The following is a 277,173-nucleotide window of genomic DNA, read 5'->3' on the forward strand; positions in this document are numbered from 1 at the left end:
TTCGTTCGTTCGTTTTATTTTAATGTTCATGCTCAATTTCATTGTCTCTTCTCATCCTCCGTTTTGTATGGTTTTCTCTCTGTTTGGTTCGTGTGAACACGCCCTTCGTAGTTTGTCGCATAACTTCGTCTGCGTCGTCGTTGTTGTTCATCTAGAGGCAATTCAACTTCAGTTGTACGTTAGATCTCGTAGTCTACACATCGTCAAAATATCTCGCTCTGACTCTTGCTCATTGAAATATCGTTCGAAACTCAAATGCAAAGTGTAAATGCACCAAAATATCGAATATCGCGCTTTTAAATGAATGTGTAACATTTGACCAAAAATACGTGGATTTATATTTTCTCTTCTAAATATCAACGGTGCAAAACAGCGGAAAAATTTATTTGTGATTTGTGGAAGAAAAAAAAAGAACAGCAGCGACGACGACTTCGATTGAAAGTAAATAAAGAGAAAAAAAAATGCTGCAAACAATGCCAACCAATGTGCCAAAAATGAGCTCAAATTTCAGCATAGAATTGTTGCTGAAGAGCGATTCCGAAAAAGACGTGAAAAGTGTAACAAAACCATTATCGCCAACATCGATTGAATTACCAACAATGAAAACAACGCCAACAACAATCATTTCAGAGGATTATAGCCGAGAAGATAGCCCTGTAAACCATATTGATAGCAGTGATATACCCGTTCGTTTTATAAATTGTGCGCCACAACATAGGCTATCCAATCATGGTTTGCAGCATCCATATCAACAGCAACAACAACAACAACAGTTGCCATTTTCACCGCCCGATAATTTATTATCGTTAAACGCAATGCAACAACATCAACAAATTCTCAACACTCAATTACAAATGGCAGCTGCTCTAAATTATCAATATAACGCATCAATTCAGCCGCAAGCGATGAACTTTTCGCAAATTTTAGGCAATAATTTCCACCGTACATCGTATCATATGCAAAGATTTCCATATGGATATGGCAGTGGTAAGCATTTTTCATATTCCTCTCATTCGCGTTTGTGGCGAGTAAAAGAGAAAAAAAAATAAATTAAAATAAACGAAAATAATATACTTTCCAAGTGAGCTGAATGTGAGAAACACCAAACAATTTATTGCTTGGTTTGACGGTTGCATTTGATGATTATCTGACCAGGCTAAAATTGTGCTGTCATTTTGTGGTGTTAATTGCTGAACAAGCCTAACTTACTCACTCGCTCGACATGTGCTACAATCATGAACTATACCGATTCACCGTAATATTTGACTTAATAATTGAAATTATGTTCGTTTCTCAGGTGATTTCTTATTACATCCTTACCGAAAACCAAAACGAATTCGCACAGCGTTCGCACCACTACAGTTACTCGAATTAGAGAATGCATTCGAAGGCAATCAATATGTTGTAGGATCAGAACGAAAGGCATTGGCCAAAACCCTAAATCTCACAGAAACTCAGGTAAAGAGAATAAAAAAAACAAGCATACACAAAACGATCGCTCTCTCTATATCATTATAACGTATACACAATTAACAAGAAAAATAAGAAATAAATCTGGCACATGTTAACCAAAATATTTATGGTTGAATGTTGATTTGTCGAAATTTCTTGTTAAAAACGTATAACCGCTGAAGAAGAAGAAGAAGAAGAGAAAGACGATAACGAAGAAAAAAATCAATGCTAGAATCTCATTTATATTTTGAATACATATGTTGAGAAGTCTGTTGTTGGTTCTTTTTTTGTATTCTTACCGATAAAAAAAAACGTATCCCTTATTTTGTGTGTTTTTTTTTTTGTTTTGCTCGCGCAGGTCAAAGTATGGTTCCAAAATCGACGAACAAAGCATAAAAGAATGCAACAAGAAGGCAACAATAGCACGGGCAGTAAAAATTTAAACCGCAGCCTAAGTGATGAAGACGACAGCAGTCATTGTATGGATGATGAAGAAATTAATGTGGACGATTCTCAATTCAACTGATCTGATTTACCTGCCAATTTAATTTAAGCCAAACTAATTTATATACAAACAAAACAAAAACCTATATTGAATAATGATAATGAAAGAGAAGAAAATAAGACTGTATGTACCATGAATATTCTGTGGCAAATTACGATGCATTCTATGTATATATTTTTTATCGTATAAGTTTTCGATGTGTAATGCGGGTAATTTCTGTATATTTATTTTGAATAATTAAAGAAAAATATATAATGATATCTATTAGAGAACTATTTACTGAACATCTACACGTGGTTTTTCTTTTTTTTTCAACTCATAGCTCAAGTGTATTTGTGTTTTTTCGAATTATTGCAGGGGAACACATTTGCGTGCAGTTTTTTTTAACTCTTCTACCATTCTTCGCATTGAATTATAATAATAACATTTTCGCGGTATTTAAATTGCAATATTGTGTGCATGAGTGTGTGTTCATCCTGGTTTTAGTTGAGGAAACTGGATTTCGTTGATTTGCCTGTCTATCTGAATCAGATACACATACTAGATTTGACAGAGAGAAAAAGAGTCAATCATTATTATTCTCATCGTATTATGTGTTGGCTGCCATGATTAACTGAATGGGCTTGATTGTTGATGGAACTTAACGATAGCAATAAAAAAGGATGGGCTTTTCGATAATTATTATTTTGAATGGATTTAAATTCGTGGTACGAAGTGTAACCTTTCTTAAAAATCAATAATACAGAGAAGAGGAATGCAAGTCTCATATAGATAGAGATCGTATGAATGGAACAATTTAGATAAATTATTGATTTAACAATGGTTCATGTCCTTTTTGCTTCCTGTTCCTCCCCAAAAAAAGAAGATGTGTGTCTTTTTCTGGAAATGAAAATATGATGTAATATTTCAAAATTCTCCTTAACGTACCAAATGGGTCTCAAACGAATAACATATCACATTCACAAAATGGAAAATGTGACATGAAAAAAGACATTAAGCAAAACTACTCATTGTTCGTGCGGGGGACATAGTATATATGCTTGTGCGTGCTTAAACACGTACCTTTTTTACAACTATATCCATGCATATCATGCGTATTATATTGATTAAAGTGTGTTTGTATATACGCGCGATGTCTCAAAAATTTGTTTTAATTTCTTATAATTCATTCAAAAAATAAAATTTAACAAGAAACCACAATTCAGCGAATAAGGAGAAGAAGAAGAAAAAAGAGGCAAAGCATCAATTAAATTACAACAATAACAACAACAAGACCAGTAAAGAATGGAAAAGAATGCAAGTATAAATTTTCACCTCACGTAATTGTCATTTATTAATTCTTCTGCTTATTTTTATTGCGGTATAAAAGAAAGAGAGAGAGAGCTCGATAAAAATGACAGAGTTTCCAGTTAGTTTTGCTAGCAAGTTGATGGCAATTGAAATTGGTATGGTTGATTCAGAAAAAGAAGAACGGGCGTTTTTAGATGCGTATAGAAATGTTCGTTTCTTGGAAATAATAATATGGAAGCACTTTATCAATGAATAACAAAAAGGAAGGCACGTGTTTGGTTTTAATGTGTCGTCGTCTATATATACATAATGTACCTATGCTTTTTTTTGTCCTTCCTCCAAAAAAAATATTTCTTTCTCGCGCATTCTGTCAATGAATAGAAACAAATTTTGTTTTAAACAATAAACTTTTTCTTTCAATAGAATTGTTTTATATTTAAATTGGCCACACTCTTGGCTACTGATAATTGATCTCGTGAGTCTTTCATTCCAACCATAATAAACTGCAACACATTAAATCCATCGATAGATATCATACAATTTTTTTTTTTAAATAGCCTTGTTTCTTATGAAAAGAGTGGAGATAACTTCAAAAAAGGAATCATCAACGGCTGTGTGTGTGTGTGAGAGAGATAGAGAGATAGAAATAAAAAAGCACTTTTATTACGAAATTTCGCTGCAGTATCACTCGCATTTAAGTTGTAATAATTTATGACATAAAAAAACACATACAAAATGAAAATTATGAGGGATCCGAAATGAAAAATAAGACAAGCAAACGATGAATTAAAATACGTACAGAAGAAAAGAGAAGAGAGAGAGAGATGAAAGAAATAAAAAAACAAACATACTTTTTGACAGTGGTCTCATTTTTAGACTTGTCCATTACATTAAATAGCTCTCGAAATGTTTTATAGTTTGCGGTCAACAAAAACACCTTTTATTGTGCAAAAGATTCTGCGCTCACGATAAACACGCGGACATGACAATCTTATTCGCTTTTATAACTGAAAATGGTAGTTCTATAAAAGCTAAAGCAGGAGGATAGAAAGAATGATGATGATCATCATCCAGATCGTCACACCATCAAAAGAAAGCCGAAATGATATTTATGCAGACTTGTAATATTCTTTGGATTTCTTCTGCTGCTGCTCTCTGTCACTCTCTCTTGCTTGCTCAAATCAACATCATATGGAAACGCATCGACCAATGAACCAACCGAAAAAAAACGGCCATACAAACAGTAAAAAGCCGTTTCGTGTGGACTATTAAAGTAAAAGAAGAGCACATAAAAAGAATTTTGAACAAACAGCGTCTGTGTTATACACATCAAAATATCAGTGAATCTGGTGTTGATCAATTCTTTTTATGATTTGCGACATTTTTCAAACCGCCGTTCGTGAATAAACCAGATTAAGAGACAGCGACATGAACAGTGCCTGAACGAAAATTGACAGAAAAACGGTACGAATAAAAAAAAAACGACAAACGAAAAGTTGAACAAAATATAACAATAAAAATAACAACTATAACATCGAATGAAAAAGAATTGAATCAACAACAAATGAATGCCACGAACAAACGAACGATAGAGAGTTTAAAAAAAAAAACGTATCACCGCGAGTCACCACCATTCAAAAATGTTGTTTCCGAGAATTGGGCATTGAAAAAATAGTTCGAAAAACCATCAAATATCCCAACACATATATGAGCGCGATCGAACACTTTTTTATCCATCTGATTTTGTATATTATTCGATACTTATAATTTATCATCAATACATCGTGCTATTAAATCAATACATTTCACTTTGTGTGTTTAAGCACACAGCAAGTTTTTTTTCCTCTCTCTCTCTCTCTCTCTCTCTCTCTCTCTCTCTCTTTTGTGCGCGCACGTTTACCTCATTCGATTAGATGGTATTAAAGATGCAGTTTTTGTATTCGCGAAGCGCAGTGTCTGTGTTTCGAAAAATTTATAACTTCATCGCTTTATCGTTAACATTTGGCTGTTAGACAATGTTCAAACGAACAATAATCACGCGTGCATTCGTTTCGGGGGGCTCCAGTTGAAAACGTTTATTAAATGTGTTGCATGTTCACACATACACACTTGCCTTCGATGAATTGTTATATTAGTGTTATTATTGGATAATTTTGTGAAGATTTGAAATCGTCGTGAAATGATGTGTATTTCATATTCTCCGTAAAAAAAAGAGAATTTCTTCTTCTTTCCTTGTATCGATAAGCATCTGGTTATATCTATTTATAACTATAGTTTTTATTAAACGCGCACACATTATGCATATCTAATGCATGCATCTAAAATACGGTGTCATTTCCATTTAATAAATCTAGATATAAGACCTTGAATACACTCTCGGACGAAGAATACTTAATTGTGTGTTTAATGAATATTAATTAAAGGCTCACACTGCGACAAAACGCGACAGTCACAAACACAAACTGACCAATGGCGTATATTCTGTTGAAATTCAAATAGAAAACATTTAACCCTCACGAGGGCTTTATGCTTCGTAGAATTGTATCTCCATTTCATTTTATTTAATTTTCATTTGTGACCAAAGCTAGAACACTTTTCCAATTTGTTTATGTGTACAAAAATCAAATGTGCCAACTTTAAAACGTTGCCATATCGCATTTATAAACGGTATTAAATGGGATTCATTAAATCAACGACAATGGAAAATAAACATTTGTGCATAGTGCCAACGTGTCGTGTGCGCTGCATGTGAAAGATTTTGTTTGGAGTTCACTTTTTGTTTTTGATAAAGTTATGGAGAATTAATTGGAAGTGGTTTTGTTGTCCGCTTGTCGGCAACAACGGCGTCGCAATGACTCCAATAACCATTGCCCATTGCGTTTCGGCAGATGGTCGATCACGGTACGTAGCATATATTGGCAAGGTTAGAGCAATTGGCTGTCGACATCGAATTTACGTTTTGGTAATATGGAATTTTGTATTTTGGTTGTATGCTCTTGATTCACCGAATGTGAGAAATCCTGTAACGCATTTCGTGTGTTGCGTGCAATGTAAGTGCTTGAATATCGTTTCATATACACCATTGGCGTTTTTGTGTGTGTATTTGCGCGCTTTCGTTCAATCTCTTTGAGTATGTTGTCTGGATGAAATTGCAGCTTTAATCGTTTGACTCAATAATATGAATTGTGTGGTATATATAATGTTACGATGGTTGCCCCTGCTGAGTATAACACTTTAAAATGAAGTGTTTTATTTATTAAGGAATAATGTAATGGACAACAACAAGGAAGGAACTGAGAACAGTGCAACAGAACAACACCAACTTCAAAAAAAAAAAATCTAACAAACATATCATTTGCTTTCTTGCAGTTCGTATTATATGCTGAACATGATTGAATGCCGTTGGAAAACGGTTAACACGATCATGGATGTATGTGTGTGTGTATATATGCCTGAATGGAAAGTGTTCGCGCGAATGAAACAAGGAAGCGTGAAATAAAATTAAATGGGGAAAAAAGCATTGGCAAACAATTGCAATAAAGGATATAAATTAGAAAAATAATTAGATTGATTCCATAGGGTAAAAAGACGATGAAAATTATGAGAACTGTGATGTGCTTCTGGTTTCCTCGAAATCTGATATTTATTTGGAAGGTGGGCCAGGCGCAAGAAGATATAGAAAAATTGCAAAATATGTCATATATATATGTGTGTGTGTGTGTGTGCAGTATTGCGCATTTGCATTTTATGCGCAAAAAAAGACATCGTCACCGCATATTTGTCGGTACAAAACACTTTCACCGCGATAAATTAATAAACAAAGCAAAATTGAGATGATTCAAGCGAGAGAGAGAGAGAGACCGAGATTGTGTGTGTATAAGCACAAAACAGGGCCACTGATCTCTGTTCGAGCACGAGTGTGGTATGTGTCTGTGCTCTCAGATGAAGCGTTTGTCATGTCACCTTTGCTTTGATGGAAAGGATTACGCTTAATTTAATTTGATGTATTGCTTCAGATTTGCCGACGATAAACGAACCTGTAATACCATATTTTAACCAATTAACGAGCGGCTAAGGCGACTTTATCGAGCTCTCTTTCTCTCGTCTCTGATTTTTTGTTTGATATCTCTTGTCATACACCCTAATTCTGCAGAAGAATTGCATTCTCTTGCGTTTCATTTTCTATCTCGTTCTCTCACTCCTTTACACATTGTTATATCTTAAATCGTGTTAAATTTGATATTGTTTAACAGCAATAAAAGAGATGCTTGATGATTGATGAATCACACATGAAGTGGAATACGCTTTGCTTGTTTCGCAATATATTTTGCTTGTGCGATCTTGTGTCCGCACTTCTTCTCATTTATCGGCGAAATTCTCGTTCTCTCTCCCTCCCTCTCTCTCTCTCTCTATCTATCTCTGTATATATGTATTTGTAGTTGCTTTGTATATGTGTGCCAATAAAACTTTATATGCAACGCATAAAAAGACTGTTGCTCTATCTAAATATCAAATGATACGAGAACCGATTTCACTTTATTTTGTGCCATGTTATTCCATGTGTAAAATGAGATGTTATCCCGTGATCCTTTAAACATGAACAGGCTCGCGCACACAAATTGAACCGAAAAAGAGCAAATCTCTGAGTAAGTAATAGAAAATTCTTAAAGTGTTTCTCTCGTCTCGTGATTAATAATTTCGTTTATGCTCAATGATCGGTCATTCATTCGCGTATTCGCCTTATAGATATTCCGACTGCAGATGGAAGCCAGTTAACGATAAAATACATACACACATGCATGCACATTATAATATACAGTGATACGGTATTTACATACGTGCAAAATCGTTTATATTATTAGTCATAAATCAATTACTTAACGAAGTAAGAAAAACAAAGTAAACGTAATTTTCCAAATAAATTTGCTCGTTCACAAAACGGACGAAAATGAAATCAGAGGAAGAACAACAACAACAAAAATATGATGATGAAATAAAAGAATAAGGTATTTACATACACACAAGATGGGCTCGCTCACACAGTTGGTGTCAAGCAGCGAGATATTCCATTCAATTTTCCTTCTCGTTTATCTCGCTTTCCGTTTTTCATTCAATATTCGTCAAAGTTTGAATATCGACTGCATGCTTGTTTGCCTCTGCCAACCACCATCTACATCAATCCATACACGTATTCCATTTTACCTTCGTCTTTTAACAATTTTTTTTTTCCAATGAAAATAAATAAATAAATACTTTTCACATATTGTGGTGTAGAAAGAATTGAAAAGGATTATCGATAGTAATTAAAATTCCAATACACTGTGGACCATTCGATATGCACCATAAATAGCAAATTTGCCAATACAGATGTGTTCAACATCCTTTTATTGTGTGTATACATTTTGTGGTAAATGTTACTGTGTACTTTTTCATTGGATTTTTCAGAGTTTTTCTTTCTTTTTAACATTAACAACACATCTCTTCAACTATCTCTCTTTATCTCTCTTTTTGTATTAACTAAATAATCTCGGTTTCAAAAGCCAAACGAGCAATGTGTAATTGTGAATCGGTTGGAATTGGTATGGCTGTGATTGTGCGTTTTGTTTCAATGCGGTGTGTGTGTGTGTATTTTTTTAATTCTTTGCACAGTGATTCCTAACCCTTTTCTTTTCTTCTTCCACCTAGTGTGCCAACATTGTAAATGCATTAACACACAAAAAGTCGAAAAGGTAAATATTCACATGAATGCGAGCAATTTTTTAAATAGCATTACACGCAAGTCAAACAAACATGCATTGTACTGCTTAATAACCAATGGTTATCCCTATTTTTCGGAATTCACCGTAAAGAAAATGAAGCTCAGTCAGTATGTTTCATCGTATTGTACATTTCTGTATGACTATGTGATGTGTCGTACGCCACCATCATCTTTCATCTTTTCTCTTTTTTAGTACATTTTTTTCGTGCAGTAAGGTACATCACTGAACGTACTGCGCTCGTTGCACTGAGACACATCCAACCACATAATCAACAATGATCGATAAATATGCTCAACAATATGAACACACTATAACTCGTTAATGTCGACGATATCATTATAATTATTATCACTTGGAGCGTCTTGATTGAGGTAATCAATCTGTGGATAATATTTTCGATGCGACTCAAAATATTTCCAAAGCATCTTCAATAGCATTTCATTTGCGGTTGTAGGAATCCATTTCGAAACACTTGCCCATAATACCGACATGATTTATATTAAGTACTCATATATATTTTCTTATTTACATTTACATCTCGATTTATACTATATGTATGACCATTTCGTAGTCATGATCTCATCGTGATTTGACTAGCTCGTATTCTATTTAATCGGTTGATTTATTAATCCGATCTATGTCTTAAATACGTGCCTAAATTACTTTGCATTTTGATTTGATTGAACAAAATGATTTACATAATCGCGCTAATCGACGCTTCAATTTTAACTTTACCACTGTGCTCTTTAAACGATTTGTTACTCGAGAAATGAAATGCTCAAAGTCAATCACCCATTGCTTCTTCGGTCATCAAATCGTGATGACATCTCATTTGGATAACCATTGCAAGTTCACAGATGGAAATTCATTTTACTTCGAAATTGAAATGTCTTAATATTTGCAAATCTCTGTAAATCAAGTCAATTCAGTTGAATTGATGCGGTGACTGGGTTACACCGATTAAATTTGATTGAAATAATGTTTGTATCTTTTAAAGAAGCCACATAATGTGCGTTGATTTAAATAAAAAACAACAACCGCCATTCTTGTTTCACCTTCGGAAAAATCGGCATGTGTTTGTGTCATTTGCCAAACCCCCTTATTTAGCGGTGAATAGAGGAAGCTATCGACTCAAAATGAGTATGATTGCCTATCACACTCAAACGGATTCGATTGGCACAGCAATGGCAGCATTGCTCTTGAAAATAATTGACTAGGGAATCAATTGTTCCCAGTTGAGCGATTTTCGGAAATTCAATTCGGTTTATGTACAATTTTATTATATAATTTTATTTTATCGATTTGATAGTATCGCTTTTTCACATAAACGTTCCACCACAAAGTGCAAAAATATAACACGGTTATAACATTCTTTTATAACATGCAAATAATATGGTTCGCAATTTTGGCGAATGTGTGAATCTTTTCATGTAATTGAAGGTCTTCCGAAAGTTGTCAAATACCAATAAAATTTTACTTATTCAATCGTTTACAATTACTTATTTTGGATCGAAATGGAATGAAATGGAAATATGATACACAAAAATAAAATCGAAACGACTATTTTGTGGCGATAATAATAATACCAATACTTTGCGCAAGTATAGACCAAAATCCTTTTTCTATCCGACTTTCATCCAAACAGCGATAAATTCACACCGATATTTCGTCCGTATGAAATCAATGTAGTTTACATGATCGTTAAAAATAACCCATTGAACCAGAAAATCCATTTCAAATCTTACTGTATTTTTAAAGGGATGCCATTCTCCAATTTAATAAGAAATTGGATCGGACGTCAGACATAATAACATTTCTATACATTATCACAAATGGAGATAAAATCAATGTTTCTTTACTATTTTGATAAACATTTTAATATAGATAATATTTGAAATCTTATTGATAAGCTTTAATTAAGTATTCGTCCTAAAATGCTTTTGAACACGATTCATAACAAGGATTTTTGTTTGTTTCAAGTTGATCAAACAATAAAACATTATTCATATGCATTTGCATGGCGCTGAACAATTTTGTATTTTATAAAGATATCAAAAACAATTTCCAATGGATAAAGTATTTTTATGTCTACATTAGAAAAAGTTATTTAAGTGATGATTTTGAAACTTTGTGGCGCAATATTTTTCATTTCAACAAGTTTCAATATATATGTCAGAACATTTTCCTTTTTTTCGATTTTTTCACACTGAGCGTCTGCATCAGTGTTTCATATATCGCTATCAGTATCCGTAAGATAACTGAGAGGGATATATTCAGCCAGATATGACACTGTCTAAATTAGACATTTGAGATGGTAAGCGTGTCTAATGCAATTTTGACACTCATATCTGGCTGAATATATCCCTCTCAGTTATCTTACGGATACTGATAGCGATTTATGAAACTCTGGTCTGCATCTATATAATATATATTTGAATTTTTGTAGTGAAAATCCATAAAAATTTCAAATTATTGGGCATCGACAAAAGAAATCATAGAGATCAATAAAGTTGAACAAGCCCAGTTTGATTCATTTTGCCATCTGTTTTTGTTAAGAGTACCGATTGTGTGTATCCTTTTCATTCAATTGATCATATCTACTCTTTTATTTTCAATTCGTACGAAACCACGAAAACAATGAACAAGCTCGCGCTCATTATATTCTTTTTTTTCCCTAAATGTGTACAGTTTATAAATTTCTTTTTTGTTCGTTCTCTACTGAGCATTTAATTTCTTTTACTACTTTTTTTTTCTATTTCAAAATAAAAATACACCGATTTACTACACATTTTGTGGTTGCTTCAAAGTTGACCGCTATTAAAATCTACCCATGTACAACAGACATTTGAAAGAAGTACAAAAAAAAAACATAATAATTTCCTGATCATTTCATAATATCATAAAGACATCATCACAATTCATATTTTCGGTACGTTATTGTAGTTCATATTCCTACTGTTGCTCTACCTATCTGGAGAACGAGAGATGAATGTCGGGTTTGTGGTTTTGTACAAAGAACTGGTATAGGTCTTAAAACGCTTAAATAAAAATAAAACTGAGAGAAAAAAAATATGGAAATAATGGGAAATGATGTATCAACGCACGTGCTAAGTGTATTCATTTTGAAATTTTGTTTCATTTAATTTTCTGTTTATTTCACTGTCTTGCGTTCTGTGTCGGTATTTAATTGCTTTTTGCAAGTGTGTACTCAAATTGACAATGTGAGTCAGTCTTGTGCGCGCAGCCGCGCACACACTTATTCAATAGATTTCTGATAAATGCATGAATTTTCGTGATGCCGTTTTGTTTTTGTTTTATTTTATTCATTCATTTAATGTGCTTGTTTTGAGTTGCGCGATTTTTCATCCAATTTTCGGTTGAAATTTAACCGCATTTAGTATTGTACTTATTTTTTTTCTTCGTATATATGGTTATCGATGGTTGTCGATCGATCTTCATACAAAAATACAATAGTCGCTTTCTTTTTTTTGTCTTCGTTTTTAACATTGATATTGATAAGTATCATCTTGATGATGTAATTACTTTGTTTATTTCTTGCGTTATGTGGGTTATTATATTAAGCTCCGATTTGATTATTATTAATTGGATCAACAACATTTTCTTCTTCTTCTTCTTCATTCAGTCATGGAATTCCAGATAATTCAGACTTTATATTTATTTCATTTCATTTTTCATCATACGTTGCATGAGCATAGAATGAATCTAACTAGATTATCAAATGGAATCATTTTTTGTTGCTGTTGTTGTTCTTATTAAGTTGAAGATATATCACGGTTTTACCATCTCTGGTCATGTATGTCTCTCTTTCTTTCTTTTCCTCTCTCCTTCTTTATCCATACGAAATGATGTGTGCGGTTCTTTTGATTATTGTGTGGTTATGAATTTGATATGCCAATTACAATGTTGATCAATGAACTGAACGGTAAAACACTTCATTGTTTTTTATTTCTTTCTTTTCAATTCTGACCTATTATAAGTCATAAGTTTTTGTCAAATGGATTTCCTGAGAAGAGGGATTGAGAGTGAGAAAAAGCGTATAGAAAATCAGTGTCTCAGTTGCAGGTATCAGGTTAATGAGTTAAGCACAGATTTGTTTAAATAAATAGGCTCAAAAAATCGCTGAAATCGATACCATTGCCAAAAAGCACACACACATACACACAATGTCTTGTATGTACAAAAAACACCAGTAATCCGTTGCTACTGATACAAACCCAAGGATAACAGCAGAAAAGGGGAAAAAGCCAGCGGTCCATTTATACATATATATTTCTTGAAGCTTTACCAAAAGGCAATCGCCGGATTATTTGCTTCACTACCTAGACCGTATTTTGCAGTGTTAATTTCATAATCTTGTATTCACAAAATAATCTTATATGTGAACTCTTGAATTTTGTTATTTTTTCTTGGTTTGCTCCTGTCTTTCGTTTTTTTTTTTTCTGGAAGAGTCATTGCTTATGAAAAGTTTATTTTTTTCGAAAAAATGCATACGTTGTCTTAACAGGTAACAGTAACTGATACCTCTCATGTCTCTTGCATTCAATCATTTGTTTATACGATCAGAATTTCTAGAAAATCTTATTGAAAAAAGGCAGAAGAGCATTGTACAAAGAAAAAACTTAAAGAAGACGAAACATGGAAAAGGTAGAAATATGCGAAAAAATACAGCGACACAAAAGATCACAATTATTCGAATATTGTCAATCGTTTGCCAATTATTTACTTAGTCAAAAGGGACGAAATATACAATTAAACGGTAAGAATGATGGGATAAAATACCAATTTTCGTTAAAAATGTCACTTAAGATGGTTAACATAACTATTTCGTTCGAGCTCGTTAGCAAGCAAAGAATATCTGTGCAATTCCACTTTTACTTATTCGTTTTTTACTCTACCTTATTGAATTGAGGCGATCGATTTCAGAGAGCGATAACAATATGCATTTAGTTTTTGTTGTTTGTTTATTTAAAATTATTCTTGATAATTCAATTTAAGGCATGCAAAAATAAACCCTTTCTTCCACAAATGGCATTTTCGAGGTATTATTATTGCTGAGCCCATAAAAAAATATGTTTATTAAAAAAAATAGTGAAATTTATTTAAAAAAAAAGGTGAAGAAGTCGAATCCAATAAAATAATTTCATTTGAGAGTAAGAATATGGATTAAAATTGTTGCACCTTTCTGACAACTGTTATGAGTTGCACATCTGAAATAATATAAAAAATTGCTTTTGTATTCAAATTTAAAAAAAAAAATGTAGTTTTTCACTTGAGCGAGAAAAACAATGGGTACAAAAATAGGTTGACGCTTCAGTGTTGATATTTAAGGTTGTTATTGTTGTTGTTGTCGGGATTCCACATGTACAATCTCGCCAGCAGGCTATTGATATTGAATTGGCAATTAAAAACCCATTAGATTCACTCATGAATTGCATAATTATGATTAAATTTAACGATAAAAACCGCCGATGGAATACATCATACCGGAGATAAATGTCTAATGGATAAACATAACGAACCTCTTCGCATTTTGTATGTATGTGTGTGTGTATTTTGTTGGGATTGGCGTCATCAGAGTGCGCGAAACCTCTAATTATGTTTTTTTTTTAGTCTTCGATTTATCTATTGTTGGTGTGATGAAAAGTAGAGAACGGCTTTTTAATGGTGCAGATACACATTTGACTGACCACCATATTCTTCGTCTTTTTCTTCCTTTTCTTGTTGCGCTCCAACAACCACGAAAATACTAGAAACCGAAAATAGAAAACACGCTTAAAAAGCGTTAATTTATTAACGAACGATTACAATCGGACAAAAACGGTTTGTTTGTGGAAAATAAAATTATTATACTTCGGTATACACACACACACAACCGAATCCCCTCTCACCAATATGGCTTTATTCACAAGCTAATAATTTTCAGTTGTTGATGTTGAGTTTTTTTTTATAAATAGAATGGAATAGATCACATCTCGTTTCATAGAATTGTGTGTGGAGAAGACAAACCGCTTTAGTAGAATGTGAAAAATGGACTGTGTCGAATAGATCGGTAAACATAATTCACCTATGTGTTAATGATATGCTCCAATTTTCTCTCTCTTCTCTTTTGCTCTCTCTCTCTCTGTGCCTGCTCCGCAACGCTTTAAAAGCAAACCGTTTGATTTTTCAACACAGATCATATATAGCTATCAAAATTCATTATCCCTATTTATTGTTGATAGATTGCCCTGCTTTATTTACCGCATATTCTATATTTTCATGACCATTTCAAGCAAACTCTATATTCTCAATACACACACTTGGATCATGTGGAAAATATTAAAAAAATGGAATGCCAACACATAGACACGAAGGAAAATGTGTATATCAATCAAAATGAAATGAGTCCTGTATTCTGACATCAACAATTAAAAATACGTTTGCCGCAGACAATGTTTGTGATATTCGTTTTGTTGAGAAATTTCCTTTGAACGAGCATCGTATAAATGTTAATAATTGCATGACAGGCACTTTTGTGCATTCAAATTACTTATTTATTTTCTCAAAATAGCAACTGTTTCTTGCATGTATGCCAGATTGCATTCGTTACCCACTTATTAAAAGGTAATTAATTATTTCTAAATGAATATATCGTTATATATAACATTATAATGACATAGTTGTTCGGTTTGTCCTTCACGATTAGTTAATCACATGGACTTACACAATATGGTGTGTACGCTCTGTCCAAATCAGCAAGGACAATAAACTTTCACTCTCTTATCCGCTTAGATATGGTTATCTAAATTACACGATTAATTTCAGCAATTTACTGTAATTCTGAATTCTTCGAGTTTTTTCCTTTTTCTTTTTCAATGGAAAGAGTGTGAATTCAAACCATAAGCTAAATTCTCTCATTCCACTTAATTTTTTATCGACACCATCGACGAATCTGTACATATTTTGCGCTCACATTTTCCACTAATATGCAGCCAAAAATGAATTATATAACATGCTAACATCAATCGTTGTGCCCATATATTGGAAATGTATCTTTGTGTATGTATGCAATAAACAAAAAGATAAAACGCCTCACCGAGGACGTGTTGAGAGAATTCTTTTTATTTGCTTGATGGCTTTGTTGTACAAATGATTGGTGTGCGTTAAGCACATCTTGGAAGTAATCGTTGAAAATGAATAACTGATATTAATGAAAGCATCTACTACACACACGGAGAGATAAGGAGCGAAAAAAACAACGAAATTGAACGAGCGAACGAAATAAGGAGGATGAACAAAATCGAAATACAACGCAGAAAGAACAACAGAAAAAAAAAATGTAAGCGAATAAAACATAAATGAGCGAATCGTTTTGACCACATAAACAAAAGCGGGTGAAAAAAATGCAACGCATGTGAGAATACAAAATTCTGGAGCACTTCTGCATATTCGCTTCACCTTAAATTCATTCTTTCTCATTTCTTTCGGTCTTTCTCTATCTATCTCGTGCATATTCGTGCTTTTAGTCATTGAGTAGCTCGGTTAACATTGTTATATATTTAATAACTTTTTTGCCGATTTCCCTTGTTCTTCTCTCTCTCTCTGTGTTTTCCTTTTTGTCTGTTTTTGCATTTTGCTCCTTTATATTTTAATGATCTTTCATTAAGGTTCAATAAATTAGGCATATAATAAATTCGCAGCATATAATTTAGGTGCCAGGATTCCGAATAAATTATGATTTATACGTGTTAAGATTCACGTTGAAACATAAAACAGAGACAGAGAGTTTTTCAAGAGAACGAATACATTTTTCATGTGGCTGATGATGGCGAATAAAGAAATATCATGCACGCTAAAGCAGCCAGCAAATTCATTTGATGCATTTGGCCCTTTACATATTTACAGTCCATATGTATAGTAATTTTCAAATTTGTTCGCCCTTTTTGTTGTTTTGTTGTTTCGCAAACATTTTTTGAAAAATTAAAATTGTTAAAGAAACGCTATTATGCGACGCAACATTTTTACCAAAAATTCTATACTACGTGCACACGAAATATATGATAAATTTTATTTATAAGGAAAACAAAAAAAAAAAGAATGAAAAGAGGATGAATAAGTGAGAGGCATTGTTTGCCTTTGAGCCTGATCTGATTTCAAGTGGAAAAACAAGCAATTTTTCCTAATATCACAATGATGTGTTCCTTAAACAAACCGCGAATATTCAATGCACATTAAGTCAACATATGAATAATTTGTAATAAATGTGCTGATAATTGATTGGCAAGCTCGTATAGTGGCGCCTATGGCATCAATTCCCATATAGTTTGACCACAAATTTACAAAAAGTCCTTCTATGAAAGATCAATTTAAATTCCACCGTGTTTTCTTTTTGAATTGTAAAAATGAAAACCATTTTTGGCAAAACGAACGTGAATTCCTTTAGTTTTTTTTTTCATTTCAGCATATAAGATTCAATTATTGCATCAACCGAGAGGTATTTATTTAGTCGAATGTTATGCTTTATTCACCGAGTTTGTATCATTTACGCGTTATTTAAATATATGGTTTGCGTGTGTAAAACTTCAATCAAGCTGCCTCGATTGTTGTTTTATGGCGAATCGCTTAAAGTGGAACGCATGGTCTCTAAAAGGCTTGGGTTCGATTCAACTCTCTCTCTCTCTCTCTCTCGAATTTGAATGCTTAACTAGGAAACTTTTAGATAATGACTTTTTAATTTGCTTAAATCATATTTGATAATATTTGGATATTAAAAAATTTATCTGCAGGTTGTTTGAATCGTGGTTTTCATACATATATGTATATATATTTTCTCTCTTTAATTTTATGTGTGTTCTTGCTTTGGGTTCTCTCTTTCCACATCTAATTTGGTCATTATTTAAGAGGGACGCAACCGTATAATTTTCAAATTTCAAACGCATTATAGCGAAAGGAAGGAGATCCACTTCATAAAAGCACTTTAGTCAATACCATTTTCGTAATTTGATTTGTTGAATACTTCCAGTTTAACACACACACACTCATATATTTGTACATATAAAATCGCTGTTATCAGTCTGAAGTTTGTAAATTAAAGGTTTGATTCCCGTCTGCTTGAATGAGTGTTTTTTTTCGTGTTATTTTCGTTCTGTTAAAGTAAAAATGTGTATGTATATTTTGTGAGAGAAGGCGTATGGAATCCAAACTTACTCGGCATATAAAATAATTGCATCGTCTCAAACGAGGATCAACTTAAAGCGAAATTAAATAAAAGAAACGAAACAACACGAAGAATAACAACGAAACAACAACAAAAATATTGGTAAAATTCTTAATGTAAATTCAAAGTGCACATCTTTCTTTCCAATGAATTACTCAGTCATTAAATCAGCTAAAAAAATGATGATCACACATCCACATAACGAACTAAAAGCGGACAATTGTAATTGTTGCACTCAACTTTGAATAATAACAACAACAAAAATGATAATTGGTCGAATGGAATTAAGTCCCCACTTTATTTTAAATTGAAAACCAAATAATGACATGGTAGTTCAATCAATTGTTGTTCATAATGATGCCATCCATGATCGAAAATCGCATTGCTAATTCACATCATGTGTGCAGAGAGCAGCAAGCATATCACGTGTTTGATTGAATATGCTATTATGTGCTTTGCATTATTGGCCAATGGAAAATAAACCATAATGTTGATGATAAGGCAAACATATAGAAAAACAATTCGAGATCATTAGCCATAGCTAATTATACAATTATCTTATAAAGAAATAATCTTCTTTGGTTTATTCATATTTATTCATTTAATAGCCATCGTCAAATAATGTTGTTCGTGGCGTTGGTTTTGCATTCGATTTTGATTTATCACTGAGCGGGATACGATTAGCGCAGGGAAAATTTTCAAAACATAGAGGTGTAAGCGAAGATGAAAGAATGAAAAGAAATTAAATATAATTAAACATGTGTATGTATATCATTTGGGGTTTTGATGCGTGGTTGTTGTGTGCCATTCTGTTCATTCTTCGTCGTCGTCGTTGTAGCTGTAGCTGTTGTTATATATATTTTTTTTTTACTTCATTCACTGAGCCACTTTTTAGCGTTTAATCGCCTATTTACAACAAGCTCTTAAATAGTAATTTAATGAGTGGAACTCACGCAACAGATTGAACAGGTCGGATAATAATGCCTTTTGGTATGTATTTTGTATAATGTAGCTCTCTTTTTATCCCTCAATCTCTCGCTTTTGCTCTCTCTTTCAGTGTGGTTCACTTTAATGTGTTCAATGTCAATGTCTACATCATATACCGTGTACAGTAAAGAGTACCACGAACGTATGCGCTGACCGTTCGTCGTCGTAAAAATCTACATACGTTGAATTTCTGCAAAAAAGGGACAAACTACGATGTATAGTGTCTGTGTGTGTGTGTGTTGTGGTCGTGTGTTGAGCTTGTTTTTTTCACTTTCTTTTCTTATTCCTTGTTTATCGTCCATTAAACAAATATATATGTTTAAGTGTATGAATGACGAATCATTGTGTATAATCGTTTAAAATGGCCAATTCATTTGGAAATCATTATTAAATTACTTACGTTAGCAATGTGTATGCTGAACTGCCACCACAGAAAATCAGCTTTTCATATCCTCGGCTAAATATAATTAAGTATGTATTGAAAGGCTATCATTTCACCAAATGTGACTGATGTATCCGTGTCAAACTGTATTTTCCGCATTACATTTAAATGTTTAAATAAAATGACATTCTCCCTCTCTTTTTTTCCATTTATACACAGCAACAAATTCATTCATTGAAAATGTGCAAATCAAAATAAAGACATCATACAATTTTCTTGGTAGCAATCATAAATATACATATCAATAATTTATATAATACGTGAGTAGTAAGTAATACGTCTAAACAGGTGAGTAGTAAATTTAACATTTTTTCGGTGGATTTTTGCAAAATAATTTTAAATTCAAATAGTTTTCGTCAAGCAACGTAATATAGTTGGGAATAAACCAAAAAAACGATTGGGATTTTATCAAATTATTTAAAACACATACATGGAATATTGATTTGATGAAGAAGGTTGGAATCTCACTGACTGTGAAAGTGGAGAATTTGGTATGGGTCGGTCCGATGTAACAAACCCTTGACAGTGATGATAATAATATAAAAAAAAATTGTGTTAAGTTAAGAGTCTTAACTGAAGACAGCTATGACAATTTACCATTAACCTCACGCACAATATTCCTAGCAAATTTATGTTAAATAAGAGCAATAAACCTTAGACAACATTTTTAATGTATTTTCCGTTTCTCATTAAACCGTAAATAAATACACATTTTTTTTCTACATTATTTAAATACATTGGCAACGAAATGAAGATGTTATTCAATTACACATACTAATTAAAAACGCATTTATTTTAAACAATTCATTCATTTCAATAATTTACTAGAGAAGCAGGTGGTGTGATGTCGCTATGGCGCCGGAAAATTCAACAAGAGTACTGAAATGCTTGAGACCCGGTAGTCAAGTAAAAATGTTCGTTCATGTCGTTAAACGATGATCGTTTTAATAAACGCGTGACTTTCATTCAAAAACACGAAAACAATTTAATTAGAAGAAGTTCAAAAAGAGGATAAGTAGTCCTTTTAAAAATGACACAAATTAATTGGATCGAAAGCACAAAAAACAAAAACAGTTGAAGAAATGGCAAATAGAGCTGTAAACAAATCATCAACATGAAATTAATGCCTCGAGAGTTCATCGTGATTTTAGAAAATTTGACATGCATTGCAATGTGCTGGAAATTCCACGATTTGAAAATAGCGATAATTCTTGGGCAACACTTTTACATATTATAAACCAGTCAATTATCGCATTATTAGCCACCACACATTTCGTGATATCCAGAAATAGATCTATAGACAAACGTCGAGGTCTTCGACTAAATCATCGTTTCATACTCACTTCTTTCTTTGTCCGTCTGTTCGTCCGTGTTCTTGATATTTTGTTACATTACACTGATTGGAAATCGTTCATGCCTTGTTATTAGCTCGAAGCTTCGATTACATATTGCATAGTTCAAATGGTCCATCAATTTGTTTTGAATATACATGTACAACGAAAAAAAAAACCATCGAAGTTAGGCATTTACTGATATAATGAAACCGGTTAGCTTAAACGATTTACATTTGATAGATACGTGAATATAACTGACTTACTGCAAACTTCATTAAAATCGTTAATACTTTGCACAATCTTACATCTCACTCGTATTCGTCAATGTTCACACTGTGTGTTGTGCGGTTTTGATGTGGTTTTTTGGCTTTTCTTATCATACATATTCGCATTGGAAATTTCATTAATTTTTGTGCGTATAACATGAAATACGGTTGTTGGTTATTTCAAAACGTCAACTGTAAATGATAATAATTAAATTGGTGATTTTGAGCGCAGACATTTACGAAAAAAGAGGTGTTCAAATTTTCTTTTCCAAAACAAAACTGAAACAATCAAAAAACGATCAAAGATAAATAATTCGGAAAAAAAAGTTTGCTGAAAAAAAAAAATCAAAAAAAAAAGCATTATTTACACATGAACACAAGCACACCCATTTGACCGAAGCGTGCACAGAAATTCAGGACAAAGCGAAAATGGAAGCAAACTGATCGAGAAATGTTCGGGTAAAATTTGGAGCAGTAAAAAGAAAAATGAACGCCATTTCGACGATGTCCGCACATTTTTAATCATCAAATTCAACACTGATAAGCATGTTGAGAGAGTAAAACGAAAACGAAATTCGTTTTAAAAAAATACCACAACAAGACACAATAATAACATTGTTCACTTATGCATTCAATGTGTGTGTGTGTGTGTGCCATGTGTAACCAAAACAAAAGCCATAGCATGTATATGCGTGCAAAAATGACAATGGGGGGATATTTCACATTTTTTAAGCACTACTTGGAAATGATTTAATATGCAATCAACATGAAAATAAATTGAAGATTTGGTGCGATAAGACGTGCGTTTCTTTGGCTTTTAAAAATTATTTAAATTGCTGCATATGTTATTTTCTTGGCGTTCGTTTGCTCGTACTAATACCCACATACATGTGTACAATCTTAGCCCCGACTCAAGTTCAGCTCTCCTCCAGTTTTGACACACCGAAGTTTTACATGTTCGATGCATCAGGTTTAACACACCGTAAATATAAGGCTGTATAAGTATTGAGATTCATTTGTGAATGTATCATTTAATGTTTGATTCGGTCGGTAAGTGTATGTGTTGTTTTTCATTATTCGCTCCCATAACATTTAACATAACATGAACGGCTCGCATATCCGCACACATGAGCTTAATGACGTTTTAATAACAACTAATTACTTAGCGTTCAGCAAATAAATAATATAGAAAAGCATCGAGCGAAAAAAAAAAAGAAACGAAACGAGAGAAGAAAAAAAATATATGATAAATTAAGCTTCAGACGGATCAAAACAAGTGATTTGGTTGTCAGTGAGCGCGCAGTCAAGCAATGTTGGCAGTTATACCCTGCAGAAATAATTTGATAGTTTCTTCCATACCATGTATACATATGATCATACAATATCGAAATGCTCTTTTTATTCACATATTTTTGATTGAAAATAACAACAACAACATCAAAACAGAAAGCACGCTTAATCGCTGTGAAACTTTGTTACAGTGACACTAAATTAGAGTACAATTTTTTTTTTTCAACATTTGAATTGATCTCAACAAGTCCCTGAAAAAAATAATATATATATGTGTCCGTAAGAATAAATATGGCATTACAAAAACGGAATCTGAAGAACGTTACATAATTTTTTTTTGTATGGAGTTGTACTTTGTAAAAAAAATATTATGTAACGTTCTTCAGATTCCGTTTTTGTATTGCCACTTTTATTCCCATGGACACATATGCATGGATGGTTTATTGACCGATCGTGATGCGTATAAAATAATAGCAAAGTTGTTGAATGCTGCCATGACATCGGCTCTAAATGAATGCTGCAGCACTTAATAATTCTTAAATTGTTTAAATCCCATTAAATGAGATAAAGGTTTAATCTAATTAAATACCACATTTTTGTTCTTTTCCAGTTTGATATCAATCGCTGGTTTGAGCTTTTTCAGTACTTAAATAGCCACCAATATGAGGGGGAAAAACAATCAAAAACAATAAAAAACGACAACAACAAAGCAAAAGAACAACATGGTAGCGCTGAACCAAAAAATAATATATATAAGAAACAACAGCAGCAAATCGATCCAGAGAGAGAGAGCGAGGGAGACGTACAAAGAGAGAAAGAACCATTGATCCGAAACAAGAGTTGCCAGTGTTTATTCACAGGCAATAAACAATTAAGTAAATTATACTACATCGTTAATACGATACATAATATGAACGAAAAACTCAACGAGCGTAAAAACCTAAAGCCAGAATATGCTCTTCTCTTGTGTAATTTTGTTGCTATCATTAAGATGTGATAATTTTATGTGCTTTATATGCTGTTTTGTTTTGAAAAGAGAGAAAAAAACTGCACACACACACGGCAACGAAGTCGACGACGATGAGGGAAAAAAGTGTATCCAGTCATCATTTTGGCTGGGTAATTTGGGATGCAATCGTGTAACAAACTGCTTATTTCAATATACAGGAATATTAAGTTCACACACATATAGAGAAGAATAGGCCGCGCACGGCACATCATCGTATCGCTGCATAAATACGGACACGTCGGTTGCGCTTTCTCGTAAATGTCAGACAGATGAACGGGGATCAACTACTATATCAACGGCAAAAATACACACGGACGAAAAAGAGTTGTCTATAGCTGAGAAAGAGTCTCTCTTCATCTGCATTTCTGCATACACAACATTGTATCGATGCCTCATTGCTGATGACTCAAATATGAATTGATGGATTCGGTGCAAACAGTAATACAAAAATTGCTCTGCGCGAACGAAGCGATATCGAACAAGAGCGAAAAAAAGCTACATGCACCGAAAGAGTACACACAACAACGGCACTCAGTTATACCACGAAAAAAAAAAATGCTGCTGCAATTTTCATGTGCTTTTTTTGCACACACAACTCTTTTTTTTCATATATTTGTAATGTTCATTTGGCCATTCATTATGTATAATTGCATGGTGACTCACGATGTGCATGCAATTTACATTAATTTAGTCGGTATCGTGCATTTATTTCGCCATGATATGTTCGCCAAACCACGCGGTGTGCGGAATTTATCGGTGCGCCCAACGAAAACTCTGTGGCCAACACACAACTACATTTTATGCCTATATGCCAAAGTAATACACATTTTGATTTAGTTACATTGAAATTGAGCAATAAAATTGCTTCGGTATCAAAACTATATAAATATAAAGTTTGTGACTGTTTTTACACATTTATTTAAAACAACTTAAGAAGAAGTAAGCAATACAAAAAAAAACGTGTTAATTGTAGTTTTCAGTAAGTTGAAATATTTTTCATAATGATTGAGAATGGGCCTCTACCGGTCTCACAATATAAAAGTCGCTGTGCAACAACTGTGATGTGACTAAGTGAAAAGTTGAATTAAATAACCGATTTGTATAATTATCAAAATTGATTGCCCTCTTTGAACGGCATACATGTTATTTATGATATTTTTCATGCAAGTTTACATTACGATATTGAAATTGCACGGTCCGACTTGACTTGCATAACTGATTGAATTCCAAATTGAATTGAGAATATAGTTAAAAGTGTGAAATGTGTTGAAACGAAACATCAAACATATACACAAAAAAAAAATTGGCAAATCTTGTTAGTATAGTTGAAACCAATAACGGTAATTCACGTACCATAAAGAATGCGATATTATCTTGCAAAATAACCGAATTTCGACAGCTGATGTGATCAAATTTTCGGATGCTTCTCATCCGTACTGGTCGATCGTGTTCATCATCTTCTTCATCTTCATCTTCTTCTTCTTTTCATTTTCCATATTATTAGTTTATTCTTTTCATCATTAAATAATTTGTGTGTTCGAACGATGAAGCGAATAATATTTTCAACAAAAATAAAACAATGCAGGCGCCGCGTGCACTTTCAATACAGTAACGATGTCAGAGAGCGAGAGAAAGAGAGTCATGCATACATAAGGCGGTGCTTCTTAAAATCGTTTACGCTTAACAATATACACAATATTGAGAATGTACAAATTAGCACGGAAAGAGAAAAAAATTTCGATCCCACATTCAAGTATGAATGCATAACAAAGAGAGAGAGAGAGATATAGAGAGAGAGAGGAAAGAAAGAAAGACATTAATGAAGCAGTGTATTGCTGTATAATCCGGCACGTTTATGAGCCCAATCAATTACGTTCAGTGAGAAGAGCGAAAAAAGCAACGCAAAAATATTAAAGAGAGAAAGAATGAGAGAATAACGCTTTAAACTAAACATATCGCCTCTCTCGTTCAATCGTCGCTACGATCATCGAACCACCACAAATACACTATTTTGTTATAAATGTATTTCTGGATAAAACATATGGCATGCGTTCGCACCATGGAGAAGAAGCACTTTAACGCGGATTTGTTTTTGTTGTATTTATTTCATTCCATACAGTTGCTCTGCAGCAACTAAGAGAAGCTCTCATGAAATATCGAATATGAAACATGTATGTGTGTACACACTGAACACGTGATTCGTTCGCCGGGAACGTGTTTGCAGCAAACGTTGACGCTAACAAACATTGTTTGTTTGCAACATTGTTGAATGTTCACGCCTCCTCGTTCAATTTTTTCCGTGCCACATTTCGATTGTTTGCACACACAATTCCGTAGTCCGTGTAATTTGCCGAATTGAATGCGATTTAATAAACGTTTTGATGACAAATTTGCTCCGAATTTCTTTTTTTTTTGCTCATTTCTTCAGTTTTACCATTGAAAAAGTAGTGTATATATGGGTGGGATTACCGATAGAATGTATGTAATACATTGTGAGTGTCTTTCTCTCTACGTTTCATATTCGACACACCATCGAATTTTCGCTGCTCTTTCAGTTAAAAATATTCCAATTCAATTTCTCTCGTTTTGATTTGCATCCAATGCAACATTTTATGTGGCCTTTTTGCAATTGATTTATACGCGAATGTGTTTATTTTCATACTTTGCATAGCTACTGAAAACATCAAAATATGCACACACAGAGAATGAAGAATATTATATTTAACTGATATTCAATGTGCGGCCAACACACAAATTGTCCGCTCGATTCGCGTCGAATGAAATGACCAACATTTGAATATATATATATATATATATATATGAACGTGAATCTTTGCCTCTTTTGATAGGTGCCATGATATCTGGTCTTGTTTGCACTGTATGAAAGTGCTCACGAAAGAGAGCCAAAAAAAGGAAAAGGGATCGAGAGAGTTTGGATTGTCGAACATATGTACTCGATTCTCAGAATGTTCGACGCCACTAATTCGATATACCATTGTGTGCGCTTTACCCGATGCCTGTGTTTCATTCTTCTTCTGTATTCATTCACTCGTTTTATTTTTTCTGAAATAATGCCGATCGAAATCATTTCAATGGATTGAATTCATTATCCGTCTGGCATATTAAAAATTTCAACCAATGAGCTCATTTAATTTTTTTGTTTGTTTTTTTTTTTTTTTTAAGAAACAAAACACCCAAATTAATTTGCTCATTTGTAATTATAGCAAGCTAATTTTCATTTTATAGCATCCAAAAAAAGAAATGATACAAAAAAAAAGTATATGTAAGAGCGCACGATCCATTTAGTTCCATTTTGGGCACATTTAATGAACGAATACATTTCAGAATGGTTTATTTTTATTCTCATTGAATAAAATTAAGATACGAGGAAATGGGCGCTCTGTTTTTCAAGAGCTTTACACTAAAAACGCCTTGAAATGCGGAAAAAATGACAACATTTGTAACGCTCATTATTTCAATTGTGTAGAACAAAACGAATAAACATTCAATTTATTCGTAACCGTATTTAAAAAAAAACGCACACACAGAAATGGCATATTCTTGGCGGGAAAAATTGTTAATTACGAGTTAAATAGAGGATTTGAGGCTAAAATTAATGTTATTGAATGCATTCGTTTTTGCTGTGGAGCATTTTCGGCTTTGTTTGCGGTGACGATGACGAGAACAGTTGCGTATTTTTCGTTGGTTTGTTTCATTTGTGTTGTGCTACAAAATTATGGATATGCATTGTTTGTACAATTGACTCCCTGCCAGTGCTAATGGAATAAAATTGACATAGATGCTTTTCGAACGATAAAAACTAAGTAAAATAAATGGTATTAAACGTTCGATATCAGCAGGGAATGGTTGCGCGGCATGTTGAAAAAACGGGCAAATAAATCCAATTGAGATATATGAAGAAAATACACTCATTATTCAAGGGAAATCGTAAAGTGTTTTAATATGTAAATATGGTTGGCGAATGAAAATGCGCACCGCGCACGCACGTTCATTGCGTCAATATACACTTTAACTGTGGTCTGGTCTCTTTAAAGTGGGACCAATGTATTAGACAATTTAATTCTTAATCCGAAAATTTATTACCTGACCGACTGAAATAATTTAATGAAAAATTATTGCTAGTTTTCACCATTGGAGTTCCCTGTTCACAGCTCATCATCTCCCATTTCATGTGAATTTCTATAAATTTTTTGTTAATTATTTTGACTCATCATCGAACAATGACCAGAGAGAGAAAGAGAGAGGGAGAGAGCGAAATGGTTTCAAATCACCCAAAATGTTCTTTCATAAACAAACAAATACATCGAATCGATTTCTGTTTTAAATGAATTGATTCTGGTCATGATTGTATTCATGTTCATATGAACAAATTTACTATAATAAGTTCGAGATCCATTGTCCTACATTACCGCACAATAAATGATTCAACGGTCCGTTTATAATTGATCTGCTATTATAATTCAACTTCTGCACGCCCAAATTCATAACGTTTAATTTGTTTAAGATTATACGATAATTTGAGCATTTCCGTTGAAACAACACCACATTAAATACATAACTTAGAAAAACAACATGAAATTAGTTGTGAACAAGATATCGAGAGAAAACAATGAGCAACCAAATTAATTATTTCGTCACTGTTAAATCACAGCACAATCAGGACGGATTATTTCTTGATTAGATGAATATAATCCAAATATGAAGAAATACAGTAGAATGAAAGAAGAAAGACATTCACAAATACATACAATATGTGTTTAAAAATACATGATGTGCCCGAGGCGCCACATTGTAGTTTCAGATTCAACAATCAAATGTGGAATAAACGATTTGGCTCATATATTCTAGTCTTCAACATAAATGGAGATTTTGTTTGAAGTACATTGGTTAACGCCTAACACTTTATTCACTCGCAGGCAGTGAAAACGAGATAACCAATTGCGAAGAAAAAGAATAGTACCATTATTCTTGTTAACAATTAAATTACGATTTGATTATTTGATTGAGCTTGATGAGAACGTTTCATCTACGATAATATTTACTAATTACGGCGGTTGGCCTAACTTTTTTAAGAGCAACAGAATATAAAACAAAACTGTTGATTAAACGAGTAATCTTGAGCCGCTCAAATCGTTGAAAAACCTTAATTTAGATTTATATCTACACACACTGTATCCAGACGATTGGTTTCTTAATATATGAAAGATATTATCATTGCTGGTAACTTCAAGCGAATAGAATCTGTTTGTGTGTATGTGTGAATGAGCAATAATAAGCTTGAATCGGACACAATGGACAAATCAAAATTGTACTATTCATACTTTTATTTAATGTAATCAATCGCGATATTTAAAGACAACGCCAAGTTATAGATCACTGAAAAAGTATAAACTTTTGTATTTCAAATGCGATACAACTGCCACGCAAATGGCGCCATCTAACAGTTCAATCGAAAAGTAAGTATACAAAAGCTGTGATATAGTTTAAGTACTAACTTGTACAAGAATAAAATTGTTGTTAGTTTTTTCGACACGATTTGAATTTTTTTATTGAGTTTCTTATACAAACTCAAAGCAAGTAGTGCTCATGAGATTATCAATTATTATCATTTTCATTCCATTTTCAGGGAAAAAAAATATTTAAATACAATTGGTGTATCGATATGTAAAGCATTACTTCTTGATCTACAAATAAGTGGAATTTAAAAATATTTCTCACCTCCAGAAACTGAGCTATTTGAAATCGTACTTTGAACCCGATCAATCTCGAATTTTACCTGAACATTCATGTTGTTCCAAAATTTTATCCAAAATACACAGAAAATGGCTAAGAAAATCCCAAACTAATATCTTAGCCCAATGTTATAACTGGTTTCCAATCATAAAAATCAGCTTGATAGCGATAAAATGAAATTTTTTGTCAAAAGTATCATTTTCGCCGAAAATACAATGAAAATGGCAAAGACTTCCAACTTCAGGCACTTCAAAGTCCAACAAATGTCATCTTGATATCGAACAATTCATTTCGAGAATATTCGTTATTCATTTTTTATTTAGTCTTCTGCGACTGTATAATAATAGTTTCACATTTTGTATTGAATTTTTTGAAATGTCAAATTTCTTCCTTCTTTTTTATTGCTACAGAGAAACACTGCATGTAATGGTTAATTTTATTTACTGCTTTTAGGATATTTTCTTTACAAACTATTGGCTCGTTACAATTGATTTTGCTTCGTCACTATAAATAATCATGTGGAAAACCAAAAAAAAAAATCACATACAATCTTGTACGATTAATCTGAATTTTTTACGATAAAGTATACAATTTTGTGTCAAATAAAGCATAACAATAAAGTAAAAGTAAGCTTTATTCAAATAGTTACTGATATTTTCTACAACATCAGTGCTATTGACTACCATTTCAATTTACACCCATTGGAAGTGGTTTTGTCGAGTAAATGGAGCTCAATTTTATTTTTGCCTTTCTGGATAAATTTTATAAAGCGTATCACAGAAACTTGCATCCAGAGCAATTATTTACAGGTTGTCCTTCTGTTATTGTGATGCTTGGCTGATTAACATCCTCTTCTGCAATTAAATTTGCTTGCCTTTGCTATACGAAAAAAATGAATAACTGGCATATTATCAACTTGAATGGAAAATATCGTATTTACTTTGATCACTCACCATCAATTCGGTTGCTAATAAATAGAATATGTCTTTGATATTTGTATTTTCTTTTGCGGATGTTTCCATAACAAATGATATTTCGGGTATATACTGACATAAAGCCTGAGCTTCGCTTAATTCAACCTGAAATCATTAAAAAAACATTGAATGAACATAATTAAATAGAGTTAAACAAATGTTTGTGTTTGATAAAACGGTGCAATTACTTCTCTCTCATCCTCCAAATCACATTTATTGCCAATTAAAATTAGAATAACATCAGAGGTAGTGTATCGGCGAACCTCTTCAATCCATCGTTGTATACTCAAAAATGTTGATCGTTTTGTAATATCGTATACTACAAAAAAACAACAAATTGGCAAACACGTATTATCAATGCGAATCATTTATATACTTGAAAATCATTATAGCTCTTCATTTTACCTATGATAACTCCATTGGCAGAACGATAATATGATTGAGTTATCGTCCGAAAACGTTCCTGTCGTATAAAGTAAAAAGAAAATACGTCATTCTAGAGCACTTTTAAATCTTTCATTAATGGAAAAATTTAATCACGTATTTTTTGGATAGAAAAAACAACATAGCAAAACTTATCTGCAGTATCCCAAAGGGTTATCTATAAATAATTGAAGAAAAAAAAATGCCGTTCAAATGGAAATTTATTTGTCGAATTACAGAAAAAAAACAATGAAAATTGATTTGGGCGGGAGATTGACTTACTTTAATTTTTTTGCCATCAATGTTGACCGTCTTCATAGAAAAATCAACGCCAATTGTATTCCCATGTCGTTCTTCATATTGGCCCGTTTTGAAACGTTGTACAACACATGTTTTTCCAGTACCACAGTCTCCGATCAATACAATTTTAAATAAATAATCAAATGTTTCGTCATACGTTGTCGAAAGCAGCGAATTCGGGCTACGAGATGTCATGATTACTTTTGCTTTGATTCCGCGTTTGAAAATTTCGTGCTTTTAACTCTTAACAAATTACTTACTAAATGAAATCTTTTCAAAAATTATCATATAGAAAATTGCTTATCGAATTTAAAAAAATACACATAAAGAAAACCAATCGACAATTTCGAACATAAATAATGATGTTTTGTTTGTTATTGAAAATATACCCAAGCAAATGAATGATTATTATTGTTTTTCATATTCATTTTTGACAGTTCTCAAGCATAGTGGGTTTTATCTGAGTCATGTCGTACGTCTATGAATTTGACAATGTCAATTTACTTCATTTGGTTCATTATATAACCTAACATTTCTTTATTGCGACTGTCGACGGTATTTAAGAACTTCAATTATTATTTATAATGCAAAGAAAGAAAAAATGTCGTATTTTAAATGAACATAACTCAAAAATACACGAATTTATTTGTAAATCAACATAGTAAGCATATTTCGCATTAATTTCTATGCACATAATATAAACGGGACTTAATCGAATAAGTATCCTTCGTGGAGAAACAGTTTGTGGTGTGTCGGCGAGATAAATACATGCATACATAAGAAAATTGTTTGTGATCGCATACTCACACAATGATATCAATAACATATGTATATGGGTTTCTTGTTGGTATACGTACAAATTCAATGAGAAAAAATGAGCAGTGTAGAGTTGTGCGATTGCCGCTTCTATGACGATACACACCATCAGACTTCTTATTCTATCTTTTTGCTTAAGTCTCTGTTTTTTTTTTTTCAGTGTGTTTTATAATACATGTAATTTTGCTTGGTGTGCATGCATTGACAGGAATGGTCGCAAAGAAGCTTGGCTTGCTTCTATTTTTCTAATAAATATTTTTGTTTGTATAAAAACAAAAGACGAACGAAAAAAGGAAAGCATTCAACGTCATTTGCATTTTATAAAAATAAAATTACATTTTTATTTGCACATGGTAAATGGTTGTCATCGATTTCTTTTATTGCAAATTATTTTCGGGGAGTGAGAGAGTGTGGAGGAAAGAGAAAAAGAGATAGAGAGAGAGCGGAAAATAGAGTAAGCCACATTATCGTTTATCGTCATTTTTATTATTATTTTCGAGAAAAAAAAATTATTCAATTTTTGGTTCTTATATTGCGATTGAAATTTTTATTTGGCGTTTGCAGAAATGGATAGAAAAGTGTACATTGCGACAGAGACATTTTTTTTTATTTTAAAATTTCGTGTTATGCTTATTAATACTTGATGATTGTTGTTGTCTTTTCAATTTAGATAACTTGAATCATTTTTGTTTTTGCTACAAAATGAAAATATGAAACGATATATAATTAATAACAATACAAATACAATATATAACTGATTATAAGTGAAATGGTGTACAAAATATATTTTAAAAAAAATTGCGCTACTAAATAAGCTGAAAAGGCAAATTGCTGAATTGACAAAAGAAAAAAAGAATTAATTTCCGAAATAAAGTTAACAAAAAAACAATGTGTGAAAAAAAATGATTTTTTTGGAATCGAATAGTTTTACATTTTTCTCGATGAGCGAATTTTAAATAAATTCGATTTATCGCATAAAGAATCTATTTTCTCAGTATATATGTGTGTATATGGAATTGAATTTGTGGAAATAAATGCTGCCTGAATCCATTTTAATTTACGATAATTTATAATTTAAACAGATTGCCAACGACAAAATGTGATGTAATTGTGTTGATTTATTGAATATATTCCTTTTTTTTCGTGTATTCTTATTGCTCACATTTTACCGTATACCGGCTCTCAGTGTCTCTCTCTCTTTCTTTCTCTCTTTTCTTCTTTGTTGCTGAGCTATGAATTTCAAACAAATAAGAAAAAAATAGTTTTGCATACATTGAATATATATCTGCCATTTTTAAACAAATCATTCATCGAATTTACTTTTTATTTATTTATTTTTTTTTTTGTGCTGGCTACACTAATTTCCTCTATGCCATAATATTCTTCTATGCTTATGATTAGATTTGATTTAAATTGTTTTCATGTGTGTAGTTGTTCATCTGCGACAAGTTTGCGAATATATTTTGGATGTATTTTCGGCCATTAGTTTTGGTTGCGTTTAAGAGCAAACATAATTTCATTTCTGTCGTAACATTATTTCACTGTGATTTATAATTCTTCATATAACTAAATAAAAAAATGACATTATGATAGAAGAAAAGTTATTTATTAATGACAAATCATGATGAAAAATTTCTTTGTATATTTGCAGGTGTTTATTAAATCTTCTTTGTTTTTTCCTTTGGTAAAATAAAAAAAAACAGGCCGTGAATAGAGAGAATTGAAATAGAGAGAGAGAAAGTGTTGAATTTCAATGGATCTGAATTCAATGGAGAGTGAGGAAAATTCGGTGGACCACGTTGATGATGGAAATTTATTAGAACCATTGAGTGAAGTGTCATTTTCGGAACGTGAAAAATCATTTTCAACAACAGTTACAACTGCAAAAGTAAACGCGCCAAAATCTACAAGCATCACCACTAATACAACTACAAATACCAGCAGCACCAGCACTGCTAAAGATTCAGAAATTTCATTGCCCGACGCTCGCGCAAGAGTATTGCATTTACAGCGTGTGCAACGAGGTTGCGGCAGCAGCGGTAGCGAAACAACAAAAAGTTCAAGCGGTACAAAGAAGCGAAACAGCAAAAGCCATTCGCACGATAAAGATAGCAACGAGAAAGAAGAAGAAACAGTTAGTTTGTCACTTGATTCACTAATTCGACGTGGCGTCATGAACGACATAAAAAAGGCAGCAAATTTCAAAAGCAATTTTAAATTTGGTAAGCCGGATGCCTCCTATTGGAATTCCTTTTATAAATTTCTTATATATTATCCAATATTTTTCTAAAAAAAATTTCTTCTTCAAAACTTCGATATAAATGCACTTTTTTTTGGGTCAATTTAGGTAAGCCGGATGACGATATTTCATTGCGTGTAAATCCTTCAGCTAATTTATTTTATGAACACTCAAATGAAGCGTATTCAGATTCGGAATCAGACACATACGAATCGAGCGGTGAACGAGATGGCAGCGATGAGCCCAAATTTGGTGTAACAAGTAACGGTAATATTACGAATGGCAATGGAATGGACAATGACGAACATGCGGCAATTGTGAAACGAAAACGCGGCCGACCACCACTAACCGAAGAAGAAAAATCGGAACGTGCCGCCCAAAAGGAAGCATTACGTCTACAAAATCGCTCGATGCAATCACAGGTTGATGATTTTTCAATGGCAATGGGACACAGTATTTTCCATGCTAGTTCGCCGAAAAAACGAGGACGACCGCCCAAAAATCGGTATGTAACATTTCTTAATTCAACGACACAAAGTGAACAAGATTCGCACAATGAATCAACATCCCAACTGGATGAAAGTGCAAATACATCGGAATTTCAGCCAATAAAGAAAAAACGTGGCCGAAAACCAAAAAGCTATTATTTGGAATTGGCCGCACGAGCAAATGAATCGGGTGCAAGCGTTGATGGCGGTCAAAATGGTACCGATGTCAGTAACATAAGTAACGAACCATCACCCGCACCAACATCGGCCCCAAATGTTCCGATCGAATGGAAGAAACGTGGACGCAAGCCCAAATTTATGGAAACCTATTTTGTTAAATTGGAGCAACAACAGCAACAGCAACAACAACAACAAGAAGAAGAACAAGATGATGAACAACAACAACAACAACAACAACAGCAACAACAAGAAGATCAACAGAGCCCAAGCGTTTCGAATCAAATTGTTAAAAAGAAACGTGGACGTAAACCGAAAAGTTACTATCTGCAACAAATGATGGAACAAGCCAATGAATCGGCACCAGCCATTTTGCAAAACACAAGTTATGAAGACGAAGGTTTGCAAGCGGCCAAACAAACACAGCCAATGTCTGCGAATACATCAATGGATTTCAGCATTTATGCAAATAAACGAGGCAGAAAACCAAAAGCATATTATGAGCATTTAGCATCTCTTAAACAAGATCCGGACACAAATAGTTCGATTGTATCGCAAGTTGAAAGCATTGGAAATGCTCCGGACACTAGTATTTTATCAAATGAACCACCAGCCAAAAAGAAGCGCGGCCGAAAGCCAAAGAGTTACTACTGGGATTTACAATTACAGCAAGCGGCAGAAAACCAAAGCACATCTATGTCACAATCGAATATAACCGGTGATAGTGTGCCCAGTCCGAATCGATTGAGCACTGAGTATGACAGACAAGCTGAATCTTCTGCCACACAAAGTCTCTTGCCAACAAAACCATTACCAAAGTCAGCAATTCGAACATACATTCATCGACCGTACGTACGACGAATTATCCCACAGCAGAAGATTTTCCGACGACCGGTAAGAATACAAATTACAGAATAAATAGTCAATAATTTTCATAAAGTGTGAGTTTTCGTTTTTTCAATATTCATTTTTTTACATTTGATTTATTAAGGGCCACGATATACCACTTGTTGGATTACCGTTCAAAAAGAAGAGAGGTCGAAAACCGAAAAACTACCAACCACATCTCGATGAACAATTGGTTGAATCAAATCAAAGTGGTAAGATAATTTAGAAAATAAAGAAGCGTTTTCATGCATAAATATGTAAATTAAAAAAAAAAATGGTTTCAGGACTTATGGATACGTCTGAAAGAAAACAGCAGCCGCAAAATTTACAGGCATTGCAAGAACGAAATCGTGTATTACTCGATTTATATGAGAAGCGTGGCGACGAAATCCGGACTTACAAGCAACGCATCGCAAATTTGATAAATGATAAAGTTGAACAAAGCGTTGACATTAATTCATTGTCATGGACGAATATGGAATTATGTAAAGCGTTTAGCTTGCAACGATTAAACATTCCGTTATTTAATTATTTACGAGATAAATTTTCAATTCCGATGCCAAGCACCGATGACGTTCGCAAGTTTGTAAATAACATTCAATTGGTACGTGGTATCCAGAGTACAATGTTACAAATACTTGATTGTGATGGTCAAATTCATGAAGATCATGAAAAATTGACCATACTTCAAATCAGTTACATTAAAACAGCCGAAATATATGAATATGATGAGCAAAAAGATCTCATTTTGGGTCCACACAAATATATGACATTGATTATTGCGCGTGGATTGTACAAAGACTGGGCACAAGTTGTGTATTTCAATTTCGATACACGTGTTACAAAACAACAACTGAATGGTGTGATTGAGGCATTGCACAAAATTGACTTTCCCGTCATTGCACTATCAAGCAATTTTGAAGAAGAAAAATCAGATATTTTCGCCGATTTATCAATAAATTACGGCAAAGGAGTCTTTCCACATCCCATTACACAAGAGAAAATTCATTGTTTCTATTATTTGGATGATATGCTACAAGCGACAAATGCACACTTCTTCGGTGGCCACTTAACTATCGATGACAACCAACAAACCAAGCAGCCGATCAATAAACAAGTAATGCCCATTTTTATTTCATTTTTATTTTGTTTATTTACATTTTTAGAATTGCTTTCATAAATAATAATGACTAAATGAATATGTGTTTTTAATGTAATTACAGGCTGTAATGCAAGCCATCCACAAAAATTACCGTCGCATTCCAATTCCGCGTGAATTGCTTGCATGGACCGATAATGATATTAATAACGTCGACGCAATTCATACATTTTTTTCACAATTTACAATCAATTTGATGCGAATTAGTTTGCCAATTGATGATCGATCTACAAAGAATGTCACCGAATTTATTAGCATCATGAAATCATATTCGGAACTAATGAACCGACCGCAATGTATTGATTCTGATGTGGATACAGTTAATTTTGATAGATATATGGATTTTCAAAATAAGCGACTCGACAAAATTCATGCTCGTCTGTTCAAATTGGACTATGCGAATACGACCGAAGGTACACGAAAGAAATTCCGTGAAGCAATGATGATGTCAATTGTATCGTTGAAAATGTTACGCAAATCGGTGATGTCAAAGTATAAGAATTCAACATTCTCAACGGAAGCGATCACAAATGAAATAACACGGACCAAATTAAATGACCTGATCAATAAGTACAGTTTCAAGCGTGTTATGCCACCAACACAACTATTTCGTATTATTAAGGATATTTTCTTGGGCGAAAATTGTTCCGTTAAAATTGAATCGAATGTTACATTCTTTTTCAATGGTGCTGTCACCGCTGCTGAAGTGAATGGCCGCAATGAAACATTCTATGTTGCCGCATTAATCCATTGGATATGCGAAACATATGCAAAAAAATATCCAGACTCAATGGATATAAAAGATCTGAAGCGTAAATTGAAGAAGGTCGAAGAAACATTTTGTACCGTACAGAATCCAAATTTTCGCGTATGCGAAAATGTTGTGAATAAAATAACAAAAGATTTAATCGAAACGAATGCATTCGATCCATCATTGAACGAATTTATTCGTTTGTATATTATTCAACGTCATTTACTTCGTATAAAATATTTCAATGAAAATCACATAAACCGCGTTGCAATGTCCGTTCAGATGACCATTAACCTCGAAGAATAATAACTATATACGCATAAATAAACACCCACACACACACACACACACATACACACAACTCTACAAAAACAAAACCATACAACGGTCACTTGAAAAAGAGAAAAAATAACGTCTTTTTCTTATGAAACAAAATACACAAATCAAAACGATCATTTTTTTTAAAATGCATAAAAATAACTCATTTTTCACAATGTTTTTTTTTTCTTTCAATTTGCATTGATTTTTTTTAAATCAACTTTCATCCCACATCGGACAATTAATAACACAACATACAAATATAAAGAGAATAAAGAAAATAAGAGCAGTAATTAACGTAATTTTTGAATTTGATTCAGTTTTTATAAGCCATTTAATTAGTGTTTACAGTACAACACTTTTTCTTTGTGTCCAAAAAAATGGAATTCATTCATTTTTTTATTTTTTTGGAATAAGGGAAAAAGGAAATGATTTTATGTAAAGTAGCAAATAACAACAATTTATAGTAAATTAATAATAATATAAAATATTTGTTTAAAGGAACCAATAAAAATAACAACAAGAACAAAACAATCATGTGATTTGTACATTGGAATCAATTGTGTTTTCTTTTCAAAAAATTCCATTTTAGCATCAATAATTAAACGGACGGAACATTTTTGCAGTTATTTGATGTATTTTATGATGCCAATCCTTTTACAATAATAACGGGATACATGACCGGTGCTATACTGTATGCAGTTTATATATGCACTATGCATTAATGCTGTCGGTTGCGTTGTATTTCATTTGGCGTTAAAATTCACCACTTACACCACACATACACGTTTGACACAATGACATTTAATAATTGACGTGTATGATATTGAAACAGTTTTTTTTGTTTGCATTTTGTTTATAAGATAGTTAGAAAGCATTTCTATTTATTATTAAAAGATTTTCGAACGTATTTATAAAATAACATTTAGACAACACAAATGGCTACTAAATTAGAAATAAATATTCGCACATTGATTGTTCAATGTGAGGATTTAGTGAAAGATGATACAAATAATTGGCTACTTAAGAAATATATTAAATCATTGGACACTATGATTAAGGAGTTAGAGGATGGTGAAGAGTAAGTGTAGTTATTTTCCATTGTAATGATCGTTTATTCAATAAAAAAAAAACATTTGTGTTTAGAAAGCCGAAAGCATCAACTATTGATGAATACAAAACAAGATGCCGAACGTTGAAAGAGCAAACAAACTATGTTGAACCACCAAAATTGAGTGACCAATTCAAATTAAAATCGACAGAGTCTGGTAATCATATTGTCAGAGAAATGAATCAAATACATGATGCGAAGTATGCAAAATCATTACGTCGTGATTTATTGGGGGTGAGTGGAACGGATCCAAATAATACGGTGCGACAACGTGTGAAAAGCAGTACAACGGGAAGCGGAGACGATATGAATGAATCGATAAAACATCATACGAATATGCAAGAGAAAATTGCCGAAGATATGCTTGCATTGACCAGAAATCTAAGGGAACAAACCGAAATTGCAAATCGAATCATTCGAAAGGACACTGATGTATGTCACTTAATTCGATTCGAAACCATTTGAATTTTTAATACAATTTTTTTTCTTTCGCTCAATTGAATTCAATTTTATACGCAGATTGTCAGCAAATCGAGCAATTTATCGGATATGAATTATTCTGCGTTGAATAAAGAAACGACCATACTTAAAGAACATTCAGCAAGAGCGTGCAAATGGTGGATGTGGATTATGCTCGGAGTAGTAATGATTACATTCATCTGTAAGTGTACTGTTCTCATAAAATGAAGCAGTCTTCTGAATTACTTTCATTCTTATGACACGTTTCTTTTTATCATTGCAGCTATGGTTTTGTTTATGAAAATTATGAAGAAACCAAAATCGTAATTTCGATTTGGATCGTTTTATGCCTCTTGATGAGTCTATGGAATCACAATTGAATACGAAAATCGATTGTACATTACCTTGAATTGCAAATGTTCCTGGTTTTTTGTTGTTTTTAATTTATAAATAAACTCACCAAGAAAAAATCATACGCCTTAATCTCAGTGGTTTGTTTTTAATTGATGCATTTTTGGTTTATGTGTGACCTCACATTTGTCGATCTGAAATTTAAAAGTGCTACAAAGAAAGTCGAGTAGTTTGTATTTTAATTTGCCATTGAACTTGTGGTTTTTTATTTGAGTTGTTAAGCTACAATGCTTAAATTACAATTAACATCAATGATCCAATTCCAAAAATATGTGATAATTTGTGATTTATTTGTTGTTACTGCTGTTGATTTGGTTTTGTTTTTCATATTTTGAAATGGGAATATGTTTGATAGACAATTTTCTTTTAGTTTTTATTTATTTCTCTTATTCTTTATTGAATTTTGAATTTCAATGAAGGTTTAATGGAAAAAAAAATAATTAGGTTTTATGAACGAAGTATTTTGTTTGTTTCGTCCGTGGTTTTGTACAACCAATTTAATGTTTTATATTTATTTCACTTGTTCTGAATGCGCACAAAATTGATCTTAGACTACGTTGAATAGCAAGAGATGATGATGAGCTACAATATTACACATTATATATTACTTTTTCAAGTTCATTTTTTTTCCTTAATTGTTTGTTTATTTATTTTTTACTACCAATACTTTTTTTTCACGTTAAGTTAATTTTGTTTCGAAATTGTCAGTTTCGTAAATCGTACGACTTTTTGGTTGTGGTGGGGAAAATAGTTTGAATCACTAAAAATCATAGTGAAGGGAATCACAATGGAAATGAAAGAAAAAACGAAAAACAAATGGAGCACTTTAAATCTTACTGACATTCCTGAAAATGCAAAACTTAGAACAATACTCTGCGTTCCAGCGATCAATTTCGTATTGTGAGCGTATTCAAAGTAAGTAAAAATAAATGAAATGACGGAAAATATGATCAGTTGATGTATCGAATACCAGTTCAATTTCAATTGATCTTTTTTTACATGCATGTTTTTTTAAAACTTTCTTCCATCGTTTGTATGTGTGTATGTGTATGTTTTTAAAATTTCTTCAAGCATTTTATAAATAAGTTCGTGTTTTGTTTTCCTCACATTTGCGAGTTTGTTGTATTTGTTTTTAATCAATTTTTTGTTTGTTTAGTAGAAGAGCTACATATGTACAATTGTACATAAGACCCATTCATGAGCTGGCCACATTCATACCGGCATTTTAAATGAGAATTCATTACCATTTTTTTATTTTCAAATTGTTTGTAATACCTTCTTTCAAAAAAAAAAATCCTAGCAAACGAAAATTCACGTGAAAATTGAAGGAGAAACTAAATCATCGAGCCATTAATAATAAATACACAAGAAATTAAGAATTATACGATAAAGATCACCCGAAATTTGTTATTCACTTTGTAAAAGTAACGATTAAATGTGATTTTTCTTCTTCTTCTTTTTTTATCTTTCGCGACAAGAGTACATTTTTGAGAGAACACAGTTCAGTTTTTCTTTTCTCGTTTTGTTTTTTTTCGCTTAGGTACGTACGGTTTGCTTTTAAAAAATAAATTCTAGACAATCATTTCATTTTTGGCGCGGACCATAAACAATTTTACGGCTTGATTGTGCCAAAAGAGCACCGTTCTCTGCACATATCTCTGCTGATAAATGTTTGGTATTTTTCAATTAAACATTCCAAAAATTAAAATCAATCGATGGAGAGGAAAATCTTTTAAAAAAATTGTCGATATCGTTGCTTTCAATGTTGAATCGAACTTCTGATATCTCTTTCTCTCCATCGAGTGGCAATTAACTCAAGGTGTACTTAGATGGAATTTACGTTTTGTATTCAGTGCCAAAAGATATTTATTTCTTCTTCTTCTTCTTCTTTTTATTGATGTTCGGTGTGGATGTCTGAGTGTTATAATATTTTTTATGCTTAAATCGTTTGTTTCGTTTTGGCTGCTTTTTTTGTTAATAATTCGACTATTTTGACACTTGAACTGCAATTCCACTACTACTATTTCCGCGTTAATATACATTTAAAAAAAAAATCCGGAATTTCCACTGAATTGTGATTTGAAATTTATATCGTTACTTGGATTCACTATCTCAAAGTTGATTTACTCTTTTAATTAACTTAAACAACTAAATTTGTTTTAAATAACACCTATTCGCATAACATTCTTTTAAAAAGTTTTATCTCTCTCTCTTTCTCTCTTTTTCTCATTATTTTTTTCAATTTCTCGGTATTTATTTTCTTCATGTTTGTCATCATTGTCAGTAGTTTAATTATAATTATAGATTAATAGATAAATTACGGAAAAAAATATATGAGACAAAAAAAAAAAGATTCAAAATTTCTATATTCTAAAAAGGTCGGTAAAATTAAATGTACGCGCGACGAACCGAAGGATTTTGGGGACGAATCCTGTATTTTGATAAATTTACGATATATATTAACTTTTGTTACAATTCAGATTTTTATTTTATTTTATACAATTGGTTTGAAAAACGCGACGCGAAAATATACCGACGATCACCCGAATGTTTCCCCTTACGATTAATATTATAAATTATGTTATATGCATTTTTTGTTGATTCATCTTTATCTCCACGTGTTCTTCTTGCATTTTTGTCTGTTTGTTTAAATTAAACATTTAGATATTTGTTTACAAAGCACTTTGTTTCGATCACCGGAAGAAAGCTAAATAAACGACGCGATCTATATTTGTGTATTTTGTTTAATTATTTTCACTCAGTTTTAGTTTTTATGTTAGATTTTTAATTCATTTATTTTAACGGCACGGATGGAAACGCGGTAACTGGCTATCTTGCATTTATTTATTTCTCTTTTAATTTTTATACATTTTAATTTTTAATTGGATTTTATATTAAATGTTTTTTCTTTTTAAATTAAATTAAATTTAAAACGCAAAAAACGCGGTAAAAACGAAACATATTCCGATTTTGGAGCATTTGATATTTAAATTGTATTCATCATACCGTTTAAGATTAAGAACATCGAAATTAACAATTCTATAAAAAAAATTCTCTGTTTTGTGTATGTGTTTTTTTGTTTGTTTCTTCTCTTTTTACAGTTTTTAAGTTTAGAATAAGCATTTCATTTAATAAATAACTATCTAACATTACAAGTATAGAATCTGTTTGCCCCAAAATATGTTGCTGAACTACATTGTTTTATTTTCTTTCTATTTTTTATATTCTGTATGCATTTTATCAAAATGTGGAAATTGTATTCGATTTTAATTTAAATAATTCGTTGAAGTGGATCCCCAATCGAATGGAGATTTTTAGGGTGAAAATTGAATAAAATTTCAATATTTTGATATTTCATACAATTTATGCTTTTGTTCTCTTCAATTTGTATTTCTTTATTTTGCTTTTTAATTCAGTCTTTCTTGTAACTTCAGTTACAAACTCTACCCATGCAGTGTGTAAACTTTTCATTTTGTGTATCTGAATTGTGACTTAAGCTCTTTATAACTTTATAATTGTTTTTTTTCCTCTCTCTTTCGATATTTTGTCCTTTTTGTATTTTTTGGGGCAATACATGGCACATGTTCATTTTGCTTACACCGTTTGTTTAAAAAGTTTTTTATCCGAGCTTAAAAACAAGTATAAAAAACTAAACTGAGATTTATACACAAAAATATACATATAGACTCAGCCATTTTTTGTCACTTTTTTTTAAATGGGTTTGCGTATGTATTGTATGTGAGATATATTTAATACATATATAAAACGAAAACGGTTGACCAATACAAAATTAGATGCTTTAAATAAAAAATGCTCAAAATCGGTGAGTGTTGAAACAAGATATAATATTTTTGTTCAACGAAACACGAAAATGTTTCGGATTTTCTTGTATTTTAATGCGAGGTGACGCGAATACCGAACCCGAAGTAAAATGTAACGTGAAGTAAATTATTTGTTTTCACTTCTTTTTTTTTATTTTTAAAACGCGTTTTCAGTTTATATGAAATTTATTTATTTTAATTTTTTTGTTTATTTTTTATACGTTTCACGTGTTTTAATTTATTTACAAATTTGTATTTATTTTTATACCGACTCATTTTATTCAATAGAATGAAGTTTAGAGAATAATAGAATTTTATTTTTCGTGTGTGTGTATGTGTGTTTTGATGGAATCTCTAATTTGTGTAGTGTTGTGTGTACATGATTGTGTCTGGATTTTGGTGTGTTGTATTAATAATCGTTTTTCATTGTTACTTTTTTTTATCACATAATCATCGAATAATCATAATCATTTGTCGTATGTGCTTAGGTTAAATAAGGTGCGCTAACTATGTGTGTTCTCCCCTAAGTCGATAAAGGTTTTGTTGTATATTTTTTTTTGTGTTGTGAACATTGTTTTTCTCTTTTAATTAATGATTTAAAAAAAAAAACCAACAACAAAATATTTGTTTGTTAATTATTAGAAAATTCTTTTTACAGTAAATTGGATGGTATTTATGTTGTTCTTTTTTTATTATTCTTTAAATTTGTGTTTGTTCTATTTACGAAAAAATAGTACGGAAAATGTGTCAGAATTATTATGTGTGTGTTTATTTTGTTCATTTTGGTCATCTGATGCAGTTTGCTTAATTGATGCTATCCGTGAATCTTTCTTATCTAAAAATGTAATTTTTTTTATACACAGAAACCTGTTGATATTGAATTAGTTGCAATTCTCGTTAACGATAAGTCTTTTCTCTTCAATTCCACAAAGAAAAATAAATGATTGAATTAAAGCTACAGAACATTGAATAGATAAGCTAATCATTTTATTGGCAACAATGGACAGAAACTGTGGACAGAGTATATGGAAAGTAAGAAAATGTTGGATTTTTTTTTTTACAAAAATAAGTAAATTGAAAAAGCAAAATATAGTTTTGGCAACGTACTATGAATAATAATGAAAAAAAAAACGATAGCATTAGAAGATGAGCCTTTTTGATATAAATGAAGTGAAGAAAACAAGAACTTCTTCTAGTTACTGCTCCAACAATTAACAATAAAATGTATTTTTGCTCATAAAATTACGTTCATCTATTCTGCATTAATAATATTTGTTTGAGATTGTGTCAAAAATAAATGATTCATCTGTTCCACTTTTAGTTTATGTTCACTTTGCATTTAAAAAAAAAGATCACCATTTCTCGGTTGTTAATAATAATAATTGTTTTGTGTTTCATTTATGTTGTTTTTTTAAATACACGACACATTTTACTATACAAATCGACACTTAGCACATGCAACACCAGTCTGTACAAGGATGTATTCAAACTAAACTCTACAGAGATGCGTCATTTTTTTCAGTTTCATTTTAAAATTTCAATCAGACCATTTCACATTCATTCAATGATACAATTTTCAAATTAAGTTTGCTTGGTAATAATGTTTGATAGCATATCCAATGAAAACGACAAGTATCTATTGAGCCAATTAGTGTTTTCAAATGAAATGAAACAAATGGCTTAAGCCAACGCACATCGATGAATATTTATAAAAGCAATGGACGAATTGAGTAGACAATTCGCACGGAAAACAATATGTTTCTTTATTTTACTTGAATGATTTTGGATGAGCTATAAGAGATAATCGATACCGAAATCGAGTCTATGGATTAGTATTGGGAACGTGTTACTTTGAAAATGGATGCTTTATGACATGCAACTAATGGTTTGTTTAGTACATTCTTTCTCTATTTCTTTATCGAAACTACTGATATAATTGACAATTCAATTAAATACGTGGAACTCATGTATACCACGCAGTATATCGTGAAATAAAATTAATTTTTTTCTTACTTTGCGCAGAAATCGAAATTTTTATCCATATACAATACCATATATAACTGGTGGGTCACATTCTACACATTCTGATTTTTTAAATACCAATCAAATCTTCAGTCTGCGCAGTATTTTATTTCACTTTAATTTCGCACATTTTTAAACAAAATAAAAATATTTCGAAAATCCCAACAAAAGAATGTCGATAAATTGTGAAAATTCTTTTTAAAATATCTCCCTGTTTGTCACGTAATACGTGTCTGTGTTTTTAATTTCACTCTCTCATATGCAGTCAGAGAGAATGAAAAGTTTGTCATAAAATGGTTAAGGACACCACTATTTTCGACTACATTGTGAGGGGGATACTGTCTAAAATTACACGTTACTTTTCAAAGTCTGAGATTTATCCTCCAATCGGCTCCAAATCTATTCACTTTGATTAATTTAATCGTAATAAATTTCGTCTTATATTTTTGTCCAAATAATCTTTTCATTGTTTTAATTGGTTTTTAAACTGTTGAATTTTGTGAATTTTTTTTTTATTTCTTTTTTATTAAACATATATGTTTCCTCTTTTCTTTTTCCTTTTTTTTTTAAAAAAAATAATATGTATATTTTTGAATTTGTCATTTTAACAATGAAATCAAAGGTAGTTAGTATTTTTAAAATTAAAACTGACAATTTACTCAGCGGACACTTCAAAGCATCACGCTATTTCATAAAATAAAAAAAAGAACAGTTCGAATTATTTTCTGATTTTTTGGTAAGCGTTTTGGAAGTGAAAAAGGAGGCGGATAAAACACTTTTATTTGACTCGTTCAACACATAATTCTGAAAGGTTAATTGAGATTTTTTTTAACGAAATTTTATGGAATTTTTTTAGTGAGATTTGGGGCCTAATTTCTTTGTTTCACACGTTTGAGTACGTATGTTTACATTTTGTGATTCTAGTTTTTTTTTTTTTGTTTAAATTTATTATATAAACTATATATTTATCATTCGTACCAATTTCAATTCTTAAAATGTCACTCTTTCACTCTATGTTTATATCGTTCCTTGTTTTCACTCAAAATCATTTCACTTTTTCTCATTTATGTATTTTGCATACTTCGTGAATTTCAATTTGTTGTTTTTATATTTGATTAAAAATGGATTTGATGAAAATTTTTTTTGTTATGTGGAAAGAGACACATATTTACGCTCGTGTAGACTTGTAGGCCTACTGTATCTCGTCTCTTTCTCTCTCTCGTTGTCGGGATGATGATTTTAGCTCTGTCTCTGGCTTCCTCTGTCTTGTTTAGCTTAAATATCGTACATGTTAACCATACGTTCTGATAGATTTGGCGGGAATTGATCGACGAAGCGCCGCCAATTTTCATCGCCTACTTGTGTTTTGAAACCGTGCAGAATTTTTTGGATCATTGCATGCAGATCACTTGGCGGATTCACCCATGATGCAATTGCGTCACAGAAGAAGATGAAATCGGGAACAACACCAACTGGATTTACTGTAATCATATTACACATGCCTCGAAATGCTGAATCCTTTTCGTCATTGTCACGTATATGACGCAGCGATGTGCACCTATCATTCGTTTCAATTCGAAAGAGAGAGAGAGAGAGAAAACAATAAAACAAAACGCCATTAAATCAATTATGACTAGAAATACACGCAATGAAAACTGTAAGGGGAAAATTCATTTTTGACTATAAAAAAATCACTGAGGTTTTCTTTACGATGTTAGAATAAATAACACCAAAAAAATTCATCCCAAAAAAATGACGTACAGCAATATTGAAATTTTAAAATAAATCGGCAAAGAAATTGTATGTCAGAAAAAAAATGAAATAAATGACCTTTCCCAAAGGAGAAAGCAGTGATTTTTTTTTTTCATTTTAAATGCATTCAACTAAAAATGTAATTTTGTACACTTGATTATTTAGACTTTCATATCCAATATTTTGGATACGGCAATTGACCCATAAACAACGTTCAAACTTTGTACTCAAATATGTGCATTTACAACGAAAAATGCAAATAAAAATGTTCGTTGTTGGTACACTAAATTCAACCAATTTGCACCAGATATTGTACTGAGATATCTCTTTTTTTAACCAGCTAATTGGCTCATCTGTTATTTTTATTAAAATGATTCAAAAGAAATGCTTCTAATCGCCTCCAAACTCATTTCTTTTGCTCTCATACAACTCATAAAGAAATAGCTGAACGCAGTCCGATGAGATAATTCAACTGGATGTAAATGTCGCAGAACAATATCTGTCATATAATAGAATAACGTGTAACCAAATAAAACCATTTTTATACAATGGATACATTTTCAGTTGAAATTTCGTTCAACTGAACTCATTAATATTTAATTAAAATGTTCAATCGTAAATTTAATAAAACTAAATGGTCCTATCTTTCAATCAACCATAGGCCATCGTAATTCGTTTTATTTTTATGAGGTAAAGAGAATAATGATAATCAAAAATTTAAGTGTAATTATAATAATAGAAAAAAAATTGTTACACACCACTGTCGTACGAAATCTTGTAAGTAAGGAGCCACTTCAACAGGACACACATAACCTAGACGACCGATTGTTATAGCTAAAAAAATAAAAAATAAAATAAATAAACAAACAAAATAAACAAAAGAAAGTGGAAAAAAAGAAGTCGAAAAAATAATTAAAAGTGGATATTGTTTAGAGCAGAACAAAACAGAGCCATAGAATCCAAATTCATAAGCGTGACGCATGTAGAAATAAAATACAACGAAAACAGAACCAAATGAGAAATGGTTAATATAAAAAACAAATTAGAATGAATTATTAATCAATTAATAATATAAACAATTTCAATTTTTCTATATGATAAATATTAAACTAAGGGGTCTTCGGGAATTAAGGATTTTGTGGACAGTTAAGACAACAACAAGCATTGAATTTGTGCACCACGCAACCAATTACGAATGATTTATTCATTAGACACTGTGTCAAAATGTTGCCCGGTCAAAATTTGACATATTAAGAAACATGAAACGACTATAGAGTGTACAGCAAAAATAATACCACAATGGGTTAGAATATGCAAATGTAATGTAAGCTAATTTATTGGTTGTTTTGAGTAAATTTTTGAATATTTTGTAACCAATTTCATTTGATAAGAAATTTAGCCAATGTCACGGAAATCATTTTAAAGAAAAAGTTCGTTTGTCAGACCGAAAAATTTTCGTACACTTTTTATATGAATTTAATGAAACGGGGCAGATAAAAAATGTTTGGCATTTTTGGAAAGCGAGTTGAATTTGTGTGCTCCATTGCATTCAGAAAATAAAATGTGTCGATATAAATATTAATTGACTTATGCAAAAAATTGTGTTTTAATTGAGTTCACACATCTTGCGGAAACTGGAGCAGTTTATATTTTAATATGGGAAAAGCTTTGTGATATGGATTACACTGTAGTTCGGTCATGTATATTAATAACTTATGAGCTGCAATCCATAACAGAGTTTGTGAAGAAAAATAAACTTTGAAAAGTTCTCTCTAAATTCTGGAAAGAGAATTAATTATTTTGAACTATTGAGGAGTGCGTTGTGTTTTAAATTCTGAACTTGCTAATGAAAAATCACCCATTTCAATCATATCTTCTTCAGCGTGAGTGTTTGAAAAGTCGCGATTTGGTTATTTATTGTGTGAGAACAGAAATCGAATGAATGAAACAATGTTGAAAAAATAACCAAATGCAATTGAAAAAGAAAATAATATACAGAGACCCAAACAAATGTAAGAGTATTTTAAAGAATCTTACCGGTATTTTCTAGTAATGTCTTTGTTGTATTCGGTCGATTGATTATAACAATTAGCTCTCTTAGCACAAGTGGGATGTACGGTCTTGTTCCTTCACCTGTGATCAAATGAACAACAAAAAAAATGTTAAATATTTGTTGATATATATTGAATGACAGCAAATTTTACCTAATTTCATAGCTATTTCTCCGATGGCCCATGTTGCATTATTGCACACAGATATGAATTCTGGATTTAGATTTTGGCCTAAAATCGGAAAGAAATCCTGCATGTATGGCATAACATGTTGAAAGCATGCCTTTGTTAAGTCTCCCAGCAATGCAAACGATGACTGACGCACCTGTCAATTACACATAAATTTTATTTCAAGAATTTAAGAAGAAAACTATTTTAATTGGCCTACCTCTGGCATACAGTCTTTCATACACTGATAGAGTAATTGCATAATGTTACTATTGATAACAAGCGATTCGATGTGAACGTCTAAGCCTTCAGCTAAACCCGATAGAAGATCAAGCGCAACAATCATTCGTTCTTTGTCGGGTTGTTCATATTGTCCTGGATTCGGACTGTTGGCTAGCTCTTGTTGGTTTATCGTTTGTTGAATGAGTGATATGCAACGTCGATAAACTGGCTCACAGTATGGTAAAAATCCCGATTGTAATGCCGTTGCTATGCTTGACAAACATTCCAACAATGGAAATAGATCTTTGTCATCGTCTTGTAGTAGATTCCATTTTTCAATAAGCGGTGGCATTAAAATGTTTATATATTCGGGCTTATTCAAATGATGGCCCACAGAATCAGCCAGCGTTCCAACGGCATCGTACAGAATCAATAGATTTTTGTGCTGATATTTTGAAAATGCAAATACCAATGTCTTGAGTATGTAACCTAAATAAGGAACAAGTTCTGTGCATGCTTCTTCTTCTAATGTTGCAAATGCTGAACATGCCGCTTCCTGTACTCGTTTATTTGCGTCTAGAATGCGTTTTAGCAACTCTTCCATTAGCGGTTTCAAGTACTGTTCGTGCGGTTGTGTGACCACCCAATGAGCGTATCTCGATAAAGTCCAACATGTTATTGATCTGACTAGAGCTTTTTTATCCGACAAACATTGAATCAAATATGGTATGAGTTCGGGTAAATGTGGAATCATTCCAGACATACAGCCTTCGGCAATGGCTCCCAATGCTAATATGCCACTCTCCTTAATTTCCCATGTCGGATGGAATAGTGTGTCTTTCAGGATGGGCAAAACAATTGGCAAACATTCTTCTCGAAATACATTGGCCAGTACATCCAATGCTGCCGCACTACATTTACGCAAATTCCATTCGGACAATGAATTATCATCATCTAGGCCATCATCATCATCATCGCTGTCGTCATCATGGTCTTGTCCATCGATCTCTTGTTTCACGGTATGTGTACGAGACTTATGGAATCTTGGCTTTATGTCTTCCTCTCGATCTGGTATCATTGCATCGTCCTCAACATCACCCTAATTAATACACACAGAAACACAATTTCTGCATGATAAACAAGCAAAAGCAAAACATTTTAATTGTGTTAATAATTACCTTTAGAAGAATGATGTCGATTTCTGAGTATCGCATTCCGTTCACTAAAATTGGTGCCAATTTGGCCAAATGTGGTGCCAAGACTTCTTTGCAAATTGTTTGATCAGCTAATGTTAACCAGAATTCGGAAGCTTCTAAAGCTACGCTCTCATCTTGATCTTGTGTTCTTAACAGCATATACTATGGATTTATTATAAACGAATTTTAAATTAGAAATGTATGCATAAAATACATCGCATAATAATTACCTCAATAATTTGATTCATTATTGGCAACAGACAGTCCATTCTAACTTCTAGCAACATCACAAATCCACGGCACACATTCTTTCGTACTTCATGATCTTCATCGGTTGACAATTGGAACAGATTCTCAATGAATGTGTCTATATGCATCATTAGAACGGCCGTGCGATTTATGATGAACTGATTTATGCAGGCGATAGCATGTGAACGAATTTTCGGGCTGGAGTGTTTGAAAAATTGCAGGAATTTCGGTATCATGATGTTCAATGGTCTATTTAGTGCTTCACTATCCAATGCTTCAGTGGAGTCTTCACAAATCTTTTGCAGTGCACCAAATGCACCTTCGCACACATTATAGTCTTGTGAATCGAGCATTTCACACAATGATGGCAATAGTTGTGGCCAACTGTTAAGAGTACCTTTGCTGGCAATTGTTGTTATCAAAATACCAACAGTTGCACGTATCAATGGTGATGGATCGCCAACAGCCATTAAACATTCTTGTTTTATATACTCAACAATCTCCGGTTGCAATGTGCTACCATGCAATCGAATATTATTTTTTAGAATTAAACCACTGAGCGATCTTGTGGGTTCATCTTCTGTCTTTAATCGAACCAGCACATAAATGAGATAGTTGTTAAAATCTGGATATCGATTTAGTTCCTCCAATTTCTAAAAGAATTGCATCGACGAAAAAACACACAAAATTAAAATAAAACACCAACAACAAAAACAACAACAACAACAACCATATATTAGGAATAACACATTTCTTGCTTAATCGATAAAACGACACCAACTATCAATAGTCGACCAAACAAATTCACTCAAAATGTCAATTAGCCGATTGATTTATGTCATCAAATTTTTTTATTTACACGCTTTCAATTTTTATGTATTTTCATAAAATGTTGTGAATAACTTACCATTTGAACAGCTCGTTGCGTTGCTGTGTCTGGCGATTGCGATTCCTTCAATATTGTTATAATCTGTTGCAAACCTTCTGCTTGCGGTTCCCACGTCATTTTGCTGTGTATGTGTTTTTTTTTATTTTCCTCTATGAATTTGTTTTGTGCGAAAATTGAAATTCAATTCAAATGGTTTTAGGTTTTGTTTAAACTATTTTATGTTTTGTTTTGTATGAATTTTTGTTTGAAATAGTGCTTTGACAAAGATTAATTTGATTGAAAGCAGCTTTAGTGGCGACCATACGAGAAAAAAGGAAAATGACTGACAATGCCAATGTTTTTTTTCGCACTCTCACCTCACGACGGTCAACTAGTATGAAATAAGGGTTTCGTGCTTGTATTTGATAGTGGCCTTGTATTGGTGTGCGCCTTTGATATACAGCATAAACTAACAACGGGCAACACTAAATCAACCGATATAGACACTGCGAGACGAACAAAAAAAAATAATACTCGCAAATGCGAGGAAAACTCCATGCACACATTTTCACCACTGTCAAATTCAAAGATTTGTGCATGACTATGAAATTTGTTTCAATAGAAATAATACGAACCTGAATACTTTCTCTATTTTTTCGCTTTTTATTTATAGCTATTTTTTAAGCCGACCGAAAATGGGAAATTTTTGAATCGGCCAATTACATATGTCAATGTTTAAACAGACAAAAAAAAATAACTAAATTTATTATGAAAAGCTGATTTGTTGGTGTCGATGCGGCGTTTTCGTAGATGTTTCGTAATTTCACACGACTCATAAATTATTTCGTTTTTAAATTTTGTGGACCGATTCTTTTAACTGTCAACCGGTAATTGTTCACTCTTCTTTACTATTATGACTTTTTCTTAAATCTGCAGAAAAATAATAAAATAAAATTCACGTTTTTTATAACAAACAAACGCGACTAGCCAAATCTATGTTCAATGTAATGTACGTTGAAGTAAAGTGTGTTGCGTTCACATTGTTTTGGACTCTATATCTATCAGTTTGTGATTTTTTTTTTTGCATGAATCACGTTGTTGGGATCACAACTCCATGTTCACCAAATGAATGTATGTGTCAATAATTCACCACGCTATCGTTTGCACAATACTCTAGCGTTTGTTAGTACTTGACGTGCGAATTGGGAGTGTATGGGTGTTGTAGTCTCACAAAACATGCATACAAGTGTATACATCGCCTGCCATCTTTAAACACCGTTGCTTTACGTTGACGGAATTGAATAGTTACTTGTTTATATGCCAGAATGTTGGACTTTCATATTTCCAAAATTGTCTTTTTTTCATCATTTACTGCTTTTAATTTCTATTTTTCATACAAACATTTTTTTTATTGTAATTGGTTGAACTGACAAACATTTTCAAAACCATTAATATAACAATAGAATATGCCATGGTTCTCATTGGAAGGAATAGTAAAAAAAATCTAATTCACAAACAGTTAATGACATTGAAATTTATAGTTTCCCTACGGTTTCAGTTCGGAAAAACGAATTTTCAAGAGAGTTCAGGGTTCTAGAAAAAAGACACTCACCGATTCTACATACCGAACCATATTGTTTGGTTTATTTACAGAACAAATAAAGTGTATGTCTAATAAGTAATTATTCATTTATTTTATAAACATTGTAGACTAATGCAAAAGCAATCTTTAAAAAAAAAATCAACAAATGTGACAAATGCAAGCGATGTTCGCTTCATTCCTTTGATGCTTTATTCATGCGAAATGTGATGCAATGCATATCCAAAAATGAAATCAAATCTCTATTATCAAATGTCATCTCAATGGTTTTGAAGAATTTTTTCAGATCAATCAAATTGATGGGCTTGTACAATAAAACCGTGGTGCGTAATTCCGAATTTGCTTGCATCAAATTATGCCATGCTATGTGAAGAGGTACCAAACACCATGGTTTCTGCGAATGATATAAAAAATCAGTCATTTTTATTCTTATCATAATAATAGAACCACAAAAATCAATTTACCTTGGCTCTTAACGTCGATGGTAAAAATATACGATTTTCTTCATATTTCTTAAACTTTTCATCGACTAAATTATGTGCGGCAAATCCATGATTGTAGTTAATTTTTGGTCCATTGTCATCATCTTTATCGTTTGGCATATCTTTGGTTTCTTTACCACCTGTTTTTGAGGGCTGAGTTTCAATTTCTGTGTCACATTCTATGATCGGATGCGTTCGATTGTAAATATATTCCAAACAAATGATCGCTTGTCGTCGACGCAATGATGGTTTCAGTCCAAACTTTCTCAATTCGGTCTCGAGCATTGTTGTATCCATTACTTCGTAGTTTGGTTTCGGTGAAATAGAACCAACTCGAATAAAATACTCATCATTTAATAGATCCATTCGTGACTCTTCTTGAGAAGGTGGTAATGTGTCCGGTGTTTTACACCTTTTGATTGGCATTAAGTTTATCCGATTCGTGGTTGAAGTTGAAGGCATTGTATTTTCATAGCATGAAGCAAACATCATTTCCGAATTCACTTTCTTAAGTGATTTTGCACCAATTGATTTTTGTTTTGCTGCAGCCGACATTGGCGAACTGCTATGTTCAAATGTCTTTTCAAAAATATTGCACACACTTTGATTCATTAGTTTTTCGTCCGATTCAAAGTTTGTGTTTACATCGATAAGATTGAAATCAATTGGACTCGGTATGTTGTAATTGTAATCATCGTTATCAGCATTGAGATCATCATCATCCATTACATGCACAACACCACCTTTATTCATGGAATAATTGATTTCGTCATCGGATAATGCAATTGATTCTTGTGATTGCACATGAATTTGACTTAAACATTCGGCCGGAACATTTCCAGTGAATCCATTTAACACGTCTCGATCACAAAATTCCAAACGCTCTGTAAACGACAATTTCTTTGTAATGCTGCCATTTTCATTTGATTTGATTGATGTACTTGGCCGTTCTTCATCAATTTCAATCGGTTTTATGAAGTCTTCATTATCGTATTCATAGTTACATATATCGTAATTGAATTCAAACACTGACGCATTTTCAGGATCTAAACCATAAATTATCAACTTTTATATTTATCGCAAATTGTGATTTACTGGTTCGTAAAAAAAATTACCATTTATGGGCGACGGAATGGATTCTTTCATCATATTTTCAGAGTCCGAATCGAGCAGTTCAATGGTTTCGACATTGTCATTATTCAAAGTATCTTCTGAATCAATGACCTGTGATGAACTTTGCGTAGTTTTTATGGATTCTGAAACTGTTTTTGTAATTGAAATGTAAAAAAATGAGACATTTGTACTTAAACAATACCTGATTGAATGATAAATAAAAAAAAACAACCTTGTTGATTTGAGTTACATTCACTAGAACTTATCAAAACTACATCAGACAAGGCATCTTCTTCTTCCTCTTTATCTTCATTTCTAATTATGTCTGATGTGATTTGATCATTTGTCATCTTTTCATCTAAAATGAAACGTCAACAACTAATTTTCAATGAAATCGCATTAAATCCGATTAAAAAATTGTGCTAAAAGTGTCTTACGGATTTCTGCAGTCATTTCAACATCGTCATCGTCATCAAATAAATCAGGTGAAGGTGCTCTGATTGCATGCGTTGTTTCCAACGTAACAACAGTTGGTTGAAAAATATCCGAAAAATTCTGACTCAATCTTAACTTTGAATTAATTGCATCGACTTTCAACTGAATATCGTTTGATTCCATCATAATTGTTGCATCTGCATCGTCATCTGAGCTTAAAACATCATTTTGATTTTGCTCTTGCCACTGTTCATCGTTTTTCGATGCTTCGAATTGCTTTTGAATTTGTCGTTGTTCACATTCATGTATATCTTCAATATCCATTGGTGCACTTGAATATTCTTTCTCTGCATCAAAATATTCTGTCACATCATCTGGCTGATTGTCAAGAATATTACCGTTTTCTATGGTTTCAGGTTGTGAATGCATCACAGGTTCGTCAGTCTTATCTTTATCATTTGCATATTCAATACAATCATAAATTGAATCTCTTCCTGGTATTTTCGACCAATCTCGCAATAGTGCACCCGCTTGTAATTCAGATCGTTCCACTAAATTGTTTGTATAATATGAAAGAATATTATTTTTTGAATGTATATCACAACTACTAATTTCAAATAGGATCCTTTCTTGCATGCAAATTCGTTGCAAACGATTACTGTAAATTTCATATGCTTGTCCATTACTCGCCGACTGTGATAAATTTGATAGATGTGAGTGAACTTTTATATTATCCACCAGAAATTCATCGACCTTTTGTCTTTGTTTCATTTTCTGTACATCATCTATGCGTTTTGTCAATTGTGTACACCTCGAATTCCATTTGAATCGTGCATTTTTCTTTTTTGGCATATTGAAAAATTCAACGATGTCCTCATTGTTCGCCAGGGCATTTTTCGGTTTAAATTCAAACGCTTCAAAGTCAATGGATTTTTTCGCAATTGGGTCAGTTGCAGCATGTGATTCGGCTTTTGATAATGCCAATGCCAATTCTAATTGAGCATCTTCTGGCAAATGACTGTAATCAGTGTCAGTGTCGTCTCGTTTGTTTAATGCTTTTCGGATATCGGGCTGTTTACGACGCGCTCGTGATTGTTTTGTTGTTTTCGATGTTACCGGTGGTTTGGATGCTTTTTTAGCCACTTTAGTTGGTATCTCAAAGTCGGCCATGCTATCGTTGTGCTCGTTTGAAAAGAATGATTTGATTGTTGATTTTGAATCATTGGACATTGTTCGATGTATACTTTTTGCTTTTGTTTTATCACTCGAATGTTTTGTGGTTGTAATTTCTGAACTTCCATTGATTCCGTTTCTTTCGATTGGTACTGATTCACGTTTATCACAGATATTTTCGGCACTTTGTAATGATGTATCTTTTTGACATTGTGCAGATGCAACAGATTCGGTTTTGACAATTTCATCGCTTGTTTGATTTGATTGTGAGAAAAACCGTGATATTTGTGAATTTGGTAATTGTGAATTGGTTCTGAAAAAAAACACACATAAATAGAGAAAATAATAATAACATTTATAGGGGAAAATAAACAATAGCTTGTTTATTTGTTTCACAAAAAGCAACGAGAGTTTCCACTATGAAAATATCGCATCAAATGCACATTTTATTATTTATAACTACAAATTGATTTTAACAATCGTCTTCTACGGTAGACTTCTTCTTAATTTAAATAAGAATTTTAAATTTAAATTACCGAAGTACACCGGCATTTCGAGTTTGAGTGAGACACAATCGGGAAAATTTTAATCGATTTGGTTTTTTCTGGTCGTCTTTTTTGTCCATCTTTTGTTGGCACAAACACGTTTGAAGGATGTGCTTGTGCAAAATGATAACAATTTAACTACGATGGATTTATAATTCAGTTTCGTATTTTTGTTTATGCCGCAAAATCTGTCGAATTTCACTTGCCGATTTTTGTCCAATCAGCTTATTTCCCAATATGAAATTGGTCTCTTCACGTTCGCGATTTTCTCTTTCTTGTTCTTCTTTGGGAAATAATTTCGCATTAAGTCGATTGGCACTTGGAAGTTTGCTGAAAAAAAAAGAACCAAAGACATGTTGAAATGTTTATTTCAGTTAAATTGATTTGATTCACAGTCGACGAATAAATTTAAATACGATACTCACTAAAAGAAATATCCAATACCGCAGCAAACTGTAAGTGTTGCTAAGCTGTATAGATTGATGACTCTAAGAGCTGGTGTTCCTTTCAAGCGTCGTGGTTTTCGATTGCTGACATCAATTCCACCAGCCATAGCCTTTGTCGTTGGCGAATCACCTTCAATATCGCAACAAGATATAAATTTAGGTTTCGATCCGAATTCTGACCACCAATTTATTTCGAAACAATGCAGACAGAGTTTTGGACAAAGGTTATGTTTTTAAATGGCGATGCTAATGTCAGTTTGAAATGTCAGAATTTAAACTCAACATAATTCGTTGAATGTATTTAAATTAGAGGGCAATAACATACGTTAAATGCATTTCATCATTTTTGCTTTGCAAATTAAATATTAGATTTTGTTTGCATAAAAATAGACATTTAAATATTAATCCAAAATATTCATAAACGAAAAGTATTGACTAAAGATGAAGTGATAATAGTGAATGGTTTGAACAATTTAAAAAAATTAAGTAACTCGTCAATGTCATCAAAGTTACACAACCGTGTATAAAGATTAAATTAATGCATTGTGCAAAGGAGAGCGTGGTGAGTTATTGATACCTTCAGTTGGTGAAAAATGACATTTTTACAATTTCAACCTCATTTATATTGTTTGCAGTGATCATGATCAGTCGAAATTCTTAATCATCTTCTTTCTCTTTGAGTGCCGTTGATTCAAACTCTTCAGCTTTTAAAAAGATGTGATTTTTGATAGTTAATCGAGCTTTTTTCAGCTAAAAAAGATTAAATAAACATTGCTTTCATTAGTCTCATTTGTTGTATTTTTAAAGATTGTTTTTCCATTAGTCTACAATGTATAAAAAGATACTTAAACATATTTTATTTTGATACAATTGATAAAAAATAGGTTTTATATTTGATTTAAATGCAGATTGTCTTTTTTTTTTGAACAACGGAATCACTGGTTGATGTATGACAAGCTCACCCGAATAATAAATAATAGAGCTTTGTATTTAAATTAAATGCTATCGAAAGAATTTCATTTGTTGTTGCATGCACTTATTGCTAACGGGCGTACATAATGGCACATGTGAGCTATTGTGAGCCATCAAATATTTGACTACAATTTCCATTTGATTCAATCGATTTCGAACTATTTCGGGTATTGAATAGTCATCGTTTGAAGCATTATAATGGCACGTACTGCCATTCATTTGGGTAAATGTTATACCACCGCCTTGTTCTGGTGTGTGCAACGCCAATCGGCTGCCATCTTGATAGAGCACTTCAACTACACCTTCTGGTGATTGTGATGCAATTCCAATGCCAGGAACAATCACTTTCTTCTCCGTTGGCGTTGAATGAAAAATTGGTGATGATTTCATTTGAGATGTCTTCGTTGATGTGACACTATTGAGCGACATTAACGAAGACGCCTGAAATTGCAAATAATTTTTCAATAATTTTTTATTTTCAGATTCAATTCAATGAAGTTTCACAAATTTACACTTACACTTGCCAGCCGTGGCGTTAGTAAATTATTACTATTACATCTTGAAACACCTAGTACAGGAGCAGTGGCTGGTCGTCGACCGACAATTATTGGAAAGCATTCACCTTCCACATTAATACTGTTCAAAATTCGTTCAAGAGTTTTACAATGCTCAAAACATTGTTGATAATGTAACCAAAGTGCTCGTATCGTATCATTTTCATTATTCGATGCCAATACATTTCCATCATTATCGAAAATGTTGACATTATTCTCTGACGTTCGAACAATCTTTTCACCATCGTAAAATGATAGTTCAAAATTCTCCAAATTTTCCATGAGATCGCATTTGCCTTTCGATGAGTAATAGGTAATTTTCGGCGTTTTTGCACGGACTAACTGTATGAATCGCGATGCATACACATATTTCTTTTGATGCTTGGACGGTAGGTTTTCGTAGCTATAGATTGAATCAGCACCGGATTCCGGTAAATCAGGCGGAGAATCTTGTATTTTCAAACCACTGAAAATAAAAATTGCGATGAAGTTGACATTAGACAAATGGAAAATGTTAAAAAAAAACAAATGTTAGAAATGATACTTACCGTCCAGCGTCTGGTTGATAAACAACAATGCGTAGCCCATCTTTTGATATGCGGCAAACGTCTACCACACGTTCTTCATTATATTTCTCTTTGTATTTGATTAATTCAACAACCACCTCACCCAATGATGAAATGCTCAAAATGGCCGTTTTTGTTTTAAATCTTGTTGGTAACAGACGTTCCGAATTCAGTGGTGGTACGCTCAATTTTTGACTGGATTTTACTTTTGTCGGGTGTTGTTTGGAGAGCATCGGTTCGAAATTTAGATTGTGTGTTTGATGCGGTGCGACCAAATTTTGTTGCATGCCATAGAATCGATTTTCCTGCAATGGCATCGGTGTATGATTCGCAAGAATATCGCTTGGTGTATGCAAATTTCCAAAATTCGGTTTTGATGAATACGCTCCGCAGCTACCTCCAATTCCTGCTGAACCAAATAATTGCTTATCCTCCTGTGGTTGCATCAATCCCAGATTTCCGATTCGATCGACGAGCTCATTAGATTGCGATTGATGTGATGGCTGATGTACAAAATCATTGTACTGTGAATCATAACGATTGTACAACGATGATGCACTATGTCCAACTCTTATGTTATCAAATACATTGGTCGCTTTAACTGGCATCTTTGTCTGACTAAAGTTATGTTCATCTGAACGCAGTCTCATGTCCATTTTTCCCGTAAGATTTTGTGCTGATGTCATACCACTAGACATCGTAAGCAGGCCACTGTCAACCGATCCAACTGTATTTGAATAGGTTGGATGCGATGCGGCCAAATGCTTCAACATGAATGGATGGGTAAGCACATCTTCAATGTGAATTCTTTCGTTTGGATTTTTTCGTAGTAAACGATTAAGCAAATCTTTTGCTTCGATCGATAGTGAATTTGGTACAACAAAATCGGCCATTACAACTCTGGTTAAAGTTGATTTAACGCCATCTGTATCGAATGGTGGTTTGCCTACCAACAATGTATACATCATACATCCCAATCCCCATACATCGACTGGTAGTCCATGTGTTGCACGCGATGCCACTTCAGGTGATATGTAATTTGGTGTTCCACACAATGTTGTATGTTTTTCATCGGGCCGTGATAGTTGTGTGGCCAAACCAAAATCGGCGATTTTCACTTTGAGATCATTCGTCAACAATAGATTCGATAGAGACATGTCACGATGAAGGATATTATTTACTTTCAAATAAAGTAGGCCATTTACAACTTGCATCAAAATGTTTGCCGTTTCAGTTTCGGTCAGTACCTTTGAATTGATTTAAAATTAAAATAAAACAATTATTGTTATAAATGTGGGCGTAAACAAACTTACTCGTTGACTCTCTTTTAAATATCGATGTAGTTCTCCATTTTGTGCCAACTCCAATACCAAATACACATAGTTTGCATCCTCAAAAAATGTATACAACTCCAATATTGATGGATGTTTGAGCTTTGAATGAATGGCAACTTCTTGTTTCACTCTACCCACCATACCTGAATTTTGCATGATTTTCTTGTCGATCTATGAAAAAATAAATGTTTTTTTTTTATAAATAATGATCACTTGTTTATTTATGGTTAATTCTTAACGATCAACTAACCATTTTCAATGCCACTTCAAAACCTGATTTTAAGCATTTTGCCCGATAAACACAGGCAAAACCACCTTTCCCCAGCAAATCGAGAATCTCATAATCCTGAACCATTTTTTATTTTTGAAACAAAAAATAATTAAAAAGAAAAAAAAATACACCATGAAAATGAATTTCACACATGAATAAACACTTCATTTCACTTCCAGTTACCTCGATTTTCTCTGCAATTGTCAAACTAATTTGAGACATGTTTGGTTCTACTTTGTTGCTATTTATCTTTCGTTAATTTATCGATCGTCGAAAAGAATTTTTAAGTAATTTACTCATTTTCCCATAAATATTTTTGTTCAGTTCACGATAATTTTATTTGAGTATGTTTAAAATTTAATTTTGTTCGCACAGAGTTTGACATGTAAACAATTTTGGTCGAAAAAAAAATAGTAATAACAACACGAAATAATGTATATTTTTTGACATTCGCCTTTGAAAGATTCTCTCACTCAAAAACTTGATGACGCCACAAAAGAAAAACAAGACAAGACATTTACGTTACCGGTTTTGAAAATGAGAACATTCAACACACAAACACATAAAAATGCCAATGCGTTAGTGGTTCAACTAAAGTTGCAAGCGCACACAAACACGAATGCGATGTGTATACTTCATAAATGTGATGCATACATGCACACATAAAAATGTCATACGATGCGTTTTGGACAAAATAACGACGGTTGTGAGTGTGATTTGTTATTGTATGTATCATACATTCCTCAACGTTTCGTTTCTACTTGATTCGTTCGTTGCGTGTAGAGTAAAGAGTACGCGTGGATCGTTAACGAAGAAGAAGAAGGAGAAAAAAAGAGAGATTCGTTTATATAGAAAGAACGTACCGTACGACCTACGACATACAACTATTAGTGAATGAACGGTCGCATGGTAATTGACAACTTGCCGCATTCGAACAAAAATATAACATAGAATGCTGTTGAAGTAACCTCACGGCATTTAGAAAAGTTAAGATTGAAAATAAAAGTAGAAAAGAAGTGGCCTTTATAATCAAATTTTTGAATACGACAATTATTGCGTTAATTCGATAATAAATATGCCATAGAAATGAAGAGTTAGTCGACAAAAAGGTGTGAAATTTTATCTGACCAAAACGATTCTAACCGTAAATATTTGTTCACATTTATTTTTTATATCTGTTATCTCTCTGTTTACCTATATTACCGTCATTCGATTGTTCCGTGTTGCCGTCGTGTTCTATACACTCTCTTTTTTTTGGTTCGTGTGACAGTGATCTTATTGTTCTAAATTTTCGCATAAATTGTCACTATATGCAAATCAAAAATTTCAATTAAATCTGTGAAAAATCGTTTACAATAATAAATAGCGGTACACACATAGAGAGAAAAACAAAACAACTTTTCAAATTAATCGTTTTCTTTTTTTTTAATTTGTTATTGACCGCAATACACCACATGAGTGTGTATGAAATATATCGTACGATGGTTTCATATGCGTACTAAATTGCCAATCTTAAATGTTCTTATCTCTAATTGCAGTTCGATTTTATTTAAGAGAACGGTCATTGCCATTTTACGATTACTGTTTTTGTGAATCATATTTCACAAAACACATAGACAAAAAAGTATATATAATATATGCGGACCAATAAAAAAAACAAGCCGAAACAACAATTTAATGGCAAGAGAATGGCAAATAAATAAAAAAAAAACTGCGTATTGAGTGTAAATGAACCAAAAGATTTTTGTGTGGTCAGTTTTGTTTGCAAAAAAGATTAGTACGTGTTATGAAAGAGAACAATGGCATATAGTTGCGTTTTCTTTTCTTTTTTTTCTTTTTGTTGTTTTCTCTCATAATATTTCTTAGTAATTTTCGTGTAGCGTACTGTATAATTGACTGTTTGTTGAAATAGTGCGATTCATTGTTTTTAATTTTAATTTGCATGTCAATGAGATTGTTTCGGTGCACGAATATACGATATGTTGATATTTCTTATCACTTCGCTGTATTGTTTCATTAATTGTTGCTTGATCGAGTGCGTTATTTTGTTGATATTTTAGTGTAAAAAAACACTTCGCGGTTATGGTATTGAATTTAGCAGTGATGTTCGCCACGCATATAATCGCGTCATGATTAATGAACATTGAATTGAAGATAGACAGACCCCATGTGTGCATGACACAACAAATAACAATAATATATAAAAATAAAAATGCTAAACAGTGACCCGATGATACTCCAATTTGAAATGTCCTTCATTACTTCCGTATTTATTCGCTCATGATCAATAGGTACATTGTATCTCGTTTCACTTCAATGCACTCTCTCTTTCGCAGTAGCTAATCGTCTCATACTACCTCTTCCTATTTCGGTGATTACGATATATTATCGCATATTTTATTTTATTTTTTCTCTCTCTCTGCACGTTGGAATCCAATTTGATAGTGTTTATCAAATGTGTTGAAAGTTCGCGCGAACCTGTTTTCGCCTTTCGATTGCGCCTTTTTTATGTAATGGGGCCTGCAATGCGCTATTATTCAATTCCAAATCATTTTCGTTTCGTGACGGTTGAGAAATCTTAAGTTGTGGAGTTGGATTTCATGCAACTATATATTTTTTTTTGTACAGTAAAAAATGTGAAAAGCATTCAAACAGAGCTAGCTCACTTAAGATCGTTTGCGCCAATCACCATATAATTTTCTCTATGTGATTCAACGCGTATCGCTTACCAGTCGCGCGTACTGCCTATATAGAAAAGTATCGTTTTTTTTTTTTGATACGATTATAACATATTCGAGTGCTTGAAAACAGAGAGGAACAAAACCTGCTTCTAAATTGGTGGTGAAACCAGCGAAACGAAACTTCTTTCGATACATGTGTGTTAATGATAATAGTTTTTGGTTGAATGAAAATTATTTTTTTTTTCGTTTAACTTTTTTACTAAATGACAATTTTTTTCCATAAACTCTGGTTTCAGGTTGTGCTAGTCAGAATTAAGTCGTCGGTATAAGCAGCGTGTTGTGGCGTGTTTATTTCAATTTTTTTTTTGTTTCCAACAATTTGTTGATTTGTTTGTTGTTTTTACTTTAAATGTTGTTGTTTTTTTGTTATGGATCTATAAGTTAAAAGTCCAAAATGAGCGAAAAAAGTCATAAGCAGTATATAGCGTCATTGGATATTGGTACAACAAGTATTAGATGTTTTATTTACGATATCAACGTGCATATTATTGGAAGAGCATGTGCAAATGTAATTGAATTTTTGTTTTTCAAGATTATATCGAGGAAATTGGAACTTTTTCGAAATAAATAATTGATAATTATTTCAGATTGAACTATTGTATCCACAACCTGGTTATGTTGAAATTAATCCGGACGATTTGTGGCAATCGATTTTGAAAACAATTCAAAATGCAATCAACGATGCCAAATTGAGTGCAAGCGACATATCATGTCTCGGAATATCCACACAACGAAGCACATTCATTACATGGGATCGTACAACAGGCGAAACATTCCACAATTTTATTACGTGGAAAGATTTGCGAGCCGATTCAATGGTTCGAAAATGGAATGACAGTGTAACGCTTAAGGTAATGCATCACATTGATTTATTTGATTATTCTGATTTCCAACGATCTCTTTGAATCAATCGATTCACAATTTTTTTTGCTTTATTTATATGGTTAGCTAATGCATGGTGTATCACATTGCCTTTATATGTTTACAAGGAACAAACGCTTTTTAGCGGGAAGCGTATTAAAACTTATGAATGCTCAGGTAATTTTCGCAAAGAGAAAATATTCAACGAAAAATTAAATAAATACATCATTTTTAATAGACCACACTACGTTTGTCGTGGATGATTCAGAACAATAAAAAACTACAAACGGCTATTGAACAGAAAAATGCATTATTCGGTACGCTTGACTCATGGTTACTGTATCGTTTACGACAAGGCACCGATCTAGATTATAAACCAGAACATATCAGTGATGTGACGAGTTGCTCAGCCACCGGATTCTATGATCCATTTACATTACAATGGGCGAAATGGGCATTAAATTTATTTTCGATTAAGGTAAGATTAAGCGATTAAATTTACATTTTTGTTGGCGGAAATAATATGTCGTGTAATTGTATTTTAATTGTATTTATTTTTGCTGTCAATTTTCTACAGGCAAATATGCTGCCAACTGTTGTAGATAATTCGTATAATTTCGGTCATATACACAAAAGTTTATTTGGACACGATATTCCAATCGGTTCATCGGTAAGTGTTAGTTTAATTTTTATTATGGTAATGACTATTAGTGATGACGACGCAAATTCAAATGAAAAATGTATTTACATATTAATGTGTGATTATAGCTTGGCGATCAATCAGCTTCGATGTGGGGATCATGTTGTTTCAATACGGGCGATATAAAAATAACATTAGGCACTGGTTCATTCTTGAACCTTAACACTGGATCACAATGTCCGGCCTCTATTTACGGCTTATATCCATTGGTTGCATGGCGATACAATGACAAACAAAGTAATAACAATGAGTTGATCTATTGCATGGAAGGTGCTGCGAATGACACCGGCTCAATCATACAATGGGCCATGAATTTTGGCTTATTCGAAGATCCATCAAAATCAGCCGAAATTGCGAATTCCGTTGACGACACAGAAGATGTTTATTTTGTACCTGCATTTAGTGGCTTGGGCGTATGTTATTTACATGTTTAGCTTATCTTAAATCTGTTGCGCATTTTGTTGCCATAATTTTGTTTACGATAAATTATTATAATAACTATATAGACATAATTTACATAGAAATCAATTGCATATGCCCAACAGATGTTGAAGATGTTCGTTAATTACTCAGAGCGTTTTTGTTTCAAATTTCATCGTTAAACTTAGCTTATTTAAATGTTTTTTTAAATTGATAGGCTCCAATAAATGATCATCAGGCGGCTTCTGGTTTAATTGGGATTCGGCCGTCAACAAAAAATGCACATATAGTCCGTGCTATCCTCGAAAGTATTGCGTTTCGTTTGAATCAACTGTACGCATGCACCATTACAGAGACGAATTTCAAGTTTTCTGTTATTCGGTAAGCATCACTAAATTGTGCCTTTATTTGTTTACCAGCAAATGTTCGTTTTTAAATGAATGCTTTTTATTTATTTTTTTCGTTTTGGTCTTTAGTGTTGATGGTGGTGTCTCTAAAAATGATTTCATTTGTCAATTGCTAGCCGATTTGACCAAATTGAAAGTTGAGCGCGCATATGATTCCGAATTAAGTGCATTGGGTGCTGGTTTTCTGGCTGGTCTTCGGGTGGGCATTTGGAAAACGCGAGATGAGCTCGTTAAACTGCGTAAAATTGAACGTGTATTCGTGCCGAATGAAAGTCTACACGATCGAATTATGATTAAAATGAAAAATTGGGAAAGGGCTGTGAATCGGTTCAAGGGATGGTATCAACAATAGCAATATTAAATTAAATTAGATCATAAAATCAATTCATACACGAAATATCAATAAACAAAGTATTTTTGTACATGAAACATCCACGAATTGAAATGCATTTGTTTTTATTTTACTTGACTGCCGTTCAAACTCATTCTAGATATGATTCCTTTAAATTTTTAGCTGCAAAAAAAATGAAAATTGAATAAAAGGAAAACACGGTTGGTTTGATGTTGCAAAAATGTTTTTATTTGCAATTAATCTAAATAATTGTCAATACATTGATTGGTTTGTTGCTCAGTTGTTGAATATTATGCACAACTTGATTTCATTGACACTCTTCAAATGATTATTGTTGTTGTTGTTTTTGATATCGGCCCTCATTCAGATTAATTCAAATTGACGATTTTTACGCATTTCAGGAGAATACATTTAGTCCAACTAAATAAATTAGAAAAATAAACATAATATTAGTTAATTCGTTCAATGAAAATTCCATATTATTACGTGTAATTTCAAAATATGTAAATGTGCAATGTGACACATACAACATGCATATAACTTACCTTCTTGAAACCAATATCATTGGCGTATTCTCTGAAGCATTGACGGCAGATGTTCAATGCATATTTACGGATCAAACCGTGTCTGTTGGAGCAGGCGCGGCTAAAAATTGAACAAGAAAATATCACAATTAGTCAAAAGTTAATGAACTTTAATTAATTTTTTTTATAACCATAGAGTATAGCTTTAGTAAATATGGCGAACTGAATTTGTGTGGTTATGAACACGTGTTTGCTAAACTTTTCGATAGATTAAATCACCGAAAAATCTCATTAAATATACACATTTTCTTTGGATTTTTTCACAAAATATTTTGATAAATAATTTTGAGTTGAATTTCTTACCAGCATCGTGAGCCTTGGCCGTATTTACGTGGATGAGAGTACCAAACGTTAGCGAAACCCATGTTGCTTGTATTCACTTGGAGCACAAAAAGAAAGAGGCCGAAAAAATATTTCTATGACATTCGCTACCGTATCGTGTGAGCACATAACATGATTGCCACCATCAGAACAACGAAACATATGCGACTGTGGCGCTCAAAACTGTAAAAAATCGATAAAACAGTTTCGCTTGAATATCAACACCATTAACGCATTAAAAATTGAATCTTTTAATTCAACGAAAAGAAAATTTGAATTTCCGAATTTTTTTTAATTGAAATTCATTTCACTGGGTTTTTTTTATAAATTTTGGACAAATCATCACTCTTTTATTTTATTGATTCGTTTCCAATGGCATCTAGTTTTTTGCAGTTTCGTTAAAAAATCTGTAAATTGTCGTCATCTGTCAAATGTCGGTGTTCATGTGCTCGATGTTCGTATTTTTGTATTTATAAGTTGGTCACATTGTTGCTGCGACAGAACCTACATGAAGTTACATGCTGATACGTTCTTTTTCTCATCACCATCAAACCACATAGAAACGTCCGGTCTTTTCTCTTTTGAATATGGTGAGTGATGTATCGATACTCTGTTATAAATAATTTTTCATTTTTAATCATCCAATTTGGTGAATGATTTTTTTCAAATTTTATTGCACAATTGTGTTAATCAATGTTTAAATATGTTCTAAAAAGTGTTATTTTTTATTTTAGGGTATTGACATTTGTCATAAATACGACCGTAAGGTCCGTCGTACGGAACCAAAAAGTCAAGATGTTTACTTGCGTCTTCTTGTTAAGGTAAAAATTAATTAATTAACCGTGTGATACAAATATTCGCGTAATTGATCATTGGAATTGTTTATATGATCTTGGTTTGGGGCTTTTCATATTCAATTGGCTGAACATAATTTGAAAAAAAAATTGCAAACATTGTGTTGTTCGCCTACACTGACTTAACGAATTGCTTCGGGTACAAGTTGATATACAACGTGATAAAAAAATGTTGTTATAATGTTTGGTTATGTTTCAAAACGCATGATTTAAATTTTACATAAAAAAATCTCAGCAAGTGATTGATAAAACTAAAGTGTACAATTTTTAATGTGCAAACTTGACTTACTCTCACATTTACTTGGAAAAAAACTCGTGGAATTTCACACAAAATACACAAGATCAATAAGCCCTCTGGTAGTTGTGCAAAAGCATCTCAAATGTCAAACAACAACAATGACAATGTGACAAAGTGTGCTTCAAATATGAAACAAAGGCAAATTCAGTGTACGAAGAATAAAAACCACATGTGAACAAGACCATATAAGCAAATCATTTTTTTTTTAAACAATTGAAGTGTGTGTGTTTATACGTGTTTAACTAATGATTGATTTTATTTTCTCTTTTTTTTTGTCTTATAGTTGTACCGTTTCTTGTACAGACGTACATACAAGAAGTTCAACAAAATCATCTTGAAACGCTTGTTTATGAGCCGCATCAACCAACCACCGATGTCACTTCAAAAGATCGTTCGCTTCTTGAAAGCCAGTGGCAAACAAGAGAAGATCGTTGTCGTTGTTGGCACAGTCACAGATGATGTTCGTCTTTTGAACGTACCAAAAGTGAAATTGTGCGCTCTTCGTGTTACCGATGGAGCACGCGGCCGTATCTTGAATGCTGGCGGTGAGGTCATTACTTTCGATCAATTGGCTGTCCGTTCACCAACCGGCAAAGGTACATTGTTGCTTCAAGGAAAACGTACTGCTCGCGTTGCTAACAAGCATTTCGGTAAGGCTCCTGGTGTTCCACACTCACACACCAGACCATATGTTCGATCGAAGGGACGCAAATTCGAACGTGCTCGTGGTCGCAGACGTAGCTGCGGTTACAAAAAATAAACGGATTTCAACGACTGCTTCAATCAAAAACATGACGGTGTATAAGCGAAGAAATCCAACAATCCTATGCGTTATTATATGTAATGTCTATCAAAGTACAATAAAAAGCAAGGAACCCGAATAATACAAAAAAATCAATTTACAACAAAGTTTTAACTTTTATTTTATTTTCCCGATTAAATGTTTCCCTTTTCCACAGCCAAAAAGCCAATCTCTTCATCGTAGCACCTGATTAGAATGTTTCCAATTACCGATGAATTCACTAAGTCATTTTTCCACGTTGTCAAAAAGTTTAAATTTATCTCATATTTGGCATGTTGAGACTAAAAATGCTCAATCATTAAAGCATACTGAGAAACCTTCTCTTCAGATAGTAATGTATTTTTATTGAAGAAGTTTTTCCTGCCATTGAATAAATGCCAATTGGGTTCTACAAAAATAAAACACAATCTCTTTAAAAAGACAAACTTTATTTGATACAAATATTATTATTTCGTCTTTCTACTGGGTCATTAGTGAATTACTCCAATAACTGATTAAAGCTAGATCATGTGGCTGAACGCCCAACACTTTCTTTACTTTGATCAGATCTTGATTCGATGAGATCGTCTGTAAACATGCCACCTTACTGCAAATGAACAAAACACAATTTTATTGAAAACCACGTTTAATTTTATATGTTCCAACTTGTGCTTACTTTTTCCATTCTTCAACCAAAACACGCAACTGTTTCATTAAAACCACATCGGGTAGTAATTTTTCGTCGATCGATTTCAGTAATTTCGTCAAAAGATCAGGATCTAAAATAAGAAAAACTCCATATCATTTTTGTATATTTAAAATTTCGAATGTAAATGCGATCCTACATTTATTGGGCAATGTTCCATGCCATTTGATATGAACTTCGTCCGAATCTTCTGTAAAGTCAATTCGAAATATTTTTTCCGATGGTTGTGGCACAGCTACATGAGGTAAAACGGATAAAATTCGACATTTATTTGGCGGTAAATATTGTGGTGACTCCATGCAAATAAGATGATGCATTGTTTCCGGCAATAATTTTGCGAAGCATTTTAAACAGTCATTGGTTATTGACGGTGTCCCTCTTAAGATGATCTTGAACAAATTAATAAAATTGTATTTATTTGTTCGATATTAAAAATGATAGCAAATTAGTATACCTGTATACCGACAAGAACACAATAACAAGCAGCCGAAAAATGTTCGCCCAAAATGATTTGATACCTTCTGATAATATCGAAATGTTCATTGTCATTGTCCATAAATAATTTTCTCGTTTGATTTGAATCCTTGTTTTTCAATTGAATTACAGAGAATGGATCAAGTGTATTGATTGTCGTCTCAAACGGTGGTAGTCCAATGTTTATGTTTTCCGTGAGACAACGTGCGCCCATCCAAAGAATCCAAGCGAAATGTGAATGAATGTATGCGAATATATTTGTTTCGCCCGTCAATTCAACGAGCGATCTTGGTGGTTGTGTACTTGCATATCCTGAATTTAATCGATGCGCTCTTTCCGAATATTTTGCCTCGTCGGCCGAATGAATTTTTAATGAATAACTTTGCAATTCGGTCGATATTTTTTCCAAATGATCCGCTAAAAATGGTTGCACATTTAGCAGATACATTTTATCTTTCATTAGAACGATGATTGAAAATAGACGATAGAATCCACGTGCCTGTGAATCGTGTATTTGAAATGTATAGCTAAGTACATGGCCACGGGATGCATCACCGAAAAATACCAAACTTCCATCCTTAGTATTGCTAACCTACAGTTCATGGTATACATTCATAAATTCAGTTAAAATTCATTAAAAAAAAAAAAACAACATCATCTGTACCTCACAACTCAAACTGCGAACGGCTGCCTGTTTTACCAATGGCAGAATGTCGTTAATGACGGTTGTTTGAGTGCTTAAAAAATTTGCATTACTCTCCGAATCTTGGCTGAGTAGTCCAACTGTTTTACCGATTGAATTACATCCGGGACAATTGTTTTCATTATCGTTGCTATTGTTTTCAAGCTCATCGATTTTTGTGTCACGTAATGTGTGTGTACACAAAATTGGGCATGGACCATGCGCTTCGCAGAAATGACATAATGCAATTATTGCGTTCATGTATGCTTTCACTCAAACACATGCACGCACACAAAATCACATTAAAATCGACGTTTCGTGTTTTTGGAGGGAAGGAAAAATGCACTGAACACGAATAAAATGTAAATTTCTTTTTCCAACAAACCTTTATAGAATTAATTGTAACTTTTGAAACTTTTGATTTCAACTAGTACCAAAATAGTATTCTATCAATCTGTATAAATGTCAACTGTCAATGTCAAAAACTGTACTGTTCAAAATGTGCGAGATTGTTTATTTATTCTTTGACAAGCTATTTATTTCATTTTATCATAAATTAACAATTTGAATCGAAATTTGAAGAGGAACAAATAAAAATAGAATAATAATTTGAACAAGCGTATAAACTTGAAAATTTGTTAAGAAACAACCAGACAGCAAGAGAACAACAACACTAGACGACTTACAATATAACAATTCTTGTCGTTCTGTTGCTTTTTGTACTTTTACAAAGTCTTCGTTCTCTTTCACTCTTAAAGACGAATTGGCAACATGTCAATACATTTTCTGGAAACGACATCATTATTCAGGTGCTGGTTTTAGGTTAGCAAGCACATATTCCGGCTGAAATTCAAAAAAAAACATTCATTAAATAAATACAAAGAAAGTAAAAACATTGCATTTTTTGTTTGCCAATTTATATTTCATCTTACCGAACAATACCACATATCGATTGGCTTAAAAACGATGCGTTGGATAAACCCCATTTTCGAAGCTGGTGCGATTGCATGCAAATGCAAATGATCAATACTGGTGAATGGTGGCCAATGAAAACCATACGAAACATCATCAAGATTTACATTTTTTGTGTTCAAAAAATTTCGAAGTTCGTTTTTCATCTCAATAACTAAAATATCAACAAAAATTAATTCAACATAACTCGAATTCAAATCCAAATAGTCGCTATTACCAAAATAACTCACTTAAATCTTTGTCGTTAAGAGTGCACGAGCGAACATTTTTCATGTGTTTTTTGGGAACGGCCAAATAATGGAAATCCGATGCTGGTCGAATATCTTTAAAAATGACAATATTGTCATTTTCATATTCGATGAGGGTTGTATCGCTTTTGCCAGCAGCGATATGACAAAAAATGCAAGACATTTTAAAAAATCATCTATTTTTAATTTAGGCACTTGAAATCGAAACAAAATAGAGAGAATTCTCTACTTATGCGGCTGAATGTGTAGTTATTTACATTATTTTATTCAACATCGATCTTGACACTGAAATACCAGAAATTCATGAGCCCTTCACATGCGATTGGATTTGTGTACGGGAATGTGGATGTGATACGAGTTGTTGATTGTATGTGTGCGTTTGTGTTTCTATTTGTGTGCAATGTTTATTCAATTGACATAAGATTATCAATTGTATATGTCCCTATCGAAAACACATACACACACATACACAATTGCACACGTCAATTTTGCAGCGGTGTGTAGTTGTCATTAGCTGTTGATAATGCTATTTCATGTCAATTGCAATATTAAAAAAAAAAAAAAATAAAGAAAAAGTGGGCTGTTTCCGTACTTTGTAAAATGTGTAATAAATAGTTGTAACGTGCAATGTCTTTCGATAAAATTACCAAATTTATTTTGAAATTTATTTAAATCTATAGAAATACGGTATCAATGTAAAAAAAAAATCAATGAAATCACCGTGTTATCCTAGTTAAAACTGTCGATAGAAAACGATTTTGATTCGACATCTTCGAAATTTTCATCATTTAGAATTTGTGTATCATTTGATAACATAAGGATAGCAATATCAAAATGAATTCATTAAAAGCACCATCACTGCAATCGCTCTTAGATTCAGATCGTGGCTCAAATGATAGTCTTTTGGCTGAATCGCTGCAATTAGATCTTGATGAGGTAACATAAATTATTCTCGGTTTTTTTTTTATAGTTTACATATTGTTCAATTGCATGAATAATGAATTTTCTTTTTCTACATTTTCATCCAGCTGGATGATGCTGAATACTCCATTCCTCATGTCGATATGATGCCATCATTGGAAAGTATTCTAAGTGAATTGGACACCGATTCCGATATAGTGTCCGATGTAAGTGTTCGAATTACACCGACTCCCTCAATAGATGATCGACCCAAAACTGGAACCATGCTCAGGCATGTTCTGCTGCAAGGAGTCACATCGCAAATAACATCTGCTTCGGTATGTCGCACGAATAATGGATAATTATAAGAAACGTATTAATAATCATCGAACATTTTAGGAACGAATTAATTCAGGATTGGCAACATCCGTAGCTGTATCAGATATGATTGCGGTTGGCACATCACATGGTCACATTATGGCATTTGATATATTACAAGCGTTAAGATGGTGCTGTCAAGAATATTTACAACAAGGTGCTGTCACAAGTCTTGCATTTAATGATGAAAGTACTCGTTTATTGGCTGGATTTGCCAGAGGATATATTGTAATGATTGATACATCAACGGGTGATTCGTTGCGAGTTCTTTCCGATGCCATAACACCAAATAGTGGTGTTCTCAATTTAAAATGGACCGGAAAACCAACATTGGCTTTGTGCTCAGATACTGGCGGCTCTGTGTGGTCACTGAGTTTCACGCGACGACTTGGCAAACGCGGCTGTGATTCAAAGTGTTTATTTAGCGGTGCAAGAGGAGAAGTTAGTAAAAAAAACAATAAATTAATCACAAGAATGAAATGATAAAAAATAATTCATACATTTATTATTATATGATAGGTTTGTTCAATTGAACCGTTAATTATCGACGAAGAGGATCATCCATTGAAATCATATTGTATTGTTGCATTGGCAACTCTGTCCAAATTTTTTGTAGTCATGATTCGGCCAAGATTAAAAGTTATAAAATTTCATCCATTACAAGGGCCACCGGACAGTCTACCACTCATATCATGGCAAATGGTTCTAATTCAATCAGCTGATTCGACACGTGTCATTGATCCAGTGTTGGCTGCGGCTCGTGGCACAAATGTGTATTTCCATCAGGTATGATCTATTCCGAACATTTCGACATCCAATTTGATAAAATTGAAGACTTTTTTTTTTAGATTTGCATTCAATCGGGCAAAATATCATTGTTATTTTTGCGTCACATAAGCCTGAGCTATAGTTTATTGGCTGTGCATTGGATGGGGCCGAAAACAATAGCAACAGTTGATCGAAATGAGATGCTGCATTTAACTGATGTAAGAACAACAAAAGAATCCGAGTGTATTGATATTGCAAATGCCGGTCTTGTCTATGGTTCGGCACATTTTAAAGGTTTTGCAACTGGTGGAAATGTATCGCCAGCATTTGCATTGGCTGGAACGTATGCATGCTATAATTCGATCATATCAAAAGGTTCACAATTGTATATATTGGGCGCAAGAAGTTTGCAATCAATAAATGTACGTTCGTGGAGTGATCGAATAACACATTTGGCACAAAATCAACGATGGTGCGAAGCATGTTCACTGGCAATTGAAGGCTATCGAAGTGCTGGTGATCGTTCACGACGAAAACAAATGGCCAAAGATCGTGTTATCCAACTGGTTGAAGAATATTTGACGGCAAGTGCAAGATGTCCAGAACTGTGCCTTAATTCAATTATGGCCTGTTTGATCGAAATTCAAGAGTACGATATGCTGTGGCAAGAGCTATGGGAACGGCTAAACACCAAAGACACATACATTATATTGTTGAGCGAACAAATTGAAAATGGTAATATATCGTATATATCGCCAATTGTTGCGCAATGCCTATGCGATTATTGGCTTAAGCAATCGCCATCGAAATTGGAAGAGATTGTATTAAAATTGGATTGGCAATGTTTGGATTTGCATCAAGTATTATCGGCGGCAAAACGGGAAAAACTCTATCGGGCACAAATGCATTTAAATACAGTTGCATTGGGCGATTATTGTCTATCACTCACCGAACTCATTCCGCAAATTGTTAATGAAAAAGATCACAATTTGGGCAATTATTTGCTAGTGTATATATCAAGTTGTTTATCAGGACGTGGCTATCCATCGGGCTATATAAATCCGGATATTATTCAAAATGTCAAGCATGAAGTGTTACGTTGTTTAACATCAATACATTCAGTACATGCCGTTGAATCAGAGTTATCCTATCCATATTTACGTGCTTTGCTCACATTTGATGCGCAAGAAACGTTGAATGTAATCTCGTTAGCATTTCAGGAGAAAGAATTTAGCGGTGAACTGGGCCAATCGCATCGTCAACGAATTGTCAATATTCTTCTGGATATCATGAAACCGGAATACTTTCAATGGACCGAAATTGGATGTTTACTAAATTTTGTGGCACATGAAATAGCGACAAATAATTTACCAGACGATTCAATGTTATTGCAAAAAGTGTTGGCCTATGTAAAAATGGAAACAATTGAAAATGAAAGCGGACGACAACATTCGGATCGTGAACAAGCATGGCTTGCATTGCTCGAAGCTGATCGCATCAATACACTAAGTTTGACTGAACATTTAGCTATTGCTCGTCAATCGAAATGCTATCGGGTGGTCGAACATTTATTAGAGAAACAAAAGTCATTCGATCAAATTTTGGATTGTTATTTACTGGATATACATCGATACAATGAAATTTGGACATATTTACAACTGAATGCAAATCGACCCGAACGAAAAATCTTCCAACAATGCTACGACCATTTTGATAAATTGCTTGAAATAAATTGTGAGAAAATTACGCAATTTATGATCGAATTCTTTCCACGAAATGTATCCCAACTGATACGATTGCTTGAAAAGGATGAACGGCATTTATTTGCATTTATTTCGATATTGCTGAAGCACGGTATCGCCATTAGTTCGCATGATTGTGAAATGTATTTAGATTTGTTGTGTCGCTACGACGATGCAACCAATGTCGATGGCTTCTTGCGCACAAATGAAAATTATCGCCTTGAAGCGGCCATCGAAATCCTTAAAAAATACAATCTAAACGATTGTCTTATCTACTTGTATGAGCGTCAAGGTGATATCGATGCTGCGTTCAATTTATCATTGAAATTATTACAAATAACGCCCGAAGGCATGGCCGAAAATCGTGCATTAGAATTGTGCGCACTTTGTTCACGTTCATTAGATGTATTATCGAATGGCGATCGCGAAAAGCTCTGGTTCACCTTGATCAAAACAGTTTTATCGCGAAATGATTTAAATTCGATAACGAAAAGTGTTTTACATGCGGCCAGCGGTCATGTTGATCTAACCAATTTAGTGCAATTAGTATTGAGTTCGAGCAGTGAAACCGGCAATTTGGGCGATATCAAACATTTACTGGTCGGAATGTTGGCCAATTCAAAATATGAAATACTCTTACAACAAACAACTGCCCGAATTCTAGGTCATGATTTACATCGAATGCTTGCAAAAGAAAAACAAATCGCAATGCGTGGCCTATCAATTAAATCGATTAAATGTATTTTATGCCGTTCAAAGCTTTATAATCAACAGGAATCGTTAATTTTTGGCATTTGTGGCCATGCAGCACATCACACTTGTGTACAAGATATGTACACCGATCCAGAAAAAAAACTCCATTGTCCGCGTTGCGATAATGAAATCAATGAAATGAAACCAGTTGAATTGGCCAAGCCAAATGATTGCTTTTATGAAAATAATGCCAATGATAGTTGTAGTCTCACTTTACAATTAGAAGCTCCGCCACGTTCAATCGGCTGATTTCTATATGAACATTTTCTTTGAAAACTGATTATAACATTGTCAATGTCACTTTTTGTTAGCAAAATAAAAATGAATTTAATTTAAAAGAAAATGAAAGAAAAGAAAAAACAAATCGTACTCTTATGTATTTTAATAGAAATTTCCTCTTCTTAACAATAATAGGTCAGTCTTTTAGTTTATTTATTCTTGTCTTAATCATCGTCTAGAAAAAAATCAACATCTTCATCTATCACAGCTGTTTTGTCTGCATTTGGATTCTTTAAATGCATCTGCCTACTGCGACACAATTCCTTATAGTTTAATACAAGCTCATTGCAACGCGGTGCCGCTGGTATATATGTATTTATATGTACCTAAATAGAAACAAAAAAAAAAACAAAACATAAAATATATTTTAACCGAACAAGGTGAAAACTATGTAATAAAACATACATCCAAAATGTCTGTATCGTTTTCCATTTGTACCATTCCGGCTAAAAATTGCATTGCCAGTGTGAATTGATTGGTTTTCAGCTTATATTTCATTTCGCCGATAGTGTCTTTGAACCTATTTTTAAAAGAAATGAAGAACATTGTTCACTTCAATATTCATTCAAAGTCAATTTGCACACAGAACCCGGAAATCTTTACAATGCAAAGAAGAAACCTACCAAGTTCCATAATTCCCCAACAGTGTTTCATTGTATCGCGTTATTTGTCTGCCAATCAAAAATAGCACGTAAAAACCATTTTCGTCTTCTTCGTCAACTGAGCTACGGAATGTGTCTTTTAAGAATGCTAAAATCGATTAAAAATGAAACAATAAAATTTGAAAATTGTCTAAATAGATAGAGGAACATCAATTCAAAATAACACAAACTTTTGGTCATTTTCTTGAAATCATTGAGCTCTTGTGATTTAAACTCATTCAGTTGTCCCGTATCAATCACCATTCGTAGCAATAGCAAAACGGTTTTCCAATTTTGTTGTTGCCAATCATTGCATTTCGACAGAATTGTTTCAAGAGTTAATCGTTTTATTTTAAAGTCATTACCAACAATTGAACTTAAAAATGACTTGAATACACTATGTTTATCGGTGATTTCCTGGTTCCAATTTGATTGAGCACTAATCGCAGCATCGGCCGTATCGTTTGGTCCTTCTTCTAGCAATAATTTTAGATGCATCAATCGAACATCTTCAAAACATTCATCTGAAATAATGTAAACGTCAAATTAAACTGACTCCCTCATATTGGTGTCGGATAAAATCAAACCTTGTATGTATTCGTCAACTTCTTCCAAATAATTATGAACCAAAATGTTTGGATTTTGAATGGCATCGTTGCAAAGTCGTTTGAAACCTTCATTCAATAAATCGCATATTGTTAGGCCAATTGGATCGGTACTGTTGGCATTTTTCAATACATCAGCCAAAAGCATATGTTCTGTTTCCAATAGATCGTTGAAAATAAGTTGAGCATCACATTGATTTTGATTATATTTGTTTACAATCAAATCCGACATGCTCAAAATATTCGTTTTTTGTAAATATTTCATTACTTTTGGGCTGCCAATATTCCAACCAAAATCAATAATTGCTTTTGCTAAGGCTTGCTGCGCACATATTGCGGATGAGAAAAAAAAATAATGGATTGAAAAAATAAATAAATTAAATAATTATTTAAATATTGAGAGAAATCTACCTTTTCATTGGATGGTAATGATAATAACAAACGATAATGCCGCTGATCTAACATTTCGTGTGCGTCACCGATTTGTTGAACAATATCTTTGATAAAACTTTCCAAACACGATGGCATACTAAAACCATCGACCACTTAAATTTTCAATAAATTCAATTAAATGTTCACAACCAAAATAAAGCGCAAACGGAAGAAACCAATTGTATTTCATTCTCGTTCGTTCAATGGCAATGTCGTTTACAACGAAACAATCGGCAGAAGTGGCAGCAACAACAACAACAACAAATTTCCAAGACGATGAAAACAATTAAATGTCAACATGATTTTGACACAACGGCAACAATATTTTTTTGACAGTTGAAATGATATCAGTACGTACAGATGGTGAAACTTGAAAATGATAGTATTCTTGTGATATTTTATCGATTTTATTATGATTTCTCTTTTATTGTTTTAGTTCAAAAATAGTCATTAAAGACGGTTTCTTATTGTTAACATTTTGTTTTTATTGTTTTTGTTTATATCAATGTAACCAATTTGCCATTTAGTTTAATATTTTCCATCGAATTCATCGTTTTCTTTGATCAATTTATTTCGGTTTGAAAAGAGAATTGTGATTACATGTTTTTTTTTATTCATTGTTGTTGTTATTTTTGTACGTGGTGATATTGTTTTCGCTTAAAATAAACAAGGTACGTTGTCAAAAATAAATATTGAGTGCATAAAAAATTTCGATTTTTTTTTTCAAAAGAAAAGAAGCAAATTCAGAAAGTGTCTGAAAATCCAATATGAATAGTGATTTCTGTGTTGACATTTAACGTTTTAAATTGTTATTGCAACAACGAAAGGTATTCGCGCGATGGTTTTTCCGCAATTTTCACCTGACCATTCGAACTTTTTACCGGACTGCATTATTGAATTAATCGTAATTGGGTCATGAAAATAGAATAGAAATGAAAATTTATTCCGTACAATCGGTTTTGATTCATTTAACAAACGAAAAAAAAACACAATTCGGGGGAACTTTTTTTGTGTGTCCATAATAAAAGTTGTAAACAGACACGCATACACAGGCACACAACTTGTATGTCTATATATAGCATCGTTATAGATGTGATGAACAGCGTTATCATTGATAATAATTATGCGGAAGAGGCGAAAAACAAATGTCTACAGTAAAGTCTAATATTTTACATAATGTGTGCAAATGATGACACAAGATAGAAGAAAAAAAAACCACACAAACAATAACATCAAAACCATCTCCGTAATAAAAAGAAAACAAGTACAAGTGTTGCACATAAGGTGTGTGCAATCAATACAAACATTTTTAAAATGAAAACAATAACAAAATTGTGTTGTTTTGCATTTGAAATGGATTTTTTATTGCCATGAAATGAAAACAAACAAAAAGAATAAATTATTGGCGCTTGCGTTTAATGCGTTAAATTTCAATGTAATTGCGTGAAAAAAAAATTTTCTCAATATTTTATGTCAGATCAACGATCAAATTGCGTCAATTCAATATCTAAGTGTATCGGTAGTGCAAGCGTGCTCTTTAACTTTTATGCTTCGAACGTATTTATTTAGTTGTTGTTTTTTTTTAATTGCGTCGAACACAAAGCATAAGCTTTTGATGTAGCTGTCAACCTTGCACCATTTACATCGAAGCGATGCCTAAATTTATACATACATATGTATATCTCTCACTCTTGGCGTGTTCGTTATGCTCCGTTTTGTCTCTCTGTATGTTTTCTTTTAAAATTCACCTTGCTCTTGTCTCCGGCCGTTTAATACATATTTATTTAGACATTTCTCACCTGTATATTTTTCACAACGATTTTGCCGTTTCGGGTGAATATTTTTGTTGTTTGCGCCGCGTGTGCGTTTTCTTTCTCTTTCGCTCACTTGTACAAATAAGTGTGTGCCCCTCACAAGATCAATGAGAATTATTATTGAGCAAAATTCAACATGCTGAAATTATATCAAAACAAAACAAAAAAAAAATTAAATTCGCACTGCAAAAATGGCTAACATACAGTATGTTTCATTATAGAGAGAGGTTGATTTAACTACCACAAATTTCAAATATCCTAAAAATGTTTTTGGTGTTGCCATATGAGACTCTAAGCTACTACGCCAATTAACAATGACAGCTCTCAAATCAGTACAGTGTTTGTTGTGCAACGAAAACATTATTTCCGAACATTTTCATTCACGGTTTGAAGCCGTTTTTCTGCATTTGCATCCAAAAGGACAAAGAATGTCGATCACATCGACTGCTAAATACATTAAAAAGTCAAAAGGGTTCGTAATAAAGTGAATCCAGCAGTATAAGCATGAAAAAAAAGTGAACGACCAGCCCAATCTGAAGCCAAACTGAGCCTCCTCGCAACAGGAAGATAAACGGAGAGTCAAGTTGTTCGATAAAAATTTAGGTATGTTGTTGAGCCAAGGTGTTGAACGGCTACGCCGTCTTAAAATAGAGGTCTCGCGCTCTACTATCAGGAGAAGATTAGATGTTGCCGGTGTTCGTTATCGCAGTAAATTGAAGAAACCGCCTTTGACAGAAAACCAGAAGAAAAAGGCACTGACGGGGCAAAGCAAAATTCAACAAGAGATTGGAGCGAAGTTATATACACTGACGAGTCATTCTTTTGGCTGGTGAATAGCACTACCCATGCCTAGTCTAGAGCCCAAAAGAGAATGGTCGTTCGCACGGTAAAGTATCCGAAAAAGGTGCATGCTTATGGTTGCTTTTGTGAAGCTGGTTTTGGAAAGTTGACCATATTCACGGGGATTCCAAGCGCCGTGAGGATGAACCAACATTATTCATCGACACAGTTACCCATCGCTAAGAAGTTCTATGGCAACCACAATTCGAATTGGCTTCTATTAGAAGACAACGATCCAAAACACAAAAGTCGTCTATGCAATGCTTGGAAAGAGGAAAATGACATTAAACAAATGGACTGGCCGCCACAGTCACCCGATTGCAATCCGAACGAAAATTGTTGGGCTATTATTAAGGCATGTCTTCGTGGTAAAACATACCGCAATTTGAAGCAGCTCAGTTCATTCATTCAGCGCCAGTGGAAAGGTTTTCAAAGCGAATATGCTGAAAATTTGAGCAAAAGTATGCCGAATAGATGTGCCTGTGTGATCGAGAAGGCAGGAGAATGGATTAAATATTAATTTGTGGCGCCGTAGCTTAGATACTAAATAGAATGTATATAAAATAATTTTGTAAAACTCTTGAGTTTTATTATAAAAAATCAACCTCTCTCTATAATGAAACATACTGTAGAAACAACATTTATAATAATTATATTGAGCACGGTTGCGGCTCAAAACAAAAGAAAAATCAACATATTCTTGTGTATCAAGAGGGCGCGATTTGGTTTCGTTCAACTTAATAATTGCTCTCTACATTGAATTTTTCTCGCGTCAGCATGCTGTTGTTTTACTTGACAAACATAGAAGTTTTTTAAAATAAATTTATACTAGTCTCTCGCCTCTATCTCGTCTTTCCTTATAAGTCAACTCCATTGTTTCGTGCATTTTTTTGCGAACATGGTCTTGTTCTAGCAATGTGTGATTTTTTTTATTAATGTTAACTTCTTTTCTATTTGGTCGCTTTATTAAAAAAAAAAAACATGCAACACTACTACAGTACAAAACCTTAGGAAGAGAAGAAGAAAAATAAATTAGCAAATAATCGCTGTCAATGATTAACACTCGCTATATGGGATAAAATAGTCAGAATTTTTGTATGAGAAAAATAAATTATGGATAATGAAATTGACGGAGCTGATGAATGTCAACCGACAACATCAAATACAAACGGTTTGTGTCTCCTGTATTTATTTTCGTTGTTGCTCCATATGTGTGTGTGTGTATTTCGATGTAAGCAATCTAGCATTCTATGTACTCCTATCGAACAAATCATTATACGATATAGGCCAATTATGCGCATCTGGTTTTCATAATTATATCACCGTATTTTTTTTCGCATTTATCTGCAATAAAAATCAACATTGCACACACGCACACGTATCTAAGCTCGCTCAGACACAATGACACTCTTGTTGTAGTCCACTCTCTCTTTCTCTTTAACCCTCTATGTACCCATCTCAGTCATATAAATATATATATTATTGCAATTGATTGAAAACCGTTTTTGTTTGTTTCGTGTTCTCAATTTTAATTTCGTATTGCGTTTATCGCCAGACAATATATTTGGATTTTATCATCTGGATAACGTTAAGCGATGATATGGAGTGAAAATAATAGAAGTGATTGTTGTATTGTATAGGTATAAAAATACTATCATAACTATAGCAATCACTTCTATTGTTTTCATTTCGTATCATCAATTAACGTTATCCAGATGAGCCGAAATATCCAGATGACAAAATCCAAATATATTGTCTGTTTATCGCTTGTTTGTTATTTTGATTGGATATTTTTCAATCTGGTTTGCAATTTCAATGTTTTTATTTTTATTCGCTTCATATGTTTCTCTCGAATTATTTATAAATGCCAAATAATTGTATTAAATGAGAATTTGTTCCGTTATTGATTTTTGTTTCAAGAGGATTTTGAATTTGTTTTCAATCATTATTATTTGTGAGATTTTTCCATGTTTGCAATTTAATTTAACTCACATGACTATTCTATATAGATATTCCATTTGTAGTAAATAGATAAAACAGTACACGCATCATGCACACTCTGATCGATATTGCACCTGGGTAGAGAATTTATTTTCGATCAGTGACCACGAGAATAAATAAGCATCACTTCATGTAATTTGATGTTGGTGACTCAGTAACACGTTCAAAGCAGCGTAACACGTTCAAAAAGAAAGCGTTCAAATCATTTCAATCATTTGCTATCGAACTGGTCACTGAAGTAGATCTTATTTGTGCAGTCAATCGTTTTATCTATCCCAAGCACATAAATTTCAAGCGCACATACCCATCATAATAAAATCATTCATTTTTATTTATCTCAAACGTGCAACAGATAATATTTCGTGCAATTTTTTATCGTAGATATAAATGTAGATGAGTTTTATTCGTGACATTTATTCAAATGTTTAGTTGATTTAATTTAAATTTTTTTTCTCTCTCATTTTTTCCTCATAAATTTTTGTTTTTAGTTCGAATCAAAGTGAGCTCATTGGTGACATGGGTGAGAACAAAGAGTCCGGCAGTTGTTCAAAAATGGGTAGATTCTGATACAATCGAAACTATATGCGATAGCCTTCAATATAAAACTATCACGGTGGATGATAAATTGGTGGAAAATTGTGATGAGAAAATTAGATGTGCAAGCACAACTGAATCGAATGTTGTTGAAATAGCTGAACAAACTACTGAATTAAGTGAACAATACGAAAGCAATCCAACAAAATTAAACAGTGTTACAACGTACAGTGAATTTGGTAAATACGAAACTTTGGATAAATCCCAACCCCATCATCAATCAGAATTGATTGAACATACTGTCGATAGTGCAAACAGCGATCGTCGATTTTGGCAAAAAGCGCCAGCTATTTTAACTGCATTACGAATACGATCTGTTGGCGATTCAAATCGATGTACAGAAACCGATCTCAATGTATCGCCTCAATTACCTCAAAGCGATGAACCAGATGAAAGCTCAGCATCAAATATTCAACCAATATTAAATAAAACCAAACTAAATGAGTTTTATTATAAATTAAGCATCAATAAAAAACGTTATAATTTTATTAAGGATCGAAAAATGGAAGCCAAAAAAATATTGAACAATGCAAAGAGTCGATTTCTGGCTGCAACAAATTGGGATGAAACTAAGCTGAATAATGACAGTGATAATGTGGCTGTTAGTGATGATCATGGTGATGATAATTTAATTGAAACAGGAGTAATTGCAATTGCAACAGAGACGACGACGATGACGACGACAATGACGACAGCTACAACAACTGCAACAATCGCTAGTGAATCAGAAGCAAACGCTACAATTGTATGTGATACAATCGATATGGATTTATCGACGGATGAATGTTTACGGCTATCACAAAGTAATGACATGCTATCAGTCGACGACGAAGATGGTTTTAATATATCGATGCCAAGCATCAACGATGGTCACATCGCCCATTTGAATGTTAGTCGTAAAATAGCAATGGCCGATATTGGACGCAGCACAAGTGATAATCCAAGATTACGAAATAAATTTTATTTGGCTGATATTGGTCGAAGTTTTAGCGAACATCAAGATGATGAAGCAATTTTTATTGGTGAACGAAATATTAGCGCGCCCAGCTCAAGCATTGCAATACAAAATAATAATCGATCAAATGGAAATTTTTTTGAACGGCGAGCGTATTCGGTGAGTCCAACACAAAGAGGCCTAAAACGTGGCATGTTGTCACGTGATCATTCGTTGTCAGATAGTCCACGGCATCGAAATCAATTATCTAAAGGCAGTTCATTTCAATCCGATTCAAGCCATTGTTCAAGCGTTGAAAGTCTTTTGGACGCAAGAAAACCCGATTCAGAAGCCATTCTTAGGCAACTGGGCTTCGGCCCAGCACATCAGGAAGATTTATTATCACGAATACCCAAAAGGTAAATGATTGAACACATTTTATCGACACTGTTTTCTCAACATTTTTTTTTTCTTTTTGGCCACAGATTTTTGAAGCCATCACAAGTTCGTGGCATCGACACAGAAGCATTTATGAGACAACAGCAAATTGCCAACAATTTGCATGAGCAAAGCATTCTTGGCTATCGTGGTTTAACAGGTAAAAAAAGTGAATACATATAATTTGACAGTTTCAATTGCCAAAAATCTCCAATCAGATGAGTTCCTAATGATCATCACCTTTTTTCTCATTATTTATTTCTCTTTGGCAACGGTATCTCACATTCAGACGATAGGATGCAAATTCTGCAAAGATTTCAACCACATTGTCACTTTACTAGTTTTGAAGAGGTGGTCCTTTTAAAATCTAATCGATTTTGCACTTGTTTGTTGTCGTCTTGTCTTAGATAATTGTCTATAAATTTGCATAGCATTTCTTTTCTTTTGATTTCTTTATATTAATCAATTGTTTTTATGCATGAACATTTGTTCGAGGAAGGTGAGCATGAGTTCTTCGCGTTTATGTTTATATTGAATTATGCATGCAAAATATATATTACATCAGTGTGATGTTCAAGTTAGACTCTTTCGTTTATAACAGTCACTTTTGGATTTATAAGCTTCAGCAGCGATTCCATCTTTTATTCAATTTTTATCATTTTAAATCAGACATCCAGATGTATATTGCCGTCCAGATATTTCAGCTCATCTGGATGCATCTGAGTGACGCTAAGAATGGAGTGAAAACAATAGAAGTGATGGGAGTGTTTTTCTACCTATAACTATCACTTCTATTGTTGTCTTACCATTTCAGAGCCTGACCTCAGCCAGATGTGCTGAGATATCTGGTTGACAATATCCAAATATATTGTCTGTTTTAAATTTAAATTATAACCTCTAGTTTTGTAATGCCGATTTTTTTTTATGTTTAACGTTTTTTCGTTAAAAATAGTATCTTTTTTATTTGCCATTTTTAATTTTGCTGATTTTTCGGTGTGTAAATCTTTTAATTTGTTTAAAATTTAATTCAAATATTTTCTAACAAATTTCTATTATTAAAAAAAAAAACAAATAGGAAATCCACACGTTCTCCCAAGTGTAATTGTGGCGAAGATCATGGAACGTTTTCAATTGAGCGATGAAAAAAATTGTAAGCTATATGATGTGTTCAACGATAGACCAATGTCAGCACCACCAACACCAATGTCAGGACCAACCGATCTAGCCGATATCAGGCACCCAGAGCCATAAAACAATCAACAAACCTATTTAGCAATTTATATATAAATGTATTTATACCATTGTAGTTTCAAGTAGTACAGAACGATTTCACACACCTTTAATATTACCGGACTTTGTGTACCGTATAATGGGCAAAAATGAATCAATACCCACAATTAAATACTGACCAGATATAAGACAACAACAAATTTATGTATACGTAGAATTTTTCACATCATTCCAGTATATACACTCTTTGCAGGGCAAATTTGAACTCATTTTATATTTAATTTGCACCATAAAATAAGTACGTACAAAAATTAAAAGGGTGATCGAAATGCATTTGAAATGGTGTAGTTAAGAAAACGTTCTGTATCACATTCAATACACCTGATTCCAGCACTTGTCTAAATTCATGGGATTGAAAAATAGTACATTTGGACTATTGGTTAATACCATCAATTTATATTGAGCTAACTCGTAATTCAGGCACCAGTTTGTCAAGCAGCATTTATACATGCCAAATCGGTTCGATAGCACGTAGTCGGTTGCACCAACATAACATACAATCAATCAATCATATACGATATATTCACATTCTCAGTCGAAAACAAAATGATTGAAGAAATCGGCACAAATTATGAGTATTTGATTTTTTATTTCCGATCTGTAAAAACTATCACTACTATTTCAATTCTTATGATATGTAAATGAAAAAAAGTCTCTTTTTACCATCTCCAATGAATGCCTTATTATTTTTCAATTTCTCAAAACGGTGATCAATATCTGAAATTCCTGCCTATTTTTTAAAAAGAAATTTATTTCCAATTATTTTATTTGTGTGCAAATTTTAATGAATTTTGGTTTAAAAAAATTGTTAATGAAAAAAAGTTCAAAACCAATACAAAAGGTGAGGGCGAAACAAACAATATTGTATTTCCTGTTCATCCTTATTGAATTGCTTATAGAGTGATTATTTAAGTAGCAAAATGATTGTAATAATATTATAGAAATTATTTTTCAAGTAGATGAAGTTTAGAAATAATGAACAAAGATTAAAAGAAAAGTTATAACACAAGAAAAACCAATGACTTTCTATTCCATTTTTTTTTTAGTTTTGCTCTAGCTAGACCTAGGTTTTCCCGCGGCCAAACTGTACCTTTAATTTGAAAATATTGGATCTGCAATGTGATTCATCCATAATTTGAGTTTTCAAAGTGAAAATGTATAAAAATGTCAAATTGTGGCATTTGCAATAAAATACCAAAGGAAAACCAAATTGGACAAGTCTATATGTCACACAGACAAACTCTCAAATATTGGTGTAATGATCTAGGGGGTAGACACCAATTCAAAATGAAAAATCTATGTTAAAATACTCAATTGTATAATTTCATTGATTCCAACGATTCCATTAGAATTATAATAAAAAACACAAAACTCACAAATCCGAAGAATCCGAAGAATCTCATGAATCATAGGGACTTTGACAAAGTCACTTTGTCAATAATATAAAATGTGTTGATTGTTGAGTTAAATTTTATTCCATCCCAAGTCAGTATAATACTCTTTTCGAAGAGTGTACACGCTCTTCTCACACTCTTCGTATAGTTTTATTCGACTCCCTTCTCACACTCTTCTCACACTTTTGCATAAAACACGTATATTGTTTTTAACTGAGCTTCAATTTTTTTCTCTAAAAAATTTTCTTTTTTTTCTTTATAATAAATTTTTCCACTGATGGATAATTTTTGATTTTGTTAATTTTTGATATTTTGAAAAAAATGAATTAGCTGTTGCAACAGCAATTGTCGTTCTGTTGTATTTTGACACAGCTGACGAATGCTATAAACGTTCAAATATCAAAATACAAAAATTACTTCCACTGGAATGCAGTGACAGCAGTTCTCACTCAATATACGTGTTTTATGCAAAAGTGTGAGAAGAGTGTGAGAAGAATGTGAGAAGGGAGTCGAATAAAACTATACGAAGAGTGTGAGAAGAGCGTGTACACTCTTCGAAAAGAGTATTATACTGACTTGGGATTGTTAAAAGTCGGTAAAAATGAAATCATTGCATAAACAAAAATAATTGAATTTTATTTCAATTTATGTTTGCTAGCATATTTATTTTCTATAAAATCAACATACGTTTGTACGTCAAAAGAAAAAAACACAAAAATGTGAATATTTAATGAATCTGTGGATCTTTACGAGTCTGTGAATCTGTGCAAATCATTGGAATTATAGCAATTTAAATCAAAAATTGAATCGAATGTGAATCTTTGTAAAATTTTGTAATCATACTAATCGTACAAATCCGACACAAAAGGTGAATGGATTCACGGGTGTCTCCCCCCTAGGTAATGATTGGTAACCAATGACTTGATGTCTAGGGGACGGACACCATTATAAATTATTAGGAAAAATATTAGCAAAAAATAGTACGCTAACTAGTAATGCTTAAATATCAAACTGATCAAAATACTGGATCTCGAGCCAAAAATCCTCCTTTGCTTCTTCCTTTTTCTATATTGAACTAGTTTTCCATCAAAAAACTTTTTTTTTGTTACGTTAAGTGAAAAATAGTATTTTTAGTAAAAATTAATGTGTATCAAACTGAATTTTAAAATAAATTGTTTGCAATGGATTAGAACGCATTTGTAAGGCAAACAAATTGCAGTGACCTGGTTATACAAGATTCATTCAAAAATACAAATGAAATGCATAGAATAAAACTAGGAACACGACTTGAGTTTTTATTTTAGAGTAAAATATATTTGCATGAAATGGCATGGAAATTCACTCCAAAATGTAAAATGATAAAAATAATTCAATGCAAACAGAATCGAACAGTAAATATCCATGAAATTGATGAAAACAACACCGACAGCTGTTACTTTGTTGGTCCATTGATTAAACGTGTTTCTGACGCTGAGACAAATTCTCATTTCAGAATCAAGCAAATGAATCACAGCTCCGATTCAAAACATGGTAAATGCATTCTTCAATCTTTTCGAACATATTTGTATTCCCAAATAATATACAACCACTTTAATTGATTTACATTAAAAAAAAAAATCAGTTTTGAAGAACGCCAGGATAACTAATCAGATATCACAATATCAGATTGCAACAGATTGAAAGTCACCCAAGTGGGAATGTTTGAAAAAAACCATTAGTATGAATCATTCTCTTTTTTTATTTCCGATCCTAGTCGATCCGGTGCGACAGTGTACAGTTGATCATGTAAATACGTACTTTAGTCATTTTCTGCAAATGAATACACCGATATTTACCAAATACAGTGATACTATGTTATAACAATAAGTTGATTCAATCAACTACCGATAAAATAATCTTCTATATATACCAACAAATGGGTGACTTTTGTTTACTTTTCTGTTCTGATTTATCACCATGAACTATAAGAACATAATAATAGCATTAATTCACATTTATTTTTGGGTATATCAGCAATTGAAAATGACATTTTAATCGAAAATTTCCGATCATGATGAGTTTCATATTTATTAAATTTTATAGATAATTTCGGAATGAAGTTTAAACATTTGTTTGCATCGTTATCACTGTTGACAGTGTAAACAAACATGCTTAGTCATATCATAGTTGATATAATTTTGTTTGTCGCCAGATAAGACAAGAAACTCAATTATCAGCAAGAAAAAATGAAGAAATCAACATGAGTTGTAATAAATGTAAACAATGAGAGAATGGTTTATCGGTTTGAGGTATTTTTGTTTCAATTGCTGATAAACCGAAAAATATGGAGTGGTGCTATAGCACGATCCATATATATGAACCGCCAAGAATATTCGTCAAAATAAAACTGCAATGTACCGTACCATTGCCCATACATTTTTTATATGAACATGTTGCTCTCTTACTTTAACAAATTTCCTAAGCTCACGAATATACTAACCGATTCATATAAATATTTCTGAAATCAAATCCATCAATAATACTTTATATGTTTCATTTATTGTAAGTTTGTTAAAGATTCAACATATATTTTATAAACAACACTTTTTCCTACACAAAATGCCTTACCGAGAGCAAGTAGCCATTATTTTCTTTTGAAATGCGTTTCAATTTGTCCAAATAGAATGTCACATATGAAGCAAAAGTCCACGAAATCTTCAAATTATGAAAAATAAATCTCAAAGAGGAACAAAATTGGACAAGCCCAGACATTATATTGAGATATTTTCAGCCAGATGAATCAGCTCAAATGGAGTGAAAACAACCATCAAGTTTAATTATAACTATCACTTCAACAGACGATATCTGGCTGATTTGAGTCATCTGGCTGAAAATATCTTAGAATATTGTCTGGAGAACCTAATATTTTCATATTATCGCTGGCTGAATTTCGAATTAGAAAATGTGTATCTTTGTCACTTCAATTTTGAAGTATTAATATTGATTGTGAAGATATTAATGATAGATTTAATATCTTGTTTATGATTTTTGTAAACATTCTGACTCGATAATTCTAATAACAATTGATGTGTATTGTGTAAAATATTTTTAAACTTTTATTCTCAAAAACACATACAATGTTTGTTTAACAGTTTCCATTTTGGTTTTACAGTTAAGAATGTGATTATGAAAGTGAGAGAAATAAATGTTTTTAACATTCGGTTTCTGGTCGTTTGGCGATCCAAGCCTTGATTGATTCGATGGCGGTAACATTGTCGACGACTTTTTTCAGGTTTGGACGGTCGGTGGTTAAATCAAAACCAATCATAAAATTCAAGTAATCCAACAGTCCAACGAAGTAAAGATCGGCCCAAGTCAACTGGATTAAAATTTGGAATTTATTAGAATCTTTTCAAGAGAAAAAAAAATCGGAAATTCAAAATGAAATATACCTTGCCGAGAGCCAAGTAACCATTGTTTTCTTTGGCAATGCTTTCCAATTTTTCCAAGTAGAATGGTAGAGTTTCGCTCTTAAGAACTTCGAATTTCTTTGCTTTGACAGCTTCATCTGGTTCATATTGAGCAATAGAAATTTCTACAAAGTATGGAAAGTATTCGTAAATATAAGTTAAATACGTTTGAATCATTCATGATAAAATACTAACTCTGTCGTAAATCGTTGACTGTATCGACAGCAACATCGATGAGAAGACTTTCCCAATCGTTTGCACCTGATAATCCGACCTTCTTTGCAATATAACGAGCGATTGAAACACTTTGGTGGACACGTATACCATCAACATCTAATACGGGAGCTTGACCCATTGGCATCGCTTAAAATGAAAACATATTAAATTTTTTATTGCTCTCAATATTGAAAAAAAAAGTTGTTAAATTACTTGGCTTGATGGCTGGCCATTCTTCGCGCTGGAAACGGACGTCTTCGTAATCAATACCACCATAGGCGAATAGAACGCGGATTGGCTCAGCCAAAGCCTTGACATTGAAGTAGGTCAATTTGTATGTTGGATTTGCGGATGGTTGTGACATTTTCACGATTCACTGAAAGAAACAATTTATTAATCAATCAAAACGGACTTGTGATACTGAAAGATCAACTCCTACTGTTGTTCGCATTTTAAAAAACACATACATAAAGAATCATATTTATTTCAACGCCATTTGTATTCGTTAACAATGTTCTACACAAACAAAAGAAACGTTTTTTCGTCATCGAAAATTGGTTTAACTGATTTTTATCGCTTACTGTACAGTGTACACACCTATAAATTTCAACAATACAAAGCACAATTTCAATTGAATTGTACGTTTGTGTATGATTGCTGACTGAGTTAGAATGCCTTGATTAAGATTAAAAATCACAATTGCTTTTTTTGTGCCAGTGCGGTAAAAACATCATACACAAAATGATTTTTAAAAAAAGTTGCCATATCATCGTATTTGTGTGGTGATCAAACTTCCGAACTATGGTATTCACACAGATATTCTATCTGTGATTTTATTCTGTGTTTGCAAATTTCGAATTATGAAAAATAGGGAACATAATGTTCAGAATAGTTCATCTGACAAAATGAATAAATTGTGCCATTTTGTGACGACAAAAAGAGGATGAATAATTGTTATAAACTCACCCAATTTGAACAGTACGAGTAGAAAATAAATGCGACTTCTTTGGAAAGACTCACAGAACTTAATGACGACCGAAATATCATTTACTGGTTTTTATATATTAATGTAGCTGCGTCAAATGGTGTTGTGAGTGTAGCGGTGAAGTTAACCGGCAAACAACTAACACACACTTGTCAATGTACAATTGTACAAATGTATTGGTTACTAAATAAGCATTCTTTTGCTTCGATTATTAACGTGTTTGTGAACATACACTGACAATGATAAATAATATAGAGAATTTTTTTGAAATCAATTGAACGCTAATTATGTGCTGCTTTTAGCAGAAACAAAATTTTTGTTTGGCGTCCTAACAAAATTATTCAACAACAAATCAATTTAAAAATTTCATGAATGTTCAAAGAAATCGAACAATAACACAAGTGACCAAAAGTCATATCGTCCGGCGAACGAATATAGTTTATTAACCATTCAAGTGTCACAGTACACGTATTATTAATTACAATTCAATAGAAAATCAATCATTAAAATGATTCTAGTCAACACGAAGCATGCATATTTATGAATCTCAATCGTCAGCAACGAAATCATTTAATTAATAATTATGCCATCAAAGATCGTATATCCATCAAATATGCATTTATCCTACTTATTTATATTTTTAGCTAGCTGAATCAGCTCAGGAAGCTAATTTCAAGCGCTGAAATGGAGTTAAAACAATAAAAGTGATGTTATGGTTATAAAAGCATTTACGTAGCTACAATCACAATCACTATCTTTATCACTATCACTTCTATTGTTTTCATTCCATTTTGACTGACGTTAGCTCACTGAGCTGATTCGGCTGGCTGAAAATATCCCAGTATAGCGTCTGGTAGTCATAGAACAATCTAATAATTTTTCTTATTTATGTTTTGTTTTTATTTTTAACAAACTATTTAGTTAGCATGAAATGTACAGCTATTGTATTCTTTTGTATTTTTCAGTGTATACTATTTTTATAGATTTTACATTTTAATGATAGTAGAATACGTTACACATATAATAATAATGGATAATGGCTGAATGAAAACATACTCTTGTATTCAAAAGATTTGACGTTTATTGTTTTCTCATATATCTTAAAAAAAAGTTTTTGGCAAATGTTTTGGACAGGAAAATCAAACATGCGTAATTGGATTATTGGATTTGAACATGGAGTGTACTGATACATAATAATTATTTCGAAAATAAATTAATTTTAAATTCAAACGTTTACGTAAACAAATCATATGCCAGCCAATTTTTAATCACATATTATTAAATCTATATACCACCGAGAATTTTGTGCGAAATTTTCATAGTTGATCAATTGGGACTGTAATCAATGATATTTTCCGAAAAATGATTCGCGTTGTTTTTAAGAAATTTACCGAAATTAGTTTCCAAGTTCCACATATCACTTGGAAGAAAAATGGAAAAAAATTTACACTGTAGAAGAAATTTGTTAATTTTAAAGACTTTTGCGTGATGAACAGGGAGTTGCCGTCGAGTGTGAACGAGAAACAACAAGCTATACTGATCAGAACACCCAAGCAAAATGTGTAAAACTAGACCATCAAGTACCCGTGGTTGAATGATACGTTACTTGAACACTTGCCATTCAAGAATCCAGACTCAGCCAAACTGGGACTGACTCCTTTCCATTTATTATTTATATATCTTTAGTTATGATCGAACATCGGCAAATAATTTTACCTTACTGGATGCAATAGACCGTAGATATGATTTCACTCAGTCAGAAGTGTTTCGGAAATTAGTGGCGCCTGGTATTATGACGAACTATTCACTCACCGTCTGAATTCTATCAATTAATTTGCAATCAAGGTGTTACTGTACTCAATTAAACGCCGGCTCTTTTAAAAATAGATTTTATTTTTGCTAATTTTTTGTTTGGTTTATTTTATTATAATTATGTAGAAAAGCAGTGCACAATTTAAGGGCACTTGCTGAACATATTTGAATTAATTGACAGAATGACAATGAAACAGTTTTATGACTTTTTATAAGAGATTTTCATTTCGAATTCATTGAAAACGCTGATTGACAAAATCATAATGAGTAGAAAAATCAAATTAATGAAAATGTTTGATGTCGTTGTGTTTGAAAGAATTTTCTATATGATTTCAGTTCAGTTATTTTTTTTTTATAGTTTTTTTTTTTTTGTGGATTTTAAAAATATTTCACAATCTTTTTGCACATAAATTGTAACTTACGATAAAGAAAGTAATTTTTATCGTGTTATTTCCGGTCAATATAATAAATAAATATGAAAATAACATACAACGAATGTGGTGCTTGCGTTTGATAAATTCTTCAAAAAAACTAACTTGAACATTTCTGAATGTGAATCAAGAAAAAAAACACCTTTTGAAAGAAATTTACGGTTTCGTTGCTATTTCAATTATATATATATATCTAAATACTACGAACGAAAATAAGAAAAAATGGTTTCCGATCTTCGCAAAATAATTCAAAAATAAGTTCTGAAATGCAAGAGATGCTCTCGTTTTATTTTTATTTTGTTAACTCTAAAAAATTATGTCAAAAAAAATCTTGGTAAAGTAAGTAAACATATGGACGGGAACGAAAGTCTAAACACTAAACATACTTAAAAATTAATAAAAAAAATTCATTTTCTGATCAAAAAGATTCATTTTTGTTTTGACGGTGTGAATGCACATTTCAACATGGCTTGTGAATGTGTAACACACATTTCTCTTCTTATGATCTTAGATTCTGTTATTATTTTTTCTTTTTTTTTTTAAATAAAACAAATGTTACTATCGATATTCAACGGTGAAAGAGATTCGATTTGTACTGACTTTATACAAAATGTTGTGGTAATTAAAAGTTCACTAGATGCTTGTGTTGCTATGTTTTTTTCATACGAAAAGTCCCGCTTGTCAAAATATTATTAGCCTTTGAGTTTTGACAAAAAACACTTTTAAATTTTTACTCGAATATGGAATCAGATCTATATTTTACTTCTTTCTTATCTTTTTTTTTTTTGGTTCAATGCACTGGAGACTTTCTGTTTCTTTCTCTAACTCTCTTTTTCTATTTCTCTTTCTCTATCTCTGTCTCGATACCATCTCTATTTTGAATTGGAAAACGATTAAAATATGGTGCCTATTCGTAATGCTTTGAGCAGATTTAAATGAACCATTCTTTTCGCTTGGTTACTTGATGCCCCGTCGCTGAATTAATAACCGCCTCATCTGGATCATCACAAATATCAGCACCCTTGTCTTCTTGCGTTAGATATTCTCCTTTGTGTTGGTTCAAATAGCGACCAATTAAAACGGCCATCACAACTAACAACAAGAACAATAGCGCCAAAATGACTGAAAACACAGGAAAAATTATGCGGTTTTATAAAAGTTCATATAAAAAATGGATATTCCAATTTACCTCCTAAAACGACTGAATCGACGCGACTGTATGCCTTTCGCAATTTATCTTCATCGACCAGCGGTGGTGGCCGAGTTTCTAATTCAATGGGTGGATGTGTCACCGGTTCTACGCCGCAGAAATCTTCGGTTAATGTAGCTAAAAAGTATCGAAATGACAATAAAGTTGGTGTAAGAAAAATTTGAAAAAAAAAGAAAGAAAATAATTTAATTCCGAAGTGAACACTTACATCCGATCGATTTAACATTTTTCGGTCCATTTTCTTGGAAAAGTAATTTCAGTGGATAAATGTCGTCAAATTCAACCCTAGACACGCATCCAATGAAACCATCATTCATCGATTCATTTTTACCGATATACATGTACTGTATATTATTAAATTGTGCATCGGCTGATTCTTTTATGTCAAAGTGATACTCTTTAGGCTGATAATTATCGACCTATTTAAACAATAAATTTTATGATGAAACAAACGAATTTAAATTGATTGAAATAATAAATAACGCACCGTCAAAACAACCGTTGAACCCGAATTCTTTCTTGAAAATCGAACATCATGATATTGTCCTAAGCCAAAATGCTTATTTGGATAGATCAATTCTTGTCGTTCAAATCCAAAATCGAATACAACACGTAAGTGACCCGAATTCGAAATCATAATTGTTAGATATTCGCCCGAAATGTTTGATGAAAATCCAAGTAAGAAACCATGAGGATTGGTTGTAGTGAAACCAACGCGAATATTTTCAGCAATGGTTGAACGCCAACTGCCCAAAAAGTCATACTTAACGGAGGAGCTTGATCTCAAATTAACACCAATTTCTACAGAGAATGATTTTTTTATGATGTTCAATTATCGGAAAAACAAAATGAATGAAAAAAATAATACAGTTGATTTGAAATTACTAACCATCAGCACAAATTGGTCCTTTGAATGCACTCCAACGGCAATCACAAGTATAACCATCATAACGTTCGAAGCATGTGCCATTGTTTAGACATGGACTTGAATCGCAACGTCCAACACAATCGGTTGATACACCGTACAAACCACGTCTTGCATATGATTTTAAATCGATAAGTTGACCGTTAAGTAGCAATGCACGCATGCAACCAGTGAATCCATCGCGATAATCAATTGTTGCACCAATAACCATTTCCGATGTCAAGTGTAAAGCACGAACTGGACCTGGAGGTTCACGAACTTCAGCTTTCAACGATCCATCAACAACGAGTCGTGCCTCTTTTCTGTAATATCAAATATTATAATTTGCGTACGATCATACGTAACAATTATGATTATGATTAAATACCTATTGCGTTCAACACTAACGGAATGCCATTGATTGTCATTTAAGTGATAACTTGTTTCAACATTAACACCGAGTGGTCCACTTCCAGCTTGATATTGGAATTGTATCTTTTTACCGCCAATAATGCTTAATTTAATGTAATCAGTTGGTCCCTAGAGATTGAACATAATAAATTATGAATACATCCCGATACGTTATTTTGAATAAATCACTTAGACGAAGTGGGTAAATCGTTAGCTACCTTTGCATGGAATAAGACTGCATTTTCAATGGTTGTTTTAAATTCAAAGTAAACATCGCCCGAATGGCCCATATCAAATGATGGCAAGTTGATGGTTGCATCGGTAACACGGAATGTAACAACGTTATTGAAGAGATCATCACCTTCGCACATCAACGGACCCAATGTATATCTTCCTTGTTTTTCATCCAACGGTGTTCCTGTATCACCAAAACGAACTGCTTTCACCGGTAAATGTTCCTTTTCGCGAATTTCACCGCTATCTTCTTGCCAATCTGAAAGTGAAAAAAAAAAAACGAATGCTATTTTAATCGATATTCCAGTTAAGAAAAACCATGCCACATACCAAGTTCATTGGCATCACAATTGCACCATTTCGTTGGATCAATGCAGCTGCCCTGAATACCGCATTCACATTTACGTGAGCCCGGCAAGCCGCCAGCCCAATAATCCATACGACGATTATGTCTTGAGATCCACCAAGAATACGGATGAAATGTTTGTTCGTCCGATGGTGAGTTAAATAGTCGTGATGATTTACATTGATATGATAAACGTTGCCAGCAATTTGTTGAACGATTCAACAGTGCTTCAATCTGTGGTAAGCTTGCTTCGTAAATGATATTTTGTTCAAATGAGCCCGGCTCTTGGAAACCATCAACAGACGTTGTATGTTCTTTGCTGTGACTAAGTACGGTAACAACACGACCATCTGCATAAAATTCACAAGTTACAGGGAATGGATCAAGTGGCCCGCTTCCATCGACATCGATATGAACCGTTGCTCTTTGTTGAACCGATTGCACATTTTTGTATGCCTGACACGATAATGGATTCAATGCCGTATGACACACAGCGCCCGCATATCCTGTATTGCTACAGTCACAGAAGAATTCTCGTGAATTTTGACGACAAATACCAGAGTGTTGACATGGATTCGGATTACATCTATCGATCATGTGACATGCATCAAAAACAATTTCACCCTTACAACAATATTCTTCTTCTTTCCAATCTGATGGCAATTTGTAATTTCCATCAACCGTAATTGTACGCATGCATCCAACAAAACCATCTTTTCCTTTCATATCGCCACCAATGAAATATACGCCACCGGTTGTCATGTCTAATAAACGAGTTGTGGGCATTGGACGTTGATCGATATCGAGCACAAGACTATTTTTTGAAATAGTCAACACCAACGAATGCCATCGACCATCGTTGAATTGCTCATCATAATTGTCCAATATGGTTTTTTGTCCATCGCCCGTTTTAATATCAACTTTTACTTTGCCAAATTCAAGATAAACTTTTACATAGCCACGCGATGTAAACTCATGGTAGACCATTAAACCACGATCCTCATATGTTCGGAAGTAAAATGAAACGTTCAATTGTTTCATACCTTCGTAGCCTTTCATTCGGGCAAATGATGAACGTGTCAAGAATGTGACCGGTGTTATTGGTGGATCGGGGCAACTGTAGAATGCATTCACTTTTTCATATCGTAATGATTCGCCAATTTCATATGCATATTTCATTTCACGAATGAAATTGCTTGAATTCAAGTAGAGATTTTCAACACAACCCGTATAATTTTGTTGTACAACCATACCTTCCTGTATATTGGGCACACCGCCGAGATAAATCTGAAAATAAGTTTTCCAAAATTGGTTGATATTATTTTATTGTTATCCATGTGTAATATATTCTATGCATACTTACAGCTCTATTTAAATTCAATCGATTAAATTCGCCTTTGATGCGTCCGTGTACGATGACACGATCCACTGAGAAGATGATGTCGCGTTGATATCGTGAAACTACAACATCATGCCAAACATTATCGTCAAGTAAACTTCCCACCGATAGTGTTGTCATCAAGCCAGAGCCCAAGTCAATGTTCAATATCATTCGATTGTCTTTGAGCTGAAGAGCAATGTAGTCGCCTTGTGTACCGCGAGAATATAGAACAATACCATTTGCATAGGCAGTCTTGAAACGGAAACGAATCGATTCATAAAGTGAAGCGATTGGGTCACGTAGTAAATCTAATCGGGCCAAACTTGAACCGTTGAAATTTAATACATCGGAAACTAAATGAAAAATAAAAATCGAGAAATTAAAGTGGTAATGGAAAGTTGCAGTGATTGACTATGATACTATAACGACACGTAACTTATACGTGTACTTAGTATTACTTACCATATTCACAACCATACAGTTCGGCTCTTAGTGAAATACGATCTCTCCAACGTGTTGGGTTAATGCGGACCCATTGTGCGATTATCGGCACCTCAAACACATTGTATTTTATCGAATCGGCTCCCACATTTCCCTTGAACATCTGCGAAAATTTACAAATCGCTTTAGTTTACACATTGTTCGATGTTTAAAATAATATGCACATGATAGATTGTATAAATAAGCTAACAAACCACTTGTATTTTTTTTTTCTCAACCCGCTACGATATGAATGCTACATGTTAAGTGTTAAAATAGGCTTATGGTAGGGTATAAATTACGTATCCCATATGGAAATAAAATGACTGACTAATTTCAGATCTAATCGGTTGACTTTTTTCTGTTAAAAAAACCTGGTAATCGACTTAAATTAACAAGTAATTAATGCATTTCTGCTTAATTGAATGTGATTGCTTCTCATTTAATTTCGAGTAGTCATTCAATCAGCCAGTCAGTTTTATTTTCATAATGGAATGAATTAAGTAGGTGTTCAAGCAAAAAGAAGGAAAGCGACAAAAAAAGAGATTAAATTAAAGAAAGCACAAAACTTCGAACAAACTTGCGTATATTTGAAACACTCATTTCGCTAAAAACATGTTGATTTTTATTTACTTTGTTCAGTAAGTGCACAACATAGATTCACATATCAGCAACAGCAACAACAAAAACGAAATTAGGAAAGTGGAATTTGATGAATTTGTTACCTGAACCTCACCACCAGGGCTAACATATGATCGCCATAATTCTCCGTCGTCCGAATACTGTATGACAAATTCGGTGACATATTCTTGTGTATGCTTATGACCAAGTGTTGCGATTTTATTAATAATTTTAACTGCGCCCAAATCAAATGTTAAAAAATGGTAATAAGTGTTTTCGACTGGTGTCCATGATGAGGGCGCTATTTGTTTTTTTTTTTTTCATTATTATTCAGTGTTTAATTTCGGTATTGCAATATCCAGCATTTTGATTTATTTTTGTTTGTATAATTTGCAGTGAGTGTGTATATGTAAAAATTAGTTAGTTTTTTTTTGCGAATGTGCAATAAAGATGTGAGCATTCGTGTTGTGTTGCATCATTTCCAAATTGATGGTTCAATTAGATTTTGAATGAATTATGAAAAAAATCCATATTGAATTTGAAGGAGACAAATAAACGGAAGCAATACGCAGCATTGAGTGCATTATGAATAAATAAGAAGAAGAAAGACAAAAACGAATTGGGTTAGTTTCGAAATTATTAATTTTCCACTATAATTATATAATTGATTATTATTATTATTAGAGACCAAAATTTCTTAATCCAAAAAAATGCAGTAAAATAGAAACCCTACGAAAAACAAATATCCCATAAAAATTTCAAGTTTTTCCATTTTTAGAACCCCACTTAAACATAAAGACAGTTAGTATAAAATTATTCGTGTTAGTCGTATGAATAATAGAATACGCTTTTGTCATTTCCCATCGGTAAAGAAGCATTATTAGTACAATAAAAATATGATGTCAAAAATGTCAGCATTTCAACCAGAAATAATCGAATTTGTCGGTTCGAATGTTGCAGTTAGTTGCAATGGTAAAACAATGGTTGCATAAATTATTTTCATTTTGGCCACATCCTTCGATTATTGATATATTAGCTTGTTATAGTGTGATTGAGCATTTGTTTGCAATGAAATGAAATGCGAAATGTAAATAAAACCAATTAAAAAAAACCAAGCATCGGCCCATATCCCATTCAATGTTCGTTATCAGTATTTCGTTTCTTCTGCGATTTGAAGATTGGTTTACCTTAATGTTGCCGCCGGGCTCCTTAAAATCGGCATAATCAAGTCCATTATAACCATAGCTTATGGTGAATTCAGTTACATATTCGACACTATGTGGTCGACCTTGTATCGCAATCGCCGTTATATTTCGAACAGCGCCCAAATCAATTATCAACTTTTGTTCAAAATCTGAATTTTGTGCGGTCCACGATGTTCCAGCTTTAAAATTAATTAAAATTCATTTTTTTAATACAATTTGCATGTGATTTTTTATGTATGTTTTACACACATTTATCGTCGGTATTCAATGATATAGTCCAAACTTATGTGTTTGTATAATTTTTGTAAGATGAAGAATGCTAACATTTTTCATTTTTAAAATACTTTAATAATCCCTACCTACAAAAAAAAAATCATTCACAAAAAAACTGCCTATATAAATCCAAATCTTTTCGGTTATACATAACGTTTTATCAATTCAAATAAGAAAATAACAACAACAACTATTCCAACGACGACATTTATTTTTTTCAACATTGGCAACACGACCATTGACATGAACGCATTGTCAAATGTTTGACGTTTCGATTTCATTGTTATTACCAAGCAAAAATGTGATGTTTCGAAGAAAGTGATATTTGCATTGAAATCAGTTTATCTTGAAGATAAAAAGAGAGATTACTCTCTGTTAAATACTCAGTCAATTGGATAACCTTCAATTCAAATCAACAAAATAAAAACAAGAATATCGAAGGGAATTCATCGGATTATTCGCCTAAATAAAAAAAAAGTGCATTTAATAGGGGAGATTTCACGATGTCAATAAAGAACGGTAATGTTCGATGGGCATTTGATCTACGATCGTGGCGATGTACATTGCCTGATTTGGAATTAGCTACGTCATGTGTTCAGCCGGAAGAAAGGGAGCGATTATCAAAATTCCATTTTATCGATGACTTTAAAGCATCAATCATCGGTCGTTTATTAATGAGGCAATTTATTAAATCCTGTTTACCTGAATTGGATTACAATGAAATTCGTTTTGAACGTGACGAACGTGGCAAACCATTCTTCGTTCCAGCCACCGACATCCGAGATAAAATTGATTTTAACATGGATTTTAATGTGTCGCATCATGAACGTTATGCAGTATTAGCCGGATGGTTTGGAAAAAATTCAAAAGAACACAATGGCCGGCAACAACATGTTGGAGTTGATGTTATGAAATTAGAATATACTGGCGGTGGTAAGGCGTTACATGAATTCTTTCGCCTAATGGATCGAACATTTACGTCCAACGAATGGAAATTTATAAAATCACGTAATGGTGATCAAAATCAAACGGCAGCATTTATGCGACATTGGTCTTTGAAAGAGAGTTATGTGAAAAACATTGGCGTCGGCATTACGATCGATTTGCAAAGTATCGATTTCCAACTGAGCACCGACAACTTGTTCACGAATAAAATTGTTCGGGACACTGTTGTTAAAGTTGGCGGTAAACCATTGAACAATTGGCTATTTGAGGAATCGTTGCTTGACAACGAACACTGTGTTGGCGTTGCTGTAAAAAATCCATCGCCCGAATATTTGGAATTGTCAGAAAATGAACTTATTTTTGAAGTGATTGATTTTGAACGGCTTATGCACGACGCCAAACCATTATTAAACATTGATCCGATGTATTGTCAAATGGTACTGAATAAGAAGTTAAAGAAAACGGTATGACATTATTCATAGCAGCATACATTCGAATGGGATAATTATGTTAAACTTTATTTTTTGACGAATTTTTTTTCTAGTTATATGGAATATTATAATGTTTTGCTAAGGAAATTTGTTATGAGAAAATAAAACTTAGGTATTTTGTTGAATCCAACTCTTTCAATTTGTTGTTAATCAAATATTATAATATCAATGGTATGATTGTTTTCATTTTTTGTCACAAACGATTTATCTGGCTTATAAAATGTCCTCATTTCATCCGTTACGAAAAAAAAAGAAATCGTGCCTGGCAACGCTTGTCGCCGAAAAGTAAAACTAAATAACAATGAAATAGGTTACCAAAGTGTTTCGCAATTTATACCGATCGAAAGGGGTGAATATAAAATAACAATAAATTACCAAAACGAAATGAACCAGAAACAAAAAACAATAACCTACACGTCGATCGAGAAGTACTTTCATTGTTTTGTCGTTGTTGATTTTATACCAATGTAGTTACTTTTTTCAGAAACCTTGTTTCACGATGTTTGTCGGCTCTTCAGATATTATTTTCATTTCGATTTATAAAACATACAAATGGTTGTCTGCAATTTCTAATTCGGGTGGTTTTTTTTTGCTGTGCACTTCCATTGAAATGGGTGAGGCACAAGTCATTTTCATTTTTGAATTATATTTGGGGAGAAGAATCGAAAATTCGCAACTGTGCTGTGGTAATGTAACAACGAAATGCATTTGGTGTATAGCCTGGTGAAAATCAACCGACATACATTTGAAATGAATGCGAGAGCGAGAGACGAAGGATGAGATCATCCCCTCACTCAACTCTAATTGTAATATCGTTCACCCTTCGTGCATTCATCATTCGATGGTGCAACAAGAAAAATGAACGGAGCACGGAAAAATAAGGCAAACGCAATTTTTTTTTTTGTTATTTGATCGATAGAAGCACTCCCATGTCGCAAAACAACACACCAAAAAGTACCAAAGTATTTATGTTTTATTTATATTTGTGTCGATTCTTCGGTGTATCAATTGTTCGTATTTGGATGAACATTGAATTGAAAAGGAAGCCAGAGCAGACACATTGCAATCGTTCAGTTTTTATTGTCTCTCTATCTCTCTGTGAGTGTGTGTGTGCGCACGTCTAGCACCGAAATCATGACATAAGATCAAACAATATAATTGACACATATAAAATTGTAATAAAAAACATTTATCGCATGTAGTTGTGCAGTAAATGCCATTTTGATGTTGATTGCCATCAGATCAGAATATAAATTGCACCGTTGTATTCATTTTGCATTCATTGCACGTATTAAATCATTAAAGTCGTGTTCACCCCCGAAAAGCAACAACAACAAAAAATAATACCCATGGTGAAACAAAAATCAATTCCACCCAGAGTCGGAGCGGTCGCAAGACTTTAATATATCGCGGGCCAGAAGAAATGTTCTAAATTAATTATGCGCACCAAACAACATCAAAATAGTCGTAACCATTAATATTTCCTGCATATGTTTTCCTTGGAAACCATCATTTAATCCATAAATTTGGTTAAAATGTTCATTTGGACAGTTGCCATACAACCGATAAAAATAGTAAATGCACAACGTAAACTGTGCACCACGCACAACTCGCGCACTCATTCCACTCTCACTAATAATATAATTCACGGTTCGCACCGCTTAAATTAAAGGAAAATGTTTTTTTTGGGGCCGCCATCGAATTGAATTCTATGAAAAACTGTGTTTGGGTAAGATCCCACGCACACTTGCTATGCTTCATTTACAAACTAGAAGATGAAGAGATGAAAAAAAAAAACACACGCACAATGTGTTTAAACAGGCGTGCAAAAAGTAAATGTTTGACACGAACAAGATGTAAATTTATTGGCGCTTTGAGATGAATGTTTGACGAAATATTTGTGTGATATTTTGAAAGCAACACCAAGATAGATTCACTCGAAATAGAGACAAATTCCGATTTGAATTCACCCAGTTCTTTATTTTTTGTTTACGTTTTTGTAACGTGCTGTTGTTTTTGTTTTTTGTTTTTTCATCAAATGATTGATGTGCATGAATGGATAAGAATGATCCTTTGTGAAATTGTTTGTCTTTCCATTGAAAATGTGGGTTCGATGCAAGTGTGTTTATGCTGTTTTTAAAATATCGCCTTTTTGAAATAATATTGGCAGATGTATTCTGTTCATTTTCCCATTGAATAGATCTATTGCCTTTTCGCCGCATCGTCAACAATTAAAAGAGATGAACAATAAAGATCGGAATCAAATTACAAAAATGAAAATGCTCTTAGCATCCAATTTCCAACTGGATTAATTCTTAACTGCTTTCCCAAAGTACATTTCATGTTCTACTCGTTTGACTACTCTTTTTTTTTTGTTCATACTATGGAGCAATAAAACAGTACGTGTTTGTGCAAACAAGAACGGACTTTCTTTTGGCCATTTCAACAGATTTGAAACAACTCAATAACCTAATGAAATAGACTACAGTCCCGATTCTCAAAACTCATAAATCAATTTTGCCTGCCAGCGAATCCGTACAATAGAGCGATGACTACAAGGGGCACTCACTCTCGTTCTCTCGTTTCGACCGAAAAGAAAAGAGACGTGAATGTTTCGTTGCAATTAACATGTAATATCATGTTGTTGTATCCTCATAAATATTCGACTTAGTCAACAACAAGGAGGTCCCGTCTGATTTGATTTTCTTGGCTCTTTCGTTGCACTCATTTCATTATTAATATTCCTTCTTACCATTCAAGCGTGCATTCTGTGGACCTCTCTCCCTCAGTGATGATGTCGCGGTTATGGCTGCCTGATCTAATAGCGGTATATTGCATTCATACTGTGGATAATATGCATTTTCATAGTAGTTATCTGTACAATATAAAAAAAATGAACGGAAAAACACATTAGAGAAGATGAAATTTAAACCTACAAAGAACATGGATCTTTATTTAACAACAACAGCAACAGACACACATAGAAAAAAAAAACACTCTATAGCTATTAAATCCGTGTGAATTGCTCGACACTTTTAGCGGGATTCCAGGTGTGAATGACAGACAAAAATATCAACCATATGTGCACCAGAATAAGTGAACGATCAATTTTTTAAGCGGATTATCGATGCAAATAGAATATTTATTGGATTGGAAAAAAATATGAATGAATAAAAAAAAACAACTACAAATATTCTACACCGAAATACAATTTACACGTATGGGTTTTATGTCATAGATCTTTTGCTCGCTCATTCAATTTACAGTTGGAATTAAATTCATTGTGCGGTCACTCGTCGACTTAAAGACGAAGAAAAAAAAATCGAAATCACGGTAAATGTTTAACAATTGAAGCCCTAATAAATTTCCCTTTATTTGTTGATTTTTGTCATGAAAAAGGTGACAAAAATTGAAGCCCATGATCAATCAATGACATAATACATTCATATTTGTTTCGGATTTCACCCAAGAAAAAAATATGAACTAGACTTATGTTCGATATGAATGCATTTTGTTCGTGGTGCTTCACCCTTGAATTGGAAATATAATTTCGACAACATTGCCTTGTTAGTGCACACACACACATACACACATTTTTGGGCGTTGAAGAATAAATAGTTCTTTTCTAATTGCATTTAAATAAGAATGGTCATGCATTTATTTACAATAATAAATGAAAAATTTTAGAATTTTCTCGTGTTATTCGATTTGATTGAAATGAGTAATCGTCGAAAGCAACAAAATACCATTACTTTGTATTTGGATGCGAGATATTACTCACTTGATCCGTCAAAATAACATAAGAAAGAAACACACGGTGAGCACACCTCAATGCGATGCGAATGAGCGAGCTAGCGAAATGAAAACGATCGTAGACACATTTGTATGGTATAGTAGCGTGAAACGCAAACCATTCAACAATCTTTGATAAGCACACGCCCAGTTTTCTTGTAAAATGTACACAATTTTTATACAATATTTATTAATTAATGCACTTAATTCATGTACCAAATGATTGAATTAAGCACAAATGTGATTGTGAACCACACGATTTATTTGTCAAATAACATTTTCACAAGCAATTTTCATACGATTTTCCGACAACAATCAACTGTACCTGCTTTCGTTGTTATTATACACAACAAATAAAATACAAATATTTTGAATATATTTGTATCCATTTTTATTCTGTAAATTAGTCACTAGTTCACCATCAATAATTTATTTCGTCAATTTTGTCGGTCACTTGATATCAAACATGAATGGAAAATAATAAAATTGGAAAAACGCAAAAATCAAACACGTCGATGACTGGGAAAAGTGTTCGATGGAAAAAACAACAACTATGGAACTTGTTACTGTATGTATACTCTCAGTTCAGTGTGCAAACAGCAACTATTTAACGCCGTCGCGACGTTTTGACTGAACTGGCATTTACGACAATGATTCAATGAAAGGTGAACACAATTAGACAAAATATCGCACCGAAAACAACGATTGCCAACTGACTAAAACCAAATAAAAACACATATACAAGCTTAGACACGACAACACTCACTCAAACACACGTACACCCATGATTTTGATAGACTGTCAATATTGTTTACCAACTCAAGCGCATTACTTTATGAATGAGAGTGTGCAAAGTACTTTCTTATATGAATTCGTATTTAAAATTCTTAAAAGACGGTTAAATTGTATTGGATCGATTTGTGACGACTTATTATTTATCAAAAGCAAATTATTTCCAAACAATGTCAAAAATTGTCGACATTTTTTTTTCATTATAAAAATTGTTTAGAAAAAAAAAGAAGAGTTGCGAAAGTGGATTCGGCAATTAGCTCTTGTTAATTTAGTTGATTTTCATTCAAGCTTCCATTTCGCACTTGTGGTAAAAATTCTAGTCTAGAAGCTCTGAATGTGACTGAGTTTTTAAAAACTATTTTGTATAAGAGTTTATCGCCGAACATGGTCACTGTTTAATCAAGAAGTAGTGCTGTCCACGAACACCGACGAAAGGACCATTCAAGCAAAGGTTTTTTTTATTTACACTATCTTCGTTTGTTTAATTCATTTAATTAAAAATCAAATGTTTGAGTCGTTCATTGTTCATACGTATCGAAGTTCTCGAAGTTATGCTTACTGACAGACAATGTATCTACAGTTGAGGATCAAGCACAGAGTTTTTTTTACTATTATATGTCTTTTTGGTGTATTTTCTACTGTTTTGAAAACGATGTTTCCAATTGCATTGTTCAATCGAAAAACTGCATCGCTGCAGAGACAATGAAAGAAATGTTAATAAATGAGAATGTTCGACGTACGCGTACATATCAATCAAAATTTAGAATTTGATTTAAATTATTTTCTCAACGAGAAATCTCTTTGTCAAATAATATGAACTTAATGTCTATTGAATATACGAGTTCGGTTTACCAGATGTAAATGAAGATTAACTCATTTGATGTTTAAATGTTGGCAGCACTTATGCTCGTTTACTTTATTTTTGCGGTTGACATAAAATCAAAACAACGCTTGATTTATTGCAAAGAGATGAATTAAATAATCGTTCGAATTAATCACACAATTATTGATATCATTTCAACATCAATCATTTTTCGAATATCATCAATCAAATAAACATCGCTATGACTCATACGCTAGTGCCGTCATTGTTATTAAGTTAGAACGCACACACATACATTCAAATGACTAATGAAGTTGGTGTGAGAAGTGCGTTTACACTGTATGAGTGTGGAATGCAATGGGCTTTTGTATTGTAACGAGTGAAGTGAAACATGCGAAACGTCATCAGAAGCACTTTATATACACAATTCCATTGCAAAGTGCGCACACGCATACATTGTTAATTCATGATTATTGTATGCGCTATGCTGAGCACGGTCGATATGTGTGTCGCATGCGAGCGATAGAGCAAGAGGCCGAATAAACAATCATAACAATAAGCATATATATATACAGCTATAAGCCCTTTTTTCACAAGTGTTACGTTTTTGCCGTACCATCGATGGTTTGTAGCTGAGGACGCTTCATTGCAATATTTACTTCCAACTTTGCTTTTGTATCGTGTTGTTCGGTCGTCAACGTTCTTGTTGTGTGAAATCTACATCTTCATTATATTTTTCATTGTGGTCCCCATCGTTTGTCGTTCGTTTCAAAACATAAAATATCTGTATATTTATATATATATATATGTGAAAAAATAATATACATGGTTCATTTTGTTTGGCGTATTTTGTGAGTGTAGCTCTCATCGCGAACGCGAATTCAAAAATCAAAGTGTTTACCTGTACAACATTGTTGATTTTTTATTTTGGCAACCTGTGGTGGTTTCGATACGCATTTTATCAGATATTGATAAAGAAAAATTTGTCAATCGCAGAAAAAAAAATCAAGCGATCAAAACACAACAAACTAATTAAATGAAAAGCTCGTCATTTGGATGAACAAAGTTAAAATCCAAAAAAAAAAATCAATTCGCGACTTTTCCCATTTTTAATCATCGTGCAATATTTCGGTAATTTACTGTGACTCAGCAAGAGATTATTATTGTACTAAGTTTACATATTTATCAGCGCGACAGAGAAAGAGCAGTGAGTGAAACTAAATATTTAAAAAGGACAGTAAAAGTAAATTTTTTTTCCTCGGCCAATAATCGAAATTTTCCTGCACTCGGTCATGGTCGAAGATAAAAATATTATTGATAAATTGTGCATTGATAAAGTGACCAAAGAACCAACAAAATCAAATAGCTCCGGCATTGTATCGAATTGCGATAATGTACGTAAACTTCAGCATTTGATCGTCGTTGGGAATAGTAACAGCAACAACAGCAATAGCAACAGTATCAAGGAACATCGACCATTTCAGTTCGGTGTACGTGACGGTGAAAAGAAAACACAAGAAGTTACCGTTATCGGTGCAGATCACAATAGTCTAAACGCAAATTCTACCATTGATTCACGGGCTTGCTACAAACCTGAGAAAAAGGTAATTAAAAAAAAAAATAAACTAAGCTAAAAACAAAAAAATGAAGAAGTTGTAGACGGAGCAGTAGAAAAAAACAATTACACAAATTTATCTATTAATATTTTGAATGTAACTTAACAAAACGGAGGAAATAAGTAGTATAGGAGCCACAGCATGAGCTATTAGAGTTGTAGCAACAATGAAACGACACAATGAATATTGTCGGCACAGCGGCGCAATAGCAACGGTGGCGGCAGTGTCGGTGGTAGCACGGCTTACATTAAAATGAAAGAAGCAACAACATCAAAAAAAAATAATCATACGCATATATAGACAAAAATTAATTACAAACAGCAGTTAAATTCAATAAACTCAACAATGTTGCATGAAAAATCATATGCAATTGCCATTTTGAGTGTTTTTTTTTCGTGTCTCTTGTTTCTCGCATCAAGAGCGAAATATAGATGAACAGAGATAGAGAAAGAAGAACACGGACGCAAAATGCTTCGAAAATGATAATATTATTCATGAACAAGCGTTTGATTTCTCTAGCTCAATGCATGTTGCCCAGTTAGCTTTTCGTCTGTGCAAAAAAAGAAGAAGAAATGCACGCCGTGCACTTCAACACATAACAGAGAGGAAAAAACGCCAAACAAATGAAAAAAGAACATATCAGGCTGGTAGAAACACCACACGTAATAGATATTATGTACATTAGAGTCTCTGAATGAAAGAAAAGAGAGCAAAAAATTGAATACACTTTTTTCTACAAAAAAAAAAAAATATATATCAATATTATACTTGTGGTGTGCGCTGCTTGTTGCTTTCCCTATGCTCATCCATTCCATGTGCTGTTTACAAACTGTACACATCGACTATTTCATTTCGATTCAATTTCTTTTTTGCATTTCGTTTGCTCATATTCATAATCATTTTTTTTTGTAAATATACACATTGCATTTTGTGTTGTGCTTTATTTTGGCACACACTTCTTTTATCGTTCGGACGTGGTTCTTTTTTTGTTTTGCTGCATATTCCTTTGCGTTTATTTGTTAATCGAACATTTTTCATGCTCTGTTATCATTGTGCCCAGCTCGTGGTGGTCGCTGTTACTGTTATTGTTGTTGCTGCTGTTATTGTTGTTACTGTTTCTAATGGCGTGTGCCAGTAATGTAGCGAACTATTTTGCATATTACGATACCGTCCGTATCATTTGACAGTGTTTAGTCATAATTTTTCTTGAAACATTTTTTTTTTTTTATAATTATTATTTGAACTTATTTTATTCCTGTGATTTTCCGCTTACGACTCTCTTATATAAATACACAAATCAAAAACCAATCGAAAAACGATTGCAGTGTTTGTCTTGAGGCTTACGTAATAGAAAGGTCAACGAATGCCATCATAAAAATATCGATTTTTTTTCTATTCTATTTCTCCTCCAATCTAGTATAGCTTGAAAAGGGATGTGTGTATACATGTATTTATAATATTACACATACAAAAATATCGAATAATCGTGGCATATTCACGATACAAAAAATACAGAATATAATCGCTTGTCGCGTGTAATATGACGACGGTGATTACATGCATTTCTCATATTTTGTGGATTGGGTGGAAATGTGTTTGCAATTGCCAGCAATGCAAATTATATGTAATTATACACACACTCTCTCCGGTTTTCGTCATGTGTCTCTCTCTTTTTGGCGTACATTTACAATTTTATCAATCGAAAGAGGATCTTTTTTTTTTCTGTGACAAAAATATATCTCTATCGAACGTCACCAATTTGTCATTATTTCACTCCCTGTCTCTCTCTTTCTCTCTGTGTCCCTGCATCCATGTGTGGTGGAACTTTATTCCATTTAGATGTTTTTATCGTATTTCGAGTCATTTATGCGGCACTAAAATGACTCATACATTAATTATTTTGTATGCCATGTATTTTATGGCAAAAAAAAGCGTACACATATACACAGATAGAGAGAGAAAGATTAGAAATGTTACAATTTAAATTCAAAACACAAGAAAAACGTATGTGAATTAAATGTGTCAATAAACAATGAAGAAAGAAGTGAATATTGAATGCAAACATTCGACGTTCCATGCAACATGCTTTACGGCTTGCTGCATTTATTCTCATCACTAAATCTCTCTCGCAATCACTCCAACATACACACACACACACTCCGATGATAAATGATTCCATGCGTTTGCATTACATTTTTTACTGTATTTTCATCAAGAACTGCTTGCAATTGCCTATGAGAGAATTTCATGCCGAATCGGTATGCATGCTATATATGTCTCTGTGCTGCGAATCGGTGCAAATCAAAACCTCTTAAATTCGATGTGATAAAAATACAACATTGACTAAATTTGTGACTTTTAAGAGTGAGAGCTTTGTATCAATTACCAAATGCAATCTAAATTTGGCAACCTTGTATTCAAATAATTTGGAATCTTTAATGAACATATTTTCTTTTATCGAATCGATTTTATTGATTTTGTCTTTGTTTTGTATTTGCACATTAAGAAATACGCGCAATTTTTAAAATGATCGGCCGATTGGAATCTCATATCATTTCGATGTGATCAATAATCATCAACCTGGTGGTAAATAAAAACTTGAATTTGAAAAAAAATGCTGAAAAATCTATTCATAGCTATTGTATTGTGGTAGTTGATCGACAAAACAGCGGAAAGTTTTACCGTTTTTTTTAACATAAAACAAACGGTTTCGATACATATGCATAATATATAAGACGATTTGCCGTCATTTTTTTTTCTTTCGATGAAAAAAAGAATATGTAGGAAACAATAAAAAAAATAGATAGTCAACCACATCAATGATCAATGTAACTTGATGATACAACACCATCCGATTCGCTTCCAATACAGAAGAGGAAAAAAAAGGAAAAGTGTAAGTTTTACCGCAAAACTTTTATTGGATGATCTTCTTTCTTTTATCAATAACAACAATAAGAGAAGAAAAGCGATTGCTTTCATTCTTCTTTTGATCGCACATTCTCCAAATTATTGCATGAAAAGAGAGATTTGTATCATTGACTACTCACATTGAATGATATAATTCCGTGTATTTGAATGCAAAACTTAATGATCAAAGTTGAATGAGTATTTTTACCCATTGATTTCTAATAGTTCATCGATGATTTAGAGTGATAGAAAAGTACAAGAAAAAAGTTTTCAGTTTTTTTTTTCAGTGACAAAATCATGCCAAAAAATGATTGTGCTATAGGCCTCAAATGACACCTGTTTGAATCAAAGGCACAATTTTCATGATGATTATCATTTCTATTGCGTCGATTCGCATACAAAACCATTTTTTTTATTCGAAATGTTTTATTTGCCGTTACTTCGTATGTGTGTGTGTATGGTTTTGCACCGTGAATAAAGATAAAGCGGTTTAAATTAGCAATTAAATTAAAACGAGTTGCTATACACTTTTCGAATTTTTATCTGAACTTAAGGTACAGAGTCGATGAAAGAAGGACAGTTGATTGACCTGACCAAATCATTCGGTGTCGATGGATCTCTCTTTCTCTCAGACCAAATATGAGTTTTCTTTGCGCATGAATTATTTTGGTTGTTTATTTTCGTATGTTACGCTGTGATGTGAACTCAATATATCACATTGACTATATGGTATAAAGTGAATAAAAAAATGTATATTTGAGGTAAAAAAGTCAAACAGAATTCGAGTCGCGGATTGGTTAAGTTTTGACGAATCACTCGAATTAAACCATGCATTTAAATTCGCAACGCGTTTAAAAATCATTATGGTGTAAATAGTTGAAATTTTTCCATCATGACTTTTTTTGGATCAAATCACATTATCAACGAATCAGAAAAATATATACGCAGACAAAATTGGTTTTTTTTTTCGTTCAGTCGTACCTCACAAACAGTTCATGCCAATGAGAGTAAAATAATAATGAAAAAAAAAACATCGCGACTATAAAACACACGTCGTGAAAACTAGCAGATGATTATAATTTATGTGAATCAGCCATAAATTTTGTCTGATGGATTTTATATTTGAGAAATGACGGCTTTTTTTGGCACCCAACCGACAATTTGCAGCGCAAATTAAATACGAATACCTAAATTTGGTATTAAAAAAACGCATGTTTTTTTTTCTCGCTCTTGGATGGAAGTTCATTAAAAGACCATGAAATACTGTAGATAAATGGCAATCGACCTGCAATGGCATGTTGTCATTTTATATACATGTATCAAATATTTGCCAAACGATCAAACGAGAATTGATGGTTCACAAATGATCTTATTAACAAGAACCAATTATTTTGTTTTCGACTATTTGTGTGGAATACCATCATCAACACACACACACACTTGCTTAATTCACTGAGCCATTTGATTTGATATGAATGTTAATTTTATTTGTATAGTTTTTTGTTCCGAGTTTATTTCATTCATATTATTTTAGGTTTGGTTTAGCTTTCATCGCAGTTTTTCGTCAAAACTACTTCGATGCCATATTATTGCTGAAATTCTAAAGCACGAATGCCGAATACAAATGACCGTATAAAGTTTTGAATAGTGAACAAAAAAAAAGAAGTACGATTGTTCGGGGTTAAATCGGTTTTTGGTCATTTTCGTTGATTGATAGGCAAAGCACATAATCTCATCAGAGATTCGAAAAGAAAACAAATGCCCGTTGGTCAGTCAATCTCATCAAATATGTACACAAATAACTTGCTCCACATTTCAAATCCAGTTGAAACCATCAACATTTTTTTGAATTGTCACGTTTTCGAAAACTTTGCGTTTTTTTTTCGGTAACCATTTATCTATAACGTTTGCCGAATTTTTAAAACATTGAATTTCATTCCATTGGCATGACTAAACAAAAGAATATTTCATTTTAACGTCACATTTCAAGATAGAAACGACATGAATTTTTATCTCAAATACTTATTTTGTATTGAAACATGTGTAACAATAATGCCATCACATATTATTGAAAAATAAAAGGAACGATTGCAACAAAATATCTACCACAAATTGTAATCACACACATCACAAAAGAAGTATTCTATGTTGAAAAATGCAAGAGAGATTAAAAAATAGAGAGAATAAAAATGATATTTCTCAAAGTGATTAATGCAAGATAACGTGGGTTCAGGGTATACATCATCTCAAGCTTGCATAAACAAATAAGTCACATAAGTCACTTAAAGCCAAACACATTACCAGAAGGAAGTCAGACAATATTTTTAATTGACGAAAAACATACATTGTCCGAAATAAAATGAACATCTAAATATCAAGTCAAATAAAACAGTGAAACACATACAAATGTTAGTCATCGTACATATACATCTGACTAGCTCAACCATTACGATCGCATGGTGTTTGCAGAACCTCTTGAATTATAAGAAGAAGATGAAAAAAACTTAGCATAGAGAATTTAAAAATGGTTCTTTCGTTCGAGTCCAATAAGCGTGAATGACTCTTTGTTTTTATTGCTACATCTAGCACCATGGTGTTTTTGTAACGAATTTGCCGTTGGTGTCTGTAAATTGTACAATAAAATGTAAAATATAAAAATGCAATTGAACGAATTGCCATAACGAACATCTAGGTGAAAATCTTCAATCGAAATGAGCAGAATAGACAAATTTTTATGGGAAATCCAATGTGATTTGCTTATAGAATCCGCATACAATAAACAATTTTTGCATGGATAATTTGTCTCAACATTATCTCTTTCGTTGGCTCTTGTTGCCTTATTACAAGCAGCTGTTGTTATTCTATTATTCAAGCTTAAATTAATAAAATGAAATGTACAAAGTATGCCGTCGCATATGTAATTTAAAAGTAGTCATAACTTATTGAATCATTATGACGATTTTTAAATCGGTTGACAACGATTTTAATTGGAATTATGTCACCACAATGTGCCACACTGCCGCACCAAAACATTAGACAATTACAATTTGCTATTGTGTGCGCTAGTTTTTGTCCAAGCCGAGGTCCAAATGTTTCTTTATTATTATCATTTCATATTCATTATTTCGATACCGCGTGGTGGCGTTAAAACGTCTATGCACAACATTGTTATTGTTGTTGTAATTGTTTCAAGTCGACATTCTTTTTTTTTCCTTTCCTTTCCTACAATCGCATACATATGCACACATTTAGTGTTCGATGACACAGTTCAAACTGAATTGAAAGAGAAATGTGCAATTGGCGGTAATAAATTAAATTACATGTGCAATAGAGATGTACCGTAATCCATCCGTTGAAAATTACATGAGAATTTTCGGAGCGTTCGTTTGCTGCAGAACGAATAATAAAAGCGGTAGTGCACCACGAATCAGCAAAGAAGAAGAAAAAAAGAAGGAAAAACCACAAATTTTTTTAAAAAAGATCCTCAAAATGAAAGCGAAAAAAAGGCAATTAACACTCATGCAAACTTTGAAAATTTAGCTAGAATTACAACGCATCACGTCTAACAAAGGCGATGACGAATAATCAGCGAACATTTCCAAAGATAACAACAACACCAATGCAGAAAATAACAAGAAAAAAATGTATCGTTACCAAAGAAAACATATGCTGATGAGAGATGATACCAAAAAAAAACGAACGTCTGCGAACTATTGCTCATATAATATGCGATGGTTTCGTCTGTAAAAATAGATTTCATTATATTGTCGTAATACGGCGAATGAAATTGAAATAAAAAAAAAAATAATGAGAAGAACATCAAATCCAAAACAAATAAAACACTGTGATTCCGTGTGAGCGAAAACAACTATCGGGTGCATGGCAATGGTGCACGACGCTTCATGTGTGAGCGTCAAACAACATGCAACATCCTTGAATAAAGAGTCGCTGAATTGCCAATCGAATTCTCACAACACACGCTTGAAGTAATTAAAATAAAAATGAAATAACAAAAAAACAACAACTGTCTATGTATAGTATTACATATAATGCGATGTTTATAATCTTTCATGAAGTGGTAATACCGATCAAATCAAACGCATCACCGAAGCGATGATTGCATTTTGGTTTGAGGTTTAGTACAAACGATTATAAATAAAATGAAATGCATTTGATGGGCCATTTTAATGCCATCGACAATGCGATGTGTGATTTAAATTAGCACACAAAGTATCAATTAAAGTTGGTCACGTCCAAATCATAAATCTTTTCTTCGTTAATAAAGTAATCGATATATTTAGCCGGTCGTGCAATTTATTTACAATTTCGAATGAGGAAAATAACAAAAAACACGATTCAAATGATTAAGTAAAACGTAATTTATGAATTGATTGCCATAAAAAGTACTCGATTAGATATGTTTATTTATGGAATTTCAGTCATTCATTGGCCATACTTCTTATCGATACACAGTGTGCTGGTAATCGCCGATTGGTGTGGTGTGGCATGTGTGTGTATGTGTGTGATTGTTTGAACTTGGATATTAAATCAGTAATCAAATGCACAGTATGATAGACACAGGGAGAGATTCAACGGTCAATTCATTGTATAAAGTGTGTTAATATCATATCACGCACACTTGGACAAAATACAACAAGGTGATGATCAAAGCTACCACATCCGAATTGATTGTACGGGTACGCACAGCATGCATTAGTCATTAATTGATTGTAATGACAGTCTAATTGAATACGATTAGTAGTGTCACCGATTCACTCCGATCCATACATTTACGATTTAGATTAGATGCGTGAAGTGTTAGTTAGATCGGTGAATGCTCGCGCATTTACATCGGAATGTTTCATACAGGAATTTTATTTGATTTTATTCAATATATTTCTGTGTATAATAATTTGTTTTTCAACGCGTTGCACAGACACACTTGCATACACATAAGAATGAATTGCAGTGTTAAAGTCGTTAATTTCAGCACAAAGCACATTTATTTGCAATGTTTGTAGATCTTTTATTTCTCGGCCTCAGTATCATGTTTGTTTATTTATTTTTTGTGATCGAGCGCTCACACTCTGTCTTCTTATTCAAACCACCGTTTTAAGAAGCTCAATTAGTTGTCGATCGAGCATCGGCGACGCTATTGCTGCTGCCTACAGATTGATACAGCATGTATATCGTACAGCATATGTGCAAAACAGTTTAACACAATGTTCAGTATTCGCATTAAGAGAGATTAGAAGCAAAACAAGTAATGCTCAACTTGATTTGGTACATTTTTTTCTTTTCTCTATCTGCCTCTTTCCCCCTCTCTCGATGTCACTTTTCCCAACATTATTTCACTATATGATCACAGGTAACATTAATAAGAAATTGGGATAATTGCTGTACAAGAGCAACTTTCATTGCCAAGCAAAATGAATGACAAACGGAGAAAGAGAAAAATGAGTTAAATGAATAAACATTTGCGCATGGTGTGTGTATGTGTGTACGACAACGATAACATACAAAAAAAGGAACAAGATGTCATAGGCAGACTAACTTGTTTTGGTCTTGATTTTGTATTGGCTTTCAGAAAACGGTTGGAAATCAAGACGATCGGCGATCCGATTACCATTCGAACTGCATGTCAATATACACCATTGGCTCATAGAGAGATAAAACCAAATGCTAATATTTTTCACACTTAAGAAACCGCACTATAACCGAATTGACTCAAAAAAATAGGAAAAATAAATAACAAAACGGTTATGAAAAAGAAGACGACCGGAACGGCACACGTGGATCAAGCAACGGTGAAAATAATTGTATATAAATATAGTTTTTATTACATATCAAGATAATCAACTTGATTCGACTTGATTGTACAGTTGGTTTTTTCGGGGGGATATATCTTTTTCTCTTTCTCTCTCCTTCTCTCTCTGTGTGTCCCACTCCCTCTCTGTCTGTTTGTCTCGACATGACCGAATGCTAAGTGCTACGCAAAATTGGGCCCATATTTGGTACACATTCGAGACATTTGCGCTCAAAAGGTAGTTGGACTATGTCTTGTTATCAATCGCCCTATCACGCGCAGATAAGTGGGTGCGTGAGTAATGGCTTATTTATACAATTTAATTTTACCGATTGTTTATTTTGTATTTATTTTATTTTTATGTGTCGGCTAAGCGTACGCCTCGAATGCACCCAAATATACCGCTTAAAATAAGAACAACAACCACTGCACTGTGTTCCACTTAGAATTTAATTTCTTCCGTTTCGTATCTGTTAACTTTACTATCAGCCTATTTTTTTTGTGTTATTTATTTTTTTCATAATTTTCCTTCATTTTTATTGTTTTTTATTTGTCTCTTTTTTTCTCTTCTTGCATTTTGACTTAGAATATCGTAGCAGTTTTATAGCTTGGCTTTCGTTGAACTGTCAAAATTGAGCGTTTAATTGATTTGATGAACAAAATACAAATAAAAGCGAAACGAATACGGGCCACCAAGGATTTCTTAGCACACAAACACAGTAGAGAAAACGTACATAAACACAAAAAAATAACGAACATTTAATGACGAACACGAAAAAAATAAATTTATAGAATCTAATAAAATATTTTATTCACTTGGCCAAATTCAGTAAAAAAAAAAACTTTTCATACTATTCTTTTCCCCCTTTCGGAAATAAAAATCCAATTCATTGACAATTACGAAAACAATCAATAAACAAATAAACGAAAAATAAAATACAAATCTAGCAAATCGACGAATTGTACAGTATTTTAAGCAAAGACACAACAATGACGAACTCACAGGTAATGCTCATAAATTTTCTTTTATTTTAATCCAATTTTTTTTCATTGTTTGTTAATTTATTTTCATTCTTTATAATATTTGCGTTTGCGTTTGATTGTTTGTTCCAAGAAGCATTTGTTTTTTTTTTTTAATTTTCAAATACTTATGCATACGAATTTCCGATGGAATAAATCTCGAAAAGCAAATTGCTCCCAGTTAAATTGTTGTGTGGTTTTTTTTTGCTTTCTAAATATTTATCACTCGTTTCCATTGAACTCTTTACCTTGTTTACAGCTATGGTTTCGTGGAGTGCGCGCTTCAAAATTTCGACATGTATACGGAGCACCATCGCGAAAGGAAAATAGCTATACGGACATTAGGTATGTAATTTATTTTTAAATACAATCAATTTGCGTCAGCCAATTTTCAATGATTCACATACATTCTGTTCATCAATCAACGGATGCATAGTGTCGTTCGGAGCGGAAACGATGGCAATTTGTGCGCAGTGAACCCGTTGTTTTTGGCAATTGTGGTTGACTATGCCTTCGTCGTCATTCCCATCTCACAAACTGGCCGAATCGATTTTCAGTGCAATAAAGTTATTGGACATTCGGGACAAATTTTAGACTTAAAATGGAGCCCATTCAACGATTGCATCATTGCATCGGCTTCAGATGACTGTTCGGTAAGTCATGATAGTAATTTTTTTGTGCATTTTTATTTTTGGATAAAATGCCGTATACAAAATGTGAATGTCTTTCAATTTTTTTTTTTCACATTTTTACTAGATTAAAATCTGGCGCATTCCCGAAGAAGGTTTAACATCAAATCTTGACACGTATGAATCGGAACTCTTGGGTCACAGACGAAAAGTTTTACACATTGAATGGCATCCAACAGCAAACAATGTTATTTTCAGTGCCGGTTTCGATCACACCGTGAGTAGCACTTTTGCTTTTGAAAAAGAAATACAATACAAACCATTTGGAAATGGTGTCGGTATGAGTAATGTATAATTTGCTATTATTAAAGGTGCTCGTCTGGGATATTTCAACTCAAGAAATCATGCAAACGATTACGTGTCACGTCGATATGATCTACTCATTGGCTGTCAACCGTGATGGTTCTTATATTGCAACCACATCCAAAGACAAGAAATTACGTGTAATTGAACCACGAATGGCAATCGTTATTTCGGTATGTTTATTGTTCTTGTAAAATCTCCAAGCTATGAAAGTGACTCTTCAATCATTTTCATTTTTTTTTTTTGTATACAGGAAGGAGTCTGTCACATGGGCACAAAGTGTTCAAAAGTGGCATTTTTGGACAATGGCAAAGTAATGACAACCGGATTTTCACGACACTCCGATCGACAATATTCGATTTGGGATCAACACGATCTTAAAAATCCCCTGCACCAAGAAGTTATGGACAGCTCCAGCGGTGTAGTGACTCCATATTATGACTATGATACAAGAATGGTATTTTGAAACTTTATTAACCAAAGTTTTATTTATGGAATCTGTTTTTTTTTTAATGAAATCAACGTCCATTTTGTAGCTCTATTTAGCCGGCAAGGGAGATGGAAGTATTCGTTACTATGAAATAGTTGATGAAGCCCCCTACATTCACTATTTGAATCAATTTTTATCGGGTCATCCGCAGGTACGTGTGAAACCGCATTTTTGTGTCGGTTTTTGAAATGTGATCGCTTTGAATATTTTACGATGGATTTTTGATTACAGAAAGCGCTTGGTTTTATGCCAAAACGTGGTTTAAACACACAAATCTGTGAAATATTTCGATTTTATAAGCTTCATGCAGCTGGTAGCATATGTGAACCGATCGCTATGATTGTACCACGACGATCGACAATGTTTCAAAGTAAGTGAATTTTATCGAATTGGAAAAGTACTTTTAAAAATTAATCGATTTTTTGTTTATTGAAATTAGATGATTTGTATCCGGATACAGCGGCCAATGTGCCAGCAATATCAGCTAAAGAATGGTTCAAGGGACGAAATGTGCAACCAATTATGATGTCAATGGTAAATAAACTGCCAAAAAATGCCAACGATATTACAAATGCGAAAAATAAACAGAACGAACAGCAACATCAAAATCAACATCACCAGCAACAGCAACAGCAACAGCATCACCATCAACAACAGCAACAGCAACAGCAGAAACACCAGCAACACACGAACGAACAACCGACTTCAATTGAACGCAAATACGAAAAAATGGTCGACTCAAATTATAATCTTAATATCAAAAGCAATATGAACGGGTTAAATAAGCACAAAGACAACGATAACAAATTAAACAGTTGTGATAATAATAATACGAGAAAATTCGCTTTTTTGGCACAACAAACAATACCAGACTATCGCTCTCAACAGGTAAACAAGCACATTGATTGTATAAATGCGATTTAATTTCTAATTCATATTTTGATCTTATCTGACAGTTGATTGAGAAAAGTCAAAAGACATCATCAAATCAAAGTACGAAATTTCATCAGCTACAGGCTATATTTGGGCATCAAGGTGCAACAATCAAAGATATAGCCAATATACAAAACAGCTTGATGACCACACCAAAGAATGGAACGCCTAATGGTTCGCTTGAGAATTTAAATTTCTCTGAAAATGAGGTAAATGCATGGAAAACACTTTTTAAAAAATAGATGACACATTTAACGATTTTATTGTTTTCAGCTACGAAAAGCATACAATCGCCAAATTGAAGAGATAAAAAATTTGAAAAATCAACTAACCAATTCGGAGAAACGACGCGAAGAGCTAGAGATTGAAGTGAAACGCTTGCAATTGTTAGCAAGTTAAATAATTCTTTCAAATAACCGGAAGAAGAAGAGTGAAGAAATTTATGAATGTGCATGTGCAATGTGCATCCAGTTTTAATCGAATTATATTTTCAACTATTTCCACTGTGTATTTCAATTGTATTTTATGGTTTAAGTTAATTTATCGAGATTTTTTTTTTTGTTTGTAGTCAGTTTGTTTCCACGAACAACATAAATGACAACAGTAGACATGTATAACATGTGTATAAGCTTAAAAATGTCTATAATGGAGCTGCAAATTTATATAAACTTAATACAATACCAATTCGATAAAGAGTGAAAGTATAATATAAAAGATTACATTGATATGATAATGGGCTTTTATAGAGGTGTTTTTAGGCAATAAGTGGTGTATTTATGAATTTTTGCTACTAAGATCAATCACAATTATTCGTGAATGTGTTTGGCGTCATATTTTTTTTTTTAGATAAATTGCACGATACTTCGTACAAAAACCTAACATTTTTAATTTTTTATACAAGAAAGAAGACAATGCATTGGCTTAAGACATTTTGCTCATATTGGTTCTAACAAATTAAATTAAATAAGAAAAAGGCGAAAAAAAACAACAACAAAATTTTATAATAATAAAAAAGTGCTTTTTTATGACATTGTTTACATAATGACTCAATGTAAAGTAATCGATGAATGTGCATGAGTTTTTTTTTTAAATTCAGACATAGATACAAATAATTGTGTTTGTTTACTAGAGTAAATATGTAAAACAGCATTTTGCAATAATTTTCATATGACATAAAATGATTGTGATATTTTCCACACATTTCTTTTATTTGTTTCTTTACTGTAATTTTAAATGTGCTGTAATTTTGATAAAATTGTTTCAATGTTCACATCTTCATCGTATAAATCACGAGCTGATGAGTTTCCTTTTAAATTTAATCGTTTTAAATATTTATTTTCATCAAAACTTGAACGATTCGTTATTGTCATCTGTGGTGGAGACATCAATTTATTCGAATATTTATGAAGAGACGTAAATCAAATAAGAATTAAATAAATGTATGCATGTAAAATCATTATTTTTGCTAATTCAAGAATTTATTATTATTAGCGTCAATGCAAATCTTAGAAACAAATTTTTAGTAGTGAATTTTTTCTTTTGATGTCATGCCCTAAATAAACTTTCAATCAAAATCTGTTTGCATTTAAAAATCAAAAATTTAAATCAAATATTTTTGAAGATTTTCAATTAGATCGTGGCGAAAATATTTAACTCTAATTTTTTTAATTCAGCTTCAAGTATTGAATAAAATTTGTATCGAACATGCAACCATTTGCTTCAGCCAAAAAAACAGGGTAGTGTTTTATTTACTTTCAGTGGATTTTCCAGACTTTATTTGTATTGATGCCATCACAAGACTGATTGAAATCTTTGATTTCGAGCAGTAATCAATGGCGTACACAAAACAGAAACGATTGGTTATATTGTGTGCGTTTTTTTTTGCAGTTCCTAATTTTTAATAAACAAATGATGAATACACAAATGATGAATACACTTACTACTATTGCTCATGTCGATTTGATTTCGAACTAACAAAAAAACACTCAAAATTATTTGTTCGCCTCTTTTGCGTATACAACTAGGTGACGATGTTGAGTTTTTATTTTCCAGATCATATAATTCACTAAACTTTGAATTCACCTGTATAAAATTATGCATAAATACATTCTGATTGCTATTCATTTCGGAGGTGGTCCACATGCTCACAGATGGAAAGACTCGCACTAACGAGTTCTCAATAATATCTCCGTACCAATTAATGATCACGTTGCAAAAAAAAAAGTCTGTTGAGTATGGATTTGACACTCTTTTTTTGAAAATAGCTATATATCTTTAAAAAAATAGCGAATCGGTCTAGATTTAAAAAAACTGCTGGTGTTCTGTTTACTATAAATATTTTAAACTTATGACTTAGAAATAGTTTGGTAAAAGTTATTATTGTATTATTATAATGAATGTATATGAAATACTGTTTCTAAGAATCCATTCTACGAATTTGTTTCTTCGAGTAAATTTTTCGATGCATTGGCCCACTGCCAGATTCGGGAAATATTTGATCCATATAACATTCACGGTAAACATATACGGAGCGATCAACTCTTTCGACGGTTTGAATTTCAACATTCGTAAAAATCGCACGTAAAAAACTTATGTCAAGGAAGTATTCAAATAAAAAACTATAATTACAAATGATCGTCAAATGTTCCATATTTGGAAAGATAACATCGAAAGAAAAACATGGTCTTATCAAATTAAAGGTATTTGTTTCATAAAAATCAAGCCATACTGATTGCACTTTTGGAAATGTATTTTTGAATTCAAATTGTTTAATCAACAAATTACACGTGATTGAATCGAATTGAATTTTCACCAAGGAATCAGTGCAATATTTGGCAAGGTAGCTTATTAAATGTTTACGTAAACTCCGACTGAGAATTCGGTTTGTTTCAAACTTCACTCCAGAAATAAAGTGACCAAAGCATCTCAGAAGCTGCAGACTTTTTTTTATTTTTTCCTGTAACTCAGTAGGTGTCTCAATATAACATATGTCCTCATCAAAAAGCGTCATTAAATGATTTCCATAAACATTCCGAAAACTTATTTCGGTGGCCACTTTCAAGTATTTATTTGAATGCGCAACGTTCAACATTTCTTTGAGAGATAAATAGTTGAAAATTTTTGCTAAACAATCATGACTAAGATCGGTTATTTGTTTCGATGACTTTTCGAGTTGATTTCGGCTTTTATTTTTATGCATCCCTTGCAGAGACCTACTTCGGTTACGCTTGTAGCTCCCATGTTTTATCTTCTTTGGCCTTATACCTAGAGTGAATCACATAGAAAAGAATGGAAAACATTCAATAAGGAATGGATCAAGAATTGTAGAGTTATAGAATAGCAATTTTTATACTTTCAAAGTTTTCCGTTGTTTTGTAAATATTAATAATCAAAGTAACAAGTCTGCACCAAATTTCAAGCGCTTTTTTAATCATTGATGTAATTACATCCATTGTTTAAATGCACAGTTGGACTGGTTCACTTTTATGCATAATTCTATGTTCAACTGGTCGAAATTAGCTTCTTGACACTTATGTCGAATTGTAATATATTTTAAAATAAATTTTGTAATATTTGAAACCGAATGAAAAAAATTGATTTAAAAAAAATGTACCAAAAATTTGTGGCGCAAAAAGACCGATATGAACTTCAAATTCAAATGACGTCTTAATAGATGAAATACTTCAATGTACTTAGTGTTTCTTTTAAATTTCGACGGTTTGAATGCCTTTGATTCAAACTTACAAATAGTGTGATTTCATTTTATATGTTGAAATATTATAATGAAAAATAGTGAAAATATGACAAAAAAGTCGTGTCGAATTTTTTTTATTTTAAACTTTTGGAGAAAAAGTATTCTTCTTATTTAAACGGAAAAACAATAAATTGCTTGGTATCCACATAATATTCCATCAGAAGCAAAATAATTACATTCGGAATTGAATTAGTCATTTAATCTATTTCATTTTTCACTTTAATTGAAGTCAAGAAAATAGTCTTAAATAGAATAAATTCATTTATTTTTCAGTTTAAACCGAATTGAAAATTGATTTGACAATTTTTGAAACACACGGTATTAGTGTTTCTTTTTAAATGTCAATTGCGTTGAATAACGCAACGTTTGAAAAAGTGTTAAATCTGTTGGGCACCGTATTCGTTTGACAGTACATAGCACCATAGCGACATTCATAGGTTCACAAACAATACAAACGCGATACTAATTTCACATGTAAGCAAATAACAAGTTATTTGCATATGTATGCGTGTACAATTGTTCATAACTCATGCGATCATATTAGTTGAAAAAAGAAAGAAAAACAATGGCATTTTTATGACCGCAGTCCAAATTGACAAATAGATTTATTCGGTTACTGTGCATTGAGTGCGAAAAACTACACGAAAACGAGACAAGAAGAAACGAAAAAAAAGAAGTTTTTATCAAGATGAGCGTTGCAACAAATGAAGAAATCGACAATTTGGTCAATCGTCCTGAAGTTTTATTAATTGATGTACGTGATCCACCTGAAATCAAAAGCACAGGATCTCTACCAACAGCAATTAATATCCCATGTAAGAATAAAAACAAAACCAACGAAATAAATGTTGTATGTGTGCGTCAGGTTGTAAACGACGCCATTTCTATTCAAATTGTGTTTTTGTGCATGTCTGTGACATAAATCATTTGAATTTAGCATTCAATTGGCTTTATATTTGTGTAAATAATTTCATTGTATCTTTATTTTGTTTTTCTTTTGTTCATTTATCGGTTCACAGTGGGCACGTTGGAAGAATCGTTGAAACTTCCGGACGATGAATTCAAGGAGCGTTTTGGTCGCGATAAACCGGGCAACGACACCGAAGTAATATTCTCATGTCGTCTTGGCGGACGAGCGGCAAAAGCAGCTGAAGTGGCAAAAACGCTTGGACTCGAAAATAGTCGCGTTTATCAAGGCTCTTGGGCCGCATGGGCTGAATTTAAAAATCTCAGTTAAAAGCAATGCCAATTTTTTTTTTTTGGGAAAAACAACAACTCTTTTCTATTTAAAAAAAAAAATGGTTGCATTTATTGATTGTCACTTACTTTCTATACAATGTAAATGATTTTTAAAAAAATGGTGTGATTCTTAAACATTTTATTTTTTAAAATACACGAATCATCCAAAAAAAATATTATTTGTAAATGATTGTAATAAAAACTTTTCAAAAGTGGTAAATATTGACTTTTAAAATAGAAAAAAATCTCTATCACTACTTTTCATCAATCTATTTTTTTATGGACTCTTTACACAAACATGCAAATGGACGGCATTTCAGCAGCTTAATCTTAGGATTAAATATAATTTTCTTAACATTGAGAGACTCTTTGTTGGACGGTTTCACACTAATAGTTTAATCATAGTGAAGATAATTGTCAGGAAGCCACCGAATACCATTCGATTCAACGTAATTTGATTTGAATGATTGCATCCATCTGTGTCACAAGTGAAAATGCACGAACGATATTCCATTCGATCACCTTTGTTCTCCACGTAGTTGCAGTAATTTCCTAAATCCTTTGATGAACAAAAACGTTTTGCACCAATACCACCTTGGACGTACACATGCAGGCAACAAAAAAAAACAACAACAATTCAATTAGATATTTGCAACATTCCAAATTGTACAAGCAAAAACAATAATCAAATACTCAACAGATTAGTTCATTAATTAGTACATAAAATAAATAAATGTGCAATCAAAATTTCACAATACGTATATAATTATCTATAGATAATTTAACAAATACTCTATACAATCTTCAAATGAAATAATCAATAGAAATGAAGACTGATAACTCAACATTCGATAATTCAACTGAAAAACAAAAACTGTCACATCTGAGCTCGAGCCAACTGGCCACTTATTCAACTAACAGTTGCTCGAGCCAAGATCTAAAAACAGTGATAACGTCAATAATAAAAGCGAAATCCGATGAAAACTGAAGCATTTACAAAGAAATTGTAATCAGAAAGAAACGAAAACAAAAAAAAAAAGATTATAAGAAGCGGAAACTGAAATGCGTGTCAACACAACCATCCAAGAAAAATGTGGTTAACCATTGAGTGCAGTTGATTTGACGCAAAATTTTGCATCAATCACATGTGAACAGTCTTCTGGTTGTAATGGTGAATCTGGTTGAGCGATCATTATATCGGCACAGTTTATCGTATCAGCCGATGAACATTGATAGCATTTTATCGAACTGGCTACAGAAATTGAAAGATAGCATTTTATTTAATGTTAGTACAATTAGTGGTTAATGTTTATCTTAAATTTAGTTAGTCAATGATTGATGATATATGTTTATACAGTTAAATAATAATAATTAAAAACCAGTTAGATAATTTCTTGTTAATAATTCTTCACAGTTGTTTCACCCATCACAATGGAAAAAAAGAGCCACCGATCACGACAGTTATTACGTTCAGATTGACAGAAGGATGATAAAGTAATGAGTGTATGTTTGCAACCTAATCCACTAAGATGAATACGATTCCAATATTATTCCCAGTGATCTGTCGCTTGGTGCGATCATAATTTACCTTCAAAACGGCCGATATGTTTTATACAATATTTGGCACCATACACATTTGAACAATCTTGCGGTACGATATCGGGCGTATCGTAGCGTTCAAACCATTCACCACACTGGAACGGTGACGACGAATCGGTGGCATTACAAACATAACAACTGATCGAAGTGGCTGGTTTTTTTTTTCGTTATTCGATCATCATTCGGAACACATAAAACAGCACACAAACACAAAAATATAAAATAAAATGTAAACAAAAAAAAAGAATTAAATATGGCATTCGATGCGGTCACAGTAGCTACACTCCAATAGCACATTGTTATGGTTTATCATTTGCTGAAATAAATTTATTAAATGTTCGAAAATCGAATGCAGTTGAAAAAAAACCTACCAATTTTGATAAAACTGCAGAATAAAACAGCACTAATTATTGTATAGTTCCTCATTTTTGACGCGTTTATTTTGAAGAATTAAAGCTTTTTTGAATGGGCGTGTTAGCCTTGTCACACAATAAGAATGGCTTTTTTTCGAAACACAAATTTTCTAGGAATATTGAGCTTCAAATACAATTGCTTAGAAATATTTTACACTTAAAAACATTACCGTTGATTTTGAACGTTTTTTTTTGCTTTGCAATTATTGAAAATTAAACAAAAATATATTAAATTGATCAGTGATATAAATGTTTGACAAGAAAGTCACGAAACTCTTTCAAATAGTATATGGCTAGTATGTAGTGGCTACTCATTAAACACAGGTGCGGTATTGTTATGATTCAACGATCTCATTGGAATATGTATGTGTGTATACTATGCGTCGCACACATAACCAAAATGTCATGGAAACCAACACATATATGCATGCATACGCATACATGAGACACGTTTTATATATACAGCTTGCTTTGTCAATTTCATTTAATTATCAAATGACTCAAAGATTCGTTAATATTATTATTTTTTTGATGATTTGTAATCGTATTGATGAAAAATACTGTTTTTATGATACGATTATTTATTCCGTAATTTTGTATTGAAATGAATGTATTGGAGACGCATTTTTCGTACGGAATGAGAAATATTGTCAAATTTTCGATGTTGATGGTTACAATTACGCATTTGAGATATGCATTCATTGTTCAATATAAATCATGAAGAATATTTGAAGAAAATTCTTCAAAAATTCAAATTCATCAGCGCAATAATTCATATTTTGAAATAGAATCCAACGTGAAGTTGTCAATGGACCAAGGCGTTGTATCAATGTTATTGTTTTGAGCGTTATTTTGACAGTTGATTTAAACAAAATCCAATTGTTAAATCAAAATACACTCGTAGAATATTATAAATAAAAATGTTTGACGGCTATGTGTTTGTTGATGAAATTCCAAATAAATTCGATGTAAGATACATTCGAATTTAAGAAAAAAAATTTAATAAAAAAAAAAAAATCAATTTTGATGGTAATTTTGTGATTTGTAGGAACCGGCTGTGTATATTTTCACTCGTCCATTTAATTTATCAACTGTAAAACGGCGAAGCTCACTCAGCCTATATACAACCGCTCTAATAAAATCGGTTATGATTTGTGATGCCGATGTAAGCATTTCATTTCTATTATTCAAATTCACTAAAAATACACACAAACTTTCACAATGTTTTAGGTGCGAGAAAGTTTCGAAATAATAAGCGATTGTGGCCTATCATACGGTATAGAACTGCCAAATAAAGAGATTGTCACCGTTAAAGCCTTTTCATACGGAAGCCATACACTCAATGTTATCATCCTCTTCGAATGTAATGCACACTTTGACACACTTTAAAAATTTGATTGACATTTTTCTTTTTTCGTTCGATTCAGATTTTGATCGGTATACACTGTACGCTGGAAGATATATTGGTAATAATAAAATTCTTGAGCATGTATATTTGCGTAAGTTAATGGCCAAAAAAAAGATTGACGATCTTTATATTGATGTGACTTCGGCCAACATAACTGAGTTCCAGTTTTGTAGGAAGGCTTGTGACGAAATTCAATCATTAATCAGGTAGTTAATCACCATTAAATTTTAATTTTTTTGAATGAGCATTGAATTTGATTCTTTTTTTAAGATCAAAAAATGATCATAAATTCCATATGATAATAGATGACTTCGGCTATGAAGATTTAATATTTTTACTGGCAAAAAAGGGAATTAAAATTTATCCAGACACAAAACGCGTCGAAATATTCAATCGACAACAGATCTCAAATGTATTTTGTATGGACTTTCAACAAGCAGAAGTGTATCTGGTGGACCAACTACCGGACAATGTTCAAAAGTATAGAAATATTACAAGAAAATTTCAACGATTTAAATCATTTTCATAATGAATTTTTCAATTCCAGACACTATGACGAAACGAATATCACTTGGATAAAAATGACAACCGATCCAAAAGCTTATTCATGTAGTGGTCTTGAAATTATTCGGTTTTCAATTCATCCAACGATGCAAGACATTCTAAATATTGTTAACTTAGCGGCACCATTAAAAATTTACACAATTGGCAAAGCAGGTTCTCTACCATTCACCTTGGAACACCTATGCCGCTTTGACGATAGTGGAGACAAAGAAAATCAAAGCCATTTGTTTTTACAAACCATGCCATGAACATGTACTTTACTCGTACAGAGAATTTCATTCCGAACTTTTGGTTCAGATTCCAAAAATGAAATTATATTGTTTTCGGTTCGGTATGTCATACAGACAATTCTCACAACTACATTTCCACTTTTAGCTGTTGAGTTTTCCTCTTCTTTCTTTGTTTCACTTTCAAATTTTGCAGTGAACAAGGGTTGGCGTTTAGTAGCGAAAAAAAAATTTCCTTTTTAAATATTTATAGTGAATTTTCGATCTCAATGGAATTTTTTTACAAAATCGATAGTCTTTGCTAATGAAATGTTCTTTTCAAAAAAAAAAATAATTTCAACATTGTAATTATATGTTCTATTGCAAAGAAATGAAAAACCAATCAACAAAACGGTAGATTTTGTTTTCCTTTTTTTAATTATATATTCCGGCCAAGGAGCTCTGCTGTACGTGTTAAGAAGTATCATGTCGTAACAATTGTGTCCGTAAGAATTATTTTACATAGTACAACTCCATACAAAAAAAAATTATGTAACGTTCTTCAGATTCCGTTTTTGTATTGTCATATTTATTCTTACGGACACAATTGAAGAATGAAAAAAATGATCAATTGCGGTTTTATCGACAACAATTTTTTTTTTGTTTATTTGATTGTTTAAAGAAAACACAAAGGACAAAACTTAAATGCTCCTGAACCATATTTGTGGTTTTGTAAAAAAAAACCACGTGAAAACTGGGATCATGAATTAAATATCGAAAATTGTAAATAAAAGGAATTGATTCAGTGATAGATGAAACACAGTTTGCTTTTGACAAGCATATTATATTAACATAAAGCGTCCATCATACTTCAAAATGGAAAATAGAAAATTGATTGTATTGAAAAACTTTAGAATTTTGATGAGAGTGTTGAAATTGAGTAAAGAGAGTTTTTTGAGATTTGGCAATCGAATACCAAATTGGCTGTTTTATTTCTTATTTCTGCTTCCATTGAATTTGATAATAGTTCTATCATTTTGGTTTTGTGTTGATAATAAGTTTAATTTGATTGTGATTATTTGGGCTATGAATTTGATCGCAGCATGTGGTCAATTTGAGTTGATTTTCATTTGTTTCGTGATGATGAAAACTACAGTTGTTGAATTAATGGAAACACTTCAAAAAATTGTTGCTCAAAGTATGTTCAACTATTAATTTGATGGAGATAAATTGGTAAAGAAATGTTTTGATTTTTTTTAGGATGTGAATTATCCAGGGAAGCATTTGAAATTTACGCAAAAAACGAAGCAAAAAATAGCCGTTTTAATAAATTTTATTTTAAAATGAGCATAATCATTTTAATATCGGCATTTGCTCCTCATGGTTTGGCTTTTGTGTGCTATCTTATTTTTGACTTTCCAGGACCCGAATATCGACGATCACCGTTTACTTTGAAGTTAGTTATCCCAATATATGAGACCTTATGTCATTCTATGGATTCATTTCAAATGTTAAATAACTAAATTTCCAATTTGTAGATCATTTTTCGATGACAATGACGTGCTAGAGTTCACGTTTTCATTAATTTATCAATCGTTGGCTGTAGTTGGTAAAATGTATCTTAAACGCAATAAAAATATAAAATAATCCGTTTTTGTTGCACATTAGCTTACTTGACCATATGTGGAATGTATTCATCCTGTTTCATTGGGATTTGTACTTATTTAGAAGCTCTATTGGCCGATTATAATGGAATAACTTTAAAACTTGACGAAGAAATTAACATCAATGAACAACAAAGAAATAATTTTATTTCAACGAAAAGACAGCTTGATGTTCTTATTCAATTGCATTGCAGAATTCTATCGTAATATTCGTACATTTACATCATCGAAATTAATATTTATACATTAAAAATTTTTTACAGCATAATGAAATTGACAAAAAATTTACTATCCGGTCCGCAATTTTTTCAATTTTTAATTTTTGTGCTAATTACGGTGCTGGCACTTCGTTCACTCGAAGAAAGTTTACAAAATTTAAATTTTGAATCGGTGGTTTGCATCGACTGTGTTGCCGTACAAATCATTCTTATTTATGCATTATGCCATTTTGGAACAAATCTAACCATTAATGTCGGTGAAATGCCGAATATTATTTATAAAACTCGATGGTATCGCCTCAATATTCTTCAACAGAAGATGATCAAGTTAATCATCAAACAGGGACAAGTTCCATTCTCTTTAAATGGATTTAATTTTTTTCAATGTTCTTTAGAGACCTTTGCTACGGTAAATGACGCATTTTTTTATCGTGGCTCTTTAATTCTTTTATTATTTATTTCTTTTTTTGTGTAATTTTAGCTAATGCAATCATCCGTTTCCTATTATATCATGCTTCGTCAACTCAGTGAGCAAAATTTAATCAAATGCAATTAATGAATTCCAGAGCATATACTAAGCATAGATATATATCCTGGATATTTTGTCAGTATCCGATATTCATTGGAGCCAGACTTTGAAATAGAGTAAAAACAATAGAAGTTATTGTTATAGGATTATAGTTATGTAAATGGTTTAATACTTACTTAGACCTATAACAATCGCTTCTATTGTTTTCACTCCATTATAATGTCTGGCTGCGATAAATATCGGATACTCACAAAATATCCCGGATATATATCTATGCTCAGTATATGCTCTGATGAATTCAGAAAATTGATTCTAATTTAATAATGCATTCCATTTTTTCGGATGTGTTACCATCAATTATTTGCAAAATAACAATTTTAATTGGAAATTATACATATGGTATTCGTGGCACCGAGTTTTATTGGAAAATTAATGTAAAATTTCCAATTCAATGTTGCGACCTTTCGTGTACTTCCTGTTATTCAGAGAAGCATTTTAAAAAGTTTGTATTAATCGAGTAGATGGTTATACATTTTTTTAACGATCGAAAATTTATATAGATAAAATTACTTGATTGTATTAGTGAGTTGAATCGTTTTTTTTTTTTTCAAAAAAAATATAAATAAAAGCTTTTTATTGTGAGAAAGTGAGTATGAGTGGCTTTCAAGGTTTCCCAAAAATTTTGCGAAAATGATAACAAAATCTGGAATTGCCAAAACCCAATTGTAATTTTCCAAAATTTAAAATTTACTTCACTTCGGACGCGATTTAAAAAAGAAGAAGAAATAAGTAGATTAAGTAGTAGAATATGTGTGATTTACTCGGATGCACTGATGTGGCATCACCTTTTTTTTATCAAAATGGCATTCAGATTAAAAGAAGTTGAGACTAAATTAAGCCAAAAATAAATTCTACCGAACTATAAAGAAGAGCATTTGCTGAAAAGACTTTCAGTCGCAAATTGGTCGTAATTGTAACAACATGGTTTTGAACTGAAAAAAGACAACAACAAAACACCAAAGTCTCGAAAACTCATGCAATTCACGCTTGAGACAACAAACACACACAAACACTGAATCAAAAAGTTTTGCCCGGAGTTCAATTCTGAGCGCGTTTCCTTATTCAACGGATAAATAACAATTCATGTGCATAGATCTGAGCATTTTTTTCATCGTTGGCATTTTTTATGTCGAGTGTTTGTTCGTTTCCAATTTATATTTGCAGCAATTTTTGAATAAAATATCCATTTAGATTAGTTAAGAACATAAAAAAAAACGTGTGGCCATAAAACTCGATTATGTATTACGCAAATTGGTTGGAAATACTTGTGTTGTGTATACAACTACTTGGTGGCTATGTGCAATGTCATCCCAGCAAAACCAATTGTGATAGACAGAGTGTCGACTGTCTAAAGGGTAAAATTCAGTTTGAAAAACAGTTTCATTTGAATACTCATTTAAATAAATCTTCATATAGAATATGAGAGCAGGATGCATCCCATGATTCGATCAAAGCGAGAAACTATTGATTCTGTCAGTATGATCAATGAATACTATGATGAGTCTAGTTCAATTTATTGGCAAAGTCGTGCCCAGCACACACTCAAAAAGCATTTGGAACGGGAACGTAATCTTAATAGAGCGAAAAATGTTATTTTTTTCCTCGGTGATGGTATTTTTTTCTTTTTTTTCCATATTTTGTAAACGATGAAACAATGATGGTTTTGATAAGTAATTTTATTGTGATACTTAGGTATGTCAATACCCACAATAACCGCTGCAAGAATTTATGTGGGACAAAATCGAGGGCAGTCAGGTGAAGAAGCTCGTTTGTCATTCGAGAACTTTCCACATGTTGGCTTATCAAAGGTATATTTCGAATTAGTATTCATCAAGACAGTACGAACGCAGAATATTAATGATTCTTTTCACTTGTTTCGAAGACCTATTGTATCGATAAGCAGGTGCCCGATTCGGCGTGCACTTCAACAGCGTAAGTAAACTTGGGCACATTTTTTAAAATGCTTAATGCAACTCCATATATAATTGGTAGATATTTATGCGGTGTCAAAGCGAATTTCCAAACAATTGGTGTCAATGGTCGAGTACAGCGCGACGACTGTAATGCTGCTGCTAACACAGAAAATCATGTAAATTCATTGTTGGCATTAGCCCAACAAGCTGGCAAAAAAACAGGAATCATCACAACAACCACCGTCACTCATGCTAGCCCAGCAGGCAATTATGCACACACTCCAAATCGAATGTTCGAATGTGATGCAGATATTATTCACTATCAGAACAACGATACAAATCTGAATGCTTGTCAGGATATTGCCAGTCAATTGGTTTATAATGAGCCCGGACGAAAGATTAACGTGATCTTTGGCGGTGGACGAACCAAATTCCTTCCAAAATCAATAAAAGATGTTGAAGACTTTCAGGGTGAACGTGAAGATGGAATGAATCTGATCGATAAATGGTCAAGAGAGAAGAATAATGCCAAAGTTATTTTTAATAGAGATGAATTAATCAATTTGAATATAAAAGATACCGAGTATGTTTTGGGACTATTTGCACCAGATCATATGGATTACAATTTAGAAGCGAACGAAAAACAACCAAAACTTTGGGAAATGGTCGAAAGTGCCATACAAATTTTACAAAATGACGAAAACGGGTTTTACCTATTCGTTGAAGGTTGGTTTTGAAATTGCTTTTTTTTGCTGAACAATTCTTCTTTCTTTTTTTTTAGGTGGACGAATCGATCACGGTCACCATAATGCACAAGCCATTAAGGCTTTAGATGAAACCGTTGAATTTTCAAATGCAATTCAACGAGCCGTTGAATTAATAAATCAAGATGATACGTTACTGATTGTTACATCAGATCACGGCCACACTCTCAGTATTGCCGGGTACCCAGATCGTGGGAATCCAATTGCTGGCATAAATACTGTAGTTAGTGACATTGGTAAATGAATTTCAGTAATAAGAAAAATATTCTTTGACAATATTGACATTTTAAATCGCAGATAATTTGCCAACATTAACGCTCTCTTATGCCAATGGGCCCGGATATGATACGATTAGATTTGAAAACGGAACACGTAAGGATTTAACTGGTCTTAAAATCGGTAAGTTTTGAAAATAAAATTAAAAAAAAAATTGTGTTTGGAACTCAAAAATAAAATGTTTGCATCATTAGACTCAAATTTTACTTATCCCGGTACATATCCAAGCCAATATGAGACCCATGGCGGTGATGACGTTGGTGTTTTTGCTTTTGGTGTGTTTGATATCGAAATTGAAATGTTTCGTTTTTTTTTTTAAAGCCATCATTTTGCACCATTTTCAGGTTGTATGTCACACTTATTCTCTGGGGTATATGAACAGCATACCATACCTCATTTGATCAATTATGCGAGTTGTATGGGAGAAGGAATCACAGCATGCAATCAATTTGATTGATATACTTACCATTTTTATGTGGAGAAGTAAAGGAAACAATTTCCAGACACATAACAAACACGACAACATAGTTTTTTTTTTCTTTTATGATAAAATGTTTCTTTATATTGTTCTGTTTTCTTTCACATTTTTGTTCCATTAATTGATCTGCATAGTAAATGTCAAATTCATAAATTAATTCATTCTACAAATGTTCCTTAACACACACACGTTAGTAATAATAAATTTAAAGTATAGTAAATAGTTCGAGCAAAAAAAAAATTCATGTATTTCTATAATATAGTTCAATGGGGGCTGGCTAACTCGAATCAAATGGTGATTGTTCATAGTTAGTTAACATTGTTCATAGAAATAAATGGGAAAATACTCTCTTATAATTCATTAGCACAATTTCATATACTTTTAGATAAAATTCAATAAAAGGGAAGTAAACAAAAATCACAAGAAATTGAATCGGGGGATAAATATGATAAAGGAAAAAATACATCTATTTGTAGTAAAATGAGTGACATTTTACATCATTTCATTTGTTTCGTATGTATACAGAATCGAAAACGATTGAGAAATAAAATAATTGTATGTGTGAATGAAGTAAACAGCAATATTTGTATTGCCCAAATCCGCGGAGATTTCTTATAAATGTTGGACACAAATTTATTTTCTCATTTTCTTTTAAATGGTATTAAGGCAATCTCTATATAAATAATATTCTTGTAGAAATACGTGTTAACCCATATAACTCATTTGCGGAGCAATTTTTTCGATGGCGGGACTGTGCGGAGTTCGGCGGAGATAGCATGCAAATGCTGTGTGTACGAGTGCAACAGCATTCTTTGCTGTTCATAGATTTATTTTGTCCAAACGAACATCTTAGTAGCCGTACACACAGCTAAGTTACTAATCATCTGCGTAAGAATGATACACATAGATGTGCTGTTACCCTCGTACACACAGAGTTTATATGTCATCTCCGCCAAACTCCGCACAGTCCCGCCATCGTCAAAATTACTCCGCAAATGAATTACATGGGAATGCATGTTCTTTTATGTTTGTTGTTTTAAATTCATATAAGTCCGTGTAAAAAAGATGTAAATATCTTATTATTCAATTTTGTTCTTTTTCGCTTTTTTTTATTCATTTGAATTTTTTTTTTTTTTTTGTTCAAACGACGGTCGATTTTGCACAAGAAAAATTGCAATTCGTTTATTTAGATGAGAGTAAAATTGATTTGTTGTTGTTATTTTTTTTCTGATATATTGAATGCGCTGTAATTACTATTTGCTCAAGTAAAAAGTATATAATATATCTCGATCGAAAGCCAAGAAAAATCTATTTTATATTTTCGGATTTTTTTTTTTCTTTCAATTCTTTAATTGGACAAAACAGTAATTGTAAACACGAGTCTATGAAATGCTGAATAAATCCCCTGTTAGCACTATAAAAAAAAACAGCTGGTAATACGTTTTTGTATACGCCTAAGAATCGGAATAGCCATTTTGTAAATACGATGAAATGAAATCTAGTAATCTTGAGTTGACAAGAGAGAAAACAAAATTATACAATTTAATTGCCTAATCTGCAATTTCGTGATGATATATCTCATGCAGTATTTTTTCTTCGTCTTCTTCTTCTTCTGTTATAACATAAATTTCAAATTTATTGTTGGGTTTCATTTCATTTTAAATATATTTATATACATCATGCAAACATTCTTCCCACATACCCATTCATCAATTTATATCAATTGGTTTGTAATGTTTTTGTTTATCTAATTTTTGCTGCACTTTTCCTGTGTAAAATGTATTAATTTTAACATTTATGGAACAATTTAAATTGTATAAAATAACAACGATGCACACACGTTCGATCGACGATTTTTTCATGTTTGTCGGTTTTTTAATCATTTTTTTTTTTTAATTTAAGATAAGAATGGATTGGAGGCGGCCACCTCTGGATTGAGCCAGGGAGCTGCTGTATTATTATTGATGTTGGTGTTGTTACCAGTGGTATTGTTTCTGTTATTATTATTTATATTATTCTGAAAATATAAACAAGAAAAAAAAAAACACGATTAAGATTACGTCAAATTAAAAAAATAGCAATTAGCAAACGATTGAGCGAAAGCATGTAAAATGATTTAAAGTTACTATTTAAAACAAAAAAAAACAAAACTGTATACGCTTCATGAACAAAATATTCAAACTGAAATAATTAAGTTTCGAAAAATGAAGTTGCAAATTGATGATGGTAACAGCAACGAAAATCTGCGTTCAAATTAAATTATTCAATTGATCGGGAAATAACCTTCATTTATGCTATAAATTATTTCAGTTTGTTAAAAAATTCGTCAAAAAAGTTATCGCTTAATAAGTACATAAAGTGTTAATACCAAATTAAGGAAAGAGAGAGAGAGAGAGAAATCATATAAAATAGCGACAAAAATTATAAATGGAAGCGAACCATTTTTTGTATGGATATGGGCTCAATGGCATTATTCCACGGATGACGACTTTATCCATATCCGCCGCGGATACGGATATACATTTTATCCGTGTACATCAAACTGAGCTTGCAGATATAGACACAAAAGCATCATCTGTGGGAGTAATGACAGCGAGCCATGTGTATGTGTCAATGGGGAAAATTACAAAAAGTGCATAAAATCAATAAAACATCGTAAACGACAAAACAAATATAATTGCAAACATGTACATTTGCTTCATGCTGAACCGGTGTAGAAAAATATGGTGAAAGCAAGAGAGAAAAAAATCAATGGAGTGGGCAATACCTAACAAAGATAATGGAGTATTTAAGTTCACTTTTTGTGTATCGATTTGCAAGAGAGTTACCAATATTATGTCTATTTAAGCGTCCAAGCTTCCCTGTTATGCTGTTTTAATACGAAAAATACAAAGTGGAAATGATTTGATTAGGTACAGTTCAATCAGCTTCGACCTATGCGGACTTCATTCTTGGAAATTAATTTCAAATTTAACATTTTGATAAAAAAAAGAGCGTATTTTCTCTCGAGAGGAAGCAAGAGAGAGAGAGTATATTTACGCTCGATATGATTTCATATCCACAAATAAAAAGTCATGAGTAAATTGCATAAATTGTAAGAAATTTGCCGAATTCTTTCATATTGATTCACTGATGTATATTGTGAAATTGATGATTGCCGATAATCAAAATTGTTTGGTCAAAATGAAATCATGAATCGAAACAAGAGTACGGGTGTGCACATTGTATGTCTGCTCTTAATTAAATTATGAAATTGACACCAACAAAATACAATATGTTCGATTGTTGTGGAAAAAATATACAGACACATGTTGTTGCAGATGACAAAAACATACACATACACACGCACACACATAAATCATAGCCATTGTTCTACAGATTTCTACAAATTTTCTTATGAGTTGATGCAAGCTTAATGTTTTGAAATTGCGTCAGGTATTGTTATGATGATGTTTTTTATGAAATAGACCATGATTTTTTTGCTAAACAAGACATGTGTATGCTTTTCTTTGATTTCATATTGTTTGATTTTGTTGTTGCGATTGTTGTTGTTCTAGATGGTGGTATTTTCTCAAAATACTTGTACTCACGCGTTCACTGTCAACGCAAATTTGGGAGATTTGATTGAAGTCATGGTATTCATCATCGAAATAAAGCTTGTAATTGCTATTGTATGCTGGGCTAGTTCTAATCTGTATATCATCAACGTGCTTAGTATCGAATACATCGTCATAGTTATCATTCTCATCGTATTCATGTACATCTTGTGTATGCTCATCAACATTTGTCGCAACGTACTGCACATGTAGACATAATTATAATTTAATTATTCTGTTTAAATTCTATCGACTGGCGATTTTGTATGTCTGTTTCTGAGCTGATTTAAAACGATTTATGTTACATAAAAAAAATATATCTATATGACAATTTAACGAGTAGATTTTTTTATGCCTATTATAGTATGAAATAGTTTTGTTAACATTTGAGCCGCTTTCACAATATTAATTGTTAGTTAATAAGCTTGACAGACAATGTCATTTATTTAGAATTAGTCCACATTATTTACGAATTTAAAGGTAATTCCGTTTCGAAATTAAAATTGATTTAATATGTCTATTCTCACCTGACTGCTATTGTTTGCTGGAGCCCATGGATCTTGACTTATGCATACTGGAAATGGGCTTTGCTTTAGCTGATTGATGGACGGAACCTTTGGAAATGATTTATTCAGACGATTAAAATTCGATTCAATTTACATTTTTTTTTTTTTTAATCTATGTGTACCGGTTGCATTTGCTGTTGAAATAGATTTGTTTTTGGTGGTTGTGCCATATCACCAAACGGATTGTATGCCACTTGTCCTGAATTCGTTGGATTCGTTGTTTTGATTAATTGATCCAAATTAACCAATGCCGAGTTTTCACCTAAAAATGATTGTGGTGTTTTTCTCGTTGAAGCATTCTTTGATGCGGCTAATGGGTCCATTTCATCAAGCAAAGCTATTACAAAAGAACATGAACAAAACCGATTTTAATTGGTGATAAAATTATGCATGCATCACAGTTGATGACCGAAAACAATGACGCACCATTACTAGTGTTGTTATTAATATTGTTGTTGTTGGAGTTGGTGTTTTGAGTTTTTGCTCTGTTGGATATCACATCGAATTCGTCATAGTCTGAGTTAGGTGATGTTTGCGCACCAATTGGCGATGGTCGTGAGCCCATGTTGGAGCTAGCTGGTGCCCAGGGGTCAACGACACCTGATTTTGAACTAGCTGGCTGCCAAGCATCGCTATTCGTATCGGGTGTTTTATTCAACCATGGATCTGGTTGTTCGGGTTTAGTTGATGGTTTCGTTAACCATGGATCGACACCCAATTGAGATGGATTCGATGTTCCATTACCATTACCATTAGCAGTAGTGACAGGATTATTTTGTAGCCAGCCTTCGTTGGATGATCCAGACGCAATCGATGGCGAATGATTACGAGCAATCCAGGTTTCTACATTGCTGGCACCAGCCAACGATTGCAACGGTTGCCTTGATATGGCTCCAGTATTTGTATTCCATGGATCAGTGGCTGGTGATGCACGTCCACCCCATGGATCTGATGTCTATAATATTAAAAATTCATTTAATAAACAAAGTCATAGATTTATTATCTGATTAATACTGACTTGTTTAGCTGACGGCATACCTAAGAGGGGAGAAAGAACGAATAATAATAAAAAAATAATTAGTGAATAATCGATAAATATATTTGTAAATTATGTGAATATATGCATACCCCATGGATCACTCGCCTGCGATGGACCCGAAATTGATGTAGCCCCCAACGAAATATCCAGTAAATCCATTAAATGACTTTGATTTGGCGGTGGCTTAGCTAGTGGGTCATTTGATTGTTTTCTGCATAAACAAAAATATTGGATTTATTAAAATGTAATTTTTTTTCTCACCGAGCGAACGGATGCTTACTTAAAATCTTGTTCGCTTTGGCTCAAAGCTAATTGTAATCGAACATCATCACTGCGTCGTTTGGCTTCTTCTTGTTCGGCTTCCTCACGGCTCATGGCCATCGCAAGTTGCAATTGAAGCTCTTCTTCGCCAACAGTTTGTGGACGTACATATTCCAATTCGGATGCCGAACGTGATGCTTCACTTTCCGTTCGCCAAGATGGACTATCGCGATGGCTAAGTGTTGGCCCATCGATGGAGCCATCACTTCCAAAACCGCTGGCATGTTGAGCAAAACGCTCTTTGGCCTTCAACGCTTTGGTTCGTTCGTTTTTCAAGCGTTCATCGTCTTTTAGCAATGAAACCAATGTTTTTGCTTTTTCACGTACATGCAAACCTTGATCTTTTCCCTCTTCAAAATACTGAAATTCTTTCAATGTTTGTATTGCATAAATATTTTCTTTACATTGTTGAGCAACTTTTTCGGTGCCAGTCTTAATCAAATACTCGAGTAAAATGAGTGCTTTGTAAACGTGACGCCAATTCTTTCCATGATCATTCAATCGTTTCCAAATCATTTGCATAATTTCAGAAAATGCAACCACATTATATGTTAAATCGGCTATTTCAGCCATTATCGTCGCTGACGGACCCCATGGATCATTCGATGTTGCTTCACGTACTTTTACCTTGAATGATATACATAATAGCAATGATATAGATGTGCAACGTGATATGACAATTAATAAATGAATGTAAAATGTGCTGCTGCAGCAGCAATTGCATTACCTGAGGATCCGAGTAATTGTGCGCTAAATTTTTGATGTTTCTTCGAATCCCAGCCACGTTAACTTGCATGTCGTCTTTTTGCCGTTTCACTGAAAACAAGCAAAGAAAACGAAAAAAAAATTGATTTGGTTTTCGTTTTTCATAGGTTTTTTTTTGGTTTGTTGTTTGAAATTTTTTTCCATTCACTTGTTGTTATTGATGCAGATATAATTTTATGTAAAAATTTGATTGATTGCAAATGCATTTAGTGTAATGTTGTAAGTGAAAATGAAGTGTCTTCAAGTTCATATATTAAATGTGAGAAGTTTTAGAAATTTAAGTTAAAAGCAAAATGTACAATGTGTATGTGGTGTTGGTAAGTCTGGATGGAATTTCGTTTTTTTTTTGTTTTTGTTTTTGTTTTATTGCTATCAAACGTGAAACTGTATGGTGTGAATGTCGTATTGCCGAGGAAAAAAAAAACAACAATATCGATGTTATGCCGCCGCCGCCGTAGCTGCTTTTGATACTATAGTACTATTTTGTTCGTGTCGTTGAAAATGTGCGCATATATTCTGTATGTATTGATGGAGCTCAATCTATATTGGTTTAATTGAAAAATTCACAGACAGTTTGAGGCAAGAGAGGTATGAATTAAGTTGAATACCACCATCAGCTCAAAGAAAATGTTGCTATGTGATGCGTAAAATTCAATTTAAATACTTTCAAGTACACATAGATAAAAAGATGAATGTGAGCTTGCACAAACTTATACACGAATATACACATTGGCACATATACACGTGCAATCAATTATTATGAAAGCAAAATCGTCGCCTATTTTGTGCGAAATGCAAACTAGCAGCTAGTAAATAGATACATTTATGATTGTCATAAATTTGCACCATTTTTGTTGTTTTTTTTTTCTCTCTTTTATTTTCGGTACAGACAACAAATTATGTGGCAAAATTTTCCATTGAACTGAACGATAATTTTCAATTTTCAAGACAATGTTCTATTTATAAATATTCTTTTTTTTTATCATTTCAATATCATAATCACAGTCGGTAAATTGATTTCACTTATTATACCCACTCCAAAATATCGCCATGTATACATACAATGCCGACAATGATAAAATAAAACCAGTACGCACGTACACACACAAGCATAAGTAAAACATTCAATCAGTTAACGTCATATGATCATCTATGATTCATAATTACAATTAAGGTTTTAGTCGTGAGGGTCGTGCCGAATTTTATTTCAAAATTGCCAAACAAAATAACAACTTTACGCAAGCACAGTTCGTTTGGAAATAAAAATGTGTATTTTAATTAAAGAGAGAGAAAAAAAGCTTCCAACAAATCTCAAACACTGATTTGAGAATATCAACACGAATGTAAAGATTATTTACGATGTTTGGATAAATTAAATTGATGTCGTTTATTCTCTTTTTCTCTTGCTTTATTGAAATCAACAATTTCTGAACATACTTTGTTTTCGAATAGACTAACTTTTGATGTAAATATCGTGTTGCGTTGAAGAACCAAAACAAAATAAAAATATACCAACAAAATTGTGTGTGCTGTATGGTATATATCTTTGGATATTATGAGCACAAACTGTAGTGCATTGTTCACTATCTAGGAAACCAATGCGATAGTAAATAATTTAATTTATTTTGTATACTCGTACACCACACATCGCACACATAAATGAGTGTGTGTCAGAGTTTTCGTTTGGTTGTCGTTGAATTTATTTTTCTTCGTTTTTTTTTGGGCATTTTGAATGCATCATATATTGAAATGGTTCGCTGCTTATAGGTGCTCACATAACATAATTTAAAAGGAAAAAAAAGCATAGAGGCTATCTTTTTTTCCCTTCTTTCGTTCGCTATTTCTTTTCATCTATGTCATTTATACGTAGAGCATATGAATTGTAGACAAGCGACCGTATGATTTGTAAGTGAGTTCTTTTGGTTTCCGTGTGTATTACTACTTTTAACGAATTTGAATTCAAATACATGTAGCGGAAGCCGTAGAATTTCTATATCCAGTCGTTACGCGAACGGCCCTGAAAATTTTCAACCACCTTACAGTGCATTGTTTCCTCAAATTTCTTTATTATTAGTTTGTTTGTTTATTATTGCTGTTGTTTCTCTTCACACTCACTGTTCGTCTCAATTCGATACGTCGGTCGAACTTGATTTGTTTTTTTTTACACCTGCTTATTCGCCGACTGCGTCTAATCGCACGGTGTTTTTTCTTCTTCATTTTTTCGTCGATGACTCAAGGAGACTTACGCTGCAAGAAAGTGAATAGCGCATATAATTCGGTGAAAATGCAAAAGGACATAGCTATCAATTACGTACAGAAGAATATGAATAAGAAATGTTGTAAAAATGCACGTGTTTCTACCATACGTTGTCCATGTTTAATGTCGAGTCTTTCGACACTGAGTCACATTTGAGTTACATAAATTAGATTTGAAACTTGGCTATTTGGTTTTCCATGGAGATATGGTCATCTCTATTCATTCACGATTCCATACTATCTTTTTCAAGTGCTTTTGTTTTTTTTTTGTTTTCACTCATCAATGAGTTTTCAGATGGAGGAAAAAAACGTGAAATGACGTTCACACTTATAATCTTTATGTGCTACACCGCCCACGATTATTCTTTTGTAGATTACACGAAAATAAACCACAACAAACAAGATATATGGACAAGAAATGAAACAAAAAAACAACAACCAAACATGGACTAAAAAATCGATACCTCAAATATACGTAACCGTAAATGACCATTGTAGTTATGTCTGATTTTCACTCGAAAATATGCTCTATCACATGAAAATATGTTTTTTAAATGATTCTATTCTATTCATATGGTTCTAAACAGCGGTGAATGGTCTTTCGAAGTTCGTGAGCTGTGGCTCGTTCATTCCTTTTCTCGAAACATGAATAATTTGACGCAGTGCGCATGCATAACAGCTTTATTTCTTAATAGAATGCCGTATTTTTGTGTGTTCAATGTAAATGTTATTTTCCTTCAATTTGAGAGGTTTTTTCGATTCATTAAAAAATGTATATCTATGTATATGAAAGAATGATGCTGTATGTTCGTCCATATTCCATACAAATTGAGCGACGTCATTGGCCGTCGTCATTCAAGCAATAATAATAGTGAAACACACACCGTCATTGAGATCGACTTTCTAAGTCTGCTTTCATTTGAATCGATGTAGACCTACCGCTTTGTATGCACACTTTGTAGTCGAGCTCAATGAAATATGCTTCGGTATTTATGTGCATCATAAACCGGCTAACATTAAGTAGAGATTGTGTGGTTTCTTTTATGCAGAATTGTCGCATTATTTTTCTTCCCAATTCCTATTGCATGCTCACAGATCTTATCTGACCAAGCTAAACATACAATCAGTGGAGTGTGTGTGTCTGTCTATTGGAATCAAACCAGTTAAATTGACCTCTATTTCACCAAACTGAGATGCCTTTTTTCTTCAATTGTTCGGGTTGATGTGCAGTGTACACGCTTGATTTATATACATGTGAATTGAATGGAATGTAAATAAATATATGTTTCGAGACATTTTTTTCTCTTTCAGTTTCTCATTCTCTATGTGTTTTTAAAATAAACCATTGGTCATTCTCACCGATGGATATATTCATCACACAAATACATATGAATAAACATTTTTTTTTCTATCCATCGAATCCGTTTAGATTTGATATTTGTTTGTTGTGATGCAAATAAATAAATCTAATTTAATTATCAATGTCAATTATCATATATACATTGAACCATACATTGATATCTTTTTTAAGTTTAAGGCCAACCATGTATATGTATTTTTCTTTCTTCTTGTTTCTTTTTTGAGGAAAAATATCCACAATTTTCCACCATTCAATCATATTATTTTCAATGTGAAATAAGCGAAACGGTAACGACATTGTCGAAACAAATCCATTTGAGCGTCTTTGTTCTTTGTCATTCTGCATTATGAGTTTTTTACACTTTGAATTGCGTGCTTTCATTTGATTTTCACTCTTTTTCTCTATTCTCTACGTTTGATGGGAAAATGCGCATTCAATTCACTTACAAAACACATTCGGAACAATGTATATACGATTGCATTGAAAAAAAAAGAAGAGCACAAAGAGCGATAAACTCGTGCAGACGCTTTTCGATAACAAATTTTATCTTTCTTTGTGATTTCCAACTGTTTGACAAGCTGTTTATTATTATCAATATTTCATTTTTATTGGTGAATGTTTTGCGAAAATATATGTGTTTTTTATGATTTTCTTCCAGACTTTGTTATCAAAACACACAATTAAAAGGCAATAAGTTTTCAATTTGAACAGACAATGATTAGGTGATGTTTCTTTTATCATTCAAGTATGTTCGATGCAAAATAATTAGCAAATTTTCAATGAGGCCAAGTTTCGACTAGATTCCACATCTGAGAATGAAATAGAATGTGTGTCATACATTTGAATTTATCGTCCAATTCAATTACTCGAGAATATTTGAATAAAATGAACGCAATCGAATGAAACTTATTTACATACAAGGTAAATGTTGATTAATGTAGTAAAACACACTGTCCGGTGTCCATTAACAAGCAAGCGATTTAAATGAAATTTATAATCTTGTATCACATAAACAATACACGCCATTTGTGTTTCTTATTAAATATAGTCACGTGTCCTATGCTTTTGAATGGTTTCGGAAGCAAATATTCAAGTTTAATTTAACCTGTTTAATCAATTATACACTTAATTTGAATGTGGTAACTACCGTACGGAAGTGATCATTCATTGAAAGAAATCCCTTTTTACGATATTTTGGCAAAAATATGATAAATATGATGGACTGATTAAAGTATATATTTTCGAGCGAAATAAAAGAAAATAGCAAAATTCTCGAAAAATGTCGAGAGGAATGTTATTGTGAAATCTTATCGTTGTTTGTTATTTTATATCCTTATCTGTTTATTAATTTTAAGTACAAGCAATACTTTACTGTGTACATATATCAAAGCTGCACGATCAAATGTGCTAATCCAATTTAAATGGTGTTGATCACAATGGAAATGTTTGTATCTTGAATCAATTTAGAATAAAACCATGATCTTTTCCATTTTGTGTACGATCACGGGCAAATTATAAAATCAAACCGATATAGAGCATGCCAATAGAAACACGAAAATGTCATGATTGAACACATAAACCAATACAGAAAAAAATATAAACTTCATTTTGAATTCGATATTATCAACTCATTTATAAAATAATAAAACACGCGAAATCAAACGAAAACAACGCAAAAAAACATAAATTTCACTTACCAATTTGTCAAAAAAAAAATAAAAAAAAATTTGAAAACTCAGGCTTTAAAAATGAATAATACAAAAAAGAGTCGAACTGATTGGACTAAGTAAAAAAAAAATTGATCAATTCTCAGTCATTCGGGTTTAATACAAAAAAAAAACGTTAAAATTGGTTATCCAGTCGTTGTGTTTCGTTGCACGGAATTTTCAGTGTGTTTCTTTGTGGCTTATTTGTTGACCGCTTTTATCGATTTCGACACAACAAATGTTGCTACTTATAATATCCTAGCTGAATTTCAAATAACTGTACTTGTTTTTCTGTTGTTTTTCTTTCTTTTTTCGTCTTTTAGGGGCCGATTTAATGTTTCCTTTCTTCTCCGTATGTACGTGTCCGAAATTTTTGTTTTTTATTGATTTCTTTTTGATTTTACAGCACAATTCACACACTACTTTCAAGAATGCCGTTGAACTTCTTGCATGCAAAAATTGATATTCTTGTTTTTATTCGTTGGTGTTCTTTTTTCTTCTTCTTCTTCTTCTTCTTGAATTTCTTCGTCTTATTTTCTCTCTCTCTCACACACATTCAATTCAATTCGCCGTATTCATAATTATGTGTATGTTGTGCCGTATAATAATAACACCGCAATTAATGGAATTTCTGCAACAACCGTCACACACTCACTTTAGATAACAATTAATAAAAGAAACAACTAAACGATTTTGCAGGTAGGTCAATAATATTTATATGTAAACACACGATGACGGCTGTAGCCACACACAGATTCTAAAGTAAAAGAAAAAAAACACAATGAAAAGAAAAAGTTTATACGATAAAAATCATGTTTATGATCAAATGATGTATAAAATAAAATTTAATGACGAAAAGATAACTCGATTAAATTTAGGAAAATAAGACGCGTCAAGTTTGACATTATTACACAAATATTATAAAATATACGAAAATGGAACATTGGCTTGATTCTTGGCGACGACAAAAAATCAGAAAAATTAAACAGATTTTCTTTTTTATTTGACCATTTTAAAATACGATGTTTTCATATTTGATTTATTTACAGAATGACGACGACACGTCAAGCGTCTATACGCAAACACACACGCAAACATACACATACACATACACTCATACACTTTTAAAACGAAAGAAAACATCTACTCAAAAATAATATACGAAAATTTTTCGGACAGAAGAGAACGAAAATGAAGAGAAAAAAAAACACAACAAACCAGACACAACAAAGCACATATCATTACACTGAATTTCCATTTCTAACATATTACAAAACCCTTTCCATTTGCATGGCATTCTTACTGATCACAAATATTTTTCCTCTTATTTTCAATCAAATCATAGTTTTTCGATGGTAAATAAAGAAAAATCAAGTGTTATTTACTTTTTTCTTCCTTTTGATAGACCTCGGTGTGTTTGTTATTAATTCACTCAATTCACTTTCCAGTCTCAACTACACTTCTTTTTTCTTTCGTTCTATTTTTTGTCTCTTAATATTTCGCAACAGCAGTCAATGCTTTTAATTCAATTATTTCGTCAAAAAAAACTCTTTTCCACTCCAGTTGATTGTTGAATGAATAATATTTAACTCAAGATTATATAGTTTTGTATTCAATAAAATTGACAGTATCTTTTGTAATATAATTTACAATGTATTTCATCGAATGGAACAGAGTAATGACATCAAATAAAGAAAGTCGAATGTATTCAACCATATTGGCAGATTAGTCATCGGCGCTGCATTCGCTTTTTCGTTTGTATGTGTATTTGACAGAGGGAGGCTCTCTCGAAGCGTACACTTTTTTAAATGTATGATTGCTTTGCAGTGCGCGCTCAAATGAACTTTGAAAGAACCTTTAATTGAGATGTTTATTTAAATGATACATCTATTTCGGTTTAAACATGAATGAATTCCGATTGTTCATTTTTGGGCGCTTTAATTCATGAGTTTTTAACTTTTCCGTCGAAAATCTGTAATTGGAATAATGCTGACATTTTACATTTAAAATGACGTTTCTTTCTTCTTTTTTTGAAAAAAAAAAAAAAAAAAAAAACAACATTGAATGCGATAAAAAAGAGAATGATTTGCATTCAATTTTTTTCATTCTAAATTTTTTTTCTGCAAATTATAAATTTCTTCTTAGAAAATTACATTTCCTCAATCACAGCCTAAAAATTAACGACTTGTTTAGAGGAGTTACATACTTTAGTTTAGAGGAAGAAAAAAAATTGTCGATGTATGTGTACCGACGTTCATATGAAAAAGAGTCTCAAGTTCTCTATAAACTAAACTGTGATACATATGCTACACAATGTTTTTTTTTTTATCTGAAAAGGATGTAAGTGACTCGAACTTATCGTCTCATTTCCATCTTCCTAATATATTATGCATTCGGAATTTTGAATGTGTTGCGATAAAATATTCTTGACCGAATAATCGTCTTGGATACATTTGAGACATAAAGTTTTTTTTAACAAATCAAATAGATCATTTGAAAGTAAAGCACTATTTCGTGTACATCGACTGATCAAAGATCGAATTGTGTAAAACGAAAAGAAAAATACAAAGCAAGAATGCAGACAAGACGATGGAATAAACGTCACTTATCCACATTGGGTATTGGACTATTATTATTTTATATGATTTTTTCGGCAAGCCGTAACACATACAAATCCGATATCATCATCCCGAATACAAAGTCAGAATTGGTTTGGGAATATGTGGCCGATTTTCATAAAATGCATCAACTAAATCCAACAATGTAAGTTTATTTTGCATATTTATTCATAGTTGATATGATTGTTTCATTTCCAATGCTTTTTCATCGCATATAGATTAAATTTCATAGTCACAAAAGAAGAAGGACACTTTAACCATTGGAAATATTCCATCGAATATACAGAACGTCTTTCACATTGGCCGTATTGGATCAATGTGGCCGAAGCTGATTTTGTAGTGAAAAAATTGCTTCAAGACGAACGTGGTCAATACTCAGTGACATCCGATCATCGGACTTGCTTTCTCGGTGGCTTATATTGCCGTAAGTTGATAATTTCATGATTATTTTTTTGTTTCATTGCGATATTAAAACTTAAATCTTAACTTTCGATTCAGTGTATTCAACCGGTGAATTTCTGTTTGTGACAAGGGGATCAGATACCTACGTTGTCGAAACCGTGAACTATCAATGTCCTCCATTCTTTGGACCCGTTTGTAGGCGCGAAGTTGAATTCCAACGCAAAGCAATTATGCAGAATTTATCTGTTCATTTCAACAAACTGAATAAAAACTTATAAAAGAAATAAAAATACCATATCGTGTTGGTTTTATATTAAAAGAAAAGAAAGTCATAAATAAATGTTCGATCTACTTTTCATCTTGTACATGAATGGGTTTTATTTCAACATTAAAATAAAATGGGAATGGATGTGAAAAAGGAAGGTAATTTCTATTAAAACAATATATATTATGCTTATTCCTGGTCTGAAAAAATAATTGGACTCCTTGCGGTGCTCGTTGATGGTATATCATTTCGTGATTTCCGACCTGAACTTTTCGACTTAAATTCATTGAACAGATTTCGTGGTCGTGATAATTTTGCAACTTCGTCTGCCTTTAAATTACTTTCGTCGGTTCTTCGACGCCATTTATCTAATCGTCGTCGTGATTGTGGTGTTTCACCTCTTGGCGATATTGTTCTTCTCGACGATGTTAACCAACCAAGCCGTGAATATGGTGATTTTTTTCGTGTTTCATCCGTGGTTCCATTTCGTTTTAAACACGATCGCGTCGATGGTGTTAGTTCTTGTTTTCGTTCCGGTGTTTTCTCACGAATTCGACAACTTTCATCGGAATTTATTTCAATAGTTCGCTGTGACTCATTTAGTGTTAAATCAATCACATCATCGGAATCCGATAGATTTGGTTGTGGCATCTGCGTTTCAGTCGGCGTCGACAAATCATTATGGATTTGTTCCATTTGTTGATTATTCAGCCGAGGCAAAATGACTCGTAATCCACTCAAACAACTAACAACTGGACTTGGATTTTTCGTTGTTGATTGACTTCGTTTTAGTGGTGTTATTCTATCATCAGCACTGCACAAAACATTATCGAATGCGCTATTTTTGGTGATTTCAAAAACATCCACATTTGTATTCGATAATAGATCAATATCATCGCATTCATCCGGTGGACCAAATACATTGCGAATTTTTACGCTTTCAGTCTCATTCTCCTTTTCGTTAAATCGATTTTCTTGGCTATTAGTTTTCTCTACATCCGATTTTCCGCTCGAAAAGCTCGTGAATAAATCAGGCGACGGACAAATGGTGTTAAATTCAGTTTCCAATTCGGTTTGATTGTTGGTCGGTGGTTGTGATTGCTCATCTTCCGGTGTTGAATTGATTACAATGGGTGTCATTTGTTTTTGTGACATGATTTGAACGTCAGATGTGCTTGATGATGCACTTTGTTTACGTGTAGTATGGGTACGGCATGGTTTGAATAAATATTCACTTTCGATATCATTCGAATTCGACGAATTTGCCTGCAATTGTTTTTTCGTCCGAAATAAGTATGTTTTTGATTTGAGCTCTGATTTGGCTATCGAATTTATTTGAATCGGTAATTTTTTATAGTTCAGCCGTTTGTTTGCTCCACCGGGTGATATTCGTTCAATATGCGTTCGATTCGTTCGTTTAATAGGCGTCGTATGTGTTTGTGCAGTTGCAAGAATGGACGCTTTGGCCGTTGCACGTGTTCTGGCGCGTGCAGCATGCTCCTGATTGCAAGCAATCTCTGGTGTCATCATTCTTTGGCTAGCCGTATTTGATGAATCATGAACATGATTCGTTGCATCTTCGTTATCCGAATCGGAATAAACTAATGGTGACATTTGGGTGTCGAAATCACATAAATCCGCATAGGCGGTATTCAGCAATGATGATTCCCCATTGGTAGTGGACGCAATCGATTGATTCGTTAAATTTGAAAATAATTCAATGGATGAACATGTGTCGTTCACATTTGGTGTGATCGATTCTGTGTTAAAATGTGCCGTTTTCCAAGCACCAAAATCATGTAGAAAATCTTCAATTGAAACTGGTGGAAATTGTGAACCAAACTGATTGGTAAGTCGACGTATGTAGAAATCGCTATTGAAATAAAATAAATCATCAAGTTAATATTCACCCTATCACATTGAAATCCATACAAGTCACATTCATTTCACTTACTTGCATGCATTTAATAAATTTTTCTGTCTAAACATTCGATTTCGTTTTGAAACACTTTTATCTGTGCAGCCAAATTTCTGTTTGAATTCGTCAAGCGTTAATGTACGATTCGCTTGTGTCAATGGAGACATTTGATCACAGAATTTTAATACTTCATAGAAGTACGACAGATCATCCTGAAAAATTATTTTGAAGAAGAAAAAAAACATTTTAGAAGTGGTTATTGTTTTCATTGACTTTCATCATGTAGGTCTTACCATCAAATCATTGCTGCAAAGTACAATTTTTGATGTAGCCTCGATTTGTTTGATCTGTTCGAAGATGTTGTTTGTTATTTGTAGATTTTGATCCTGTACAATTACACAATCGAATTTATTCGTTGTGAAAATCGACGAATGATTCAGAACGTGATCCAAAGATGCGATTATAGCACCATTTGTGGGAAGAGTATTGTGCTGTTGCGTATCATTGTTGCTATCGACTATTTTGGCATTTACATTTTCTAAAAAACAGTCTATATGATATTGCCAATACTCTAAACATTGTTTACGTTGGCAAATGATTAAGATACGACTTGATGCTGATGTCCGTAGAATTGCATCAACGAATGCAACACATTGAAAGCATTTCCCTGAATTACATTCGTCGTTCAAAATACATGAATTACTCTGAAATCCCCCCCCAAATGAACAAAAAAGGACAACAACATATGATTAGTACGAGTTTCATTGATAAAATAAGAAAAAAAAAAACACAACGCTTGACTTACCTTTTTGTAATTACGATACAAAAATCGAACGCCATTTACTTGATGTGTCAACAAATATTGTACAATACATTCGTTAACAAAAATTTTCGGATCATGATTTAAAATTAATGGTTCCTTTGGTCGTGTTGCGGTTAACAACGATTTAAACATTGTTATGAAATTAGCGGTAAAAGAATATACACCGTAATTAGCAATTCAAACAATTAAATAATCAGTCCAACGACCAATCTTGGCCAATTAGTTACGGTCGATTTTTTACAATTCAAACATTTTACAATTGAAATTATGAAAACAAAATTGATCAAACAATCGTATATGCTTTGTCAACTAAAATATAAATAAATACCATACAATACGAACACACATACGATCAAAATGCTGTCAAAGCAAATTTTTTGTTGCAAAAACCAACTTCATGCCAAATGAGCGTTCAAGTGATTGTTTATATTCGATTAGCGCGCGCTGTATATGTATATGTGTTCGCAACTTAATGTTTTGACATTTACTGAACAGTTCAAAGTATATATATATTATTTTTTTTGTTCAATTTACGGGAATTTTTTCTGCATCAAATGAAAATTGAGTTAATTTCTCCATTTGACCAAGGATGAGAAATAGCAAATGAAAAAAACATGGATCGAAGCAATGAAATAATTTATGATTTTTCAAATTTGACGGCAAACGAAGTGGAAATTGAGACTACGGTAGAAACAAAAATTACAACCGGCAAACAATCCAAATCGATTGACCAATTACCATTTTTTGATGCATCCGATTACTCGAACGGAGCACTTTATGATGAATCAAACTATTGCTGGAGCCAAACATTCACCGAAATTGGTAATTCGACGGCAACATTTTAATTGACCATTTCATGGATATTTTTCAAGACAAACATTATTGAATGAGAATGATTTTGTTCTTTCTATACAGAAATTCATATTCGACTGCCGGAACATGTTACATCAAAAAATCTTAAAGTAAATATAACATATACGTCTATTGAAATATACGCAACATTGAATGGGGAGCGCATAACCATTCTCAGGGGTCAATTGAGCGAAAAATGTAAGGCACCAGATACGATGTGGACGATAACCGGTGGAAATAAACTTAATATTAGTATCGGTAAATAACATCCACCGAAATTTGATTTGAGATTCGAATTATTGTTGAATTTTCTGGTATGGACGTTTTAGATAAAACAAAAGAGATTTGGTGGAAGAAACTTCTTCAGCACGAAAAAGGCGAAATTGATGCGAATCAAATAGATTGTTCTCGTCCATTGGAAGAACTTTCGGCTGAAACTCAGGCCCAAATCAATCAAATTCAATTTGATGAACACCAAAAACTAAAAGGTTATTCACATAATTTTACAACGAATTAGATTCAATTTTTTTTTTAAATTTCGAATAGGTCAACCAACTTCGGAGCAAATAAAACAAGAAGAATTACTGCGAAAGGCTTGGGACGCTGAAGGATCTCCATTCAAAGGACCATTCGATCCCAAAATTGTTCAATTTCAGAATTAAATTACCTACAAAAAAACGAAATAATACGCATTTTCATTTTCTTAAAAGTCGGTGTACAAATGAACTGTTTGTATATTTAATGTTTCATTGATTGAATGACAAAGAACTTTAGCTCTGCATCAATTGATATTTAACTACATTGACTAAAAGGTAATATTGGCGGTGATTTGATGAGAGTATTGTATTAGGTAGATTTTTGATTGTAACTAAATGAGGTAATCGTTTTACTTTAGAAGTTCAGCTTTTTTGCGCTGAAGTTGTTCGCGTTGGTAAGCTACATCTTGGGCATCAGTTCTCCAAGCAATAAACATGTATGTTGTCCATAAGATGGCGAGGAGAAGGCGATCAAAGCTTTAAAAAATAAGAAGAAAAAAAACATGAGAAAATCTGTAATAGAGAAGATACTGCAATTGTTTAAATAATGGCAAAAATATCTCACCTCATGATGTTTGGGAACCACAAAATCAGAGAAAATCCAATGAATGATGGATGACGGATGTGATCATATAAAGCAACAAGTTGGGGCGATTTATATTGTAATGGATGCAACAAATTATTCCAATCATAGTAAACCTACAAGAGAATTTTACACCAAAAACGTTCGAAATAGCTTCTTATTTGCAGAGAAACAAAAAACATGATACATACTTGTTTCACGCCAGTTAACTCGGGTAAATCCATAACAATGCTTCCGCCATAAATCACGATCCATGCAACGAAATGCAGAGTAAAATATACCCAGTAAAGAATTTGATTGGACTCAACATCGAAATTCCACAGCGTCAGTGATGGCACCCTTTCCCATTTGCCTATCAAAAGCTATCGAAAGTCACTTAAAATTAGCATTCATTTGTGCTAAACAATCAATAGGTATTCCTACCAAAAGCGAAGCTGATGTCACCAAATTGTAGATGCATCTTGATGCGGATGATAGTCCGATTCGTTGCAAAAGAGACTTGAAAATGTCATTTCGTAGAAAACTATGAGGTAGGATGAAGGCGAAAATTAAAATTGCGTCAGTTGTAAGAGGTAGTAAAGCTGTTTCGATTTTGCTCCAGTCATCCAGTAAATTCACAAGCCAAACTTGATGAATTGGAATTTTCACTGGCAACGATAAAAATACCATCAATTTTCCAATGGCATAAAAGACACCAACGAATGAACATAGTGCAAGCGGTACTGTTACCAAATGACGAATTGCAGCCATTTTAACAAAAAGAGAAACACTTTTCGTTGCTCAATTTCAAATTAATTCAAGTCTTAAAGAAAAATATTCAATTATACTCTGAAAATGAATATAAAAGGCACACGAAATAAAACGACAAAACACAAATAAAACAAACGCCGCACCGAGGTGGTACCAAATAATGCCAATCGTTGCTTATTTTCTATAAACATTCCAATGCTATTGTGAACAGCACTTTACTTTGACATTTTGAGTACTTATGCCAATGAGTACTTTAGCCATGGGCTGATTTCAAAAATAATTTTTAAATAAAAAAAAAAAAAAACAATCAAATGATTTTTTTTCATAATAAATAATAGAAAATATATTCAAAAAAAAATTAAATGACAGTCCGTATTTTGTTCTGGACTGGAAGCAAAATAATTTTGTTTAAATAACAAGGATTTTTATTTGGATTTTGTATGGAGTTTTTTTATGTTCATACTTGAAAACGGAAAATTGCTGGAATTGCATGTATTATAGTTTAAAAACAGCAGATTCGGAGGTAATTGCATTGTAGATGAAAGTATTATTGATTGGTATATACTGTTTGGTAATCAATTTGATGATTTCTTGAGCCACGCAACCACCTGAAATGTAATTCGGTTTCAATAATTATATTTTTTAAATATCCACACAAGTAAACAAAGAGATATACATACCCATAAATGCTGATACGGTATGGATTTCAGCTCCGCCATATCGGCAAAGTTCGTGTGCCCATTCATCGTTGAAGGATGCTGTGATTCCCCATTCGTTAAGGAATTTGTGCGCAATCGATTTGATGCGAGCTGTATCCGATTCAACATAAATATCACCCGGCGATGTGCCATGTTCCGATTCGAATTTGTCTAATGCTCGAAGCGCAATATAAATCATCATCAATGAATTTGGTGCCGCTTCAATTTCGCCAGCAATCACATTAGCCGATGGTTTTTCATATTCATCAGCAATGCATGTTCCTTTCAATGCACTTATCGTGCTAAATTCACGGCAAAAAACTTTTACATCTTTGTCAGTGATCAAATCGCTGGGCAAATTCAATTCACGCAAATATTGTTGGGCACGTTTGTACACCAAATCGGCATCGTTCAATGCTTTTTGCCGATAAACATTTTGCAAATTAATGTAATTTTCTGTGTCGGCCGTCATATCAGGTATTGTTCCTGGCAATGGTAGCCAGCCATTGTTATCTTCTTCCATAAAATCCTTCACCGAACGCACCAAAATCCAAAACACATTCGTCTACAACATGAAAAAATTTTCTATGAAAGAACATATCGATTGAATGATCGTCAATTATTACCTCTTTGCTCAATTGATTGCTTGCTGGACTATTCAGAATTTCCAGTAATTTGGCACTTGGTCTGCCGCCACCAAAACACGAATTAATCGCTTTTACAGCTTCTTCGTAATTTTCTTCTTCCTTTGTGATCGCTGAAATTAAACATTTTAATGAACAATTATGCAGCAGTTGAATTGAATCCAAGTTTTAATACTTACCATTTTGAATGAGCTTTTTTAATTCACATTTTTCTTTGTAATTACTCGGCGCCATTTTGCCAGAAGTCGTTTGCCATTCTTTTAAGAATTTATATACAACCACAATCCACGGCACCTTGTGCGTAAGTTCAATGTTCTATAACAATAAAAAGAAAAATTACCATTTTATCGTTGCAAAGTTATTTTGTTCAAATACATACGTCTAGATATTTTTTCAATGAATCAAACGGTTGTTCTAGCCGTAAATCATTTTGTTTATTGTCCGGATGCGTTTCAATGACAAAGTGTTCTTTGTATTGAAGACGAGCTGATGCAATGAAACCAATTGATCGGCAATAAACAAATGGTATATTTTGTGCCCATAACATGCGTGACAATGTGAGCAATGTCTTTTCTTTCAGCGACGACGCAATGACAACTTTGAATGAATTGAAAAATTCCGGATTATTGCTCAAAATTGTTTCGACACTTTCATCCAGATAATCACTGCTCACATCTGGGTTCATTTCTTGCAATAATTGCTTACTACATTTTGCTCGTGACTGTCCAACCGAATTTGTATCGAAAAAGAAACTAAAAAAAATGAGAAAATTTAAAAAGTTAATTGATGAGTTAATTGAGTGCAACCGAAAAATTCAACAAAAATGTGCTGTCACGAGATCAATCGCAAAAATAATTTACTTGCAACCAATGTCTTCTTCGGTGACGAGGCCGCTGTCAACGATCGTAAAGCCGCCGATGCCAGGTAGCACGATATTCTTCAGAATTTCCGTACCAAGTGCCGATACATTAACTAAACACAATTGTGCTGCTTCCAAAAGTGATTGTCCATGTTCACCCCATAATCTATTTGTATCAATGAATGAAATACGTAAAATATGGATGTTTGCAATAAAAACACAAAATGACAATAATTACTCACCGCAATTGACGATCGTATTTTTTATTTTTCTCAGATAATTCTGGTGATAATGCTGGTGATGACATCTTTTTTAAATGCGATTTTTAAATTTCTTCAACTAAAAATGCCGACAATTGTTGAAATCAAACAATTTTCCCTTTTGCCACTGTCGTGAAGTTTATTTATCTGCTAATGAATGCCGACTGAGATACAAAAGGTTAAGTATCAAAAACCAAACTTACTGTTTATACCAAGGTTCGTATGCCAAGTATAAAATGTCACATTTTCTACTAAATAGTTTATGCGATTCAAAAGAGATGGCGTTAAATGTACAATTGGAATAATGGCCTGTAAATGATCAAATATTTATTTTTGAAGGAAATTAGAAAATAAAAAACGTATATCACATCAGATTCTAATCTAAAGTGCAATGTCCACAATGCCTTCTGCTTCGTTCACCAGCCTCTGACAGTGAATAAATTTGTTTTCATGCGCGATGCACAATACGTGTAGTCTTGCTATTTTTGTACGCAAAGCTACTTGTCAAAATCTGTTCACATTGCCTGTTATTACATTATTCTGTCATTGGCAGTAATGAAAGGAAAAAAACACACTCAAACAATAGAAAATATATTGTATTTTGGTTTTAATTCGATTGAATTTCGAAATTGTGTTCGTGTTGTTTTGCAATTCTTTGTAAAGTGTTTTGGTGATTTGCAAGACATTGGTTTCGTAGTTTACGCTAAATACGAGTAAAATAAGACAAATTGGAACGTTTTGGGTGAAGACAGATTTAGTTTAAGAAAACACGTAAAAAAAGATCTAGTGCAAAATTAAAAAGTGAGTAAAATGTATTCCATGCACAATTGTGTGTATGTGGTGAATGTGTGTACGATTTTTTTTTGACCCATCATCGTATATTCGATTTGAGATACGTAAAATTGGGTGTTTTTTCTCATTTGAATAATATTAATCATATCTGTTCGCCGAAATTCGTATGCAACCCAATTTCATCCAACCATATTTCATGATCTAATTGAAAAGGAATTTAATTAGTAATTTAATTGAATTTAAATGTACATTTCAATCAATTCAATCGATGCATATTGGATATGAATTGAATGTAGACAATTTTTCCCAGATTTTTATCGATATTTTGTACTGATAATGTTCACAAACAATGTCTCACACAAACATTATTGAATCTATTGTCAAACAGTGACGTGATAAATGACGATGAATCATCTGGACATTTATCCAAGCCAATTAACGTTTTCTTTGTGTGTATTTTTCCACTATTATTTGCGACGAAATTTCCGCACGTTTTTTTATATTCTATCTTGTTGACAAATTCCGTATTAATTTTAATCACATTTATTTTTTCGATTATTATTTTTTTTAGAATGAGTTCTTCATCGTACTCGACCAGCAGTAAGTCCTCTCGTAGTGAGGCTGAATTTCAAAAATTGTCACAAACAATTGCAACTAGTATACAGAAAATACTCCAAAATGGTGAGTTACATTTGTTTTTTCTCTTTTCTGGTGATCAATTTCTCTTTTAATGTAATGTAATTGCATTTTATATTGGATTTGTTTTTTTTTTGCACAGTATCGACTATGCAACGTATGGTTAATCAGATTGGAACAGCGCAAGATTCGCCGGATCACAAACAACAATTGTAAGTAAAAAATATACCTTGATTGAATGAATATTTGGATTTATGAGAAAATCTAATGTAAATTATTTGGTTTAGACATCAGTTGCGAACGTATACACAGAAGCTTCTCAAGGACACTGAAGGCATGCTAAATGATTTGGTGAATTCAAACGATGATCGACATTTGAAAATTCAAAAGGATCGTTTACTTGACGAATTTGCAGCGGCCGTGTCGGCATTTCAGAATGTTCAAAAGAAGACGGTCGACATTGCAAAGAGTCAATATCGACAGGCACGATCAAATAACGTGGCCATTCCAAAACCGCCCGGTTCACAAGGTAGCAATAGCAATAAGGGATCATTCTTTATGGACACATTTTCATCACCACAACAAGGTGGCCAACTACAAAATCAACTCCAAGAAGATATAGATCTGCAAGCACTCGAAGAACAAGAACGAACAATTCGTGAATTAGAAGTGAGTATACTTTGAGTTTGTTTTTTTCTTATTTAATTGTTTCTCTTTTTGAATGCATTCGAATGTGTCGTCGATTTGTTTGTATGACATTTTTTCATTGTTTTTTTTTTGCCATTTGAATGTTTCAGGAAAGTATTGTCGGTGTGAATGAGATTTATAAGAATTTGGGCGCTCTAGTATTCGAACAAGGAAATGTGATTGACTCAATTGAATCGTCGGTTGAACAAACCAGTGTATTTGTGTCCGAAGGTACCGAACAATTGCGAAAAGCTAGTCACTATCGCAATCAAATTCGAAAGAAGAAATTTCTCATCGCAATGATATTAATCGCAATTATAAGCGTAATTGCCTTCATATTTTGGATTACAAATTAAATTATATGTATATTATGTTGTATCGTCCACGTTTATTTTTTTAATTAATATTCAAGCAAACATAACAAAGAAGAATAAAATAAATAAATCCAAGCAAACGTGTTATATTGGAAAATATTAAGAAAATTTTTAGGAAGGCAATATTAAACGCAGAGACCCACATTATTAATAAATTATATTAGATTTATTTCGGAAACCAAATTTTCTTTTTATTTAACGCAAATCAAAATCATATTTGTATCAATTCCAGCACTAAATGCACTTATTTTTCAGGATAACATCATTGATAGTGGGCAGAGCTGTTATTGGCACTGCAGAAGTGCGGGCACTGGTAAGTCTACATGAAAGAGCAACAATTATAAGAATTGTGCCCGCACCTCCGCGGTTCCTATAACAGCTCTGATAATGATGTTGGCAATTTTGAATCTGTTGTTTATTTAGAATATTTTGAACTGTTGTTTAGTTCTACACGTTAACATTTCAATTTATAGGTGAAGATTTACTATGCTACTTTAAACTATGGATAAAATTTAAAAAAAATATGAAAATGGAGCGATTGTGAATCTTAAGCTATAATTTAGCTTGAAAGTTGAAATTACGATTTATGAAAAAAGTTCCTGAGATGAGTAAAACTGGCCAACCCCAGAAAACGAATGATTTACTCTGATTCATATTGCGCTTCCATTGATATTTTTCTAAGTACATTCTGAGTTCATTGATGATTATGAAGTCATAAGATTTTACTTGGCAAGTCAGTGTTTTCCCACCGTTCAAATACAATAAGGTAATCGGCATAAAATCGTTATTGTGCACTACGACCAAAAATATTGATGGCATTTAAATCTGGTGCTTAGCAAAAGATTTTAACACCGCTCCGAACAACCCAAAATGAATGAAGCAATGACTCGCAACAAAATGGGCTTATTTCTTATAGTTTATTTTGTTTCTTTGCATAAATTTTAATGGTATTAGTCCATTTGGTGAATGAAGAAGGAGAAGCAAAAAAAAAATCAGAATCCTTTGCTCTTGAGTAAACAAAGTTTAAAGTAGTAAAAAAAATAAAAATGATTATGAAGTAAAAACACAAATTTTCCCAGTTCTTCTGTCATTTCGCACATGTATAAAATCGCATATTCCACAACATTCGTCGGTTATTTTATCCAGCAATTGCCGAATACACATGCTTTGGCTTTGAAAATTGTGAGAAAGAAAACTACAATTAAAATGGTAATCGTACAGTTTTATTGGATTTCAAATTAAATCCGCAAATGGGCATTTTTGAAATGCAATTTCCCATTGTGATCAGGGCATTGTTGAAGACGTTGACGCATCATGGCTTTTCCAGCCAGATTTGGTCCAACTAGCCATCACCCACCCACACACACACAACACACACATAATGATTCGACAATCGGATCTCTTTGACAACTTCAAGTGTGTCCATTAAATGTACAATGCACGTCTTTTCAAATTCAGGTGTGTAAACAGGCAGAATGAAATAAAAACATTGACTTGGCAGATTATTTGGTATTTTGTTGTTTTTCCTTTTTCCACACCTCTGTATATTCTCATGCTCTCAGTATGGTGCGTATCGTATTCAATTTGGTTAGATGCTATCGCTCGTTTACATGTTCGCCTCAAAAAGAAGCATTTCAGAAAAAAATGGACATTCAGTTCCGAATAAGGTGAAAGGCATTTTAAACAAGATTTTCATACAACTTATTGCATTCAATGAACATTTTAATGCGCTGACATCGAAAGGCAAGTGCTTGAAATCCCACTCTTTCTATCTTATTCTCTCTATCTCTCATCGCAATCGATCGTTATCGAAAAAAGTCACTTAAATATTATATTGATACATACAAGATATGTATAAATGTATTTTTGAAAACAATTGCTCCAAATTAATGAGAATAGAGTGTGGCACTCAATTATAAAGTGATATTTTCAATTGCTCCCAAAAAGTTCCTATAAACTGTGCTATGCCCATTGCTTTGCTTTGCTTTCAGTTGAACATTCCAAAGGAATAACATACACTGGACAAAGAGATAGAGGGAAAGACTCAAAGAAGTTTTGTTATTTCAACGCAGAAATTTCCAATGAATATCAACAGAAATGATGATAATAATAATAATAATAATATCAAATGTGCCATTCAATGGATAATATTTCGGCTCCCGTGTATACGAAAACACATGAAACATTAACCGTTTCAAGTGTACCCTCAATACAATCATATCGATAATCCAATGGAAGCTTAAATGAAAAGAAAACAACATCGAACCTAAAAGAAGACAATAAAATTATTGCTTCTAAATGAATTATCTTTTGACGAAAAGTATGTACATGCACAAATTAGACTGTTGGAAAACTATCTCTCAATCGACGGTGATTTGTTCATGCATCGAATATGAAACGTATAGAATGGGCGACAGTGTGGAAAAACTAACAAACTAACGCTATAATAATCCCGGCTGTGTGTCTTCTGAATGATTAAAAATGACTGGACATCGACAAAAGAATCAATAATTTATTGTTGATTTTGGACAGTCACTCTTCTTACCTTTCTGAATATTGTCAACATCCTCACACATTTATTATTATTATTTCTTCCTTTCCGAAAAAAAAGCGGTGCATGGAAAAAGCTTCTCTCACCGCACACGAATGTACACACAAATTATTGGCCATGTCATGCATTCAGCATATGAAAAACGTGATTATTACTGTCCAAAAGAAGAATTGTATTACGTTTGTTACTGCTGCTGCAAATGTTATTTTTATCGCTTACGCTGCGTTGTTTTGATAGGCAAAGGTTTCCTCTCATTCTCTCGCAACTCTCTTTTTTTCCTTCTTTTCATCAGCCTTTTAATGTGGTGCTTTTTCTCTACGGATTTTTTTTCACTATCTCGCCCTTTCGTCCTGCTTTTTTCCACCAGAACGATGTTATTTTTGAAGCTAAACGAAAATACATGTTTCAACGATCAATACAATTGGTACATCATAATGTAAAGCCAATTCAAACAATTTGTTGTACACGATGTCAGCAAATATGTATGTTTCAAACGAATTTCATGGCCAGATGCAGAAGAGATAGACACACACACACTCACATCTTGTCTCAATACATTATCATAATACACACCGGGCGAACCACAATTCACACAATTTTATTTATCTATCAAGTGTTATTTTTATAACCGCGTTTACTGCAAATCATTTTCAACGAACTCGTTTGAATATCATTCAATTGATCGACAATCACGATGCAAAGCTCATGCCGTGTGGCATCTTTTCACCATTCATTAGGTGGATCTCGATTTCATTTTATTGTTTCTTTTAAAATAAATAAATAAATATTGAACGCAAAGTATCGAATGCATGTGTGTTCCATTAGCGACAGACAAGCTCAACATTTTATTTCCATGAAATAATTCATTTTGTCTACCTATAATTTTTTTAATTGTGTTTTTTTAGCATTGTAAATAGAGATATTTTTTGTTAAAATTTTTTTTGTTCTACTTAAAAGTGGTTGCTCTGTTTGATGGATTAATTTTTTGTTCATCTTTTGTTGCCATTGAACTCGAAATATTGTTATAAATTTGTTTAAGCAGTTGCATTAGCATTCCCAATCGACTAAATTTCAATATAATAAAATAATGTTTGACCAAAATTCACTAGCATTGTTAATTAGACAAAAGCACTTGTCTTAAAATTTTATTACCGAATTCCGGCTCAACAGCACGGTTCTTTCTTTTCTTTTCTTTTTTTTTTTCTTTAGATGAATGAATCGTAAAGTAATATGTATCCAAACCACTTGAATACAGTGCACACACAAAAAGCTATGGGAATTTCCCCCGCACTTCCGAAATTATTAATATATGAGATGCTGTTCGATGCACTTTTATTGCGGCCTAAGTTTTATTTTCGTTAGTTTCTTCCTTTCTTTATCATATTGATTGTCGAACTTTGCATGCAAGCAGGTAAACGAGCTCAAAATTCGACATTATTATGAATGCAAAGATGATTTTAGTTTTGTTTCCTTTAATGAGCACGTGAATTGAACAAAAGCAGAGGGATAGAGGTGGTGTAAAAGGAACAAACACTCTACCATTCTGAAGCAAATTCCAACCGGTATACGGATAGTTCATTCATAATTTTTCGAATGTGCTACGATCAGGTAGAAAGCCAATTTCATTAAAAAAAAAAACAAAGAACACCATTGATAAATGTTGGAAGAAAAAAACCAAATTCCATACAATAAATATGCAAATATTCATCTGACACTTTGAACGATAGATATAATTCATAGTTTTAGGGGGGAATTCCCCACATACAGTTAGAACAATCTATTTGTATTCATATTTTAAATGTATAAAAAATGGCAGACATTTTATAATGCCGTCATTGTTGTTTATTGCTTTTGACGCCAGATGCAATATACTTTCAAATTCATTCACAAATTTTATCCGCATGTGAAAAGAGGTAAGAATGTCAATATTCGAAATACAAACACACAAAATTAAAATCAAATCCAATTATAAACAACCAATTCACATTTTTTATACGGATCTTCTGAGTTTTCACAATATATAAAAAAAATATCATTATTTTCGATGAAAATTATTTTCCATTATTAAGTTTAATGTGCTAACAACATTGTACTTCTAAAGTAATGTATACATAAATTAGAAATAGTGGTTTTTTCTTATATACAGTTGAAACCCCGGAAAACTTAATCGAAGTATTCTTGAAGTGAATTTTCCCATGATTTGATTTACTACTCTAGGCATTACATATGCCAAATTTTTCCTCAGAAATAACTTTTCCGAGGTTCTATTAGCAGAAGTTTATATTCCACGTCATGAATAATTGTAAAGTGTGAATACAGTAAAATCTCTTTTGGTTCGAAAAATGAATTTAATTCAAATTCTTGTTTCGGTCAAAGTGCTCTTGGATAACAGAAGGGAGAATGTTAAATCCATCAAATGTAATTAATTCTGTAAGTAATCACGAATTTTTTTGAATCGAATTAGCTGAAATTTTGAGAGCGATATACTGAAAGGAAGAGATTAAAGAAGCGCTTGAAGGACCGTGATTGTCCTGAAATTAGCATATTCTAAATTTAATTTTAATATTTCTTCCCAATGTTGCAATTTTGAATTAATGGATGCATAGATGAATCGTTGCGGCGAAAGAGTAGCTCTTATTTTTCTCCAAATAATACTGCAACATAAAGTTTTTTATGAATAGTTTATTTGTTGTATTACAACAAATAAACTGTGTGAAAAAAACTTCATGTTGCAGTATTATTTGGAGAAAAATAAGAGCTACTCTTTCGCCGCAACGATTCAGATCAGAAGCAAAAACATAAAACTGAAAATTAAAGTTTAGACATCAGACATATTTAAATTTTGTTTTTCGTAGCAATGACTTCGCTTCGCGTCATATATTATATTGCATAAAATGTATGCAAGATTTTACCATATTTCTCTCTACCTAAGTGATTTGATCGCAGTGAATCCGTTTTGATATAATATCAATGATATTATAAATTTTGAAATTTACGTCCATTTAATTTTGTTAATTTTGTATGCTGCGGTGTTTTTTTTATTCTCGTTGGTAAACTGAATTGTGTGCTTGTCGTATATGAATTGCGGTTGGAAATGTAAACGATGGGCGTGCCAAAGTGTACACAGTACATGCGCAACCAACCAATCACCATGGATGGTTTGCTCTTAAAGCACAATCAACGGCCTCAAACAATGCGAGAGGCGTGTATATTGTCGTTTTTTCATATTTATTTCATGTTATTTGAAATGCACGCGATATAATGATGTTGATGGAACTCGTTTTTGGTGTACCGATTTTATTGTACCAATCTCTAAAATCGACGTTTTGGTTCTTGTTGCATTTGATGTTGCTTATAAATTATATGAAGCCTTTCCATCATATATTTATGTGTGAAATTTGAAACGGCTATATGGCTTAAAACACCTCAATATTTGCATTTGTAAATTGTTTTCTCTGAAAACTGGTTTTTCCCCCAAGAATCATTTGCATTCACACGGCTATAAAGCACTGAATAACTACTTTTTTTACCTTCTGCTTTTGCTCGTACGCCATCTTCCATTTGAAATACGCATATATATATATATATATATATATTTATCGAAAGCAAGTCGCGGTTTTGTGCAATAGATGAGCAAAAATGGCAGACAATTTTACAAATTTAAAAAACAAATTTCTTTTTTTTTTACTGTTTCCATTCAAATGAAGCACATTTTAATGGATGTATAAAAAACAACAATTTTTTCCCATTAAATTTCATCTCGAATGAAACATTTAAGCTTCTTTTAAAAAATGTCCACGCACAAACAGAACATTTTGCAAAAAAGGTTTCATTTTGGTTCCCATTGTATTTGGTAAGAGTGCATTGTAGTTTTGGCCATAAAACTTGAGACAACAATGTGTCATACTGGGGGAATTTTTTACTTCCGGAACTTCTTCTACCATCAACAATCATAAAAATGATTGCAAATGAGTTTGAACGTATAAGTACAAACATCATTTCATTCATAAATACAAAAGAAAATGAAAATGAGAAGAAAAAAAAACACACTCAAACACACACATGAAAAGCGACGAGCAAATTTTTGAGTCGCAATAAAAACGCTTCTTAACAAGTGTATTTGGAAAAGAAATAAATTTAATTATAAACATCATAATTTTAATGAAATATACGCGTGTAATGCGTATTCCCATAATCCATTGGAATAGCAAATAAAAATTCCTCTCGAAAAAAAGAATGCAATCGCATTTGGAACGATGAAAGTGTTGATTTTATTCCATCGCACGTTCGTCGTGAAATTTCATTGGAGACCACATACATTGTATTGAATCAAAATAAACAAACATCCAGTAAATACTTGGTCTCCATTTAATTGCGTCTATATATAGATTTTATTTTTATTTCGGGTTGCTGTTTCCTCACTTTCTCTCTATCTCTCTCTCTCTCCCTCTCTCTGTGTGTGTTTGTGTGTGTTGACCCAATGCGATATAGCATGGTGACTTTTGAATTTATTTATGCAACAAATCACATAAATGGATAACCTCATCATCTCAGAGAGAGGATGAGAGGAAAAGAGCGAGTATGCGACTTTTTTAAAGCAGGAAATATCCCCAAGCATTCGATTTAAGACATTACAATCAATACACAATATCATGTGTATATCTATATAATTTTAAGTTATAAAATTGCGAGTTTCAGTAAATATAGTCAGCAAAAAATCATTCGCAGCAAAGTATGACCGACTAAAAAGTGGAAAAAAGACGGCGAACACGTGAACTGAGCACTCCAAACGACAACATACACACACATCAAATGTAAATAAATAGTAAACGATGTTTAGTTTGAAAATATTTATATTTGATGAAGCGTTTAACGGCAACTCTATCTCTCTTTCTACAGCATTATACAGTACAAATCGAAATGGTACGAATTGTTAAGCCACTTTAAAGCCAAATGCACAATTAAAAAAATCAATCATAATGACACATGTTGGCAATTATTTACCGAAAAGTTAATTCGGCTAATTTATTTGAACGTGTATCGATTATTCTATGTCTCTTTCTTCTCCTCCGACCTTTCTTTCATCTCTTTCATTCCGAAAATAGAATCATTTCACGGAAATATCATTGTTTAATTTGGCCAACTATAAAATTGACGTGACCAATTAGTTATTAGAGTTAGAATGTATATGATAGATGGAGATTTGGTTCGATTTTTGGGTGCGCGCATTTTTGCTTGTTTTCATACAAAATATAATAATTATTAATAACAATTTGAGCTCTCTGAGTGAGTCCCACCTCTCATCGTCACACACAAATTTACCCATTGTGTCAATATAGATGCGGCCCAGGCACAAAAATATCGTTGTCTCGTTTTAATGACAAAGCGTGCGAGCAATTGGCTCTGTGTGGTTCTCTGGTCGTGTCGACTGTCGTGATGTTTTATTGCATGCACATTTTCGTTGGTTTCGGTTGAGTCGATTTAGTGTAGCGTGCGATGATAAAATTATCGTTTCCCATGGGGAGTTACAATTTTCAACCATTGAATATGTATACAAAATGGAAATGCCAAATAGTCGAGTACTGGCCGTTTCCTATGCTTTAAAATAACAAAATTATACATCCCACAATCGTTGAATATCACACACCAAACACACATTCATTCATTCATTGAGCCATCCATCTACATTGATGTTTACGCAAAAGTACACAGCATGTGTGTGTGTGTGTGTGTGTGTGTTTCTTACTATAGTATGAGTGCAAAACATCAAAACACTTTTGTGGTTCATCTCTTGCACACAAATACATGCTTGCATCCGGCATCCCCGTTTCACTAGACTTAGAAATGTACAAATTTGAACAATTTTCTCTCCTTTCTTTATAACACAGAGTACGTACATAGAATGCTCTGAGAGAGTGCTAAGAGACTGCAGATTCATTCACATATACCATCGTATTTGCACGCACACGACCAAATGTATGTGTTAATTTTTGTTGTGGTATTCTATGATCAGCTTACAGTGCTTACTGAGCAAGAATGCTTACAGGCAAAGCACAGGCCATTCAATGTGTACACGTACGTGCGCTACAGAATATATTCTTTCGTCACTGAACATTGAAAACCAGAAGGCAAACTTTTCTCTGTTATTTCAGTCGTTGAAACAGTTATCGTCTGACAACGCTCACGAGATGTGTTGTTTTTTGTGTCGCGTGAAAAAATATTGTTTTTAATTATAATATTCAAAGTTAAATAAGCAAACGTTGTTTTTCAAACATACACATATAACCAATTCGTAACATATTTCAAGTGAAATAAAAAACTATAACAACATTTATATTTTTACGCTGCTTTTTTTTCTTAAAAAAAAAAACAATCAGTTTTCACAATCATCGATTTCGAAAAATTGACAATTTTTAAAACCGATTTTTATATCGACGGTACAAAAAAAATTAAAAAAAAAAAAACAATAAAAAATTTTGTGACACAGAATAAAAAATCGTGAGAGTGAAACAAGTTTTCGAATTTTGAAAATTTGATTTGTTTCTATCTCTATGGCCATGCTATTCACCGATCAAAATTCATTTCGTCATTATCAAACCTCGCAAGGAGGTTATGGAAGTGGTGGTCCAGGCATGGCACCATACACCATGCACGATCAATATGCCAGGTACGCATATCCAGGTACAGCATATGCTATCGGCGGACCACATCAAAACAATCGCGAAATGGTTAAACCACCATATTCGTATATCGCACTTATTGCAATGGCCATTGAACACTCACCCGATCATAAAATCACACTGAATGGCATTTATCAATACATAATGGATAAATTTCCGTATTATCGTGACAATAAGCAAGGCTGGCAAAATTCCATTCGACACAATCTCAGTTTGAATGAATGTTTTGTGAAAGTGCCTCGCGACGATAAAAAACCCGGCAAAGGCAGCTACTGGACACTGGACCCAGATTCGAATGGAATGTTTGATAATGGTTCATTTTTGCGACGGCGTCGTCGTTTCAAGAAAAAGGATGCAATCAGAGAAAAAGAGGAGACAATCAAACGACAACAACTCGTCGATATAAAACCAATTAAATTAATGGCCACAAATTCCGTTGTGGATGCTAAGCATAATCATCAATATCATCATTTTAAACGTGAACCAGGACTAGATCTATCATCGCATTTAATGTCAAAAGACATGTTCGGCGCCAATTCAATCTTAAATCCATATGCAAGTGATTCGATTACTAGTCAGTTGGCAACGGCTACTGAACATGGATTCACCGTTGATTCACTAATGAATGCTGGATATTCATCGCGAATTCATCACGCTTCATATCCTTACCACATTACCAACGATGAAAACTTACAATTACAAGCCAGGTAAATCAATCATCACATTTTTTCTGTTCAAACACTTTTTTTGTTTGCTGATAAACTTTCGAAACTGCGAAGAAAAAAAATGTAGTTTTATGAATTTTTCGATCATTCGTGGTATAGTTTTTTTCTTTGAAAATCAGTGAAAATTTTCCGCAAATCAAAATGGTTTAAAACTCTTTTGCTGAGTTCCAAAATTTGGGAGTAGTGTGTAGTTGAAAAGAAAAAAAAATTGACAAAATTGAATGTTACACAAAAAATAAGAAAAATCAGGAAAAATGAAAATAAAAAAAAACAATCGCACAATCAAATGTTAAATATTTGAATTTTTTTTTTGTTCTTTCAATTTCAATAGATTCCATTCAAACTATCATCATGGTGGTTGGAATCCACCAGATACGCCGCCAGAATCTGTGACAAATGTCCCAACCTCATTGCATAACAACAACACAAGCGGCAGTGTAGGAGGCGTATCCATAAGTGCAACAAATATATCGAATTCAATATTGGCCGCCACAACAAATACGGCAATTGCATATCGTGATGGTCAATTTTTCGATCAAAATTGTCACATGGATACAGGTAGTCCAAATGGTAGTTTAACATCGGCATCACCACCGTCGGTGATAGGAGCCCATTCCGCCAATCATGTAAGCAATTACAGACCACACATGGCTTATTATCAAGTTTAAAAGAAAAGAAAATCCATTTCATGAGCTCAAACAAATGCATCAGTTTGAATTAGAAAGAAAAAATCGCGAAAACTAGACAGTTTTTTTTAAATAACACATACATAAAATGTCCAAGATTGTGCATTTTTCAATAAATGCTGTATGCAACTGATTTTTTTATGTTGTTTGACGAGTGATCAAGATGGACAAATAATCAAAAAAAGGTGTGTTAATGCAACATTGACCCAAGATTGAATAAGTTACAATTGAGAGAGAGAGAGAGAGAGAGAGAGAGAGGAGCACACATAATATTGCTGATTTTCAGTAGTCTTATTAGTAGAAAAGTCAATTTAACACAAACAGATGAAATCATCTACTTAAAAATATATATAAACAAACAATAGTATATCGACAAAAATGTAGAATAAAGAAAAAAGTGTGATGAAAACGTGTGGACACTGCCACTTCAGTCGTTGGTTGATGGCATTTTTCAAGCATAGAAAATAGATATTCAAACGATCAATTTGCACTTTTCACCATATGCATTTAATGAGATTAACAGAACGAAAATGAAAACAAACATTAGCTTACCTTATGCAATAAATAAATTCACCTTTGAATAAGTCATAAATAACAATGTAAATAAATCCACGTATTCGCATTCCTCATACACATATAAGTAGAATATAATAAGCTATATAAATTATTGCTATCCATATAAAAAAAAAATCAACCAACATCTTTCGCATATATTATTCAAGTTGAATCATGACATATTTCGCCGTAAAAACCATTTAGTATCATACAAAATTGAGGTTGCCTCTGTTGCATAAACACCATTTAGAAAATAGAACTATTTCCATCTCATTTGCATGAAAATCATTGAAAGCAAATTGCTTTAAAAACGTGAAAAAAATTTGTGTTTAACGAAAAAAAAAGAAGAAAAATTATCTCTAAAACTTGAAAGTAAACGAACATTATCTTAAATTAAACAAAATGATATTGTCGCACCGTATAGTATTTAAGAAACCTAGTAATTGTACAATTGTCATAGATATAAAATTCTAAATAAAAACTATATGAATATAAAATACGTCTAATTTCTTTGGATTTTACACTTCTACCTTCGATTCATTCTTCTTTTCCATTAGTTTTGCACTTGTTTCTTTTCAGATTGCAAAAGATGCCCTCAATCCTAGAATTTAACAATTGTTCATTGAATACTTTCTCTATAAGCTCTTCTTATACAAAATGACGAATAGAAAAATGAAGAGAAGTATTGAGTGTAATTGTAAGTAAGATTCTGTTGAAAAGATTTGTTTGTTTTTATGAAAGAATAATAAATATTGAAGATGATATTGATTTGATGAACTAAAGTTCACAAAAAGGTAAAGCAATATTTCTTTGTAACACTAATCGTTTGATGTATGTGTATGCGCGTGCTAAATTCGCATATTTCACAACATCAATTATTTACATATTATAGATCTAAGTCGAATGTTGTCTTTTCAACGATTTCTTAATCGGGAAGTGCATAAACGATTGATGAAGAAGAAAAAAATCACATAAAATCAAAGAAATCCAAAGCCTTTGAAATGAAAAGAATATACTATAAAGATGTAACAATCATTGGGTCTTGGTTTTTTTCTCTCGTCTCAATAAAATCAGAATTTATTCAAGAATATATATTCACGGCGTTGTGATTTTGTTCCAGCGAATGATTGAGTGATGATTCCATTCCTGGTTACAGTTGCACAGTGTGTGAACATGCATATGATGTTTTCATTATTTTTAGCATCTAACAAGGTCTGAATGGTTGTGGACGTCACTTGATTCAATTGCATTTTATTTTTCTCATCACTTTCTTTATTCAAACCCAAAAACAACCAGAACACTACTATAAACAACACCACGGTACTTGTTTATATGCATTCGCCTAAACTGTGAAACAGCATTGAAAGCGAAACGAAGTTTTGGGCGCCAACGAAAAACAATATGATAAACAAAATTAGAAACCGAAACAACGAAAAAATGACATCACATTGGAAAAGGATGGATTCTTTTCAATATTTATAAAATACTAAATCATAGTGTAAATGTGGTTTTTTTTCTTCTTAATTCGAGTTAACAGCTTTCAAAGAAAACATAACCCACTTTTAATTTACATACAATCGTATCAATATAATTTTGAAATGATTAAACTTGATGGTGTTTTGCATCGAACAACCACCGTGTCGCTAATAGTGTTGTTCATAAAAGAGTGTCACCAAATCTCATAGCGAATATCATAAACAAGCAAGATTGTTTATTTATTTTTAATTTGCATCGGTTCAAACATTCAATTTGAAGCAAACATTTTTATTACTACAAATAAAATGAAATGCTTGAATATATCAATTGTCATATGTATGAATTAGCTTCCTTTCACGCCATGTATGTTTTTATCGTTTTTTTTCTTCAGTTATTGCTAACATCGTTACTTTAACATTTTGTTCATTTATTTGCTTAGCTGAAAATGCTTCAAAAATATAATTTCCATTTTCAATCATTTCCTATCCAAAAATGGTAAAGTCTTGTCGGTTGTGACCGTCAATCGATGCCAAGTCATATAGAAAAGAATTTTCCGATAAAAAAAAAACCGAAAACCTCTCACATTTACAACCCATTTCCGATCCATTTCACCATTTCACCAGATCCGAAATTAGTTACTTTCGATAATTGAATTCTGTTGCCTTGAAGGATGATACAGGCTTATACACAACCCAATCCATACTCAAAATATCATCAGTTGCCAAAAAATTAATGGGAAAACGTTTTCAGCCATGTTAAATGGAAAAATAGGAAGGAGTGAGACACACATATATATAAATGGAAAAATGGAGTGAAATTTTTGGTATTGGAGAGAGAGAGAAAGCGATATAGGAAAATAGAAGAACGAACAAAACGATCGAAACTCGGCACCCATCAAATCAGTCATATCTGAATAGAGCGCGCACAATGTGTATATTTTACGCACTCGATGTGTAGAAAAAACACTAAAGTGTCAGTCAAAATACACGACATTGTTTATTTACCCCGGCAGTGAAATTTAATAAAAATGTTGAATACATTATATCGCATATGTATTTCTTTTGACTTCGTCATGCATATATGGCAAATATACATATATACTGAAAATGCCTCACATATATATATGTATATAATTCAAAGCAATACCTACGATTAAGGCAACGCTTTCATTATGCTTTCAGATGTGTACATCAATTTATCGACAATGTGCTTAATTTAAATGCAATTATATTACACGTATACAATCGGAAAGAGTGAGAATTAGAAAGGAAGAGAAAGAAATAGATAGAAGATAAAAAAATGTAGATATGCATTGGTGTGATTTCAAACAAAAAACTTTTTATTGAATTTCTACCGTAGCCAAATGCTCATTTCAAACGGCCCAAATTCATCAGAGCCGAGCTCACAGTTTACTGGTCACAAAATACCTCTTAAAACTCGGATCAAATCGATACCTTCGTTTCTGTGGTGAATTGTTCGTAATTTAATTGAACATTATGATGAATTTATTATGAAAATGTGTTATTTATGAAAAGCGATAAACTTATAAAAAGTGCATGAATTTTATCAAGTTCGGCATATTTTGATTTTGTATAAATTGTTTGTTCAGTAAAGGGCAAATGTCGATTTTCATGATTGAATGCCAAGAAGAGTGTTTGACCTGGTGAAAAGAAGCACCTCACAAAATTTTACAATTTGTCCACGTTGGCATTTAACATGATTCTTATCTTTGAAACTGTCACTTTTCCAAATAATGAATTGTAAGCTTTTTCGTGACATGGTTAATTTGCAGACAGATCAGATAATAATCATGATGTAAAATAAAAGAATGAAACCATGCTAATCCAATTTTTTTTATGAATCTAATTGAATGTAACAATATTGATTCGGCAAATATTTATTGTTTTCCATCTCACGTTTGATTGTAATTTTCAAAAGCCGCAAAACGTAACATATTCTCGAGATTAGATAAAATGGCAAATATTTACGCAATGTGCATCATTGAAAACGTGGCAAATAGATAAGACCCATTCTCAACATCCATTTAACAAATTCAGAAGTCGACCGAAAATGGTTAGCTATTTTAAGCCGCTGAAATAACAATTCAATCTAATAATACATAGAGCAAACGAACGAAAGAGTGGAACAACCGAATGAACAGGAGATAGAGGGAAAAAAACATAGCACACAAATGAAAATCGAGGATGGGAATGAAGCATTCATCCATTTGCAAGCAATACACGTGCAATTGTTGAGCAAAACATTTTCACGTTCCATTTGCATCAATAGCAGCAGCCAATGTACAAATACATAAAATATGGTGTTGAAGTAACTATTAAAATGTTGAAAATCGAAATCGTGTTCACCCTATTGAAATAACATGAATTATATACGGTGTTGTGGCAGTGAATTAGCTATAGCTCATCTTACAAAATACCGTTTGACATGCTCAAGTAAGAGTGAGAGAGAGAATATAAACGACACACAAACCAGACAATGTATCTGTTTTTGCCATTGCCGCTTATTTTCCACCCCAAATAAAATTGAACGGTGCAACCGAACGAAAAACATCGCACCCCTGTTTAAATTACCGTTGAACTTTCTTATTTGTGCATTACAAAATTATATTTGTTCGTAGTCACTGTAAAACCACGCCTTTGTAAAGCCACACTGCCAATTTGCCATGGCACACAACCTATCTCTAAAAACGTTGGAAATGTATTCAACAACAAAAAAAACACACTCACATCAAAATATATGCTTGTATAAGAGCACTCTTTGGCATCTCATATAAAACTTGAGTTCGTAAAACGCTCATCTCTTCAATTCTATCGATTTTAACTTAGCTGTTTTCAGCAAAAACATTATTTATACATATAGTATTAACATACAATTTTCAGTTTCCAAAGTTGGCTCCCATTTGTTCTTGGTCTAGCTTTTCTTTAACTCAAAATAAATTGCTGTTATTAAATCCATTTTTTTTTTTTTGAAAATATAACATTTTTATTGAAATGGTAAGCCATATTTTTATGTAATATTGAAATGAAGTAATAACTCCACGTCACCGAATCAGTGACACAAAAAAAAGTCATATCAATTTATAATTTTTAAGACGTTTTTTTTAAATGAAAATTATTGATATTTGCATCAGATCTTGAATTTTGATATTATTAGATCACACATACGTTTTTAAAACTTACACTCAACAAGAGATGACGGGTCATTAAGTGACGGATAAAAGAGTTGTTACTGTAGATTATTAATTCGCTAAAAGATAAAAAAATATACTTTTAACAAATGCTTGGTTTGCTCTAAACCTACTCAATTGTGAGTCAATTTCAATCTCAGATAATTTGATGGGATAATAGATTCGCTAATACCAATCAAGTTGATAAATTTCCAAAATAATGCGGAAAAATTGAAAATGCTATCGAAATTGAGCTTGAATCTACTGGAATATATTTTATTATCTCCGTTTATAGATGAAAGGTGTTCAGGAAATATTTAAATAGCTACGAAAGAGAGAATGAATTTCCATTGGAATTCAAAATAATCGTAAGTTTCATTGAAATTTGGTACATAATATGAGTCGTTTCGAGGAAAAAATAGCTCTTATTTTTCTCCAAATAATACTGCAACATAAAGTTATTTTTTATCTAATACGTCAATATTTTAACAGAAATCTTAATAAATTGGCGTAGTGAAATTTCACTCTTAATCATGTCTGCAACAAATAAACTATGTAAAAAAAACGTTATGTTGCAGAATTATTTGGAGAAAAATGAGAGCAATTTTTTCGCCGCACCGATTCATATGTGCCACAGATTTCATTATGTTCGTTCTTTAACGTTTCTCCATTAATACACTCAATTTTTTAGTTTTCTTGGTTTTATTCTAAAAACATTACATTCATTTTTTTTTTGTTCTACTTTTTTCAATTAAATTTAAACAAACAAATCAAGAATTTCCAAAATAGCAAATACTAATATTATACTAAACCACCTTTTTTATAGTGGTTTTCACTTTAGTTTGGATTGCATTTTTGTTCTTAAATCTTAATTGAAAAATATTGCTTGCGAATATTTAATGTAACTACAATACAGTATAGAGTATGTACTGGATCCGTTTGGCGACGGAACATGGCAAAAATATATTGATGGATCGACAAGATGCTTGAAGGCGAAAAATCTCCGTATGTTTACAAATAAATATCAAATGTTTTTAAATAAACCATACTGCTTTAGTGCATTTGATATGTGACCACCCACTGTGTGCACTGACACACGGAAGCAGTCTCAACTCCTTTATAGGTCCACTCTTTAACACACCGAACATTTTAACGTTGTCTATGATCAGCGTGCCAAATGCGCTTTCGTTATCTGTTTGTTTAGAAAAGTCTTTGAGATGTTCATAATTCAGAGCGCTCGTCCTTAGCCCTACATCCAAATCAAGATTTGCCGAAGATTTTTTTTCTCTGAACATATTCATTTCTACCAATATCAAAATTCAAAAATCATTTGCAAATGACAAGATGTTTGTCATCTAAAAATATTGCCGTAGAGTTAACCGTTGACACAACACATTGTGTGTTCATACATTTTCTTTTTATTTGAAATATATGCTCAAACGGATAAATTCAATATGCTAGTTAAAAGCAATGTTGTCAACCACATGAAATTTATGAAAAGAAACGTGCCTGTGACATAACACGATCCGGATCGTGCTGGCATGTTAAATTCCAATCAGAAATCGAAGCGGATGAAATCAATACAACAAAATTTCACTATTTTATCATAATTTCTTTTTTTTACCGCAAAACATTTGAATAAACATTTCAAACGTTCTAGTTGTATTCGAACGATTCCAGACAAGCGAACATATTCTTCTTTAAATGAACAAAAAAAAGCAATCGATGTACATATTTTAATTGATTCATATTTTGTGTGTTAAGTGTGGTTTACAATTTTCGATGGTAAAGATGTCCAAATTAATTTTTCATTTGGATTGAGCGCTTTTTCATTGGAAAAGTGGCCAAATCAAGACGGTGAATTCAGTGTGATTTTAAAATATCTACCGAAAATATGTACGATGCTATTCAAAGACATTAACCAATTTGATGCTCATAAAATTGATTTATTTGGTGGCAAAGAAGTAGTAGACGAATGAATGTTGAACGCATACCATTCAAAATGATGCGACAAATGAGAAAAATAAATTTCGTTTATGAACGCGCGAAGCGTTGACAGGCGTCAAACGTAAATGTCTATTTGTATGTGTGTGTGTGTATGTGAAATGTTTATTTGCTTTCGGAGGTAACGATTTAATGAACACAATATTTCATTTGGACATCAACGCATCGTATTAACTTGAACCGCACGACAAATTTTATCGTAAATATTTTTGTTGTTGTTCTTTTTCATTCTTTTTCTAGCTGATTGCCCCTGCAAAATCGTGGTTTTGTCAATCAAAAATCCCATATTTTGTTTGTAGCAAGACCTACATCGAGTGCAAAATGTGAAAAGGATAATCTTGATTTGGCTGCGAATTGGTACATGTTCATTCAAAAGATGTGCATGCATTTTCAAAAACATTATTGTTTGAGGTGTCGCCCAAATTGTCTGCATTGATGTAGATCATCTAATAACTTGTCCTGATTTATCTTCTTTATTCCATACATTTTATTTTTGATTGTCAATCCAAAGTATTTATATGGGTAAAAAAGAATGGATGACAATCCAACAATTGTATTCGTGCCAAATTATGACTTAATAATATCTTTACTTGCATTTTTTGCGTCAAAATTTCAGGTAAATTATCCAATTCACTCCTACACCTCACACCAATTTATGTGCGAAAATCGAGCAGACAAATAGTTCATTCCTTGATTTGGTTTATCTCTGTATGAGCAACTTAAATGACGAAATATTTTTCGAAGAAAATCCGTCGGATTAAAATACTTGGCGAAAAAAATGTCACCGACGGCCTTTTTGGTTCTTTCTTCAAAAAAAAAAAAAAAAAAAAAAAAATGCAGCTCTCTTTCTCTCTCTATTTCTTTCTCCTGCTTGCTCGTCTATTCGATATTGAGTATTTGAATTTTTAGTAACGAAATGAATTCATCAAGTGATTACTTGATGACACTTGTTTCGAGCACTTAACAATAATCAAATATTTATGGTTGTGTATATTTTTGAGTTGGAGATTTTGTTTTCGGTATCACGTGATTAGACGCATCTTGATTTGAACAATGATTGATAGCACTATTCATTTGAATATGCCCGATCACACACTTTCGATGTTGCCGTCCAATGATGTTGCAACAACTAGATAATAATTCATTAGTCACAAGCACACTAAAAATGAACATTTCTTTATGAATCAATTATCGTGTATTGACATGTAAATGTACGCATATATTCGGTTAACAACTGCATCGTGATACGTTTTCTTGGAATAAATGTTTCAATTAAAATTAAAAAAGACGCAATGCATTCACGTTGGTCGTGCGTTGATTTTCACTTTGTAATTGTATACATATCAACGTTTCAATGATGATGCACAATATCAAAAATAGGCTGAATTGAATTGCTTGAGGGATATATTCTTCAATATCATCTTAAATCGATACAATTTTATTTAGCATGCGTCAATTTGCGCACAAATATCGAAATATAAATCTATGAAGCCAATAAATTCGTTTTTGAAACATTAAATCTTTCAGCAAATTCATTTTCAATTGAGAAAAAAACGTGAATCAAATTCTAAAATCGGCAATTCGATATACAAGCGCTTAAACTCAATTCTCCGTTCAGGTATAAAATTAAAATTGATTTGGTACATTTCTTTATAAAATATTTTTGATGATCACGATTGATTAAACCGAGAGCGAGATAGAGATATCTAAAAAACGGAATTAATTGGCATGAATTACAAAATTTCTGCTGTTTCCAATTGGTCTAATTCTTATTTTGGTTTTCGCTTAAAGCAAAGACGATATAAAAATGATACGAAAAATAAAAGTTGAAGATTCAGGCCATATCCAGTAAAGAAGACTCAAGCAAAATAATGTATATATCTATATAAAATAGACGAAAACAAAATAAACGCACAATTGAATCCAGAACCAAAAAAAAGAGCATTTAAATTACGTTATCTGTACACTGCCACACACAAGCAGTGTGCTAATTCTCATTGTATTCAATCTGTCGGTATACCCACATGACAAGCATACAATTGAATTTAAAGCAGTTCACTCATTCAATAGGATTTAGATACAGAGCCAGCCGCATGTATAAACGACACAAGTGAGAGAAGAGCGATCTCAATGCGAAACAATTCCAAAGCAAACAGACAGAGAGAAGAGAAAGAGAGAAAGACGAAGAAAAACAGAATAAAAAAATAGGCGGAAAATTGTTTTCGGGGGTTTATTACCCTGCCAAAGTTTATAGCAAAATAATCATAATAACAATAACAGTAATACGGTTAACGAACGAAAGTTCTGAGTATTGTTGAAAATATATGACGCACACGCAAAATTCGAAAAATCGAAGCGCGTATACAGCCACACACGCTCTACATACATACAAAAATAAAATAGATAGACCATATTAAATCGAATTCTAAGAGTGCGGTTAAAAAATAACAACATTGGATTATCAGTTTGGAGCTGCATTTCATTTTTTATTCTATCTCTCTTGGCGTTGAGTTTTGTTATTTTTTCTGCATTCGCTTTGCACAGACAAAAGAGGATATTGTGCAATCACTTCGCACAAGTTTCGATCAAAAGTCTACGAAATAGACTCTTTAAGCAAATGCCACGGCTGATGTACATCTTTCCATTGAAATTGCATTTAATTTGATGCATTGTGAATTGTATGTAACAAGAGAGGGAAAAAAGATCAACAATGACGGGGTGCTGTGCCTTATAAAAACAAACCCGACAACCACCAAAGCTGTTTCGTAATTTTGTTACTACTTTGGCAAATGGAAGGAACAAAAAAAAAGAGAGCATTAATTAGTTTGTTGTTGTTGTTGTTTTTTTAAGTGACAATATGGAAACGGATTTTGTGAGATATCTTCATTTAATTGAATTCAATAAAATACATTGTAAATTTGGTTGCATTTCTCATAAAATAGTTGTTCGTCGATGTGTAATTTTATTGCAAATGCACATTTCATCAGTGCACTTTAGTTTTCGCTGCATTTGCATACAACTCATTCACATTTGTTATTCTCTTTGATGAGGCTGAACGCGTTTCCAAATAAAATTCAGAATAAATTCACAATCTTCACACCTAATCATTCAATTATTCGGTCGACATATGGCGAAAAATGGTTAGTCGGTATGTATGCAAAATGTATCATGGTACAGTGCATAATAACGTGCTCCATAAATGCATGAACCGTTTTTTTTTTCTCTCTATCTGCATCGCCGAGAGATATCAAAGTAAAAGCGTGCGCGCATCACAACACATCTCGATCAGTCGACAATAAAACAAAAGTTAATTTCGCTTCGGCAACCGTATTAAGTGTTCTTTGCATCGTCGCATATTCGTTCATTCTTTGCTTCACAAGTTCAATTGGTGAAATCTTTTACAAAAGTAATGTTTGTGTGAATAATGGCGCTAAGTTTTGGATGAGACCATGCAGTTGGGTGGTGTTTACAAACCGTTCTTTGCACGACGGCAAATCATCAAAAGAAAATGTTCGAGGCGTCGGTTTACTGTTTCGCGCACATCTTTTTTCGTCACTTTTACTTTCTTCATGCTTTTGAGTCTGTTTGTAAAACGAACGATTTTTTATTTGGTTCATTTGTAATTCTCTTCTTTTATTACCGTCTTCAATGGCAACGGTCGCTACATTTTATTTCCTGTGCCACAAAAGTGTTTCAAAATAAATGATTTTTTTTGTCTCTGATGGATTAATCCATAAAAGGATCATTTTTGTTTTTACCAACAAATTAAACAATCGACCACAATTTCGAATGAAATAATATGCGCACAGATTGAATGTCAATTTCAATGAATAGCAATAGTCACATTGGCGCCAACTTGTCTTTTATTATTTCAATTGTGGTTTTATCGGGCAATTGAATGGGGTAGAATAAAAACTACTTCTCGAAAAATTGCTATTTTAAAACGAAACCTAAAAAAAATTTCAATAAAAAGTGAATCAATTTTTTTTTGTCCAATTGAAGTGAATCAAGAAAATTTTGTTCAATAAAAGTGAACCAAAAAAAAAAATTCACTCGGTTTTTTCAGTGTAAAATACACTAAAATGAATTTTTTTTTGGGTTCACTTTTATTTAACAATTTTTTTTTGGTTCACTTCAATTGGACGAAAAAAAATTGATTCACTTTTCATTGAAAGTTTTTTTTAGGTTTCGTGTTTAAACATTTTTCGAGAAGTAGTTTTTATTCTACCCCATTCAATTGTGGTTTTGAAATCTGCTTATCAGTTTTTGGTGAAAATTCTAATTTTCACAGCGTATGGTTTATGCGAAATTCGACAATGAATTGAATTTTTGTGTTTATTGTGTTTGTACGAAACATTTCATTACAATAATGCTATTATCATAATTTAAATTCAATATGGTTTGGAAATTAAGTTGCGGCACAAAGAAAAGTATGAACGGTAAATGATATAACAGATTGCAACATGAATTGTATATATGCGGTTAACACATATTGCTTCCACCCTCACTCTCGCCACCACATTGTAATGCTCGTATATCTCGAAGCGACTGTTATCGCAATTGAGCCACATCATTTGCATTTCAATTGAAACTCGAATAATTGAAATCGAACGGATTTTGGTGGCTATGGTTAATCCTCTAAGAATACATTAAATGTGACAAATATCTGATGATTTCATTTGTGAAAGAGTTTTTATCTAGATGAGTAGCTAACACTTTTTCTGATTCGAATTCAATGCCGTTCTAATCATATTTCTGACTTATGAATGAATCGACTTAAATTTCCAAATAAAATGTCCATAGAAAATATTTACTGGTGTTGGTGATGGCTAAACAACGGGGTATAATTGATGGTTTTTTTCTTGGTCTATGTTATAGTATTATTTTGGTATATATATCCATATATTTCACATCAATTTGTATTGCATTTTATGAACGCATGCCGTTTGTTTTCATTCCACCTTTCTCGATTGTTGACTCGATGAAATATTTAAGAGAATTTTAAGCGATAAAGTGTCGGTAGTCATTAAATAAAACACGTGTTTTGACGCCAATGTATGTAAATGCTGTTTTTTCTCCTTCTTCTGGCAAATTCAATAACATTGATAGCTTAGAGCAAAATTCAATTTGATTTTTGTTTATTGGAAATTCACATTGAATCCTATTCAAATTGCAGAGTATAGAAAACACTACCGCTATAGTAATAATATATTAACAGTGCCTATCAATAGTTACAATTTGTACACATTTCGATTGTGTGAACACAACAGTAGCGTAACTAGAAATTTTTTTTTTGGGGGGAGGTTTACATAATATCTAATAACATCATAAATTAGCCATGTAATTAAAGAAGAAATTAGAATAAAGTGGCGAGCGAAGCGACCCAAATTTTTTTTGAATATCGTCCTCGTTTTATAAAGAATTGTCCTTGTTTTCTTGAGAGTCAAAATCGAGTTTCGAGTTGAACCCCAACCCCCCTAGTTACGCCACTGGAACTCAACAATTTTTGTGAACTCTAATGTAAACGTGTAGAATCTCCATACAAAGAGTTACATTACTCATATTGGAATTCACAAAAATTGTTGTACAGACACACAATTTTGGTAGAAACGAGACTATTTGTTGAATCAATTTTACCAACTGCTTCATTACATTCACCAAATTCATGGGCTAGCGCCATCTGTGGTTTCAAAAATTGGTAAATGTAATTCTTTGTTGGTGAATTTTATATTAAATGTACCAAAATTGAATTAAATACACCGCATTTTTTGTCTCTATGTACTAAATATTGATAGGCCACTTTTAATATAGTATTACTATAGCGGTGGTGTTTTCTACTCTCTATCAAATTGTAAAACAGCAACTTGTATTGCTTACTGAAAAATGCACGTCACAAGGTTTTTCCGTATGAAAATCATGCATGCCGTATATATGCAATGCGTATAATTTTTAAGGTGTCAGTCACTTTCTATCTAGCTTGTTCACACGTTTGCCCAACGTCAATATCCAATAAATGTAAGCAACAGAATTATGTGTAAATAACAAATATTTAACGCACAGCCTATAGCCTAGCCGATATATTTATTTATAACGAAAAACAACGATAGCAAAACTTGGCAAGTGGAAATTCAATGTTGTGTTTTTTTGTGTGTTAACTTGGTTTTTCTTGCAACAATTAAAGACAAATACAAATATTTTGTTATTAAACATCCGAAAGTTTTTACATTAAACAAACGATACAGTCTAGATATCAAAACAACAAATTTGACTGCAGACAATTAGATTTCATTGTTGTCATTTTACTTGACCAATTATTTATACATCATTTTTCATTCAAATTGAATCAAAATAATTGACGAAAATAGTTGAAGATTTTACAAATTAAAATATAAACAAAAAATATAGAACAATTCTTTGTCGTTTTCGATTCATGTTCGTTTCGATTCATGTTTGTTAGTTTATAGTTAAGTGTGAACATTTTCATTTAAAAAAAAAACAACAGTTTCTGATTTAGTGTACGATTTGAATGAAAATCGAATAGCTTATGAATTCGTTTGGACCATAAATGTTCGATCAGTATCATATTACGTTTCCTTTCGTACAGCATCCTAGCCCATGAATTATGACACTTTTTGCCCATTGCGTCCACACGTGTTCCGATATTTTAGTTTGAGCATACTTTGTAGGCCATTTACCACTCATCAATAGAATAAACGAGATGGTTGTGCAATTTGGCATAATGCCATCATATAATATAGATTTCTCTGGATCTTGACTGGAAAATACTATATTTCTTATACACCAGTTTCTTTTGACCAGAGAAAACCATAAATAATCAATTTTATTGACACATCATCCTCCAGTTGGTTAACAATGTGGTGTTTCAAGTGAAATATTTACAACGGAAATCCCAAAAACGAAATATGCTCATCACTTTTCCATACAATGAATATAGACATTATGCGTAACACTTTACACTTTACACAAAAACAAATATTATACGGAATTTAACTTTTATAAATTGTGTTTGGAACATGAAACGATTCATAAAATACCGCAACATCACAATCACAAACAATAGAAACTATATTTATTTCATCTGTGATACAGTTAATTGAGAGTAATGATCGATGATAAAAATGATTAACTGTCTAGACCAACCAATAAGGACTGTATCGCAGGAACAACTTATTTTTTCTACTCATTTTGTATTGCAACCAACGCTCAAAGACCAACGCTCACAACAGTATCGATTAGAGAACCTCTGCCCATTTCAATATAAAATCAATAGAAATAACTCTGTGTAATTCGTTTTGTTCTAGGAATACAAAATTTGGATTTAGTAAAAGTTTCGCTTGCTGGAATCTATCAACGCCTTCAGTAGAGCTTTTAGTAGCTGTTTGTAGTGATTATTTCTATACATATATAAATATAAATATTTAAATCAGCAGTAAACGGCAGTAAATCATTAAAGGTGCTGTACAACAGACAGAAAGCCCCTACGCGAAAGTCGCGTTCACAACATATCATTAGCACCAAAAAAACATCAATTGCCACGTGATAAAACAAAATGCAATGAAAATATTAACACAGGTTACATGATAGAAGTTAATTCTACAGGTAGATATAGTTACTATTATATATTATTAAAATATTTATAAATCCATTTGAAGGGATCGTTCTTAATTGAAAAATACGGTGCCAATGTGTCTGCGCTCTCATGGATGGATTTCTCTATTTGGCTTTTTTTGGTCCAGGCCCGGTTTTTTTGCCGAATAACGATCATATTACAAATCCAAATGTTAAGTGGAATTTTTTTTTGTTTGAACATTTCATTTTATTTGATTTAGCACATGGGCTTTCTTCTTTTCATATGCATAGTATGCATTGCATACACACAAAAAATCATTCAGAATTCGAAAACCATTTTTTTCGTCTTCTAAAGAATGAATGAAGTGTTTTTGGGTTGTGTATGCCACTTCAAGATATTTGGTGATTTTTCTTTCGTTTTTCGTCGCTGATAAGTGTCAATCAAGCATTTGCAACTCATCCCGATTCGTCTCAATTCTGAGGGAACCTAAGAATTTCCACTGATTTCAAACATTTGGTAATGATACGACACTTTTTAATTTAATTATATCCTCAAGCGATCGATCTCATTGCTAAAGAGTGAGTCATTGCTGATTTACGGTAGAAAAGGTATGTAAAATCAAAATATTTATTCGAAAAACATTCATTATGACTAATGCACTTTTTGGACATTTTCATGTTAACCACTTTCATTTTGAGATTGCCTTTCGAATGACAGCTAGATTACACAAATGAAAAAGAAAAAGGAACGTTTTTTTTTCGATTTCATCTTTTCATTTCATTTTCGATTCTTTTTTTTTCTCGATATTTTTGGAATTGTAGTAAATGTGTGTTGTCTGTTGTTGCATTCAATGAAATTGAAATGAATTAATTCTGTGTAAATAAAAAAAACTGAAGCATTACGTTGTATGTACACATTTCAGTCGTTTGTTCCTCTCGTAAGCATATGCTTAAAAAATTACCTCAGAGATTATATTGAATTTGGAATGAAATCCACACACTATTTGATAGTGAGAAACAAACGGATGTCGTTTCGTTGTATTTTTATATCTGCTCCGTATTTTCATTGTATTTGTTGTAGGTACAGAAAGTGTGCTAAGGCGTCTGATCGTCTAGAAAATCGTGTATTTGGGCATGAATGGAATTCAATTTTGTTTCGATTTGTTGGTGGCATTTCTATACATCAAAACCATATGCGATCATTCCACTGATTTTTATTGATTCATCGTTGGTTTTTTTTATTATTGGTCTTAATGTGAAATTAGTTTTTTTCTAAGCCAAATTATCGCTTTGCACGCAAATCAATTTGCTGTAAATTTAGTTTCGCTGTAAATTTACTCAATAATTTTAATCGTCAATTTCAACAGAATGTTAATACACTAAACAAGAAAGAGAGAGAGAGAGAGAGAGAGAGAGAATTGATAAAGAAGAAGACGAAGAACGAAGTGAAAAAAAGGCATGGCAAAATAAACAGGCACAACTAAACCAAACGAAATCAATCATAAATCAAGGCATCATGGATGCATGTTGACATGATTTTCGTTTTCACTTTGCATCATCAACGACCATAAAACATGAGCTGCTGCTTAAATGTATGTATAAAAATATGTATTTATCTAAGCAAAATGAAAACAAAGACGGTTGATCGAACAAGGAACCGGCGACACACACACACACACACACACACAAAGTGGAAGTTTAGTATAGAATATGCGTCTGGTCCAGTCGTTTGGGATTGCCTTGTTTGGCTTCAGTCCCGAAAATGTCATTAAAATGATAAAAACATTTTTAGCATCCGCAAGTCATTTAACCATCGATCGTTTGCACCGTTCTTTAAAAAAAATGTTCCTTCTGTTTTAGTCCTCTGCCGCAACTATGCAAGTTCATTCATAAATTTCGGTTATGAGTGCGTGTGTGAATCAAAACGGCGATCACATATCGGGCGTTATTTTTTTGTTATTTTTTATGAACCGTGCCGTGCCGAGAAACTGTTATGTTTTTGTTTTGCGGGAAAAACGATTAACAACATGAAAACATCATGTTGCCGTCGGTTTCGTTTGATATCGAACAGATTTTCACAGACAGAGCGTCGCCCATCATTTTCTTTCCGTAAGGATGTGCATTTGGTGACGCAAGAGATAGAAGAGCAACAAAAAAAAATGTCAGTAGTTTATGTGACCGTTTGCCGTGATTCTTACAGGAGGATGTTTTGATTGTAGCGGTTCCGATTGGTTTTTAGTCAATTTCATTTGCGGCAATTAGAGAAGAAAAACGACACTTCAAACAAGATGAAAAAAAAAAAAATAACGTACGTGAGCATGCGACTGGAATTGAGTAATTTTTTATCGTCCAATTTTTTTCCTCTCATTTGGAATCGATGGAAAATTCAAACAATATTAAATGAACACCATCTTGAGCTCTCTCATCAAAGAGCAACATTCCGTCGGTGGATTATCACAGATTAAATTGTTTCGGAAAGTTAAGCAGCGATGATCAATGATTTAGTGTCACTGGGTTCGGAGTAAAAAAAATTTAAGTATCGATATAATATTTAAATCACGCAAATATTTACACATATTCCTAGTCTTTCACAGACTTTGAATTGAAAATTCGTTGATCAGGTCAATTTTGAAAATATGTCATGTTTTATGCATTACAAACCGATTGTGATTTAATGTGGAATTTTCGATTGACGAAAAAAAAAAAATTCACAGAGAAAGAAATTTTATTTACAGAGAGAAAGTAGTATCCTTCATGCTGAATTTGATTTTCTTTACCATTCACCTGTCCATCAAATTACAAATCAACTCTACTCAAAATTGAAAAGATCAATCGATTATGTACGTGCTCAATTGTTTGCATCACTCCTTATTTTCAAATGGCCTGTGTAAATCTCTAATGAGGTGGGTATAATTATTTTCAAATTGTAAACACTGTCATATCAGTGACGAAGACATGTCAACATAAAAAAAATTACGTACGTGAATACAACAAGTGAAAATGATTTTACCCTTTTGGACAATTTTCGAAACTATTTTGAAGAAGAAAAAAATTGATGAATGAAAGAGATAATTTCAGGTAAACAACATTATTTCCCTTCATTTTCACAACGATACGCATTCTATTGATGTAAAACTTTGCGGTCACACATTTTTCTGACCAAGAGTGAGGTGAGAGGAAATAAAATAATTCCGGTATTTTCCAAATATCTTCAAAATTAAATTTTAATGATGATTGGGATTGAAATGTTTAGAAACATTCGGAACTGTCTTTTCCGAAACCATATGAAAAATTATTTGCATGAAAAGTTTCCCACTGCCATGTTTAAGTTGGGCGATTTGTAGAGATTAAGTGAGCTAAACACTGGATTACCGTTAAAATATAGATACTATGATCGGCATGGGAATTTTTCTTTTTTTTGAAACCTTTGTCTTTGATGTAACTTCGACTTTCGTTCTCTTTGTTTTCTTTTTTTTTGCACACCTTCTTTGGTCAAATCCTACTTTCGTTGTTTTTGAAATCGGACGCCGATTTTCTACAATCATATTTTAATAATCGCAGCCGATTTTAATGATCGTATAGAAAATTGGATCTTTATCATAACTCTTCCATATTGATTTTTAACATCGAAAATATGAATATTAAAGATAAAAAGAAATTTAAAAAACTCATTTCAATCGTATAAAAAGATATTTTCCATCATATCATCACTTATCTTTAGTCAAATCTCTCCTTTCTACAAATAAAACTGAAAAATAAGAAATTCCATCTATGTGAATGTCTATAAAGTAGTTTAAAAATGCATTTCGTCCAACCGTTTTTGAAAAAGAATAAATTTTATTTTGATTTCGAATGTATGCAATAAATCAATATGGTCACATCATTTTATTTGGAATCGAATATGTTGAAAAAAGACATTTTATTATCCAGTTTCAATTCCATTCCAAGTTAGTTTCAATTTTTCGAAATGGTTTAAAAATAACAAAAATCCGCTGTCATTCACAATTCGGTCACTCTTTTCAACTTAACATTTAATTCCCATGTGCACTGTGCACACACTTCAGTTTTAATTTGTGATCGTTATATTCCATTTTGTTTCACTTGGTTTATTTCCTCTTTTTAGTCTCATATTGATTCATTGGACAAAACTAAAAAAAAAACGTTTCAAAAATTTAAATGCACGTCATCACATTATAATGTCAACACCATGCACCGAATTGAATTTAATGGTTTTGAATAGTGATTATGATACCCTTATGAGCATTTTGGTTTGTAAGCACCTAAACCTAACGATAATATTTTATCAATTTTATTTTTTTTGGAACATCATTTCAAAGATTTCTCACAAAAACTTATTTAAACTTTTAATAAGGAAACACAAGGATAAATTCAGTGTAAGCACAAAAACAAAATTTATACATCAAACAACTTTTTCAAACCCATCTCAATCAGCTTGATGAATTTCAAAACGCAGTGAGTAATCATCATATTAATAATTCGCATATAGAAAAAATTGAATCCGTTCTATTTCCGTAGTGGATATTCGAATATCGAATGAGAATTAAGTGAAATAAAAAAAAAAATGAAATAGAAATTGAGAAAAAAACGGCAGACAAGTGTTGATTGCTTCGAGCTGTTATAATCAAAAACATCTAAATCACTCAACAATTAAGCGAAACAAAATGCATTGATTACTGCAGGAAGTGAAAGATTTTCGATTATGAACGTGCGTGCACTGAATCATGTGTACTGCATTATTCATATCAACAAATAAAATGGAATTTTCTTGCATAACATCAACTGACCAGCGTGAGTACCGTGAAAATATACTCTATTAAATTGTATTTAAAACAAAAATCGCCCCGCGGATCGATTCACATACGGTTGGGGTTTGTTTATCGCACATATCTTCGTGTTGCAGCATTTTTTTTAAAATGTTTCATGCTAGGCGTGAACGGCTAACAACAGGTGTGTCACTCTTTTATTCAGTGCGAAAATAAAAATTAGCGAATTTTAATGATTCATTCGACATATGCAATGGAATGTGTACAATCGACTTTGACCGAATTTCGGTCGGAAACAGTTTGGTGTGCACAAGTTTCAATCGGTTGTATACTATTCAGTTGTTTGCATTATCTGTGGTTTTTAATACATTTCAATTTCCATTGTTCTAAGTCAAGTCACACCATTCAGCCAGGTCATAAAGTCATAATGCTGATTGATTTTGTTAAACATATGCACTTTTGTCTCCATATGTCTCCTTCTCTTACTCTCTCTCTAAACACATATGGAAAATATTGACCATCATGGGAAAATATGCTCATTTCTCTGTTTCTATTCTTTCGCTTATTTTGCATCGTCTATGCAAACCTATGTTGAATGAAAAACGCTGAAAACTAAATCTACAACATATGTTTATACAAGTAAAATGATTCCAGAACGAAACAAAAGCCACAAGGAGAAAAAGAACAAGACAAAAAAATAAATGTGAATAAAATATGAATGAGTGAAGATGTGTAATATGCAAGCCATATGCGAAAATTACGCTTACGTTTGTTACACGAGTTGTAAAGATATGATGGTACACTTGGTATAGTCACAATGGAGTATTTTCTTCATACCATTCTTCTGATGTGAATGTTTGAAAATTCAGGATGATAGCTTTAAGAAGATCGTTCATATTTCCAGAAGTTACCGATAGCATGCGCAAACATCACTTCTTCAAGGACTTCAATGTTTCAAATAACCATCACTAGAGTGCGTTCATCGAAATAAACAACCTGAAACTTTCAAATATGTTTTCTTTTTTTTTTAATAGTTTTTAATTTACACGATTTCATAGTCAAATATAAATAGAAGTTTTGCAGTATAAAATCAAAGGATGTTATGAGGGAAAAAAATATTTGAATGAAATTCCGAATTTTGGTTGTTTTTTTTTGCTTTGAAACTGTTTATTGTTTTTTCGGCTTTTTGTATTACAAGATAAAAACGAAATGAATTTACAAATTAAACTGTTTTGATGTTTTAAATAACACATAATTTATAATTTAAAAAAAGGGGGAGTTAAAAAAATAATAACCAAACATAGAATGAATTTGTTTTTACGAATATTTTGTTTATGCGTGCGCATTCGTTACAATTTGTTGTTGTTATTGTGAGTGTTTTTTCTTCTCAATTAATATACCATCAACATCCAATTAAGGGACAGTCTGAATCTTTCCCACTCAAATGAGACATGTCTAGCAGCCACATTTGATAAATCCAACATTCGCGTTACCATTCCAATAATTTTGTTTTTTTTTTTTGTTTATGTTCGTTTCATCGTTTACATGCAATCGATTCGTAAATGCTTATATCTCTCATTCTTCATTCTATGTTATGGTAGTGGAACTTAAGTGATTGGTTTCTGATTTTTTTTTTGTTTCTTTCCAAATATTAGATCGTTTTCGCTATATATGTTATGAATATTTAATTTCTTTTTTTTTTTCCCATTCGATAAATTAGTTCCGTAAATGTTTTGTTATACTTTTGTTGCTTGATTTTTTTTCTCTCTCACTCACTTATGTTAAATAGTGATCAAATCCATGCATCCATTCATACATTATTTCTCGTTTAAAGCATATACACCATTTTAAATTAAATGTATGTATGCTCAATATTATGCTTTTCGTGTTCGCCGTACAGTATAGTATTTTCCGAAAAATTGTCGATTAATTTGATCATACTTTTATCCATACAATTTGCTTTTCTTCATTTTTATTTTGTTTTTTTTTTTTTAATTATTTATACTTCGATCTAAGCAGTCTTTTTTTTCTGAATTCGTAGTAGATTTTAAATACATTCTTTTCATTTTGTTTTTTACTAAAAGCTTTCGTTGATGGATGCATTTTATTTAACTTTTCTTTCTTTTGAATTTGTTTTACTTTCTGTTATAATTTATTGTGGTGAAATGTGTGTGTGTGAGTTTGGGTGTTATTTCGTTTGGAAAATGTAATGTTTCCCTGTGTGTATGTGTGTGTAGTTGTTTCATTGAAATTGATGAGAATACGTACCCAGCACACATAATTTAGTTCAACTAAATGTACATATATAATCATAGTTCTCTTTTCACATCTTTTTTTCCTATTTAGTTATTTATCCCTATTTTTTCCCTTTATCACTAAATCAATTATCATTTTGTTTCAATGTGTTTTCTTTCTGTTTTCTCTCTTTAATTATTGACAATTTATAAATTCAATTGATTCTCTAATATTTAAAATTCGCACAGCTTTGTTTTTTACTTTTTTGCATATGTGATCAGCAAAATCTGATTCAATGACGATCGATTTTTAATTTGCTGTTCTGTTTTCCTTTAAAAATCATTTTTGTTTTTCTTTGTGCATATGAAATTAGATCGATGTTTATCTATCGTTTACTATATAATTCTTTCTTTTTGTGTATCTTTTTCTCACTAGTTAAATTTTGTTTTGTTTTGTTTTGCTTATCAAAGAAGATTTTGGGTGGGCCCACAAAATTGGGGCTCGTTTGTTTCATCTTCATTTATGTGGTGGGAGAATGGTAAGTGGATAAATTGTTTAATTAAAAAATATATACGCGTAATAGTATTGTAAATCATGCAATCCATGTCTCCATTCCATATATCTGTTCTTGGCGGCTGCATAAAAATCCTTCAATTCGTATCGCGTTTTAAAATGTTTTATTTTGCATTGGTACTCATGAAGGTTTGGTGAATGGTGTGTGTGGATGTGTGGAGTATTTTTATTCTGCAGAAAATATAAAAATAAAGGTTCGAAAAGAAAATTGCGGTTAGAAAAATTGATGAAACAAAATAAATTTTAGCGAATAGGAGATATGATGAAAGACATTATAACTTACTTCCGCCAGCTGAAACGGCTGGTGCTTGAACTGTGACCGGCTGAGATTGCTGAGTGGGTGTTTGCTTCTCTTGTGGAAGACTCGTGGTTGGATTATTTTCTTGTTGGTTGTTGCCTTGGTTTTGGTTTCGCTGATTGTTGTAATTGCGTGTGTTTCGGAAGTTGCCACGATAACCACCATTATTGCCATTGTAACCGTTGTTTCGGTAGCCGTTATTACGGTTATTGAAATAGTTGCCATTGTTACCGCCCGGTCGGCCACGGTTATAGTTATAAAAGCTACAAAGATTGAGACAATAAAAAAAAATCCGAATAACACAATGGTCATTATTTATTTTAAATGTTATTGAATATTAAATAATAAATGCTTACCCTCCGCGACGTGCAGATGACACACCAAATGTTTCGCTGTTAAGCTTACGTTCAAGGCGCCAATCAGTACGATTTTTACCCTTCCGATCTGTTGCTGCTTCGCATGAAATATTGTCAAAGAATGACTTCGTCTTGTCATATCCAACAGTGACATCGTCTTCTTCTTGCTCTTGTTCACCAGCACCGGTCTCGTTGCCCGAATCGTCCTTCTTTTCAGCCTCACCGTTAACCTATTCAAACACACAAATCAATTACAAAAACAACATTAATAAACCATTTTTAATTCATTTAACATCAAAAAAAAAATGGCAAACAAATTATTTACAACTAACAGTAAAAATACATAGAAAAATTTGAATGCGTGTGAATGAAAAGTGGAAAGGGATGCGTCACAATGTGTTCAATAATGATAAAAGTCTCACATTATCAAAATAAAATTAAAATAAAAAAAATGCTCTTTTCTCCCTTTACTCACACTTTTGCTCGAAAATCATTTATAAAAAAATTGTTCACCGCATTTTTTTTTCTTGTAAAAAATAAATAAATGTAAACAGAAACAAAAATAGTACCTGCTCAGGTTTGGCTTCTTCGCCCACCTTCAATTTGGCTAATGATAAGCGCATCTCTTCAAATTTTGTATTTGCTTGTTCAAAATCAAAATCACTTTCAAACTTAATTGTGGTTTTTGGACGTCCCTTACTGTTCTGATTTTGGCGGAATGTCTGCTGCTGTAAAATGAATCGCAAAATAGCATTTTATTAGTTCTCATGAATTTACGATTTAAATGAACACAGTGTGTGTGTGTGTGTGGGTGTGGGTGTGGGCTTATGTTTGCGCGAAATGAAAACGGGGAAAAAACAAAGGTAAGTACATACCGGATGAAGACCTGGACGTCTTTGTGGTCGTTGATTATTGCGTAAATTTTGATTGTTGTTACGGTTACCCCAATTACCGCCTCGGTTCTGGTTATTATTACCTTGATACTGATTGTTGCGCTGTTGATTCTTCAAATAAAAAGCGAAGTAAACACAAAAGCAAATTAAAACGTTAACATTGAAAAATTGAAAATATTCGCTGAAAATGGTCATTGATAAAAATGATAAATGAAACTAACTCTATTTTCATGCGATCCTTGACTGTCTAAACGGCCACCTTGTGGTCCACGATTATTGTTGCGTCGTGTGCCGTCTTTTTGATTAACTTGAACTCCCATTTCGGCTGTTGGACTCTTACGTGAATTCAAACTAACAGGTGTTGTTGAACGAGATCCACCGATTAAATCAAGAACGGAATCTAAACCCAAACACAAAAAAAAAAATTGGTGTTACTTATGTCAATAAATTTAAAAGAAAGAAGCATTACTCTTAAAATTGAAAAGTTCTTAATAATAATTCAAAGTGAAATTCATTTGAAGAAGTAAAGAAAAAAAAATCATACTTTTCTGTTGCGGTTGTTGGTTGTTCTGTTGTTGTTGCTGTGATTGGCCACCGTTCGATTGCTGTTGAGGCGTTTGCTGTTGTTGAGATGGTTGTTGTTGGTTAAACGGTAATCCAGGTGTACCTTGCGGCAATTGTCCACCCTGTGCATTTGGAGTTGATATCGAACTAAATGGACCTGGTTGATTATTAGAACCCTCAAATGGACCAACTTGTCCACCAACATGTGGCATCACCGGCATCGAAAATTGCGGCTGAAAATTTGGTTGACTTTGGGCCGACACATGCATTTGCATAATAGCTGGATCGTGTGGAACACGTGGTACATTGTTAACAACGCGAATATCCTTGATGTCTGATCCACGGAACAAAATATAATCGAAAATCTCTTCTTGCGGTGGAATTGCAAATTGTCCTTGACGATCCTCTGTTCCATATGAACGCACTGGTTATCCGAAAAAAAAAAATGAAGAATAAAAATAAAGGCACACAGATTAATAAATGGCTATGAACCGTTATGCAAACGCACACACATTGCAAATGAGGTGATTTGACCGGCATGTGACTTGACTTTGGTCCCGTTATGAGCTTCCCGCCATTGCACGCGAATTAAAATTTAATACATGCGCTTTTTTTCACAACGAATTTTATGAATTTTAATCACATGATTTATGCATTTTCTGTTTTTCGGTAGCGAATAGTGCACTTTTCGATCATCGCACTTTTGCGTTTCATCTTCAAATGCTAACTATAAATTAACATATAACAAAATTTAAAGAAAAAAACTGTCTTGCGGAAATCGAATATTTTATCGAATGGAAATTTTAACATTTTTGAGCAGGGCAAAATCTTCGACACAATTCATTGAATAACATATTTAAATGTGCTACCCAAATTAAATGCATATTGGATACATAGTGTAAGCGAAAATGCGTTAGCATCACTTAGCGGTATTTTTATGGAATCATGTTCGAGATAAAAGTATTTGCGTACCATTTGCATTTTAAACGGACTCAATTTTAATTTTCGATCGATTTTAAATTTAAGTAATTTATCACTGGCATTTTTTTAAACACTAATCATACAATTGTTGTTGTTGTTTATTCTATTTGTATCTAATTTTTTACTGTATTTCGCCCCATACTATTCGTTTGTTTCTGGCTACAATGCGATCTACTTTCTTTGTTCTATTTTTCTCGAATTTTTTTTCTTCGTTGATAAAATCTACGACTACGTTTTTCAGTCTCAAAGACGAGAAAAAGAAATAAATTCACCGATTTAGCATCAATACAGCGAAACCAGATAAGAATTTATTGGATGTCTTTTGTAATTATGCGTAAATAAATCAATTTTGTACACAGTTGCGCGGCTATTGCATTTGCACATATATATATATATGTGTGTACGCGCAATTTACATAGTTTACGACGAAATCACCGAGAGAACGAACAAAAAAATATTTATACACTTCTCGTTGTTCGACTTTCACTTTTTGTTGTTTTTTTTTTAATTTGCAAAAATAAAACAATTCAATTAAATCCAAATTTGCACTTAGAATTATTTGAAATCAGTCGAATTTCAATTCAACAGCGAAACAATGACGCGATCGCAAAAAATTGTTTTGTTGTAAATATTTGGCTTTTTTTTTTGTATGTTAGAAGAAGAGTGAAAAAAAATCTTACCATTGGCTAAGGCAATTGTACATTCGTTCGGATCTACGGTATATAATTGGCCTTCATATCTAATATCTGATTTCGATATAAGACTAATCTTAGAACCCAATTCAGGCATGCTAGCCATTGTTGTAAATTAAAATAAATTTTATTCGCTGATGACTTAGATGTTATATGATGATATACACCATCGAATTACAACTGATACAACTTATTGTTCGCTAATGGCGTCCAAACGAAAATGGTAAATGGAATTGAAGCTGCTGCTGTTGCTGCTGCTATGATGATGATACGATTACCGACTGATGCTGCTCCTACCGGTTGCTACATATAACTAAACTGTTTCGCCGCTTGGTTTGGCGCATTCGAACAATTTTACATAATTCAACAAATTCAACACGGCTATCACGGTGGTGAATGTGGTAGATTTAGCATTGATTGCATGTACGTTAATTAAAAAATAATAATATTTTGGGTGCACATTAAAAAATGATGGATAAAAATATATACTTTAGTTAAAATTGTAAAAAACGGGTATTCTCTTTGTATTCGCATTCAGAATAATGCATATGCATATATGTTTCTGTACGATTCATTTCAATGGCAATGTCAGTGTATTGGTACGACTAAGTGTGGAAGAAATGGTTAAAGAGCGAAAAACATTTGTCAAATAACATATGTACAGTTCCATATTTCATTGGTTCATTTGATACCCTGAAATTGGATTTTTTCCACAAAAAATTCAAACAATTTAACAAAATTTGCGCAATTTCTAAAAGATTTGCGGAATAGAAGAAATTGGAAATCGTCCATGTTAATTACAAATGAAAAAGAAACAATGTAAGAATTCGATTGATGTGCAATGAAAACGAATGATTCAAAACTGTCATCTGGATGAACCTATAGTGCTGTCAAAATTTTGAGAGCACATACAGTGTGTGTATTAAATGTACAACAAATTCATTCACATCTTTTTCATATCGTAGTTACTAGTTTTAAAATGGCGGCCCAAGTGATATCACGGTGTTACAGCGCTGGTCTTTTGAAAAATGGCAGTAAAATTGCCATTCAAAAGGTAAATTTATTGTTTTGAGCGCACTATAAATGGTTTTCAGTTCAATTTATGTGCTTTTCGGAAAAAATCCCAGTGATAAAATTGCGTATTCAGTCTTAGAACATTCAACCAAAAATGTTCAGTGATGTAATTTAGAGCATACGTCAAATTTGTGATTGAAATGCTCTTTTCATGACAAGGATTTTATTGTTGATCATTTCAATGGAAAATCTTAAATGAAATCAAACCCATCATTCGATGGCATTATGTGGCCTCAATTAGTGACTGTTCAACATATTTTTCAATTGAAAACAAACGAATAACTTGTAAATTTAGAATATTTTATTATATAACCCAAATGAGTATAGTAAATGCCAAAATGTATGGACCAATACAACAAACATGTTACATAACAAATGGACTTTTTTTGACATTTTAGGCGAATAGTTTTTCTACCGGGCCAACATTGAAGGTTGACAAAAAGGTGAGAAATTGCCAACATCCAATGGCATACTTAGTGAAAATTTTGATTTAAATTGATGGCATATGTATGATAACATTCGATATTGGATTTTCCAGTGGTGGATTGTTGGTACACTCGCCAGTTTGACTGGTGGCTGTTGGTATGCTATTCAATCGGTTGATGCTTCAGATCTAAAAGCAATGCCAGCCCATTTGCCATGGACTCACAAATCCCTTCTCAAAGGATTCGATCATGCCAGGTCTGTATTATAGCATTGAAACTATCACATCGTGTGTGTTAATAACATTTAAGAAAAGCATAAACAGCCCAAGAAAATTCGTTTATAAGACTTAAAACCTACCCATAACTGTCTTACACATTGATTCGAAGGCAATATTTGTGTACAAAAGAACTGTGAAAAGTTGCAGTCAAGATTTAAGTCTTCTGACCGATTTTCATTGGGAGGTGAAGATTTTTCAGTTTAAAGAACCACATAAAATATAACATCGAACCAAACATCCATAGTGTCTTAATATTATGTGTTAAAATTGCAGTATGCGTCGAGGCTACGAAGTGTACAAGCAAGTGTGTGCATCATGTCATTCGTTGCAATACCTCGCATACCGACATTTAGTTGGACAAACGCATACGGAAGAAGAGGCCAAAGCTGAAGCTGCAGAGATGACCGTAGGTTACATTTTGCATATTGAAGGAAGAAAAAAAAAATCCACAAATGTTAATTGAAATTTTGTTGTTCAAATAATCTCATTCATAGGTCATTGATGGTCCAGATGATACTGGTAATATGTTCGAGCGGCCCGGTCGATTAACTGATTATATCACTGGCCCATATAAAAATGAACAGGAGGCTCGTTTTGCAAACAATGGTGCTTATCCACCCGATCTTAGTCTTATTGTGTTAGCTCGTAAAGGCGAAGAAGATTATATTTTCCACTTGCTTACCAATTATACCGATACACCCGCTGGCGTTAAACTTGCCGAAGGTCAATCGTACAATCCATATTTCGCAGGAGGTGCCATCGGTATGCCACAAGTTATTTTTGACGGCGTAAGTTAACAAACAACTAATTCCAACCAAATATTCCATCGTGTGATGATAATTCGATCATTAAATATATTTACTCATATTTTAGCTCGTCGATTATGCGGATGGAACACCAAACTCTGCTGCACAATTGGCTAAGGATGTTGTAACATTTTTGGCTTGGGTGGCCGACCGTCGTCTTGAAGATAGAAAGGAGATTGGAATTAAAGCACTACCGATCCTAGCCCTCTTGTGGATTGGCTCTTGGTATGCAACTCGATTCGTGTTTAAACCATTGAAAACAACCAAATACCAATTCGTGGACAGAATTCGAAAGTCCAAATTTTAAATAAAAAAAACAGCTACCATCATTAAAAGTCTTTGTGAATAAAAAATATATTCGAAAACTTGCAAATAAATATGAAACCATAAGAGTTAATCACTTGTAGTAATGTTTTTAATTTGTTTTACTGCATACATTTTCCGATTGTTTGTTGAATAGTTTCATAAGAGACGGATTTGCATATTGTCAAATTTTTGGATAACTTGTGACTGAAATACATTGAATGTGCCCATTTGAAATGCTTTGGAAGGTGAGACTCATTCCATATTCCACACAGCAAAATATAAAAAGAAATGAAACTTGCTGCTTTTGAATGTTTTTTTTTTGTTTTTTGAGATTATACGATTAGAACGGGGAGTATATAAAATCACAACATAAGTTGCGGATATCTCCGATTGTTTGACTGTTATTGTAAGTTCTAAAGGAGTTGAGTGTGAAATATTTTCTGTTGTGCAGCCACAGAAAGCCACATCCACTACTTGTTTCGTTATTTTATCCATCAGTAAAATAGGAGCCACTTACTATTTGTCCAGAAGAAGCTTCAAGTACTCTATCATCTTTAAATAGGTCTTGATGAACTTCTGGGTGTGAAACAAAGGTTCTTTTGAATTTGCGTTCTTAACTTAAAGAGGTTCTTTACTCGAAACCTCCAGGCAGCATTTTTCTACCAGGTATCGAATCAGATGATTTGTGATACTGCTCTCTTTATCATTATTTATGCCATCAAAAGACTAGATATAAAACGCTTCCTCAAAGACCTCAAATGTCGTGATCATATTTATTTAATTTGAACAGACATTATATTGAGATATTTTCAGCCAGATGAATCGGCTCAGCCAGATAAAAATGATTGTTATAGTGATTGTAGTAATGTAAGTTTAATTATAACCATAACAATCACTTCTATTGTTTTCACTAAATTTCAGCGCCCAACTGATTCATCTGGCTGAAATTATCTCAATATAATTTCTGAAATTGAATCATTTTACCAGGGATTGTACCTCTACAAAATAAAAAAAGATATTTGTCTGACAAAAAACGCTTCTTGATTAGAAAAACTTTCCCCCCTCAATTGAGGATAGAATTTGGCTCAAACCCCTTAGCAAATCAAAAAAATTGTTTTGCTAGGCAATTTTAAAAAAGTGATTTTAAATAAACTAGCATTACTAAAATCTTTGTGTTTTCTGTTGTTGTTCAACTACCAGAAATGCATTGGAATATAAAACTAATTCCATATTCAACACAGTTCAATTTGTTTTTACACGCAGCGAATAATACAAACTCGCGCGCGATTTGCGGCGAATGACATACACATAAAAGATAAAATAAAATTGAATTCGCTGCATGTGAATCCTTTTATAAAATAGAAATGCAATGAAAACATCAGTCTCGGCTGTGCAAAAACAATATTTTTTTTCTCGTAAATATAACCACAACTGTTTTTCAATAAATACTGTGTAATTGTATATAGATTAGGCGATAAATTTTGCTGACCCGCTAGAAAAAAAAAAACTGTGTTATGCGTCGAAAAATAATAATTGCAAAAATTTCAAATTGAAGTATTCACCACGCATTGACGCAGTGAAAAGGAACATCACCGAATAATTGAAAAGAATTCCGTGTGTTCGCCATAAAAAACAGCGAATAGAGACCGGGTGTTGGTATACAGCAGCACCAGCTCTCAAAGCAAAGCAGCCGTCGTGTGTTGTGTGTATCTGAATTCAGAGCGTATTCTATACATATATATATCGACGATATTTTTTTTGTCTCTCAACAAAAATTTTGTTATATTGTCATTGATTGACTGAAAAAAATTCATCATGGCGAAGCAAGCGACCGGTGTTGGTAAGAAAATTAATTCAATTATCTAATTGGTATACAATAAAATATCACGAGAAAATTGCATAAATGTTCGCACAATAAAATTAACAGCTTAAAAAAAAAAAAATGTTAAATACAATGGTGAACGAATTGGGTTCTCGCATTGTTTTCAACACTCATCAGCATTGTGTTTTGATTACTCATGAATTTGAATGATATGAATAATTTTTTTGTACGGAATAACGATTTATCAATCATGATTATGTGAATAATTATCAAGTGATGTGAACAATTGACCCATTCAAATTAATTTTCGGTCACATCGTATCAAAGACCCGCGGACAGATTAAGGCTATAATTAAATTACCCAACCCCTGAAATGGAGAAAGAAAAAAAAACTTTCGTGAACTACGTGTATACATACAAAGTATTCGTCTCTCATCTACTTTTGTAGAACAAACACAGTGTCAATGTACATACGAAAGCTAAAATGCGCTTTCGTTTTGTTCAAATGTTTTTATTAATATTACGCTTACATTTTTTTACTGTCTTGTGTGTGTCGAACGATATCGATTAACCTCACTAAATTTACACATTCCAACAACAAAATAAATAATGCATCAACCATATCCAACGTTTACCGTTTGCCCCATAAGATAAGCAAAAATATTATGAATACGTGATGGCTATAACATTTGTATGCAACAAATTCACTGGCATTTCTGACACAATATCCAAATTATTGAATTAACAAAATGTATCTATGGGTTCGACAATAAATGCAATTAAAAAAAGCAGAATGAGTCTAACAAAATCTTATAAATATTTTCGTCGTGGCAAAAAAAAACGAATTAGTAAAATGTGTATGATGGCATTTATTTTTAGTGGTTCCACGGAATTTCCGACTTCTAGAAGAATTGGAACAAGGTCAAAAAGGTGTAAGCGATGGCACAATTTCATGGGGTCTTGAAAACGACGATGACATGACTCTCACTCACTGGACTGGCATGATCATTGGACCGCCACGGGTAGGCAATTTGTTTATATCTCAAGCAAACAAAAATGCATAACTTTTTAAATCACATTAAAAGTGTCGTGTCATCTCAAATCAACAACTAACGTCTAAATTTTCTTGTGTTTTATCACAATTTCAAACCCTAGACTCCGTACGAAAATAGAATATACTCGTTGAAAATAGAGTGCGCCGAATCATATCCAGATGAACCACCAATGATTAGATTCTTATCCAAAATTAACATTAATTGCATTAATCAAAGTAATGGTGTGGTAAGTAAAAGGAAAACGATTCACATCAATTCAGTCTGGGAATTTGTATTTTGCATTTGATCCTTCAGATAAATTAATTGTTTTTTTTTTTGTTGTTGTTGTTTTGTTCTTCGGCAAAATCTATTTTCAGGTCGAACATAGACTGGTTCCGATGCTCACTCGATGGAATCGTGAGTACACGATCAAGTCAACGCTGCAAGAAATTCGTAGAATAATGACGTTGAAAGATAATTTAAAATTGGCTCAACCACCAGAAGGAAGCTGTTTTTAGTTTGTATATAATGGTGCTTATCACATAGCAACCACATTGAAGCGAAAAAAAAATGATTTATAGAGTTCAGAAGAAAAAAAGAGGGGCGAAAAGGGATAGAAAAAAAACACACACAGAGAAAAAAATCGATGCAAATGAAAGAGATACGAATAGGGACAGAGAAAAGATCAAGGAAGGGGATTAAGAAAATTATTGATGATTCAGGAATGTATTGGAATTCGATTTGAAATTAATTTGCAAAATACTACAAAAAAAAAAAAAATTTAATCACACAAAAATCAAGTTTGAAAAAACACACATAAAAAAACTTTAATACTTGAACATTTGTTTGTTGATCAACTTTAATTAATGTTTGTCATAATGATGATAGTCAAAATAAAAAACGAAACAACAACAATCGCAACCGAATTTTATGCAAAATAGTTGAACTAAAAGTAAATCATTTATTTCAAATCCTTCTTCTTTCTCTGATAAAACAAAAAAAAAAAAACTAAATAACACATCCAAAAAATGCAACACAAATACACTGTTATAAGGCGAATGAAGTAATTTAACCGAACAAAAAGTTTAGTAATTTGCTTTAGATTTAAATAAATGTTTTAAGCACTATTTAAATAACTGAAAGCATAAACAGATTTTTGATGAATTTCTTTGAAGCAGCCAGCTTTATTATTATTATATTTAAATAAAATTATAAATTATAATGATTTCAAAGCAAAATGGCAACACTCGCATACGGTATGGAAGAATAAACAAATAAATTTATTGAAAATAACATAAAAACCAATTATTACTCTATCTAACTATCCACAGTTTATACAGTACGACTACGATTATGTGTTGCGGACCATCACTCTGATCAATGAAGACAGTTAACATAAAAATGTTCAAATGTTTTGTCTAGATTAAGATGCTTCTTTCCAATAACTATGCAAATTATTGATTTCTACATTCGATTGAAAGAGATCGCCCTCAATCGAAAAACACCTCGGACACCTCATGAAAATAGTACTGTTTACAGAAACATTTCACCAAAAAAAAACTAGAGAATGAACAAATAGATACAATTGAAGGTGAATCATACAACGACATACTGACTGCACTTGTATTTCGCTTGAAATATTTTTATTTAGCATTAAAATGTTTATACGATATAAGTTGAATTTTTATTTTTATTTTGAACAAATATTGAATGGAGTGTAGCTTGATTCATTTGTATCAATGTAAAAGTATTTTCGAGCTCAAATGTTGATTTTTGAGAACGTGAATAAATTTAATTTTCCGTATTGTTCCTATGCATTCATACATTTCTCGTCATAATTGATGGAATTTGACTGAGCTGAATGAATTGAAGAAGGATTGGGAGAACTGAAAGTCATTTATTTGACAAGGTCGGTGACATAGAATAAATTCGTTGTTGATGTGAAAACTGTAACTAACGAAATGAAAAGGTCCGAAGAGACGCATCGTAGAAGCTGAATGTATTGCATCTCAAAACTTTATTTCGTATTTTAGCTGTGCATATGTACCTGGGATTTGAATGGTCATGGTATGAGTTAAACAAAACAAAGCAATATAGTCTATTTTGGATTTCGACATTAGTTGAGGCATGCATTATTTTATGAAGAAATGACAAACTTTAAGAAACATTATCTGAATGTAATGAAAACCGATGTTACAATTACTTTTTTGTCAGGTAATCAAATTATTATTAAGCTAAATGGACATAACAGAAAATTTATATTTTGGATTTTCATATGAAATTCGTCGCCAAAAGTTAAATTCTAAAAAATATATATTTCGGTGTGAGTGGCAACACTGGTAAACCATACGAATTTTGACATATGTCATCACAAAAAATAACCACAACTTTTAAACAAATTCATATTGTTATCATTCTAAACAATTTCAAGATCATGTCGATATTAAATAGGATTAGATGGGCACTACCAAATACAATCCTTAGTTCCAAGGGTATGATGAACAAATTGCTGGACTATAAATTTAAATTTTGAACAACTAACCAGCATTTTGATGCTTTTTTTTAAATTTGATCGTTAGGAATGATAAGCTCTAGTATCCGTGGACTTTTCTCCGGGCAAGATTTAGGAATTACAAGCTATGAACAAGCTCGTGAAGCTGTCGGGCATGCCATTGCAAATCCAGAGAAATTCAAAGACAAATTGAAGACAACACTTGATGAACCTACTTTGATAGGACTTGAATTCTCTTTAAAAAATTTACTTCACATCATGGAAAATGATGAAAAGGATTTTATGATTTTGAAAGCTACACTCAAAACGCTGATTGATAAGCAAGCAGATTTTCATGGTGAAAAGTATCATTTTGATGCTATTATAATGAGAGCATTTCATTACTTGAATATGCCAAATGAGGCCATTGAGGTAAATAACATTTGTCACAGCATTGAATTGAAGTTTAATTACGATTCGTTGTAGTTGTTCGAAGATAAACTATTAGGTCAACTCTTCACCAATATTACTGGCTATCAGATTCTACTGGATATGCTCTATGAGAATGAAAAATACGATGACGTTCTTCGCATTCACGCAAGTAGAAAAATGAACGTTCTGTACCAGAAAAAACACATCAATGCCATTATTTTAGCAACATATTATCGACTGGTATTGCATATATTTTTGCGATTTTTATCACTCATATAATTCAGTGAACGATGTAAAATTCTATTGAGTTACAGAATACTCCAGAGGCTTTCAAAGAGTCGTATGCAATGTATACTAAACTAAGTCACAAACATGAGTTTCGAAAGAGCCGAACATTTGTAGCCGGATTAGCTGTTCGGCAACATCAACCCAAAATTGCTTTGAACATTGTTGAAAACGATGAATCAAAGCCCACATTTGTCACGATACGTCACATAAAATTATTAGCATGGGCTCAACTGGGACAATTTGAAAAGATTACAGAAATATTATGGCGAGTAATCGGTGATCATGAAAAAAATCCAAAATTTAAACCAACAACATCGATTGAAGTCGTACGTTTTTGTCTATTCAAACTTTGAAGTCTTTTACATTTGTTTTTTGTTGATAAGAGATGTTTATAATTTACATAATATATTTCAATAGCTCAATGAAATAGAACGTTTGCTACAACTGAAAGGTTCACAAAAGGACACCGATGACTTCCGTGACGTACGCAATGAAATCCAACGTTTGAACTTAGAGACAAATGAGGTAAACATATTTTAACTCGAATACTCTGCCATTTTTATGTAATAATGAAAATTTTACCATTTCATCAGACTCTTGATGACATCCTATGTGCACCTTTTCCTGCGACTAGAGAGGAAAAAATTTCTCATCGGAGAATAGTGAACCAATTTAAATAGACTAAGAAACACTGTAAAAATAACGTTTTGTTAAAATTAAATGAAGCTTACGAGATCTTGATTTGTTTAATTAAAAAAACGCAACAATTTATTTGGAGTTAATGGGGCAAACAAGTGTTTTATGAAACCAATCGAATGCACATTACCACGACGAAAGAAGTTGAACATCCCTTCGATTAATCATAAAACAATATTCATCGAATCTATTTCAGCCACTTCTGTATATATGATAAGAGGATGCAAATGCAATACACATTCATAGAATGTTTTTGATATTCAAGTCTTTTAAAAGCTCTCAATAGAGTTAGATGCAGAGCAATGAAAAAAACTTGCATTAACTTTGCATTCTGTGTTCCGTACGGCATACTTTGATTTCAGACAAAAAAATGGCTCTAAATATGCCATTTTTTACATGGAAATGAAAAAAAAAGAAGATAATATAATGAAAATGTAATTAAATAGACACTGTAAAAATTGTTCTTCATACTGTTTATTAATAAACTGAACTTAAGCAAGTTTGGAATTTATGATGATAATCAAAATTGTCGGCTGCACACAATCACTTAAATTTATCAAAAATTGAGATTGGTGTGGTTTACGTTTGAAATTGAAATGATTCTGTGCGAAATTTATCAAATGAATCTTATTCATAGAACGAAAATATTCATAGTTGTTTCATCGGCGTCAAGTGGTGGTTTATTTTCTGTGAAAAAAAGTCGACACCAAAAACATTAAAATCATAAACATATGATTGATAGGTTATAATGTTATTGCCTACCGTGACTTCTTCGAGCTACGATGCTCATCGCGACTATCGTCTCTGGAACGCTTCTTGTCACGACTGCTGCCGCTACTGTTATGCTTATGTTTATCTTTGCTGCTGCTGTGATTGTGTCGATCGCGATCACGGCCACTGCTGCTTTTCGACGAACTGAAAATTGAATTCGATTTATTAGAAATCAATACAAAATTCGATCTGAATATCAAAGATTGATGGACGAAAGTGCTTTTTTTTTTGTTCATAAATTGTATAAAACCAAATGGGGGAGCCGTTGAAAGGAACATTGGATGTTATGAATTTTGTGCGTTGTATGCGATTTGAATTTTTGTGGAATTTTGAATGGTGCGATTTCCGATCAAATATTAATCGATTATAGCTCATTAAAATGTTGGCAAATTGTTACGAACCTAGTCTTTTTCTTCTTTCGGTGCTGTAAATCTCTGCATTTAGGAGCATGACATTTACATAAATAGAACAGAAATTATGTATTACATCTACAGATAATTCAGATATTATATTCGACCCTCCGAAATCAAAACAAAACGAGTCCGTAATTTTGGTCAATTTAAAGTTTTCCAAACCAAATGTGTCGATTCACATTCAATAAATTTAATTTAATAAGCATTTCAATTTCAAAGGGTCAATGAGATTATTCACGAACAAGACAAGTCGAACATGACACGTGCTCATAGATTTTATGTGCATGTTGAAAATAATTGTAATGTATATGCTCTGTATTGAATCAAAATAACATGAATAGAAAAAAATAATAAATACCTGCTGTGTTTGCTGCTTTTATGTTTGTCGTGACGATCGTGGCTGGATTTTTTCTTTCCAACAAAGACCTCCTCGTGTTTGTTGGAGTAATTGGCATCATCTTCGGCTGCTTCACGCTCAAGATCGGACCAATCTTTGCCCGATTCTTCATCGGAGCCAAGTTCTAAATTTAAATGAATATTTGAAACAGTTAGACCAACAAAGACAAAATGGAAATCACAAAAATTATTTTACCATCATCGTCTTCCTCATCGCTTTCATCTTCCGATGCTTCAGAGTATTCGGAGTCCTCATCTGACTCATCTTCACTTTCCATATCGCTGGGTTCGTATACTTCATCTTCTTCCGATTCATCATCACCTTCGCCATCAACTTCACTGTCTGATTCTGGATCCAAGAACGACCATCCACCGGTTTCAAAGAATGCTTTTGGATCGTCCGTGATTGTTTTCATAATCTTTGTCCAGTTCAATGATTGAACACCCTCGGAATACCGAATATCGCATGAACTATTTCAAACATAGAAAAATGTAAAAAAAATTTTTCTTTATTGATGTTGAACACATCAAACATAGGTCTGTCCGAGAGAGTTCTACTCACTTGAGCCATTCCTTTACGTGATCGCACATATTCATTGGGATTGCATTAACCATGGCAACCTTTTTGTTATAGTCTTTAAATACGAATACCATATCAAAGTTTCGCAGATGAAATTGAACACGTTCGAAATGCACCAATTCAACATCTTCGAGGGTGATGACAAATGGTGGCCATTCGGTTAAATTTACCAAGCTGCCGGACGTCGGTTGTAGTGTGACTGTACTTCTGAATGGTGCACCAGGAAAGCCAAGTTCTCTGAACGGTGTATCGAATTCTACTTGATTTTTGGTCATTGATTCAACCTTTTCGCAGAAACTTTTGAATGCGGTTTTCAATTTGTTTCGCAATTCACGTTCAGCCTGTTCGGCCGCCAAATCGTCACGATCATGCATGTGCTGATGCTTACCCAAATCGGTTGTAATCTCACCAACTTCAGTGTAAAATTGTACATCGATATGTTTCTTTTTGCCAAACATGATGGCGTGTTTCAAATGAAAATGTAATAGAATGATCATCTCTCCGTCGCATGGCTGGAAGAATGCGCTTTTGATGTTGTTGTACAAAATATCCACCTTATCACCACGTACCGATGTGTAACGGAAACCATTTGTATGTGCTTCCAGCGCACCAGTCATACGTTTGGTCACAATGTTCGGGCGAATGTATAAATCCTTCAGTTTTGGATTACCTTTGTTCGTTGATAAAATCAAAGTGTCTTGTTTCACTAGATCCTCTTTTTCACGTTCTTCAGCTTCACGGGTTCGGAATCGTTTTTGAACATCTTTGATCAAACGATGTGCTGTATTTAAATTCGATGATGGTGCCAACAATTCACCCGATTCCTTGATATTTGTACTGCGATAGGTCCTGTTTGGCGAAACAATGTCAAAATTAAATTTATTAATTAAAATGAACGCAGTTCTCGATAATTAAATAACTTACACTTCTTTAACAAATGTTGCGTCTGGTTGTTGATACATTCCAGCCTCGTTACGTCCAACTGTTGCACCCGGGTGGAAGAAATTGATACGCAAATATGTGTAATCACCTTCAACCGAATGTGAAATGTTCTTTATTGTTGAAATGTGAAACGGTACTGGTACCCCGAAAATTGGCATGATAACAGTTTCATATTTTTTGTCCACAAATAACTTCAATTCCTTGACCTCGGGCTCACGTGGCATTTGATTAACACTTTTGTACGAAACGGTTGATTTTCGAACTTTTTCCGTTTCTTTAACGCCATTTTGTTTTTCAAGTCGTTCCTGTGCTCTGGCATTTAGTTGTTCAGCCAATTCACGTTGATGCTGTTTGCGTTTCTCTTCGGCATTCTGTTCGGAACGGAGTTTTGTTTCGAGTACAGTGGATCGTTTACCACGACCCAAAATTTCTTGTCCATTTTCGGCATCTTGCTCTTCATCCTCTTCATCCTCTTCACCTTCTTCATTGTCACGAAGGAATATACCGATATTTTTCATTTTCTTTTTCGATTGTGTGATTACGCTGGCTGGTCCGGAATCATTTACAATAACCGTATCACCGAGAAACAATGCATACGATTTGCCTTCTTTATCGGTTGCTTCTTTATTATTCAATCCCGATAAGCCAACAGTTAAATTGAATATCATATTCTTTTTGGCGGTAGCATTACATTTTGGACCAATGATCAACGAACTTTCACGGAATTCAATTCCAATTACAAAGCCAAATGTCTTCACCAATCGATCAACCAAATGTGGTTTCTCTTTTTTTGCATATTCCATGCCAGCTTCATACACGTCGCTGAGCTTGGTGCCGGGAACAAGACGCTTCAAAATTTCCTCTTCCAAATTTAACACAAAGTTATAGTTCTCTTGAACCACTTCGGATGGATTGACCAATAGTGTCCGTGAAATATTTGAACAGTATGATTTGTATCTTGCACCCAATGAACAAACAATTGCACCAAAATGCAAGTAATTTTTATCACTGGTAACACTGAATTTGAGGCTATAATTTCCACCCGACTGAATGATGGCTGGATAGCACATCTCCAATTGTGATGTGTCAACGCCAGAAACAAATTTCTTGTCACTCAATGCTTGTTCCACACCTTCAGCCAACTTTGAATGTTTTACTTTCTGAAAATGTTTAACGCAACAATAAATTGATTGTAATCACCAAATTAACGAAAAAAAAACCGCACAATTTGACAGCTAAAATGCCGTTTTGTTATGAAAATTTTAAATTTTTGTTAAAATTCATACCTTTTCTGCATCGATAATTTCCAAAATATATTCTTTCAAATACTTTCCAAAAACATCAACCGAAACTAAACAGGCTTTTTTTATGGTCGACAGTTCGGCATCCTCTTTTGGTGCAATGATGTATGCAAGAGATGCTCCAATATCGACATTTTCAAAACCATGTCCGCCAAACACCTTTTGCCATGATTCACAAAATTCACCGAGAAAACCATCTTTGCTGAATACACCAACTTTTTTTCCATTCCGTGATGATTTCATAACATTTAGCAATTTTGTGAAATTCTCTTTATCTTTGTCATTCTGTGAATATAGATAGTATGCATATTGATATGTGTGAACAATAAACTTGTATTTTACAACGAATATGATTTAACTCACCCGATCACGAACAAGCAATTTAATTTCGGGCTCATTTTCTTCTCGCTCCTTGTTATTTTCGGCCGGCTTCAGGAATTCAATTTTCTTCTTACCAGATAGAAAATATGCTGTGTCTGGCGTTAGCACGCAAATAGTGTCATTTAGCTCATAACCAAACAACCATATCTAATATTAAAAATATTAAATGATGAAATTAATGCGCAATTTAATATTGTTTTTCCGATAATGGTTCAATTGATTTTTAAATTTAAAAAAACTCACGTGAAGCGATATTGATTTACTGTATACCGTATCCTCATCGGCTTTTCCAACGGCTATCATAAGACAATCAACCTTTGACAGAGCGTCATCGTATTGTTGTTCGGGATTCTAAAAATCAAATAAACACATTTTTGACATACGCTTTTTATCGCTAATACTGTACTATTTTACACTATAAAATAAAATTAAAGCACTATTCAAAAACTTTAAATAAAGTTTGTTTTTGTACAGGCACCAGTGAATGGAAAATTTTGATGCCGTAAAACAATGAATTGACATTCATGCCACAATGAATTTAAGTGGTATGCTTCTATAAACAGTGATTTCTATCCATTTCTTACCTTCCAACCATTATAAAGACGCCGTATTCGTCGTAAAAATGTGTCTTTGTCCAACACGATATTCGACATTTTACAATTCTGTCGCTCAAAACACCAATTGTTTTATGTGTCACAATTTTTGATTGAAAAAAAAGAGAATTTTAACCGCGCGTTAGAAAAGAGTCGGCAAAAGTTTTTTTTATAATAGCACTGTTTGGCACTTTATGTGTGTATTTGACGGTAGCCGAATTGTGTATGAATGCTGTATGTTTTGTTGTAAGTAAAACCTCATGCAAAATTTTTAGTGTGAAAGTATTTCGCAGCAAATATGGCGTTTACATCGGTTCTTATGGCGGGAGAATACAAATCAACGTACTAGATTTAACTGAAATTCAAATTCACATGTATCAAATAGTTTATTACTCATGTGTTCTAATACATGTACCCTGATTCTGTATAAAAATCTAATGGAATACACTTTATGATTTCACATTGTTTTATTATGAATACTGAACATTTTCTTATATTTCTACAGACAAAACACTCACACATTTACTTTGATGTAAATTAAAGGTGAATGAGCGTAAGAGAGAGCCTCTACTAAGCTCAAAGTCATTTGTCCAATACGGAAAAAACAATTATGCGAAAAAAATGAGTTTTTTTTAGAGGAAAAACAAAATTATACACACTTATTTATTTGGGAAATCTTAAATTGCTAAACATATTTGTCTTCGTTTATGTCAGACTAGTTGATACTCGAATAATAGAAAGAAGAAAAATACGACGGCATTCATATATCTATGTAACATTATACAACTTATGCATACGAAGTGAAAAACAAAAATTTCTCTCTAAAGAATAAAAACGGATTGAAGCAACAAATTTACTTTTTGAGTAGCAAATTTTCGATACTAGATTGTACAAGGATTTTACGTCTTTACAGAAACCGGCATTCAAACCAAACACTCAAAATAACTCCAAATATTATCGATGTAAATAATTCCATCCAAAAATTTATTTGTGTGAGAATCGAAAAGAATCACAATTTTATTCAAGACTCAGACTGCACTTTCAATTTCAGAAGCATCACATAAATAACTTGCACAATTTTTGTGAAAGATGGCGTTCCATACGAAAAAAAACCGCCTGACGTTTATAACGTATGTTTTTGTTATTATTACTATTAACATTCAACTGAGATGTTTACTTAAGATTTGAGATTATCGAAAAGAAGTAGCCATGAAATCTCGTTTAGCCATTTTCTCACCAAATTTCTCAACAAGAATGTATGCATTGTTCTCTTCACGATTATGTCACTCAAAACATTCAAACGATGTGTGTATATGCTGTGGATGGCAGTAGCGCTTCAAAATGTCATCTTCAGAACCACCTGAAGTTACCCATTAACGTTATAAAAAAACCATCCAAGGATTCCGTATATTCTGTGCAAAGTATTTATTAACTTGTCAATTGAATTTTGTGATTTTTTTGTAATGTATATACTGTGATTTTATATTGGTTGATTCGACTATAAAAAAAAAACTTTTTATTAAAGGAAAACAATTGGCAATAAAATCGAAAAAATACAATGGAAGCGATCTAATCATCTAGCTGATACGATGAGTCTGCTTAATTTGTTTGAAAAATATTTTGAAAATGATGATAGACCCCAAGACTATTTGATACTCTATAAATTCTTCTAAAATAAATGGAAAATGTATATCTTTTTTTCAATATCAGATATTTTTTCGATCTATCAACAAAAATTATTTGCGTCGAATTGGCGAATGAACCACTCAATTTTTCGTGATATTTTATTAAAAGTTGGTCGGTCGCCCGGTTCACAGTGCCAGCATGAGAACATTAAATCATAGCTGAAAAGATATTGCAACATGGTCAAAATGTTAGTAATCAGAATCGTAGTAAGAATACTTGAATCTTACATTTGCTGGCTGCAATTGGGCGGTTTTGACATGCGATTTCCAGACTTCAAGTAATCAATTAGGTAATCGTTTGGAACTGTTGGATATGGTGTTCGACCTAATGTAACGATTTCATACAGCAGAATGCCATATGACCATACATCACTTTGGCTGGTGTACTTATTATCAATCACCGATTCTAATGCATGCCATTTGATTGGAATTCGACCCTGACTAGACTTCATATAGATTTTATTAACGTAAATATCTCGGCTCAAACTGAAAAAAAAAAAAATCAAGAGAATCATGTCATTTCTAATATATAGAGAGAAGATTAAATTCATTGATTAAACGGTTGATAATCACCCGAAATCTGCAATTTTTACCGTTTTGTCACTACAGACAAGCACATTACGAGCAGCCAGATCACGATGAACGATCTTGTTGTTTGCGAGAAATTCCTGATTTTCATTTTAAAAAAATCTCACACTAAATCAACGAATCATGGTCAATTTCAAGAATATTAATAAAAAAATTTACCATGCCATTTGCAATTTGTTTAGCAAACATCAATAGATCTCTTCCGGTTATATAAGAAATCGGTTCGCTTAGTCTATTTTGATCTATTTTCGATGATTTCATTTCCATGCTGCCCATGAGACCATTTTCCGCTGACAACACAAGTTCATATGCTTGATTATCAGCAAAAACCAACACTTCCGAATCATAAAGAATTGTTCCCGTTTCAATTTTTCGATCCAGATTTTTTGGTTTCTGCATACATTTGCGGCTATGAACTAATTCATTGGGGTTTGCATTGTTACATTCATTCAATTTGGATGCAATTATGTTTTCATTTTCATATAGAATTTTTGAACGTTCCTTTTTATAGTTTGGATCATTCATTGTATCCTCGTCGTATAATCGGTTGGAAATTATGTTCGTTTCCGCCAACATTTTTTGTGGAGTTTTCGAATCAACGATTGACAACGAAAGTGATTTGTCTTTGAGCGTAAATTTATCAACCAACTTGGAATCAAAGTTGAAAATATTTTCAGTTGATTTTTCGAACGATGAAAGTGTTATAACATTTGTCTGGTCAGTATAAAATTCTGGCGAAAATGATGCACGAAATTTTCTAACAATAAAATAATATTTTCTTATATTTAAAAAAAAAAACGGTACTTTTGATTTCTAGAAAACACTCACCGTAGATAATCCAGCAAATTTCCTTCATGGCAATACTCTGTGAGCAACATAATATTGTTCAATTTGGTGCAATGGCCAACAATTCCAACGATATTCTCATGTTGTCCAACTGATTTCATTAAACCAATTTCATTCAGAAATCCCAAGATATTATCGATACAAGCATCCTCTGTAAATCGAAAATCAGATTTATTTCATCAAATTCTATCGTTCGTTGAGACACTTTTTATCTCATACTTTTCAACATTTTTACAGCAATATCCTTGTCTTTCAAAACTCCTCTTTTCACAATTCCAAATTCTCCCTTGCCCAACTCTTCATATAGTACTACATCTGCTGCATCAATTTCCAATTCATCTTCGTTATGCGATTTTAATATTATTTGCAATTCCCTTTCTTTCGAATCAATTTCCTTTCTATGTCGCAACTGATTTTGTCGATATCGTATCACAAAGAAAATAAAGGAGCCACCCAATAATGTCAAAATTGGTAATAAAATCCCAATTACTTTAAGTGTTTGATTGTATTCATCTGGAAACAGACAAAGTTCAGAAAATTCAAAGGGACAATAGCTGAAACACTTCTCTTTTATCGAAGGGATTAATAAAAAGGAGGTTAAACTTTTTGCCAACATATTATATATTAAAATTACCCACCGAAGAAAGACTTTTTTGGCAAGTTAAAATTGGCTTCGTTTATTCTTTGATTGTTTAATGAAAACGCAATAATCGTCACATCATAACCGGGATCAGAAATGTTAACTTCAGGAAAAAAGGCAAAATTTGTGGTCTAAAAAGTGTATTATTCAATATTAATCGATATTTTTCATTTAAATTTCAAGTGAGAGAACATACACCATTTATATCCTGTGATATATGATCACCAATGGTTCTTAGATTTAATGATACATTGTAATTGACCGGGTGTTTTTCTGGTAAATTCCATGTAATATTTATGTTATATAAATCGTTTCCAATCAACTCTGACGTCGAACTGATGTTCGCCAATGGAACCGGAGCTATTAAAATGTTACCAACATTTATTCATTTAATTGAATAATTCATCAGAGATTATATGATTTTCTCTTACGACACATTTCCGATAAATTTCCATGCCTTTCATAACAAGTTGGTGTAGTAAAGTTAAAAACGCAATGGCCTCCTTCATTTGAATTATTTTTCATATTGGAGCCGAAAATTTCAAATGTATAATTCGTTCCATACGACACATTTCTTTTGATTTCATTCAGTTCGCTTTGCTGTGATTAGAATTATTTTAAAATTATTCATTGTTGTTACTCATGTAAACGTTTGTAAATAACCTTCAAATGTTGTAAACCAGATGGTTCAATATCATCAAAAACACTTATGTCTCTCTTTAAAAGACTGTATTCGTAGTAGCAGGTCATATCTGTGCAAAAAATTATCGATAAAATGATATGGAACCATTGTTTGCCGGTTGAAATATATAAATAAATAGAGCACCTTCAGTACGTTCCCATGAAATTATTACTTTCAATGGATGCTTTAAATCGTTTGAAATATTGTAATTCAATTTGATGGTTTCATTTGATATTTTCTTTGGTGTGTATCCATTTGACAATGTTTTGAACAACACCATGGGCAAATGGCGATAATTTAAATTACCATCAAAAATACTAGCTGTTACATTGTAGACTGTATTTTCCTGTAAGTTTTCCACTTGCACAATTGGTGAGTCGGCCTATCAAGGAAGTTTTAATTTCAAATTAATACTCATTTAAGGAGTGATCCGAGAAGGCTTGTCGTCCGATAATTCTTGACCCGAGTATTATGTAAATCTCTATTACTTACAATGTAAATTATGCGTTGGGCATTCACATTTTCTTGTACTTTGTACAAAAATAACGATCCTTGGTACTGCCGTTGGTCTGGATTTGTTTCAATCGTTTTTTGAATCATTTTGCCATACACTTCAATTGTCAGTGAATCATCGTCTCGGCATTTTAAACGAATTATTTCATCTACATTGCTTTTTAGATTTTTCAATGCCATTTCATTGGACATTTTACATTGTTCGTAACAGTTAGATAGAGCCTGAAAGAAGCATATTGTTTTTTTTTTTTTTTTTCAAAATAGAGCAGCCAGATAACTTTAAAGAAAAATATACTGCGTTGTGTTAAAAATATGCATAAAGTGCACACTTCAACTGCATGCGCATTTTTAACGTAACGCTTTCAATTTTTCTGATAATTCCATCATCGTTGAAAAAATGTGTGGCGGTCTGCCCTGTTTTTAAATATTCATATGAGAATCTTTTATGTTCCAAAGGAGAGTAAATCTGGAAAATTATTGTGGAATATTTACCGCCGTTTGATTCCTGTCCATACATATAGCTGTGCAACTGACTTCAGTGTTCAGTAATGTATCATTTCGTGATGATTCCAAAGATAAGTTGTGGCAAGCAATGATATCAAACAACAACGCAGTACAAAATAATTGCACTAGTTGAAGAATAACTGTATGCATTATTGCACCTTCGTCTTCTTTTTCTTTAATTTTTCTTCGGAATATATGACTTTCAACTCCTATAATCAAATTTAAACTGAATCAATTCAATCAAAAATCTCCCTTGTTTTCATCAAATATTCGTTTATCGGGGTTAGCAAATATCCTTTGTCAAAAGCTTCTAAAATAATAACACGTGACATGTATTTTTTTTTTTACAAACAACATCAACAAACCTTTACCCACATCAATCTTACATTAGACCAAAAGGTTTTACATATTATCATATAACATCTATTTTTCAATATTTGGATTTTCACGTGATATTTTTTCCACATGCATATCACACCACTTCAAACATTGAAAAGTATTTTCACATTTGATAACCTCTCAACTTTCAAATTTGATAACTGATATTTGCTTACTTGTATAAAAAAAAATGGAAAGAGTGTAACCCATAGATTCTGAGGTGGGGGGACCAGAGTACAAAAAAAGGTTAGTACAAAAGTGAAAATTGAAGACCTTTCCTTAGCTTTTCACCTTTTTCGAAAGCAAATTTACACTGGATAGAATAGACTTTAAACCCTTCAAAATTTTCGAAAATTTTTAAATCCAATCCCTCCCTCTAAGTCTCTAACTCTAGGATCTATGGAGCAACCTCATCTATTCATAGGATTACATAGGAATGGGTTTGAATTTAAATGACTTGTAATTCCGTTGAAAATAAAAAGGCATCATGTTTTTTTTTAACATAGAGTCATTTTACAATCTATAAGTGAAAAAAGATTTTTCAATGATTTTTTTTCCAATTTTTCAAGTTACTTAAATCCAACCCCATTCATATTTATTCGTGCCGAAAATGAAAAGATATGTCAAGACGCAATAGTGTTTACGTTACACATTGTGACAAGGGTGCTTCTGTTGTGAAATGATAATCTTGATATTATAACCAATATAATAATTTCATCTAATTGAAGTCTTATTTAGAGAAAACTGCAAACAAAAGCTGTTAGTCTTCTTATTTCAATATAAAATACACTTAAGTCTAAAAATTCACTTAAATACACTTAAATTTTTTTTTTTTTTTTTTTTTTTTTGTTTAGAGTTTATTTTAACCAAAAAACTATTTACAAAAGGTCTTATAATTTAACTAATACATAATTAGGATTTCGTTTAGTGAGGCAGTTTGAAGCCTCTTATCTAAATGCTATTGTAGAATTAGTCTCGTCAATGATATAATTAGAATGAATTGTTTTGTAAAGTTGGGAAAATATGAAAAAAAACCCAATATTGCTATTACCCAAGGAGGTATAAAAGGAGAGAAAAAAAGTTATTGATTTAGATTATAAATCAATCTGTTACGATTGTTTTTGCCAACATGAAATTCAGTTAGCCTGTTCAAATTGTCAAAAAGTAAGTCTTCATCGGATTTATGCAGTAGATGCGCGCTGTTATAGTATTTTTGTTCCCTAAATGGTTCGATAATTCCCCTGATAAATTCGTTTATATGGTTTTTACATTTTTCCAGAAATTTAATAGTAATTTTTGCAAGTTGAACATCAATTCTAAGAATTTCAGCTCTTTCATATAATTGAGTGTTGTTTGTAAATTTAAAAGATCCCCGATTTCTGTACGTATTCGAAGTATGTCGGATGATTTTTTGCTCTAATTTTCGTATTCTTTCAATTTGTGATGAAGACGTGGTTGTATTGTTTAGCCATATCGGTGAACCATATTGCATTATTGGTCTTATATATTGTTTATAGAGTATTGATTTAAATTTTGGGTCGATAAATTTAGAACGTATTAGGTTGCCAATGCTAGAGTAGGCAATGTTTGTTTTTTTAATTATGTTGTCAATATTTCGATTAAACTGATAATTAAAGCTAAAAGTTATTCCCAAATATTTGATTTGCTTTTTTCTTTCTATCACAGTGTTTGCAATTTTAAAACTGAGATCGTTTAACTTGATTTTTATCGTTCTACTAATATCACTTGTACTGCCGACTATATGCAGTAATTCCGATTTGTTTTGATTTAATTTTAGTTTCCAATTGTTGTAGTAAAAGTGTAAACATTTAAGATATTCATTGAATGTTTTACAACAGCTGATGGGTGCACGGTGACATATGTAGAGTATGATGTCATCAGCGAATTGTAGTTTTTTAACCCTGGAATTATTTGGAATATCGGAAAGAAATAAATTAAATAGCTTAGGACTAATGACGCTTCCCTGTGGTGTCCCGCTTTTCACCATTTTTTTGCTTGATGTGTTAAAACCCCGCTTGACACGAAAAGTTCGATTTTTGAGAAAGGATTGGATTAATTTAATTAAATGCATGTTTATTTTGAATTTTAATAATTTATGCATTAGGCCATCGTGCCAGACCGTATCAAAAGCACTCTGAATGTCCAGTGTGATTAGAGTTGTCATTTTTTGTTCATTTAGTCCATTGGTTATTTCATTGTTTAATTTGGCGAGCGGATGATATGTAGATCTTCCATTTCTAAAGCCAAATTGATAGTTTGGTAAAATTTTCTCCATGATTGGCGTTAATCTGAGATCGATGATTTTTTCCAGAATTTTGGATAATGCATTTAATAAAGAGATTGGGCGCCAGTTTGACAGGAGAGCGTTGTCTTTGTTCATTTTTGGTATTGGAATGACCATTGCTTCTTTCCAGTCATTTGGAAAGTGATAATTGGCAAGAATGTGGTTAAAGAAAATAGTAAGTAGTAGAATGATGCGCATGTCAAAGAATTTTATAATGTAGATCGGCATGTCATCTCTTCCGGAGGATTTTTTATTGTTACTGTCTGCAATAATTTTTGATACCTCCTCGCCACAAGTGAGAATATTTTTGCCCGAGTCAGGTAACGTTTTGTTTAATTCATTTAATTCCTCAATTGTGGCAATGTTAGCGGAAATAATATCGTTGAATGTGATTTTTCCGTTATAGTTATTTATAGAAATCATGCTCTTTTCAACGAATGTAGAAAACATGGAGTTTTGATTTGTGGTTAATGTGTGATTTTTCTCAAAAAGATTAGCAAACTCTTCGCAAATTTGAGTGGAAGAGGTTATTGCCCTCGTTTTGTCGTTGTCAAGAAACACTTTTGAGATTTCAGTGGTTTTCTTTTTATGTTTAGAAAGACGTCGAACCGCCTCGAAAACATTTAGATTTGAGTTGATGTTTAGTAGATAATTTTTGTAGAATATGTTTATGTCATTTTTGAGTGAGTTTATGTACATATTTTTGATTAGATTGAATAGAGTATTTATGGCGCTGTTTGGGCAGAAACGGTTTCTGTATTTTTTTCTTGATATTTTTTTGTATTGTTTGTTTAGTACTTTTGTTTGTTTTGAGAGGATAATATTTCCAGTGGGAATTTGTATTTGCGGTATGAATTTTTCAGAGGCTTCGATAAAGATTGAATCGATGGTTTTTGCGATTTGGTCAATGTCATTGTTGGATAAATTTTGATTTGTAGGGATATTGAGTGAATCCAATTTATTGAATATGAACTCATTTAGTTTTTTAATGTTGGTCATATTATATTGTTTTACAGTTCGTAGCGGTTTGTCCGGGTCAGTGGTATTGTAAAAGAAATCAAAAGATATTGCATTGTGGTCCGAAAAGGATGGAAATGTTTTACATTTTGCGAATCGATCGATATTCGTTGATAAGAAGAAGTCAATGAAGCTGCCGCCTTGACTTCTGAAACAAGTTGGTGAGTCGGGCGCGTGAATATTGAAATTTGAGTTTTTAATGAAATGTTCGACGCAATTGCCGTATACGTTTGCAGAGGTGTCTCCCCAATAGGGCGAACGAGCGTTAAAATCGCCCCCGAAAATTCCCCTGTGTTTTGGATCTAAAATATCCTGAAAGTCTTTTATGGATAATGTGTAAGAATCATTTTGTTTTTTTAGATTTGGTGGGATATAAATCGATCCAACTTGTATCCATTCACCGTTCAAGAAAACCTCCATTATAATTGCTTCGATTGGGAAGCTGTATGAAAGTATGTTGCGGAACTTTATGTCGCTTCTTAGAAGTAACGCGACTCCGCCCCATTCATTTGTTTGTCTGTCTTTTCGAAAAATGTTGAAATTTTTTAAATTAAAATTAATGTCGGGTTTTAAATTTGTTTCGGAAAGCATGATGATTCCTGCATTTTTGCAGTAATCTTTGACGAATTGTTCAAATAAAATCCTTCGATTTAAGGATCTCAGAGATTGGACGTTCAGAGCGATTATCTCGGCGTATTTGAAATGAATTTGGCCATGGTTCCGGAGAGTCTATCGAATAAATGAACCATTTGTTCCTGGAATTTCGATTGATTTAGCATCATTCTGTCGAACTTTTCATCGAGTGACAAACTGGGTTTAACACTTACATTAATATTAGACGATTTGTTTGTTTTCATAGTAGGTGTTCCACTGGACATTGCGTTGTTGCTGTGTGTGTTGTTTTGTGTTCCAGACGTTGATGCAATTTGCTGATTCTGTTTGTTCGTTTGTGTTGGTTTTGCCGATGGATTCGGACGGAATGTTTGTTTTGTTTGAGCCGGTTGTTTTGGTTGGATTGTTTGATTTAATTTTTGTCCGGCTTTCTTCTTATTCAAAATCGGAAGAATTTTTTCGTTGAAAAATTGACATTCTTTGTGATTGTTTGCTGAGTGAGCACCATTGCAGTTTACACATCGAATTGGTAAATCTGGGTTGGCATTTTTTGGACACTTTCCAATTTCATGGCTTTCGTTACATTTTACACATTTGAATGCGTGATGACAAGAGCTTGCTGTGTGGAAATAACCCTGACAACGTTTGCACTGAATTACTTTGCTGCCTTTCATCTTTTCGAATTTGACTTGCAAGCCGTATAATGCATCGATTTCGCTCATGATTTTTTCATCGAATGAATGTGGCACTACAATTCGAAATAGAGTGTTGTGTTTGATATTCGGGTTGGCTTTATGGAAACCGGTGATGTGTTGAGTTACAGTTGTCTCCTGAGGGAAACCTGCGTCCAATAGTGTCTCGTATATTGCATCGATGTTCTGGAATTCATTCAGTCCACGTAGGATGAAACATTTACTTCGTTCTTCTTTGCTTTTGAATGTGTGAAATTCGTATCCTTTTTCAGCTAATATTTTAGTGATTTTTTGACCCGTTTCAATGTCGACGGGCTGAATACGTACCGCTTGGTTTGCGCGCATGTGGTTTGCAATAAATTTACCCTGGCCAAGTTGTCGTGTTAATGTACTGTGCAGGGCAAGATAGCCGTCTTTTCCTGCTTCGACTTGGATTGGTGCTGGTTTTGTGTTTTTGGTTTCGTTAGTGTTGTTTTTTTTGTTTGTGTTGTTTTGGTTTTGCTTTGGTTTTTTATAGCTGACTGATTTAAATCCTTCGTCGATGTTGTTAGCAACTGGAACAGATGAAGTTTCATTTGTGTCATTGCTTGGTGGTGTTGGTTGAACACTTGCGTTTGTGTTGACAACGGTGTTGTGCGATTCTGCATTCTCATCGCCATTGAGGTTATGTTCAACCCGGTCGACTTGCATTTCGTTGTTGGGATTTTCGCTCGAATTATTAGTTGATTCTTGATCCGTGGACCAGTTTAGTGGCTTTTGTTTTTTTTCAAAACTTGAAAGAAAGAAATCGCCGCTTCTTTTCGTTGGTGTGTGGGGTTTTGATTGGAATTCCGTCGGTGTTGCAATTTTTTGCAATAACTGGTTTTTCAAATCAACGATTTCGCATGTAAGTAGCGTTAATTGCTCTGCTAATTTTCCATTTGATTGGATTAATTCTGAATTTTGATTTTTAATTTCATCAAATTCTGATTTAGTATTATTTAAACTCGTTGTGAGATTTTCAATTTGTGTTTTGAGAAGTGAATTCTCTTTCATGAGTTCAAGATATTGCTCGTGTGTAGTCATTGTACGTGTTGATCGTTTGACGTTTCACACGGAACTGTTAAATACACTTAAATAGATCGAATAGGTTTTTAAAAAATGTATGGTAGAATATTCGAATATATAGTGATTTCCAAAATCGAGCGTATGGATAAATAGTCTACAAAGGCCATGGCATTTTTAACATTGTTTATTAAGTTGATTCGCGCGCAAAATCAAAGTGCTAATAAATATGGTGATTGCTATTAAAATATTCGTCTACAATGAACGATTTTTAATGTCGTTTGATTTTCAATTGTTGCATGTGTTCTCTCCTATACATCAGCATCATGCGCCCAGAAATGTTTATTATAATTTTAAATAGGCACGTTTTTTCTTTCATTTCTTCAATTATTCATTTGTAGCAGAAAAAAAAATCATGTATATTTAATATCTTGTATATGTTATGATAAAAACATCTAATTTCAAGGATTTTTTTTTAGATCTATTCTTCACGTTTAAAATCAATGGCTCCTCAGCATAAGTCCAAATCAAAATACCATAAAGTAAAGTAAGTAGCTTGGAACTTTCTTATAAAATATCTTCTCACGAATTTCATATTTGGCTTTAGATTCCGTTCATCAATTGAGAGCCAATTGAAAAATTAAATATATTAATTTAAAAAAAAAAGGTCTTTCACAAGAAATTCATGTGATTAAAAATTGCAACTTAAATTAAAACTCACAGATATAAAAAAGATAGCAAAAATATAAAATTTAATAAATTTTCAAAAGCAAACGAGACACTAAAAACAAAACACTACACCCATTCAATCGTTCAATATAAGACTGCCGAAGCTGTGAAGCGATAACCATGGTTTTTGCGTGCTTTTTGAACGGAGTCAATCAAAAATCAATGTATTCCACACATACAGATAACATGATAAGCTTCGCCAACCGTCCTTATTTGTGATGTTAAATGTGACAGAGACGCTGGACGATAACCTCAGCCCATCTTGATATTCAATATGCACCAAATAACGGTACGGCTTAATTTGAAACTTTGGCGTTCTGCTAATTTTGATGCTGAATTATTTTAAATCAATAAAATTGGTAACTGTACAGTGTACACTTTTTTTGCATTGTGTAAATTGCAAATAAAACAATAATATTTCAATAACCATTGCAAATATCATGAAAAGATTTTTTTCTCTAAAATTGTTCATTATTCAAATTATAAGTTGAATATCCTCAACAAAAAAAATTTGAAATAAAGCTAAAATGTTACTGTTTCAAATAAAAAAAAGACATTTGTTTTTCCATACTACGCTGGAGTAAAATGATTTCCATACAGTACTAGATTATATACTGTTTTGTTTTGATTCCGTGAATGTATCGACAGCATTCAAACATTTTGATTTATCATGAGATATTCAACCGAAAAAAAACTTTTTAAGAAAACAATATGCGTTGTTGAATAATATTAATTGCGAGTCAGACTCATCAACGGGCAGTTCAAAATAAGAAAATAATTTCATTTTTCAATGTTCAAAGGAACCAAAATAAGTTAATTAAAAGAGTGATGGTTATGTTTCGTTGGCTCAGCTCTCCTCGTGATTATATATGTCTGTGAATTGAAATTGAAAATGCATAGCAATCAATTATTGTGCATATACACAAATGCAAACATTATAAAAAGTATTTAAATTGTTTATATAGTTATTAATTATAACGAATGAATCACGTTTGTCTCTACACCAATTGATGTAAATATTTGTATTCATCTATTACGACACAAATTTGGCTTAAAAAGAATCTCAACATCAGCATTTTTTTCATTTCTTTTTGAGACACGAAATGTAGATATAAATTCGAAGTGTTGATAATAATTCAGTCGTATTTTATTTTGAGTAAAGCAAGTTGATAAAAATTATAAGAATAATATTGTGTAGCTCATAAAAATGTACAAACAAAATGAATTCTATGGTATATATGGCAGACTACCGGTGTACGTGCGGTTATAATTGGACTTCAAATACTTGGAAGGCGGACCAACAGAGCTGTTGCCCCTTTTGTCGCAGACGCAACTCTCCATACCGGGTAAGTTATTTAATAACTGAAAAAAGTATTTATTACTATGTATTCCAAAATTATATTTAATGAATTGAAGAAGTCTAATTTGATTGAGTAGATTGTTTATAATTTTCATTTAGGTGGACTACAGAAATTGTCTGATGAGGAAATAATTTCCAAAAATCAAATTCATTCTTTCACTTATTTTTGGATCTGAACCGCTCACTCATCTTAATGCATGCCGGCAAATTTTCATCAGATTTCAAAGTCGTAATTAGAGTGGGAATGAGATTCTATTATCTATTATACCAAAATGCCAAACAGTGTGACAAAGATAAAATGATAAATTTAAAGTTATTTCTAAGTTTTTCAATAGATTTTTAACCATTGATCACATCTGCAACATTACGCAATTTCAAAAAAGACAATTCAAAAGAACACACCTGTCGAAATATGTCGAAAACAAGCATAAATAAACTATTTACAATCCCGCTTTATTAAATCATTGACGGAAAATTGGGTGCATTTAAAAAAAAACTACAAATAAGAGTGACTTTCTTGCGATACGCAGTTTTTTTTAAATTTCGTGCTTCATGCGATGCTTTTGCAGTAGTGTGTCGATGTGGTACTAGATTACGATAAGTAAACTGTCAACCCGGTGTCAATGTAAACTACGTGTCATAAGCGTTCTGGAAATTAGAAGATATATACACAATTAATCGGCATTTACCCGTGTTTCCATCAAAAATCAAGTGAGTTTTCTTCTTGATTTCTGTATTTTTCAGAGATTTTATTGAACTAATTTGTGAATTATTGTTACAGCATGATCACCGACATTCAATTGGCAATTTTCTCAAATGTTTTGGGAGTATTCCTGTTTCTCTTGGTCGTCGCTTATCATTACATTAACGCAAACATTGGACGGTAAATTTTTTTTAAACATATTTCACAGTTCGTTTGATGATCAACGCCAACTAATGACTCGTCATTACCATTTTGTTTCGTTTCAGACCCACCAGCATTCAAAACAAACACAAATAATTCCAACACTCTCTTATGGATTTAGTTCTAAAAATGCTTGTGCAAAACAATTTAAGATTTTCAAAATAAATAAGTGAATACTGTGTGTGCGCCACCAATAAAAAACAAAATTTTGTTTTTCTTCAAAAAAAGTACCCAACGCGTGAAAAAGTAATTAAGCTTTCACATCTCTAGTTCTATTCTCTATTTTTATCTTCATCCTTCAAGTTTTTCAGTCTGTAGATCACCAATAAACCCTTGATATTTCTAAATTGTGATAAAGATTGCCATCCATTGAACTCCAAAATTTAATTTGGCGTCTTTGCGTATACCATTAAACCCTTACCATTGAAGACATACAGACAAAACACTAGCAATATTCTTATACAACGCAGTGTCAAAACTTGGTTTATACTTCACCAAAAATGTTTATATTTCATCTAAATTGTGTTCGTCGAATCTTTCGTTTTGGATAAAAGATTTTTTGTGTTTGGTCAAGCCTTATGATTTTTATTAACATCTTTTATTTGAAAATACAATAATTTTTAACATAAAAACTGTGTGATGAAGGAGAAAATTGATTGATTGGTGGCGATGATAGATTCGTTTGAAAAAATAAAATGTCATCATTAAAGATTCTAATCTAAATTCGGCGTCGTTATGATGATTTAATTATTCAGGTCACTCTTAAACCCAATACGTTTCTTCTAAGATATGATATTGTCATAATCTTCTTGATGTAGTTTAGAATTGACTTGGGCAATTACTCTTGGCGATTTCTTTACTGGAGCTAAAATATTCAAAACATGTTCCGCATTATATCGAATATGTTTATGGCTTATCTACTTACCTCTTATTAATATCCATATTATCAATGGAGATCATTCCATCATTATCGAACTGAAAAATGAACCAATCGATCTTACGACGTAGTTCGCTGAATGTAGGCCGATCAGCCGATGATCCATGCCAACAAGAGAACATCAATCCGTAACTGAAGCGAGATTAGATCAATAAATTTAAAAATATTTATGCTACCATATTCAGTGCGCACTTACAATTTTGGGCTACAATTGTGTGGCTTTGACATGCGATTTCCCGATTGCAAGTATTCAATCAAGCAATCGACTGGAACAGCTGGATATGGTGTTCGACCTAATGTAACGATTTCATAGAGTAAAATACCATATGACCATACATCACTTTGGCTGGTGTACTTCTGTTCAGTCATCGATTCCAATGCAAGCCATTTAATTGGAAGTCGTCCTGCGCTCGATCTCATGTAAATATCGGTTATGTATATGTCGCGGCTCAAACTGTACACGAGAAAACGTGTTTTATCACGAAATTATGAAAAATACCACATTGAATGTCAATGATTTATTTCAATATCTTACCCAAAATCTGCGATCTTGACGCTTTTGTCAGTGCAGACTAGAACATTACGGGCAGCCAAGTCTCGATGGACAATTTTTTTGTTGGCCAAAAATTCCTGTCGACAATGTGATGAAAAAAAAAAAACTAAATAGGGAAAATGAATGGCAAATGGTTTGAGTGGTTAGCATACCATGCCAGTAGCAATTTGCTTGGCAAATACTAATAGATCTCTTCCTGTGAGATATGGCTGTTGATACTTGTAGTCAGATTCATTGTCGTCTGTTTTCACCGCATTAACTTCTACGTTATCTTCTTCGTTGTTATTATCACCGATTATCTTGTCGGCTTGATGCATAATATTTTCATACGGTGCAAAGAAGCCATAGGTTTGATTTTGAACGAAATTCTGCAGTGAATCACATGGCTCTGTAAATGCTTCTCGAAATTTCCTGAAACAAAACAAAAACAAAATTGCATTTCATCTATCTATTGAAACACATTGACAACAATATACTTTAAATAATTCAGCAAATTCCCTTCACAGCAATATTCCGTAAGTAACATCATTTTGTCGTATGTTTTTGTGGAATGACCCAAAATTCCCAGAATGTTCTCATGTTGTCCTACCGATTTCATGAGCGCTATTTCGCTCAGAAAACCTTTGACATCTTCAACACATGCATTCTCTGTAAATCAATAGCTATGATATTATTTTTCGAATCGTTCGATTTTTCAATTGTTTACCTTTCAACATTTTCACGGCAATCGCAATGTTGGCTGGCTTTAAAACTGCTCGTCGTACGACACCAAATTCTCCCTCGCCAAGAACTTCTTTTAATTCAATATTCTTCGGATCAATCTCCATTTCGTCGTTGTAATGTGAACGTAATATCTTTTGCATATGAATATCTTTGTCCATTGGAAAAAGTTGCCTTTTATGTTTTAATCGATTGCGTTGATTATGAATTACAGCGATAATTGACAATATACTCAATACAAGTATAAACGGTGTAAGTATGCATAATGCGATGAACTTGTACTTGACGTTTGAAGGAAGAGCACTTCTTCTCAAACTGAATTCAACGATGTCATTTTCGGTGATACCTCCCATTGAATATGCAATAATCTGCACATCATACACCACATCCAATGTATTTACATCGGAAAAATATGCATAATTTTGCAAACCAGACACATTTTGCCATAGGCAGTTGCCTTTATTTGAAAATAGATTCAGTGATACCTGATAGTAGTCGGGCAAATGTGTCGGTATATCCCATGTTATATTTATATTATAGAGGTTCGTTTGAATTTTATCGTAGCTGGAGGTAATATTTGACAGTGGTGGTGGTCGACATTTTTCCATATTGAATCCATGAAATTCCCAACATGTTGGCGTTATAAACTCAAATGAGCATCGTTCGCCGACAATCATTGGATATCTGCCATTTACACCGTACATTTCTAGAATGTATTCCGTTTCGAATTTGAGATCGTCTTTCTTCAGATTGTAAAGATCGATCGCTTTCACTACATTTTCGTCGTATGGAATCAAGTAATTGTCTTCACGTGTTGCATATAAATGAACGTAATAATTGCAAATCATATCGGTGGGCGGTTCCCATCTTATTATCGACGTCAATTCCCCATGTTGCAAGTCATAATTCAATTTGAACGTATTATTCGATATCGTGCCCGGAATATAGTATTCATCGTTCAGCGTTTTGAAAAATGCCACTGCCTCAAAATGCCGATATTCAAAATGTCCATTGAAATTGCTTGCCGTCACGGAATAATTGGTATTTTTTCGCAAATTTTCTACTTTTACGATTGAAGAGTCGGTCTGCCATTTAAAAAAATTGAATTTTGATACATCAATACAGTGATTAAAATGAAATGTGAAACCATTTATATGAACTTACAATGTAAACGATTTGATCTGTCTTTTGGTCAACAATACTTCGAATGTGAATCAAATATATCGATACCGAATGCTGATTTTGCTTTTCATCGTTGGATGTGGCCATATTTATGCTCATTGCCATTATGAACGAATCAACCTCGCGACATATCAGTCGAATGGTCCCATTGGCATGATTTTGTTTCAACGGAATTTGGTCAGATGTTGTACGACAACTCGCGAAACAGTATGATAATGTCTTTGAAAAATAAAAATCGTCTTATTAATTTGGCTTCGGATTTTTTTTCTATTTCTTACCGCTGTCAAATTGTTCTGCTGCAAACAGTTTGCCGTGCAGCCGGCGCTGTATTCTAGCACATCATCGTCAAATGATTCTTTCAACAATAAACTATCGGATCTGACGTAACTAAATAATATTAGAATTCCAAATAATTTGACCGATTTCATTGCGGTTGGTTGTTTTTTTTTTTGTCACAACACTTTTGTTATACCGCTACTACTTTTCAAAAAAAAAAAACTATAGTCGGTAATAAATAAAGAAAAAAGACATGTTTTTCAATCAAATAACATGTAAAAACTTAAAAAAAGGATAAAAAACGAAATTGAATACATATAAAACGAAACAATTTGCGGTGCGGAACAAGCACCATTCAACAAGAAACACAAGCTATGAGTGATGAAACACCACTTATGCACGAGCACATTGAGTGCCATAGAGGCGGCATGAAAAAACAACGGTATTTACGGTGCATTTGTGTAAGAATTCACATTCGTGTACCTGTGTCAATTCACAAAACAAATTTGCACTGGGAAAAACCCATCATTAGGCATCTACTAATGACCAATAAATTTTTTAACAAAAATTATTTGGTTTGAAGGAAGGAAAACTCTAATCTGTTATTCTGTGCATGATTTTTCATTGTTTACAACATAATCTATTGGAAGAACAATACAAAAAATCTTCATGTTATTGTTGTTGATGTTTTTTTCAATACTAATAGTCAGTAAGCTGTAAATTTTTTGATAACACTTAGACATGATACATATTTTTGAATTATAGGATTTCCATTTTTGCTTATCTCTTATAAATTGAAATTCGTCATTAAGCAAATAACTATCTCTTGAGACAATGTAAATGAAAACAAAATTCTTTATGCGTCCAACGATGATTTTATTCCAGACTTTTATTACATTTTTCTGATATTTTCAACCTGTATCTCGGCTGACGTCAGCTGCGTTTCATTTAAAAGATGTCTCATTTTTGTGATTTAATTCGACCATTTGTTTGGTCGTCAAAATGAGCAATTCATACGGCAAATAAAATGTGCAAATAAGTTGGTATATATTTTTCAATTGTTTATTACATTAATATATTCTCGATCTTTGACATTTTTTGTCTTTCAACATTGTTAAATAGATCGATAAAATGAACTCTTTAAAAGATTTTGTTACAATTTCCTTATATCTATGCATCATCATTGGTTCGGGCTAATGGATCATCACGATCAATTGGGGGTGGTGAGGTCAAAACTTCAACATTTTTGCTTGGGCCTTGCGTCAAATAGCCCGCAGTCGGTGCAACACCTATAAATATACCATTGTTGAAAAATCACACTCAAGTGGCGTTTTTAAAAGTGATTTTACCTGTCAAATATCCGCGAACATTTGTATCTGTAATAAATAAATCATGCTTTTGATCGCGAAATTCGGCCCAAATGTGATTTGAGTTGAGCAGCTGAGATACTTTATCACCATAGCTTAAATTGTGTGTCATTGCTTTTAATGCCGATACAATTTGGGCTTTAACCTAATTCAGTGCAAAATTAGAAGAAAAAAAACATACGATCAGTTCCACCAGTTTCACTTTTAATGTAAAATAGTTTTGCTATATTTTACCATTGACGGGCTATCTGTAAACTCTAGTCTACTGTCAAGGATTTTCAGTAAATACGGAATTAAATTACAATCTAAAGATTGTCGAATAAGTGAGTCCTGTGAGAGAATAAAGGTTATAGGATTGTTTTAATTTTGTATAGAATATCACGTGAACAAAAATATTTAATGGAATGTGAATAGTTACGTGTTGGCATTTGAATAAACGACTAAGCGTTTCGCATGTGGTGGCTTGCAATTCCTTGTTGTTTTCCATGCACTTTTTAAGCGAACTAATGCACTCAGTCTGCGATATGGCTTGTACACATACCTTAATTAAAAATATAAGTCAAGTGATTTAAAAAAAAAAATCGTCAAAATATACGAAGAATTTTTGATTTTACCTCAGACAGCGACAATTGATGAAGAACTTTTAAGGCGCATTTCGGTTGAATCGATAACTGTGTAAAGAACTTGGGTATGTGACCAAGCACTGGTACGGCATCAGCTAAATTTGGTTGAGCATGAAGCAGAGCAACTAAGGCATTCGTTGATACTTCAAGTGCATCCTTTTCTTTCGGTGTTGCCGTTCGATTGATATTTAAACTAACAAAATCCAATAAATCGGACAAAAACTGTTTCGGTTTACGTAGTGTCCAACATGGATTGCTAATAAAAAGTTTCAAATAAACACCAGAGACCACAAGTTCATCGGTTATTATATCCTTGAGTATGTCTGGATCTTTCCATAGATGTTTTGGATTGGCGATTTGTTGTTTGCAAAAGTTATTGCTGTAATTTAATACTGATTCAATGACACTGTCTCGTGTTTTATCATTCCATATCAATTCTGGATGTTCGTGAATTGATTCAAACATTTGAACAGCAATTTGTGGATTTTCAATCATTGCATCCAAAAATACGCCCGGCAAGAATTTGCATACAGTTATACGAATCTATGTGGATGATAAATAAAGACAAAGAAAATATTCAGTACATTTTTGATGAGTTTTTGTATATATATATGTGTGTATGTGTGTAAACAAACCTTTGGTCCACTCAGTTTGTCACTGGTCATTTTACCGAGCAATTCGGAGCAAAATTCCCGAATTTGTGGATTACGTGAACTACAGAATAAATCCAATAGATAAATGACAGCGCCTTTAGCTTGAGCCTCTTTGACCATTCGTTGAACATTTAATAGGCCAGATAGGGTTTCTAATACTTTCATTTGCATGGCCCTTAATTCGTCATCTTTGAGCACAATTAAGAATTTACCAAGAATTTCACAGGCCGATATGTCATTAACACATTCTTTGTTTCGTGAAACAAGCGATACAATTTCCAAGCCCAGCGTTTTGATCTCTTTTGCACGCGTACCAAAATTGGTTGATACCAAACCGAACAATATATCAAAGTGTCCAATGCATTGTAGTTCAACATTTGGATTTGATTTTATCACAGAAACTAATGCCTTCAATACGGATATAATATTGTACATTGGATCACCATTTACCGAATTAAAATCACACTTTGTTGATGTAGCATCTGATGCTGATTTTACCAGTTGATTACGAGCCTTTGATCGATTATATTCTGTTAACACATTGTTTACATTGTCTTGACTTCCGCTTTGTTTTTGCCGTTGCGGATGATTTGATGCTAGAGTTGGCATTAAAATTCCATCAACACTGCCCGTTCGGCTGCCAGCCGATTTATTTGATGATGTTAAATATGAATAGCCCTGTTTTAAAAATGCCAACAAATCGATAACAAACGATGCCGGATTGTTTATTGGAAACGTTGGCATTTCATTGTAAATGCGAATATATACTCCGCCGATTTGTAATTCATCTCTATGATTTGTGATGAGGAAAAAAATTCAAATGATTATTACAAACGCATATTTTGGTGAAAAGTAAAAAATTTATCAACATTTACCTGTGTGCATCAAATGAAAACTCTGACACAATGTTAACAATATCGGTAATATCTTCATATTGTTCTTTTGCACTATTTGTTCGTTGAAGCTCAAGAAAGTCTATCAATTGGGCTCTGGTTGCATTATCCCAAATGATATACGGATTACGAGTATTCGATGTGAGTACTTTTAATACCTCTGAATCGCTATGTGTTGCAAATTTATCGGTTATATATTTGGTGAGAAGTTGATCGACGATTTTTTTAACAAAAATATTGGTTGGACTGCCGTTTATGGTGTACTTTCGATTATTAGCGAAATTCTCTTTTTCCACATTGTTTTGTTCTGATTCGAATACTTCTTCGCCGTCGCTGATTTTTTCGCCCGGTGCTTTATTATTGTTCATTTGCAGTGCATGAATGGCATTGTTTTGTATCAAATTGGTTGCATTTGAGGTATATGGTGAGGTTGTTGATGGTGATGATTGTGCCGATTCTTTTACCGAACTACCACCAGACGCTGTACCCGTTGGTGTTACAGCTGTATTATAACGAATTGCCACATTCAATGGATCATTTTCGTTGAGAATCAATTTCAATTCATAGCCACATAACGCTACAATTGATAGGATCGACATTCGAGCCAAATTATTTGATGATTTTTGTTGATTTGTATTTTCTTCAGTAACGACACCACTTTCATCTAATGTATAGTCATAGCCAAAAAGGAACATCAATAATGACCATAATACTCCGTTTTTCACTAGATTCGATTGTAACTCCGAATTATTGGCAGCCAAACTTGTTACCAAACCAACTGACAACGTATGCTAATAAACACGAGATAGAAAATTGTTAATTTGACATATTGTCGTGATTATTATTGTAATCAGAGGCGAACGGAAATGCAAATTATGACTCACTTTGAAATAAACAACTCGACAAACGTCCGTGATAAGCTGTGGCAATTCAATGATTTTGGTTTTGCAATTTTCGAAATTACATGCCACTTCAAAGCATTTCGTTATATTCGAAATAATTTGATAATGCACTTCGGTTGGTTTTGAATCAATGCCCATTATAGAAACACATCGAGTGTATGCTTCCAACAGCGCCTGAAATGAATCGTATGAAATATGAATGAAAATCAATGCAAAAATTGCCTAAGATTATGTCTGCTTTGGAATACATTACCTCGATTCCATTCTCGCGTCTAAGTTCTTCGGCATTCAGCACCGAACAGTATACGGTGTGATAGCAAAGCTCTGATGCTGCCGTTAGCAATGGAACCTCTTTTGAGAATAGCTGTTCGTCTTTCGTTTCCATTCGAATTGTTTTGATCAATTGAGGGTATCCAGCATATTTATATGGTCTCAATTCTGTTTAAAGTGCGTCAAATAGAATAGAAACATAAATGATATCATTGATAATGACTAAATTTAAATTAAAAAAAAAAAACCACACTCACCATCCGCATATCGATCGAATAAGATGCTTTGTGTTTGAAGAATGAGCACAATATTGCTGGGATTTGGACCGTTGGTACCAAGAACCGATCTTGAACACAAAAATTCATAGGCAGCATTAACACATTCAAACATTTCACGTCCATTTGCATTCTTATCGGGATGATACAATTGAGCCAAACGGTAATAGCTTTTACGAACGAGCGTTTCATCAGGTCGTGGATGTTTTGCTAAGTCGATGCCAAGATTTTCGTACGCTTGTTGTACGGTCATCTGTGATGGTTTTTTCTCAACTTCTTTGCGCCATGCTTCCAATGTATGTTTTAATAGTGCAACTGGATCGGATATTGGCCAATTGGGGAATTTTTTCGTATCACATAAATGACGTAAATAAAATATGTGACAAAATAGTTCATTTTCAAGTTGTGGATAACTGATAACCGGTATGGCCAAATATGGATATCGTGCCATTGTATGGCCACGTAATTTCGGTGTAAAATCAGTTAAATGCGCCGATATTTTTTCGATGAGTAAACGTCTCATTTCCGAATTCCAAATCACTTCGGGCGTATCAAATTCGCCCAAAAATGTTTCGGCAAACTTTTCAGCGCTGTGATTTTCCAAAAAGCATACCATCGCCTCGGGTAGCAATTGACCTAATATACTTCGATGCATAATTTCGGATTGTTGAGCCGATTCTTCATTACGAAATGCTTGTTTCATGTGTGTCATTTTAAGAAAACGTGCAATCGGTAAAATATTACTGCCCGTGTACATGAGCATAAAATAAAATACACCGGTCAAGTGAACTTTTGGCATTTCCGGATTATCTTGCATAATTTGACACAAAAGCGTTGCAACCCGTTCCAATAGACCTGGATCATGTGTTAAACAAACTTGAACAATATGTGGCAAGCATACGAATTCCGAAAGTTTTCGCGATAATTTTGGTCCTGGAATTAAAACCGCTTTGCCATCACGTGCTCGACTCGGAAAGAAACTTGTACATTTTATCAAAATGTCTAAAATATGCGCAGCCAATTCGGTTTCGTCGTACAATGGCGTTCCCTTTGCCATTAAACACCATTTTAATTGTGGCAATTGTTGCAATGCTCGCCAACCATCCATACCAATTGCCCAGCATCTTGTTCGCGGTGAGATTATCTTTTGATTCCACAGCTCTTTCAACTGAATATAGAAATACCGTAAGTATATACAGGGTGTGCCAGTGAAACTGATATTTTTATATATGCTTAAAAAACGTATTGTTTTTTACAAAAATTGAACAAAAACTTTATTGAGATTTAGAATAGGGTCCAAAATTTTGAATTCATGTTTTGGTTTTGATTCCTCCTCCATTTGCACGGACCACCAAACGCAAACGTCGTAAAAACGATTAACACGCGGCGCGCACCATTTCGATGGGAATATCGTTCCAAATCTTGACGATTTTCTTTTTGAATGCATCCAATTTTGTGATTTTCTTAATCTTCAGATCATTTAGCTTCGATTGCATGTAGCCCCACACAAAATAATCCAATGGATTCAAGTCTGGAGACGATGGCGGCCACTCATCTTTGTCAATAAAATCAGGCACATTTTCTCTTAACCACTGTTGTACTTTGTTTGCTCGATGTGCCGGTGCTCCATCTTGCTGAAACACCCATGGCTCATCACCAAACACAGTTTCGGCATGTGGCAGAAAGTTTTTGCGCAATATTTCTTCTTCATACACAGCTGCGTTAATTTTAACGCCTTTGTCAACGAAAACAAGGGGAAATTTGTGGCCGGCCGAAACGGCACCCCAAACCATGACACTTGACACATTTTGAAATCTCGTACCTTTTTCACCAGATCTTTTGTTCGCACAGATCTTTTTTTGCCTGGTTTTCGCTTCACATCGACTGTTCCGCGTTCCTTGTATCGTTTTATGGTGCGATGAATAAATAAAAAATTGATTTTGTCGTTCTGAAGCCGCCGAAAAATATCAACTTGTCGCAAACCTTTTTTATGCAAATTCAAAACGAGTTGACGTTTGACATCCATTGTTGTTGCAAAGTAAACAAGAACGGCGCACTAATGTGCATCATCACAGTACATAGCCAAAACATGAATAAACATAACGGTAAACAAAAGAGTGATTGGAAAGCAATATAGTTGTAGCGACGTAGTTACGAAAAAAAATATCAGTTTCACTGGCACACCCTGTAGATAAAAAAAAAAAAGTGCACAAGGAACAAACCTCAGAAAATGTGACTGGTCCACAGCGTTCGGCTTTTTCATTTTCCTTTTCAATGTTATAATACCAGTCTTTTTCTTCTTGAAATCGTTGATTTGGCCCAGCCTCAAGCACATTCGTTTTCGTATTGGGCAATGCACGGCCCTGATGCAAATGTGCCAATGTTATCAAATCAACTAAACAATTAACATGTTCAACCAATGGACGACAATTGGATTTGTTGTAAACAAGACACTTGATTAGTCCAATCAATGCATCACGCAATGATGGCGACAAACACTGTAAACCACATAAAAGTAATAAAATTAGTTGTTGAACATTTTAAATTATTGGTGAATCGATTTGCTTACGCGATCCAATAATTGAAGAATATAACTCATGTCACTGAATTGACCAATCTCTGCGTGATATCGTTTGTACACTTTGGCCAGTGCTTGCAACGATGTTACAGTTAGTTGATCATCATTGACACGTTGACGGCACAAAACCCGACGGTAGAGTGCATTGAAAAGTTCGATTCTGAAATTGGTTTTTACACACACAAAAAAATCGATAAATATTTTTCATAATCGATTAAAATCTAGAATGTTTACTCACGGATTTTTCACTAAATGTTGTGGCCAATCGTCTTTTTCAAGAATCAATCGAATATAATAATCACCAATTTTAATTTCATCGGCCAAACACTGATAGTTTACTTCAAATTCTTCATAATTCCATGCCAATACAATGTTCCCCGATAGTTCTTTATCACTTGAAAATTGTCTCAGCTCATTTTCGAGGCAAACTCGCAGTTCTTCTCTTGTCTAAAAGATATAAAATACGAATAACAAAATTAGTGAATTCCATATGAACGGAATAGCCATGTTGACGTAACTCACTTTGTGATTCCAAATTAAATTGGGAATACTGTGATCTCTGGTAAACTGATAAAAGAAATACGGAAGATTAACGATTTTATCGTTTTGTTTTTTCCGTTGACGTCGATTTCGCAGGACAATCGGGCGATTTTGAAGCGCTTGATTAATTTTCTCTTGTCGATCAATTAAATTTAATCCCCAATGTTTGATACCTTCCAAATGTTTTTCGATCACGCTGCGTTTGCTCTTATTGGAATGTTGAATTGCTAAATTTAAATTATCACGAAAATTCAGTTTGTCATCTTCGATATCAGAGCTTGGCACTTCATCAGTCGATTCAAGAAACATTAGCAAACCGGCCGGCTATAAATAAAAAAAAATAATTGATTTCAAATGATTTCAATTCGAATTTGAAATTAATATACGTTACTTACAAATACACGTTGAAATAGATGCATTGCATCTTCGTTATCTGTAATCCATAGACCAACCAAATGTCGAGACAATTGTCGATGTGTTGCCATTGTCGAATCGTTAGCCGGTGTATACAATGCAACCAATAGATGTCTGCAAAGGGCCGCTTCATCCAATGCCAATGTTTGCATTTGATTTGCAATACTGGCTTCGCCCTCTTCAATTATTGCTCGCATTACTAGACCAGCACCTTTGACAATCGCAAGCGATGGATGCTATTTTACAATAAAATAAATCAATTAAAAATTCATTCGAGTTTACTCAAACAAAACTTCGAACCTGAAATAATTTGAACATCGCTCTGCCACGACTTGCAACCATTTCCAAAAGGCTATCGAATTGTTTACTGTCCGTCGTTTCACTGTACGGCACACACAATGCAAATGTTAGAAAATCTAACATTGCTGACAAAATGAGCGCACCGCTTCCAAAATTTACATGTTCAGTCCATGTGTTCAACAGATTCTCTAAGAATTGTTTCGATGACAATAATGATGATTTATTCAATTGTTCTTGCTTCAAATTATAATCGCCGCTCATTGAATGCATCAATGAATTCAACATATCAATTGCAGCATACGTAACAGCTAAATCTTTTCGATGCAACGATGCCACCACTTTCTTTCCAATCGATTCTCGAAAACTGAATTGCAAAAGAAATGACAAAGTAATGCTTTAAGATGATTGATTGATTTTTTTGATAGAAAAATTACCCGGGCAAATTTGTAAAAGCGGCAAATCCAACTTTACTGGCCAACAATCGTCTAAGCGTATGAAAACAGGCTTCGAGCTCAAAATTTGATATATCAACAATTTTTTCGGTTTCTTTTTGCGTCACCGCTTGTAATGCGCCCAATATGAGTTTCTCTTTATTTTCAGCAAACAGACTCTATTTGATTAAGTCAAGAAACAAATTGTGATCGTTTAGTATTGAATGTGTTTTGTTCGAATAGAGTTACTAGCGCATCGTACATAAATGAATGAAATGATAATATGTCTTACATCTTGTGTGACACTGTAATTGAGTCCGCTGTGGGGAATGTTTGCATTGAATCGCTCAAGAATTTCAAATCTCTTTCCCGGATATTGAAAATTGTGTATGACCATCCGCAGTAGGCTTGCTTCGGTCTCTTCATCCACATTTGCGTACAATGGAACAAAACGTTTGCCACGAGGTGTACGTGTCATGCGAACGTGTACATTGGGATTATTACATGATCGTACAGCATCCAATAGGGTTGCCAACAAAGAATCCCTGCGGTAGAATAGAAAACATAGTCATGTTTGAGTGTGTTTTTTTTTGTTCAATTTCATTTGATTTTAATTTACCGATCATTTGTCGAATAAGAACGCGTTATTCCATTCTTATATTCGATGTGAAACAATTGAATATTTTCGGAATCTCGTACTAAGGCAAATATATCTTCCAATGGTCTCAACGTACAAATCTAAAAAAATATAATAAATTGTTTTATTAATTATAATTTCATATTGAAATGAAATCGAGCTCATACACTGTAAGTTTGTGGATCACGTTCCAAAATTGTTGCTTCTGTTAAACAGAGAATTCGTTTTGTTGGCTCTGGATGGCGATCGGTTATTTTCTGCACAATAAATTCTGACATCGATGTTAAAAAATTGTCTTTTCTGAAAATGTTGATGTTCAAAAAACAAAAAAATGCATTCTAATTTAATTCCATGTTCCATCGGAAAATCTGCCGACATTCATTTCAACACTACAATACATACGAATATGCGCCAAATTTTTCTTGTTCAAATCGAGCGAGTGTAATTTGACTGGGCACCACTTTTAATGCAATATTCATATATAGATTCGAAGCGTTCACAATATTTTGTACGATTTCATGATGATTTGCCGCTCGAAATAAATGCAAACGTGTAAATTTCCCATACGCAATTACAATACCCTGTTCATAATCCTGAATACCTGCATTTTATTAAAATAAAAAATAAACATCAAAGCCATTTTACAATTGGAAAACAAAAAAAAAAACACGGATGAAAATCATACATACCAATTGTGGCAACAATGTCTTTGTAGTCATAGCTAGCAATCACTTTATTTGAGGTGGGATCCAGTTGATCCAGCGAGCACGGTGTCACTTCCAATTGCGTTGGCAAACCAATACCAGACCAATGATATTTATATGCGGAATATTTCTATACAAAGTCACATATTCATTTTATTCACGAGGATAAAAATTATTTCCAAATTGTAACTCACTTCAGTTTTTATCTTTTCCGCGAATTCCCTGTGATACTTGAATAACGATGTAAGTATATCATTTCGATATTCCGATGATAATTTGATGGTGTCACATTTCCTGTCTTTCCGTAATGTCAATGTAAATTCATGATTTGACTAAAAGACGAAAAAATCGAGAGGAAAAAACACAACACAGATCTTATTTAACAAGTTAAAAATAAACAACAACAAAAAAAACCCGTACATTTTGTATTGATTTATTGGGTGCGATTGCAGCCACATCCGAGTATGGCCATCGATTAGTGACCTCGAATTTATCTGGATTGTATGTTGCTATGCCCGTTTTACCGATCGCCAGGATTCGTTTGTACTTTCCTTTCCACGAGTGTTTGGTCACCAAATAACATTCTTGATCGATACAATCTCTTATCGGCACCATAGTAATTTATACAAGCGCGTTAGCGCATTAAAATCGCCTCCGATCGATCAATCAAATTTAGAACTCTCTCTTTAAAAAAAAATTCGTCAGTCAACCAACCGATTTGATAAGTTGTCAACACATATAAATCTAATTTTGTGAACCAGATAAAAAAAAGCGTTATCATTAATAAATGAATGTTGCCATCACTTTGCGGGAATGAACATTCCAATACAACAAAACAAATAGCAAAAGCAAATTCTATATTCATATACTGTATGAATTTGTAACAGTTCAATCCGAAAGGCGAACGAAAAAAAAAACAAACATAAGTCACCTTTGTGTATGTGAAACATTAATTAATTTATAACAACAGAAAAAAAATCGTTCATTTATTTGTTGACTCATCAAAAGCAATTATCAATCGATGCCTAAAATATTAATACGTATTACCATTTTTTGTAAGTAATTATATGTTGGCGAAAGCAATCAAAATACTGGACCGAAAGATGCACAGTAAAAAAGGGGAGTTTTTTTCTGTTCGCTAAACTTATCAGAAAAAAAAAAGATATATTCAAGAGACAAACAGTGACGAAATGTCTAACATGAATTGAATGTTTTTCTATAAATCATTTCTCAGTGACTTTTGCTTAATTGCAATACTTAACAAAACAATTCGTTTTGTATTTGACTTTTTAAATCCCGCCTTCTCTTTCTCACTTCTTCGGACTGAGGCTGCTTTTTACAGATAGATAGACTTTTTCTTTACTTGGTTTCTTTTTTTCTTCTTCTCTTTTTTCTCTTTCACCAACAACACCACATATTATTTTTTATGATAAAATATTTGAGTTGAATTGATCGACATTTATCCGAAATGTGTAAAATGTTTGGATAGAAAACGTAAACAATTTAATTTAACGTAAAAAATAGTGTCTAAAATGGATTTACACAAAGAAATCACTTAATAACAAAAAAAAAGTAGTTGTGTATTAAAAAAAATTGTATTCGGAAATGTCATACATAAAACACCACACACACAGTTGTAGTAACTTCACTTGGAACGTATTGTTGGCATGACTGTTTTCTGATGCATTGAAATGTCAATATTTTGACAGTTAACCTCGCGCAATCAACAGTGCCAATACCAATCATCGAACAACACCGATTTTGATTTCGTTTTTTCTTTGGGTGGTTTTTTTGTTTCGCTTATCAAACGGACCAAATTTATTCAAAATAACTGCATCCATACAGATTGAATTGTTTTCCGTGCCAGCGAACAATTTCAGTTAGAATTAAAAAAGGTAATATAAATCGAAACCTTTGTATGTATATGAGATTGTTGTTGTTTTGGATGCATTGTACTACATATCGCTCTGTCTTCTTCGACATAATTGAAATGAGCGTAAACATAGATATAATCTTTTTTTTTTGTTCAATCATCGCTTTAATCACACAGACAATATAATGTGTGTAATGTTAGAAAGCAGCGGCCCGCGAAACGAATGGAATTATAAATGAAACGAAAAACGTGTCAGTAAGAAAGAAAGACGAACGATAAAACATATTACATACATATACATACAGATCTGCCAATACACATCGACACATTTAGTAATTTAAATTCTCTTCTCTCCGTGTATTTCACTGGGTTAGTGTATCTACATTTGGTTATAAGTAAAAAAAAAAAAACACGAACAGATATGCTCGTTCATTTTGGTCAGCGGAAAATATTGTCAGTAGCGAAAGCAACAGCAACAACAATATCATCCCCAATCATTCGAACTACAACGGCAGATCGGCTTCTCAACTTACAAAAACGTAACATTTTTTTACATCTTTAACGAGAACGAAATTATTGGTGAACAGTGAGCAATTCCTTTTTCCGGATAATTTGCGCGATTTTTGTTCGTCAACAATAATTCACGTTATCGGTTATTTTCTTAGCCTAGTGAATTTCGCGCAGAAAAGAAAAGTGTGAGAGAAAGAGCAAGAGCAAGAACAAGAGAGAGAGAGAGAGAGAGAGAGCGAGAGAGTATGTGTGTACGCGTATGTGTTTGTGTTTAAGTGTAAAGAAGAATAACTTTCGAATAGACAAATGTCAATATGCGCTTGTGTATATGTGTGTGTATGCTCAGTTTACCATTGTAATTTGTGAATGTATGTGTGTGTATATATATTTGAGGTGTCTTATCTCTTGATTTTGATCAAAAAAAACGTGCATATATCGGTTTATATTAATAACGGATCGACCATAAAATTTTATCAAACAATCTCTTCTGTATTTCGTTGTGCAAATTTATTTTAGGAAATATCCGTTTTGCAACACATTCGATACGTGATTTAAAAGTACTAACAACATTTAACAAGAGCCCAGTTTGACAATCGATATCCTGGAGTGCATGCACGATATTGCATCAACGATATTCATATCAACTACTAACATCATTAACGAAAAATCAACAGTTTTCGGTGGTTCAGCGTACACATCATCATCATCATCATCATCATCATTATCATCGTTGTCGTCACTTTCACAGTTCGTCCAATTTACAAACGAAAATCGAAATGAAATGCGAGTTTAAGCGATTGCCGACAAATGTCGTGCCAAAACACTATAATTTGGAGCTAACACCAAGTTTGACATCATTTACATTTGATGGAAAGACATCGGTTGTTTTTAAGGTTAGTAAAGCACGGATGAAACACAAGTCTAACACACCATATATTTATATTCGTTCGTTTTATTTTTTTGCCATTCGCATCTCAATTGGGCCATCATTTTTCCTCTCTTAATAATCAATATCCCGAAAACCTTATAATTTATTTAAACCAAAAATCATTGTTATTAGTAATGATGCCAATAGACTAAACGCAATATTGTATAATGAGCGGATAGAAAACAAAAATGCAACAATCATATATATAGACGTGATTTGGAAAAATTAATTAAGCATTCGACAATGTGCATGTTGCACGCTTTTGCTCACGCAAATCCACCAACATCATCAACATATAGTATTGCATATTATTTGTATATTGCTACGCTACTCGCATATTATCTTTTATTATTGTTGATGTTGTTGTTTTCTCAATATTCTTCCACATCAACTACGAATTTTGCCGTCCGATCGTCAATCGAATGGAACAAATAAGCCAAACGACTCGAAAGAGAAAATGAAAGATACACACGTATGGTCAACATATGCATGCAGAAAGATGTGAATAAAACATATTTATTTATTTTTTTCACAACAACTTTCGCTTTTAATCTCCTTCGGACACTGTAGATCGTATTCTATATAGCACGAATACAAAATAGACCAAAGGGGCAGTTATATGCAAAGTACAATGTAGGCGCAATGCTTCGGTGGCTTAGCAAAAACAAAAACTTGAATTCTGGAAACAACAACAGCATTTCATAGTGAACAAATAAATACGAAGAAAAGAAAAACAAAATATCGCCGCATCATACAGTGAATAATTAAGAGAAAAATATATAACTTAATGAAATAATCAGAAATTAAAAGTAAAACTAAGCAAAACAAAAAAAAAATCATTATCATTTTTGGATCAAATTAAAACATTGTAAATTCTTGCGTAAAATTCCCAGTAAAATTGTGTTTGGTTTTGTTTGGATTGAATAAGAAATGTATTCCGATTCCTCCTTATATAATTTAATCTGGCAGCGGTGGTGGGAGCCATGTCAGATGGATCCACTACAGTGGGGAGAGTTTATCTGAAACTGGTCCACGGAGTTTTTTGTCAAGTTCCCAAAATATTTTTTAAAAATCCGTTGTGCAAATTTTCAAGATCTCATCCATATTTTTTTAATTAATTAAAAACATCGTTTATTTGGGCCTTTTTTTGTGTGAAGTGACTCCGTATGTGAGAGCAGCGCGCATTCAATGCGGGACGCGGGTATAGTGTAGTATCATGCTCTTGCATGATTTCTTTTCTTCTGCTCCCTCTCACATGCGGAGTCACTTTACACAAAGAAAAATTCGCCATACATTTCTTATGGGAGATTTTTTTTGTGTCGAGCGACTTCATTACATCTTATCTAATGTAATTCTGTACCATTTAAAAAAAAGACATTGTTAAATTTTCTTTATGTGTTTAATTACAAAAAATATGAAATAATATACGTTGGTTTCAAGGATAAATGAAATTAAGTAAATATTAATTTAATTAAATAATTTATAGCCGGAGATAACGTCTCCAGACACCATATTACGCGCTGCTCCAGCAGCAAATAAGTAAGTATGGTATCTGAAGATATCAAACGGCTGCGATTTTAATTCGGTTATAAAATTGTTGGGAGTCTGTTTGAAACATTCTGTAATGTGGAATTAATACTTTCTAAGTATTTTTGTTGTTTTGAAACATAAAATTGTGCCAACATTGAAATACCGGTTTGGTTATTTCAAAAAAGAAAAAGGAGAAAGAAACTACCGAAGAGCTGAGAATTTGTTTTAACATTTTCATTGATCAAATCTATTTTTAGTTTTATCGTACTGAATGTCACACGATTTATTTGTTTTATATTCCGAGTCTAATGTGTCGATTTTATTTCTATAGGTGCTAGAAGAAACTGATAATGTCGTTTTAAATGCTGTCGATTTGGTGCTCCACAATGCGTCCGTGCAATTGAGTGACAGTTCGGAGCCACTTGAAGCGACAGACATTTCGTTTTGTTTGGAACAGGAAACGGCAACGTTAAAATTTCCAAATGTATTACCGGCTGGGGCGGAGGGCGTTCTCAATGTGTCATTTAGCGGCAATTTGAATGATAAGATGAAAGGTTTTTATCGCAGCAAATATTACACAGCAAGCGGTGAAGAGCGTTATGGTGGTGTGACTCAATTGTAAGTGCAATCATTTCTAATTGCTGAATTGTGTGTGCAATATTTCATTGTTTTTCTTTTGAACTTTAGTGAAGCAACAGATGCAAGAAGGTGTTTCCCATGCTGGGATGAACCGGCCATAAAAGCCACATTCGATATCACGCTTATTGTTCCAAAAGACCGAGTTGCATTGTCGAATATGCCAGTGGTGTCGGAGAAAAGTGTTGGTGAAAATTTGCGCGAAATTCATTTTGATACAACGCCGGTAAGCCTAAGCACACAATCACTGTATGCAACGATTGAACACTTTGTTTTTGCAATGATTATTTTTTTTCTTATTCTTAAGGTGATGAGCACTTATTTGGTAGCAGCTGTAATCGGTGAATATGATTATGTCGAAGCCACATCAAAAGATGGTGTCTTGGTTCGTGTATATACACCGGTTGGTAAAAAAGAACAAGGATTATTCGCGCTGGATGTAGCCACAAAAGTTTTACCATACTACAAGGTATTGATTGAAATAAAAGATAAAATAAACTGTGGCTAAGATTAATTTTCATTTAAATATTGTTCAGGAATACTTCAATATAGCATATCCACTGCCAAAAATGGATCTTATTGCAATTGGCGACTTTTCGGCTGGTGCTATGGAAAATTGGGGTGAATATGCTAGCATTTTTAAACTTTTATCGTTTGTTTTTTCTATTTAAAATTATATCATCATATGCAGGTTTGGTCACCTATCGAGAATCATTCGTTCTTGTTGATCCGGAGAATACTTCATTGATTCGAAAACAGTCGATAGCTTTGACGGTTGGCCATGAAATTGCACATCAGTGGTTCGGAAATTTAGGTAAACATTTTATTTGATCTTAAAATTGAGATAAAAAACTGATTATTGAAAAATGTCATTTTGTGTTCTTTGTTCACAGTCACAATGGAATGGTGGACACATTTGTGGTTGAACGAAGGCTATGCATCATTTGTAGAATTCTTATGCGTGAATAAGCTATTTCCAGAGTATGATATTAGCTTTTCTATTATTTAATCATTATTTGTTGATTATTTCTATACTTTTCAATCGTTATTCGATGCCCCCTAAGGTATGACATTTGGACGCAATTCGTGGTTGATATGTATACACGTGCACTTGAATTAGACTGTTTAAAAAGTTCGCATCCAATTGAAGTAACCGTGGGTCATCCATCGGAAATTGACGAAATTTTCGATGAGATTAGTTATGCAAAAGGTGCCAGTGTCATTCGAATGTTACACCATTACATTGGCGATGCTGATTTTCGAAAAGGAATGAACATCTATTTGACACGGCATCAATATAAAAATACACAAACGGAAGATCTATGGACAGCATTGAGCGAAGCAAGCAGCAAACCAGTTGCAAAGGTAATGTCCACATGGATAAAACAAATGGGCTTTCCAGTCATATCGGCTTCAGCCGAACAAGTGGGCAACAAGCGAATTTTAACATTAACTCAAAAGAAATTCACTGCCGATGGTTTTGAACCGGCCGAAGATTATTTTTGGATGGTTCCCATTACAATTTCAACATCAAAAGCACCATCTGAAATTGCCGTCGTTCAAATTCTCAATGCAAAAAGCATGAAAATTGAAATCGATGATGTCGATAAAAATGATTGGGTTAAGATAAATCCAGGCACAATCGGTTATTATCGCACACGTTACACGCCCGAAATGTTGGACTTACTGATACCAGCCATTAAAAGTCAAACACTTCCGCCATTAGATCGTTTAGGTTTAATTGATGATTTGTTTGCATTAGTGCAAGCTGGTCGTGCGCCAACACGTGAAGTTCTAAAGCTCATCGATGCCTATCGAAACGAAACCAATTACACGGTATGGTCATCGATTACAAATTCATTGATAAAATTACAAACATTATTGTCGCACACAACCGTTGATAAACAATTTAATGAGTATGGCATTCGATTGTATGCCCCAATTGCCGATCGTTTGGGTTGGGATTGTAAAGCCGGCGAATGTCATTTGGATACATTATTGCGAAGTTTGGTTTTAAATCGATTGATTTCATACGGATATACACCTGCCATTGAAGAAGCCAAAAAGCGTTTTAAATTGCATGCGAGCGGCGAACATCTGTTACCCGCTGATTTACGTTCAACATGCTATAAAGCTGTTATGCAAAACGGCGACATTACCACATACGAAGAAATGTTACGTTTGTACCGTGCCACTGATTTACATGAAGAGAAGGATCGCATTTCACGAGCACTTGGCTCATTTAAAGACGTTGAAATTCTAAAACGTGTCGTTGATTTTGCATTATCGGTAGGAGCCTCTCTCTCTCTCTATCTCTCTCTGGCAAGTACATTGAAACTGATATTGTTTATCACATTTTTAGACTGAGGTTCGAGCACAAGATTCTGTATTTGTCATTGTTTCCGTGGCGATGAATCCAAAAGGACGTGACATGTGTTGGGAATTTTTCAAGAGTAATTCAGCCAAACTGTTAGAACAATATGAGGTAATGAATATTAAAATGACTTCATATCTTTTAATTACTTCTTTCGTTTTACCATTGTTTTCTTTTTTTCAAAATCAGGGTGGATTTTTACTGGCACGTCTTGTCAAGTATTTAACTGAGAATTTTGCATCCGAAGAGAAGGCCCAAGAGGTAGAGAAATTTTTCCAAGAGAATGAATTTTCAGGCACAGAACGGACTGTTTCGCAATCGGTTGAAACGATTCGCTTAAATGCAGCTTGGTTAAAACGAGACTTACCAAATATTACGGAATACTTGAGCTCATTCTCCAATTAAAGATCGATAAGTGGAACATTTTGTTTAAACCGAAATTGAAAAATAGACAAAACACACACACACACCCACATAAAGCATTTTTAATTTGGATTATCAATGAGATTTCATAGTCAGATCAAAATGAATAATTCAAATATATGCTTATTTAATTAATTTATTTATTCAAAATGAATATTTGCAAATAATCGAAAGCAAAAATGAATAAGGGTTACATTGAGAATAAAAAGAAAATTATTCTAAAAAATATTTTCTGGTTTTTTTTGGTGAATATTGCCCAAACATCATTCAAAATTCGTTTTGAAAATTAACTTTGATTGTTGGTGCTGATAATTAAAATAAACTGTTACAACGCCAACCAAATATCGGCAATAATATCTTCTGCAATGGCATAGTTTTGTCATAAAACTGATTTTCACGAAATGGCAGAGTATCAATGTAGTAAAAGAACTTTACAGTTTTTCGTTATCAAGTAACAAAATGTTGCATAGCTGCCAATATCTGTCAGAGCTTCTCCTCAGTGTAAAATAAAGATTTGAATTGGCTACCAAACTTTTTTTCCTTGATATCCGAAATAATTTATTTCTTGAATTTCTCGACTACCGAAAACATAATCAGCATTTTTGATTTACCAATGGTTTTCTGCACAAAAATGGTTATCCAAATATTTGTCAAACAAGACTTACCAAACTGAAGAGAAAAGATCTACATGTTTTTTCTTTGATAAAGTGGATATCTAACTTCCATAAAATAAAGCATTTTCAAAACTGAATATATATTTATTTTTTTTTTTTTTTTTGCAAATACAATAAAAATAAAATCTAGATTATTCAAAAATATCATAACTGTGTTATTTTGGTTTTTCAACGTCTATATCTCACTTTTGGAAAACGACTGTATTTTGTGGCATAACAAAATCTACATTTAAAAAATCTGGATTTTTGTTCTATGTACTTAACATTGTTCGTCTTTGTTATTCGAAGACTTTGATTTGTTTAGCAAACTGTTTGAATTCTCAATAAAAAAAAAATTGCTTCAATATTTGCTTGTTTTTATTCAACAGTTTATTAATTTGATCAAGATTAATCCAGTGATTAAGCTTTATTATTTCAATAAGAGTATAAGAAAAATATATATGTTTGCGTTTAATTGGTCTAGTAATATAATAAATGTGTTAATCGAGCACTTTTTGATTATAAAAAACCACGATGAAAAGCCACTTCTAATTAATTCCACATGTTAAAACTTGCAAATACAGTCTATTAGATTATTCGATCTCTTGCATTTATGTGAATGTGCATTGAGAATCAAAGACTATTATTATTATTATTATAAAAATGCATTAATTTCCTTTTTTCCGAAAAAACAAAATCCATCGACCCCCATCCAAACTGTTGTAATTGTCAACTGTTTAGTTTGTGGCTGAATCAGTTTCATGTGCAGAAATGATTTCAAAGTCAAATCCGTTCTTTGACAAGTTTGAAATCAAATTGGTCTTTGCAAAGCAGGCGCCTGGTGTTAAAACACCACCGGTCAATGGTAATTTTTCCTTTTCATTCAAAATAGTTATGGCTGACAACAGGAGAGCAACACAAGTTGCACCATACCCTGAATTATCATGAAAAAAAAAAAACGAAAATTATTCAGGCAAAATTCAATTAAAAATCTTTTTTTTGTTACCTGGATTAGTACCAGTCACACGTGTTACAATTTTCTTTGATGGCATGGTCGTATGTTGATCGGTTGATTCAGCCAAAGCGTCCTCTTTTGGCCATCCTTGGCCATAGAATGTAATCGAAAATTTAGTATTTTTCATTTGTTCTTCGGTAGGACCTTCATGCGAGATGAAACCCAATGAAAAGAATTTCGGATATTTCAACAGTAATTGACGTCCAAATGAACATTTTGTTAATAAACCAAAAACCACACCCATCAATGAAACCAACAACACGGTTAACAATGATCTATAAAGAAATGATTGAACAACGAGTGACATTAATTTTGTTTAAATTACATCAATCAATTAATTAAATTATCGTTTATCGTACTTGAATTGAACGTAGGCTTGCATTTGAATCGGACGCTTCTTCTCTTGTTCGTAAAAGAAACGTTGTGATCGTAAGACAACTGGACGATCTGATCCCATGAATGGTAAACACCAAGCGTTAACCACATCGGATTTGTGAATAACTGCAAATGAAAATCGAAATAAATCATAATTCAACGTATTTTCTTTGCATCGTTAGTGTTGTTGCAAATTCATACCTGGTCGTTTGATTTGAGGTGGCTTGGTGTACGGCAATGGTTCTTTGAATAATTTCTTACGAATCGAGCTCAATTCTTTTGCATTTGCCAGACCATAGACGGCTGATTCCCATGTTCCATAATGAATGCTATCAATACATTACACATGATTTCAACCGAAAATTTAAAATGCAATAAATTAATTACCCAGCACCGCTTGCAGGTCCTGTGGTCCAGCTTTTCAAATATGTTTCCACCGAATGAACTTCACCATCAAAGTGATTTTCCAAATGTACCACGCCCATATCAGCTGGTATCGAATCGAATCCGCATGCAGAAACGATATAAACGCCTTTTTCACGGGCGAGATCGTTGTATTCGAGTTGCATTCGTTCCATGTATTGTGGTTCACCACTAACATCAACATTAGTATCAAGATATCAAGTATTAAAATAAAGTGTATTAACATAAATTCATGCAATAAATTACCTGACATCAACATGATGAGTGCCTGCATTGATGCTGCAAATTTAAGTATAAAGTAAAAAATCAATTGAACGACAAAAAAAACAAACATTCAAAAATTTTTAGATGCTAAAAATTTACCAGGCTTTGACTACAGGCTCACCGTAGTGTAAATATGGACCACAACAGTTCACAATAATCTATAATAATATGAAAATATATTTGGCTTCACAGAATTGTGTTAAACACGTAATTTCTTCATAAGTGACAAGCGATGACATCATTTTTTCTTTGAATGTAATAATAATGAGTATGCATGTAAGTAAAACACCTGTTAATTACCTTAGCGCGTTCGGCCATTTTTTGCAATGAATTTTCATCTCGTACATCGGCTATGATAATTGGAATGGCAGAAAGATCTTTTCCACATTTGTCGCCGATTTCTTTAAGAGTACGTTTTAATTTTTCTTCGTCACGGCCAGCAACGCCCCATGATAAATTCTCAAGCAATTTAACACCTTCGAGAACGGTGTATTTGCCGGCTGTCAATAAAGTTTAATGAGCTTATTAGTGATGAATTCATGATTTGCAACACATTGTGAAGGCGATAATAATAATAATAATTGTGAAATTAAAAAGAAAAGAAAAATAAAGATAAAAAAATATTTTAACACCGATAAAATACGAAAAGATTGAAATGCTTACTAAAACCGCTTGCACCAAAAATAACTAGGTCCAATCGATCGCTTGCCATGTTTGCTTAATGAGCAATCTGTATGAATTTCTTTTCGATGTGATAGCACAAGCTAAATTAAGCCCAAAAGAGAAGAAGAGAAATATACACAGTGGAATGTGAATGAAACGGAGTTAACTATGACTAATAATGTACACACAACGCGAATAAATGACTTATAATAATAATTTTGGACTCATGGAAAGAGCCAAACGTAATGATATATGCACACAATGCAATCGCAATGTCAAATACGACGCGTCACGATGACTCTTGAGACCTTGACTTTCCTCCGTTGTGTGTTTTTATTTATTGTGTTTTTGTTTCGGTAACAATTTCACAGGAATGCGATTTTTAATTTTAATCGAGTTTAAAGGTTAACGAAAAAAAAATAAAAAAAAATAAGACACAAATCAGTTTTTCTGTTTTCGAGGAAATGTCAAACAATATCGAATTATGATGGTTTGTATAACAAACGAATTTATGTTTCATAATAATGTAATGTTCGAATGGATTCTCACTTACTCAAAAAATATACGCTGTTTTGTGTTGAAAATTACTTTTAATTACGTGGACTGCACTCAATGGCGAATGAAATTGAAATTAACCGAGAACTTATCGCTTTGGTTTCGTATGCTTCCTTTTCCTTAGTGTAGGTTTTTTCGTCTTCTGTTTTCTACGTCGAAATTCTGTGTGGCTTTATTTGTTGACTATTTTAGTAAGAACAGAAAAACAAATTGTATGCTATGAGATGTATAGGCAAAATGCGACTCAACAATGTATTGTGTTGATGGCAATCGCATTTATTCCGTAACATTACAGCTCAATCGGTTCTATAGCGTGCATGTATAGTGTTGTTGAATATTGTATTTGTTATACACACATCTAAAAATGGAACGAACGATTGAAGAACATACGTTCCGTTGAATGTCGATTTAGCGCTGGAGCCGGCAAATGCGATTGTGTGTTGTTCAATACCACTCTTCAACATGCAATACATACGCACATCGTCACCGAACGTGTGCTATACCCGCTGTTTATGAACGAACTCTGTAATCGACGAAAAATAAACATTTTTCGATTTAAAGATTTAAAATTGTGTGTGTGCGAGTTTACAGCGAAATTAAATTTCGAATTTTAAGTTTTCAACGCAATTCGCATGAAACGCATCGGTTCTTGAGTTTTAATTATTTCCAAGTACGTACAAACGTACATGTACCAAAGACTCGATCCACAGTTCAATTCAAAGATATTTTCAAATCGAAAAAAGGCCAATTTTTATTTGATTTTTAAAAATACAACAGACAAAAATGAAATAAACCGACGAATTGATATTTGTTTTTCATGTGTATATGATTTATTTATATCACAAATGTCGATGATGATTATTTCCTTATGTTATAGACACAACCGAATTATACTGAAACACATGTTTTGAGTCATATATTTCAATTATAATTCTTGGCACCTTTTTTTCCCTCTTATTTGATGCAACTTGTCAAATTCCATTCATATGAACAATGCGTATTAGAAACTTTTATTTTTTTTCACTCGTATTCAAATTGAAATTTTTTCACCCTTGTCAAGCGTTAGCCATTGAATAAATATTTATTTATTTACTTTTTTTGCGCTGATTGTACTTGAATTTGGATTCTGATAACATTTGCAAATATAGCCAACAACTATTTAATACTGATTTGCACATTAATCTTGTAGAAGATTCATTGGAATTTCTCTGCTATACTTTCAGTCGTCTCATTTGAAGTATTGATTTGGTCTGCGCAAACAATTATTCAATAATGTAAAATTAGACGTTTTATTGAAAATTCAAGTGAATAGTCAATTGAAATCGACAGCATGGCAAACAGAAAACAGAACAAACACGAATCAAATACAAATGGGAAAACCGTACACCTGTGAGTGATTGATTTTTTTTTTGTTTGGGGGGAAATTTCGTTGATTTATATCAATTTAGTTTGTTTGATTTAGGAAAATTGGGTATATCATCGATAATCTTGTGTATGTAATGACTCAGGGTCTTTTTATCAGCAATTTATCGAGAATCATTAATTTTGTATTAGTATAATTTTTTTCATGCGTTTCATATTCATGACGACAACAAAGGTTAACATCATCCGAATTCATATTCAAAATTTATTTTTCGTTAAGTATTATTCGTCCAGCCGGATAATTATACATTAATTGTTTAAGCTATTAGCAATAACTGAAAAATCAGAATGCTTCCAACACATTAGAGCAAAGTTTGTTCTTTAAACGATAATTCTGCGAACGAACGAACAAAAAACAACGGTTACATTAGTTCAGTTCAAAATTGAAAAAAAGAGGTCATTGAATTAATAATATGGATGATGTGTACAGTGTACACCCCGGTTAATGTTGTCGAAGTTTTGAAAAAAACGTGTGCACTGAAAGAGTTGTTCATTCGTGAGGTGGAGCATGGGCGAGCGCGTTTGCGAGTTCGTCTTGTCATTCAAACACAGTTTATTAACTGTAACGTTATATCAATCGTGGTGTGTCATCGTGCTCAATACCTGCTGATTTGCGCATTAAACTCAACAATGTATTTGGCATTAGTGAAGCTAAAGCTTCTTTTATTGCGTTCGTATGCAACACCATGCAGCATTCAATTTTTTTTTTTTGTTTCTTTTTAAATCACTTTGAGCATTTTAATTGTATTGTATATGGAAGTTGTCTTTCGCTTTTCGCATTTAAAACAGAAAGAGAAGACGAAGAAGAAAAAAATCGCGTCGAATAAGACCTTCAAAGCTACACTACATGCGACTCAATAAACGAAACCATGTCCAATATTCGTACACGATAATTTATAGTGTTGTACATAAAGTCTATTGATTGGCCGATTGGCCATTATTGAAAAATGTTTGAATATATTTGCAATAGACTTTAAATGTTTCGATAAAAAAAAATTTCCTTCAGTTTTCGTCATTCAGTTCACTTGGATTTTCACGATTTTTGTTATGCAGCACGAGAATAAAAAAAAAATACCGCAATGATTATTACTAAAGACTAAATATATCGTGCCAAATCGATTATTATAAATGTTGGTGATCTGTTGGCGTGCAATTTTTCTTCTCGTCAATTTTTTTTTTGTATGTCGTAAATAGCTGTTGTTTTGGAAAATTCCGTTACTGTAGCTAATTTTTAGGAAATTTCAAGTCAATTATTTCATTTTTTTTAATGCATAATCCCTCGTGAGAATATTCAAAAAATTCCGATTGATATAGTTATGATCGCTTATTGGTAACGAGATTTTAGTTAACCACTTTGTTTTTCATAAGGGATTTGATTTGTGGTTTTTTGTCATTCGTTTTTTTTTTTTTTAATAATTTGATCGTAGATCAGATAAACTGGGTCAATAAACGCTATCACTTTTCGTTTCGTTCTCTTTCAAATGGCTTTCGCAGACGGAAACGCATTACATTTTTATCTATACATGGTCTAAATGATCGGAATACCAATGTCCACATGGAGCGATACACACACACACACACATCAATTTATTGATTACTTTCCACAATTTCTGATCGGAAATCATCATTCGTCTGATAATCCATTGAAATTTCGTTGCTATTAGCAATTGCGTTTGCATCGACCTTGGCAATATGTTGTATTTATTTAGCCCTGTACGCATACGGAATTATTGATCAGCACAGGTAGGCGACAAGTGTAATCTAAAATATACATTCAAGGTAATGCAACGGTTACTTCTTTCACTTAAAATCGTGTGAGTGTATTTCATTTTACGAAATAGATTCGCAATACTCCATAAAAAGATGCATATAAATTTGCAAAATATATTTATATATCCGGGGACATTGGTGTATATTTTCCCAGTGCCAACCACATCACCAATTTGCATGTATCAGTAAACATTTTGGAAAAATTGATGAAAATGCTGTTAACCATTGAATTGACACGTATTTATTATGTACATGGATGCGATCATCTTACGAGTGCATTGAAAGGGACGCACAAACAAGCTAGCTCGCTAGCTCATCGACTCAGTCGCTTACGATCGCATTGTTGCTGGTGATTTTGTTGTTGCTTTCAGTATCATGTTTCATCACAGCCTTGTCTTTTTCGAACCATCGAATTATAATCGAACGAAATGCTCTTTGTTTTTTTTTTCTCTCTTTATGGCATTTTCAATGAGAGAAAGAATAACAAAATTATGAGTAAAAATGATCGTCAACCAAGTACCGCAACAGTTCATTGTTTATATGGCAGTATTTTGTTTTGTTGTTCACATTTTGATTTGGCTATGCCGTATAACATACACGAGCTTTGGTTCAGCATTTATATTGATTGTATAGTTTAATTGCACATTTAACTCAAGCGCTTAACGTTCAAAAGGCAAAACCATAAGCACAAACGCTTCGAACTACTGCCTGTTGCCTGTTGCCTACTGTTGCCGTTGTTGTTGCTCTTGCTGCCGCTATTGCTGGCTGATGGTATACATAGTTCCTACTAATTTTTCTTCTGTGTGTATGTCTCCGTGTGCTTCATATATATATAAATTTTCTTAATGTAACCGAATTGCTTTGAACAACACGAAAAATTATTACTTTCAATTTCAGTATAGCTTTTGACAGTGACGAGTGTAGACGCGCGATTCGTTTCGCATACTCACTCATAAATAAAATTACTTAAAAAAAAAACATCGATTTGTTGAATTAAACATTCTACAACAAAATATTAATACAATCGTTTTAAATAATCGCTCCAATCAGTGCGTTCGTTAATTCGAACAAAGAAAACTAAATTTCATTATTAGAAAAACATTTTACAAAAAGAGGCGCGAAAAGAAATTTTCAATGCTGCTGATTTGGTTTAGCCCAAGTCAAAACGCACAATAACCGTCGTCGTTTTTCACATAAAACATTTTTGTAAAACAAAATTTAAGTGATTTTCTTCTAAAATTCGGAGTAAATTACTAACAAACACAAAATCAAGTACGTAAGTGAATCTAATCATGAGGACCAACAAAAATACATAGAGTTTGCAAACAAACAATGGCATGTTTGTTAAAATTTGATTCTGTTCTAGATGAAGAAACGAAAAAAAAAAACCATTTCTGTCGCTAATCATAGAAAAATGTAATCAGAGTGCGAGTTATGAGTGACATTCAAGCAAATAATTTATTCTTCTTATTGTAATTGAGATAAAGTGCAAATGATCGCGATAGTTATATCAATTTCTCAAATGAAAATTAAAACAACAAACAAAAACGTATAATTTACAAATTAAAATGTAACGATACTTTAATCTCTTAGCATGCTCGTCAATCTTTGTGATTATGCAAAGACAAATTGGCCGAACAACGAGAGGAAAACAAAACAAAATCTATAATTATAAATTAAATTGTTGTATAATAGCAACATTGAATTGATTTTTAACGCAATTACATCGTTTCTTTGCCCATATTACAAATGGTATGATGTGTGTTACTTCAGACAAATTATGCGACATTTTACCTAAATTCTTCTCTCTCTGTGCGTAATAATGTTATCAATTTGCAGTTCGAGGCAAACAAATTACAATGAAGTGGTTGCTATAAACAAAAATCGAATGTACGAATGTCAATTGAATACACTCCGTAATCATGTTTTTTTTTCTCATTTCATCGATTGGTTGATCTGTGTAAGATTTCAAGAGGGATGGAAGTTTTGTGTGTCAACTCATTCATTCGAATTGAGTTATTGCTTTCGATTAAATTAAAATACAAAAAAAAATGTTGACATTAAAAGATAGTGATCGAGAGTCGTAACCAAAACTAAAAGAGACCAAATTTGACGCGCATCGAAACAATGATCCAACCGCCACAGAGTAAAAGACACATACACGAAAAAAACAGCGAACATTTATTGAGGATCATAAGATTTGCATAACTTTAGCGTTCGCGCGCAATAATTGATTGTATTGTTTTTGTTGTCGTGCGTTACGATATAATTCATAGAATTTTTCTCCCGAGTCACATATTCATGCGCTGCAATTCAAATCATTTTCCATTGCTCACCTCAAACGAGTGCAGTTTGTGGCATTGTTGGTGCGGCACAAAGTGAAATAAAACAGCATCGTCAACGGTGTATGTGTGTTTATTGCACATTGCACATTGTTGACATTCCGTTGAAATACATATTTCACAAGTGATCACATGTGAGAACTAATCATTGTAAACTCCTTTCTTTCCTCTCTCGTGACACTTGTCATATTGTTGCCCCGTTTATATCTGTGTAACGTTTTTTTTTCTCTCTCTCTCTCTCTTCTTTTCTCTTTCATCAGCTTCTTTTCAGAAATTAGTTCAATATTACATACATACATGTAGACCTAAGTGGCATAAATTGTGGCCGATTTGCAATCGGTTGCGGCTCTTGTTATCGATTCTGCATATTAGGTTGTATACCGACACTCTCTCGTGTGTATGTATGTGTTTGTGTGTGTGAGCGAACACACGCACGCGCGCAAACATAGCGCATATCTCTCTTTCTCTCTTCCGAAGTGGTGTAATTTTCATACACACAGCATAATCATATTGTATAATGTTTATTAAAAAAAATTAAATGGATTGTTACGTCGTTCTGTTAGCTTTATTTTTATGTAATCCAATCGAAAAAAGCACAAGACGCACACAAAAAGCCAATAATATTTTTTTCTTCTGCTCTCTTCATTTTTAGACACAAACACATAAATATGCGATTGGACACTTTTATATTGCAAACCATGCCATTACGGTGGTTTATTTGTTTTGTGTGTTACACTGCAACGATGAACAATTTTCTTCTATCTTACTCTCTTCCAACATCTATTTATGTTCAAAAATGCCAATCCAACAACAACAAACAACAATATAAAACAAAAACAATCAACTGATATGTATTGCAATCACTAGTTTCAACTATCGATATCTTGCCATTTATGCTACGAACCAAAACTTAAGACCCATTCATTCACACATTATAATGTGTGTTTTAGCGTATGTGCGCGTAAATATGCAGATGTGTACGTAGTAAGTGTTTCAATGGTCAATGGTTCGTTGCTTTCGTCTTCAGCATTAACACCCATTGTTGTGGCTATTATTCAATCATTTTGGCACCATCAAATTAACGGTCAATGAGATAAATTCATTTATCTCTTTCTTTTTCTCTTTCTCCCAGTCGCTTCTATTGCATTGCCATTTGATCGATGTGTACACGCAAGTAACACCTTGATTTTGAAATTTAAAATTCTCTATGGTTCACAATAGAATCAATGAAACATTTTGAAAACAAAAGTCAAGCCAACAACAATGGTATCATCGATGAATAATTTGACTTTTTTTTTGTCGGTCATAGCGTGTGAATGAGCTAGCGAATGAGTAAGTAGTGGTTAAAGGCCGCCGCATATGTACAGGTCCACGATCACCATACGCGCATATATATCGATTGCAGAAAATCACACATAATCCCCAATGATTATAAGTCAAGTTATGAAATGGTCGGTCCATTTCGCAAGTGCATAAACACACTTTTGCCACCTTTTATATTCCATTGAGCTACTTTATTTCGTATGAATGCGTACGTGTGAGTGTGTGTTTGTGTGATTTATGAAATGGTAACATATGAACATTTGTAAATATTCTCATCTATTATGATCATGTCTGGATGCAATTATATAAGCGATCAATTTTGATACTACTCTCTCTCGAAAAAAAAAAAAGATTGTTACAATAGAAGAAGCTCATAAATTCCATTAAAATCGCTTCATTTCAATATATTTAAAATGTAATAATATTTATCATCATTTCAGTTTCCACCGTTGAATTGTAAATTTGCACATTGCACCTTTAATACCGTTTCAATTCATGTACACCATATGAAACTCCGGTTTCGAACACTCAATTACCCATTCGGACTGCAATTATATACGAAATCGTATCTATTTAAAAGAGTAAAGGAGACAGTGTGTTGTCATTTACAAACGTCGAGAATCAACTTATGAATTTAGAAAAAAAGATATGCTATACGTTGAACAAGAAAACAAAATTGGATTTCAATGAGTTTAGACATTTTTTTTTTAGCATACAACAAAACATCTAATCACCAGCAAAATTACAAGTTTTAAACAATGTGAGAGACAGTGTGTTTACGGTAACCAGAATACTTACAGTATCGAGTGTAAAAGAAAATAAAAATAATAGAAAGATTACTAATCTTGAATTAGTAACAGTACAATTGCTACAATGTAGAGAAAAACCAGTATTTCAACGCAATTGATATTTATAGCGATACAGTTTGGGGCTTTTATACATTTTTTTTTTATATATTGTAAATATTTTTATAATGCAGTGCAATTGGAATTTTTACACAGTATAAATTGCCAGTGCCACTGCCTGTTGCACAGTGCGCGCAACGACGATTAAGCGATTTGGTTGTTATCCTTGATAAAATTGCAAATGATATTTGTTCTATACGTACACCTCATGTGGACAAATGACGTACAATTTTTTTTTTCCAATTCGAATTCAGAAAATTGAAATGAGCTCGAAACTACTTTTTGGTTCGCGCTCGCGCACATCAAGTAAATACTTATTTGTTTAGCGTGTTCTTTACATTTTTTGTTGTTGTTGTTGTTGTTGTTTCATTACTTCTCATTCGTTTCTATTCTCGCATATGCGATCTCTTGTACTTTTTCTCGTTATATAATGACGAGTAACAATTTCATTAAAACAACTAGATATCAAAATTAAAAAAAAAAACTAGAGTCCGAAAAAACGGTCATTTCATTTTGTTCGAGTGGTTTTAGATACTTGGCGAACCATTTGCGCGGACTGAGAACAAAACAGACAATAACAACAACAACAACAAAGGAAAACAAAAGACCTCGGAAACATCGAACTGTATTCTTGTTGAACAATCGTTGATGACGCAGTTCCTTGTTCGCCTCATTGAATCTCTCGTCATGAGAGATCAATCGAAATTGACCACATAACATTGCATAGGCCATGGTATTGATTTGTCAGATTGGTCATGTTTTCTCATATGCCATCTTTGCGTAATATCGGAAGAAAGCCGGTTTGCCCCAAGATTCGTTGACTCGTTACTCTGGCAGCGATGCTTTAACTGAAGGTTACATTCGGTTTCGGTCATTTATCGCCCATTCGATCATATCGTCATTTAACACCAACTACGCGCTGCAAACCATACGACGAAATAGTTCGATCGTTGTGTGTATTTCTCAATCAATTTTAGTCATGAAAAAGTAGCGGAGTCGGAATGAGAGGAGGAAATTTTTTTTTCATCGTTACTATTACATATATCTACAACACGTAAACGGTGAACCAAAAAATTTTAATTTTTAGTTCCCGAAACACTCATTCACTCACCGTATCGATACCATTTAACAGGAAAAAAAAGAGTAACAAATCTCTCCGTTTGCAAATTGTTCGGTTTGTGCCAGAGTCAACGGATTTTTAGGTAAAATTTAATTTCATCAATTAGATTAGATTTTCATTTCTTGTAAATATTCGTTGTTATTCGATTTGTGAATTCAATGTTCCGTTGATGTTTGTATCAAAATAAAAGTGAAGAAAATAAAACAACTGCACAATGGAGGTTGTTGTCTTTTTCATCGCTGAAATGATGAAAAACCTGGAAATAAAAACAATTTATTTCCGCCTATTTTCACTTCTCGGTGTGACAATTTAAACAATAGCAAAACAATAGAAGCGAAACGATGTTGATATATTTTTTTAATTTGGTTCTCATTTTTTTTTCCTCAATAAAATCGTCAAGTGAATCTCATATTCATTTTATGAATTTAGTGGATGTGTTTGTGTGTGCGTGTGTGCATGTTTGTCTATTTTGGCATAATAAAAACCGTTCATTAAATGGCTATTGTTGTGTTATTATTCAAGAATATTCCAAAATTTCCTCATTCAATTGGGCACTGGTACAGCGTGTTTTCTTTTACAACCCGAAGACGACGAAGAAGAAAAATACGATTTGAAATTTGATTTGATTATCATTGTTTTTTTTTTTTTTTCATTATTGAATTGCTGGTGTGTTAGAGAGCCCCTGTGAAACAATTGAAGTGAGAAAAGATAATCGTAACCGGTCAGCGTGATATAAAAAAAGTGTCCATGGCACAAAAAAAAACATCCTTCTCTCTTTGAAAATATGATTGTTTCCATTAATTGGTTGGCATCGGCTTCGGTCATCGTCGTCGCCGTTGCCGTTGCCGTTGCCGTCATATACAATACAATATCATCAAGACGCGAATCATTTTTCGGTTTTGTTTGCGCACATTTTTATGAAAGAGTAATGATCGCAAGAAATTTTTCAGCCGAAAAAGATGGAGTATGTGTTTCAAGGTTTTCCATGCCATAAAAATTAACAAATCAAATCAAGTGTGTGTGATGCTGATGTGTTAAAGTTAAGCGGCACTTGTGCACTTTTTCGCATTGAATTGAGCTGGCTGTTGTTGTTGTTGTCGATTTGTTTTTCTCTTCATCGTATTTTCGTTGATTTTTTTCGCAATAGCACTAGCAATAGCTTATAATTGTCAGTTACGATAAATTACAACAGTTAAATGTCGATGCCAGTGCGATTCGACCACGTACCAAAATAGTATGTAAATACACGCATACTCAATTGTATTCCCGTTAGCATTTCGTGTGCGGATTTTGTGTAATTATTCAATATTCAAAATTATTCAATGCGTCATGTGCATGTTCTACGCGGCAGGAAAAAATTACGAACTTTTTTTTTAATATCAAAACCAATTATTTTATTGTTCTCACAGATAACCAAATATGATGTGAATGGTGCTGTTGTATGAATGTGATATTTAGCGTTGTGCACCGTTTTTATTTTGGTGATATCAGTGCAGTTTGGTTATCATACTACGGTGTTGTTAAATGCACACGAAAAAAAAACGATGATGACATTTACCACATCGTAAGTAATGTACAAAAAAAAGTGCACCTGATGGGTCTGCCGTGATCATATCTGGCATTTGTGATAGTACCGATGGTTATTACATAAATAAATATTTTTGGACTTTTTTTGTTATTTACTTGACGATATCTAACGAACATACGATGATCGCTGCGCACATTTACAAATCTCATGCAATACACTTTATTTTCCCATCATGTTTGTCGCAGCAATAGCAAAGATAAACTATGATGTTGGCCGTATTTTTTTTTTGTTGTTTTGTATTGTTGCCGTTGTTACCGTTGCTGCCACGGTGTGCTTAATGTTTATCTTTTGAATAAATGGCGAGCATTCTCGCACATGTTTACCATTTCGGTCAATACATACACATACGCACACACAGTATATGCTTTGCAAGAGAGTCACGATGCCAAGCATCTTTTCGTTTCACCTTCCATTGAAATGGCGAGTGAAAGAGAGAGTGCACAAAATCATTCAGAAAATAAAATGTTATGTCGACGAACGTAAGACTGTATCTATGACATAATCAAAAACAGCAATACACCATTTTACACCATTTATTATTTAACATGGTCTTGAATTAATAAAAATCCGTGTCTGTCGACATTCGAGTGCATGTGTTGCCATTGTACGCTGAATGTCGAGCTGATAACTGAAGAAATTCAGCTTTTTTTTTTTATTGTTGTTTTGCTTTGGAAAAACGACTTGCACAAGTGAGTAGCGCGCGCAACGTTCAGCAAACCAAAGTGATGCGAAAAAGAAAAAAGAGCAACAACAAAGCCAGATCTTAAATGCAGTCAACATCAAATTTAGCATTTTGTTTTTCTTTCCAATTTTTGTCTCATACGATTCGGCAGCAACAGAAATGACAAAAAAAAATATTTTACAAAAGTTTGTATGTATTGAGGAAGCATATTTCGTATAATTCAATTTCGGTGTGATACAGATTTGTATGTCACCCGTCGTTTATTGACGAAAATTGATACGATTTTAGTGATCGTCAACTAACTCCACATATATTGAGTGACCGTTAAGAAGTACACCGATTATCTCGCCTCTGGGCGAGTAAGCATGTGTGACGCAGTCAATCTATGTTGTGTCCATTGGGAGATGTTTTATTTTTATTTTTGAGTCCGGTGAAAGAAAGATAGAGTAAAACACAATCCGAATGACATGTTGCAATCCACAACACCCATCTACGAAATTATTTATAAATTGATGATTATGATTATAATGCTATACCATAAGACGCAATCGGTGTGTTTCACTTTTACCTAACGGCATTAAAGCATTTCCTTCAACAAAAAGCATGAATAAAAATATGTTGCAAACACATGCGTGAATGAGAGTGTGTGAGTGTGTGTATGAAACCACGCAGAAAGACATCAAATCTAAAAGCGAGAGTGATGTGCTCGATGGAATTATTCGTTTTCATCTAATGGAATATTGATTGTGTTCAATATAAAAATTCTGTATGTAAATGTGGAAAAACTTGTTTTACTCGCAATGATGACTGGCACAAGATATTTTCCATCGTTCTTGTTTTTTTTTTTGCGTTTACACTCACAACTGATACAGGAAAAACACAAATGTAAACAATATGTCTTTGAGTGCAATGGTACGCTTCAATGATTAACCCAATTCAATTCCATAACCTTCACTTCTGCGGTCTTCATTTGTACGTATTTATTTATTTTCAGTTTCTATCGTAAACTAGTTCAGTTAATTTTATCCGGTTTTTTTCTCTTCTATTTTAAAAGAAGAAAAAAAACGTTCTCCGTGCACGTTTCTGCCTCTTTATCACAATTTGTTTTTAATATCAAATATAAATCGGGATCATTTGAACATATAGTATCAACGCCACACATTCGAAGCGGTCAATAATGTGTATAAATGATCAATGATAGAGACATTACGCAAAAACAAAATCCATATTGTCAAAAAATATGCCATAACATTTTGTCTTTCTAAATTGATGGGTTTGCAATGTGCACATGATTGAAACAATACTCAATGTGGCCATTTTACAGAATTAAATCCAAACAATCGATCATTAGTCGATGATTATTTGGATGAGGTATTGAATTCATTATTTTCATTGGAACCGTTGTTGTTATGTGGTTATTTGTGTCGTTATTATATGTACGCGTATATATGTGTGTGTATGTGTGTTTCGCGTATTTTTATCGTTCATCAAGTGTTAGAAAACAAAGCCCATCGGCCAACACTTTAGATACAATAAAATTCAAGGTTGATTCAAACGAAATACACAAAAACAAAATTGCGCACACGAAAGTTGTATTATTGTTAAGGCACCATACTGCTTTTGTATTCCGTCTTCGATGCGCCGATTTGCACTCAATAATAATTTATGTTCACTGTGAGACCTGTTGCCTTCTTATTGCCTGATGAACATTTTAATATACTTATACATATATATTTATTTTTTTCAAACTGAGGAAATTCGCGTAGAGGCAAAACTTGCTTGAATAAATTACAATGAGCTAATTATTTCTCTTGTAATTCTTGGCGATTATCGACAATATTTAAAAAAAAACACTCTCTCACCCATTCCAATTTATTAATTTAATAATGTCTGGGTGTCTGTTTCTACTTTTTTTCCCTTGAATTGGAATCATTTTACCGTTAGATGTATGCGCAACCACATATTAGGCAGAGATGTGTAATTTTTTTCTGGTAATCTATTATATTCGATGGTGTGTGTGTGTGCCGGATTGATTGCGGTTTATGTGATGTACTTTGAACGAAATAATGCAACAAAATGTTAATTGATAGGTTCTCTGGTGTCGATCGTTGTTATTTAAAAGTTACACATTGCGCGCAAATCTGATTGATCGCATCATTCAAAAAAAAAAAATCATTCACACAAAACTCGATGATGATGTTGATGATGAAGATAACGATAAATTACAGTCAATAATGTTTGCATAAAATCATTTGCGTATGTATAATATGCGAATATACAAAATGATAAATGAAATCTAAGGTAAAATGTTAATTAAATTCACATTGTACGTCCATATATAACTTGATTGTTTAATCAAGATCTTCAGTATCAAATCAATCTATTTGAAGTTACAGTAAACAAACTGTGACATGACTCGATCAATTGAAGTGATAAAACAGAGTTTTTGCTCCCCGTTGTTTTTTCTGCATTGCTAACCTCTGACGAATATATGCAATGAAATTATAATAATTATTTTTATTCAGGAAAGAGAACACACACACACAAAGTGATAATAAAAAAATGCATTTTATTGAATTCATTCTGACCGTCGATTGTTGATCCATGAGTTGAACAAAAACGTGCCTGAATTACAAAATCGTACCTCCAACGTGCATTGCTTTATATGATTCAATGTGACAAGCAGTCAATTGCAAGAATTCATCAATAAAACAACATCACAAAAAACATAAACGACAAAAAGCGACAGAGACAAATGGATAAATTTGCAAATGTTTTTTTTTTCTTCTTCTTCTTCATTGTGTTCTGAACGATAAACCATTTTATTATACAATTGATAAATATCATCAAAAACTGAATTGTACATTTACATTCATTTCATTTGCATCGAATCAGGCAACCGTAGAAGAAGTGAATAAAAAGTCATCATGGCGGCTGTTGAAGTTAGGGGTGGCTATAAGTATTACGGAAGCCCAAATGATCCCAATAAAAAGATCGTTCTCAATTATCTTAATATGAACGTACCGATTGGATCGATGTAAGTAAAGAAAATAAATATTTTCATTATAAAATTCCAACATTTGTAATTTTATAAAATTGTTCACTGGTTGATTTCATTTTTGTTATTATTTGGACAATGAAAAACAAAAAATATTCAGCATTCGTAATTTTCTTCAACTGGAAAGTTCTAGAATATGTCATAATTGTTAATCAATTGCATTTTTCTTTTTTTCAAAAATATGTGATTGTTTTCAATCATAAGTTCAGTTTTTTTAATTGCTCGAAATGATTTCCTCATAGTGTTCGGCAGTAGTTCGCCTTAAAATAGTTTAATTTGTGTACATCAGAATTTCGATTCATTCAAAATATGCAATTATTACATAACATTTAAATACCAAAAAGTATACGAATTTATGATTTTTTTTATTTATGCGCATGCATTCGTTTTTTTGTTTCGGTTAAATGTAAAGTTATGGACTTCTCGGTGCATCAGGATGTGGAAAGACCACATTGCTATCGTGTATTGTTGGACAGAAAAAATTGCACGAAGGTCAAATTTCGGTGTTGGGAACATGTTTAAATACACATTCTGCAACCGCATTGGGGCCACGAATCGGATACATGCCACAAGATATCGCTTTGGTCAATGAACTATCGATCAAAGAGACTATTTACTATTTTGGCCGAATATATGGTATGCACGACGATCGCATTCGAGAACGATTTAAAATTCTGAAGGACCTTCTTGAGCTGCCCGACGGCAATCGTCTAGTTGAAAATTTAAGCGGAGGTCAAAAGAGACGGGTTTCATTTGCGTGTGCATTAGTTCACGGTAATTACATACTTGAATGTTACTACAACAAATAGCTTTTTTCTGTATTCACTTCAATTAATTTTGCTGTTTTTTCTCTTCTTCTTACTTCTTTTCGTACAATTCAGAACCGGAATTGGTCATATTGGATGAACCCACAGTTGGTTTGGATCCATTACTCAGGGAAAAGTGAGTGTTATTTTTATAGAAGATTTAATTAAATTCGGGTTTTTTTTTCGGGTGAAATGAGCATGTTTTAATTTTGTTAACATGTGAATTTGTTATTGTTGCTGTTGTTATTTGTAGAATTTGGAATTTTTTGGTCGAAACAACTCGAACGAGTAAATTAGCCGTAATCATAACCACACATTACATAGATGAAGCGCGTCAAGCAAATACAGTATGTGATCTAAAAGACCAAAAAAAAAAATGTTCCTTTATAAAACCATTTGTTAATGAATCGAAATAATTTACAGATTGGAATGATGCGAAATGGCATTTTGTTAGCCGAAGATACACCGACAAATATCATGCAACGATTTAATTGTGAAAATTTGGAGGATGCATTTTTAATACTTTGCCAAAAACATGGAGCCTCTGAAGAGGCTGACACAACCGTGGGTCGAGCTTCTGGCCAAAAAATGTTGCAAAATATATCACATCAACAAGGAAGTCATCAACAGCACGATTCAAAATCGGATGCAAAAAACAAAGAAGCAAAAGCTAATTCAGTGACGAAACATGATAATGAAACACAAACAGAACTTCCCACAAAGGGAAAATTAAAACGAAATTTATCATTTCACGAACAAAAGCCAGACACTTTGATCGGGAAATTGACATTTACATCACAGATTCGAATGAAAGCGTTGCTCACCAAAAATCTGCTTCAATTAATTCGTCAACCATCGTAAGTTTGAATTATGAATGAAAGTCATGTTTCATTTAGTATTAATCTCGCTTGATTAACATTTACGTTTTTTCCCTCTATTTTTTTTTTGTTATTCACTTCAGCGGTGTATTGTTTATATTTTTGTTCCCGATTTTGCAATGTACTTGCTTTTATTTAGCCATAGGTGATAATCCAAAGAGTTTAAAATTAGGAGTAGTCAATGAAGAAGTGTCCAATTTCCAAGAGTGTTATAATAGTTCACTTGTTACGACCCATCTATACGAATCGGAATGCAATTTAACAAAGGTCTCTTGTCGATATCTCAAAGATATACCGCCCGAATATGCCATACAGGTGCAAAATCAGTTTTATCTGAATAAATGTAAAAGCTAAAAAAAAATCATTAATTGACGCTATAAATTGTGTACAAATCATTAGATACCCTTCGGTTCCAAAGAGGACGCATACGCAGAGGCAAAAAAAGCGAATATCATTGGATTTGTACATTTTTCGGCAAATTTTACGGAATCAATTCAGGATATTTTGGACAACAATCGCGAAGCATCGAGCGGTTCGTTTGATAATCGCGAGATTCAAGTTCGACTTGATATGTCAAATCAACAAGTGGCATATTTTTTGGAACGTATACTGCGTGAAACATACGGTCAATTTGCTCAAAAGTTAATGGCCGATTGTGGATTGCCCAGAGCGCTCGCAACAATTCCAATCGATTTCAAAAAACCCATTTATTCATCATTCGAAGCTGATTTTCAAGAATATGCTGCACCCGGCGTCATCATGACGTAAGTGGCATTTTAATGTCAACATTTTCAATATTTATGGCAGAAACTAATATATCCCACTTATCGCTTTCTTTCTTTTCTCTCAATTTCCTTGTATTCAACAGAATGGTATTCTTTTTGGCAACTCTTGTTACGGCCGCCGTATTCATCACAGACCGCATGGAGGGTGTTTGGGAAAGAACTCTCGTCGCCGGTAAGAAGATAATTAAAACAACCAAACCAAAAATCATTCTAGCATCATTTTTTTTTCTCAAATTTCAAGAAATAAATTTCTATCTCAAAGTTTTATAGGCTTCTACATCTATCGTTTTAAGAGTGAAAAATTACATCTCCCCAAATTTCTATATTTGTGGTTCAATTAAAAAAAAAAAAAAAGAGAGATAAAATGAAGAAAACGCACGCACAAATTTTAATTTATTTTATATTTTGATAGGTATTACAACACCTGAACTGTTACTAGCTCACATTGTTACCCAGTCAGTTATCGTCTTTTTACAATGTACAGAAGTTATTTTCTTTATTGGCGTTGTCTTTGGCACTGAAAACCATGGCGACAATTTGACCGTAATTCTTCTACTATCGTTGACTGGATTTGCTGGCATGTTGTTTGGTATACATAAAATTTATTTTATAAATCGTGCCAAAGTATATAACTTAAAACTATTCAATATCGATTGTCAATTTCATTTTCTATGTCAGGAATGTTGATTTCAATTTTCTGTGAATCACACACAATGGCCAACTTTGTATCGACTGGTGCCTTCTATCCAATGATTGTGCTGTGCGGTTTACTTTGGCCACTCGAGGGAATGCCACAACTTTTGCGAGATTTTGCTTTACTGTTACCGTTTACCATTCCAACCATTTCGGTAAGTTTGAGACTTTTTTCCACTTTCGATGCAGTTGACATTCGGACACAATCTGAAGATGCTCTTCAAAATCAAAACAATTTTGTTATTGAATTAAATTTTTTCTCTTCTCTTTTTTGCGAAGGTGCGAAATATTTTGACCAAAGGGATGTCTATCACAAATCCAAATGTTTACAGTGGTTTTATAGTTATATTTTTATGGATTGCGGGATTCTTCTTCTTGTGTTTGGCCGGACTTCGGCGAAAGAAATAGACGTACAACGTACTTATAGTATATAGATAGATCTTATAAGGAAGAAGAGAAAACATCCGGTTCTACCAAATGCATTTAGTTGTAAATTGATTTTAACTTTAGAGTTTTGATACTTACAGTGGTGAGCCTACCTTAATCATACTTATATATATATGTTAGATATGCGATAAATCGCTTGAATAAACATTGAAATTGAATTTATTTACCATCACACATTACAACATTTTATCAATAGGAATTTTTCTCTTTCACACTCATTCACTTTCATGGCATTTGTTTACACTCTTCCGTGAATAATTGAATCAAAAGAGATCGATGGAAAGAAATGAGGTCTCCTATACATTTTATTTTCAATGATGTCACAGAACGAATGTTGAAATTAGACGCGTAAATATTTGATAATTTTGTTGTAAATTATTTTGTTCTTTATAAATTTCCACATGAAGCACATCGAAATAAAATGTCGAAAATACTCTTTTGAATTTGGGTCAATATTTTGATGAGATAAAAGCGAGTTAGTGGGTCACAAATAGAGAGAATCAAACATTGAAATAATGAGCAAATAAGAGAAAATCCATTCCAGTACAAGATGCATCATCTGAACAAAAAAAAAAAACAAAAAAAAAACAAAAAAAAATTATGTATATGTATAGTTTGCCAGACACTGTTGTTTTCAAACACAAAACACGCTGTTTTCTTTTTTGATTGTGAGAATTATTTTTTTTTACAATTTATTAATTCTTCATTTCATTTTTATGATTGTCCTAACTTAAGTGAAATGGCATTCAATTATTATAATTATTATTATTATTATACAACATATTGAGAATTTGCAATATTGTGTTTTGTTTTAGAAATAAAACTATCAAAAATTAGAATAAAAAGAAATAATTTTACTTGTTTTTCATTCATTTTTCATGGAATGCTTTTTTGTGATACCTTGTTTTCATAATAATCATCTCAATAATTTGCTTCAAATATTTTAGCTTAATTCGACACTTTTATTCGGACTTGTTTTGAGTTGTTTTTTTTAGTACGCAGTTTAATTGGTATACAGTGCCCATTTGAGTACATTGTCTCCAAATTCTCCTATCTAATACAAACAATTTATGAAAAAAATATTGTTTGTTCGCAACGCACTAAGACCTAATTAAATGGTAAGCAATACTTGAATGTTCAACACACATAAATGAAGTGTGCGTAAGATTCGAAAGTTGATTAGATTTTAAAATTAGCTATTTAGTCCTTAGCTATTCACAAGCAAAAAACAAACTATATTAATAATAATGACATTGGTTTTGAGTAGAGAACGAGATAAAAAAAAAACGTAATTATTTGAGTATATGTCATCTAAATCAAGATCAAATACCCGAAAAAACCTAAAGATAAAAAAAAAAACAAAAATGTACACGATGACACCATTAACCGTACATTTGGCTTTTTAGTACAGCATAATAGCGCCGGCAGTTTTTTCATCAACTGGTTCTTGGCGAACTGGGCGTCGTTCTTTCTTTTCCATAACCAATACAACAACTAAAATTACTAAATTTACTATCACAAACAGTATTCCGACCAATACAAAATAAAAACTATGACCAAAAACGGCCAAATCTGATTGCCATGATCTATGACGATCCTCCGCCATCAACACGTTCTCTTTCAAATAGCCGTAAAATTCAGCGATCCAACATAGAAACGCCAACAGCTGTGACAAGGCTAAAATAAAAAAAAACGTTTTATTCATTTTTTTCCTCTTTTTATCGTCATTATTTATAATTGAGTATATATTCGTGATATATTTATTATAGTGTAAATTATATTTGCGTTTGCTAATTGCTTTAATTGTCGATGAATTTTTTTGTTTTGAAAGTCATTCACTGCAAAATGTAAAAAAATGCATTCCAAATACAAACCTGATGCCCCATTGCTGAAAAACAGAAGACACATGGTGCCGTGTTTTTTCTTTGATGAAGATGATTTCAGTACAGATGCGATGCCACCGATGCCGCTTGACAGTAAACCGAGTCCAGTGCCGATAAATGTGCCCATCCAAAGCCAGTAGCTCATGAAATTCGGTTCATTTCGTAAGGTAGCCGCAACATCAACTGGTGTCGTTCGTGCCCCAATGCCCCGATCCAAAGTCTTTTTGCCCGAAAAGAGGCCAAAGTGTACGGTACCAGTTGCGTTCGCTGAATTCGGCATTTTTGCTTCGGCTTCAATCCAATGCTCCGTTATTAGACTAGCTAACAACAATCCAACAACAATACAATTGACAAAAAATGTCGCAAATACAAGTCCTCTCGTTTTTACGCTCATGTTTGTTTTTTTTTCTTGGTTGTTTCTTCAAAATTTCGATTACGCAATCCACAACTCGTTCTCCAGCTGATTGACAACTAAAAGAAGATACACGTTAAAACCAATTTGAATATGTTAATCCGTAGTGTTTTTTTTGCGGATGTCGATGAAAAATGCAAAGTGATTTTTTTTTACATAAAATATTTGCTCAAAATATAAAATGTAAAAATAACGACAGTTGCATGGCTTCAGTACATTGAAACTACAATCAGACATGTCTGCAGAGAGACAAAGAGAAAGAAACTCAACCGCCACACTTTTCAAAATGGGGTTATATTTCTTGGAATCACAAACTAATCATGTGAACGAATATTTGAAAAGAGCAATGAAAAATCGAAAAAAAAAATTGAATCTTTCTTTCATTTAACAAAAAAAAATAACAAC

The 277,173-nt window shown here is 32.8% G+C and overlaps 45 protein-coding genes and 1 long non-coding RNA gene across 84 annotated transcripts in view; 23 read left to right on the forward strand and 23 right to left on the reverse strand.

The window, feature by feature from the left end:
- Window positions 1–190: 190 nt before the first annotated feature.
- LOC116345806 (homeotic protein empty spiracles-like) lies at window positions 191–2,161 on the forward strand. The gene is made up of 3 exons (XM_031775495.1): window positions 191–987; window positions 1,298–1,458; window positions 1,811–2,161. Exons 1-3 carry the CDS (start codon window positions 462–464, stop codon window positions 1,976–1,978), a joined length of 855 nt encoding a protein of 284 aa, XP_031631355.1. The 5' UTR covers window positions 191–461; the 3' UTR covers window positions 1,979–2,161.
- Window positions 2,162–29,864: 27,703 nt separating this feature from the next.
- LOC116345643 (ras-related protein Rab-43) lies at window positions 29,865–31,417 on the reverse strand. The gene is made up of 6 exons (XM_031775182.1): window positions 30,985–31,417; window positions 30,859–30,880; window positions 30,685–30,747; window positions 30,468–30,598; window positions 30,259–30,384; window positions 29,865–30,184 (listed from the first exon to the last, which is right to left on the reverse strand). Exons 1-6 carry the CDS (start codon window positions 31,195–31,197, stop codon window positions 30,080–30,082), a joined length of 660 nt encoding a protein of 219 aa, XP_031631042.1. The 5' UTR covers window positions 31,198–31,417; the 3' UTR covers window positions 29,865–30,079.
- A 583-nt stretch (window positions 31,418–32,000) lies between these two features.
- On the forward strand, window positions 32,001–37,952 carry LOC116345642. 4 transcript variants are annotated; one of them, XM_031775178.1, is made up of 6 exons: window positions 32,001–32,272; window positions 33,470–34,040; window positions 34,166–35,616; window positions 35,714–35,822; window positions 35,895–36,727; window positions 36,834–37,952. In XM_031775178.1, the coding sequence occupies exons 2-6, from the start codon at window positions 33,572–33,574 to the stop codon at window positions 37,824–37,826; spliced, it is 3,855 nt and encodes a 1,284-aa protein (XP_031631038.1). In that variant the 5' UTR covers window positions 32,001–32,272; window positions 33,470–33,571; the 3' UTR covers window positions 37,827–37,952. The 4 variants fall into 4 exon arrangements, with proteins under 4 accessions (XP_031631038.1, XP_031631041.1, XP_031631039.1 ...); XM_031775181.1 differs by having other exon boundaries at window positions 34,238–35,616; XM_031775179.1 differs by having other exon boundaries at window positions 33,522–34,040.
- Window positions 37,953–38,672: 720 nt separating this feature from the next.
- On the forward strand, window positions 38,673–39,891 carry LOC116345800 (vesicle transport protein USE1). Its single transcript, XM_031775488.1, has 4 exons — window positions 38,673–38,919; window positions 38,985–39,381; window positions 39,469–39,610; window positions 39,692–39,891. Exons 1-4 carry the CDS (start codon window positions 38,777–38,779, stop codon window positions 39,733–39,735), a joined length of 726 nt encoding a protein of 241 aa, XP_031631348.1. The 5' UTR covers window positions 38,673–38,776; the 3' UTR covers window positions 39,736–39,891.
- A 6,681-nt stretch (window positions 39,892–46,572) lies between these two features.
- LOC116345657 (transportin-1) lies at window positions 46,573–53,256 on the reverse strand. Of its 2 annotated transcripts, XM_031775225.1 has the most exons (9): window positions 52,804–53,256; window positions 52,208–52,338; window positions 51,282–51,953; window positions 51,034–51,213; window positions 49,854–50,954; window positions 49,619–49,790; window positions 49,452–49,547; window positions 48,173–48,248; window positions 46,573–47,220 (listed from the first exon to the last, which is right to left on the reverse strand). In XM_031775225.1, exons 2-9 carry the CDS (start codon window positions 52,304–52,306, stop codon window positions 46,938–46,940), a joined length of 2,679 nt encoding a protein of 892 aa, XP_031631085.1. In that variant the 5' UTR covers window positions 52,307–52,338; window positions 52,804–53,256; the 3' UTR covers window positions 46,573–46,937. The 2 variants fall into 2 exon arrangements, with proteins under 2 accessions (XP_031631085.1, XP_031631086.1); XM_031775226.1 differs by lacking the exon at window positions 52,804–53,256 and having other exon boundaries at window positions 52,208–52,674.
- Window positions 53,257–53,838: 582 nt separating this feature from the next.
- On the reverse strand, window positions 53,839–58,200 carry LOC116345852 (structure-specific endonuclease subunit SLX4). 3 transcript variants are annotated; one of them, XM_031775567.1, is made up of 7 exons: window positions 57,942–58,200; window positions 57,508–57,846; window positions 55,801–57,284; window positions 55,596–55,721; window positions 55,366–55,512; window positions 54,233–55,296; window positions 53,839–54,162 (listed from the first exon to the last, which is right to left on the reverse strand). In XM_031775567.1, exons 2-7 carry the CDS (start codon window positions 57,594–57,596, stop codon window positions 53,944–53,946), a joined length of 3,129 nt encoding a protein of 1,042 aa, XP_031631427.1. In that variant the 5' UTR covers window positions 57,597–57,846; window positions 57,942–58,200; the 3' UTR covers window positions 53,839–53,943. The 3 variants fall into 3 exon arrangements, with proteins under 3 accessions (XP_031631427.1, XP_031631426.1, XP_031631425.1); XM_031775566.1 differs by having other exon boundaries at window positions 55,366–55,506; window positions 55,566–55,721; XM_031775565.1 differs by having other exon boundaries at window positions 55,566–55,721.
- A 572-nt stretch (window positions 58,201–58,772) lies between these two features.
- LOC116346000 (serine/threonine-protein kinase PLK4) lies at window positions 58,773–62,509 on the reverse strand. Its single transcript, XM_031775877.1, has 6 exons — window positions 61,843–62,509; window positions 61,639–61,734; window positions 61,368–61,559; window positions 60,037–61,301; window positions 59,453–59,954; window positions 58,773–59,375 (listed from the first exon to the last, which is right to left on the reverse strand). Exons 1-6 carry the CDS (start codon window positions 61,879–61,881, stop codon window positions 58,965–58,967), a joined length of 2,505 nt encoding a protein of 834 aa, XP_031631737.1. The 5' UTR covers window positions 61,882–62,509; the 3' UTR covers window positions 58,773–58,964.
- Window positions 62,510–62,585: 76 nt separating this feature from the next.
- LOC116346001 (putative glycerol kinase 5) lies at window positions 62,586–67,233 on the forward strand. 3 transcript variants are annotated; one of them, XM_031775881.1, is made up of 9 exons: window positions 62,586–62,803; window positions 64,637–64,908; window positions 64,988–65,251; window positions 65,349–65,438; window positions 65,500–65,739; window positions 65,839–65,931; window positions 66,030–66,374; window positions 66,599–66,762; window positions 66,858–67,233. In XM_031775881.1, the coding sequence occupies exons 2-9, from the start codon at window positions 64,795–64,797 to the stop codon at window positions 67,138–67,140; spliced, it is 1,593 nt and encodes a 530-aa protein (XP_031631741.1). In that variant the 5' UTR covers window positions 62,586–62,803; window positions 64,637–64,794; the 3' UTR covers window positions 67,141–67,233. The 3 variants fall into 3 exon arrangements, with proteins under 3 accessions (XP_031631741.1, XP_031631738.1, XP_031631739.1); XM_031775878.1 differs by having other exon boundaries at window positions 62,586–62,768; XM_031775879.1 differs by lacking the exon at window positions 62,586–62,803 and adding an exon at window positions 63,553–64,535.
- A 112-nt stretch (window positions 67,234–67,345) lies between these two features.
- LOC116346005 (40S ribosomal protein S29) lies at window positions 67,346–68,163 on the reverse strand. The gene is made up of 3 exons (XM_031775885.1): window positions 68,028–68,163; window positions 67,686–67,785; window positions 67,346–67,560 (listed from the first exon to the last, which is right to left on the reverse strand). Exons 1-3 carry the CDS (start codon window positions 68,087–68,089, stop codon window positions 67,552–67,554), a joined length of 171 nt encoding a protein of 56 aa, XP_031631745.1. The 5' UTR covers window positions 68,090–68,163; the 3' UTR covers window positions 67,346–67,551.
- Window positions 68,164–68,508: 345 nt separating this feature from the next.
- LOC116346003 (60S ribosomal protein L18) lies at window positions 68,509–70,106 on the forward strand. The gene is made up of 3 exons (XM_031775883.1): window positions 68,509–68,635; window positions 68,780–68,866; window positions 69,481–70,106. The coding sequence occupies exons 1-3, from the start codon at window positions 68,633–68,635 to the stop codon at window positions 69,955–69,957; spliced, it is 567 nt and encodes a 188-aa protein (XP_031631743.1). The 5' UTR covers window positions 68,509–68,632; the 3' UTR covers window positions 69,958–70,106.
- A 304-nt stretch (window positions 70,107–70,410) lies between these two features.
- Window positions 70,411–72,299, reverse strand: LOC116346002 (folliculin). The gene is made up of 5 exons (XM_031775882.1): window positions 71,823–72,299; window positions 71,139–71,750; window positions 70,824–71,073; window positions 70,655–70,757; window positions 70,411–70,585 (listed from the first exon to the last, which is right to left on the reverse strand). The coding sequence occupies exons 1-5, from the start codon at window positions 72,099–72,101 to the stop codon at window positions 70,459–70,461; spliced, it is 1,371 nt and encodes a 456-aa protein (XP_031631742.1). The 5' UTR covers window positions 72,102–72,299; the 3' UTR covers window positions 70,411–70,458.
- A 66-nt stretch (window positions 72,300–72,365) lies between these two features.
- Window positions 72,366–73,442, reverse strand: LOC116346004 (histidine triad nucleotide-binding protein 3-like). The gene is made up of 3 exons (XM_031775884.1): window positions 73,043–73,442; window positions 72,773–72,966; window positions 72,366–72,683 (listed from the first exon to the last, which is right to left on the reverse strand). Exons 1-3 carry the CDS (start codon window positions 73,221–73,223, stop codon window positions 72,642–72,644), a joined length of 417 nt encoding a protein of 138 aa, XP_031631744.1. The 5' UTR covers window positions 73,224–73,442; the 3' UTR covers window positions 72,366–72,641.
- A 122-nt stretch (window positions 73,443–73,564) lies between these two features.
- Window positions 73,565–77,932, forward strand: LOC116345999 (vacuolar protein sorting-associated protein 8 homolog). The gene is made up of 5 exons (XM_031775876.1): window positions 73,565–73,996; window positions 74,089–74,298; window positions 74,360–74,779; window positions 74,858–75,124; window positions 75,187–77,932. The coding sequence occupies exons 1-5, from the start codon at window positions 73,895–73,897 to the stop codon at window positions 77,848–77,850; spliced, it is 3,663 nt and encodes a 1,220-aa protein (XP_031631736.1). The 5' UTR covers window positions 73,565–73,894; the 3' UTR covers window positions 77,851–77,932.
- Window positions 77,933–77,965: 33 nt separating this feature from the next.
- On the reverse strand, window positions 77,966–79,838 carry LOC116346008. The gene is made up of 6 exons (XM_031775888.1): window positions 79,538–79,838; window positions 79,109–79,448; window positions 78,713–79,045; window positions 78,504–78,630; window positions 78,286–78,400; window positions 77,966–78,206 (listed from the first exon to the last, which is right to left on the reverse strand). Exons 1-6 carry the CDS (start codon window positions 79,652–79,654, stop codon window positions 78,045–78,047), a joined length of 1,194 nt encoding a protein of 397 aa, XP_031631748.1. The 5' UTR covers window positions 79,655–79,838; the 3' UTR covers window positions 77,966–78,044.
- Window positions 79,839–79,967: 129 nt separating this feature from the next.
- Window positions 79,968–88,440, forward strand: LOC116346006. 2 transcript variants are annotated; one of them, XM_031775887.1, is made up of 6 exons: window positions 79,968–80,229; window positions 83,211–83,383; window positions 84,702–86,160; window positions 86,227–86,339; window positions 86,469–86,530; window positions 87,255–87,400. In XM_031775887.1, the coding sequence occupies exons 2-6, from the start codon at window positions 83,326–83,328 to the stop codon at window positions 87,279–87,281; spliced, it is 1,719 nt and encodes a 572-aa protein (XP_031631747.1). In that variant the 5' UTR covers window positions 79,968–80,229; window positions 83,211–83,325; the 3' UTR covers window positions 87,282–87,400. The 2 variants fall into 2 exon arrangements, with proteins under 2 accessions (XP_031631747.1, XP_031631746.1); XM_031775886.1 differs by lacking the exon at window positions 86,469–86,530 and having other exon boundaries at window positions 79,982–80,229; window positions 87,255–88,440.
- A 3,491-nt stretch (window positions 88,441–91,931) lies between these two features.
- Window positions 91,932–93,624, reverse strand: LOC116345719 (glutathione S-transferase-like). Its single transcript, XM_031775352.1, has 5 exons — window positions 93,495–93,624; window positions 92,742–92,904; window positions 92,508–92,675; window positions 92,295–92,437; window positions 91,932–92,221 (listed from the first exon to the last, which is right to left on the reverse strand). The coding sequence occupies exons 2-5, from the start codon at window positions 92,890–92,892 to the stop codon at window positions 92,054–92,056; spliced, it is 630 nt and encodes a 209-aa protein (XP_031631212.1). The 5' UTR covers window positions 92,893–92,904; window positions 93,495–93,624; the 3' UTR covers window positions 91,932–92,053.
- Window positions 93,625–96,015: 2,391 nt separating this feature from the next.
- On the reverse strand, window positions 96,016–108,695 carry LOC116345607 (neurexin-4). Of its 3 annotated transcripts, none has more exons than XM_031775081.1 (13): window positions 108,375–108,695; window positions 107,010–107,132; window positions 101,448–101,644; window positions 100,705–100,846; window positions 100,225–100,595; window positions 98,846–100,148; window positions 98,500–98,774; window positions 98,259–98,410; window positions 97,856–98,193; window positions 97,454–97,767; window positions 97,175–97,385; window positions 96,946–97,083; window positions 96,016–96,878 (listed from the first exon to the last, which is right to left on the reverse strand). In XM_031775081.1, the coding sequence occupies exons 1-13, from the start codon at window positions 108,436–108,438 to the stop codon at window positions 96,688–96,690; spliced, it is 3,819 nt and encodes a 1,272-aa protein (XP_031630941.1). In that variant the 5' UTR covers window positions 108,439–108,695; the 3' UTR covers window positions 96,016–96,687. The 3 variants fall into 3 exon arrangements, with proteins under 3 accessions (XP_031630941.1, XP_031630940.1, XP_031630942.1); XM_031775080.1 differs by lacking the exon at window positions 101,448–101,644 and adding an exon at window positions 102,531–102,727 and having other exon boundaries at window positions 108,375–108,694; XM_031775082.1 differs by lacking the exons at window positions 101,448–101,644; window positions 108,375–108,695 and having other exon boundaries at window positions 107,010–107,093.
- Window positions 103,087–104,387, forward strand: LOC116345608 (L-aminoadipate-semialdehyde dehydrogenase-phosphopantetheinyl transferase). The gene has a single exon (XM_031775083.1). The coding sequence runs from the start codon at window positions 103,325–103,327 to the stop codon at window positions 104,234–104,236; it is 912 nt and encodes a 303-aa protein (XP_031630943.1). The 5' UTR covers window positions 103,087–103,324; the 3' UTR covers window positions 104,237–104,387.
- A 1,567-nt stretch (window positions 108,696–110,262) lies between the features above and the next one.
- On the forward strand, window positions 110,263–124,887 carry LOC116345681 (coronin-2B-like). 4 transcript variants are annotated; one of them, XM_031775279.1, is made up of 12 exons: window positions 110,263–111,268; window positions 120,942–120,998; window positions 121,273–121,358; window positions 121,450–121,666; window positions 121,770–121,919; window positions 122,014–122,178; window positions 122,259–122,462; window positions 122,542–122,646; window positions 122,727–122,865; window positions 122,935–123,383; window positions 123,452–123,637; window positions 123,702–124,887. In XM_031775279.1, exons 1-12 carry the CDS (start codon window positions 110,957–110,959, stop codon window positions 123,825–123,827), a joined length of 2,196 nt encoding a protein of 731 aa, XP_031631139.1. In that variant the 5' UTR covers window positions 110,263–110,956; the 3' UTR covers window positions 123,828–124,887. The 4 variants fall into 4 exon arrangements, with proteins under 4 accessions (XP_031631139.1, XP_031631140.1, XP_031631141.1 ...); XM_031775281.1 differs by having other exon boundaries at window positions 111,154–111,268; window positions 120,580–120,998; XM_031775282.1 differs by having other exon boundaries at window positions 111,158–111,268; window positions 120,590–120,998.
- A 104-nt stretch (window positions 124,888–124,991) lies between these two features.
- Window positions 124,992–126,942, reverse strand: LOC116345683. Its single transcript, XM_031775283.1, has 2 exons — window positions 126,781–126,942; window positions 124,992–126,692 (listed from the first exon to the last, which is right to left on the reverse strand). The coding sequence occupies exons 1-2, from the start codon at window positions 126,878–126,880 to the stop codon at window positions 125,845–125,847; spliced, it is 948 nt and encodes a 315-aa protein (XP_031631143.1). The 5' UTR covers window positions 126,881–126,942; the 3' UTR covers window positions 124,992–125,844.
- Window positions 126,943–127,640: 698 nt separating this feature from the next.
- LOC116345668 (rhodanese domain-containing protein CG4456-like) lies at window positions 127,641–128,451 on the forward strand. The gene is made up of 2 exons (XM_031775250.1): window positions 127,641–127,997; window positions 128,202–128,451. Exons 1-2 carry the CDS (start codon window positions 127,871–127,873, stop codon window positions 128,417–128,419), a joined length of 345 nt encoding a protein of 114 aa, XP_031631110.1. The 5' UTR covers window positions 127,641–127,870; the 3' UTR covers window positions 128,420–128,451.
- Window positions 128,452–128,615: 164 nt separating this feature from the next.
- On the reverse strand, window positions 128,616–130,760 carry LOC116345670 (U-scoloptoxin(05)-Cw1a). The gene is made up of 4 exons (XM_031775251.1): window positions 130,392–130,760; window positions 130,010–130,171; window positions 129,524–129,673; window positions 128,616–129,015 (listed from the first exon to the last, which is right to left on the reverse strand). The coding sequence occupies exons 1-4, from the start codon at window positions 130,444–130,446 to the stop codon at window positions 128,804–128,806; spliced, it is 579 nt and encodes a 192-aa protein (XP_031631111.1). The 5' UTR covers window positions 130,447–130,760; the 3' UTR covers window positions 128,616–128,803.
- LOC116345671 lies at window positions 129,164–130,445 on the forward strand. Its single transcript, XR_004201528.1, has 2 exons — window positions 129,164–129,706; window positions 129,836–130,445. It is a non-coding gene; the product is annotated as an uncharacterized LOC116345671 (long non-coding RNA).
- A 531-nt stretch (window positions 130,761–131,291) lies between the features above and the next one.
- Window positions 131,292–133,468, forward strand: LOC116345667. The gene is made up of 6 exons (XM_031775249.1): window positions 131,292–131,401; window positions 131,482–131,598; window positions 131,664–131,796; window positions 131,861–132,047; window positions 132,112–132,321; window positions 132,389–133,468. The coding sequence occupies exons 1-6, from the start codon at window positions 131,354–131,356 to the stop codon at window positions 132,651–132,653; spliced, it is 960 nt and encodes a 319-aa protein (XP_031631109.1). The 5' UTR covers window positions 131,292–131,353; the 3' UTR covers window positions 132,654–133,468.
- Window positions 133,469–135,903: 2,435 nt separating this feature from the next.
- LOC116345666 (alkaline phosphatase) lies at window positions 135,904–139,132 on the forward strand. Its single transcript, XM_031775248.1, has 9 exons — window positions 135,904–136,437; window positions 136,499–136,693; window positions 136,775–136,890; window positions 136,965–137,014; window positions 137,075–137,721; window positions 137,777–137,995; window positions 138,057–138,158; window positions 138,230–138,310; window positions 138,380–139,132. Exons 1-9 carry the CDS (start codon window positions 136,320–136,322, stop codon window positions 138,490–138,492), a joined length of 1,641 nt encoding a protein of 546 aa, XP_031631108.1. The 5' UTR covers window positions 135,904–136,319; the 3' UTR covers window positions 138,493–139,132.
- Window positions 139,133–139,851: 719 nt separating this feature from the next.
- Window positions 139,852–151,804, reverse strand: LOC116346010 (epsin-2). Of its 11 annotated transcripts, none has more exons than XM_031775890.1 (11): window positions 151,508–151,804; window positions 150,406–150,879; window positions 144,763–144,851; window positions 143,995–144,662; window positions 143,804–143,925; window positions 143,694–143,713; window positions 143,102–143,630; window positions 142,798–143,012; window positions 142,637–142,723; window positions 142,104–142,310; window positions 139,852–140,530 (listed from the first exon to the last, which is right to left on the reverse strand). In XM_031775890.1, coding segments are annotated over exons 2-11 (2,058 nt in total). In that variant the 5' UTR covers window positions 150,407–150,879; window positions 151,508–151,804; the 3' UTR covers window positions 139,852–140,410. The 11 variants fall into 11 exon arrangements, 9 of the variants coding, with proteins under 9 accessions (XP_031631750.1, XP_031631755.1, XP_031631751.1 ...); XM_031775895.1 differs by lacking the exon at window positions 151,508–151,804 and adding an exon at window positions 151,034–151,146; XM_031775891.1 differs by lacking the exon at window positions 150,406–150,879.
- Window positions 151,805–152,461: 657 nt separating this feature from the next.
- LOC116346011 lies at window positions 152,462–153,507 on the forward strand. Its single transcript, XM_031775901.1, has 3 exons — window positions 152,462–152,885; window positions 152,959–153,164; window positions 153,239–153,507. The coding sequence occupies exons 1-3, from the start codon at window positions 152,698–152,700 to the stop codon at window positions 153,418–153,420; spliced, it is 576 nt and encodes a 191-aa protein (XP_031631761.1). The 5' UTR covers window positions 152,462–152,697; the 3' UTR covers window positions 153,421–153,507.
- On the reverse strand, window positions 153,485–156,467 carry LOC116346009. The gene is made up of 4 exons (XM_031775889.1): window positions 156,131–156,467; window positions 155,619–156,029; window positions 155,362–155,537; window positions 153,485–155,280 (listed from the first exon to the last, which is right to left on the reverse strand). Exons 1-4 carry the CDS (start codon window positions 156,278–156,280, stop codon window positions 153,597–153,599), a joined length of 2,421 nt encoding a protein of 806 aa, XP_031631749.1. The 5' UTR covers window positions 156,281–156,467; the 3' UTR covers window positions 153,485–153,596.
- Window positions 156,468–156,629: 162 nt separating this feature from the next.
- LOC116345725 (nudC domain-containing protein 3) lies at window positions 156,630–157,683 on the forward strand. The gene is made up of 4 exons (XM_031775363.1): window positions 156,630–156,970; window positions 157,064–157,258; window positions 157,330–157,488; window positions 157,547–157,683. Exons 1-4 carry the CDS (start codon window positions 156,763–156,765, stop codon window positions 157,660–157,662), a joined length of 678 nt encoding a protein of 225 aa, XP_031631223.1. The 5' UTR covers window positions 156,630–156,762; the 3' UTR covers window positions 157,663–157,683.
- Window positions 157,684–157,698: 15 nt separating this feature from the next.
- LOC116345726 (nurim homolog) lies at window positions 157,699–159,043 on the reverse strand. Its single transcript, XM_031775364.1, has 4 exons — window positions 158,543–159,043; window positions 158,311–158,481; window positions 158,102–158,235; window positions 157,699–158,013 (listed from the first exon to the last, which is right to left on the reverse strand). The coding sequence occupies exons 1-4, from the start codon at window positions 158,867–158,869 to the stop codon at window positions 157,887–157,889; spliced, it is 759 nt and encodes a 252-aa protein (XP_031631224.1). The 5' UTR covers window positions 158,870–159,043; the 3' UTR covers window positions 157,699–157,886.
- Window positions 159,044–159,259: 216 nt separating this feature from the next.
- Window positions 159,260–161,826, reverse strand: LOC116345883 (nedd8-activating enzyme E1 regulatory subunit). 3 transcript variants are annotated; one of them, XM_031775609.1, is made up of 9 exons: window positions 161,699–161,826; window positions 161,534–161,639; window positions 161,313–161,477; window positions 161,072–161,236; window positions 160,591–160,963; window positions 160,391–160,526; window positions 160,194–160,324; window positions 159,550–160,132; window positions 159,260–159,477 (listed from the first exon to the last, which is right to left on the reverse strand). In XM_031775609.1, exons 3-9 carry the CDS (start codon window positions 161,375–161,377, stop codon window positions 159,365–159,367), a joined length of 1,566 nt encoding a protein of 521 aa, XP_031631469.1. In that variant the 5' UTR covers window positions 161,378–161,477; window positions 161,534–161,639; window positions 161,699–161,826; the 3' UTR covers window positions 159,260–159,364. The 3 variants fall into 3 exon arrangements, with proteins under 3 accessions (XP_031631469.1, XP_031631470.1, XP_031631471.1); XM_031775610.1 differs by having other exon boundaries at window positions 161,313–161,480; XM_031775611.1 differs by lacking the exons at window positions 161,534–161,639; window positions 161,699–161,826 and having other exon boundaries at window positions 161,313–161,508.
- A 20-nt stretch (window positions 161,827–161,846) lies between these two features.
- LOC116345885 (syntaxin-7) lies at window positions 161,847–163,997 on the forward strand. Its single transcript, XM_031775612.1, has 5 exons — window positions 161,847–162,131; window positions 162,694–162,803; window positions 162,901–162,970; window positions 163,046–163,427; window positions 163,556–163,997. The coding sequence occupies exons 2-5, from the start codon at window positions 162,695–162,697 to the stop codon at window positions 163,799–163,801; spliced, it is 807 nt and encodes a 268-aa protein (XP_031631472.1). The 5' UTR covers window positions 161,847–162,131; window position 162,694; the 3' UTR covers window positions 163,802–163,997.
- Window positions 163,998–172,734: 8,737 nt separating this feature from the next.
- On the forward strand, window positions 172,735–175,392 carry LOC116345738 (fork head domain-containing protein crocodile). Its single transcript, XM_031775386.1, has 2 exons — window positions 172,735–173,757; window positions 174,107–175,392. Exons 1-2 carry the CDS (start codon window positions 172,922–172,924, stop codon window positions 174,441–174,443), a joined length of 1,173 nt encoding a protein of 390 aa, XP_031631246.1. The 5' UTR covers window positions 172,735–172,921; the 3' UTR covers window positions 174,444–175,392.
- Window positions 175,393–196,142: 20,750 nt separating this feature from the next.
- LOC116345980 (protein LSM14 homolog A-like) lies at window positions 196,143–200,937 on the reverse strand. Of its 2 annotated transcripts, none has more exons than XM_031775830.1 (8): window positions 200,638–200,937; window positions 198,957–199,400; window positions 198,634–198,812; window positions 198,395–198,523; window positions 198,089–198,244; window positions 197,520–197,749; window positions 197,149–197,426; window positions 196,143–197,036 (listed from the first exon to the last, which is right to left on the reverse strand). In XM_031775830.1, exons 1-8 carry the CDS (start codon window positions 200,753–200,755, stop codon window positions 197,032–197,034), a joined length of 1,539 nt encoding a protein of 512 aa, XP_031631690.1. In that variant the 5' UTR covers window positions 200,756–200,937; the 3' UTR covers window positions 196,143–197,031. The 2 variants fall into 2 exon arrangements, with proteins under 2 accessions (XP_031631690.1, XP_031631689.1); XM_031775829.1 differs by having other exon boundaries at window positions 198,089–198,247; window positions 200,638–200,936.
- Window positions 200,938–201,437: 500 nt separating this feature from the next.
- On the forward strand, window positions 201,438–203,629 carry LOC116345982 (cytochrome c1-2, heme protein, mitochondrial-like). Its single transcript, XM_031775831.1, has 7 exons — window positions 201,438–201,468; window positions 201,615–201,703; window positions 202,122–202,166; window positions 202,262–202,404; window positions 202,700–202,832; window positions 202,921–203,214; window positions 203,300–203,629. The coding sequence occupies exons 1-7, from the start codon at window positions 201,453–201,455 to the stop codon at window positions 203,537–203,539; spliced, it is 960 nt and encodes a 319-aa protein (XP_031631691.1). The 5' UTR covers window positions 201,438–201,452; the 3' UTR covers window positions 203,540–203,629.
- Window positions 203,630–204,961: 1,332 nt separating this feature from the next.
- On the forward strand, window positions 204,962–207,536 carry LOC116345840 (ubiquitin-conjugating enzyme E2 variant 1). Its single transcript, XM_031775549.1, has 4 exons — window positions 204,962–205,378; window positions 206,240–206,382; window positions 206,516–206,641; window positions 206,772–207,536. The coding sequence occupies exons 1-4, from the start codon at window positions 205,354–205,356 to the stop codon at window positions 206,910–206,912; spliced, it is 435 nt and encodes a 144-aa protein (XP_031631409.1). The 5' UTR covers window positions 204,962–205,353; the 3' UTR covers window positions 206,913–207,536.
- A 1,228-nt stretch (window positions 207,537–208,764) lies between these two features.
- Window positions 208,765–210,346, forward strand: LOC116345815. Its single transcript, XM_031775507.1, has 6 exons — window positions 208,765–208,886; window positions 208,974–209,317; window positions 209,372–209,557; window positions 209,632–209,931; window positions 210,023–210,130; window positions 210,199–210,346. Exons 1-6 carry the CDS (start codon window positions 208,829–208,831, stop codon window positions 210,283–210,285), a joined length of 1,083 nt encoding a protein of 360 aa, XP_031631367.1. The 5' UTR covers window positions 208,765–208,828; the 3' UTR covers window positions 210,286–210,346.
- A 413-nt stretch (window positions 210,347–210,759) lies between these two features.
- Window positions 210,760–216,629, reverse strand: LOC116345731 (FACT complex subunit spt16). 3 transcript variants are annotated; one of them, XM_031775372.1, is made up of 12 exons: window positions 216,536–216,629; window positions 215,670–216,033; window positions 215,329–215,436; window positions 215,068–215,232; window positions 214,690–214,989; window positions 213,386–214,563; window positions 212,444–213,310; window positions 212,078–212,352; window positions 211,844–212,006; window positions 211,474–211,506; window positions 211,064–211,216; window positions 210,760–210,988 (listed from the first exon to the last, which is right to left on the reverse strand). In XM_031775372.1, exons 2-12 carry the CDS (start codon window positions 215,736–215,738, stop codon window positions 210,982–210,984), a joined length of 3,318 nt encoding a protein of 1,105 aa, XP_031631232.1. In that variant the 5' UTR covers window positions 215,739–216,033; window positions 216,536–216,629; the 3' UTR covers window positions 210,760–210,981. The 3 variants fall into 3 exon arrangements, with proteins under 3 accessions (XP_031631232.1, XP_031631233.1, XP_031631235.1); XM_031775373.1 differs by lacking the exon at window positions 216,536–216,629 and adding an exon at window positions 216,197–216,291; XM_031775375.1 differs by lacking the exons at window positions 211,474–211,506; window positions 216,536–216,629.
- Window positions 216,630–217,079: 450 nt separating this feature from the next.
- LOC116345728 (tyrosine-protein kinase receptor torso-like) lies at window positions 217,080–227,941 on the reverse strand. 4 transcript variants are annotated; one of them, XM_031775366.1, is made up of 14 exons: window positions 227,906–227,941; window positions 221,125–221,345; window positions 220,612–220,854; window positions 220,264–220,501; window positions 220,101–220,189; window positions 219,869–220,037; window positions 219,634–219,797; window positions 219,436–219,568; window positions 219,017–219,364; window positions 218,780–218,948; window positions 218,111–218,708; window positions 217,937–218,031; window positions 217,592–217,849; window positions 217,080–217,522 (listed from the first exon to the last, which is right to left on the reverse strand). In XM_031775366.1, the coding sequence occupies exons 2-14, from the start codon at window positions 221,284–221,286 to the stop codon at window positions 217,405–217,407; spliced, it is 2,784 nt and encodes a 927-aa protein (XP_031631226.1). In that variant the 5' UTR covers window positions 221,287–221,345; window positions 227,906–227,941; the 3' UTR covers window positions 217,080–217,404. The 4 variants fall into 4 exon arrangements, with proteins under 4 accessions (XP_031631226.1, XP_031631227.1, XP_031631225.1 ...); XM_031775367.1 differs by lacking the exon at window positions 227,906–227,941 and having other exon boundaries at window positions 219,017–219,310; window positions 221,125–221,912; XM_031775365.1 differs by lacking the exon at window positions 227,906–227,941 and having other exon boundaries at window positions 221,125–221,912.
- A 1,906-nt stretch (window positions 227,942–229,847) lies between these two features.
- LOC116345730 (dolichyl-diphosphooligosaccharide--protein glycosyltransferase subunit 4) lies at window positions 229,848–230,383 on the forward strand. The gene is made up of 3 exons (XM_031775371.1): window positions 229,848–229,984; window positions 230,055–230,156; window positions 230,243–230,383. The coding sequence occupies exons 2-3, from the start codon at window positions 230,056–230,058 to the stop codon at window positions 230,271–230,273; spliced, it is 132 nt and encodes a 43-aa protein (XP_031631231.1). The 5' UTR covers window positions 229,848–229,984; window position 230,055; the 3' UTR covers window positions 230,274–230,383.
- A 387-nt stretch (window positions 230,384–230,770) lies between these two features.
- Window positions 230,771–234,090, reverse strand: LOC116345729 (tyrosine-protein kinase receptor torso-like). Its single transcript, XM_031775370.1, has 9 exons — window positions 233,848–234,090; window positions 233,552–233,788; window positions 232,374–233,472; window positions 232,144–232,315; window positions 231,820–232,078; window positions 231,650–231,744; window positions 231,311–231,568; window positions 231,103–231,246; window positions 230,771–231,042 (listed from the first exon to the last, which is right to left on the reverse strand). Exons 1-9 carry the CDS (start codon window positions 233,995–233,997, stop codon window positions 230,997–230,999), a joined length of 2,460 nt encoding a protein of 819 aa, XP_031631230.1. The 5' UTR covers window positions 233,998–234,090; the 3' UTR covers window positions 230,771–230,996.
- An 803-nt stretch (window positions 234,091–234,893) lies between these two features.
- On the reverse strand, window positions 234,894–245,960 carry LOC116345677 (dnaJ homolog subfamily C member 13). 2 transcript variants are annotated; one of them, XM_031775259.1, is made up of 25 exons: window positions 245,796–245,960; window positions 244,853–245,176; window positions 244,627–244,764; window positions 244,418–244,562; window positions 244,131–244,329; window positions 243,896–244,028; window positions 243,711–243,829; window positions 243,384–243,636; window positions 243,095–243,270; window positions 242,661–243,024; window positions 242,342–242,596; window positions 241,929–242,270; window positions 241,645–241,853; window positions 241,398–241,566; window positions 241,051–241,326; window positions 238,811–239,996; window positions 238,537–238,721; window positions 238,266–238,457; window positions 237,364–238,172; window positions 236,471–237,278; window positions 235,827–236,378; window positions 235,631–235,753; window positions 235,447–235,542; window positions 235,195–235,357; window positions 234,894–235,134 (listed from the first exon to the last, which is right to left on the reverse strand). In XM_031775259.1, exons 2-25 carry the CDS (start codon window positions 245,045–245,047, stop codon window positions 235,016–235,018), a joined length of 7,206 nt encoding a protein of 2,401 aa, XP_031631119.1. In that variant the 5' UTR covers window positions 245,048–245,176; window positions 245,796–245,960; the 3' UTR covers window positions 234,894–235,015. The 2 variants fall into 2 exon arrangements, with proteins under 2 accessions (XP_031631119.1, XP_031631118.1); XM_031775258.1 differs by lacking the exon at window positions 245,796–245,960 and adding an exon at window positions 245,480–245,772.
- A 174-nt stretch (window positions 245,961–246,134) lies between these two features.
- LOC116345678 (puromycin-sensitive aminopeptidase) lies at window positions 246,135–252,892 on the forward strand. 4 transcript variants are annotated; one of them, XM_031775260.1, is made up of 11 exons: window positions 246,135–246,327; window positions 247,332–247,708; window positions 249,605–249,891; window positions 249,961–250,135; window positions 250,217–250,378; window positions 250,446–250,530; window positions 250,601–250,723; window positions 250,803–250,890; window positions 250,974–252,198; window positions 252,272–252,394; window positions 252,473–252,892. In XM_031775260.1, the coding sequence occupies exons 2-11, from the start codon at window positions 247,592–247,594 to the stop codon at window positions 252,686–252,688; spliced, it is 2,601 nt and encodes an 866-aa protein (XP_031631120.1). In that variant the 5' UTR covers window positions 246,135–246,327; window positions 247,332–247,591; the 3' UTR covers window positions 252,689–252,892. The 4 variants fall into 4 exon arrangements, with proteins under 4 accessions (XP_031631120.1, XP_031631124.1, XP_031631123.1 ...); XM_031775264.1 differs by lacking the exon at window positions 246,135–246,327 and adding an exon at window positions 246,561–246,674; XM_031775263.1 differs by lacking the exon at window positions 246,135–246,327 and adding an exon at window positions 246,701–246,891.
- Window positions 252,893–253,719: 827 nt separating this feature from the next.
- LOC116345679 (saccharopine dehydrogenase-like oxidoreductase) lies at window positions 253,720–256,927 on the reverse strand. Its single transcript, XM_031775265.1, has 10 exons — window positions 256,653–256,927; window positions 256,100–256,200; window positions 255,737–255,936; window positions 255,536–255,594; window positions 255,419–255,451; window positions 255,137–255,343; window positions 254,951–255,078; window positions 254,734–254,875; window positions 254,366–254,649; window positions 253,720–254,293 (listed from the first exon to the last, which is right to left on the reverse strand). Exons 2-10 carry the CDS (start codon window positions 256,146–256,148, stop codon window positions 254,097–254,099), a joined length of 1,299 nt encoding a protein of 432 aa, XP_031631125.1. The 5' UTR covers window positions 256,149–256,200; window positions 256,653–256,927; the 3' UTR covers window positions 253,720–254,096.
- A 3,834-nt stretch (window positions 256,928–260,761) lies between these two features.
- LOC116345693 (ABC transporter G family member 20) lies at window positions 260,762–275,075 on the forward strand. Of its 3 annotated transcripts, XM_031775300.1 has the most exons (13): window positions 264,877–265,477; window positions 265,549–265,618; window positions 270,702–270,843; window positions 271,277–271,638; window positions 271,746–271,806; window positions 271,924–272,017; window positions 272,094–272,527; window positions 272,632–272,863; window positions 272,948–273,312; window positions 273,417–273,505; window positions 273,746–273,922; window positions 274,012–274,181; window positions 274,306–275,075. In XM_031775300.1, the coding sequence occupies exons 3-13, from the start codon at window positions 270,734–270,736 to the stop codon at window positions 274,432–274,434; spliced, it is 2,223 nt and encodes a 740-aa protein (XP_031631160.1). In that variant the 5' UTR covers window positions 264,877–265,477; window positions 265,549–265,618; window positions 270,702–270,733; the 3' UTR covers window positions 274,435–275,075. The 3 variants fall into 3 exon arrangements, with proteins under 3 accessions (XP_031631161.1, XP_031631158.1, XP_031631160.1); XM_031775301.1 differs by lacking the exons at window positions 264,877–265,477; window positions 265,549–265,618 and adding an exon at window positions 260,762–261,122; XM_031775298.1 differs by lacking the exons at window positions 264,877–265,477; window positions 265,549–265,618 and adding an exon at window positions 260,762–261,118.
- A 103-nt stretch (window positions 275,076–275,178) lies between these two features.
- The window catches only part of LOC116345694, a 2,433-nt gene continuing 438 nt past the window's right edge, over window positions 275,179–277,173 (reverse strand). Inside the window, exons 2-3 of the mRNA XM_031775302.1 lie at window positions 276,348–276,827; window positions 275,179–276,150 (exon numbers count right to left, since the gene is read on the reverse strand). Coding sequence (XP_031631162.1) covers window positions 275,876–276,150; window positions 276,348–276,750 — 678 coding nt within the window. The 5' untranslated portion in view covers window positions 276,751–276,827 and the 3' untranslated portion in view covers window positions 275,179–275,875. The remainder of the gene's footprint in view (window positions 276,151–276,347; window positions 276,828–277,173) is intronic.

Source organism: Contarinia nasturtii, unplaced genomic scaffold (genome assembly GCF_009176525.2).
Source record: "Contarinia nasturtii isolate CC-2019 unplaced genomic scaffold, AAFC_CNas_1.1 Cnas_scaffold_1371, whole genome shotgun sequence".
Taxonomy (NCBI): Eukaryota; Metazoa; Arthropoda; class Insecta; order Diptera; family Cecidomyiidae; genus Contarinia; species Contarinia nasturtii.

Coding starts and splice junctions, on each gene's coding strand:
- LOC116345980 (XM_031775829.1), bottom strand. CDS start 200,755: ATGGCTAGCATGCCTGAATTGGGTTCTAAGATTAGTCTTATATCGAAA. Junction 198,524..198,633: donor AAGGATCGCATGAAAATAGA/GTTAGTTTCATT, acceptor TTTTATTTGAAG/AATCAACAGCGCAACAATCA. Junction 197,427..197,519: donor TCATCTGCACGTCGCGGAGG/GTAAGCATTTAT, acceptor CAATCTTTGTAG/CTTTTATAACTATAACCGTG.
- LOC116345643 (XM_031775182.1), bottom strand. CDS start 31,197: ATGACATCTCGTAGCCCGAATTCGCTGCTTTCGACAACGTATGACGAA. Junction 30,385..30,467: donor ATTTGGAGGATGAGAGAGAA/GTAATTGCACCG, acceptor TAATGATTTCAG/GTTGAATTAAGCGAAGCTCA. Junction 30,185..30,258: donor TATTAGCAACCGAATTGATG/GTGAGTGATCAA, acceptor TTTTTCGTATAG/CAAAGGCAAGCAAATTTAAT.
- LOC116345806 (XM_031775495.1), top strand. CDS start 462: ATGCTGCAAACAATGCCAACCAATGTGCCAAAAATGAGCTCAAATTTC. Junction 988..1,297: donor TCCATATGGATATGGCAGTG/GTAAGCATTTTT, acceptor TTCGTTTCTCAG/GTGATTTCTTATTACATCCT. Junction 1,459..1,810: donor TAAATCTCACAGAAACTCAG/GTAAAGAGAATA, acceptor TTGCTCGCGCAG/GTCAAAGTATGGTTCCAAAA.
- LOC116346001 (XM_031775881.1), top strand. CDS start 64,795: ATGAGCGAAAAAAGTCATAAGCAGTATATAGCGTCATTGGATATTGGT. Junction 65,740..65,838: donor TAAATTTATTTTCGATTAAG/GTAAGATTAAGC, acceptor AATTTTCTACAG/GCAAATATGCTGCCAACTGT. Junction 66,375..66,598: donor CTGCATTTAGTGGCTTGGGC/GTATGTTATTTA, acceptor TTAAATTGATAG/GCTCCAATAAATGATCATCA.
- LOC116346009 (XM_031775889.1), bottom strand. CDS start 156,280: ATGTTTAAATCGTTGTTAACCGCAACACGACCAAAGGAACCATTAATT. Junction 156,030..156,130: donor TGTATCGTAATTACAAAAAG/GTAAGTCAAGCG, acceptor GGGGGATTTCAG/AGTAATTCATGTATTTTGAA. Junction 155,538..155,618: donor TTTGCAGCAATGATTTGATG/GTAAGACCTACA, acceptor ATAATTTTTCAG/GATGATCTGTCGTACTTCTA.
- LOC116346006 (XM_031775886.1), top strand. CDS start 83,326: ATGGATAATGAAATTGACGGAGCTGATGAATGTCAACCGACAACATCA. Junction 86,161..86,226: donor TTATCACGAATACCCAAAAG/GTAAATGATTGA, acceptor TTTTGGCCACAG/ATTTTTGAAGCCATCACAAG. Junction 86,340..87,254: donor TGGCTATCGTGGTTTAACAG/GTAAAAAAAGTG, acceptor AAAAACAAATAG/GAAATCCACACGTTCTCCCA.
- LOC116345678 (XM_031775260.1), top strand. CDS start 247,592: ATGAAATGCGAGTTTAAGCGATTGCCGACAAATGTCGTGCCAAAACAC. Junction 250,531..250,600: donor TGGTGCTATGGAAAATTGGG/GTGAATATGCTA, acceptor CATCATATGCAG/GTTTGGTCACCTATCGAGAA. Junction 252,395..252,472: donor AACTGTTAGAACAATATGAG/GTAATGAATATT, acceptor TTTCAAAATCAG/GGTGGATTTTTACTGGCACG.
- LOC116345670 (XM_031775251.1), bottom strand. CDS start 130,446: ATGAGGAACTATACAATAATTAGTGCTGTTTTATTCTGCAGTTTTATC. Junction 130,172..130,391: donor CTGCAGTTTTATCAAAATTG/GTAGGTTTTTTT, acceptor AAAAAAAACCAG/CCACTTCGATCAGTTGTTAT. Junction 129,016..129,523: donor CAAATCAACTGCACTCAATG/GTTAACCACATT, acceptor TGTACGTCCAAG/GTGGTATTGGTGCAAAACGT.
- LOC116345840 (XM_031775549.1), top strand. CDS start 205,354: ATGGCGAAGCAAGCGACCGGTGTTG. Junction 205,379..206,239: donor GAAGCAAGCGACCGGTGTTG/GTAAGAAAATTA, acceptor ATTTATTTTTAG/TGGTTCCACGGAATTTCCGA. Junction 206,642..206,771: donor TTAATCAAAGTAATGGTGTG/GTAAGTAAAAGG, acceptor ATCTATTTTCAG/GTCGAACATAGACTGGTTCC.
- LOC116346004 (XM_031775884.1), bottom strand. CDS start 73,223: ATGTCTTGCATTTTTTGTCATATCGCTGCTGGCAAAAGCGATACAACC. Junction 72,967..73,042: donor TCTTAACGACAAAGATTTAA/GTGAGTTATTTT, acceptor TTGATATTTTAG/TTATTGAGATGAAAAACGAA. Junction 72,684..72,772: donor TCGATATGTGGTATTGTTCG/GTAAGATGAAAT, acceptor TTTGAATTTCAG/CCGGAATATGTGCTTGCTAA.
- LOC116345800 (XM_031775488.1), top strand. CDS start 38,777: ATGGCTACTAAATTAGAAATAAATATTCGCACATTGATTGTTCAATGT. Junction 39,382..39,468: donor TCATTCGAAAGGACACTGAT/GTATGTCACTTA, acceptor TTTTATACGCAG/ATTGTCAGCAAATCGAGCAA. Junction 39,611..39,691: donor AGTAATGATTACATTCATCT/GTAAGTGTACTG, acceptor TTATCATTGCAG/CTATGGTTTTGTTTATGAAA.
- LOC116345815 (XM_031775507.1), top strand. CDS start 208,829: ATGTCGATATTAAATAGGATTAGATGGGCACTACCAAATACAATCCTT. Junction 209,318..209,371: donor TGCCAAATGAGGCCATTGAG/GTAAATAACATT, acceptor GATTCGTTGTAG/TTGTTCGAAGATAAACTATT. Junction 210,131..210,198: donor TGAACTTAGAGACAAATGAG/GTAAACATATTT, acceptor CCATTTCATCAG/ACTCTTGATGACATCCTATG.
- LOC116346000 (XM_031775877.1), bottom strand. CDS start 61,881: ATGTCTCAAATTAGTTTGACAATTGCAGAGAAAATCGAG. Junction 59,955..60,036: donor TATCAACCAGACGCTGGACG/GTAAGTATCATT, acceptor TTTTATTTTCAG/TGGTTTGAAAATACAAGATT. Junction 59,376..59,452: donor TAACGCCACGGCTGGCAAGT/GTAAGTGTAAAT, acceptor TTGCAATTTCAG/GCGTCTTCGTTAATGTCGCT.
- LOC116345668 (XM_031775250.1), top strand. CDS start 127,871: ATGAGCGTTGCAACAAATGAAGAAATCGACAATTTGGTCAATCGTCCT. Junction 127,998..128,201: donor AACAGCAATTAATATCCCAT/GTAAGAATAAAA, acceptor ATCGGTTCACAG/TGGGCACGTTGGAAGAATCG.
- LOC116345608 (XM_031775083.1), top strand. CDS start 103,325: ATGTCAATAAAGAACGGTAATGTTCGATGGGCATTTGATCTACGATCG.
- LOC116345677 (XM_031775259.1), bottom strand. CDS start 245,047: ATGGTGCCGATAAGAGATTGTATCGATCAAGAATGTTATTTGGTGACC. Junction 244,765..244,852: donor CCAATAAATCAATACAAAAT/GTACGGGTTTTT, acceptor TTCGTCTTTTAG/TCAAATCATGAATTTACATT. Junction 241,567..241,644: donor CAACATTTAGTGAAAAATCC/GTGAGTAAACAT, acceptor AACCAATTTCAG/AATCGAACTTTTCAATGCAC.
- LOC116345852 (XM_031775565.1), bottom strand. CDS start 57,596: ATGGACAAAAAAGACGACCAGAAAAAACCAAATCGATTAAAATTTTCC. Junction 55,722..55,800: donor TGAAATGACTGCAGAAATCC/GTAAGACACTTT, acceptor GTTTCATTTTAG/ATGAAAAGATGACAAATGAT. Junction 55,513..55,565: donor TTTATTTATCATTCAATCAG/GTATTGTTTAAG, acceptor TTACAAAAACAG/TTTCAGAATCCATAAAAACT.
- LOC116345657 (XM_031775225.1), bottom strand. CDS start 52,306: ATGACGTGGGAACCGCAAGCAGAAGGTTTGCAACAGATTATAACAATA. Junction 49,791..49,853: donor TGAAAGACTGTATGCCAGAG/GTAGGCCAATTA, acceptor TGTAATTGACAG/GTGCGTCAGTCATCGTTTGC. Junction 48,249..49,451: donor GACATTACTAGAAAATACCG/GTAAGATTCTTT, acceptor TTATTTTTTTAG/CTATAACAATCGGTCGTCTA.
- LOC116346010 (XM_031775891.1), bottom strand. Junction 143,926..143,994: donor CAAAGCGAACAAGATTTTAA/GTAAGCATCCGT, acceptor TTGTTTATGCAG/AAAACAATCAAATGACCCAC. Junction 142,724..142,797: donor TTCAACAGCAAATGCAACCG/GTACACATAGAT, acceptor TCATTTCCAAAG/GTTCCGTCCATCAATCAGCT.
- LOC116345883 (XM_031775609.1), bottom strand. CDS start 161,377: ATGTCATCACCAGCATTATCACCAGAATTATCTGAGAAAAATAAAAAA. Junction 160,325..160,390: donor AAAAAAGCTCATTCAAAATG/GTAAGTATTAAA, acceptor GTTTAATTTCAG/CGATCACAAAGGAAGAAGAA. Junction 159,478..159,549: donor TACCGTATCAGCATTTATGG/GTATGTATATCT, acceptor ATTACATTTCAG/GTGGTTGCGTGGCTCAAGAA.
- LOC116345725 (XM_031775363.1), top strand. CDS start 156,763: ATGGATCGAAGCAATGAAATAATTTATGATTTTTCAAATTTGACGGCA. Junction 156,971..157,063: donor CCAAACATTCACCGAAATTG/GTAATTCGACGG, acceptor CTTTCTATACAG/AAATTCATATTCGACTGCCG. Junction 157,489..157,546: donor TGAACACCAAAAACTAAAAG/GTTATTCACATA, acceptor AATTTCGAATAG/GTCAACCAACTTCGGAGCAA.
- LOC116346005 (XM_031775885.1), bottom strand. CDS start 68,089: ATGGGTTTCGCTAACGTTTGGTACTCTCATCCACGTAAATACGGCCAA. Junction 67,786..68,027: donor GGCCAAGGCTCACGATGCTG/GTAAGAAATTCA, acceptor TTCAATTTTTAG/CCGCGCCTGCTCCAACAGAC.
- LOC116345683 (XM_031775283.1), bottom strand. CDS start 126,880: ATGGATGTAATTACATCAATGATTAAAAAAGCGCTTGAAATTTGGTGC. Junction 126,693..126,780: donor AACAACGGAAAACTTTGAAA/GTATAAAAATTG, acceptor GATTCACTCTAG/GTATAAGGCCAAAGAAGATA.
- LOC116346011 (XM_031775901.1), top strand. CDS start 152,698: ATGCAGACAAGACGATGGAATAAACGTCACTTATCCACATTGGGTATT. Junction 152,886..152,958: donor CATCAACTAAATCCAACAAT/GTAAGTTTATTT, acceptor CATCGCATATAG/ATTAAATTTCATAGTCACAA. Junction 153,165..153,238: donor TCTCGGTGGCTTATATTGCC/GTAAGTTGATAA, acceptor CTTTCGATTCAG/TGTATTCAACCGGTGAATTT.
- LOC116345607 (XM_031775081.1), bottom strand. CDS start 108,438: ATGGATACAAATATATTCAAAATATTTGTATTTTATTTGTTGTGTATA. Junction 98,411..98,499: donor CAGTCTTATTCCATGCAAAG/GTAGCTAACGAT, acceptor TTCAATCTCTAG/GGACCAACTGATTACATTAA. Junction 97,768..97,855: donor AGGACCAATTTGTGCTGATG/GTTAGTAATTTC, acceptor CATTCTCTGTAG/AAATTGGTGTTAATTTGAGA.
- LOC116345679 (XM_031775265.1), bottom strand. CDS start 256,148: ATGGCAAGCGATCGATTGGACCTAGTTATTTTTGGTGCAAGCGGTTTT. Junction 255,452..255,535: donor GAGCCTGTAGTCAAAGCCTG/GTAAATTTTTAG, acceptor TTAAATTTGCAG/CATCAATGCAGGCACTCATC. Junction 254,876..254,950: donor ACCTCAAATCAAACGACCAG/GTATGAATTTGC, acceptor TTTCATTTGCAG/TTATTCACAAATCCGATGTG.
- LOC116345642 (XM_031775178.1), top strand. CDS start 33,572: ATGGATCTGAATTCAATGGAGAGTGAGGAAAATTCGGTGGACCACGTT. Junction 35,617..35,713: donor AGAAGATTTTCCGACGACCG/GTAAGAATACAA, acceptor TGATTTATTAAG/GGCCACGATATACCACTTGT. Junction 35,823..35,894: donor GGTTGAATCAAATCAAAGTG/GTAAGATAATTT, acceptor AAATGGTTTCAG/GACTTATGGATACGTCTGAA.
- LOC116345666 (XM_031775248.1), top strand. CDS start 136,320: ATGTATTACGCAAATTGGTTGGAAATACTTGTGTTGTGTATACAACTA. Junction 137,996..138,056: donor TACTGTAGTTAGTGACATTG/GTAAATGAATTT, acceptor TTTAAATCGCAG/ATAATTTGCCAACATTAACG. Junction 138,159..138,229: donor TTTAACTGGTCTTAAAATCG/GTAAGTTTTGAA, acceptor TTGCATCATTAG/ACTCAAATTTTACTTATCCC.
- LOC116345726 (XM_031775364.1), bottom strand. CDS start 158,869: ATGGCTGCAATTCGTCATTTGGTAACAGTACCGCTTGCACTATGTTCA. Junction 158,482..158,542: donor TGACATCAGCTTCGCTTTTG/GTAGGAATACCT, acceptor GACTTTCGATAG/CTTTTGATAGGCAAATGGGA. Junction 158,014..158,101: donor TGGTTCCCAAACATCATGAG/GTGAGATATTTT, acceptor TATTTTTTAAAG/CTTTGATCGCCTTCTCCTCG.
- LOC116345681 (XM_031775279.1), top strand. CDS start 110,957: ATGGTCGAAGATAAAAATATTATTGATAAATTGTGCATTGATAAAGTG. Junction 121,667..121,769: donor CGGCTTCAGATGACTGTTCG/GTAAGTCATGAT, acceptor CATTTTTACTAG/ATTAAAATCTGGCGCATTCC. Junction 122,647..122,726: donor TTTTATCGGGTCATCCGCAG/GTACGTGTGAAA, acceptor TTTTGATTACAG/AAAGCGCTTGGTTTTATGCC.
- LOC116345693 (XM_031775301.1), top strand. CDS start 270,734: ATGGCGGCTGTTGAAGTTAGGGGTGGCTATAAGTATTACGGAAGCCCA. Junction 271,639..271,745: donor TGCGTGTGCATTAGTTCACG/GTAATTACATAC, acceptor CGTACAATTCAG/AACCGGAATTGGTCATATTG. Junction 272,018..272,093: donor AAGCGCGTCAAGCAAATACA/GTATGTGATCTA, acceptor AATAATTTACAG/ATTGGAATGATGCGAAATGG.
- LOC116345738 (XM_031775386.1), top strand. CDS start 172,922: ATGGCCATGCTATTCACCGATCAAAATTCATTTCGTCATTATCAAACC. Junction 173,758..174,106: donor AACTTACAATTACAAGCCAG/GTAAATCAATCA, acceptor CAATTTCAATAG/ATTCCATTCAAACTATCATC.
- LOC116346008 (XM_031775888.1), bottom strand. CDS start 79,654: ATGCCATCGTGTTTGGAAAGTTTTATCAAAGATATTGTTCAACAAATC. Junction 79,449..79,537: donor CATTACCATCCAATGAAAAG/GTAGATTTCTCT, acceptor ATATGTGCGCAG/CAAGCCTTAGCAAAAGCAAT. Junction 78,207..78,285: donor ACGATACAGACATTTTGGAT/GTATGTTTTATT, acceptor GTTTCTATTTAG/GTACATATAAATACATATAT.
- LOC116345667 (XM_031775249.1), top strand. CDS start 131,354: ATGTTTGACGGCTATGTGTTTGTTGATGAAATTCCAAATAAATTCGAT. Junction 131,402..131,481: donor AAATTCCAAATAAATTCGAT/GTAAGATACATT, acceptor TGTGATTTGTAG/GAACCGGCTGTGTATATTTT. Junction 132,322..132,388: donor CTACCGGACAATGTTCAAAA/GTATAGAAATAT, acceptor TTTCAATTCCAG/ACACTATGACGAAACGAATA.
- LOC116345999 (XM_031775876.1), top strand. CDS start 73,895: ATGAATTCATTAAAAGCACCATCACTGCAATCGCTCTTAGATTCAGAT. Junction 73,997..74,088: donor TGCAATTAGATCTTGATGAG/GTAACATAAATT, acceptor ATTTTCATCCAG/CTGGATGATGCTGAATACTC. Junction 74,299..74,359: donor CGCAAATAACATCTGCTTCG/GTATGTCGCACG, acceptor CGAACATTTTAG/GAACGAATTAATTCAGGATT.
- LOC116345731 (XM_031775372.1), bottom strand. CDS start 215,738: ATGTCGAATATCGTGTTGGACAAAGACACATTTTTACGACGAATACGG. Junction 213,311..213,385: donor GCAACATTTGTTAAAGAAGT/GTAAGTTATTTA, acceptor TTCGCCAAACAG/GACCTATCGCAGTACAAATA. Junction 212,353..212,443: donor CACGTAAAGGAATGGCTCAA/GTGAGTAGAACT, acceptor TGTTTGAAATAG/TTCATGCGATATTCGGTATT.
- LOC116345885 (XM_031775612.1), top strand. CDS start 162,695: ATGAGTTCTTCATCGTACTCGACCAGCAGTAAGTCCTCTCGTAGTGAG. Junction 162,971..163,045: donor CCGGATCACAAACAACAATT/GTAAGTAAAAAA, acceptor TATTTGGTTTAG/ACATCAGTTGCGAACGTATA. Junction 163,428..163,555: donor GAACAATTCGTGAATTAGAA/GTGAGTATACTT, acceptor TGAATGTTTCAG/GAAAGTATTGTCGGTGTGAA.
- LOC116345728 (XM_031775366.1), bottom strand. CDS start 221,286: ATGCATACAGTTATTCTTCAACTAGTGCAATTATTTTGTACTGCGTTG. Junction 220,855..221,124: donor TGGACAGGAATCAAACGGCG/GTAAATATTCCA, acceptor TGCTTCTTTCAG/GCTCTATCTAACTGTTACGA. Junction 219,569..219,633: donor TATCACAGGATATAAATGGT/GTATGTTCTCTC, acceptor TACACTTTTTAG/ACCACAAATTTTGCCTTTTT.
- LOC116345719 (XM_031775352.1), bottom strand. CDS start 92,892: ATGTCACAACCATCCGCAAATCCAACATACAAATTGACCTACTTCAAT. Junction 92,676..92,741: donor ATGGCCAGCCATCAAGCCAA/GTAATTTAACAA, acceptor TTTCATTTTAAG/CGATGCCAATGGGTCAAGCT. Junction 92,222..92,294: donor GTTACTTGGCTCTCGGCAAG/GTATATTTCATT, acceptor ATTTTAATCCAG/TTGACTTGGGCCGATCTTTA.
- LOC116346003 (XM_031775883.1), top strand. Junction 68,867..69,480: donor ACTTGCGTCTTCTTGTTAAG/GTAAAAATTAAT, acceptor TTTGTCTTATAG/TTGTACCGTTTCTTGTACAG.
- LOC116345982 (XM_031775831.1), top strand. Junction 202,405..202,699: donor AAAGGATTCGATCATGCCAG/GTCTGTATTATA, acceptor TTAAAATTGCAG/TATGCGTCGAGGCTACGAAG. Junction 202,833..202,920: donor CTGAAGCTGCAGAGATGACC/GTAGGTTACATT, acceptor TCTCATTCATAG/GTCATTGATGGTCCAGATGA.
- LOC116345730 (XM_031775371.1), top strand. CDS start 230,056: ATGATCACCGACATTCAATTGGCAATTTTCTCAAATGTTTTGGGAGTA. Junction 230,157..230,242: donor ATTAACGCAAACATTGGACG/GTAAATTTTTTT, acceptor GTTTCGTTTCAG/ACCCACCAGCATTCAAAACA.
- LOC116346002 (XM_031775882.1), bottom strand. CDS start 72,101: ATGAACGCAATAATTGCATTATGTCATTTCTGCGAAGCGCATGGTCCA. Junction 70,758..70,823: donor TGGAACATTGCCCAATAAAT/GTAGGATCGCAT, acceptor TTCTTATTTTAG/ATCCTGATCTTTTGACGAAA. Junction 70,586..70,654: donor TTGGTTGAAGAATGGAAAAA/GTAAGCACAAGT, acceptor GTTCATTTGCAG/TAAGGTGGCATGTTTACAGA.
- LOC116345729 (XM_031775370.1), bottom strand. CDS start 233,997: ATGAAATCGGTCAAATTATTTGGAATTCTAATATTATTTAGTTACGTC. Junction 231,745..231,819: donor AGCAAATTGCTACTGGCATG/GTATGCTAACCA, acceptor CATTGTCGACAG/GAATTTTTGGCCAACAAAAA. Junction 231,043..231,102: donor AATATGGATATTAATAAGAG/GTAAGTAGATAA, acceptor TGAATATTTTAG/CTCCAGTAAAGAAATCGCCA.